We start from the raw sequence: 288,358 nt of genomic DNA, 5'->3' as shown, positions 1-288,358 counted from the left end.
AGGCTGCTAATCAGAAACAGCAGGGTAGGCCTTACAAAACAGGTCTTCAAAGTTCGCCTGAATTGTAGATGGTCATGTATCCTTTTCACTGCTTTTGGTAATGCATTCCACAGTTTCATAATTAAATAGGTGAAATTGGGCGCGTAGGTCATCTTATATTTAAGGCCAATGCTTTTAGGATTTTATACATGTTATTTCCAAAATTGTGGATTTTTCCCAAGTCCATTTAGTAGTGGTCTATGGACTTGTCCTTTAGGAAACCGTCCAACCGTCCATTCACAATTATTGTCATATTTGCAACTAAAGCAATATTTTACAAATATTCAAGATAAATGTGCCAGTAACCTGAAGATCCCAAAACTTCAACAAGCTAACAACATGGTATGGAATGAGCTGGAATGATAAAGAAGGAATGGACAAAGGATATCAGAAAAGAGATGACTGGAGTAGATACGGAGAGATAATTTGAACAATACATATCAATCTGTCGTGAATACAGATCTACACGCATAACACTGTAAACAAAAAAAGAGCAAAATGAAATTGGGGGGTAGTAATAAATGTGAAATGTAGCACACAGGTGGGAACATGTGTACACTCCATTTTACAATCTGCCAGATTCTATATAGCGTGCCTAGAGATCTGTACGGTAATCCAGACGTATTCTATAACAACATGCGTAACTTAATTGGCTTAACAAGCTAATCAGCACTGATAACAGCACTTAACAAGCAATACTGAGCACTAACTGGCAATAACTATAACTTACATGCACAACTCGCTAAGCGTATTCTGTAATGAACTGTGACTAAATTCTAATGCATGCAGTTTAAAAGGGGCATGGTTATGGATGGGGAAATGGGCGTTTCCTGGGCATTCCAAAATTTATGCATGTAGTTATAGAATTATGGCCGAGTGCGCATAAATCTACACGCAGGGATTTACAGCATGTTTTAGTTGGTGTAAATGGAGGTGCGTAGTTTTAGGTGCGGGGTGTAAGAAGGAAGAGGCTGTCCTACCCTGGTTAGGCCCCTAGGGGGCGTAGTTCCCCTTTAATGTCCAGGAAAAAGGGCTGGGTGAGTTGCTGAAGGGAGCCAGAAAGGGGAGGTAGAGCTGGAGGTCGTTAGGACCGGGGCGAGTCCTGGAGGATAGCTGGAGGTCGCTAGGACCGGGGCGAGTCCTGGAGGATAGCTGGAGGTCATTAGGACCGGGGAGAGTCCTGGGGATAGAAACAGGTGCAGCAGGTTAGGGGCTGGGGCCTGTTTGGCTATTAACTACTTATACTCCTCCTGAGTTGTGAAGGGAGGAAGGAGAGCTGGCAGCTGAGGAAGAAGGCTGGTAACTGCAGCAGAGGGATCCCCATGAGAAGTACTGGCTGAGCCCTTAGGCCTGGTGGTGAAAAGACTGTGGCTAGAACAGTGAAGAGGTACTGTGTGTCCCAGAGGAAGAGACTGTGTGTCTAGAGCTGGGTGCTACAAGGAGGGACTGTGTGTCCAGGGACTAAGTTAGTACTGAGCCCAAATGCCTGTGTGAGAGGGCTCAGGGGGAAGAAATCCATGGATATTGAACTGTGCAAGAAGAAATGTTTAAAAGGGAAGATTGCACTGAGTAGAAAGAAATGAAATGTTTAAGCTGGAAGAACTGTTTAAGCTTGGGAAGTGTTTTAAGCTAAAAGAAGAAATGGTTAAGCTGGAAGAACGGTTTAAGCTTGTGAAAGTGTTTTAAGCTAAAAGAAGTGTGCCCTAGAGGCTGGAATAAAGATGTGTTTGAAAATAGCCTGATTGGTGAGACCTGACTATGCTGACTATGTTTGCCTTGTGAGAAGCAGGTCACCCTGAGCAGAAAAGGGTAGTCGATTAATTTGCATAAAATCTGCATATTGAGAACCAGCTCACCCTGAGTGAAAGAGGGATCTGGGAGCCTGAGGTGGGAGCTTCATCATCACAGTAGCCTCATCATGTTCACAAATGGTGGCAGTGGTGGGATCTTCACTGAACTTCCATGTGGGAGCAGTCAGATTCCAGATCAGACCAGATGAGGGGTCGGCGTGAGATGGAGGTGTCCCTGGAGGTTCCAGAGGCGGTGGTTCCAGAAGCCCGTCAAGGGGGCTAACACTAGCAAAAGTGCTTTGCTCACCTACTCCAGGTAAAGGGTATTTAAGGGGGAGGTGAAAGTGGATACGTAAGTGAGAACTGGAGGTTTGGGAGTGGCTGTAGGGGATGGAGGATGCCACAAGACTCTCCCTGGGAGGGGAGTTGGACACACAGGGAGGTGCAGCACAAGTGAGGGGGCCAGGAGAGTAAACAGGCCACACTTGGATTTTGTTTTGTGTGATTGCAGGCTGCACCATCGGACGGCCAGGGAGGATGGAGAAGCTGGAGGAAAGTTCAAGCCTGAGGAGGAGAAGGCCAGAGCACTCACCGGAGTCAATTACCGCTGGAGAGGATCTATGAAAGCTGGGCATTAAGAACCAGGTTTCGGGACTTGCAGGGGGAGGGTCAAAAGGGACCTACTGCAAGGGGCCCCAGCCTGGGGGAGCATGGTAGCGGCGGGCACCCTAGTGAGAGGGAAGGGCCCGGGCCATGTGAGGTGCTAAGAGAAGAGTCATCAGGTGACCCCTTTCTCGGAGGGATCGTGGTGAGGTCGGAAGCCCTAGGCGGTAGGAGGTGGCTGCAGTTGGAGGGTCAGACAGGACCTGCTGCGGTTAGGCACCTCAGGTCCCCGGGAACGGGGGGATGGGCCAAGCCATGTGAGGTGCTAAGAGAAAGATAAGGGACCTAGGCAGGCTAGGTGACCCCTCCCTCGGAGGGCTCATGGTAGCGTCGGGTGGCCCAAGAGGCGGGAGGGGGCTGCAGGAGAAGAGGGTCAGGAAGGGCCCGCTGCAGCGGAAACCCCTCGGGCCTGGTGAATGGGAGGGGCCCGGGGCCATGGGATGTGCTAAGAGGGGGATGAGGAGCCTAGATGGGGGTTGGTGAGACCCAGGGATGAGCCTGGAAAAGTGTATGCCCTCTTGGAAGAATTGCTGCTCCTCAGTGGAAAAGGCTTACAGAGTGGCTGAGGTTGAGCAGCAAATATCTTAAGGGTGGGGGTATGTAAGAAGGAAGAGGCTGTCCTACCCTGGTTAGGCCCCTAGGGGGCATAGTTCCCCTTTAATGTCCAGGAAAAAGGGCTGGGTGAGTTGCTGAAGGGAGCCAGAAAGGGGAGGTAGAGCTGGAGGTCGTTAGGACCGGGGCGAGTCCTGGAGGATAGCTGGAGGTCGCTAGGACCGGGGCGAGTCCTGGAGGATAGCTGGAGGTCGTTAGGACTGGGGAGAGTCCTGGGGATAGAAACAGGTGCAGCAGGTTAGGGGCTGGGGCCTGTTTGGCTATTAACTACTTATACTCCTCCTGAGTTGTGAAGGGAGGAAGGAGAGCTGGCAGCTGAGGAAGAAGGCTGGTAACTGCAGCAGAGGGATCCCCATGAGAAGTACTGGCTGAGCCCTTAGGCCTGGTGGTGAAAAGACTGTGGCTAGAACAGTGAAGAGGTACTGTGTGTCCCAGGTGAAAAGACTGTGTCTAGAACAGTGAAGAGGTACTGTGTGTCCCAGAGGAAGAGACTGTGTGTCTAGAGCTGGGTGCTACAAGGAGGGACTGTGTGTCCAGGGACTGAGTTAGTACTGAGCCCAAATGCCTGTGTGTGAGAGGGCTCAGGGGGAAGAAATCCATGGATATTGAACTGTGCAAGAAGAAATGTTTAAAAGGGAAGATTGTACTGAGTAGAAAGAAATGAAATGTTTAAGCTGGAAGAACTGTTTAAGCTTGGGAAGTGTTTTAAGCTAAAAGAAGAAATGGTTAAGCTGGAAGAACGGTTTAAGCTTGTGAAAGTGTTTTAAGCTAAAAGAAGTGTGCCCCAGAGGCTGGAATAAAGATGTGTTTGAAAATAGCCTGATTGGTGAGACCTGACTATGCTGACTATGTTTGCCTTGTGAGAAGCAGGTCACCCTGAGCAGAAAAGGGTAGTCGATTAATTTGCATAAAATCTGCATATTGAGAACCAGCTCACCCTGAGTGAAAGAGGGATCTGGGAGCCTGAGGTGGGAGCTTCATCATCACAGTAGCCTCATCATGTTCACAGGGGATATCAACTAAGCAAATTCTATATACTGTACCTAAATCTAGGTGCCACTTATAGAATAAGCTTAGGTGGAAATGTTTACCTTACAGATTTTTTAGGCGCCATATATTGAATTTGGCCCAATGTGTTTAAGTGGAAGGAATTTGGACAAAAGTAATATCTGGTAATGGAGGGATCGTGAAGCTGTTGGTGACTTGGACAGAGGGAGTGACAACTTCTTAGCAGGGTGTATCAGTGACGGCAATTACTACATCAGCCAGGAGTGGCCTAGTGGTTAGGGTGGTGGACTTTGGTCCTGAGGAACTGAGTTCGATTCCCACTTCAGGCACAGGCAGCTCCTTGTGACTCTGGGCAAATCACTTAACCCTCCATTGCCCCATGTAAGCCGCATTGAGCCTGCCATGAGTGGGAAAGCGCGGGGTACAAATGTAACAAAACAAAAAAAAACACCTATCCAGACAGCATAGTCCTCATTGTAGGTTGAGATTCTTGGTTTGTTAATCGCAGCGAACCTTATTGGAATGTAAGCAGTATATAAAACACGAATAGAATAGAGTGTGTTGGAACACATTGGTGCATCACCAAAAGTGGGAAGTATATCATCAAACATCTGACACCAGACTTTTGATTTCCTTAACAACCAGAAGTCCACCATTACCAGTGGCGTTCCTAGGGGGGCTGACACCCAGGGCAGATCGCCAATGCGCCCCACCCCCAGGGTGCAGCGACCCCCCCCCCCCCCCCCGCAAAAGAACCCCCCCCCCCGGGTGCACGCCGCTGGGGGGGGGGGGGGTGCCGCGTGCCTGTCCAGTTCGTTCATTTCCATGCTTCCTCTGCCCCGAAACAGGAAGCAACCTGTTCCGAGGCAGAGGGAGCACAGAATGAACGTAGCGGACAGGCGCGCGGCACCCCCCCCCCCAGCGGCATGCACCCGGGGCGGACCGCACCCACCGCACCCCCTTGGTACGCCACTGACCATTACTCCATCTCTTCCTCATAATCACCACCATTGCATCTGTATTTCCCATGTATGATTGTTACCAGCAATAATGGGGATGGAGGGTGTTAAAATTTTTGATCAGGTATGACTCGTAGTGTTCAATGTGTCACTGTAGAAGAAAGGTTGAGAACCACTGCTGTAAGGGGATAAGAGAGGCCCGTGGCCCCTGCTGAAAACCCTTTTTAGGGAATTCAGAGACTATCTGCACAGGTGAAACTAGCATCTACCCTTTTGCTGAAGAGGTGTGGCACATCAGAAGAGCACAGACACTTCTAGGGGCCCTTTTATTAAACTGCAGTAAAAGAGGCCCTGTCCTAAAGGAAGTGGCTGTTTTTGCAGAGCGCAGAGGCCATTTTTTACTGCAGCGAGTAAAAAGAGTGAAAAAAGAAATGGCAATGTGGTAAGATTGCACTTACCACGTGACCATGCGGGTGGGGAGCTCTTACCGCCACCCATTGAGGTGGCGGTAAGGGCTCCCACGCTAATCTGGCGGTAACCTACTACTACTACTACTAAACATTTCTATAGCGCTACTAGACTTACGCAGCACTGTACAAATGAACATGAAAAGACAGTCCCTGCTCAACAGAGCTTACAATCTAAATTGGGCAGATGAACAGACAGCTAGGGTTGGGGAAATTGCAGTGGTAGGGGTGATAAGTGAGGGTGTTGAGTAACCCCCTGCAGAAATATTTTTCAAATATTCCACTAGCACCGGAAATGCCACTCTTGGGGATGCAATTACTACCGCCAGTGCCCACATTGGGCTGGCAGTAGTTCCGGATTGCTGTGTGGTAAACCTGCAGTGGGCTTACTGCTGCTTTGTAAAAGGGTCCCCTAGTTACTATCTGAAAGTAGCAAATACTGGCCAGCATCACACTTAGATATGAAGCCCATTGGCATGCATCACACAGACATTTGGGCACTCCATTAATGAGCACCATTTAGCATGCCTAGAAGCTAAGCACCTGTCAATTGAGCACATGCGTGCATGATTGCTGCTAATTTATGCCTGCCCGAATAAAATAGGAGTGAGCATACATTATCCTTTCTCTATCCCTGCCATCATGTCACAGAGAAGGGGAGCTGGACTGAGGAAGTCTAACTTCAGCCAGGGCAAGCTGAGACTCCTGCAGGAGGCACTATGATGTGCTATATGGGGCTACTGGAGCCAATCAGCTCCAATCAAAATATTTCTATCTGGCAAGGCATTTGTCACTGCCTCAATGCTGTATACCACCAGAACCACATTGTCAAGGACCTGAAGTAAAAATGGTAAGATCTGCATGGCAATGCTAAAAAGAAACAGGTTTCTTGACATCACAACAGCCTTGGCTGCAACATATCCCTCATCTCCACATCCCTTCTGTCTTTGCCCTCATTCGTTCCTCCAGAGTCAGAGCCAGGGCATCTTATGATTCTCCTGCACTTTGGACACACCTCTTGCCGCAAAACATCAGCCTCTATAGATGCCATTTCATGATGGATGTATGGTAGACCGGGACCGATTCTTGGAAGACTGTGTTCATGAGGAGCTAGCTAAACTAAAAGTAGACAAAGCAATGGGGCCTCATGGGATATATCCGAGGGTGCTCAAGGAATTCGGAGATGTTCTGGCGGCTCTGCTGTCAGACCTCTTCAATGCTTCCTTAGAATCTGGAGTGGTCCTGGAGGACTGGAGGAGGGTGGATGTTATCCCTCTGCACAAGAGTGGAAGTAAGGAGAAGATTGGGAATTACAGACCGGTCAGTCTGACCTCAGTGGTGAGTAAACTAATGGAAATGCTTCTAAAGCAGATTTAGTGACGTTTCTCGAATCGAGTGGCCTGCAGGACCTAAGGCAGCATGGCTTCACTAGAGGCAGGTCACGTCAAACAAATCTGATTGGCTTCTTTGACTGGATGATCAAACAATTGGATGTGGGAGGAACGCTAGATGTGGTATACTTGGGAAGCAAAGATCCAAGATGGCGCCTAGAGCAGACATGTACGAAGCAGCTCCTGACTCTCAATAGGAACCTATCGTATGGGAGTAATTTCGAACCCGTAATGGGAAAGAGGAAAGGGAAGCCCAATGTGCCTACCTCCACAGGCATGGCGAACCCTCCTCCCACGCGACACTTGACCCTGGAAGAATCGGGTATGCGAGCACCGGGAACCCGAGTGGACGCCTCAAGGGGTCCTGGAGATACATCTGACCACAGCGCTGAGGAACTGTCATTAAGTCCTCCCCCGACAACTGCACCTCCAAGACCCAGAGGAGAAACGGAGGCAGCGAGACAATACCATGCTGAGACCAGAAGTGGAGACCCCGTTGCCACGTCGTCGCCAGTGGGAACAGCACCCCAGGCGGGTTCTGTGAAGCAGGTGCCCATGTCTGAGGGAAATTGAGGTGAGCCCTCCGTGGGGGTTGGAGTTATGGTGAAACCTGCGGTTGTTACAATGGAAACATTATGGGAAGCGATATCATTTATCTGGCAAGGTTGAAGAGCAGATGACCAAAATGGAGGTTTTAGATAATGACATTAAGTCTGTGAAATCTTCTACATTAACATTAATAAAAGATAGTAACTTCCAAAAACGTAAGACTGAATACCTGGATGGGCATAATTGAACGAAAACGTCTATCTCCATGGGCGTTTATCTCCGAGAACGGGTGCGTGAAGGGGCGGACTGAACCGTATTTTCGAAAAAAAATAGACGTCCATGTTTTATTGGACAATTTGTGAGCTGGGCGTTTTTGTTTTTCAGTGATAATGGAAAATGAAAGCGCCCAGCTCAAAAACGAATAAATCCAAGGCATTTGTTCGTGGGAGGGGCCAGGAGTCGTAGTGCACTGGTCCCCCTCGCATGCCAGGACACCAACTGGGCACCCTATGGGGCACTTTTACAAAAACAAAAAAAAAAAGGTAAAAGAGCTCCCAGGTGCATAGCACCCTTCCCTTGTGTGTTGAGCCCCCCAAATCCCCCTCAAACCCCACTGCCCACAAGTCTACACCATTCCTATAGCCCTAAGGGGTGAAGGGGGGCACCTACATGTGGGTACAGTGGGTTTGGGGGGCGGTTTGGAGGGCTCCCATTTACCAGCACAAGTGTAACAGGTGGGGGAGGATGGGCCTGGGTCCACCTGCCTGAAGTCCACTGCACCCCCTAATAACTGCTCGAGTGACCTGCATACTGCTGCCAGGGAGGTGGGTATGACATTTGAGGGTGAAAATAAAAAGTTGTGAAACAGCATATTTTCTGGTGGGAGGGGGTTTGTGACCACTGGAGGAGTCAGGGGGAGGTCATCCCCGATTCCCTCCAGTGGTCATCTGGTCATTTAGGGCACTTTTTGGGGCCTTGTTCGTGGAAAAACAGGGTCCAGGAAAAGTGCCCTAAATTCTCGCTAAAAATGCATATTTTTTTTCCATTATCGGCGAAAGGCGCCTATCTCTGATCGGCCGATAACCACGCCCCAGTTCTGCCTTCACCACGCCTTCGACACGGCCCCATCAACTTTGTCCGCATCTGCGACGGAGTGCAGTTGAAAACGTCCAAATTCGGCTTTCGATTATACCGCTTTATTCATTTTTGTGAGATAAACGTCTATCTCCCGATTTGGGTCACAATATAGGCGTTTTTCTATTTCGATTATAAGCTGGCTGGAGAATCAGATAAGGAGAAATAACTTACATTTTTTAAATTTTCCTAAATCTCCTCTCATTCCTGCATTAGAAATGTTAAAAAAGGATACTGTGGAGGTACTGGGTGTCCCCCCTGAAGGTTTTCCACCAGTTACCAAAACTCAATATATTACTGGTACTGGAATAAGAAGATTGCCTATTTCTCCTCAATCTGACTTAAATTTAACAGATTTCCTTGAAAACTCCATGGAAGTTATAACAGAAAGAAAAACATTGTTGTTCACGTTTGCTCTAGAACTGGATCAAAACAATATATTTAGACTTTATTTCCGCCACATGAACTCTCTTTTCCTGGGATCAAAGATACAGATTTTTCCTGATCTCTCACGAGATACACAAAAAAGAAGAAAAGAATTTATGATGTTAAAAGCAAGAGTCCTTCATTCAGGGGGGACTTCTCTTCTCAAATGTCCATGTAAATGTAATGTTTCTTTGAATTCTACAAATTATATATTTTTTGACCCAGGGAAATTGTTAGAATTTATTTCTACTAAAGAATAATGTTGTAGTTACCCTTGATCACTAGCGCTAAGCCTCGGCTGTGTTCACTCATGTTCCTTCTGCTCTATAGATTATAACTGTTTCAATTAATCTAATTGAGATTTACAAATCATATTTCCTAGATCTTGGATCAATAATGGTGGACTAAAAATATGTGAGTTATTTTCTTGTATTATGATTTAACTTCTTGATTATTTTTTCCATACTTTGACCTTGTCTGCTGTATGATTATGTAGATTGTTGTAAGCCACATTGGGCCTACCCTTGGGTGGGAAATTGTGGGATATAAGTGCTGTAAATAAATAAATAAATATTCTATAATTTATGTTTATTGCATAAATGTAAATGTGAAAATTCATAGTAAAAAAAGATGTGATTTTAGCAAAGCCTTTGACACGGTTCTACAAGGGCGACTGATTAATAAACTGAATGCCCTCGGTATGGGACCTAAAGTGACTGACTGGGTTAAAAACTGGTTAAATGGGAGGAGACAGAGGGTAGTGGTAAATGGAGCTTGCTCCAAGGAAAGGGATATTATCAGTGGTGTACCGCAGGGATCGGTCCTATGGCCAACTCTTTTTTAACATCTTTGTGAGTGATATTGCGGAAGGGCTGTCTGGTAAGGTTTGTCTCTTTGCGGATGATACCAAACTCTGTAATAGGGTGGACAACCCTAAGGGAGTGGATGGCATGAAGAAGGATCTAGCGAAGCTTGAAGAATGGTCTGAAAATTGACAACTACGATTTAATGCATAGAAATGAAGGGTCATGACCTTGGGTTACAAGAATCCAGGGGCACAATACAATATAGGGGGTGAAGTGCTCCTGTGTACAAAAGAAGAGTGGGACAGGGGTGATTGCGTCTGATGACCTTAAGGTGGCTGGTGGCCAAACAGGAAGAAAAGGCGACGGTCAAAGCCAGATGGATGCTTGGGTGTGTAAGGAGAGGGATGACCAGCAGGAAAAAAGAGGTAATAGTGCCCTTGTATAAGTTTCGGGTGAGGCTCCCCTTAGAGTACATGCATGCAATTCTGGAGACCGCACCTACAGAAAGATATAGGATGGAGTCAGTCCAGAGGGCAGCTACCAAATTGGTAAGTGGTCTCGTCATAAAACTTATAGTGATAGGCTCATGAACCTCAACATGTATATGCTGGAAGAGAGGCGAGAGGAGATATAATAGAGACATTTAAATACCTCAGTGGCATTAATGTACAGGAGGTGAGTCTTTTTCAAATGAAGGAAAACTCTGGAATGAGAGGGCATAAGATGAAGTTAAGAGGAAATAGACTTAGGAAGAATCTAAGAAAATACTCTTTTCACAGAAAGGGTGGTGGATGCGTGTAACGGCCTCCCAGTCGAGGTCGTGGAGACGAAGACTGTGTCGGAATATAAGAAAGCATGGGAGAGTCACGTGGGATCCCTTAGGAAAAGGAGGAGTTAGTGGTTACTGTGGAAGGGCAGACTAGATGGGTCATTTGGCTTTATCTGCCTTCATGTTTCTATCTACAGTTTCTAAATACTTGGGGCCCTGGCTGTGGTCCTTTCCCTTCCCTTTTACCACCATGAGTAAAAAGTAGCTGTATTGTGAGCAACATGGGTACTTCAACCTTCATTAAGGGGGTCAGTTTTTACATTTCCATACATAGACACTTTATTACCTGCAGAAAAAAAACTGAAAAACTTTCTCCCTGTAGTGCACAGGATCTTAAATTTGAAACTTTCCCTCAAAATACTGTTGATTAGAGAGAAATATTAGTCCTACTATCTCAAAACCCATTCACAATGATTGATTTCTCCAGGCATACTCTTGCTTTTCTATAATCTCCATGCAGGAAACAGAACATCAACTAAGGTGAAAAACCCTCATTGTCCAAGGTCAGGCCATGGTGCATCGATCACACAGGTGTGACGGTCAGGGAAGTAAGCAGATTCATCCCTATAAAACGATAGAAAAGCAAAAGAGTATCATGATAGTCAACCAAAAATTCAAGTAAGTTAAAGATAAAGAACAGCACATGTGGAGAGATGACTTTATTACATTAACAAAAATAATCTGATCTGTTACCTGCTACTTAAAATTATCAGCAGTTAAATCTGCAATAAATCACTCTTCTAGACCTGGGACTAGCTTGGGGATTTTTTTTTTCACACTGTGGTGGAGTAACAGTAAAGGTTTTCTTGGTATTGCAGCCAACCGGCCCCCAGGAATCTGCCACTTAAAGTTTATTGTACACAAAAATATGTTCTCCTCCCCTAAAGTGAAAATTCCAGTACGATAAAATACAGAGGAATTAACTACCTTCTCTTCTACTTGGTACTAAATTCTTTACCAGATCTTCTCCTCTGGTTGGCATGAGTGCTTCTCTTACCCAACTCCCCCATGACCTGCAGGACCTCTTGTGAGGTCGCTCCACTGTCAGTTACACATATTACATTCTATGAACTCCGGTAAGAAGCTCTCTTGGGCATGATGCAAATGTTATGGTGAAGGTTAACAGTAAATTTAAGAGACTGAGACCATACTCCACACACCCTGGCTTAGAAGTGAGATTCATTACTGTCATGGCAGGTACAAAATTACGAATAAAGTAATAATTTTCCATGAAGATACAAAATTGCAAAATTATAATATCACAAAATTACAAAGGGGTCCTTTTAACAAGCAGCAATAGAGTGTGGCCTGTGGTAACCCCAACACGGGTCTTTCCTGCATGCTGAGGCCACTTTTAGCACTGCCAGTAAAAGGTAGATCTTTCTTTTTTTCTAATAATGGCCATGCGTTAATTTCCCCATTAATGAATGGCCATTAGCATGTGAGCCCTTACCGCCACCTATTTTGAAGGCGGTAAGGACTCACATGCTAATCCTGCGCAAATCAGTGTGCAGCAATGCTCATGCGCTAACCAATTAGGATAGCCACGTCCAATCTTCACCTCTCCAAACACCCCCCCCCCCCCCCCCCCCCCCCCCCCCCCCCCCCCCCCGTGGTAAAAATTTTTTTTTTTAGATTTTAGCACATGGGTAGCTCGCACCAATTCCAAAACTACTACGGGACACCTGAGCACACCCCATGGTAGTGCATTTTAACCTGCAGTAAACATGCAGCCCCTCTCTTCCCTTTCTCCTGCATCCCACCCCCACCAACACCATCATCCGTGGTTTGGCATCTCTCTTTCCCTCCTTCTGTTGGTCCAGCATCTCTCCCTCTCTCTCTCTCCTGGTCCACTCTCTCCCTCTCTCTTCTCCACCTCCTCAGTCCAGCATCTCTCTCCTCTTTTCCACTCCCCTTTGCTCCAGGTCTCTCTCTCTTTTCCTTCTACTCCCGCAGCCCCAGTAAAGCATCTCTCTCCTCTCTTCCCCCTGCCTTTTGCTCCAGGTCTCTCTCTCTCTCTCTCTCTCTCTCTCTCTCTCTCCTCAGCTCCCCTTCCAAGTCCAGCTACAGCAATGCCAAAAATTTGGCACTCCAGCAATCCAGTCTGCCATTTAATTAGCTCTGGGGAAAAGGGTATTTCTTGCAGCTGAGGAAGTATTTATATTTCATATTTATATTTATAATCACAAACCACACCCTCTCCAAAAGAAATCTCACAATGTGACACCTGCCAATGAGCCTTCTCTGTACCCCCCACACCCTGGAATGCACTTTCTGAAAGGCTTCGCCTAACACAAGACTATCTCTACTTCAGGAAGCAGGTGAAAGCTTGGCTCCTCTCCCAGATCTTTAATGGAAGAAGCAACTAATGTGCTAGCCACACACAAAAGGACTAACACCAGCTGCACATATTTTGTAGCAGGACTTGCTTATCTACTCCTTCTCAGGACTATTTCTTCAAAATACCACTGCTTGGATGTGTGCAAACAATGCTTAACCATTTCTTCCATCGTTCTTGGACTGAAGAGTTCAAATCTTTTCTCTTTTTTAATCAAGAAAGTGCTTTTATGGATGACTTTCAATTTAGTTTTTCTAGGTGGACTCAATTTTATTCCATTATTTAGAATTTGTCTGTCTGCTGAAAAATACTTTGCCTGTCTGAACCATTTTTTATCTGTTTATTTATTTGTTACATTTGTACCCCACATTTTCCCACCTATTTCTAGATTAGATTCTATATTCCCTTTACTTACAGGTCAGATTTTCAGGATGCCCTACTGAATATGAATTAACCACAAATAACTATATAATCCAATACTACAGTCTTTATTAACTATACAACAATATCATAAAATATCACATAAAATCTTCATAACACATCTAATCAACATTCATTCTTCACTATCTCACCATCACTCATTCATCTCACACCTTTCCAACAGTACACACAGTCTGAACTTAATTGATTGCATGGATACATATTATACAGCTCTAATAATTATCTATCTCTAACCCACTATAAGGTATTAATAATACCCTTAACATTCTTCATCTCAAATTCAAAACCTGCCATATGTTTTCAACAGTTCCTATGTAGAAATATAAACCATGGATGTAAATCTTCTTTTAAACTTCAGGTTCTTCATATGGAATCTCCCTAGTGAAATCCATAATCAATCAAATCAGCACCAGCTGTGTATTCCTCTGTGTTTATTTATTTATTTATATATAGCATTTATACCCCGCTCTTTCCCGCTCGATAGCAGGTTCAGTGCGGCTTACAAGGTATGGTACAGAGTATCACAGAGATAATACAGAGTATGGTACAAAGTATCACAGAGATAACCCAGTTATAGAGAGTAGGACAATAGGACGATACGATACGTGGGGGAGAGGATTGGAATTTGGGCGGTGCTAGTGATGTGGATGTGGATTAGGTTTAAGAATTAAGTTGGGTTGTTAGGGTAGGCTTGTTTGAAGAGGTACGTTTTCAGCAGCTTTTGGAAGGGTAGATGTTCATTGGTTGTTCGGATGTGTCGAGGTATTGCGTTCCAGAGTTTGCTGCCTGTAACGGAGAAGTTGGAGGCGTAGTAGGTTTTGTATTTGAGGCCTTTGCAATTGGGGAGATGAAGGTTGAGATATGTTCGAGAAGATTTGGACCCGTTCCTGGCTGGTAGGTCGATCAATTCGGTCATGTAACTTGGAGATTCGCCATGGAGGATCTTGTGGATCATTGTGTGGGCTTTGAAGTTTATGCGTTCCTTGATAGGGAGCCAGTGGAGTTTTTCACGCAGTGGTGTTGCACTTTCAAATCGTGATTTGCCAAAAATGAGTCTGGCAGCAGTGTTTTGGGCGGTTTGGAGTTTTTTTCATGATTTGGGCTTGGCAACCAATGAAGATACTGTTGCAGTAGTCAGCATGGGTGAGTGCTGTGGATTGTACTAGATTCCGAAAAGTTTTCTGCGGGAGGAATGGTTTTACTCTTTTCAGTACCCACATCATGTTGAACATCTTCTTCGTCGTGGCTTTTGCATGAGTTTCCAAAGTTAGATGGTTGTCTAATGTTACTCCTAGGATTTTTAGATTGTCAGATATTGGGATTGTAACGTCGGGGGTGGTCAGGGTGGTTGGAAGCTGAGTGGCGTGTTGTGATGAAAGGATTAGGCATTGAGTTTTCTCTTTGTTCAGTTTCATCTTGAAGGCGTTGGCCCAGGATGTTAGGATGTTCATGGCAGTGATTATTTTCTCCGAGATTTCTGTAAGGTTGGATTGGAAAGGGATGAATATTGTGACGTCATATGGGTCTGAATTTTCAAAACGTCACAAATCAGTAAAATGTACAAAATCTAGGAATCAATCCATGAAATACCAGTTCGCCTTTCTCAAATTGCCTGTATGCATTTGTCCCATCTTATGTTTCCTGCTGTTAGATATGACCCAACACAGTTCTTTGTTTCGCTCTAAGGCGTCATCAGGGGTTCTAACTGTAATAATGAATTAGCACAAGAAAGAACATATGAAAAAATGTGTATAACCTGCATATTCCTACTCTATAATCACCCTAACAATACTAATATATCTTACCTCTAACATATTCAAACATCTCAATGGACACAAATCCAGGCATTCTCTCCAAGACAATCAGGTAATGGTGTCGATCTAACTCAGACACTTGCGCATGTGCATTACATAACTCTACCATCTCATTAACTGATAAAGTACTGCCATGCCCCCTAAACCACGGGCCATTCAACTTCCTTGTTCAGACCCATAAGAGTTACTGTTTTCCATTCAAATATAAATCTTTGTCCCCTCCTCTATTACAATTGAATTGAACCAACATCATGAACCTCAAGTCTTCCACCACATGTGGGACCTTTTTCTAGTGTTCCCTCTAAGAGGGCATCTATGTTTTAACCTTATCTTACTCAAATGTTGAGTGATGCAATGTTTCACTTCCCTAACAGTCTGGCCACTATACCATAGGCCACATGGGCACACAATGCCATAAATCACACATGGTAAGTTACAGTCCATTCTAGATTGCAAAATGAACTATTTTTCTTTCCTCACATTGGGAACCTGTACAGAATGAGTTTCCAGTACATCCCTCACATTTATAATGTCCAGCATTCTGAAATTTCATTGGTTTCCTCCTATTATCAGATAATTTCTCTCCCAGATTTTGACCTCTTGTGAACGCAAATCAAGGCATATCTTTAAATTCTGAGTGTAAGGACAAAATAGACCAATATTTACAATAATTTTCTTAACCTCATTCACTGATCTATATATGGTAATATACAGGTAACTCTATTTTCCTCTCTTTTTTGAGATTTCTATAATAGTCATGTTCTGTGAGCATTAAAGGCTCTGTGAAGCACTTTAAAAGGATATCCCCTTTGATTAAAACAATATTTCATATCCTGTGCTTGTTGTACAAAAACATTTTGCTGTCTGCACAACCTAAATATTTGTAAAAACTGCCCAGATAGAATGCTGTCCTTCAACCTACTGGATGATGGCTATGATAATGGACAGTATTCCTGTCCGTCTCCTTCCGAAATGCTTGATTCAGGGCCGGTCAAACCCAGTAAGCGAGGTAAGCACCACAGGGGGGAGCCTGCCTTCAAGGGCGCCGCTGTGGCGCTGCACCGCCATACCGTGCCGCCCTTCGGGGTTTAAATCTTTTATTTACTCCGTCCCAGCGGCCGCATCATTTCAAAGCCCTGCCTGTCTCTAGCCTTCCCTCCCTTCGTGAGTTCGTTCTCGCAGAGTCCCGCCTTCTGACATCATGTCCTCGAGGGCGGGACTCTGAGGGAACAAACTCACGAAGGGAGGGAAGGCTAGAGACGGGCAGGGCTTTGAAATGACGCAGCCGCTGGGACGGAGGTAAATTAAAAAAGACTTAAACCAAGCAGGGTGGCAAGAAGAAAAAGGGGGATGTTGGGGGGAGAAGAGGATGGGCAGGTGGCCATAAATGGGAGGGGGATGGGGGCGAAGGAGAATCGCTGGACAGGGGCAGGGTAGGAGAAGAGAGAAAGCAGAAGCTGGGGGGGCGCCAACTGATAGTCTGCAGGGGGGCGCCAGAGACCCTAGGGCCGGCCCTGGCTTGATTAACAAATCGACCCTGTTCATACTGTATTTGAACATCCAAAAAATTGACTACGCTGCCCCCTATATGAGATGTAAACTTAATATTTTTATCACATTCGTTCAAGTATCAAAAAAAAGCTTTGTAATGACTCCTCATCGCCTCCCCAAATAAGTAGCACATCGTCAATATAACATTTGCACTGCAAAATATATGATCTATACTGGCAATTATATACATATTTTTCCTCATATTCAGCCATATACAGACAGGCCACCGTGGGGGCCACTGTGACCCCCCCCCCCCCCCCCCCCCCCCATGGCCACTCCCTTAATTTGGAGGAAAAATTGTTGTTCAAACAAAGTAATTTTTACTTATTACTACTTCCACCAATTTATACAAAAAAGGTATCTGCAAATCTGAAATATTCAATTTCAACAAGTTCTGCTTGATCATAGAAAAGGTGGCCCTTTGGGGTATATTTGTATAAAGGGTGTTTACATCAAGGGTAGCCATAATGATTGATCTAGTATTGGATATTTCTCTCTGATCCAACATCTGCAATAAGTGCATCAAGCCCCTCACAAATGATATAATCTGTTGAAAACTTGGTCTCAAATAAAAGTCTAAATATTGCGGCAGGGACTCAAATATTGAACCCCTGCCATTAACTATCAGTCTACTTGGAGGCTTGTGAATGGACTTATGCATTTTTGGTACAAAAATATGATTGGGGTTGTCGGAAATTGTTTATGCAAATATTTAAATTCCTTAGTGGATATGATACTTGCCTGATTATGCATGAGAGATTTGCATTTCTACTACCTTCACTGTATACCAGTGGCGTAACAAGGGGGGCGGGAGGGGCGGTCCGCCCCGGGTGTCAGCTCGGGGGGGGGGTGCTCCCTGCCAGCTCCCCCCCCTCAGCGAATCGACACCCCCCCCCCCCACCTCTAAAAAGAATATCGGGAGTTGCACCTGCCCTGCACGTACAAGAAATGTGGACCGTCGGCTCTTCCCTCGCTCTGTCTGTCCCGCCCTCCGCTGACGCAACTTCCTATTTCCGCAAGGGCAGGACAGACAGAGCGAGGGAAGAGCCGACGGTCCACATTTCTTGTACATGCAGGGAAGGTGCGACTCCCGATATTTTTTTAAAGGTAGGGTGCGGGAGCTGGTCGTCGGGGGGGGGTGTCATTGTGCTGCACCCGGGGGGGGGGGTGCAATGGCGAAACGCCCCGCCCCGGGTGGCAGCCCCCCCTGCTACGCCACTGCTGTATACAAATCTCTCTCATGCATATTCATTAAGCATATCCTGACAATCTGTCCTATTGGCAGTTCTCAAGGCTTAAAAGTGAAGACTAAGGTTATGGTCCTGTTTTATATAAATCTAAGGAGCATAAAACCTTCCCAGTTTCTTCTAACAGCTGGTAAAACTGCAGCACTGCTTATAGGCGAGAACTAGAAATAAAGCCCAGAGCACGTTATTCCAGGGTGGAGGATAGAATTCAGCTTTGTGACTGCAAGTGATGGGCTGAGATTATCTGCTTACAAGGCAGGTTAACTGTGGACGACTGAACAATGATATTACTGGTTGATGAGACTAGCAGTGAGGTTTTTTTATTTGCCTGTTTTCTATTTTTATTTACATTTCCGCTTTGGTTGTACCACAGAAAGGCGGAATATAACACATGTTACCCTTACCCTAATTTTCTATATTAAATACATTTTGTATTAACTGTAAGTTGACACCCCCACCTTCCGTTAACAGACATCTTTGTGGCCAGGAAATCCTGAGACTCTGGGTTACAGTAAAGGATTAGCTGTCACCATTGTGGACTTTCTCCGCTGTACTCATCATTGAGCAGATTCATTCATGGGGTAATTCTATGTCAAGAAATGAATTATTCTGTACACAATATTTTACACTTCTTCAAAAAGTTGTATGTCTTATTTGTCAAAATAATACAAGATAAACGCCGTCTTTGAATAATAATTAATTTAAATTGCAATACCGAAAAAAGTTCTTACTTAGAAAAGTAGAATTGGTAAAGTGTCCAGTGCAGAATTACCCCTCAATGGACTGTAATACTGCATTCAAACTGATTTTTCTTTTCAGTGGTTTTCCTTTAGCAATCCATAGAGTCCAAAGGCAGTTCTGAGCTTCAGGCAGCGCCAGCTTCTGGCAGCTCCCAACACTTACAGCAGCTGTGATGATTGCTATAAATGCCAGTAGCTACAGAAAGTTGGTGCTGCATACAGCTCCTCTTGGGCTCTGTAATTTGCCAAATTAAACACCTGGAAACCAGAAGCCTTAATTATCAGACAGTAACGTGGTAACATAGTAGATGACGGTAGAGAAAGACCTGTACAGTCCATCCAGTCTGCCCAAAAAGATAAACTCATATGTGCTACTTTATGTGTATACCTGACCTTGATTTGTATCTGCCATTTTCAGGGCACAGACCGTAGAAGTCTGCCCAGCACTAGCCCCGCCTCCCAACCACTAGCCCCGCCTCCCACCTCCGGCTCTGCCACCCAATCTCCGCTAAGCTTCTGAGGATCCATTCCTTCTGAACAGGATTCCTTTATGTTTATCCCACGCATTTTTGAATTCTGTTACCGTTTTCATCTCCACCACGTCCCGCGGGAGGGCATTCCAAGTATCCACCACTCTCTCCATGAAAAAATACTTCCTGACATTTTTCTTGAGTCTGCCCACCTTCAATCTCATTTCATGTCCTCTAGTTCTACCGCCTTCCCATCTACAGAAAAGGTTCGTTTGCGGATTAATACCTTTCAAATATTTGAACATCTGTATCATATCACCCCTGTTTCTCCTTTCCTCCAGGGTATACATGTTCAGGTCAGCAAGTCTCTCCTCATACATCTTCTAACGCAAATCCCATACCATTTTTGTAGCTTTTCTTTGCACCGCTTCAATTCTTTTTACATCCTTAGCATGATACGGCCTCCAAAACTGAACACAATACTCCAGGCAGGGCCTCACCAACGACTTATACAGGGACATCAACACCTCCTTTCTTCTGCTGGTCACACCTCTCTCTATACAGCCTAGCATCCTTCTAGCTACGGCCACCACCTTGTCACACTGTTTCGTCGCCTTCAGATCCTCAGATACTATCACCCCAAGATCCCTCTCCCCGTCTGTACATATCAGACTCTCCCCACCTAACACATACGTCTCCCGTGGATTTATACTCCCTAAGTGCATCACTTTGCATTTCTTCGCATTGAATTTAAATTGCCAAACCTTAGACCATTCTTCTAGCTTCTGCAGATCTTTTTTCATGTTTTCCACTCCCTCCTGGGCGTCCACTCTGTTACAAATCTTAGTATCATCTGCAAAAAGGCAAACTTTACCTTCTAACCCTTCGGCAATGTCACTCACAAATATATTGAACAGAATTGGCCCCAGCACCGATCCCAGGCACTCCACTACTCACCTTTCCCTCATCCGAGTGAATTCAATTAACCACCACCCTCTGGCGTCTGTCCGTCAACCAGTTCCTATTCCAGTTCACAACATCGGGTCCTATCTTCAGCCTGTCAAGTTTATTCAAGAGCCTCCTGTGGGGAACCGTGTCAAAAGCTTTGCTGAAATCTAAGTAGATCACGTCTATAGCACGCCCATGATTCAATTCTCCGGTCACCCAGTCAAAGAATTCAATGAGATTCGTTTGGCATGATTTACCTTTGGTAAAACCATGTTGTCTGGGATCTTGCAACTTATTGATTTCCAGGAAATTCACTATCCTTTCCTTCAGCATCACTTCCATTACTTTTCCAATAACCGAAGTGAGGCTAACCGGCCTGTAGTTTCCAGCTTTTTCCCTATCACCACTTTTGTGAAGAGGGACCACATCCGCTGTTCTCCAATCCTACGGAACCTCTCCCGTCTCCAAGGATTTATTAAACAAATCTTTAAGAGGACCCGCCAGAACCTCTCTGAGCTCCCTCAATATCCTGGGGTGGATCCCGTCCAGTCCCATGGCTTTGTCCACCTTTCGATTTTCAAGTTGCTCATATACACTCTCTTCCATGAACGGTGCTATATCCATTCTCATATGTACTTTTGCCAGTCAATCATGATCCTTCTCCAGGATTTTCTTCTGTGAAAACAGAACAAAAGTATCTATTTAGCAAATTTGCTTTTTCTTCATCATTATCTGTAGACTACCTATCTCCCAGTGTCCCTGTCAGGATTGCAGGAGGTCAAAATTATTGCTGGACATACTTATATTAATATGAAATCAGTTTGACAATATTAAACCACCTTCTGACCTCTGATAAACTCTCCCCCCTCTCCTGCAGGAACCATTGAGGATGAAATGGGCCAAATGGTGCTCAGAGAGGCCTGATAGCCCTTTGGTTTCTCAATTACTCTTGATTAACATACCTTTTGTTCCATCTGGGAACAGGGCTTCAGAGCTACCAAAGCTAGACAGTGAGGCTCTATCACTAGGGATTTCAAACAGGACAACCTGTGAAAGTTGTCACCTTTCCTGACTTCAGAAAGTATCTGGAGTTCTGTAAAGGAAATAACTGGGAAAGAGAAGTTTTTGATCTCTCTCTGCTCCTGTTCCCTCTCAGGGGTAGATGCATCAAGCAAACGTAAAAAAATCAGAAACGTAAAAACCTTTACCGAATCTCAAATAACGAAGCATGCTCCAAAAACACAGCCCCAAAACGTTTGGTGCGGTATTGTAAAGAACGATGCACTAATCCCCGTCGGTAATCGGCTCGTAAAGCATGCGCAAAGCAGCCAAGCGTTATGCTGGCTGCTCTGCGCATGCCAGAAACGTAAGATAAAAAAGAAAACACAAACACGTGGCTCCCCACTTTCCCCTGCATGTCTCCACAAACATTAAAGGATCGGGAGGGGGCAAAGGCGCTCATCAGCAGCGTCCTATATGGAAGGCCTTGCCTTGCCTTGCCCCCCCCCCCCCCCCCCCCCCGAAGTCCCCGCTGCTCCTTTTGTGAAATAAAAGCTTTTAAAAATGAAACCTTTGCAGTTGCTGGGCTCCCCCTCCCTTCCTGTCTCTCTCTTCTTCAGTCGGCAATGCTCTGCCTCCTGCCCTCCTCCACCTCCGTGCCCCGCCCCCCCGATTTCGTAGATAACTGACGTCAGAGGAGGGCGGACACAGGAAGAAAAAGGAGACATCGGAGGAGACAGAAGAGCTCAAGAACAGCTGATCCATCCTGTGCAGCGCCTTCAAACATAGGTGAGAGGCGCTGCACCGGCCATTATGGTGGAGGGGGGGTCCGGTGGGGGGGGAGCGGCGGGGACGAAATCGGGGGGGGGCGGGGCACGGAGGTGGAGGAGGGCAGGAGGCGGAGCATTGCCGACTAAAGAAGAGAGAGACAGGAAGGGAGGGGGAGCCCAGCAACTGCAAAGGTTTCATTTTTAAAAGCTTTTATTTCACAAACGGAGCAGCGGGGAGCAGTGGGGACTTCGGGGGGGGGGGGGCAAGGCAAGGCTGTCCATACAGGACGCTGCTGATGAGCGCCTTTGCCCCCTCCCGATCCTTTTTTAATTTAGTTTCCTTTTTTATTTTAGGCACAGGGAAGCAGGGAGCCACTTTTCTTTTAAAACATGCCAGCAATTTGGTTTTTCATCGTGCAGGGGGCAGTGGGGAGATGACAGCTCAGGCTTTAACGACAGGTCTGAGCTGACGTTAAATTTCTGGTGGTAAGTGAATCGTTGCTATCGTCGGTATGGTTAGTGCATTCCGAATTGTCTACATTTCAATGGTAGTTTCTCATTTGCATTCCAGTTTCGTTAGCTGCTACTGCTGTCGAAAAATAGGCTTTAGTGCATGGAAAGGATAGGAAATTCTTCCTTAGGGGCTTATTTAACGATGAAAAACGTTTAGTGCATTTGGGCCTCAGTTCTTATTAGGTATAAAGCAGAGCTCACTAGGGCTCGCTCTCTCTCTCTCTCTGTCTGTCTTCCTCAGACACTCTCTCTCCTGCTTCCCAGATTGTCTCTCCTCACTCTGCATCTAGCTGACATTGACTGGATATTGCAAACAGGCATTAGAAGAGGGCTGCAATCTCTAAGGAGAAGCATCATCCCTGCTGCTGAAGAATGGGAACTGCCTGGAGGAAGATCAATCTGAGTACCTATCCTCCTAGCCGAGACAGATCATGGTTTGTTTACATTTTCGTTGGTAAACTAAGTAGTTAGAAACTGTTGTCTCCCAATTAAATGTTTGCTATGTTTTGCACAAACTGCACGATTTACTGGAGAGGTTCCTGAAGAAAGTATTAGAGAACCAGGGGCATATCTTGTGCCCATGAGAAGTTCTGGATAAGTTACACCCAGAGATGATTCAGGATCCACCTAAAGAACGAGTAGTCCTATGAGTTTCAGAACATCTGAACCAGGCGAGGGCAACCGACACAGAGGGCAGCACGAATGTCAGTACCACCCTAGCAGGCCGCAACATTACATAATGTCAGGACGGGAAATGCACAGAGCTCCACAGGCCGTCTGTGACTAACTCAAAATGTTGGAAACAAACAGCTAGTGTGTTATTCTGAAAATATTTGCAAAATACAGTATTTAAAATTGCCCAAACTCTGGCTAACAACATTTTCTATGGTCTCGAGGGCTGCATAAATTTCAATAGTGGGCCGCAGTCGGCCCATGAGCCGCAGGTTGCCCACCCCTTATCTGGATGATCAATCAGAAGAGAAGGATGCTGGAGATAATCCGGCAGAAATCATTCAGGACTAAAGTAACGCTCGGGTAAATATTAAAAAGTAATTGATGAGCCTGAAAGAGGTGCTTCTTAATCTGACTGCTGGTTCTAGCAATAGGAATAAGACCATTTTCAAGGTCTTAAGATCCTCCAAGGGGCTTAGATAATACTGGGGATAACATGTTAGACTGTAATGTATTTACAGAATCTGTCATTGAGACACCTGCAAATTGTTTAGCAGTTAGTTCGCTCCAAGGGTGAAAAGCTTTTATTGTTACCACCAAGGTAAGCCTAGAGTAGTGGTTCCCAAACCTGGTCCTGGAGGCACCCCTGCCAATCAGGTTTTCAGGATATCCACAATAAATATTAATTAGATAGGTTTGCATGCACTGCCTCCAATGCATGCAAATCTCTTTCAAAATTTATATGCTTCATTATCTAACATTCTAGGCAGTTTACAACATGATAAACAATAAATTACAGCAAAAAAGAAAAAAGCACAAATGGGCCTTCAAGACTGGAACAATCGAGAGTCCTTTAATAAATTGACTTGACACAGGCAAAAGCCACAGTGTTCTAAAGACGCGGATCATTTTGTGTTTATTGCCTGTATTCCTGTTGGATTTACTTCCCGTGTCAGAGCAGATAAATGTAGCATATGCACTGCCGCTGTGGCACTTTTAGATGTTACTCTTTTGATTTTATTTGCAGTGTTGTCTGAAGAACATTGTTACACTCATTGTGTTTGTTTACAGAGTACTCACTTACACTGACCCCTGAGGCAGGCGTAGACACGCCGAAACATGGTCCATGTCGGGTTGACTTATTAAAGGACTCTCTATTGTTCCAGTCATAAAGGCCCATTTGAGTGTTTTCTTTTTTTTTTGCTTTGCTGTCTTTGCTTGTGCACTTTTGAACTCTCTCTTCTGCTATCTATGTATACCCTGGAGGAAAGGAGGAACAGGGGTGAATATGATACAGACGTTCAAATATTTGAAAGGTATTAATCCGCAAACAAACCTTTTCCGGAGATGGGAAGGCGGTAGAACAAGAGGGCATGAAATGAGATTGAAGGGGGGCAGACTCAAGAAGAATGTCAGGAAGTATTTTTTCACGGAGAGGGTGGTGGATGCTTGGAATGCCCTCCCGCAGGAGGTGGTGGAGATGAAAACGGTAACGGAATTCAAACATGCATGGGATAAACATAAAGGAATCCTGTGCAGAAGGAAGGGATCCTCAGGAGCTTAGCCTAGAATGGGTGGCAGAGCTGGTGGTTGGGAGGCGGGGCTAGTGCTGGGCAGACTTCTACGGTCTGTGCCGGGGCTGGTGGTTGGGCGGTGGGGATAGTGCTGGGCAGACTTATACAGTCTGTGCCAGAGCTGGTGGTGGGAGGCGGGGTTGGTGGTTGGGAGGCGGGGATAGGGCTGGCCAGACTTATACGGTTTATGCCCTGAAGAGGACAGTACAAATTAAAAAGTAGCACATATGAATTTATCTTCTTGGGCAGACTGGATGGACCGTGCAGGTCTTTTTCTGCCGTCATCTAATATGTTACTATGTTACTATCTGGCGGAAACAATAAATTATGTGAAATTAAATAACCATCAAAATCAAAATAAAATCCAGTAATATAAAATAAACAAGATAGTTACTGGAATCCGGTAGATCAAGACTCTTGATTAGCTGCTCCCCAGCATCAGCCTCCTCAGTTCACTGTTTCCCCCTCTTCCCAAGCAGACCTCCCTGATCATGAATCACTCCCTTCAATAATTACTACTACTACTACTACTTGACATTTCTAAAGCGCTACTAGGGTTACACAGCGCTGTATAATTTAACATAGAAGAACAGTCCCTGCTCAAAGGAGCTTACAATCTAAAGGACAAATGTATAGTCAGTCAAATAGGAGCAGTCTAGATTTCCTGAAAGGTATAAAGGTTAGGTGCCGAAAGCAACATTGAAGAGGTGGGCTTTGAGCAAGGATTTGAAGATGGGTAAGGAGGGGGCTTGGTGTAAGCTGTTCTGATCCCTCTCTCCACCCCACTTGGCAGCCATAGCGGTCCAACTGATTCTTTTGCTGGCTTCCTGCTTTTAATATACCTAAAAAAGTTTTTACTATGTGTTTTTGCCTCCAACGCAATCTTTTTTCAAAGTCCCTCTTTGCCTCCTTTATCAGTGCTTTGCATTTGACTTGCAATTCCTTATGCTGTTTCTTGTTATTTTCAGTCGCTTCCTTCTTCCATTTTCTGAAGGATTTTCTTTTAGCTCTAATAGCGTCCTTCAACTCACTTTTTAACCATGCCAGCTGTCGTTTGGTCTTCCTTCCTCCTTTTTTTTTTTAAATTCTTTATTTATTAAATTTTTACATTTATATCCATACAACATAAATGCAAGGGAAATTCAGAAATAATTATTACAAGGTACTAAAATTACCTGCAATATAAAGTCAAAAATACTTCTAATATTACTTTTGTCCACAACATAAAGAAGCAAGAACTAAGAAATTCTAATATTAAAAAAAAAAAAGAAAGAAAGATGAATAACAGAACGGACAGGAAATATGAACATCCACAGCCGATTTTAACAGCATTGTCTTAATTACGGGTTCTTTTCCTGGGATAGAACATTCTTTTCCTTTGCTTCAATGAAATCCAATAATTTCTTAGGGTTAAAGAAAAGGTAGTTTACCAAATTCAAGGTAATACAACACTTACATGGGAATTTCAAAATAAAAGTTCCACCTAACTTTAAAACCCTCGATTTATACATCAACATTTCTTTTCTTTTCCTCTGAGTGGCTTGCGCCCGATCAGGGAAAATTTGTATTTTATGTCCCATGAATAACTACTACTACTACTTAACATTTCTAGAGCGCTACTAGGGTTACGCAGCGCTGTACAATTTAACAAAGAGAGACAGTCCCTGCTCAAAGAGCTTACAATCTAATAGACAAGTGAACGGTCGGTCCGATAGGGGCAGTCAAATTGGGGCATTCTGGATTCACTGAACGGTAAGGGTTAGGTGCCGAACGCAGCATTGAAGAGGTGGGCTTTAAGCAAAGACTTGAAGACGGGCAGGGAGAGGGGGCTTGGCGTAAGGGTTCAGGAAGGTTGTTCCAAGCATAGGGTGAGGCGAGGCAGAATGAGCGGAGCCTGGAGTTGGCGGTGGTGGAGAAGGGTACTGAGAGGAGGGATTTATCCTGTGAACGGAGGTTACGGGCGGGAACGTAAGGGGAGATGAGGGTAGAGAGGTAGTGAGGGGCAGCAGACTGAGTGCATTTGTAGGTAAGAAGGAGAAGCTTGAATTGAATGCGGTATCTGATCGGAAGCCAGTGAAGTGACCTGAGGAGAGGGGTCATTCATATGCCTGAAATATAACCGTAAGATGTTATTGCGGTCCGGTTCAAGAGCGAATGCCACCAATAATGTAGTACGTTCAGTAATGAATTCAAGAGAGGATTCCAGGAAATCCGTCAAATTCAATTCCATAGAAGGAGGCACCTGAGGTTTATCTTTAGGTAACGAAGATGTCCCAGTAATATATTGGGTTCTCGTTATAGGGGGATAAACCTCTTCTGAGAGCCCCAATATATCTTTGAAATATTTTTTCAACATATCCAGTGCATTAATTAAAGGCGATTTCGGAAAATTTAGAAATCTCAAGTTACTCCTTCGTCCATTGTTCTCAAGGTATTCCAGTTTTCGATCCTGGATTTCTCATTCTTTAATTAAAGCCTCTGTAAGATTTTGTAATTTCTCAATCTGTCCTTCGATTTTTTGAGTCTTAGCATTCTGCTCTTGAATTTGTTCAGCCATCAATTGATTAGATTTCTTTATATCAATAATTTCATTTTTAAAGGAAGTATTCAGCAAAAGTAAAGTATTATTCACTCCCTGGATAGCGTCCCATAGCTCATTCATTGTAACCACTGCAGGTCTTTCAAAGATTCCGGTACTCACGGCTTCAATCTCCCGGGCAGTTACAGCAGATCCTCGAACAGAGTCCTGCATTGTTGTTCCTCTGTCCGGGGTAGACGTGCTCATGGGTCCTCCCTCAACAAACGCTGACGAACCGGGAGACTCCACAGGTTCCAGTCATTGTGACCCCACGAGCAGCAAATTGCTTCCGGGTCGCGGTGGTGCAGTGTGGGAGGGAGGGCCAAGCGTTACTCCCTCAATGCTGCACTCAGTCCTCAAAGGGGCCGAGTTTATCGAAGTGGGTGTCCGATTTCCATGGACCCCAACCCTGAAGGTATCCAGAGTCGTCTGTCGTGTGGTGGATGTTGACTGCGGTACCACGGAGGTAGGAACCGCTACCTTTCATTTTCTCTTCCCCATCAGTAGTTCAGAAAAAATTCCACTTTGGCAGCGAGTCTATGGGAGTCCTCAGGAGCTGGCTAACCCGACATCCGTTTACGATGCCATCTTGATTCCACCCCCCTTCCTCCTTTTTTAATAGACGGAATAAATTTGGCCTGGGCTGCCAGGATGGTATTTTTGAACAGCATCCACACCTGATGTAAATTTTTGACCTTCGCAGCTGCTCCTTTAAGTTTTTTTTTATTATTGTTCTCATTTTATCATAGTCTCCTTTTTGAAAGTTAAATGCTAATGTTTTGGATTTCCTGTGTGTACTTACTCTAAAGCAGATATCAAATCTGATCAAATTATGATCACTGTTATCAAGCAGCTACACCACCATTACCTCCTGCACCAGATCATGTGCTCCACTAAGGACTAGGTCTAGAATTTTTCCTTCTCTTGTTGGCTCCTGTACCAGCAGCTCCATAAAGCAGTCCTTGATTTCGTCAAGGAATTTCACCTCTCTAGCATGTCCTGATGTTACATTTACCCAGTCAATATTGGGGTAATTGAAATCACCCATTATTATTGTGTTACCCAGTTTTTTAGTCTCCCTAATTTCTAATAACATTTCTACATCCGTCTGTTCATCCTGACCAGGTGGACGGTAGTACACTCCTATCACTATCTTTTTCCCCTTTACATATGGAATTTCAATCCTTAGGGATTCCAAGATGTGTTTTGTTTCCTGCAGAATTTTCAATCTATTTGATTCAAGGCCCTCCTTCAGCTTCCATTCTTCACATACAAAAAAGTCCATTATACACAGCCAAGCCACACAATATCATTGTATCTGCTCTGACCCAAGAGACAGAGATAAACATCTCAATCTCCTGACTGAGACGCCGATGCTCAAAGATTTGTGGTGGAGGGAAACTGTGCTGCAAATCTAGTGCAGAAAAATTGCCGCCTCATGCTCAAAATAATGAACATGCAAATTCATGTCTAGTTTAAAATATGATGCAGATCAATCTCATTTCAAAAAAAAAAAAAGAAGCATGCTGTAGCAATAGACCCTTTACCTGAACCTCTTCCCACCCCTCCCTGCAAACATATGGGTGTCTAGCAGCACCTAACCTGACCCAACCCCCACTTTCCCCCAACCTTATAAAAAAAATTCCATGTTGATCTGGTGGTCCCTCAGCTCCTCCCTCCCTCCCTCCCTCCATCCAGTCCAAAAATGCCCTGGTAGTCCAGTGGCCTCCCACCCTCCTGGCTAGGCCCAGCCCAGACCCCTAGGCTAGGCTAGGTCAGGCCCCCCCCTAGTCATCATTGGCCTGGGAGTCTAGTGGAATCCCCCCCCCCCCCCAGACTCCTCCAGGAGCAATTCCTACTTACTCCTGCCTCCTCCAAGTGCCATCATCTTCAAAATGGCGGCACCTCACCCTACCCTGTACATCCTGGGATGCATTGGGCAGAGCCTAACTACACCCAGAGCTGCACAGGGAGGGGCAAGGCACTGCCATTTTGAAGGTGATGGAGCTTTGAGGACGAAGCAAGTAGGCATCGCTCCTGCCTCCTACAAGGAATGGATGAGTCTGGGGGAGTGGGATTCCACTAGACTACTAGTCAAATAGTGACAAGGGGGGCTAGACCCAGCCCAACCTGACCTGACCTGCTTTAGCTAGGGGGGAAGAAGTTGCTAATGGCCACAGAACTACCAGGGCATTTTTGGACTGGAGGGGGCCAATGGACCACCATGGAATTTTTATTTGAGGGAGAGGGTTGGGTCAGATACTTGCGGGGTGCCAATGGATCACCAGGGCTATTTTTTTAATTAAGGAAATGAAGGACTCAGTCAGATCGGGTCAAGATCAGCATAGTGAGGTTGGAGGGAGAGCATGGGTGCTTTTAGACACCCGCTTCTCTCAACCAAACCCTCTATGCTGCCCCAGACCTGTAACAAAGTTTCCTGTGCTAAATATGTGGAGGAGTAGCCTAGTGGTTAGTACAGTGGACTTTGATCCTGGGTAACTGAGTTCAATTCCCACTGCAGCTCCTTATGACTCTGGACAAGTCACTTAACCCTCCATCGCCCTGGTACAAAATAAGTACCTAAATATATGTAAACCACTTTGAATGTAGTTGCAAAAAAAAACCTCAAAAAGGCAGTGTATCAAGTCCCATTTCCCTTCCCTTTCCCTAAATGCACTTGGGAAACTTTTTTTTTAACACATTGCTGTGGGGTAGTTGAAGACTGCATTTAAATGCAGTATGCGCTAGTGGTTTCAGCGCCCACGCCTAAAGGTAGTCGCTGAGTGCTAAGCACTATTCTATAAACAGTGCCTAACTTTAAGCCAGGGGCATAGCCAGACTTCGGCGGGAGAGGGGTCCAGAGCCCGAGGTGAGGGGGCACATTTTAGCTCCCCCATGGCACCGCTGACCCCCCCGTCATTGCTGAACCCCCACGCCACCAACTTTGACACCCCCCCTCCCGCCAGCAACCCGCCATCGCCTGCACGTTGTACGTGCAGGACGTCAGACTAGAACAAAGCCTTGCGCGGGATTGGGAAGAAGAGGACCTTGGCTCAGCTGGCGGGGGTTGGGGGTCCCCTGCCACCAAAGGTAGGCGATGGCGGGTTGGCAGCAGGAGGGGGGTCGAGAGGGTCATCGGCAGGGGGGTCCAGGGGCAAATCTACAGGGGCCCAGGCCCCCGTGGCCCCATACTGGCTTCGCCACTGCTTTAAGCGCTGATCATAGAATAGTGCTAAGTGCTATTATTTTTGTGCCAATCTTTGGTGCCATGTAGAGAATTTACCCCTAAGAGTGTGCGCTATTATCGGTAAACAAAAAGCACAAAATGTTTTTGTTAACGACACACAATGACATGGGATATATTGTTGCAAATGACCACCCATCCCTAGGAGGTGCCTATCCTATATAATAAAACGCACCTCCAACGTTCTGAAGCCGAGAAAGTGAAGCCTTCAAGCCTTGAAGCATTCCTGCAATGTTCCGGAACTATGGCTTCAGAACGTTGGAGGTGTGTTTTATTATATAGGATGTGCTCGGTGCTTCTCTGTAGCACATGGGGGGAATTTAATATATGCTGATTAAATTGGAGGAGTGGCTGGAGGGGGGGGCAGGGGAGATAGGACAATCGCTGGGTGGCTGGAGGGGGGGCAGGGGACATAGGAGAATCGCTGGGTGGCTGGAGGGGGGGCAGGGGAGAGAGGAGAATCGCTGGGTGGCTGGAGGGGGGGCAGGGAACAGAGGAGACTCGCTGGGTGGCTGGAGGGGGAGCAGGGGAAAGAGGAGACTCGCTTGGTGGCTGGAGGGGGGCAGGGGACAGAGGAAACTCAGTGGGTGGCTGGAGGGGGGCAGGGGAGAGAAGAGCATCGGTGGGTGGCTGGAGGGGGGCAAGGGAAAAAGTAGAATCGCTGGGTGGCTGGAGGGGGAGCAGGGGAGAGAGGAGAATCGCTGGGTGGCTGGAGGGGGGACAGAGGAGAGACACTCGCACCCAGCAGTCTCACTCTCTGTCACACACACACACACACACACACACACACACACTCGCACTTTCACTCTCTCTTTCTCACACACAGTCAATCTCACACATACTCTCTCAAACATACACACTCCGAGGAAACCCTTGCTAGCGCCCGTTTCATTTATGTCAGAAACGGGCCTGTTTTACTAGTTTTCTTATATAGGATAGGCTCCAAACAGGCTTCTGGGCACCTGAATATAGGTGTCTCTTTATAGAACTGCCCTCCATGTAAAGATGACCATGAAAGTCAAAAAGCATCATATACAGTGGGCTTGCCCAAGTTCAGTTCTCAAGGACTATAAACAGGCCAGGTTTTCAGGATATCCCTAATGAATATGCATAAGAAAGATTTGCATGCCCACTACATCCATCTTATGCAGATGTGTCTCATGCATATTAATTACAAATCACTATCCGAGTATCCCTATTTCAATCTAGTTACAATATAATTTTAGCAGTGCCATTGTTCCTGAGACTGGTTGGAAGTTCGCTCTGGCAGTGTGGCCAAGAGATTGTTCTAAAATTACAAGTTAAAACTCCCCGATGACGCATTCAGCAAAACACAGGTTTGTATAGGGTTTGACAGTGTTTCAAGAAGCAGATAATTCTGTGACTTTATGAGAAGAACTGAACCGAGGGAACGGCGGATTGGTTATTGCTGTATTAAGAACATTGCTTTAGATAAAACGTCATTTGAGATTTGGGCACGACGTTTGTAGATATATGTGGGGAATCACAATCACTGGAATAAAAGCAATGATGATAAGTGAACGTTAATGTATAGCAACTGAGATATGATGGACACTTATTAAGAGATGACATATGAGATCATTGTTGAAAAAAAAGTGTATTACTGAAAAAAAGTGTATCACTTGTATTGGAATAGAGGAATACCCTTATGGGAGTAGATATTAGAAGCAGTTAAAAGAGCTCCGTGGTTGTATGAACCCACTTGAGTGAATGGAGGAATGAATGGTGAGGATGAGATGGAGTGTTGGGTTAATATTATTTAGATGATATATACGATTTTATAACAGTTTAATGTTCATAGTTTTCAATAAAGAAATTTAAGAAATGTTCAATAAAGACTGAGGTAGTTACTTGAAGATGCATATTCATTAGGGACATTCTGAAAACCTGTTCTGCTTGCAGCCCTTGAGGACTGAACGTAGACCTGCCTAATATACAGAAACAACCACCAACAATTCAGAGATTGCCAAGAGCAGTGACAGTGTCAGATTATATTCACCAGGTTCAAGAGCCCTTTCCCCATCTAAGGAATAAACACCAAAATGTATCCATTACTAAAATATGTATTTATTTAACAAAATATTTACTGTACCACCATTCGAGCCCAACGATGCACCAAAGTCTTGGAGACACTTCAACCCATCATCAACTTTTCCCTAGTTACAATAGATTACACTTATAGGTCATACATACCCAAAGTTAGATCAGTGTGGCTTAAAGACAAAGAGTAGGGCACAGCTCTGGAACATACAGCACTTTAAAATCATAAAGCAGAAACCATTCATGAAAGAACAAACTTCTGAAACTGCCAAGTTTTTAACAACTTTCAAAAGATCTTATAATTATGCTAAATTCCTCCACTTTGCTGCCTGATATGGAAATGACAAAAGAATATTCTGGCATTAATTACATGTTGAAATGAGGGACTACAGTGTTACAGAAAATGCAGCATTTTGTGCTTGTTGACTATTTTGTGGAAGGAAGTGGTGAAATGTGTTTACGAAGGAAGAACAATTCTCAAAAAATATGGATAACTAAACGTTACCTGGTTAATTCCTCTGGCTGACAAATTGCCCTGCACTGAGTGGGCATAAGAATCATCCCATGTACTTTCTGTTGTGGTATAAAGCGTAGGACATAGTGGTCAGCAAAAGGTAGGGGAGGTAATGTACATATGGGGATTTCATTTTGAAACCCCCTAGAGTACTTCACACCTGCTGCATCAGATGCAAAGTCAACAGTACAAAAGTGCCTGCTGGCCCTGAATTTTTGAAGGGGAAATTCCCCAAGGAGTTTCCATATGATAACTAGCTTGCAGGTCCCTAGTGTATGAAGCACCTGCAAACACCCCATGGGATTTGAAAATTGCCCTATAAAGCCATAAAGAGTACAATAATTAGAAAAAAAAAAAAAGGAACTGACAGTGAGTCAGGATTGAAGGTATACAACTGAAGCATTGGCCACAAATAGGAGAAAATATTTCTTCATTCAACATGTAATTAAACTCTGGAATTCATTGCCAAAGAATGTAAAAACAGCTTAGCAGGGTTTTAAAAAGGGTTGGATAATTTCCTATAAGAAAAGTCCATAACCCTTTATTAAGATGGACTTGGGGAAATCCGCTGCTTATTTCTAGGATAAGAAGCGTAAAATCTGTTTTACTCTTTTGGGATCTTGCCAGGTATTTGTGACCTGGATTGACCACTGTTGGAAACAGGATATTGGGCTTGATGGATCTTTGGTCTATCCCAGTTTGGTAACGCTTTTGTTCTTATGTTCTTTCTAGCTGTTAAGCCTGTAACAATGGGCTAGTTTTTTGTTTTCCTATGGCCTCCCCCCATCCACCAACCCTGCTCTCTCTCCCCTGCCCTCCCCCCAGTATCTGTTTTCCTCAGTTTCTGCCCCCTCCTTCTCTCCCTGCTCCCTCCTCCTCCGATTTCCATACCCATGTCCAAGCCCTCCTCCCTATTGGGCTGTACTGCTGGTGGAGGCGGGGCTTGGACTTCTACACTCTCAGTGTTCCAACTCTACTGCGCATTTGCAGGTGAATCGGTCACTTGCCGTTTATATGTTTGATAGCTACATGGTGAGAGCAAAAAATTACGGACAGGCAAGAAAATCAAAAGTAGACACAATATCGGTGAAAGATGCTTATAACAAAGTGTTAAGGAAAATGGATGTTGCCAGCAGGCATGTTGTAATTAACAGATACACAAAATTACTCAGCATGGTCATTTGGAGAGTGATACCAGTGCTGTTGCAGGAAATGTTCTCAAAGTGTTAAACCTAGCTGCTAAACGCCATGTCTAAAACAGGTAGTTCACCTACGAATAACAAGCATACTTGTTCTTCCATTCCAAATGAACTGCTGCACATTATGAATAGATTACATAGAGGGGCATTTTCGAAAGAAACATCCAAGTTGCGATTTGGACGTCTTTGCAAAACGTCCAAATCCAGGGGCAGGGAAAACCGTATTTTCAAAAAAAGATGGACGTCCATCTTTAGTTTCAAAAATACTGTCAGAGACGTTCAAATCCTTAAATTTGGACGTTCCTAGATTTGGACGTCCCTAGACGTGGACGTTTCTGACTTCCAGCGATTTTCGAAACCAAAGAAGTCAATGTCAAAAGCATCCTAATGCATGCCATTTGGACATGGGAGGAGCCAGCATTTGTAGTGCACTGGTCCCCCTGACATGCCAGGACACCAACCTGGCACCCTAGGGGGCACTGCAGTGGACTTCATAAAATGCTCCCAGGAACATAGCTCCCTTACTTTGTGTACTGAGCCCCCCAAAACCCACTACCCACTACTGTACACCACTACCATAGCCCCTATGGGTGAAGTGGGGCACCTATATATGGGTACAGTGGGTTTGTGGTGGGTTTTGGAGAGCTCGCTGTTTCCTCCACAAATGTAGGGGGGTATGGGCCTGGGTCCGCCTGTTTGAAGTGCACTGCAGTACCCACGAAAACTGCTCCTAGGACCTTCATGCACTGTCATGGACCTGAGTATGACATCTGAGGCTGGCATAGAGGCTGGCACGACATATTTTTAAAGATGTTTTTTGAGGGTGGGAGGGGGTTAGTGACTACTGGGGGAGTAACGGGAGGTCATCCCCAATTCTGTCCGGTGGTCATCTGGTCATTTTGGGCACCTTTTTGTGCCTTATTCATAATTAAAATACATCCGGGTGAAAACATCCAAGTGTTCATCAGGGACGTCCTTGCTTTTTTCGATTATGGGTCAAAGATGTCCAAGTGTTAGGCACACCCAAGTCCCACCTTCACTATGCTTCCGATACGCCCCCTTGAAATTTGGACGTCCTTGCGACGGACTGCAGTTGGAGACGTCTAAAATCGGTTTTCGATTATACCGATTTGGACGTCTCTGGGAGAAGGACGTCCATCTTCTGATTTATGTCGAAAGATGGACGTCCTTCTCTTTCGAAAATGAGCCCAATAGTAACATAGTAGATGGCAGTAGATAAAGACCTGTACGGTCCATCCAGTCTGTCCAACAATATAAGCTCAGTACATATGGTATGAACCGTAGACGTCTGCCCGGCATTGGCCTTGTTCTAAAATTTCTGAAGTTGTTGTCAAAGGACCAGAAAAGTTCCACTCCGGCCCATCCAAATCTACTCAGCCTCCATCAGGGCACAGACCGTAGAAGTCAGCCCAGCACCGGTTTTCCTACCTAATCTCCCCTAAGCTTCTTTGGATCCAATCCCTCTAAACAGGATTCCTTTGTGTTTGTCCCACGCATTTTTGAATTCTGTTACCGTTTTCATCTCCACCACCTCCTGCAGGAGGGTATTCCAGGTATCTACCACCCTCTCAGTGAAAAAATACTTCCTGACATTATTCCTGAATTTGTCCCCTTTCAATTCATGCCCTCTATTTCTACCACCATACCGTCTCTGAAAAAGGTTTGTTTGCAAATTAATGCCTTTCAAATATTTGAACATCTTATCATCCCTGTTTCTCCTTTCCTCCAGTGTATACATTTATTTATTTATTTATTTGTGTCCCACATTTCCCCACCTATTTGCAGGCTCAATGTGGCTTACATAATACCATAGGCATACGCCAAGCCGGTAAAGAACAAATACAAAGTGGTATTATGGTAGAATAAGATACATGTGTTACAGACACATTTGGGAATCGTAGAGAGGAGGAGTTGTGTCGAGTCCATTACTAGCTTTAGTTAGTTGTGAAGCAGGGTTCAGACTTTTAGGTTATGTCAGTAAGGTATGCTTTTTTGAATAGGTAGGTTTTTAGGTCAGCAAGTCTGTCCATGTACATCTTGCTGCCTAAACACCCTACCATTTTCTCTGAACTGCTTAAAGTCTTTTTACATCCTTAGCAAGATAAGGCCTCCAAAACTGAACACAATACTCCAAGTGTAACTCATCAACGACTTGTACAGGGGCATCAACACCTCCTTTCTTCTGCTGGTTATAGCATCCTTCTGGCCGTGGCACCGCCTTGTTGCACTGTTTCGTCACCTTGAGATCTTCAGGCACCATCACCTCTCCTGAAGCAAGCTTACCAATTTCTCCCTTCCTATCAGGTACATCTCTTTTGTATTTCTGCACCCCAAGTGTACCCCAGTCCGGTAGAGAAACAAATACAAGGTGATGTTATGGTCAGAGAAAGTCCCAAAGGAGATACCATAGAAGTGAGAAGAATCTCAGAGGATTTCAAAGGAGGAGGAGGTGACCTAATCAGGCTGAGTCAGGTATCAATAAGGGGAGTCCCAAAAACTTAAGGAGTTCCACCCTCTGATAGGGGTATTGAGTCAAAGGAAATCCCTGCTTGCTGATGAACTGTGAATGGGACTGTTCTGTTTTCTGTTACTGCCATATTTTGCAGGAAATATATCTTTCTCACTTGATTATTTTTCAACACTATCTCAGTAAATTCTTTTGTATTAAAACAGAGCTTACTGGACTGATGTGTCTATTCCTCAAAGAGTGTTTCAAACTCTAAGGGGCCCTTTTACCAAGTTTCAGTAACCAGTCAGTGTGCGGTGCTGCCCGATTACTGCCAGGTAAGCCCTCAGCGCTAAAAAAATGAAAAATAATTTCAGAGTGCTGGAAATCCCACATGGCACACACCAGAACTACTGCTGGGTTCCTGCAGTAGCCCAGTGGTAGGGCCAATTTGCCACATGCCATTGCCATGGTAGTCCTATCACTGCTTTGTAAAAGGGCCCCCAAGAGCCTTAAAGCAAATCTTCCCCCCCATCTGAAGAAAGTCCGGGAGCCCAAGTGTTGTTTCATGACCCAGCACCTCCCAGGTGTGCCTCCTTGTCCAGGTCTGACATGGGGGGGGGGGGGGGATATAATTTAATTTAATTCTTTGGCGCTATGATTTTGACAGACTTGTTTCCTTTCTGACTCAGCAGTTACTCAGTGGTAACCAGGGCTTATGAGCTCAATATTCAGCAGGGTTTATCTAGTTAAGGTTGACATTAACAAGGACTTTCAAAAAAAGATAATTGGTTGAATCAGGCTGTTAAAAAATTGCTTTCTAAATATAGCTGGACAGCTTAATCCAATGTACTTTAAGACAGCAGTTTTTTCTGAGCAGAGTTAATCAGTTATCTTTAACTGGATAGCACTCAATATCAGTGTTATCCTGTGTAAATTGTAACTGTGCCCTCCTTTCTCTTCCTTTTAACTTTTGGCTGGACTTTTCTGTTCTTTCCTATATGAAGATTAGAGTTCCTTTTACCTTGTTAAGTGTTTGAATTTAATTTTAATTGAAGTCAATTTAATTTCTATGTTCATCACTATGATGCAACTGCCACTAGTGGTGTATCAACTTCAACAAATATAAACATAAATTGTCTGGACAAAAATTAACCAGTCCACTGGCCCAGGAATTTCAAAAGTTAAGACTTGTCCAGTTAATTGCCAACTTCACCAATCAAATCTTTAGAATATCAGACATATATAAAATAAATAAATAAATGTGTTAAAATGAAAAAAAAAAACAAACAAACATGTAAGACTGCAAACCTAAAGACATCAGATGTATTTTCCCACAGCTGATATGTTCTAATCAGTAAGTTTAAAATAAAATGTTTTCTACCTTTGTTGTAAGGTCACTTTATTTTTCTAAATCACAATGGTTAGTCAGCTTGTATTTTGCTGCCTTCTCTTTTTTTCAGGGTCTCCTTTCCATTTTCTGTTTCTTCTCTCAAATGTTTGCTTCATTTCCTCTCTGTCATGTCCCCTACCTCAACGCATGCGGCGTCCTCAGGCTGCAAGGGGTCCTTTCGACACGCACACTTGACTGGCACTGCCTGAGTCCTTTCTGGGTTTGTTCAGAGAGCAGTGGTTGCAGGCTCCTTAATTGCTTTGCTTCCATGCACCTGTTTCTGGTCTCTCTCTCTCTCTGCCTGGCTTCCAGGCTCCTTGATTGCTTTGCTTCCACCCACCTGGGTCTGCTTTTCCTCGGCCTGGCTTCCCTTGTTTCTCTCATATTGGTCTTCCGATTCCTCCTTCCCCTGCTCTTGTCCTATGGCTGTGCCCCTTCTCCCTGCTGATGTCAGATGCCAGCACTTTATCAGCTGAGCTCTCTCTGGACTCCATGCTCCGGCTTCTACTTTGGTAGGTATTTCTAACTCTGTAGTCTGCTTCTTATCTACTGGTCCCTCGTTGCTGTACCTGGATTACCCTTCTGCCTGCCGCCTGCCTACTGACTTTCGCCTGTACCTGGATTACTCTCTTGCCTGCCACCTGCCTACTGACTTTCACCTGCTTCTGGATTACTCTCTTGCCTGCCGCTTGCCTACTGACTTTCGCCTGCATCTGGATTACTCTCTTGCCTGCCGCCTGCCTACTGACTTTCGCCTGCATCTGGATTACTCTCTTGACCTGTTGCCTGCCTGGCCAATACATTCATTACCCCGCTTCCAGCTCCGTCCCGTAAGTCCTGCCGGCCGTCCGCACCCAGGGGCTCAACCTCTGGGGAACGGCGGTCAGCGCAGGTGAAACCCGGGGTTGTCCAGCCGCCAAGCAGAACCTGGCCCGAGTACCGGGCTCAGCAGTGCTCTACTTGGTACAAGAACTCACAAGTCTGACACTCTCCTCCATGTCTGTCTTAGTTCTATCCCTTCTTCTCTCTCTCATCACCTCCCTAATTCTTCCATTCTTGATTCACTCTGTCCTTCCCCAGTCTTCCATACCATCATCTGCCTTTCACCCAGCCCCTAGTTACCTGTTGTCCATTGTAAACCACTACGATCTGGTAAAGCCAGCCAGTATATCAAATGTTAATAAATGATAAATAATAAACAATGTTTCCACCCTCTATACTCACCCCCTTCTGCTTTCTTCTTTGTCATCCCCTCACCAGTTTAAGCCTTTCCCTGTTGCTCACTTTCTCCCCTGGCTCTGACACTTTCTTCTGCCATCCTGGGTTTCTCTGTCCTGCTTCTTGCCCCCGTCCATATTCCCCACTCCTTATCTTCCCACTCTATCTTATCCTAGATAGAGTCTTCCTGTACCTATCCCTCACCATAGGGGCATAGATGCCAGCTCAGTGAGTGCTGTGGGTGCTAAGCACCCCTAATATTGACAAACTCCATTTACTCTAGGGAGCATTCACTTGGGTTGAGTTTAGCACCCTCAAACATTTTGATGTTGGCTCCTCTGCATATGATTGCAAATGGTCCCTGGTTATCAGAGACAGACTGAGTCAGTCTTGTTTACTTTTCTTTTGCTATTGCTGCTCCCAGACTTGGGTAAAAGTGAATCAGTTTTTTACTCTTTAAAAAAATGACGAAGACTAGGGAACACTCAATGAAATTACATGGAAATACTTTTAAAACAAATAGGAGGAAATATTTTTTTCACTCAAAGAATAGTTAAGCTCTGGAACTTCTTACCAGAGGATGTGGTAACAGTGGTTAGCTTATCTGGGTTTTTAAAAGGTTTGGACAAGTTCCTGACAGAAAAGTCCATAGTCTGCTATTGAGACAGACATGGAGGAAGCCACTGCTTACCCTGGGACTGGTAGCATGGAATGTTACTACTATTTGGGTTTCTGTCAGGTACTTGTGACCTGGATTGGCCACTGTTAGAAACAGGATACTGGGCTAGATGGACCATTGGCCTGACCCAGTTTGGCTAGTCTTATGTTCTTATGACACATACATACACTCACTGAGGGGTTGGAAATAATTCCATGAGGCATACACTATATGCTTTCTCCACTATTCACCTCCCCTCTACTGTTACATCCTTCTCCCTGCTGTGCTGGTTCTTTGTGATACAGATGTGTGTTGCATTTTCTTTGTTTAAAATTCTACAGGGAGGGTAGGGCGGGAGGGCATTGAGGGGAGGGTCTTTTGTTCTGTTTAAGCTGTGTGTTTTACTGCTGTGTACAGCTCTTTGTGGAGGAGTGGCCTAGTGGTTAGGGTGGTGGACTTTGGTCCTGAGGAACTGAGTTCAATTCCCACTTCAGGCACAGGCAGCTCCTTGTGACTCTGGGCAAGTCACTTAACCTTCCATTGCCCAATGTAAGCTGCATTGAGCCTACCATGAGTGGGAAAGTGTGGGATACAAATGTAACACAAATAAAATATTGATTATGCTAATAAAAAGGAAGTTTGAATAAAATTCCACATATCTTTCTTAATGGTTGCACCTAAGGACTAATTCTATAACTCGGTGCCTTGGTGTAGATGTCCTGAGGCCGTGCAGCAGGAGCCTGTTCTAGCTACCTAGTTCTGTTATAGAATGCTAGTGTAACCTGGTATTGGTGCAGCTAACATTAAGGCACCCACACTTAACAGCAGCCATAGAGCTGGTTTAAATTTGGGCACCTAAATTCAGCAGGGATGTGTGTGACTTACAGTATGCTGTAAATTATGCAGGTTAGTGGGAGCCCTGCCTATGCTCTGCCCATGTGTACAGGCCCCTTGTAAATACATGCTATCCAAGATAGTAACATATTTACAGAATAATGCTTATGCAGCATACTGCCATATTAAGCACATAAATGCACACCTGAGTATATATATGGTAGTATTCTAAATATTAATGTATGAAATGAGCACATAAATGGTAGAACCCAGTTTATGGAACTGCCCATCTAACGATTAGCAGTGTAGTTTGCTATTGGTTGCTATGTGTACTGCTTCCTAGTGATAAAGAAGCACAGCAATTCCAGTTTCCTTGGGACAGTTTCACCCTGTAAAATCCATCCTTTGAAACCTGTTGACAACAACATCTAATTATAAGATCAATTATCAAACTTTGTTTCATTTTACTCTTTCACAACAATGGAATGTTTGGGAACAGCTCCATTCGAACCACCCACCGCTCTCCCCTTTAGGACAGAGACAACAGATACAAACACACACATACACGCAAAGGGGTTGTAAGGAATTCTATGAGCCATGCTGCACCTGCTTGGCCCACTTGTTTGTAACTGTAGATTATTTTGCATAATGGCTTCTTTGATCTGCTGTTGATCCAACAAGGTCTATAGATTATTTGGTGTCAAATTTATTTATACTTTCTTGTATCCTACTGTTATCCAAAAACAAGTTTTGGTTCAAAGTGGCTTACAATTTACAGTTTGGTAAAACTACGTTTTACAATTAGGACATAGAAAGGACATTGATAGCTTATGTAGTTAGCTATAGAAGTTTTTGAAGAGGTAGGTTTTCAGTTCTTTTCTGAACTGAAGATAGTTAGTGATGCTTCTTGTGGCTTTTGGTATTGAGTTCCATCATTTGGAACCCAGGTAACTAAATCCTGATGTGTAGATGGTTTTGTACGTTATGTTTCTGCAGCTGGGTAGGTGTAGAAGTTAGTAATCTTCGGTCTCTGGGCTTGCATTTCTTGGGGATAGTTCAATCATATCTAGCATATATTCAGGAACCATTCCAAATAGTATCTTGAAAATGAGGGTGCTGGCTTTGAAGAGTAGTCTTGCCTTGATTGGCAGCCATTGTAGTATTTGATCAGTGGAGTAGCTCTTTTGTATTTTGACTTCTTGAATATCAGTCTTGCTGCCGTGTTTTTGATGGTTTGCAATGATTTTAATGTGTTTTTCTTACACACTACATATGCTGCATTACAGTAGTCTAGTTGTAATAATATCGTCAATTGTACCAATATCCGGAATGATTGTCTAGGAAAATAGTCTCTGATCCTTCGCAGTTTCCATGGTGTACTGAAGTATTTTGATGTTACTGCTGATATTTGACTGTCCAGTGATAGATGTTTATCAAGAATAATTCCCAATATTTTTAGTTGTGTTTTGATGTGGTATGTTTGGTTGATTATGACATTTTGGTGAGATGTGGGGTTGTGTGGGCTGGATAGAACCAGGAATTTGGTTTTGTCTCTGTTTAATTTGAGTTTGAAAGTTGTTGCCCAGTTTTCCATAAGGTCCAGGCCTTTTTTTTAGCTTTATTCAGTATTTCTGTGATGCTGTTATTAAAAGGTATGTAAATGGTGGCATGGCATCATCTACATATATGAAAGGGTTGAAGTTCATTAGTTCCAGTTTTTTTCCGAGTGGTGCCATCATTACATTGAACAGTATTGATGATATTGGAGAACCCTGTGGTACCCCACACTCAGAGATCCAAGAGGCTGATATCTGGTTAGACATCTTTACAATGTAGGATCTGGTCCTTAAGAAACCATTGAACTATGCTGTCACTGCACCGCTGATTCCCATGTTGTCGAGCAGGGCCATTAGTGTAGTGTGGACTACTAGGTCTAATGCACTTGACATATCGAATTGTAGTAATAATATATTCTGTCCTTGGCATATTAAGCTTCTGAACTTCGTTATCAGGTTGGTTAACATCATCTTAGTGCTGTGTTGTGGTCTGAAACCTGATTGGGAGTTATGAAGGATTGAAAATTGTGTCAAGTAGTCCATTAGTTGCTTTGCTACCAGACCCTCCATCGTTTTGGTCAATAGTGGTATTGAAGCCACTGTATGTAGTTTGTGATATCGCTGATCTTACTAGTTGTATTTTGGGGGATTGGGGTGAGTACAATGTCGTCTTTGTCTGTTGGGAATTGTCCATTTGAAAACATGTATGTGATGTGTTTGATGAAACATTTGACGAACTAGTCTGGTGGGTTTTTCATCATATAGTTAGGGCAGTTATCTAGCAGACAGCGTGCCTGTGCATATTTTGTCAGTAATGTCTTTACTGTTCTTAGTTTGGGTGATTTGAAGGAGGAACAGATTCTGTCTGCCATGGTGTGGATATCATGGGTTTCGCATTCTTGTAAGAAGTCTATGATGGATGCTTGTGGTTTCGCAAGGTTTGATCTTATTTTTGCTATTTTGTGTTCAAAATATTGTGCAAGCTCATCTGCAGTCAGTGGTGTTTCAGTTGATGCCAGTACATCTTGGGTTTTCAGTAGGTTCATGAGTTTGAATATTTTTTTTTGTGTTGGTCTGTTCTGGGTTGGCATATGTGCTGTAATATTCTGCTTTAGCTTTCTTTATGTTGTGTGTGTATATGTTCTTATAGCTTTTTTTCCATATGGTTTTGTTGATGTCTGTTTTGGTTTTGGCCCATGTTCTTTCAAGTTTCCTACACAGTTTTTTCATGTGTATTAGCTCATCGTTAAACCAGGGACGTGGTTGTTTTTTATTGTTTTTGTTTTGAGTGGTGCTATTTTGTTTAGTGTGTTTTCGCTTGCTTCAACCCAATTTCTCATGAACTGGATGTCCTTGGGCGATATGTTACTATATTCATTCATTGCTATTGTCCAGAAGGTGTGGTTGTCCACTTTCCCTCTGATTGTGAAAGTGTATGGCATTCTTGGTTCTCTGTTCTTGCTGTTCTCTTTCTATTGTAGTGTAAAAGTGAGCTTACTGAGGTCTGACCATAATACCTCTTCCCATTTGTGGTTTTCTAATATATGATTGTTGTTTGCTGAGAACCTGTGAGCTAGTATGTCTAATAGGTGGCCTTTTGTGTGAGATGAGGCACCTTGTGCTATTTTGCAGTTCTATTGGTTTAGGAAATTCATTAGAGTTCTGGTGTTGGTGTCATTTTGTTTTTCTAGGTGCAGGTTGATTTCTCCTAGCTGTGGGACATATGGTTGGTTTGTACAGATGTTTGATAATAAATCCATGAAATTGTCTTGAGCCTTTGACCAGCTTCCTGGAGGGGGCGGTACAACAGTATGATGCATAGTTGATCAGCTAGTGTTGTGTCAGTGGTTTTGCATGCCAAAATTTCAATTTCTGAGGATATATGTTTAGTGACAGGCTCTACTATGAAGAAGGATTTTTATATTATTGCAAGTCCGCCTCCCTTCTTTTTAGTTCTGTTAATGTGTATTGTTTTATATCCCGGTGGGCATAGGGGTCATCTTCAAGGTGGAGTTATGTTTCTGTTATGAACAGTAATCTTAGTTGTTCCATTTCTATCTAATCTCTAAGTAATGCTGACTTATTAACTGCCAATCTCGCATTTATATATCCTATGGGTATCGGGACATATGTATCATATTTGATATTGGTATGTTTAACAGTTTGTAATTGTCTGTGTGGTCTGTCTGTTTTGAGATTGTGGTCTTGTTGATTGTTATTCAGGTTTAGCCTGTTGGTTGTTGGTTTGGTCACTGTTTTGTTGTGGGGGGTTGTGATTAGGCTTTTCCAGTTGTTCATGTGATTGATGTCTAACAGTGATGCGTACAGGGATTTTGTTCCATTCATTGTGTGAAGCAGCTGGTATCCTAGTATCTTTCTTCTCCTTTCTGAAGATCTCTTTGTTGACTATCAAATTATATTTTAGTTGGGTGCATTTTTCTTTTGTGTTGTTGTCAGGCTTATGTTTTATTCATGTTATCACACTTATATAAAATCTAACAAGTATAAAGTTAAAACGTAAACCAATGAGGTTCATACTTCATGTGAAGGCCAGTCTTGGATTTTACCCTTTTAAAATTCACCAGAACCTGATTGATGGCTGTTGTAACACTTGGAAAGCTTTGTCAAAACCACCTGATTGATGCTTTTATTTGTCTGTGTCATGTTCAAGATGAAAGTGAAAAGTGCTATAAAATCCATGCGTACTGATTGTTGGCTGGTGCATTGTGAATGAAAGTAAGGGCTGATTGTCAGAATGTACAAAATTTGAGACTCTAAGGGGTGAGTGAGAGGAAAAGATAATCAGAACCCCTGCTTGGGATAACAAGCCACAGAGGAAATATAACTTCTCAGATCCCCTACAGAAATTGTGATGCTCTGCATGGGATATCCTTTCTCACTGAATTGTTTTTAGTTATATCCAAAGCTTAAGATTCAGATTCCATAGATAGAAAGCATAACTTTTTCAGACTTAGGAATTGGCTTACTGGCAAGTTGTTCTTCAAATTCTCACATGAAAACTTTCATAATGAAGCAGTTTATTTCTATCAGTTGGTTTCCTAAAAATTGTAGTCTTCCGCAATTGAAGCAGGGACTGCCAGCCAGAGTGGTCACTGGGAGAAGCAAGGAGGAGTCCGGGAGGCACCCAGACCATTCAAATGTGTGTCTTTACCCTGTATGTGGCCAACTGGGTGTGAGGAGCACCAAGTGGTTGTGTTGGTCTCTACCTTGAAGACTCTTCTAAATGTGAGTTGTAGTATTTTCCTCTACTCTCTCCCTTTACTTGTTTGATATGGGGAAGTGGAAAGCTGCGCAGAAGACTTTGAAGGCCATTCAGACATCTAGTACTCCTCAACAAGGTGCCTGCATCTGGGGGTGATGAAGGGGCCTGCTGAACTTTATCTAACCCATCAGAGGAACAATTTATTCAGTTACCTAAACCAGTTATGTTGTCTCAGTGTGATGCTGTGACTTTGGATTCTTTGTCACAAGACATCACTCTTCGAGATATATGGACAGTAGTTACCAGAATTAAGTCCAGATTGGGTGATACAGTTGTGCGGCTATGTGAATTCTCTCAAGAACCAGTTACCAAGCTGAAGGATTTGGACAAGAAATTTCTTCAAAATGAACAAGGGCTCCAGAAATTGGAGCCTCAATTGGTGACATTGAAGGTAGCTGGCCTTTCAATCCATAATGAGTTGGAGAGGCTTAAGAATCTGCAGAAGGCCAAAAATCTCAGTCTTGAATTTTCCCTTAACTAGATTGCTGTTGGCAGATAGTTTATTTTCTAAATATCTTAAGGAAGTGTTGCTTACAAAGGCTGATCTGAATGTTTCTTAGTGTTATTAACTTCCTAGTAGAAAATGTGCATCTTATTCTGAAGAAGGAGCTTTTGACACCTTAGAGAGTAGTGACTTTAATGTGACTAATTTCTTAGAAACAACTACTGATGATATTACTACTAAAGCCACTATCTTGGTAACTTTTTATGTAGAAAAAGATAAGATTATGGTTTTGAAAATTTATTTTTAGAGAAAACATATTGCTTTTTGTGGTCAAAAAGTGTTAATGTTTCCTGACATGGCTAGGTCCACGCAGCTCAGGAGAAAGTCATTTCTTCAGTTGAAATCAAAAGTTACTCAAATTGGAGGAACCTTTCTTTTTAAGGTTCCCCTGTAAATGTTTAATCTCCTGGCAAGGGAAATAATATATCTTTTTTACCCTTTCCAACTGGAGAATATTTTGAATGATAAAGTTTCTTCATAGGTTTATTTCCTTAATGTCACAGCCCCGGGCCTGCAGGAGGCGGGGTTGGGTCTGCAGTCCGGCACTCTATCCCGCTGGCATTCCTAGGTATGCACGTGCACACCAGAAGATCCTTTAAGGGCCCACTGTGAAGGGCTGGGCACACATGGATGACATCAGGCGCCCAATCCCATTTTAGGCAGCCATTTCTCCTCTCCCGCTGCCTTCGCAATGTCAGCCTGCCTTTCCTGGCCTGGCCTAGCTGTGTGTTTCCTTGCCTTGTGGCCTCAGTGTTCCTGCCTCCAACCTAGCCTAAGTGCTCCTGTCTCCAGCCCTTGCTTCAGTGTTCCTGTCTCCAGCCCTAGTTTCAGCATTCCTGTCTCCAGCTATTTCCAGCCCTTGCCTCAGTGTTGCTATCTCCAGAGCCATCCCAGTTTCCGGTTCTGCCGGGCCTGCCCCAAGGGTTCTTGTCAGAGCCATCCCAGGTCCCGGTTCTGCTGGATCTGCCCCAAGGACTCTTTTCAGAGCCATTCCAGGTCCCAGTTCTGCTGGTCTTGCCCCCAAGAGCTCTTTTGAGCTACTCTCCAGCCAGTCCCTGGGTGAGAGTTTACCACCATATCCACTGGTGGTCCAAGAGCTCACCCAACCCCTGCAGTGACAGATTGTGAAGGCCATGAGCTCAAGAGAGTCACCAGCCATACAGCTGCTCCAGCAGCTGGTCCTCCACCTGCAGCAACTCTCAGGTTCAATCCAAGATCTGACCCTGTGCATGGATCACCTTCAGATGCCAGCAGCAGCACAAGCATCGGCACCTCCCCTCCTCAGCTGCCACTGCCAGCGCTATCCTGGTAGCCCCATCTGGAATCTGACTTGCGCCCCCTCCCTGATATTACAGGAATCCAAAAACCTGTAGGGGTTTCTTAATCAATCCAAAAAAATTGCACTCTGAAAGCTCAAACAATGTTCTTAATTTATTGTTACAAAACACTTATCATTGTTTGTAATGTGGTGATAAGTGTTTTGTAACAATAAATTAAGAACATTGTTTGAGCTTTCAGAGTGCAATTTTATTGGATATATAAGATGTAGCACTCTGTGCATAAGATTTGTTCCCCTGTTATATGTAGGTTTCTTAATCAATGCCAGATCATTTTTGAACTACAAGCAAGGGATTTCTTTTCTGACAAGGCCTGAGTGGCCTATATCATCTCTCTACTATCTGACCAGGCCCTTGCATGGGTGTCTCTTCTCTGGGAGCGGAACAATCCAGTTTAATAGTCTTGATGGATTCCTCGAAAGTTCTTAGTTCCTGCTTCCTTAGAACTGGACCACAAACACACTACCCCTGAAGCTTTTATTGATTTGAGTGCAGGAGGAAACTTTATCGATGAGGTGCTCGAGCATCATTACAACATTCCTACAGAGGAGCTCCCCAAGGTCATCCCAGTCTCCTCAGTTTATGGGAATTTTCAGAGACACATCAAGTCCCAAACGGTTCCCTTGTTTAAGGATTGGGGTGTTCCACAGGGAAGCCATTGTCCTGTGTGTTCTCCAGACATCTATCAATCCGATCATCTTGGGACTCCCCTGGCTACAGAAACACAACTCAGGGATAGACTGTGACAGTGGGGAGTTAATGGGCTGGAGTATGACCTGCCAGCACCATTGCCTTTCCTCGTTAGTGCATGAATCATCCTTGGCCGTCACGGAGCTGGATGCCTCTGGGAGTCTTTCTCCAGCCTACAAGGCCTAAGTGATGTACTTTCTAAGAAACAGGCAGAAGTTCTTCCACCTTACCGGGAGTACAGGTGTCCTATAGACCTTTTACCAGGTAAGACACCACCCCAAGGCAAGGTGTATCCACTCTCTGTCCCCGAGACCCAGGCCGTGTCCACTTATATCACCAAGAACCTTCAAAGGGACTTCACTCACCCCTCCATGTCCCTGGCAAGTTCTGAATTTTCCTTTGTGGGAAAGAAGGATGGGTTCCTATGCCCCTGCATCGATTACCGAGGACTGAATGCCATTACTGTCAAGAATAGGTACTTGCTTCCCCTGATTTCCAAATTGTTTGATTGTCTGCAAGGGGCTCACATCTTCATAAAGCTGGTTCTGAGGGGAGCCTATAGTCTGATATGCATTCCTAAAGGAGAAGAATGGAAGACAGCCTTCAATACCAGAGATGGTCACTATGAGTACCTGGTCATACCATTTGGGCTTTCTAATGCCCCTGCCATTTTCCAACATTTCATCAATGACATCTTCTGAGATTTACTACAGAACTGCATCCTGATTTATCTGGATGACATTTTAATTTTGGCGCTACACCAAGAAAAGGTCAAGCAGGTCCTTCAATGCCTGCAGGAGAATCAATTGTATGCCAAACTGGAAAAATGCATCTTCAAGTAAAATGAACTACCTTTCCTGGGTTATATCATATCCAATCGGGCTCTGAGTGTGCAAAGCTGTCAGCCATTCTTGACTGGCCCCAGGGGCGACGGGCTTTACATCATTTTTTGGGCTTCGCTAACTATTACCACTAGTTTATCCAGAACTATTCCACTATTGCCACACCACTCATAGCTCTCATTTGGAAGGATACTAATACCTGGGATTGGCCTGAAGAAGTTGTCTCTCTCTTTGACCTGTTGAAGTGAGCCTTTGTCTTGGCCCCGGTGCCCCATCATTCTGACCTGGAGAATTCTTTCTTTGTTGAAGTTGGTGCATTCTCCTTGGGAGCCAGTGCCATCTTCTCACAATAGAATGAGAAAGGCAAACTTGTCCTGTGCCTTCTTTTCACAGAAGTTCTCACTTGCAGAAAAGAATACTGTCAGAGATCAGAAATTGTTAGCCATCAAGTTGGCCCTGGAGGAATGGCATCATCTGCTGGAGGGAGCTAAGTATCCATTCACAATGACCACTGATCATAAGAACCTTCTGTATTCACAGGAGGCTCAAAGGCTCAATCCCTGCCAGGCCTGATGGTCTCTTTTCTTTTCCCGATTTCACTTCAAGGTGCTCTTTTGTCTGATGGAGAAGAATGTCTGAGTTGATGGCCTGTCCCGGTCTTTTGAGGCAGCAGACAAGAACCCTGATCTCCATACCATTCTGGACCCCACCAAAATCCTGTCAGCCATCACTGTATTGATTCCCCTGGGCAAGACTGTGGCACCCAAGCACCTTCATGACAAGGTGCTGAAGTGGGGGCACGAGTCCAAGATCACTGGGCACCCCGGAATGCAGCAAACGTTGGAGCTCATCTCTCAAGTATACTAGTGGTCGCAGTTGAAAAAGGTCATATGGGATTATGTAGCCTCCTGCTCTGTCTGTGCCCAGCACAAGCCATCCCACTCACATTCATGAGGGCTCTTCCAATCGCTTCTGATACCAACAGCACCATGAAGTCATATAGCCCAGATTCACCATCATATGGATCATTGTGGACCGGTTCTCAATGATGATTCACTTCATTCCCTTGCCCAAACTACCTGCTGCCCCTTCTCTGGCCATACACTTTTTCAAGGAAGCCTTCCATCTACATGGTCTACTGAAATCCATTACTTCCGATCAGGGGGTACAGTTCACATCTAGAGTCTAGCATAACCTCTGTGGGTCCTTGCGGATTAAGCTGAATTATTCTTCGGGATATCATACCCAAACTAATGGCCAGACGGAGAGGGTCAATCAGATCTTACAGTCCTTCTTATGAAACTATGTATCCTCGCAACACAATGATTGGTCACAAATGTTGACCTGGGTGGAGTTCTGCTATAATAACCACGTGAATGAGTCCTCTGGGGCATCACCCTTCAAGCTCATATTTGGACAGCACCCCAGGGTATCCTTACCCCAAATGTTTACCATGCTGGCAGCGGAGGCCACCATTGAATCCCTCTCCAACCTCTGGAAACTCGCTCAGGAACTCTTGATTCAGGCTTCGGAGAGGTACAAGAGACAAGCGGACAAAAGAGATGCCCAGCTCCGTAATTCAGTCCCAAAGACCTTGTCTGGTTATCCACTCAGAACAAACTCCTCAAGATGCCTTCCACCAAATTCACCCCCCCCCCCCCCCCGGTTCATTGGGCCCTACCCCTTGTCCACCAGGTGGGTCCTGTAACTTACTAACTGAAGCTTCCTTCCACTTTATGCCTTCATAACACCTTCCACATGACCCTTCTTAAGCCACTCATATTAAGAAGGAGAAGCAGAACCCTGCTGATGCTGTCATATCTGCGAACCCAGATGCCGAATGTGAAGTTCAAGAGATCCTTGATTCCAGGAGAGTATGGGGTAGGCTTCAATACCTTCTCGCCTGGAAAGGCTATGGACCTGAAGAAAACTTTTGGGAGTCTGCGAGTCAAATATATGCTCCCCAACTCCTTAGGACATTCCATTATATGTTTCCTCAAAAACCAAACTTCGACCGCACAGTGGGGGGGGGGGGGGTCCCTTGGGGAGGGGGTACTGTCATGGCCCCAGGCTATGCCCTGCTCCCTACTTACCTGCAGGAAGCATTGTCAGGTTTGCGGTCCAGCATGAGGGGCTGCTGGTGTTGCAGCCTTCGGCCCTAGAACGGTACAGTCCCTCGCTGGTGTTCCTAGGCCTGCTCACATGAGCACCAGAAGATCCTTTAAGGGCCTTCTGCGTAGGGATGCGATGGGTGCACAAGGATGATATCAGGTGCCTGGTCCCATTTTTGGCAGCCATTCCTCCTCTCCAGCTGCCTTCGCATTGTCAGCCTGCCTTTCCTGGCCTAGCTGTGTGTTTGCCTTGCCTCATGGCCTCAGCATTCCTGTCTCCAGCCCTTGCCTCAGTGTTCCTGTCTTCAGCCCTTGCCTCAATGTTGCTATCTCCAGAGCCATCCCAGGTCCCAGTTCTGCTGGGCCTGCCCTCAAGGGCTCTTTTCAGAGGCATTTCAGGTCCCGGTTCTGACGGTCCTGCTCCCAAGAGCCCTTTTAAGAGCTACTCTCCAGCCAGCACTGGGAGTACAGACTCGCCTACCGCTGGTAGGGGCGGGTGGGGGTTTATCACCATATCCACTAGCGGCCCAAGAGGACACCCAACCCCTGCAGTGACACAAGTGTAGGAATAAGATATGGGTCTGTATATTGAGTTAGGATCGCAAGTGATGATTTGAAGATAATTCAAATTCTATTCCTTTATTATATTCTTTTATTGTTTTTCAGGTTCCCCCTTGATGTCGGCTATAAGCACTAAATTTGAAAGATTTGGGTTTTTTTTTTAACATTTCTTAGATGGTGTAAAAACAATGCACGACCTAACGATCTTCCGAAAATTACTAAGAACCAACCTGTTCAAAAAGGCATACCACAATGATCCATCCTAAATACCAGACAACGAAACTCTTCCAGAATTAGACAAACCAAACTCTCTATACCTGACTGCTTCAGTAACTCTATCACTAACGAATGTTAATACACCACCACCTTATTCCTCACGCCGAAATGAACTGATTATCTAATTTAATTTATAATTTACTCTACTATCTATGTACTTAATACAATACCACTTGTATTCCTCATTCCGGAAATGGCGATCGCCACTACGGCATACTGTAAGCCACATTGAGCCTGCAAAAAGGTGGGAAAATGTGGGATACAAATGCAACAAATAAATAAATAAACTATATGCTGTACAGTCAAAGGGGTTTGTTACCACAAGAAATTCAGTGTTATTTCTAACTTAAATTCAGAAGCCCAGGATTACAACAAATCCAGATCAAGCCTAATCTTAGGGACAATTTCTGGAAGACCAATCTTGAAAGGGATATACATTGTGACATCATTCGCATAAATAAAAGTGCAGAACCCTGCTGCCTCTAGCTTTTCACCTAATGGAGCCATCATAACATTGAATAGGATTGGAGAAAGCAGACAGCCCTGTGGCCCTCCACAGTCAGGAGACCAGGAAGGTGAGAGAGAACCTGACCTGATATGATCTAGATTTTAGGAAGCCGCGGAACCATTGGTGGACCTTCCCACATAATCCAAACTGATCCAACAGGTCTAAAAGCAACTCATGATCAATGAGGTCAAAGGCACTTGACATATCGAATTGCATCACTAAAAAAGCCTAGACTGACTGCTTTCCTAAAATCAGATATTTTTTTTTAAATTTTTTTATTTATGAATTATTAAATTTACATTTATGCAATAATACATAGATACACACTTCACACATTAAAGTATTAACTAGATATCTCAAAAAGGCAAAAACATCCTCTTATTTAGTCCACAAATATTGACCCAAGATCTAAGAAATTGCAAATAAAGGGAAAAAAAAAAAAAGAAAAATTTAGAGTAGATAGAACCTTCAGTATCACAGCCAGGATAAGCGCTAGCAATCAAGGAATTCACAGCAATTATTCTTTAGTTGAAATAAACTCAATTAAGTTCCCTGGGTCAAAAAAGATGTAATTAACAGCATTCAAAGAGATATAACATTTGCAAGGAAACTTTAATATAAAGGATCCTCCTAATCGGAGAACCCTCTCTTTTAACGTCAAAAACTGCTTTCTTCTTCTTTGAGTCTCTCTACAAAAATCCGGAAATATCTGTATTTTTGATCTATGAAAAGGAGAGTTCATGTGTCTGAAATAAAGTTTAAATATATTGTCCCGATCCAGTTGTAAAGCGAATGTAACCAGCAGTGTAGTTCTTTCAGTCACTACCTCCAGAGATTGCTCTAAATATTCTGTCAAATTAACATCAGACTGGGGCTTTATAGGCACCTTACTCAGACCAGCTCCGGAAATATATTGAGTCCTGGTAATAGGCGGTAGTCCCTCAAGGGGAATACCTAATACCTCTGAAAAATATTTTTTAAGCATATCTAAAGCCGGGGTGAGGGGGGCTTTAGGAAAATTAAGAAATCGTAAATTATTGCTTCTTATCTGATTTTCAAGATATTCTATTTTTCGCTGCTGGAGATTGCTATTTTTTTATCAACATTAAAGTTGAAGAGTTCACTGCTACTAAGTCTTTATCAAAAGTCTCCATTTTGGTCTTCTGTTCTACAATTTCAGATTTTACTACTATTTGAGCTTGCTTTAGTTCAGTCACCTCTCCCCTCAATATACCTGAAATTTGCTGCAGGTTGGTATTCAAACCTTGAATTGCTTCCCATAGTAAGTCAAGTGTAACAGTCGGTGGTTTAGTCAACCCTCCAAGGTTCCATGGGGATTCGCCTGGCTTCCCTTCAGACAGCAAACCTGTCTGGGCTGTTGTTCTCATCGGCGTCGAAGAAGCAACGGGGTCTCCAGCCGCGCCTGCAGGGGACCGACTTCCGGATTCTGCTAAGCGTTCCCTCATTGTCTTCGCCTCAACCCCCGGTCTTGGGGGGACTGTTATCTGGGGAGGGCTCAACGAAATTCCCTCTGCGCTCCGGTCTCCAAGATCTCCCGGACCACCCAAAGTGTTACCTCCGGATCCGAGCACTCGGAGGCCTGATTCCTGTAACGTCGTCTGACGCAGCGGAGGGGGATCGACCTTGCCCGTGGAGACAGGCAAGCTAGACTTCCCTTTCCTCTTACCCATTTTGGGTTTGAGGAAACTCAGTTGTGCAAATTTCGAGCAGGGTTCAGGAGCTCCCGCGGGTGCTTCTACTCACGCCGCCATCTTGGATCATCTCTCCTAAAATCAGATATTAAGGTGGTCAGGACTGTCTCAGTACTATAGCAAGGCCTAACTGGAATTTATGCAAGAGGGAGAAAGAGAAAAGGTGATTCATAAGCTGAGCACCAACTATTCCCTCCATTACCTTAGTCAACAATGGGATAGAAGTGACAGGCTTGTAATTAGTAACATCTCCCAATGAAGCCAAGGTGCTTTTAAGGATTGGAGTAAGTATTATGGAACCTTTCCACTGAGGAAAAGCCCCTGAGTCAGCATAAACGAGATATGAGCTTGAAGAAGGTCAATGTATCCTGCCAGTGCAGTTTTTAATAAATAACTTAGACAAGCATCCAGAAGGCAATGTGAGGAAGAATACTTTGTGAGAAAGGATTTGACAGTCTCACGAGTGGGTAACAGAAAGAAGGGCCACAGTCGGTCAGCTGCAATACCAGCATTCGGACTAGGCTGCTTGAAACAAGATTGAACATCAGTGGCCTTAAGTTGCAACACAACCAGTGGCGTACCAAGGGGGGGGCGGTCTGCCCCAGGTGCATGCCGCTGGGGGGGGGGGGGTGCCGTGCGCCAGTCAGCGTCGTTCGTTTCCATGCTCCCTCTGCCCCGGAACAGGAAGTAACCTGTTCCGGGACAGAGGGAGCATGGAAACGAACGACGCTGACCGGCGCGCGGCACCCCCCCAGCGGCGTGCACCCGGGGGGGGTTCTTTCACTGGGGTGGGGGGGTGTCCCTTCGCTGGGGGGGGTCACGCTGCATGGGGGGGTCGCTGCACCTGGGGGGGTGGGGCGCATCTGCAATCCGCCCCGGGTGTCAGCGCCCCTCGGAATGCCACTGAACACAACCCCCCTAATTTTAGTTACTTTTTGTTCGAAATACATAGCTAATTGATTAGCAGAGGGAGTGGTTACAGTTTCTAATGTTAAGTTTTCAGTCGATAAAAGCTTATTAATAAGGTTAAAGAGCTTATAGGCGTTTAAGTGGTTATAACCAATTTGCTGTTTATAGTAGAGGATTTTAGCTTCTACAATCTTTTTCTTATAATCTCTGATATTTTACATTTAAGTTTCTCTTTGTCTATTACTGATGTGTGCAGAATCTGACCTCGAGGTTTCCAGTTCATTTTTTTGCCTTCATATCTTTATTACTGATCTGTGGTCCCTTGTTTCTTATTTGTTGAGGGTCTGTCTGTGTTTTGTGTGTGTGACCAAGGAGCAGTATTCTGTTGTCATGTAGGGCCTGTGTAGAGATCTTGTTGCACTCCTGTTTTGTTTTTTTTCCCCACTAGGTAAACGCATTGGTGTTTTAGAGCCTGGTGTAATGTTTTTAGTACTGCCTTTTCATGTATAAGGTTATTGCTGTTTCAGTCCTGGGAGTTAGTGCTGTTATGGTAAGGTTCTGAGTGTATTTTTGCACAAGAGTTGTGTATAGAATTTTGCAGTGGAGGGATTGTACGTTGGGCCTTACTGAGGTAATATATTTTTAGCTTTTCATAACATCAGACAGGATCTGGTGGTTGAGGGCAAGTGAAATGTGTAAGAGAGTAGAGAAGCAGACTGCCTACAGGAATCAAATGGCGGCATAAGCATCATCTATGAACACGTTTTTCAATCTACTTTAATTAAATTGTCTAAGAGACCTATACATATATATATCTACTAAATTTTGCACTGTTTAATTTTCTTGCCACTTTATTCTTTGGCACTTGATACATATTTTATATCTAAATTTTAAAACAGGCATTACTTGCAACTATTTTGCTGACCCTTCTTTCCGCATGTTGTCAAACAATTATTGACTCAGACCCTGCCCTGGCCCCACCTTGGCCCAGGCCCAGCCCCAGCCCTACCCACTTTAGCCTCCCCAAACAGCTAAGCCACAAACTGCCTATGGCAATATCCCCAGTCACCCAGGTTATCACATTAATGCAATCATCCGGGTCCCAGCTGGCACAGAGCAGGAGAGACACAGACCCGGAAGAAGCTTGCTGGCGACCCCCCCCCCCCCCCCCTCCCCAACCTTGGCAGCCCTGGGCCCAGGCACCCGTAGTCCGAGCATCAGGCACAGGAAGGCCCTCAACCAGCAAACCTCCAAGGACTAATCAGGAAGCATCCAGAGATGTTGAGGCAATCTCTTTTGCAGACTGACCCCTAGTGGTGCATCCTGACACACCCCTAGGGGTCAGGTGCTGCCATTTTCCAATATGACAGTGGGATGAGAAGGATGTCGCTGTATGCTGCCCTGGACTATGTAACCATTGTTAGTCTGGGAGGTCCAGCAGTATGGAGGCTCTTTGGTTGAGGGAAGAAGCTGCAAACTACAGGCCGGTAAGCCTCACTTCAGTTATTGGAAAAGTAATGGAAGCGATGCTGAAGGAAAGGATAGTGAATTTCCTGGAAGCCAATAAGTTGCAAGATCCAAGACAGCATGGATTTACCAAAGGGAAATCGTGCCAAATGAACCTCATTGAGTTCTTTGATTGGGTGACAGGAGAACTGAATCAGGGACGAGCTATGGACGTAATCTACTTAGATTTCAGCAAAGCTTTTGACACGGTTCCCCACAGGAGGCTCTTAAATAAACTGGAGGGGCTGAAGATAGGACCCGAAGTGGTGAACTGGATTAGGAACTGGTTGACGGACAGACGCCAGAGGGTGGTGGTGAATGGAATTCGCTCAGAGGAGCGAAAGGTAAGTAGTGGAGTGCCTCAAGGATCGGTGCTGGGGCCGATTCTGTTCAATATATTTGTGAGTGACATTGCCGAAGGGTTAGAAGGTAAAGTTTGCCTATTTGCGGATGATACTAAGATCTGTAACAGAGTGGACACCCCGGAGGGAGTGGAAAACATGAAAAAGGACATACGGAAGCTAGAAGAATGGTCTAAGGTTTGGCAATTAAAATTCAATGCGAAGAAATGCAAAGTGATGCACTTAGGAAGTAGAAATCCACGAGAGACGTATGTGTTAGGTGGGGAGAGTCTGATAGGTACGGGCGGAGAGAGGGATCTTGGGGTGATAGTATCTGAGGATTTGAAGGCGACGAAACAGTGTGACAAGGCGGTGGCAGTAGCTAGAAGGTTGTTAGGCTGTATAAAGAGAGGTGTGACCAGCAGAAGAAAGGGGGTGTTGATGCCCCTGTATAAGTCGTTGGTGAGACCCCACCTGGAGTATTGTGTTCAGTTTTGGAGGCCGTATCTTGTTAAGGATGTAAAAAGAATTGAAGCGGTGCAAAGAAAAGCTACGAGAATGGTATGGGATTTGCATTACAAGACGTATGAGGAGAGACTTGCTGAACTAAACATGTATACTCTGGAGGAAAGGAGAAACAGGGGTGATATGATACAGACGTTCAAATATTTGAAAGGTATTAATCCGCAAACGAATCTTTTCCGGAGATGGGAAGGTGGTAGAACGAGAGGACATGAAATGAGATTGAAGGGGGGCAGACTCAAGAAAAATGTCAGGAAGTATTTTTTCACGGAGAGAGTAGTGGATGCTTGGAATGCCCTCCCGCGGGAGGTGGTGGAAATGAAAACGGTAACGGAATTCAAACATGCGTGGGATAAGCATAAAGGAATCCTGTGCCGAAGGAATGGATCCTCAGGAGCTTAGTCAAGATCGGGAGGCGGGACTGGAGGTTGGGAGGTGGGGATAGGGCTGGGCAGACTTATACGGTCTGTGCCAGAGCCGGTGGTGGGAAGCGGGACTGGTGGCTGGGAGGCGGGGATAGTGCTGGACAGACTTGTACGGTCTGTGCCAGAGCCGGGGATGGGAGGCAGGGCTGGGGAGGTGAGGATAGTGCTGGGCAGACTTATACGGTCTGTGCCTGTGCCAGAGCCGGTGGTTGGGAGGTGGGGCTGGTGGTTGGGAGGCGGGGATAGTGCGGGGCAGACTTATACGGTCTGTGCCCTGAAGAGCATAGGTACAAATTAAAGTAGGGTATACACAAAAGCAGCAAATATGAGTTATCTTGTTGGGCAGACTGGATGGACCGTGCAGGTCTTTTTCTGCCGTCATCTACTATGTTACTATGTTCCCTCTGCTGTGTGCCCAGGCCAGGAGTGTCCTGGACCAGATAGTCCTGAAGAGGCAGGGGATGTCAGGGAGTCTAGGCATTTGTTTTCTAATGTCCTTTCCCATCAGTATGTGAACCAGACCTTGTTCATACACTGACAGGAAGAGAGACATTTTACTCCCAATGCAGATTACTGCAATGGTATGATCTTTTATCTGTCCGCACACATTTTTTTAATGCCACGGTAATTCGCATGCCATCAGTTTACTGTATCAGTAGTAAAAATTATCAGAGGATGTGTTAAACCACTATGCGCTGAATCTTAGTGCCTGGCTTATTACATTGGCTCTTGAGTGAATAAATTTAGCCGCTCATCCCTGGTCACTTTTGAAAGGGGTTGATCTAGACATCCAACCTCCAGAAGTCAAGCAACAAAGCCCTTTAAAAACATCTCCAGTCAATATTCAGCCCATGGCATTCAGCATTTTTTGAAACACTGACCGTTGCAGGCAGAATTAGGTCTGCATATTCAACGCCAGGTCATGCCAGGGCACTGGCATTGAATATCCAGGGCCAGATCAGCATTTGCTGGCCGCCAGAGCTTATGCAAGTCCCAGACGATATTCAGCTGGGATCTGCATATGATACTTATGTGAACCCTGGGTGAATACCAACCAGGACCTGCATAAGGTGAAAGGGAAGGGAAGGGAAGGGGATGAGGTTTGATTATACCACTTTTCTGTGGTTATAGTCAGCGCAGTTTATATATTATATACATGTACTTATTTTGTACTTGGGGCCCAGAACAGAGGCAGCCCAAGGCAATCTTCCACCTGAGGCAGGAATGAGATGGCTTCCGATGCCGTCCCTGCCCAGCCACAGTCTGGCATCTCCCCCCTTCCCTCCTCAACTCGCTTCCCCACATTTACCTTCTTTTTTTTATTTTCCAAAAGGCAGCAGTGGCAGCAATTCCTATAGGCTGCCCTGCTGTTGGCATCAGCCTCTTTGCTCTACTGCATCCCGCCTCTGAGGAAACAGGAAGTTAGGTCAAGAGGTGGGCCACAGCAGGAAGAAGAGACTGATGCCAGCGGCAGGGCAGCCTATGGGAATCACTGCTGCCTATTATGAAAGAAAAAAAGGTAAACGCGGGGAAGAGGGTTGAGGAGGGAAGAGGGGAGATGCTGTTCCATGGAGAGTGCTGAATGAGGCCCCCGCCTCAGTTGGCCTAACTGTAGGGCTGCCACTGGCCCAGATTCACAAAGAGCTGCAGTATGAATCAAACCTAGTTTAATAACCTTGGGATTTTCATGTTGTGGTTTATCATTTCCCAAAGCTGACATATTCAAATTACCACATTCTGAAAAAAATTAATTTGTCTGCCTTTGTTGTCGGAGTATTGCTTTTGTCTGTGTCTCTTTTCTTTTTATTAACTCTATTCAGGTTCTTCTGTCCTTTTGACATTTCTTCTGTATGTCCACCATCCACCTTCCCTCTGCATCCCTTATCCATCCTATCCAGCATCATCTCCCCCCACCATGTCCAGCACTGCCCTTTTGTTCCCTATCCGTATGCTCCTTACATGCTCCACATCTCATCTGTATCCTGTCCCTCCCATGCCCAGCTTCTCCCCTCTCTTCCTTTCCTCCTGCACCTTACTCCTGACCCCCCACTCCAGGGCAAGCATCTGTCACCTTCTCTTCCTCCCCTTTTTGGTCCCAGTATCTGTCTCTCTCTGTCCTTCCTCCATTTCCCCATGAGTCCAGTATCTCTTCTCCTCCCTTTTTCTCTCTCTCTCTGCCCCCCCCCCCCCCACTCCAGCCCCTACTTTCATGCAGGTTTGGCATTTCTTCCTGCTGCTCCCTTCCCCATGCAAGTCTGGCACCTCTTTCTGTTCCCCCACCCCCTTGTGGGTCCCCCATCTCTCTCCTAATCCCCCTCCCCCCACCGGTGGGGTCTGCATCACCCTGTAGCTCCCCTCCCTCCCCCCCCCCCCCAGTTCTCCAGAGTCCCCGTGGCTAACTGGCAAAGGCAACAATGTAAACACTATTGCCTGTACCTGGCCCTGCAAAGACCTTTCCTCTTCCACTTTGGCCCACAGGAAGTGACATCACAGGAGGCAGGATGGCAGAGGAAAAGCCTTGGCGGGGCTGGGTACATGTAAAAGCGTTTACATCACTGTCTCTGCTGGTCAGCTGCCAGGACTCTGGAGGACCATGAGGGGAGTGGGAGGAGGCCACAGGCTGCTGCTGACCCACGTGCGCAATGAGGCAGTGTTACCAGACACCCAGGGAAGGGAGGAGAGAATGAGGTGTCAGGAAGGGAGAGAGAGGTGACAAGTGGGATGGAGAGCAGAGACCAGCCCCTTCCATTGAACGGCCATGGATATTTTGCGAGGCTCGCTCAATAGTATGTACACCCGTTTTTAATCTATACCCTGACAGTGGAGTTGTCCAGATCATGTGTCATTCAGTCAGCAGGAGGCAGAGTAACCTGGCTACACTGCTGATACCTAGGAGAATCATAAAGGTACAGAATATCTTCTGTAAATGGGACCCAGGTGTAAAAATAAGCTTTCACTACGCAATCCCTTCCTGCCAGTGTATGAGACAAAACTATGATTTTTTGGAACTAGAGGAAAGATGTGTAACCTCCTGAAATCTCGGTATTAAGTTGATCAATAAAAACATATCCCTGATTAATATTTTCTTTTGTTTGTCAACCTTTATTTCTGTGCAAAGGTATACAGAAATTAAATAATGGCTATTTTAAAACCACTAGATTTGTATTTTATACATATGCATCTTGACAAGCTTAAATTAACACAGAACAGCAACTTTGGGGACAGCTTTATAAATCACCAACACTAGTGAAATGTGCATGTGCACTTATCACTCCAGAGACTTTGCAAGATTTTCAAATTAAAAATATATGCATACTTTGACTCTGAAAATGATCCCAGGAAAAGTGCCTACACACATTTACACCTGCTAATTTGTGCAGATGTGTGAAAACTCACAAGTATGTGCATAGTTTCAAACTCTACTCTAACCTAGCCCCCCCCCCCCCCCCACCAAGGAGTGCTTCCTGCTAGATCCGGTAAAAGTATGTGCAAAATGGAACCCAGTGCATACTCTTACCCTCAAATAAGGTACACAATTTTCATGTGCAAAGCACACATAAATGGCTTTGAAAATTATTCTCTTTGGTGGTAATTTTTTAAAGCATTTCCCAGGTGCGAAGTATGTTCTACACACGGGAAACAGTTGTTATAAACTTGTGCCAAGGTATACATAGTAAATTGTTGGTGCACAGAAACACAGCATCTGCTTCTATGCAGTCTGTGCATATATATTTCTGGGAGGATGGTTTGGGTGGAACATAAGTGAAGATGACATATGCATACTTTATAAAATAAAAAAACGCCACTACAGATGCCCTGGAAAGGATGGAAGAAGAGACGTGGAGTCTGTTGATAAACCTTCCAAACACAAGCAAAGAAGTTCGTCAGAACTATTTGTTGCGATATTACCATTAAAATTTGACATGGAACACAAAGTTAAACCTGAATATACTCTCAAAATGTTTTTACTTTTGGCATATGGATGTTTGGCACCTTGACTTTTGTACCAAATTCACAAGACTTTTTGACAGCATATTCAGGTTTAACTTTGTGTTATTTTATTACTCCCTTATTAGAAGAGAGAGTTTTCTCATCATACACCAGCAGACTCCTCAGATGGTAACACCAAAACACGGCTCCGGCTTAGTGGTAATATCACAATAAATACTTCTTAAGAATCTCTTTGCATGTGTCTGGAAGGTTTATCAACAAACCCTAATTTTCCTCCTATTTTATATAACGTCCACATACATGCATAGGATACTCTCATGTACTTATACCTGCCCCAGAGCAAGGGCATTTGCACACTATAGAGGATGGTTCATTTTGGCATTGGCAAAATATGGTACATCAGTTGTTGTCCTGGGAAGTACGGGAGGCAAAGGAATTCGTTTAAACGTAGGAATTGTTTTTTGAAACTGTGGAACCCTTACTTGGCCTCTTTGTCACCTAGAGGTCGGAGTCTTATTTTAAACACGTTGCAATGTCAGTGAGTTTAAATGGGAGGGTGGGGGGAGGGGTTGGAAGAGTTCGCTGTTTGTACGGGTAGGGGGATGTCTAACCTTACAGGTGGGGGTAAGGAGGAGTGAAAAGTGGGGGAAGGGGGAGGGAGGAGGGGGGGGTTATATTGGTTGTTATCCTTAAGGTTTTGTGAGTGATGGCTGATTGTAGCAGGAAAATGGAAAATGTTTGTATATTTAAGCTTCTTTTAGTCAGGCTATATTCTTAATAAAAATGTTGAAACATAGAGGATGGTTCTAGGAGCCTAGTTTATACAGCAGGTGCATTTTTGGAAAATTGTAGAGGTATCCTGTTATAAAAATTAATTTACGGTATATCCTATAAGAAATGTTATCACTTATTTTTATTTCACATTGCAATATTTTTTTTAATCCCTGAGCATAACGGTGAAGGGGATGCAATCTCTTTCATTCCCCTCCCCCTATCTGCGTGCAGATCAGAAAGGACTGGAGATTTACAAGACAGTAAATGCAGTGAATGGGACACAGGGAGCCATCATCATGGCAGGCAGCTTGCAGCAGTGGCATCCGTTCCCCTTGGCATGGCCATGAGGTTCATGGGGCACAGAAGTAGAGGACAGATCTGCTCGTGAGCCCTCAAGACCTCACTCAGGTGCTTCACCTCCTCTGTCAACTTCCCTATCTCTTTTCTTAGGGAAGTGTTCTCTTGTTCAAGATTCTCATACTCCTGGAAAAAAAAAGAATACAGATAAATTAATTTCAATGTTCAATAAGCCTCAGACATCAAAAGCCCAAGAAACTCTCCACCTAACACAAAGTAAAGGAAGTCTGGCACAATGGTACATGTTTGCGATGTCACAGGTACCACCATTATTGAATTCAAAGAACCCAATTTTAGATGAAACAGAGAAACTGGAGTTGAGACGTCCTGGTTGAGACAGTTCCAATAGTATTTTAGAAAAGATCTGTCCATGTAGATCCTTTTCTTAACATACATGCAGGATAGCATGTAAATGTACCAGCTACATGTGATAGAAGCAACCATTTTACATTTCTCAACATCTAAAACATCAACGGGGGCAACATAGCAACTTGCACGTCTACGTGTCGGCACATACACATGTGAAAGAGGATTTCAGAAGACAGATGTTTACGTGCCAACACTTAAGATGTGCGTCTCTGCTATTTTGGAAGCCTGCACTTCTAACTGCTCCTAATTCAGCATAAAGGCTGCAATACTTCTTCAGTGTCAGTTTTGATAAGGGATTAAGGGAGCAATCTCCCCTAATTGCTCCTGTACAGCACTACCCGAAAGGAGCACTTTTGCAAAGGATATGTGTGAGCTTTGGGCACCCATGACTTTTGGGTACTGCCATTTGCAAACCAGACTTTTGGACCCCCCAAACGGCAGTGTCAAAAATTCCTCTACTTCTACCCTGCACTGATCAGCAGAAAGCAGGGCCTGTGGCTGCTCGTTGCTTCACTGGGTGGTCCTTGGAGAAGAAGGGTGAAGGGAGATGTGGGCTGCGGGCTGCCCCCAGCAGTGCCTGTGAGAGAAGACAGAACAGACTTCTTGAACAACCGTCCTCTCTCACAGACACTGCCTGGGGCAGCCCACATCTCCCTTCTGTTTCAAGGGCCTCTGGCTGAAGCAGCAAGCAGCCTCTGAGGTCAGTGCAGAGGAGAAGTAGAGGAATTTTTGACACTGCCATGTACTGTAAAGTCCAGCTGCCAAAAGTCTAATAGCTGAAAGTCCGGCGCCCTAGCTGCAGTCCCCAAATCGCAGCACCCAGAAGTTCTACTTTGTTCACAAAACTTATATAGGTGTAGATCCTGACATTGATCTCTTTAATCACAGACATGCATTCTGTTTCTGAAATGGGAAATACAAGTACAGATTTTGGTTCCTTACTGTATGCACATAGTGCAGATTTACACCTGTAAATCCCAGCTTTCTAAAACTGGGTTTTCTATGTTTATTCCAGTTGGACATGTAAATGCCAATATTTAGATTTGTAAATCATGAATAGAGCTTCTAAAAATAAGGGCCAAAGTGTAGGACATGCTTGTTCTATCTAATATTGCAACATGAAACATTTTGCAGCTTGCAGCAGGTAAGGAGAAGGTCCAACTGGTGGACACAGGCGACTGGCATTTCCCTAAATAAAATTACATTTTTAGAGCTAAATTGGATTAATGAATGTTTATCCCTAGATATCTGGTTCCACTGGCTTCCCATTCAAGCTAGGATATATTTTAAAGCCTGTACAATCATCTTCAAAACTTTACATGGTCATATTCCTGAATATATGTTGTCATTATTTACTTTTCCTTGTCAGGGTAGTTTACAGTTTACTAGTAAAAAAGGCCCGTTTCTGCCTGAAATGAAACGGGCGCTAGCAAGGGTTCCCCACTCCTTCCGTTGCTGTCTCCCTTTCTGTCCTCCGAGTCCCACGCCCTCCTGTCGTTGGAGGCGGGCACGGAACTCCCTTCCCCTCCCCTTATGCAACTATCCCTGGTGGTCTAGAGGTACCTCTTCGGTCGGGGCAGGAAAGAAAGAGCCCCCTGTTTCCTGGTCGGAGCGCTGCTGCTAGCTGCCCTGCTGCATCCTGTGCGAGTCCGGCCCTCGGCGTTTCAAAATGGCCGCTGAGAGTTGACGTCTCACGAGGCTGTTTCAAATCTCGGTGGCCATTTTGAAACGCCGAGAGCCGGACTTACACAGGATGCAGCAGGGCAGCTAGCAGTAGCGTTCCAGCCAAGAAAGTGGGGGCTCTTTCTTTCCTGGCCTGAGCGAAGAGGTACCTCTAGACCACCAGGGATAGTCGCGTAAGGGGAGGAGATGTGACAAGGTGGAGGGAAGGTGATGGGGGGAAGAGGGGGCGACTGGGGGCGGGGCGATAGCGTGAAAGGGGTGTGGCACAAAAGGGGCAGGGTGAGGGCGTGAAAGGGGCAGGGTGAGGCCTTGAAATGGACCGGGGCAAGTGTCCTCGTTTTATGAGGCTGTCTGCAGAGATTCGTTGGAAGGGGAGGAGTAGGGAAACACTCCTCCCCGTTCGTTCATTTGCGTTGTTCTGTATTTGTTCCACCCTCGACGTCATCACGTGTGACGCGAGGGCGGGGCATGGAGACATGGTGAGTGTTGTGGCTTCACCACCATGAACTTACGAACCGGTGTCTGAGTGGCTGCAGTGACGTCAGTGTCTTCAGAACGTTGAGGGTGAGTTTTATTATAGTAGATTGTAACTTGTTAAACTGCTCTAGCTGATAGAACAGTACAGAGCAGTGTACAGACTAAAAACAAAGGAAATTTGAAAAGAACTCCATTTTTAACAGGAAAGTACAGCAGCCACACCAGTATAGATAAAAGAGGGAGGGGTATAGAAAAGAGGAGAAAAGGGGGGGGGGGGGGTAAAGGCCTCCTGCTGAGAAATCCGGAAAAAAACAGTCAGTCAATCTGATCCCTCAAAAGCCTGTTTAAATAGCTAAAATTTTAAGGCAGATTTAAAAATTTTAAAGGAAGGTTCAGAGCAGAGGGAGAGAGGAAGATTGTTCCACACGTGAGGGACAAGGAAAAAAACCACACTGTGTCTAGTGGAGTTGTAGTGGGTCACATCTCCCGTCTTCAAAATATATCAGAATCAAGACAATTTTCCAGTCCAATTGTTTTTATGGGAATAAAATTCTGGAATGAGCTTCGAGGTATCCTTAGATCTTTCAATAGTCTCTTGCTAGTTAGAAAAACCCTCAAAACACGGCTATTTGAGAAACTCTTGAAATAAGTTTAATTTTAGATTCTATAATTTATTTGATTTTTGTCTTTTTTTCTTGATCTTTACTTCCCAGGTATGCCTGGTTCTTTTGATGTAAACCACATAGAACCGGCAAGATGGTTGCGATATAAAAGTACTGTTTAGTTTGGTATAACTATTTCCAAGGCCGTCCAGCCTTATCTGTTCCATTTTATTCAATAGAAGTAGAAAAGTGTTATACAAAAGGGGTCAGGAATGTCTGTCTCAGGGCAGAATAACACTGAAAATGTAATGCAACAGGATTAAATCTGGCATGAAGATAAAACTGATTAAAAAAAAGACACATGCCCTCTGATATTCAGCCAGCAGCAGGCAGCACGGTTAGCTAACTCCAAATATTCAATGTTGGGCCATAACCAGTGTCTGGCATTGAATATCCGGTTTCAGTTTTGTCCACGGCAACTTAACCAGTTAAGCCAATATTCAGCATAACTGGATAGTGGAATTCTCCAGGGGTCTGTGCTGGGACCGCTGCTTTTTAACATATTCATAAATGATCTAGAGATGGGAGTAACTAGTGAGGTAATTAAATTTGCTGATGACACACAGTTATTCAAAGTCGTTAAATCGCAGGAGGATTGTGAAAAATTACAAGAAGACCTTACGAGATTGGGAGACTGAGCATTCAAATGGCAGATGACGTTTAATGTGAGCAAGTGCAAAGTGATGCATGTTGGAAAGAGGAACCTGAACTACAGCTACGTGATGCAAAGTTCAACATTAGGAGTCACCGACCAGGAAAGGAATCTAGGCATCACCGTTGATGATACATTAAAACCCTCTGTTCAGTGTGCGGCGGCAGCAGCTAAGAAAGCAAATAGAATGTTAGGTTATTATTAGGAAAGGAATGGAAAACAAAAATGAGGACATTATAATGTCTTTGTATCGCTCCATGGTGCGACTGCACCTCGAATATTGTGTGCAATTTTGGTCACCGCATCTCAAAAAAGGTATAGTGGAATTAGAAAAGGTACAAAGAAAGGTGACAAAAATGATAAAAGGGATGGGATGACTTCCCTATGAGGAAAGGCTAAAACAGTTAGGGCTCTTCAGCTTGGAGCAAAGACGGCTGAGGGGTGATATAACAGAGGTCTATAAAACACTGAGTGGAGTGGAATGGGTAGACGTGAATCGCTTGTTTACTCTTTCCAAAAATACTAGTACTAGGGGGCATGCAATGAAGCTACAAAGCAGTAAATTTAAAACGAATCAGAGAAAATATTTCTTCACTCAATGTGTAATTAAACTCTGGGATTAATTGCCAGAGAATGTAGTAAAAGCAGTTAGCTTAGCGGAGTTTAAAAAAAGGTTTGGATAGCTTCCTAAAAGAAAAGTCCATAAGCCATTATTAAAAGGGACTTGGGGAAAATCCACCGCTTATTTCTAGGATAAGCAGCATAAAATGTATTGTACTGTTCTGGGATCTTGCCAGGTACTTGTAACCTGGATTGGCCACTGTTGGAAACAAGATGCTGGGCTTGATGGACCTTCGGTGTGTCCCAGTATGGCAATACTTATGGTTAAGGGCTTAATGGTTAAAGACAGGCCTCATAAATAGCAGGCCTATCTTAATCGCTAAACTTATCCGCTAACCACTAATATTCAGCGGAGATAACCAGCTCTCTCTCATGCTAAATATTAGTGGTTAGCCGGCAGAGATGGGGTTGTTACTTTTTAAAAGAACTTAAGTAAAATGTTAAAGTACTGGCTTCAAAAGTAGTGAAGTCTTATCCAAAAAGAATACTCAAGTAAAAGTACTAAAATACAGCTCTTAAAACGATGTTTTCACTACAAAGTGAAAAAAGTATTCTTAACAAGTTGGACCACAGGATCTAGTAGGTTTACAAGCAAACTTCCAGGGGGGTCACACAAGGTCCTTCCTAGAAAAACACACCCTGAACAGTGCAGTGTGCAGAAGAACATTAATACACCTATTGGAAAACAAAATAAGCTGGATTAGAACAGATCAGACCTACACAGACACCTGATACTAACAAAATACTCGGCCTTTTTTACACACGATCACAGGTAGACCCTCATGAAGTATATAATAAATAACTACAAACTAAAAATAGAAATATGTAGACAAAGATTAAACTAAATCCCGGAGAAGCCATACTCCCCACCCATCCAGTCTTGCCTAATTTCTCTCTCTCCGCTGGGCCCCCGCTAATAAACTACCATGGGAGACACGCGGCACCCGGCTCCCTGCAGCACCACTAATGCTTCCTGCACCAGTCAAAGAACTTTACATCAGAGGAGGCGGGCCCAGTGAAGGAAGCACTAGTGGTGCTGCAGAGCGCCGGTTCCCACATGTCTCCCATGGTAGTTTATTAGAACGAATCAGGCAGAGGTGCAGCAGGAGGGAGGAAGCAAGAATATGCTGCAGGACCATGGTGGGTGGGAGGGGAGAGAGAGCAGGCCCTGCACACAGTGAAGGTGTGGTTCAGACCAGGGAGGCAGCTGAGGCTGACAACAGCAAAGTAATAATCAACTGCTGTTCTGGGCAGGTATAGAGGGTGGGGACCAGGGTTTCTAGGTGATGTCAGACCCTGGCTTGCATCTGATTGGCAGGGCTGCCGAGAGACTAGGCCGGGCCCGGGGCAAGGCTGCCCCACCTCCGCTGCAGTCCGCGGTCTCACCTGCCTGCCTCCATGTCTCCGGGCCCCCTTCATTCAAAGCGGCAGTCGCATATCGCGTCTCTTCTGGCCTTCCCTCCCTGTGTCCCGCCCTTGTCTGATGTAACTTCCGGTTTCCGCGACTGGAAGACTGCAGCGGGCCCCCCTTGGAGGCCCAGGCCCGGGGAATTTTTCCCCCCCTGCCCCCACCCCCTCTCGGTGGCCCTGCTGATTGGGCCCAAAACTTCCGGTCCCAAAAACATCTGAACTGGGACCAGAAGTTCGGGCCCAATCAGCTGCAAGCCACGTCTGACACTGTTTGAAAAGCCTGTGGAGGGGGAGAAGAAGAGATGGAAAATATATGTATTTTTAAAACTACTTTCCAAATTTGTACTTTGTTAGTAAGTACAAAAGCACAGCTGAAATGTAACTCATTACAAATAAAAGTACTGCCAATTGTACTTAGGTACTGTAATAAAGTACAAGTACTTTGTTACTACCCATCTCTGTTAGCCGGCTAAGTGCTATTTAACCAGCCAGGAGCCGTTCCTGGCCAGTTAAACAGCGCTGAATATTGGGCCCATGGAGTTCAAAAATGGGCCAGATTGGACTTGGGTTTCCAAAGAAATAAGTTTCTCCTGAAAAAAAAAATTAACCAATGCGTTTATAATTAGAGAAGCAGTTCCTGCCTATGGATCTTGAAAATCAAATAGAGTTTTAAATTTAGCCCTGTAAGGTACTGGTAGCCAGTGTATTTCTTGCAGGAAGTGTGTAATGTGGTCACGCTACTTGCAGCCTGCAGCGTTCTGAATTTGTCTGAGATCTATTTATGTAAAACCCACAGTCTGCACATGCTATGTCAATCTATCCAGCAGTCTGATTGACTAAATGCTGTTTCTGCATCATTTTTTGTCAGCCAATGCAGGCCTGTGTTTATGTCCCAAAAACTGTGGTATTTGTAATCCTGTGTGTTGTATTTTAGAAACCCCAGAAATGCAAAACAGCAGTGTCATCAGCTTTTTAAAAACTATGAGGATTTGTACAAACTGTTTTGGACTCTAGCAGGTTCAAATGGTAACTCTTTCTTCCTCCATACAATACAGGTTCTCAAAATTCAGTCAAAAGACCATGAATGGACCAGCATCAGCAGATAGCCAGGGCAGGATAGGCATGTGCCCAGGGGCGTATCTGCGTGGGGCCACAGGGGCCTGGGCCCCCGCACCGCCGTCAACCCTCCCCTCCGTCGCTTACTTTTGCTGGCGGGGGACCCCAACCCCCGCCAGCCGAGATCCGCTTCCTCCTCCGAGTCCTACCTTTAAAAATATTTCTTCAGCTGGCGGGGGACTCCAACCCCCGCCAGCCGACCCGAGATCTTCTTTAACTTTTTTCTATCTTCGTCCTCTGCGTGGCTGACGTGTTGCTGCTGTTGTGCAAAGCTGAAATCCAGTTTCGGAGTCTGACGTCGCAGCACGTTACGACATCAGACTCCGAAACTGGATTTCAGCTTTGCACAACAGCAGCAACACGTCGGCCACGCGGAGGACGAAGATAGAAGAAAGTTAAAGAAGATCTCGGGTCGGCTGGCGGGGGTTGGAGTCCCCCGCCAGCTGAAGAAATATTTTTAAAGGTAGGACTCGGAGGAGGAAGCGGATCTCGGCTGGCGGGGGTTGGGGTCCCCCGCCAGCAAAAGTAAGCGACGGCGGGGAGGGAGGGTTGGCAGCGGGAAGGGAGGGGGTGGCCTGCAATGGTGGGGAGGGGGGGCGGCGGGGAGGGGCTAAAATGTGCCCCCTCCCTCTGGCTCTGGCCCCCCCTACCGCCAGAGTCCAGATACGCCCCTGCATGTGCCTAGATCCCAAAGAGGGGCCTTCTTAGATGTGCTTATTCAATGGCTTTCAAGGTAGATTTTTGCTGTGGTATGTCATCTGCTGGCAGAAAGAAGAGTTAAAGGTGGAGTCAGGAGCCACATCTTTGTCCTCAGAAATCTGCCTATTTTTCTTAACCCCTGTGCATTGTCTTCCCGTTGATAAAAGGAATTGGTGAGCAATGCTTCTTACCTGCTGCTTCCACCTCTGCAGTCAGGGGAAGAGGGAGCATATGTGGGAGTTTTAAAATGTATTTATATTTCAAAGGGGGGTCCCAATGTGAATCTTTGCCTAAGGCCTATGAAAGGGTTAATCTTGTCCTCACAGCTCAGATTCTACACTTGAATCTTAGCCATAGGGCCAAGACATGTTCTCAGAGCTGGGGCTAAGGGAATGTGCTTTGTTTGGCTTCGGCTAATGGCAGGCCCAAATTACTCATTGAGAGAGAGATTTCGGTGTGTGTGTTCTGTTCCAATTCTTCTTGAACGGATGCCAGTTTCCCTTTCTTACTTGAATGTAGTTTAGGTAGCACAAGGAAGAGATAAACCATTTTTATACTGAAGCAGATGTCTCTGATTCCTGAGAACTACGACCCACATGCAAATTAAGTGATTAACTTTCCACTTCCGCCACAGGTTTTACATAGTCTGAAAATCAGAAAGACGGGGGAGGAAGAGCGGCCTTTTTTCACAGCAGATCTTTCAGCTGGGGGTAATATGTGTCCTCAGCCTCCTGCCCTTAACTTTGACCTACAGCTGATCAGTGAACTGGGCTGATAACGACCTAAATTATACAACACTGCAGAATATATATTGAAGTAGAAATTTTCTCCAGCAACCACCATCAGCCCTTCAACTACTCAGCTTTCTATTTTTATTGAAACTCCAATGAAAAAGGATTGTATAAACATGGTAGATTGTGCTATTCTGTCTATCTCACTTGGGGCTAGATTTCCTAATGTGCCCTGCCACGTTTCTGTACAGTAACATATCATCAAGGCCAGCATAACCAGGTGTAAACAGGGCTCCCGTGTTTGAAGCTGAAGGAAATGTAGCCTGCTGGTGGTCTTTGGGGCCCCTCCCCCACATTTCTGCTCTGGACCCCAGTATGTTTAACATCTACCCTGTCATTAGTAAATAGGTCCCATTACAGAAAACAGAACCTGCTATGTTAGCATGTATTAATGCGCACCTATTAGTCAGTCTAACCTTTCATACTTCTCTTATCCTATTCCCCCTTCCTGTGACTGACTTAAATTGCTGGGGTTCCATCTGCTGGAGGATGGAAACTCATTTCACTGGTAAAGCAGGATTTTTTTTTTTTTTTTAGTTAGAAACAGTGATTTTTTTTCCTCTGGGTGAAATTTTCTCCTGGTTACTGGTCTGAGAAACACATACACTGAAGCAAAGATCCTCCAGTTCAGCAGCACAGACTGTGCTGTAAGATTTCAACCCTGGGCCTCTCCTTGTTATCACTAGGCATCTCTACTCAAAAGAGCAGCACTACCCACTACAGGTTGCTTTGGTTCAAGAGCGTAGCCAGACCTCGAGGTGGGAGGGGGCCAGAGCCCAAGGTGGGGGGGGAGCACATTCTGGTCGCCATCCCGCCCCGTGCCGCCTCGCCACCCCTCCACCGCCGCTGTACATCTTGGCTGGCAGGGGTCCCCAACCCTCACCAGCTGAAAACTTTGTCCAGTGTTGGTCTCCGGTGCCGCTGCATTGCCTGCCCTGCTCTCTCTTCCCCTCACATCCTGCACGCTCCTTTTAGTGGAACTGAGCATGCTCAATTTCACTAAAAGGAGTATGCCCGACATGAGGGGAAGAGACAGCAGGGCAGGCAATGCGGCGCCACCGCTGTAGACCAGTGCTGGATGAAGTCTTCAGCTAGAGGGGGTTAGGGACCCCCGCCATCCAACCAGGGGCCTGGAGTAAATTTTGGGGGGCCCAGGCCCCCGTGGCCCCACCTAGCTATGCCACTGCTTTGGTTATAGAGCTTTCTTTGAGGGTGTTATTTGTCATTCTCCTTTGGTTTTGTTCCAAGGATTTTTCTTGCTGCTTTTTAGAATAAACAATGCAAGAAAATTATTGCCACTGCACCTGTTTGTTAAAATCTTCATGGCGTTCACATAAAAGTAAAAGCTCACACGTAGGCATGTACATTTATGCAACCTGCATGTAGGCAAGTTCAGGGGGTGGAGTCCTGATGTACATGTGTAGTTTATAAAGTGTGTACTTCATGTGCATATATTTTATGTCTCCTTCTGAGCATGTGCAAATGTATGTGAGTGCACCTAGCTGCAAGTGGCAAGTTTTGTGAGGCTATTTTAGAGAGACACATAAGTACTTATTTGCCTTTATAAAACAGCCTTAAATAGATATCTATTTGGACTTCCAACCTAGGCAACCTATTACAAAATTACCCTTTAAAAGGATAATTATATATAGAGGCCAACCAAATTTTGTTTTTTTGTGCCAAAACTGACCCAAAATTCGAATTTGGTCTTGTTTCAGTTTCAGCCCAAAATGCAAGTGTGTTTTTGGCTGAAACCAAAACTGTGCAGTGTTCCTGAAATTAGTGTGGTGTCTATGAAATTGGTGCAGCCCCCACTCCCTCCCATCTCCCAAACAGGAGCAGCTACCCTCCAGCCCCCTCCCTGACCCCCACTACTATCCATGGCCTCCCCCTCTCCTTAAGTGTTGGTAGTCTAGTCAGGGCAGGAGCGATCCCCACTGGTTCCTTCCTCTGTCAGCTCCATTGTCAAAATGGCAGCCACAAAAACCCAACCCTCTATACTAAACTACCAAAGACTGCTATACTATGAAGGAACTTCAGTGTATCAACACCCTATTCCCTAATTCCGAATATGAACTCTTCATACTTGTCTGTGTAATCTACTACTACTACTACTATTTAGCATTTCTATAGCGCTACAAGGCATACGCAGCGCTGCACAAACATAGAAGAAAGACAGTCCCTGCTCAAAGAGCTTACAATCTAATAGACAAAAAATAAAAAATAAGCAAATCAAATCAATTAATGTGAACGGGAAGGAAGAGAGCAGGGTAGTTGGAGGCGAGTGGTTACAAGTGGTTACGAGTCAAAGGCAATGTTAAAGAGGTGGGCTTTCAGTCTAGATTTAAAGGTGGCCAAGGATGGGGCAAGACGTAGGGGCTCAGGAAGTTTATTCCAGGCGTAGGGTGCAGCGAGACAGAAGGCGCGAAGTCTGGAGTTGGCAGTAGTGGAGAAGGGAACAGATAAGAAGGATTTATCCATGGAGCGGAGTGCACGGGAAGGGGTGTAGGGAAGAACGAGTGTGGAGAGATACTGGGGAGCAGCAGAGTGAATACATTTATAGGTTAGTAGAAGAAGTTTGAACAGGATGCGAAAACGGATAGGGAGCCAGTGAAGGGTCTTGAGGAGAGGGGTAGTATGAGTAAAGCGACCCTGGCGGAAGATGAGACGGGCAGCAGAGTTTTGAACCGACTGGAGAGGGGAGAGGTGACTAAGTGGGAGGCCAGCAAGAAGCAGATTGCAGTAGTCTAAACGAGAGGTGACAAGGGTGTGGATGAGGGTTTTGGTAGAGTGCTCGGAAAGAAAGGGGCGGATTTTACGGATGTTGTAAAGAAAGAAACGACAGGTCTTGGCGGTCTGCTGGATATGAGCAGAGAAGGAGAGAAAAGAGTCAAAGATGACCCCAAGGTTTCGAGCTGAGGAGACAGGGAGAATGAGAGAGCCATCAACAGAAATAGAAAACGGGGGGAGCGGGGAGGTGGGTTTGGGGGGGAAAATGAGAAGCTCGGTTTTGGTCATATTTAATTTCAGGTGGCGTTGAGACATCCAGGCAGCAATCTACCTTGCCAATCATGATCTCTAATGTAATATCACTTGTATCTCTCACTCCGGAAATGGCGATTGCCATGACGGAACAATGTACGCCACATTGCGCCTGCAAATAGGTGGGAAAATGTGGGTTACAAATGCAACAAATAAATAAATAAACTTCAAGCAGCAGTCTTGCGAGACTATCACCAGAGGTCATGGAAGCCATTTTTGAGACTGGAGCTGGCATGGGTAGGAGCGACTGCCTATCCATGCCAGCTCTATCGTCAAAGCGGCTGCTGTGACTTCTAGCAGCAGTCTCACGAGATTAATGCTTGAAGTTGCAACAGCTATTTTGACAATGCAGCCAGCAAGGGCAAGAGTGAGTGGGGATTGCTCCTGCCCTAACTGCACCACTGGACCACCAACGCTTGTAAGGTGGGTCCCAGGGGGGCTACTAGTGGTGATAAGGGTCCAGAAGGAGAGCTGCTTTTGTTTGCAGGAGGGCCAGGGAGGGGCGTAGCTCCTGTTCAGGAGGGAACACAATGCTGATTAGGAGAGGACGGTTTTGTTTACTGTTTCAGTTTCGGCTGAAACCAAGCTGCAAAATTCGGTCACAAGTTTAGTTTTGGCCAACCCCCCCCCCCCCCCCCCAACCCACACACAAAATGCTTTTGGTCATCCTCCAATTATATAAACAGAGTGCCATGGGTAGGTGCCCATGTAGGCATTATTTTACATAGACAAATAGGTACCTACTTGTCTTTCTGATACATGTATGTGGCAGAGAATGTGCCTTTAAACGTAGGCATGATAATGGGCACGTATGCCCAGATTCAATATTTCTTAATCTATGCACACATGTATGAACTTGGCATTGCCCACTGGTAATGTGTGTGCCTTGATGCTAAAGCACATATGTTTTGCTTATGTAGCCACATCTGTACCAGAATGACTTAAAAAAAATTACTCTTCCCAACTCAGAGCAGCCATCGCAACAGTCCTCAGCTAGATGCCCCTAACTGCAGCTCCCTCCAGAAACTAGCTAACCTGGACCCAAAGTCTTGCCACTGAATGATGACCGAGTCTTCTTTCCCTGAAGGACTCAACAGCCAGCCTCAGGAGTAGGGACCTGAGAATTGAACCCTTGTCTAATGTACACCGCTTTCTCTGACCCACCAAGTCAAACCCATAATTGCATTTATTTTCACTGTTGACCAAATTATGCAAGACTTTTGTTTGCAAGTTACAAGACTGTAGAATCACTTATTTATTTATTTACTAGTAAAAAAAGGGGCTAGCAAGGTTTTCTTCTGTGTGCATATGGGAGTGTGTGTGTCCCTGCCCTCTGCCCTCTCTCCCTTCCCCTGTGTTGTCTGTCCTCTCTGTCCCCTCCCTCCTCCGAGTCGAATCCTTCAGTGTTAAGTTTCCTGCTGTGTTTGTTACAGAGATAGTGAGGGCTTCTGCCCTCTCTCCCCTCCCCCCTCTGAGTCCTTCACTGTTACAGAGAGAGCAATTTGATTTTGTGCGGGGCAGACACTCATGGGGAAACCGGATATCTCTCCCCTTCACACTTCCGGCTGGAGGCTTCATTTAGAATGTTGGTGGTGCCTTTTATATATAGAGATGTATTTATTTGTGGCATTTATACCCCGCTCTATAGCAGGTTCAGTGCGGCTTACAAAGTATCATTCTTGGAATGCACCCTGATTGCAACCTCACCTCATGCAGTTTATCGGCTTTTTGCGTCTGTTTCTTGCGACTTCGCTGTGCAGCCACTCTGTTTTTCTCCCTCCTCCGCACTTTCCTGTCATCTGAACTGGGGCTCTATAAAACGAAAACAGAAGAGAAACATGTCATATGGTCCTCCTGTCTCAATACTGTAAGCTAAGGTTTAGAAAAAATGAAAGTTGGAATGCCATGGACGTTCCCATAAGAACATAATTGTTGCCAACAGTGGCCAATCCAGGTCACAAGTACCCAAAAGAATGTTTCTGTAGGTAAAAAGAAGGGAAAAGTCCTATAGAGCCTTTACATCAGGGGAAAAGCTGACCCATAAACCCACGGCATGTATGGATTTGTAGTTGCAATTTCAATGGGAAAGTAGCAAAACTTTAGAAGCAATTTATGTTTCAACAGTTTTTATTGATGACAATAAACATTATAAACATGGTTCATAAATTCAAACAGTTCATTAACCTAAGAACAGGTCACTGTTGCATACATACATCTTAACTGCTTCATCAATATTTTCCATCATCATTTTCTCCCCCCTCCCCCCCCCCCCCTTTTTCCTCCCCTCCCCCCCCCCCCCGGGGGTTGACATCTTTACAGTGATCATTTTTAACTTCATAGCACTTAATCTTTTTCAATATCTATTACAGGACTATACCCATTTACATCCTGAAATGCTAATCTCCCAAACACCCCACTGGCTAAGGCGTTCCAAGTCTATTTAGTACCGCACTTCGTGCTTTATGGGATATGTTTTGCAAGTACTTACTCCATATTTTAATAAACTCCTTTCTTTTCTTTGAGTTACCAAAGGCCGTCCTAGCCTCCCAAAGCATTAATTCATGCATCCTATTTCTCCAGTACCAAAAGGAAGGTGGATCTTCTTGCATCCAGTGTTTAAGTATGCATTTTTTCCCCACTGCATATGCCTTGCATAAAAATAGCCCTATATAGCTGTCTGTTATCCCATATGCATCCCTTTTGTTCAACAACACTCCTCTCCAGGAGGGGAGTAATCTTTGCCCTATGATCTGCTCGATATACTTCTGTATAACTCTCCAGAATATTTTTATTCGAGCACATTTCCAGAATGCATGCAAAAAGGTATTATTTTCTCTATTACATTTGGAGCATTGAGCTTCGCCTATCCAACCCGCTCTTGCTGCTTGGTTTTGTGTTATGTATCCCCTGTGTATTACCCTATATTGACTCTCCTGTAACTCTGCCCCACCTACTTGATGTGGTATATCGTTTATCAGTTTTGCAAAATTTATTCCTTTCAATTCGTATCCCAAATCCTTACTCCATGCCTCTTTAAGTATCTCATAGGTACGGGGGGGACTCAGTGCTACTAAAGCTCTATGTAAACTCGATATTGATACCTGCCCGTGTGCATCTCCCTTTAAGAATTCACGAAGTCTACAACCAAGCCTCGCGCCTATTGCTTCTTGGTCCATACTGCCCCAGTAATGATGTAGTTGTCTGTATGAGTAATGATCCTGATTTGCTAAAGACATTCTTTGCTGCAGATCCTGAAAGCCATACAACCCTCCCTCCTCATTAACTAGATGTTCGAGTAAGGTAATCCCCGCCCTTGACCACCTGTCAAATATACCTTTCTCCAGACCGGGTGGAAAGTCCCCATTTCCTTTGATTGGTAGCTGATCGCTAACATTGGGGTTTTGCTTCCATACCTGCATGAGCCATCGCCATATGCTTCTCATTGGCCTTAACAATATACTTTTTCAGAGGTTTAATGGTAAGTTTTTTGTTTTGGCCTGCAATATAAAAATCAAGTGCCAGGGCTCAAATAGTGTTCTCTCCCAGCTAGTCGGGGTATACTGGTTTGTATTGAGCAGCCAATCCCTAAGATGTCTCAACAGGCATGCTTGATTGTATCGTTTTATACAGGGTAATCCCACTCCCCCCTGTGTCCATCCATCATACAAATATTCAAAGCGAACTTTTGGTTTCTTCCCCCCCCAAAGGAACTTTCGGATTATTCTATTTAACTTTCTAATGTCCTTACCCAGGATATGCAATGGCAATACCTGCAATATGTACAGCCACCTTGGGAATATAATCATTTTGAACATATTGATTCTTCCTATTAATGACAGAGGCAAATGATTCCACCTCTCTAAAGAGCTGCTGGTGTCTTGTAACAGCTTTTCTATATTGATCTTATATAGATTAGTTATATCCATAGTTAAGTGCACTCCCAGATATCTGAACGATTCCGCCGCCCATTTTAATGGTAATTGTCTTTGCCAGTCTCTTACTTGGGCTCCCTCCCTCTGCATAGCTTCAGACTTCTCTAGATTGAGCTTAAAGCCTGAGAAGTCGCCGTACTCTGCCATACACTCTATGAGGGCTGGTAGTGATTCCTCTGGCTGAGTCACATGTGCTAATAAATCATCAGCAAATGCTGCTATTTTAAAAGTTTCCGTGCCCATCCTAACTCCCTTTACATCGGGTGTTTGTTGAATATTCCTAATCAATGGGTCTAAGGTTAATACAAATAGTAAAGGTGATAGTGGGCATCCCTGCCTTGTTCCCCGACAAATGGGAAAGGGAGGAGACAATATTCCATTCGCCCACACCTGGGCTTGTGGAAGATAGTATAATGCTCTAATTGCCTCCTGAAAGAACCCTGTTATTCCGTACACATCCAATATTCCGAACATAAAGTCCCATACTACTCTGTCGAATGCCTTTTCAGCATCGAAGCTGACCAACACCGACGGCGTGGCCAGCTCCGCTACCGCCTCCAAAGTTACCAATATCTTTCTCACATTTTTTGTGATATTTCGCCCCTGTACGAATCCCACCTGTGAATCTTCAATAATATCTGGCAGAATTCGCGATAAACGATTTGCCAAAACCTTGGCAAATAGTTTAGCCTCATAATTAAGTAGCGAAATTGGCCTATAAGATTCTGGTTTCTGTGTGTCCCTTCCTGGTTTTGGGAGCACAATGATCTGAGCTGTTCTCAAGGAGATAGGCATTTGTTTTTCTTTCACTATGGCATTAAACATCAATGTGATGGGTACCACCACTTCATCCCTCATCATTTTATAGAATTCTCCTCTATACCCATCTGGACCCGGTGCTTTCCCCAAAGGCCCCTGCTGTATTGCCCATGCTACTTCATCTTCCATTATGGGGGCATTTAACATTTCTTGGCTCTCTATATCTATTCTCGGAAGATTTTGTCCCTCCAGATACATTTCACTATCCATCGGGGGTGGATCAGGGACATCATACAGCTGCCTATAATAACCTTGCAAAATTCTGTTTATTTGGGTATCTTTGTTTTCTAAAGTTCCATTGGCCGAATATAATGCGTTAATTTTTGGGGGTCCTTGCCTTGGATTTGCTAACCTAGCCAACATCTTTCCCCCTCTGTTAGCATATTTATATAATTTATATTTATAAGAGCCATAGTTGTGTTGGGCCTTTCTATGAAGTCTCTCATTAAGGGTCTGCTGCAGTTCCAATAGTTGGGCTTTTAGTGTAACAGTATGTTGGCGTCCATACTCCCGTCTTACCCTTGTTATTTCCTTCTCTAGCCAGATCTGTTCCTTCTCCCTTGCCTTTTTTTGATGGCTAGTGTACGCGATTATCTCTCCCCTAAGCACAGCCTTTGCCGTGTCCCAATAAAGTATAGGAGTTGTTGTATGTGCCTGATTGGTGTCTTGGAACTGCTTATATTTTTTAATTATAAAATCTCGGAATCCCTGATCTTTGTATAACCAAATAGGGAACTTCCACTGGAACTGTCTAATCTCTCTCTCCATAGGCTCCCATACGGTCATTACCATTGCATGATCTGATATTTTAATGGGGCCTATTTCTGCACTACATATTTTAGTAAATATTGATCGAGATATAAATATGTAATCAATCCTCGACATGGTGGCATGTGCGCGAGACAAGTGAGTATAGTCACGCTCTACGGGATGCAGTGTTCGCCACACATCCACCAGGTCCAGGACCTCACTTAACACCTCCAGTCCTCTTGATTCCATCCCTGCTCCTCTTCTTCCCCCCTGTGATCTGTCCAGTGTGGGATCCACTACTGCATTGAAATCTCCCCCAACTAGCATGGGTGTTCCTTCAAAACTTGTTAACTGACGTAAAAGTTGTTTGTAGAAAGCTTTGTTATACGTGTTAGGAGCATATACATTACACAGAACCACTGGTTGACGTTCTACAGTTAAATGTACAATTACAAATCTTCCCGCATCATCAGCTATTACTTTGTGTGTAGTTATTTGCACCCCTTTCTTGATTAGAATTATGACTCCCGCTTTTTTTGCTTGCGCTGGGGATTCATAATATGAGCCCACCCACCAACGGCATAGTTTCTCATGTTCCTTGGCATTTAAATGTGTTTCTTGAAGTAATGCTATTGACACCTTTTGCCTGTGGAGTGCCCGGAGTATCTTCTGCCTTTTTATCGGCGAAGAAATACCTCCCACATTCCATGTCACTACTTTAAGGGCCATTAAGTGATATCGTAAGTTTGCTGTATTACTACCTTGATTCTTTCTCTGATTAAGTGGGGAGGGCATCCCAGCCTATACCCCCACCCCCTATAGTTGATCCTGTTCCTACATGGATGTTCAACTCGTGTGTCCCCTACTATATTGCCTGTATTCCCCTGTTCTTCTGTTACCATGAAGATTTTGTTCCACATTAACCCTCTCCCCCTCCCTCCCCCACCCTCCCCCCTACTACCCATCTCCCCCATATTCTTATTGGCACCTATAGTGCTGTACTTCCGTGCTTCCGACCAGGGATCCCTCTAGACCAATCCTTACTTGTGTGTCATTTATCCCCTCCCCCCTCAGTTTACCTTATTAACTTTACAAACAGTATCAACATCTTCATAACTTTGTAACTCTGCATCAAATAGTCTCTGGTTTCCTCACCACTTCTGCTCTTCCTCTTACTATTGTACCAGTCTCTCTTTTCTTGTCACCGCACTACTCAGGTTTTACTCGACGTTCCCGGCCTTTCTTCCTCCAGCCGGTCCACGAATGCTTGAGCGGCTTCCACCGTGTCACAAAATCTGACTGAACCATTGTGCTGGATTCTCAATTTTGCTGGATATAGTAGACTGAACCTTATCTGCATTTTGTGCAGTCTCCCACATATTTGCGAATATTGCTTGCGCTGGAGGGACACTTTGGTAGAATAGTCCTGAAAACACAGTATCTTATGTCCGTCCACCTCCAGCTTCCCTCCTTTCCGTATAGCTATCAACACATCCATCTTATGTTGATAGTGTAGCATTCGCAATATGACCACTCTTGGCCGTGTATTATTCTCTCTTCTTGGACCCAACCGGTGTGCTCGTTCTATCTTAATTGGTCCCGCGGTACTCTGGTTAGTCAAAAGCTTGGTGAGCCATGGCTCCAAAAAACCTCTCAGTTCCGCCTCTGGTATTGATTCTGGTATGCCTACCAGCCGAAGATTATTCCTTCGAGATCGATTCTCCAGGTCGTCCACTTTGTCTTCCAAGGTTGTCACCATTGCTTGTAAATGCTCGATGGATTTTGATGCCTCCTGCGTGGAGGTTTCCACCTCTCCCAGTCGCTGTTGAACCTCCTGGAACTCGTTGGTAAACGTGGTGATTCTTTGGTCCATTCCTTCAAGCTTGTCAATTATTTGCTGCAATTTATTGTTCATGGTTTCCTCCACCGCCATTTTTACCTCCGTGACAATTTCCGTGGCCCAAACAGAGCTCACTGTTGGTGACGGTGGGGAATTTTTGTCCGCCATCTTTGTACCCCCGTTCTTATTCTTCTCCGGCTCTCTCCTGGAGCTTCTGGTAGCCATACAGCAATGCACGGGGCAACTACAGTCTATTCCACTGATTTAATACTGTTTTTGTCCCCGTTTCTCAGCTGCAGTGAGTTAACTCGGCTTGTTATTTATGCTGGATACTGTTTTATTATTCTTGGTCTCTATGCTAAGTATTCCTCTGTCTCTTTATTTTTCAATTGCCACATGTTCATTTACAGAGATTGGTGCTGTATTCCTTGTTCTTGTTTCCCCACGCTTCTCTTCCCACTATCTCTCCGCCATCTTCTCCTGATAGCACGGTACCTTATGCTCCTTTTGCCCCACGTTCTTGTCCGTCCTCTGCCGTGCACTCATCTGGCTGCTCTTAGCTGCGGTCTCAATCGCCCGCTCCCGAGCACATCAGCAACATCGGCGAGACCTTTCTGTCTTTGAGCCTCCAGGTCTCCCGCCCGCGTCGAGCTAGGTGTTCCGCTCCCCGCGTCTCGCCGGCCTCGGCTCCACGTGGTTGCAGTCGGGTGCGCGATCGCCGTTTTTCGCCGCTCCGTCTTCACCAAGCGGCTTCGCGGTTCCCAATTATGAGCCTGGGACTCTCCTCCGTACTAACCCGTCTTCTCTGTCTTGTTCTGGGGGTTTGGGCTGTTTTAATCAGTATGATCCCTGGTCGTTGCCTGCAGGAGCTCACCTTACAGCGGCCATCTTGGCTCGCTGCTCCACCGGAAGTCACTTTAGAAGCAATTTATAGGAGACCCAAATCCTAAACATCTTGTGCAGAGTAAGTGAGGAGAGAGAGACAAGGCCAGTCCAAGACCAGCTGGTACCCAGTGTGAAAACAATTTGGGATCCCTGTTCCCTTTCAGCAGTGGTAGCTCTAGCCATAGGCGGTCAGTGGCTCACCTCTCCCACTTGCCTGCAGCCCATCTGCCCCTCTCTTTCTCTCTCTCACATTCCACCTACCCCTCTCTCACACATATCTTTGCCCTTCCTCTCCGACCCTCAGAGAGCCTGTTGATTTTGCTGTCTCATGAGACTGGGTACTACAAGCTTAACAAACCTCAGGTAGCTCAAACTGTCTGAGAGCTCCTTGGTTGCACAGTATATGGGGGGAGGTGGAAGGGGTAAGGAAACTGCTGGGCACGGGAGAAGTGGAGGAAAGGAAACTGCTGGACCAGAGTGCAGAGATGCCAAGGGTGGCCCATCAAGAAGAGTGATATGTACCACCCCAATAAGTGCACTGACAGTCAACGAGTGAGGTTTTTCCTTGCAGTGATTTCAATGTATAATTTTGAAATAGTGGTGAAGGGACTGAAGTCCAAGCAATAGCTGCTGGCTACTCTTATTGACAAGTAATGCCATCACGTGCACATAAAAATGTATTTCTGTATCATGGGTGATATCGTGGGCATAGTTTGACTGTTTATTTGGGAGGGCAAAGGGGGGTTTGACATATTAGCATATTCATTTGCATACATACATTTCCTACATATTCATTATGGTTATTCAAAGCACACACACCAGCCTAAAACACTGAATATGAAGCCAGCATATCAAAACAGTGGATATATATTTTTTTTTTTTTAATGAAATGAGCCAGCACCATGGCAAATATCTTTTATTATGCTTCCTCTGCCATTCACATAAATTAGCAAGGGGAGCGTGCACTCTTCCTTTCCTCTTACCTAGGACTGACACCATCATCCACCCATTTTCTCCTTCTCCAAATCCCTGTTCTTTCTCCCTTCCTCCTTCCGTACCAGCACTTCCCTATACCATGCAAATGGATAGAAAAATATAGCACCCCCCCCACCCCAAACAGGCAGAACTTTTTTGCTTGGGTCATCCACATGTAATTTCCCATTATATGGAGGTTACTGAGAGAAGAGGTCCCCTTGAGAATCACTGGGGGGAGTGACTGGGAGGTCCCTGGGGTGGGAAGCCCAACCCATAGGGAGTGTTTGATACAAGTTGCAGGGAGATAAAGGTTCACTGTGAGTGAGTGAGTGAGTGAGTGAGTGAGTGAGTGAGTGAGTGAGTGAGTGAGTGACAAAAGGGATGAGTTACTAAAAGGGGTAAAGATTAGCAATATGCCCAGGAGGGGGTCTTTGGTTGCCTGATGGTCCCCTGCCAAGAGGAAGTATAGGGGAATCCTATGGAAGAGCATATCCTCTGGCTGTAGAGGGGGGTTGTAGCTCCTGAAGCAGCAACCATAAAAGTGGGTGTAGGAGAGACCCAGTCTGGGAGCAAGAGGATTGGAGCCCAGGAAAGCTCAATCCCAGGACCAGGGTGGATCCAGAGTAGGGGGTCACCACTGGAAGAGGGTCAGACCACAGGAAGGTCTGAGCCTGCAGAAAATTGAGTTGTACTGAGGGGAGGAGAAACAGCCAGTGGGAACCACACTGCCCACAGGATAGGCATGAATGGGAGAACTGTACATATACATATTTTGCTCAAACACTTGCCCTTGTAAATACACCTGAAGGAAAAGGTGGCACGGGAGTTCCCCTGAGGAACATCAGAAGAATTGGAACCTAGTTTGAGTTTACCTGGAGTTAGAATGCTGAAATTGTTTGATGTTGCTGCCATTGAAGAGTTGGAGAATAAAGGTTTGAGTTCTTGCATAAACTCTTGCCTAAAGTGTGGTTCTTGCGTACAGAGGACCAAAGGGGTTGCACCCTGGAAAGTGTTTCTCCTAAATCCCCGGATCGCAATTCCAGAACTTTAACCCACTCCCAGCTCATTGTGAGCGTGGACTGGAACTACGAGAAGAGTGGTGTGACTGTGTATAAGTGATGGAATTGTCCCTGTAAGCCTGGGTCGGGGAACTGAGCCTAGCCTGGGAAAGCGAGACCCGGGCTACACACAGGCAGCACTTTTTCCTCCTCCCACCCCCACCCCCTTACAAGCAGCACTTTCTTGCTAGCCCTTCTCCCCCAGAAGCAGCACTTACCCCCTAGGCATAACTTTTTTTTTCCTCTTGGCCCCTCCACTGACAGCAATTACCCCTAGGGGCAACACACAGCAATCTGCTGATTGAAGTCAGGGATGAGACAGCACCCCCCAAGGCACTCAAAAGAGTTGGCACCCTGAAAACTCTGATCAGGAAGGAGGGTGAGGACTTCCCCTCATACTAAACACTAGTTAGCCCCCCCCCCCCCCAAAAAAAAATGCTATTTACATATTCCCAAGCAATACAAAAAAAATTATCCGAATTAGATAAATGTTGCTGGAACTGTATTATAAAAAAAGATATAGACCCCTGACTCTGCACTGTCACAGTGTTAAATACAAGCATATATTTTGCATCCACAGGAGCCTTCCTCATGCAACAATGGGTGCAGAGCAGAACTAGAGAATTGCAGCAGCTTTATTGCCAGATATTCAATGCCAGGCCATGTCCATGCACCGGAACTGAATATCCAGGCATATGCAGCCGGATAAAATATAGCTGGTTAAGTGCGATATTCAGCATTTAACCGGCTAGGACGAAATGCATAAAGATAGCATTCTGTTTTATGTGGTTATCCTAGCTGGTTAAGTGCTTTATCCCCCTTACAGCTCACCAAACAAAAATATTCAAATTGTGATCATCACATCAGGAACAGCATATACTCCTTCTGCTGTCAGACACTTTGCTTAAAGTAGATGTATTTTTGTTTGCGTGATGACTATACACGATGTTTGGACCACTGCTGATAAGCATATTTATTTTGAGTGGTGGGGGTTCTTGCCCCAGAGCCTGCTTTAAAATAGGGCCAGACACTTTATGAAATTAACACAAAACCCTGCAAAAAGACACTCAAAACCTATAAAGAAAACTTCACACACCAAAGCAGCCCTAACTCAGATATGAAAAGATAGTGCAATAAAATATTACACTGGGCCCTAGAGCACCAATATAGTTTCTACTGGAAAACTGGAACAAGCTGGACTGTTACACAGACACCACATGCCAGCAGAATCCTTCACCTCGGCTGCACATACAGAACACTGACAAACCCTCACCCAAAGGGAACCACAAAAAAAAAAACATGCAAACAAAAACTGAAATGGAGACCCCCCCCCCCTCTCTTACGCCCAAAAAAGCCAGACTCTATAAGCAGAGCATCACCGGTAAGAGAGAAACAGAAATGTTTTTTTCTCCTGTGCTCTGCAAAATATAAAACTAAAAAAAAAAGTACATTTCACAAAGCAGGCGTCCTTAAAAAGTATTAAATCATTTTTTTCTACCTTTGTTGTCTGAACACTTTACTTTTCTGATTGAACTGGTCCCAGTTTCTTCCACTTTCCATGCACCAGTCTTCTGAATTCTTTTCCAGGTTGGCCTTTCCATTTCTTCTCTCTCCTCTTGTCGTCTTCCTTTCCTTTTCTACATCCGTCTGGTGCTGATCTTTTGTTATATGTTGTCCCACCCCCTGTTTCTCTTCTCTGTGTTTATCTCCCTTTCTTTCACCCTCTAGTCCTTAGTCTTAATTTCACTTATCTCCCTGTGGGCTTTTTCCAACTCCTTCTCATTTCCTCTCCAGCACTCCCATTGCCCCTTCTGTCTCTCTCTTCCCCTGTCTCCTATACCCTCCCCTTCTATATTTCACCCACATCCTTAGTCCCCCATTCCCAGCTGGAGTCGGACAGTAGAAAAATAGAGGAGTTAAAGGTTTTGTGTACCAACTCCACAGCCCTGCACTGTATTCACCCTCTTAGCCCTCATCTACCCTCCACTGCATCTCATCATCTCATTAGTCCTAGCTCCATCCCTGTCTCTCCTTCCTTCCCTTGCCTCCAAGGCCATTCTTCCATCTCTTACCTTATACCCCATGTCCTATTACCTCTCTTTCACAAACTTTTCAACCCCATTTCCACCCTCACTCAGCCCCTTCAGGAGACCCATACTTTTTCTCCCATACCCCTCCCCAGTACTCCCATCCCTTTTCAATGCCTCATCCTCTCTCCAGTCTTCCAGGTCATTCATATTATGTCTCAGCTGTTCTCCTTATAACAGAGAGAATTCAAAACTTAGGAGGTTTAGTAAAACCTCACAAGTTTGCTATTGTTTTCAATAGTGATAGCAATTGTTTTGTTCTGGCCAATATGGCGACAACAGGGTGGGGGGAACGGCTTCAACTTTTTAATGTCAAGAGGACTTCTGTCATTAAACCTCCTTGTGGGAAGCTGTAGGAGAGACAAGAGCTTCTGGGGGGAGAGAGACAGAGAGAGAGAGAGAGAGAGATGCTGCAGCTGCACAACTCGGGGGGGTGGCAGTCAGGAAAAATGGAGTGGCAACCTGGAGGCTTTTCACTCAGGTGACAGCTCATTTTGGGGGGGGGGGGTCATGTCCCCCTTGCCCCCTCAAACTACACCCCAGAGCTGCCAAGGTGGTTCAATTTTTGAGAGGGAGATTTTAGGACATGCCTCCAGCCCCACCCACTCTGTCCGAGTCCCGCCCACTCCACTTCCTGGCTTCACATTCTTCTCTTCCTCCAATTCTTTGCAACACCAACAAGCCACCTTCCCCTCCGTCAGCAGCAGATGCTTTAATAACATTTTTTCTCTTGCTGACACAGCACCAGTCTCGCAATAAGAGCTGCGAGATTTTGAAGTTCTTATCACAAGATTGGTCCTACAGTAGTAGGAGATAACATTTTATTAACACGTCTCCTGTTGTAAATGAAGGGAGAGCACAGATACCAAGAGTGGCCCATCCCAAAGCTGGCAATTTCAGGCCAATAAATGAGGGGATTTTTCATTGGCCCCAGCCATCTCTTACACCAGATCTGGTAGATGTACAGTCCAAAAACTGATATATTCTAATCAATAAATTGAAAATAAAACTTTTTTTTTTAAACCTTACTTTTCTAATTGTGCTGTCCCAGTTTCTGGTTTCTGCTTTTCTCTTAACTCTTGCTATGGTCTCCTTGTCCATTTTGACATTTCTTTTTTCTTCATGATCACCATCCATCTTCCCTCTATGTTCCTAACCATCCTGTCCAGCATCTCTCTTGTCCCTGCCCCTAGCTCTCCCACCATGTTCAACATTTCCACTCTGTCTCTATTCTTGTCCTGTCCAGCATTGCCATTGCCCCTCTGTGTCCCTTATCCCGCCCCACATCCCACCTAACTTTTCCCAATTCTCCCACACCACCTCCCCCCCTTCCACTATCAGCATGTTTGTATCTCTCTTCCTCCCTTCCCCTGAGGCAGCATGTCTTCTTCTCTTTTCTTTTCTTCTCCCTGGGGCCAGGGTAGTGGAGCACAGTTGAAGATTGAAAGTGGGATTTATGGCACTGCCGATTCCAATACCTAGAACATTCTTCCAGCAATTGAACAGAAAACTGTTTGCATACATCTGGAACAAACGGCCACCTAGGGTTCGCAGACCAATGATGTTTCAAAGGCCGGCTCAGGGAGGGATGGGAGTTCCCAATTTTGAGCTGTACTACCAGGCAGCCCAGATACGCATATTGGCGGATTGGGACTCCAACATTACTAAGAAGTGGTTACACTGGGAAAGGGCGTGGCTAGGAACGCGCTTCTTGGGGGATAATCTGTGGACATCAGAGAAAGAAATTCAGGCTCTAATAAAGCGGGTGCCCATGGGGATAGGTCATTTGCTTCATACATGGTTACTAATACGTAAAAAGGTCTTCCCAGAAAGGAAATATTTCCTTCAAATGGCGATCAGAGGAGCGCCGGGCTTCCCTCTAGGGGGGACAGAAAAGATATACCAACAATGGGCATTTAAAGGCTTATATAAACTTGATCAGCTATGGGCTCAGGGGGAGATAAAAGATGTTAGAGAATTACAAGAAGAATATGGTCTGGAAAATAGAGATTTAGTGTACTACCACTGCTTCAGAAACTATATCCTGAGAAGGGCGAGGGAAGAGTTAGAACTTGCTGAAACAAGGCTTGAAAGGGCGCTGAGACGGGGAGGAGGAAGAGGCAGTGTTACACGGCTTTATAGAGCTTTGCTGCTCCTCTCGACCCCGCAGGAGTTCTACACTGAAAGATGGGAGGAAGCATTACAGACTAGATTCACCCCGGAGTGGTGGACTTGTAGTTATAGATATATGCTGAAACCCTCCATCGCCCAAGCCCTAGTAGAAAATGGTTATAAAATACTATATTGGTGGTATTACACACCAGAGAGATTACACAAAATTTATCCCCAGGTTCTCGTAGATTGCTGGAGGGAATGTGGTGGCCATGGAACATTTCTTCATATATGGTGGGAGTGCCCAAAGGTAAAGGTGTACTGGTTACAGATAATAGAACTGGTGAAGAAAGTAGTACAGGTGGACTACCCATGTCAAGCGGAAACATGCTTATTGTATTCAAGGCCCCGGAAAAGCAAGAAATATAGTCATAAGTTAGCAATACACTTCTGGGTAGCCGCAAAAATGGCACTGGCGAAAGCTTGGAAACAAGTAGCAACACCTAGCATTAAGGAAGTGTTGAATAGAGTAGAATATTTACACTTGATGTCGAAATTAACGGCCTTGAGAAAAGGCCAGATGCATATCCATCAAAAAATATGGCAGGTATATGAAACTGTAAAACAAAATTTAATATGACTCCATGGCTGAAGAGGAAAGGGGAGGGAGGGGGGGGGTAAGGTCAGGTGGGATAAGTTCTGCTGTGGATAATGTTACAGATTGTGGATCAGAGATGTTGGTTGTAAAATATACAAGAATGTGTATTTAGTTGTTGGTGTATGTTTTATATGTTAGAACTGTTATGATAAAAATAAAAAACATATCATTAAAAAAAAAGATTGAAAGTGGGTGTTAAAGCGAGAAACTGAGGAGCATAAGAGTCAGAGAGATCATTAACATGAATGTTAAAATCCCCAAAAATGAGGGAAGGAGATAAAGGTTCAAGAAAGAAGGAAAGTCAGGCGTCAAAGTCACTGAGAAAGGAAGAAAGGGACTTATCAGGGGGTCAATAAACGACTGCTACTCGGAGAGGCAGATGAGTGAATAGACAGATGGAGTGGACTTTGAAGGAAGAAAAACAGTGAGACTGAGATTGAAGAGGTTGAAATCTACAGGAGAGTGAAAGTAGTAGCTCGATACCTCCTCCATGACCAACTGGGTGAGGAGCATGGGAGAAAAGGTAACCTCCAGGACACAGGTCCACAGCTGAAGCAGATTCTACAGGGCAAAGCCAAGTTTCAGTTAGGGCAAGCAGATGGACAGTACTAGAGAGATAAAGAGGTTGTGGATGTAGGAAAGTTTGTTGCAGAGCGGGCATTCCACAGAGCACATGAGAAAGGTAGGGAAGAGGGGTGGGAAGAGAGGAACAGAAATTAGATTAGAGACATCACAGTGTGACCCGCATGAATAGGATAAGAGCTGATGTGGAGGACCAGGATTGGGATTGATATCCCCAGCGGACAGCAGGAGAAGGCGCAGGAGAGAACAGCGGACAGCAGGAGAAGGAGCAAAAGAGTATGGAGAAGAGTAGGAGAGGCATGACGACAGTGACGAAGGCGAGATGTACTCAGAATGGAGATGGTTGAATTGAAGGAAGGAAATGTTGAAGTTTGAAAGCTGAGAAGAAGGAAGAAGACAAAAAAAAGAGGGTGAGATGGTGAAAGCAGAAGGGGGGGAAATGCATTCCTGTGGTATACAGTGGATTCAGATGGAGAAACAGATTGGGAAGGGGCAGTACCAAGCAGAGAAACTACACTGGAGCCATGAGAAATAGTAGAAAGAAAATACAAAGTGTACAGAGAAAATGTTTGGCACCTGGAACGAAGGCCCTCAGCGGATTGGAGTGGACCTGGGAGTCACTCTGAAGAAGGCTGTGAGGATATGCAGATGGGCTGCAAGTCTTCCACAGCACCTGGAAGGCAGCTGGTGGGAACACTGGGCACCTCCACTACTCACCTCCCAGCCAAGAAAAGGCTTACTAGGGGTTAGGCCGAAGTCAGCATTCCTCCCCCTAAGGGTCACATGATCTGAGCCAAAAGGCACTTGGAAGCCCTAGGCACCTGGAGCGAAGACCCTGGGAGGATCGGGGTGGACCTGGGAGTCATCCCGGAGAAGGTTGTGAGGATATACAAATGGGCTGCAAGTTCTCCACAGCACCTGGAAAGCAGCTGGTGGGAGCGTGGGCACCTGGCGCGAAGGCCCTGAGCGAATCGGAGTGGACCTGGGAGTCACCCCAGAGAAGGCCACCATGCACCTTCCAGCCAAGAAAAAGTTTTCCAGGGGTTAGGCCAAAGCCAGCATTCCTCCCCCTGAGGCTTACAGGCAGTGCTTTTTTTGTAGAAAAAAAGGTGCCGGTACTCATTATGGGCGGGGTCACCACATATGGCTCCACCCCTATGATAGCCACACCCATATTAACCACACCCCCTATACCAGCCATGGCGCATATAAACAGACATCATTGAAAATATTACAGTACTGTAGGAGAAAAAAATAACGTGATTTTTTTTCATTATAAATAATCTCTGTAAGCTCTTACAGCTCCAGTATACCCAGTGCAAAATAAGACAGCCAATGTAAATTCTCAAATTGGACATATTACAAACACTAAAATGAAAATAAAATGATTTTTTTATACCTTTGTTGTCTGGTGACTGTTTTTCTTTCCATATTGGTCCCAGTCTGTGATTCTCCTTTCCTTTGTTTTCGCTTAACTCTTCTGTGCCATTTGTCATTTTTGTCTCCTTTTTCTTTGCTTTCTTCAATATTTTTCAGGCTCTCTCTCTGTCCAGATTTAATTCATTCTTACTATCCATTCTTAATCTACCTGTGGCTTTTCATCTTTTCCTCACCCTTGTTCTCCCCATGCCCCTTCCTCTTATTCTCCAGTCTTTCTCTATTCCCCTTTTCCATCCAGCAGCTCTGCTTTCTCTCCCCATCCTTCCAGTGTCTCCCCTATTTCTTTCTGCATTCTTCCATCCAGCGTCTTCCCTCTTTCTCTCCCTATCCCCATCCTTCCATCTGTTTTTCCCTCTCTCTCTCTCCCCATCCTTCCATCTGTTTTTCCCCCTCTCTCTCCCCATCCTTCCATCTGTTTTCCCTCTCTCTTTCCCCATCCTTCCATCTGTTTTTCCCCTCTCTCCCCAATCCTTCCTTCTGTGTTTTTCCCTCTCTCCCCAATCCTTCCATCTGTTTTTCCCTCTCTTTCCCCATCCTTCCATCTGTTTCCCCTCTCTCTCCCAATCCTTCCCTGTTGTTTTCCCTCTTTCTCTCTCTCCCCATCCTTCCATCTGTTTTCCCCTCTCTCCCCAATCCTTCCATCTGTTTTTCCCCTCTTTCTCTCTCTCTCCCCAATCCTTCCCTCTGTTGATTTCCCTCTTTCTCTCTCCCCAATCCTTCCCTCTGTTGTTTTCCCTCTCTCTCTCTCCCCAATCCTTCCCTCTGTTGTTTTCCCTCTTTCTCTCTCTCTCCCCAATCCTTCCCTCTGTTGATTTCCCTCTTTCTCTCTCTCCCCAATCCTTCCCTCTGTTGGTTTCCCTCTTTCTCTCTCTCCCCAATCCTTCCCTCTGTTGGTTTCCCTCTTTCTCTCTCTCCCCATCCTTCCATCTGTTTTCCCTCTCTCTTTCCCCATCCTTCCATCTGTTTTTCCCTCTCTCCCCAATCCTTCCATCTGTGTTTTTCCCTCTCTCTCCCCATCCTTCCATCTGTTTTTCCCCTCTCTCCCCAATCCTTCCATCTGTTTTTCCCTCTCTCTCCCCATCCTTCCATCTGTTTTCCCCTCTCTCTCCCCAATCCTTCCCGCTGTTGTTTTCCCTCTCAATCTCTCTCCCCAATCCTTCCCTCTGTTGTTTTCCCTCTCTCTCTCCCCAATTCTTCCCTCTGTTGATTTCCCTCTTTCTCTCTCTCCCCAATCCTTCCCTCTGTTGTGTTCCCTCTCTCTCTCCCCCCAATTCTTCCCTCTGTTGATTTCCCTCTTTCTCTCTCTCCCCAATCCTTCTCTCTGTTGGTTTCCCTCTTTCTCTCTCTCCCCAATCCTTCCCTCTGTTGGTTTCCCTCTTTCTCTTTCTCCCCAATCCTTCCCTCTGTTGGTTTCCCTCTCTCCCAAATCCTTCCCTCTGTTGGTTTCCCTCTCCCTGCCAAGTTTCCCGCGAACGGCGCGAAGTCGCGACGCACGCGGCACCAGCCCCTATTTCCGGCCGCTGCTGCTTCTCCTGTTGAGCAGCAGCGGCCGCTACACAAAGAAAAAGAAGATTTAAAAAAAAATTGAAACCTGGCTGAAACGCGGCACCCCAGCACTGTAGACAGCCATTAGGCATTGGCTGTTGCCCCGCAGCCGCTCCTCCTCTTGCCTCTACGTCACTGCCCCTGGAGGAAGACCCCGGAGGAGCGCAGTGACGTAGAGGCAAGAGGAGGAGCGGCTGCGTGGCAACAGCTGAGCCAATGCCTAATGGCTGTCTACAGTGCCGGGGTGCCGCGTTTCAGCCAGGTTTGAAGTTTTTAAAAAAATCTTTTTCTTTGTGTAGCGGCCGCTGCTGCTCAACAGGAGAAGCAGCAGCGGCCGTAAATGGGGGCTGGCACTGCGTGCGGGACATGGACTCATGGGGCGGGGGGAGCAAAAAAAAAAAAGGTGCCGGTACGCCGTACCGTTGCGTACCGGCACAAAAAAAGCACTGCTTACAGGACTAGATTCAGTAAATGGCACCCAAAGTGCGAAAAAAATGAGCACTGAGCACCATTCTCTAAACAGCATTCTGAGTTGGATTCTGTTTATTGACCTGCCCGTGCCCCTCCCATGGTCACACTCCCTTTTCAGTTGCACACTAAAAGATCTGTATGTGCATCTTTATTTTATTTATTTTTGTTACATTTGTACCCCGCGCTTTCCCACTCATGGCAGGCTCAATGCGGCTTACATGGGGCAATGGAGGGTTAAGTGACTTGCCAGAGTCACAAGGAGCTGCCTGTGCCTGAAGTGGGAATCGAACTCAGTTCCATAGGACCAAAGTCCACCACCCTAACCACTAGGCCACTCCTCCACTTAGCACATAGCAAGATACGTGCGCAATCCCAAATTGAAGCCAATTAGCACCAATAATTGAATGTTAGCACCCAATTAGTGCTAATTGTCTCATTACTCAAATCTGCACGTGCAACTTTGGGGGATAGTGCCAAATCCAACAAAAAGGATAGTTAGTTCCAACGGAGCTGGAGGTCCAGTAAAGCAGTGAAGCTGAGTCCAACACTGAATCAAATACAGGGCCCTACAATTTTGCCATCTAAAAGATACAATTCAGAATGCATTAATGTAGGAGATTGTGTCGCTGATGCACTAGGGGTATGCAGCCCCCAATTTTTTTTTCGTTTTGTTTCCTGCGTCATTGGAAGAAAAGTTCATAAACTGTTATTATGGTGGACTTGGAGAAAATCCACGGCTTATTTCTGGTATAAGCAGCATGAAATCCATTTTACACTTGAAATCTTGCCAGGTGCTTGCGACCTGGATTGGTCACTGTTGGAAACAAGATACTGGGCTTGAAGGTCCTTCAATCTGTTCCAGGACGGCAGTGCTTACATACTTATATATACTAACAGGAATTTCTATTTTATTGGGCTTTATTTTACAAAAGGTGTGCACTGATAACACATGAAAAAAACAACAACAAAATGTTGGGTCTTTCCTGTCATATTGGGCACCCCACCCCTACTACTACTACTACTTATCATTTCTATAGCGCTACTAGACGTACGCAGCGCTGTACACTTGAACATGAAGAGACAGTCCCTGCTCGACAGAGCTTACAATCTAATTAGGACAAAAAAGAGATAAGGGAATGTTAAAGTGAGGGTGATAAAATAAGGGTTCTGAACAAGTGAACAAGGGTTAGGAGTTAAAAGCAGCATAAAAAAGGTGGGCTTTTAGCTTAGATTTGAGACGGTCAGAGATGGAGCTTGACGTACCGGCTCAGGAAGTCTATTCCAGGCATAAGGTGCAGCAAGATAAAAGGAACGGAGTCTGGAGTTAGCAGTGGAGGAGAAGGGTGCAGATAAGAGAGATTTACCCAGTAAACGGAGTTCCCGGGGAGGAATGTAGGGAGAGATGAGAGTGGAGAGGTACTAAGGAGTTGCAGAGTGAATGCGCTTATAGGTCAATAAGAGGAGTTTGAACTGCATGTGGAAACGGATAGGGAGCCAATGAAGTGACTTGAGGAGAGGGCTAATATGAGCATAACGACACTGGCGGAATATTAGTCGTGCAGCAGAATTTTGAACAGATTGAAGAGGAGAGAGATGGCTAAGTGGGAGACCCCCAAATGATATCTCCCATGTTGTTTTAAAAGAATATCCCTAATCTACACAACAAAAATAACTGGGTAAATCAATTCCAATGTAGTTGCATTGATAGTATCAAACATTCTACCTTCACAGCTATATCAAATTGCAAAATCTTTATTCCATATTGAACATATTTCAACAAAATTCTCTAAAATCTTATATATACATATAGTGCTGTTGCTCACCACTGCTGCACATTAATCAAATATCATCAAAACACTTGTTACCCCTAAAAGGAAAGCCAACACCCAGTCTCTTAACAGAGAGTAAAAGTCTTGTTACTTATTTTGACAGGCCAGCAGATGATTCCAAAAATGGCTGCATAGTTCCTCAGAGAGCTATACAGTCACTGAGTTGAATTGAGTTTAAGACTGAAAGTTTGGAACATAAACAAGATTGTGACAAGCATCTCGTGGAGTCATTTGTTTTATATTTATGGTTGGGATTTTCCCTTATTTCATTTGCCAGTTGGTTTTGTATTTTTATGTGTAGAATCTACATTTGTTTGTGTGTGTGTGTGGGGGGGGGGGGGGGGGGAGGGGGGTTGCAATTTTCATAACAAGGCACCTAAAAATACTTCCAAAAAGGCACCTGTTTTACAAAGGTAGCACAAGGTGCCTAAGTTCTTTACAGAACAGGTTCCTATAATGACCCCAGTACTGTCAAAATTCACACCTGCTCCAGGTGTAAATGTGTTCATGCACCAAGCATATTTTATAACTGAGCCTTAGCTCTGTCCAGTCTACATCCCTTGGAATGTTTACGGCAGATCACACAAAACTAGACACAGTCTTTCAGTGCACCTAATTTTTAACCACACACAATGTTATAAGAGCCACTTTTCATAGCTAAAAGATGCCGTACAAATGGAGAAAGTATATAGCCAATCTCTCTATCAATTTATAAGGTGGAGTTATGCCTTGTTTTGTTTTTTTTTGTTTGAATTTCCCTTCCATTCTCTTCTGTATGCTCTATTATCAGATTTTTTTGTATTTATGGTTCTTTATCTTGAAATGTATGAGTTTATGAATTTTATTTTATATTTGTAATGACCCCTCTTGCTTATTATCCACATTGAACTTAAATTTGTGTGGAAAAATGTGGGATATAAATGTCATATATAAATACACAAACATTCAACTCTAATAAATGAACCACCACCATACAGTCCCACAGATAAATTTTATATTGGAAGGATCTTCAGATGGTCTGTGGTCAAAATAAATCTTCATGCACCACTAGCACCATTTCCTCATCGGTCCAACAAATTCTTGTATAATTTTTTATATAGAGACTTTTTCACAATCTTCACCAACTGTGGTATTACTCTTCCTTGTATTTTTAAATTGTTTCAGTATAGTAAACATATCATTAACAACTTATCTTAACATGTGAATGAAGTTGGCCACCTCTCCCAACATGAATCTTGCATTTCGATATCTTGCGTCAGGGTCGAGGTACCTAAAAAATAAAATAGCGTGAGAAATCCATCCTTTTTCTTTTTAAAAGCCTAGTCAAAATGATTTCTGCATAAGTTAACATAATAAAATATCATCATGTCATAAGCTTTCCCCATGGACTGTGCTCATGAAGAAGAGAAATATGGCAGCAGCGTCTAACAGCATATATAGCACCGTCTCTTGATGACGTCAAAACGTCAATATCAATAAAGCACAAACCAAACAGGTTAGTTAAAGAGACTGCCACAAATTTATACCAGAGACGCCCATTCTAAATCTTCACTTAAACCCGCCGGGGAGACAGAGTCCAAGTCAAAAACCCAGCGCTGCGCTTTAAAATTCAACTGCTTTTCATAATTCCCACTCCCCACCCTTCTTCAACTGCACTTGAGATCTGAAATAGAACAGTGCACTTCCTGCCAATGTTTCACCAGGGGCGCTGCTTCAGTGTCCATATTCACCCAAGACTTATGTTCATTCAATCGAAGTTCAACCGAGCGAGCTGTACCGTCCACATATATCAAATTATATGGACACGAGATCAAATAGATGTCCCTAGCAGTAGTACATGTTGTTGTCCTAAAACATGCAGAATATCTTTTCCCTGTTGTCGGATCACTCTATCTTTCCCCACAGATAGTGTATTGGCACCAATGACAGTGACCAGAAACCTGATATGTACCCATAGATGGTGTCTTTACCTTCAGTTGAGAAGTCGTTCCTAACACTTGAGAGACAGCGTTTTTATCCCGATACATGTGCGAAGGAGCAAGCCTTGATACTCTATACATTTTTTATGACCCTTGTGACCCCTGACGCAGGCGTTGAGCGACAAAACACAGAACGTGTTGGGTCATTTTTTGAAGACTGTTTATCAGTTCTGTGATTAAAGGAATTTTGTCCTGATTTTGAAGGCTTTGAAGGCTAGTGCTTTCTTTGGCTATTTACCTTCAGTTGAACCATGATATTCACCATTTCATCAATGTTGGAACCTCTCAGGTAAGCAAACACCGGTTTGTCTGGATATAAATTCAATAAATGCATGATATGTCAATGTTGTAAAATGATGCAATTAATACGAGTGGACAAAGGCAAGAATTTTTGAATGAAAGTTAAAGGAAGATCATCATCTTTCCAAATATACTGAAATAAGAGTTCTCTGTGGCAGAAGCATAGTTGGGGGGAGGGGCGCAAAAAGTGAGCACTGGCGTCTATTTTTTACACTGTCTGCTCCCCTGACATGAAATCCTGGCTATGCTTCTGCTCGCTAGGCCCAATGAACTCTCAAATATGCTGCTTTAACTATATTATGAGGGTATCCTCACTAAGAATCTAATCTTCAGAAGTCTGGCATGAAAATGAAATTGTTGCAAGGATGAGCAACATCTATGTAACCTCAAGAATTCACTGATAGGTAGACTCTTCCCAGTGGGAAGCGTCATATCACAGTTGGTGAAGATTGTGAAAAAGTCTCTATATAAAAAATTATACAGGAATTTGTTGGACCGTTGAGGAAATGGTTCTAGTGGTGCATGAAGATTTATTTTGCCCATGGACCATCTGAAGTTCCTTCCAATATAAAATTTATCCGCGAGACTGTATGGTGGTGGTTCATTTATTAGAGTATACATGAAGAAAGCTTTATAAAATACCTCTATAGTGAAAAACACTTTTCTGTTGTTCATTTCATCAAATTTATAAACTCTTCATAGATACTCAACAGGCAATTCCTCAAGCTGCTACTATAAAAACATAAGAACATAAGCGTTGCCATACTGGGACAGACCAAATGTCCATCAAGCCCAGTATCTTGTTTCCACCAGTGGCCAATCCAAGTCACAAGTACCTGTCAAGTTCCCAGAACAGTAGAACAGATTTTATGCTGCTTATCTCTAAGTCCATCTTAATAATGTCCTCTACCACCAAATCCTGGCTTTGCATCTTCCACATGGCCTCACCAAATGACCTTTCTGAATCAGTGTACCTGGCTCCCTCCCTGGCCACATTCAGATCTCACACATTTGATGCTGCCTTCAGCTCCTAACCTACCTCTCTCAACACTCCCTAAATATCCTGGTTAAACTGCAGGCTCCACAGTAAAAGGCGCCTTCTGTCCTGTTATTTACATATAGTAACAACAGTCATTGCCTTCTATAACTGATCTATTTTCCCTACAATATAACTTTCTATTTCAGATTCTCCTACAGATTCCATTGCATGCTCGTCTTCTACTGTTGGGCTGACCACACTCATGATCCATGTCTCTTCCTTACCCTTATTCAGTCCTCACAGTTTAGTCAACAAACTCCAGATGGCTGCAACTTGAACAGAATGTGGCTGTTCAGCTTATCTTGGGTGCGGCCTGATTCGATCATGTCACACCATTGTTGAAGACCGAGCACTGGGTGCCCATCCGATGCCGTGTACAATATAAAGTTCTCAAATTGATACATTCTATTAGGTCTTCTGGTACATCGTCTGTTTTGTCCGATTTATTAACGCCTTATGTTATTCTTAGTCCTCCATTCATCTCAAGAGAACTTGCTATATCTTCCTTCGTTCCATTCAGTTTTTCATAATAAATTTAGGGTTTCTATATTCTATGTAGTCCGACCTGCCCTTTGGAATAAATTCCATTTAGCCCTTTGGTTTAAAGTCTTCTTTTAAGAAATTTAGGGAACTTTTGAAGACTCACCTTTTCTGTGAGGCTTATTATGGTGGTTGATTTTTCCTTGTGGATACCCAAAGTCATGATATATCAGGTGCATAGTGTGCTGTGGCTGCAGCAGCACATTGCTTCTGTCCTGTTTTGATTGTATTTCTTTCTTTGATAATTTTTAGATTTCTATTAGATATTGTAAACAACTTAGATGGTTTGCCCTTGAGCGGTATAGCAAATAAAGAGGAAACTAAGCTCCCCTGAGCTGGAGCTGTCTCTTTCTTGTATCTGTAGAGCACTGTGTGCACTTTGTAGTGCTATATAGATGTTGCAAGCGGAATCTTCTGGAAGATTTAGCCATGGATGCAGATAAACCAAGAGCTTATTTATATCCATAGCTAAAATATCACACAGCGGTTCTAGCCCTTGAAAAGTTTTGCAGGTTAGTACATTGGCCTCTTGCTTCTGTATGGCATTTCTGTAAATGATCCTCCACATTTGCTGGTGCTTATCATTTTCCTCGATTACAAAAGAGAGGGTAATACAGCATACAAAGATACAACATACACAAAAAAAGAGCAACACTGGGCCTTCAAGAAAGAGACAATGGTTATCCTTTATTGCGAAAAAGACCCGACATGGGCCGTGTCTCGGCGCACAAGCGCCTGCCTCAGGGGTCAGAGTGTGTCTTCACAATATATGAGCAGAAATATTCAAATGGTCTAAGTAAATTGCCAGCAATCGCTGAGCATTTATTTAATCCAGCCAGACGCTGTCTGTTTAAAAAACAGCGTCTGGCTGGATTAAATAAATGCTCAGCGATTACTGGCAATTTACTTAGACTGTTTGAATATTTCTGCTCATATATTGTGAAGACACACTCTGACTCCTGAGGCAGGCGCTTGTGCACCGAAACACGGCCCGTGTTGGGTCTTTTTCACAATAAAGGATAGCCATTGTCTCTTTCTTGAAGGCCCAGTGTTGCGCTTATCATTTTCCTGCCATGTCAGATGTTCCGGTGCACGTTCCAGTCACTGAATTTAGCATCTGTCAACAGCAGACTTTAAATCAAATAGAAAATGAAGGCAAAAGCAGCTATCACAAGATTACAAACATGGGGAGAAATGTGACACCATGAAAATCATGCTTAACTTATTTAAAGGGTAAATATACTTATAGGAGTTAAAGGAACCATGCAACTGTCACTGCCACTATAAAGTGAAGGGGCTCAACTGATATTATAGGTACCTAAATACTATTCATAATATGCGACAAAGAAAACTGTGGAATCACTTATGCAAAATTCAAAACAATTTGTCTAATTTTAAACAAGTTTAATACAGTGTTTTGGGTGATTCGGTGATGCACAAGCTATTTAACCGAGCACTGGAGGAAGATAACAACTCTTATTAACATTTAGCACAGGAATGTCTTTGATGTTTACCTTTTTACTCTTGAAGAGGATACAAGAGTACTAGATCTATGGCCCTATTAGGTTCTGTGGCTGGATCATAAAATAGTTGGTATATTATTTCAATACTGCCATATGTTTGCCATGTTAACATTTTATATTGAACCTGTTTAAAACACAATTTACTTGAATTTTAATGAACATAAGTGATTACATTATTTTCTTTGAAGCATTTTGTAGCACATTAAAAATAGTACTTAACAAGATACAAGATTTTAACATCAGAGTTGAATACGCTGAATTCATGGTGATGCTGCCAACTGTATGATACTATTCACTCCAAAAAATGACTATCCTTTAAATATTAAGGGCCCTGTTAACTAAGCCAACCTAGAGGCATGCTAGCATTTTTAGCATGTGCTAAAAATTAGCAAGTGCTAAACACTAGAGATGCCCATATGGACGTCTCTAGCGTTTAGTGCACGCTAAAAACGCTAGCGGGCCTTAGTAAACATGGCCCCAAGTGTGATTTTTACAGCTTTGCTTTAATCCCTTCAAGAGCAGATTTTGATACAGTGATAAGCCCATGGAACAGCAATGGCCCGTTTTACCCTATGTATTACATAAGTACATAAGTACATAAGTAGTGCCATACTGGGAAAGACCAAAGGTCCATCTAGCCCAGCATCCTGTCACCGACAGTGGCCAATCCAGGTCAAGGGCACCTGGCACGCTCCCCAAACGTAAAAACATTCCAGACAAGTTATACCTAAAAATGCGGAATTTTTCCAAGTCCATTTAATAGCGGTCTATGGACTTGTCCTTTAGGAATCTATCTAACCCCTTTTTAAACTCCGTCAAGCTAACCGCCCATGAGAGAGGTTAATCCAATCCAGTTTCTAATGCCTAGTTTTTCAAAATGATAATCATCAGACTGTATCTGGGGTTGGGCAGAAAGTCAGGCCAGATCAACATCTCATAATGAAATAAGACTTACTTTTAGCAAAGACTGCCACAGACCCAGTGGTGGCCCCACAAGAGTTATAAACATTTTTGAATCCTCTCCAGGCCTCAGGTATATGTCTGTGTAAGGAGGTAAGGGGAGGTGCATAAATTAACTGAACTGTACCTCTAAACTAGCCATTCCCAACTCATTCTCTGGGGGCACACCTAGACCAAACAGGTTTTCAGGATATCCACAGTGAATATTCATGAGTTAGATCTGCATGTAATTGAGGCAGTGCATGCATATTCATTGTGGATATCCTGAATACCCAATGGGACTATGCGTGCCCCAAGGACTGGGTTGGGAATGGCTGCTCTAAAACAAGCATCAGCAACACTCAGTTCAGTACAAGTGCCTTCCAGCTATGGATATTATGGTTTCTGCAGTTTACTTGGTAGAAGGTTCCACAGATCTTCCCAAACCTGTCCAAGGAACCCTACAGCACATAAGTAAAAATCATCCACGGAAACGCCCCAGCCTACATGTCAGATCTGATAGACCTGCCACCCAGGAACACAAAAAAGTCATCTCGAACATTCCTTAATCTGCACTTCCCCAGTTGTAAACGCCTAAAATACAAACTAACGCATGTGTCTAACTTCTCTTACCTGAGTACACAGCTATGGAAAGCATTGCCGCGCAGCTTAAAAACTACATATGAACTAACCAACTTTCGCAAATCCCTGAAGACCCACCTATTCAACAAGGCATACCAATAAGAGCAGCATCACAACCTTACCTTGCCTACATCCACTAGTTTGAAAATCGATCACGCTATTTTCTATGATATCTCCACCTTACCTATTATCAATAATGTTTTCTACTTATAAGCTACCTGTTTAAATTTTGATGATACTACTTTCTATGTAACACTAACTGTGATCTCCTAATCTACTATCTACTAACAACGACACACTGTAAGCCATATTGAGCCTGCAAAGAGGTGGGAAAATGTGGGTTACAAATGCAATAAATAAATTTCAGGATATTCCTGATAAATATATATGTAGTAATGCATTCCATTATGGCTATTCACACAATGCAGCTGGCTGCGGAGTCCTAAAACACATTTGGGAAGCCCTGTATTCAGGTTCAGATTTAGGTATAGACAATTATGCAATTCCCTCCAGTGCTGAATGTTTTAAGTGAGTTGCTGTTGCTTGAGGAGTGGACCAAAGAGGGCTGAGAGGTAGGTAAGAGAGAATGCCAGGAGAGGGCAGGATCAGAAGGGAGCACAGGGCCTCTCCCCCACCCTCATCATCCATGGACCGGATGGTATTCATCCTAGAGTACTGATAGAACTGAAAAATGAGCTTGCAGAGCTACTGCTAGTGATATGCAATTTATCCTTAAAATCAAGCGTGGTACCGGAAGATTGGAGGGTGGCCAATTTAACGCCCATTTTTAAAAAAGGTTCCAGGGGAGATCCGGGAAATTATAGACCGGTGAGTCTGACGTCGGTGCCGGGGAAAATGGTAGAGGCTATTATTAAAAACAAAATTACAGAGCACATCCGAGGACATGGATTACTGAGACCAAGTCAGCACAGCTTTTGTGGGGGGAAATCTTGCCTGACCAATTTACTTCAATTCTTTGAAGGAGTAAACAAACATATGGACAAAGGGGAGCCGGTTGATATTGTGTATCTGGATTTTCAAAAGGCGTTTGACAAGGTACCTCATGAAAGGCTACAGAGGAAATTGGAGGGTCATGGGATAGGAGGAAAAGTCCTATTGTGGATTAAAAACTGGTTGAAGGATAGGAAACAGAGAGTGGGGTTAAATGGGCAGTATTCACAATGGAGAAGGGTAGTTAGTGGGGTTCCTCAGGGGTCTGTGCTAGGACCGCTGCTTTTTAATATATTTATAAATGATTTAGAGATGGGAGTAACTAGCGAGGTAATTAAATTTGCTGATGACACAAAGTTATTCAAAGTCGTTAACTCGCGACAGGATTGTGAAAAATTACAGAAGGACCTTACGAGACTGGGAGACTGGGCGGCTAGATGGCAGATGACGTTTAATGTGAGCAAGTGCAAGGTGATGCATGTGGGAAAAAAGAACCCGAATTATAGCTACGACATGCAAGGTTCCACGTTAGGAGTTACGGACCAAGAAAGGGATCTGGGTATCGTCGTCGATAATACACTGAAACCTTCTGCTCAGTGTGCTGCTGCGGCTCGGAAAGCGAATAGAATGTTGGGTATTATTAGGAAAGGTATGGAAAACAGGTGTGAGGATGTTATAATGCCATTATATCGCTCCATGGTGCGACCGCACCTTGAGTATTGTGTTCAATTCTGGTCGCCGCATCTCAAGAAAGATATAGTGGAACTGGAAAAGGTGCAGCGAAGGGCGACTAAAATGATAGTGGGGATGGGACGACTTCCTTATGAAGAAAGACTAAGGAGGCTAGGGCTTTTCAGCTTGGAGAAGAGACGGCTGAGGGGAGACATGATAGAGGTATATAAAATAATGAGTGGAGTGGAACAGGTGGATGTGAAGCGTCTGTTCACGCTTTCCAAAAATACTAGGACTAGGAGGCATGCGATGAAACTACAGTGTAGTAAATTTAAAACAAATCGGAGAAAATTTTTCTTCACCTAACGCGTAATTAAACTCTGGAATTCATTGCTGGAGAACGTGGTGAAGGCGGTTAGCTTGGCAGAGTTTTAAAAGGGGTTAGACGGTTTCCTAAAGGCCAAGTCCATAAACCGCTACTAAATGGACTTGGGAAAAATCCACAATTCCAGGAATAACATGTATAGAATGTTTGTACGTTTGGGAAGCTTGCAAGGTGCCCTTGGCCTGAATTGGCCGCTGTCGTGGATAGGATGCTGGGCTCGATGGACCCTTGGTCTTTTCCCAGTGTGGCATTACTTATGTACTTATGATGAAAATCCATCCCTGCCTGTTTCAGAGCTGAGGATCATAAACTAGAGGCAAAGATAGCCTGTGTAGAACTAGATTACTTCTAAGGAACTAGGTTTTATTTGATTTCCCAAAGCAGGATTCCTCTCACCCTTTCACTGACCCAACATAACAAATGACCAATAGTGATGTAGAATGTGACGTTTCAAAATCATATGGGTTCCTTGTACATTTGAAGGGCCCAATGTGAGCTTTTGAAAGCTCACAGACCAACATGGCTGCTAAACCTTGATCTTCTATAACAACAGTCATTGCCCCCCACCCCCCCCCCCCCCAAAATGTTTTTTTTAAAAAGCAAACATCCATGTTTCTTCTGCTAAGATGCAATTTGTCTTGCCCACAGCAGGATGTAACATCATATGCAAACACAGAGACTCAAATGCTAATTATATATCTCAATCGGTTAACCACCATTTTCCTTTATATATCTACCAGTAAAAAGTATTTTAATGTGAGAAACCACTTTTGTAATGCAAAATACACACAGCTGAATCTGACAGGCAACAAGCGTCTACAGCTAGGTATTACTCATGAATGCTCAGCAGCATTGGTTTTTGTGAAGCAAGGTACAAAAGTCCTATGTCGTCACATTTCAGGGACAGGCCCTGAGCTCCATTTCTAATTATAGTAATCCAATTTGTTTAAAAAAAAACCAGCAAAGCAGTTTGGGGATGGTTGAAACCTTCATTAAGGAACAGGCAGAGGAGTCCTGAGTGCACCCATCAAATGACTTTCTCAAGGGAGACTGAGTCAGTGCTGGAACCCCCTCCATGATGCACTTTCACAGCCACAGTGCTAATTTCAAATGGAGGCAGGAGTACAACTACGACAATGCATTAGGACAGGGATTCTGAAACCTGTCCTGGGGGAAACCCCAGCCAGTCAGGTTTTCAGGATATCCACAATAAATATGGACGAGATAGATCTGCATACCAAGGACGCAGTGTATGCAACTCTCTCATATGCATATTTATTACGGATATCCTGAAAACCTGACTGGTCAGGTGGTCCCAAGGACTGGGTTCAAAACCACCGATATAAAGGAAACAAAACAGGAATGGTCATGCTTGTCTCCTCAGAAATTTCAACTGATTGCATTAAGGTACAGTTCTCAAACTGTCTCCACCGGAACTAGGCCCATGGCTACTTGTTAGCCACAGTCTTTGCATCAACTTTCAATCCACTCAGACTCCACCTATGTGTACACCAGGGGTTCTCAACCCAGTCCTCGGGCTACACCTGGCCAGTTAGGTTTTCAGAATACCCACAATGAATATACATGAATAGATTTGCACAAAATGGAGGTAGTACATGCAAATTATAGTCATTGTGTGTATCCTGGAAACCTGATTGGCTAGGTGTATACCAAGGACTGGGTTGAGAACTCTTGGTGTAAATCCATCTGTCAAATATGCACTACATAAGATATGTTCTTCATTATAAGGTATGTGCATATTTTCAGAACAGTGCATAGGCACATATATGAGTATTCTAAACATCTGATGGGCTTAATCAGCAATCATTTTATAGAATTACCCCATCTGTTTTATTTTTCAAAACACACCCCTGGGGATGCCCCGTGTCAGTGTCGACAACTTACGTCTTTCACCCCTGAACACATGGACTTCAGGAGGTCCTCACAGCACTGAAACAGCTCTAGTAGCAATGCTGAATGAGATCATTACTCATCTTGACGCTAGGAAAAGAGTTCTATTGCTCAAATTGGATCTCAGTACCATCTTTGATGTAACTAATCACTCACTTCACACTTTGTCTATAGGAACTGGCTTCATAGAGACGGTTTCTGTCCCCTTCTCACTTACCTGCAGGAAACTGGCCTCTTAACTCTAATCCAAGATCTGGGAATCAGTATATATCTCTATGCAGATGACATCCAACTTCTGATCACCCACAGTTCCTGAAATTCATCTCTCCTAGCAATCTTATCCAGTAATTTGGACAATATTGCAACCAGGATCACCCAACAGAAACTTAATCTGAATCCCTCTGTTTTCCAGGAAGGGCAATTCTTCACCCTTGCAATTCTTTTTAGTTCAAATAATTTATTACATTTTTATAAACAAAGTACAAAATTAAGAACAACTATAATGTTATAGCACAATCCAGGGAAGAAGTAATTAAGCAATCAAAAGTAAAAAGACAAATTCCCTTTGTGTAAATAATAATCCAGCAATGTTACAATTTTAAAATAAAATATCAGTAAAGATAAAAATGCAAAGAAAAGAAAAAAAATAGAATAGTGGCAAAGTGCCAATGACAGATGAAGGGATTATTGCTGTGCAAGGTATAAATCTATAAATTTTCAACCCTACATTAATCACATCCTGATTCCTCTCAAGACCTCGCTTCAGTTCCTAGGTGTACTTTTTGATGAATCATTCATCTTTTAGTCCTTACATCTCATGAGTAGTTCAATGCTCTTTCTTTGTGTTTAGGAAGATTCGATCACTACAGCTGTTTCTAGATCGAAGTCTTTAAAGATTCTCCTGCATTCCCTAGTCCTTAACCGCTTAGACCAGTGGTTCTTAACCAAGTCCTTGGGGCACATCCAGCCAGTCAGGTTTTCAGGATATCCACAATGCATATGCATGAGATAGGTTTGCATTCCAAGGAGGCAGTGCATACAAACCTCTCTCATGCATATGCATTGCAGATATCCTAAAAACCTGATTGGCTGGGTGTGCCCTGAGGGCTGGGTTGAGAACTGCTGGCTTAGACCTTTGCAATTCCCTCCTGGTTGGTATCCTCCAATATCAGCATAAGCACAAATTATTCACAATACTATAGTGAAACTTATCTATCATGCAAGGGATCTGATCATGTTTCCACATTCTTAGCTGAACACCACTGGCTCTCCATTCAAAGCAGGATTTATCCAGTGGCGTAGGAAGGGGGGTGGGAGGGGCGGTCTGCCCCGGGTGCACGCCGCTGGGGGGGGGTGTCGACTCCGCTGGTTCCCTGCTCCCTACACCACTAGGTAAGAATGTGTGCCGAGGGGGGGTGTCGTGCTGCACCTGGGGGGGGGGGGCAGCAGCGAACCGCCCTGGGTGACAGCCGCCCTTGCTACGGCACTGGATTTATCACAAAATATTTCTTTTCTCACTCACCATGCTTACTACTCTGGTTCTCCCATTATCTAGCCTGTTCTTTGATTTCTTTTCACCCTCACCCTCTTCTAACACTATCTTGTGATTCCATCCTCATCCAACTTCAGATTGGAAACCTTATGTAGTACAGGTTTTGGTTGCTAGGCCCTCATTATATGGAATTCTATTCCTGTAGATCTCTGCATTGAATCTTCCTTTAGGATGTTCAAAGCCTCTGTCACAAAATGCCTAGCCACCCTCCTGGGGTTACCCTGCGGCCATTTAGGTGGTCTATCCCTAGCTCAGCTCAGGTCTGTTTGCACCTGCCGCTTGTGCTCTACACTAGCACCCTCCTCCCACCGACTGGGTCCCAACCACCTCAGAGCGAGTCTCCTGCTCTCAAATTATCCCCAGTGATTCCTAGGTTACTGGGGCCACACTCCAAGTGGTCCCACAGTTCCCAGAAAGCATTCAAAGACCCAACACACAAACCACCAGGATTTTTTATCAGTTCAGACAGGCAGAGGCAACAAACTAAATTGTTTATTGTCTTAAAACTTGAACAATGAACAAAAAATGTGCAATCAGCAAACAATAACAGGTAACTGAAATATGGATCAATTATAACACTAACTAAACATTTGTTTACTTTCTAGAAAGTACCTGGGGAGATCAGGACATATAGCTGCTCACCAGTTATCAAATATAACTGCTTTACAGGGCTTCAGCAAACAGCTTTCTTCTCCCTGGCTTATACTGGGGCAAACGCCAGTACAATCTAAAAGAAATGAGCTACTGGGCCAATTAGAGCCGAGAACAACAAGTTTCAAAAATAGCTGCATACATCACTACAGGCATTTCCTTTATCTGTGTGCTAACTAAATAACGGTCATTCCTCTGTAACAGTTTTAAACATAAACATGCACCGCCGGCTGGCCAAACTAGAGAAATGCACTTCAAGAAATATTCAATATAATTTACAGGCTTAAAAACACACTGTTCTGTCCAAGCCTCCATCAAGGCTTGGCTATTCTGCAAGGCTTTCTAGCAAGCATCTTGTCAGTTGCAGCAACTTCCCCTCCTTGCCCTATTTCTTTCCCGGATTCCCATCATTGATTATGTCTCTGGTTTTGTATTGTTGTGCTCTTTACCACCTCCCTTTAAGTATGCTTGTCTTGTGAGCTGGTTCATAGTCTGTTTTTATTTCATTATGCTTACTTTTGGTATTGAAAAGTGTTTTGCTGTCTACGTGTTGTCAAACATACAATTATCATGTGCATACAATAATCATATACATCCTAGTTGCCTAGTGGTTGGAGCAGCAGCCCAAAAACTAGGGTTCAAATCCTGCTTCTCCCACCGACACCACTGGTGTGACCTTGGGAAAGTCACTTCATCTCCATTGCCTCAGGTACAACCTAGCTAGCAGGGCTTAGCTTACAGTGAACCAAAATAAGTGGCTCATCTTAAGGTCAGAGTTGGAATAAGTGATCCAAACTGTATGATGTCTGATCAGTAATTATAATTTGCACAACACTGAGCTAACAAAGGTGTAGTGGAAGCAAAAGACAAATCTTGATTTTATTTATTTATTTTATTGCATTTGTATCCAACATTATCCCACCTCTTTGCAGGCTCAATGTGGCTTACAATACATCATGGATAGTGGAAATGAGAAGAGGTTAAGCATTTGGAGTTACAGCAGGGTTTGTGTTGGATGGTAATGGAATGCATAAAAGTAAGAGACAGAAGGCATTGATTTATATTCATGGTATAAGTTGTGAGTTTCACATGATGGGCACATATTTGCTAGTTCAAGTCTTCCTTCTGCCTGGCACCTATTAACAACCGGCTCTTGAGTCCTACTTCCAGCTACCAGGTCCAGGAGAGAGGACTTTTCACAGCAATCAGAATGAAATGGAATCAAGGACTGCAATACTGGTGGGATGTGGGGTGCCAGATCATGCATGGGTTTTTTTGTGCTTTATCACTACAATTTTTTAAGGTGGTTCTTTGGAAGCTGAAAGAAAACCAAGGTGTTCTGCACTGTAATTTCAATGCACTTTTAAGATAGAACAGCCAGCCTACAATGAAGGTTAAGGGATTTGTTGAAGTTCATGCAGACAGCTCTCAGTCAGGGATAGCACCATCGTTCAAGGTAAACTATTTAAAGCACTTTTCTCAGTTGGGACCAGTTTACGAAGCACTGGGTTTGCACAGTGGTTCCCAAACCTGGTCCTGGAGGCACCCCAGCCAGTCAGGTTTTCAGGATATCCACAATGAATATTCATGAGAGAGGTTTGCATGCAGTGGAGGTAGTGCTTGCAAATCTCTCTCCTGAATACTCATTGTGGATATCCTGAAAACCTGACTGGCTGGGGTGCCTCCAGGACCAGGTTTGGGAACCACTAGCATAGATACTTTAAATTCATTTTCTCTCTTACATATTTTTCCACTTGAGCAGCGTAAGATCATTTTGTGTAAACAGCAATGATTTTGAGGGCCCCATGCAATTATTTAGGGTTTCAAATTTGGCAACCCTGTGGAGGAATAGCAAGCATGCATTCAGCTGTTCTGAGGGTGAACAGTCTTCAGGCTGCCAAGTTAAACAGTACTACTACTACTACTATTTAGCATTTCTATAGCGCTACAAAGCATACGCAGCGCTGCACAAACAGTAAGAGGGTCATTTTATAAACGAGCACCTAGATAGGAAAAGACCATTGGAGCACTGAGTGTGAATATTTCCTAAAGAACTGGCAAAATATACATCTATGTGTCTTCATAAAACTAGCTCAGGGAAGGATAACGCAGGCACTTGCACCTGCTCTCACCCTTACACAATAACTCATTTTATTTTATGTGATTTTACACGTACTATATAAAGTGTGTGCGTTATCCGCAACTCTGCCCCAAATTCACCAGAGGAAATGCCTACCTATGGGGTGATTTTACTAAAACTTAGTGCATGCTAGAGAATGAAACGTCCCCACCCCGTCTCCGTGGGTTCTGTCTCTATCCCCACCCCATCCCTGCAGGTTCTGTCTCATTCCCCGCCCCATCCCTGTGGGCTCTGTTCTCATCTGCAGAACACTCACTTATGATTTTATATTGAAATCTTTTTATTAAAGTATAAAAAGGAACAATCTGCTGTGCATCTGTGGTGTATAAATTACAAATAGAAAACAATAATAACAACTAGCAGGTATAATAACCCTCCCACCACCACTACCAGCACCCTCTTCCCTTCCAACCCCAACAATAGCTGACTTCTACTACCGCAAGGAATCCTAATCCATCCTGTTAAATTGTCCAGGGGTACAAAATACAACCTGTTCTGTTTAACCTAGAGGGGAGAAATATGCCCTATGAAGCACAGTTAATATGTTTTAATCTGTGGATGCATAAGAAGTGATCAACAATCTCAGGATCCAGTCTAGCTCTCCTGTCTTCCATAGTCCCCCCTGCAATAGAAGATGTCTTCTTAGAAGATGTACAGGATCTCCCATGCAAATTTTGCTAGCTGTGGCCGGCATGTTTGCTTGTTTTTCCAAAAAATAAAAATATTGTCGTCTGAATCAATCAAACATAAATAACAGTCCAGTTCATTGACAGGCTTCAAAGTAGAAAGTGACATGGGGACAAAGTTTGTCCCCCATCCTCATGGGCTCTGTCTCCATTCCCATCCCCATGTCATTCTCTAGTGCATGATAATGGACACCTAAACCTACAGGCCACATGGCACATAGTGGAGGGGGGGGGGGGGGGGTCTTTTACAAAGCCACACTAGCGTTTTTAGCTTGTGGTAAAAATCAGTTAGAGGTAAATGCTGAGACACCCATTATATTCCTAATCTTTGTAAAGACCCCCTTAGTGCACATTAATCTTTAATAAAAAGAGCCCCTGTATCGTGTAAAAGTACATAAGTATTGCCATACTGGGACAGCCCAAAGGTCCATCAAGCCCAGCATCCTGTTTCCAAAAGTGGCCAATCCAGGTCACAAATACCTGGCAAGATCCCCCAAAAAGTACAAAACATTTTATGCTGCTTATCCCAGAAATAGTGGATTTTCCCCAAGTCCAATTTAATAATGGTCTATGGACTTTTCCTTTAGGAATCCGTCCAAACTTTTTAAAAACTCTGCTAAGCTAACTTTCTTTACCACATTTTCTGGCAACGAATTCCAGAGTTGAATTACACGTTCAGTGAAGAAAACTTTTCTCTGATTCGTTTTAAATTTACTACTTTGTAGCTTCATCGCATGCCCCCTACTCCTAGTAGGCACAATGTTTTCTGAGCATCTATACATCAGGGCTATTTTATGTGCCTACCTGAGGAGTCCTTTTACAAAGGCACACTAGTGTTTTTAGCGTGCACTAAAAATAAGTGTGCGCTAAATGCTAGACAAACCATATATTCCTACGGGTGTCTCTTGCATTTAGCGTGCGCTAATCATTAACACACACTAAAAACGCTACTGCGCCTTTGTAAAAGACCCCCACAGTGTGTAAACTGTTTTACACACTGGTCACATATACAACCCTTAATCACTCGTTATACACATTAATTTCCACAAAGGCATCTTCCCATTTAGGTGAAGGACATAGGGCTAGCCAAACCAGACTAGGCAGCTGCCTAGGGCAGCAGCTTCACGGGGACAGTAAAGAGTAATTGTAGTCAAAGCAAAACAACTGATCCTAACAGCCACACAAACGCTAAAGAACCAAAAATGCACACTTTTACCTGCAGGAAGGGTGGGCATTTTTCAAATAGCCCATTTACCTGGGTGAATGAATGAATTCAAAATTGCCCTTATTGCTTGTATGTATGTGATATGTAAGCATGATGTACAGGGAGGGGGTGAGAGAGTACATAAGGCTGAAGGTTTGTCTGTGATGCCCAATTCCCTTGCACTGGCCCTGCAGGGGCATGGAGTAGGAGAAAATCCCTAATTAAGCTGGTTGAGAAAGTGACAATTAAAAGAAAATACTTTCCATAGCACAATTCGATTAATCATGATTAGTATAAACAAATTAACAAATGTATTAAGCGCACAGAGTAATTTACAGCTCTGCCTAAGCAATCCTGGAAACCAACTTGTACCTTTAAAAATTGAAAAATATCACTTGTTGTACCCAACAACAGTATTGCCACAGTCTATATATAAACTTCAATTGTGGTGGACTTTCTACTTACAACTGAAGGCAGAAAGTGAAATTAGGCAAGGTGAATGACAGAGAAACAGAAAAGAACATCTGCTGGCATTTTCCAATCGAGCTACCTAAACCTGGATTCCTGATCGCAGCCCCCATACACACCCCCAGCGCTTTTTTTTTAGGGGTACAGGAGGTTCTCCGACTTCCGGTCGCCGGTTCCTGCATTAATTCACCCAAACAGCCACGGAGCGGAGGGGGACAGGGTGAGATGCGATCGCGTCCCGGGGGGGCCGTACCTGAGACTGGAAGTCGTGTTCGGAACCGGAGGTGGATCCGCTCCGTAGGCCGCTGGTGCTGCTTCGCGCTTCGGACATGCCGGACGTACAGCTCAGCCCGGGGCGGGGTAGGTAAGAGCATGAGGGTGGCAGGGGGCGATCGCTAGCCCCACACACTTGCCCCGGGCTCTCTGTGTGTCGCTCTCAGTAGCCCCGGCTCATCCCTGCGGCGTGAGAGTTTGTAGACACTTCCTTGCTCTCTTCTTGACTTTTCGTCTTCTTCTTGGAATGACCCCTCTGCTAATTTCAAATAAATCACGTGGAGCCCTTTGAAACTCCGGAGGGAACTTGCCCAGAAACCACAGCTGTGAAATTTTTGTTAACTAGGGAAGTGAGAGATGGGTTCCCAGTACTCTGCACGGCTACAAGTTGCTAATATGACCTTCAATGAGTCGGAGTGCTGTGAAAGTGACTAATCTCAAGTGAAAGAAGATAGTCTGACGCCTAGCGATAGGATGAGAAAGATGTTCACATGTATTGTGACTTGGAGGGGGGGGGGGGGGGTCCTATTACAAAAGCGCGCTGAAAAATGTCTTTATTGTGAGCGCAGGTTTTGGGCACGCGCTGATCCATTTTTTAGCATGCCTTGTAAAAAAGGACTTTTAAAATTTTTTTTGCCAAAAATGGACGAGCGGCAAAATGAAAATTGCCGTGCATCCATTTTGGGTCTGAGACCTTACCGCCAGCCATTGACCTAGCGGTAAAGACTTGAGCGGTAATGACGTATGTGCACCAAATGCCATGGCCCACGTCCGTTATGCGTGCCCAAAAATAAAAAATATTTTTCAGATGCACATGTCAGATGCGTGCCAAAAATGAAATTACCGCAACAGCCACACAGTAGTCGAGCAGTAACTCCATTTTGGTACACATTGGGCGCACATAGACGCTTACGCGGCTTAGTATTGGACATAATGCTGCAAGAGTAGATGGAGCCATCCTTCGAAATGTACAAATGCTGGTGGAATGAATCTCCTAAATGTTAGGAAAAAACACAAGGAAAAAGTCACCTAGGAGGATTACTAGAGGCATTAAAGGGTATTTTTCAATTTTGTATCTAAGGGAAAATGTTTAGATTAGAACATTTATTAATTTTTAATTATTTCTTAGGATTTATTAATTGCTTTTATGAACAAATAACCCTTTTGTAGAACAATTTCCTGGATCAACTCTTAATCAGATCTCCAGTAACTTTTAGTTGTCTTTCTTGCTTATCAATACAGCAACTGCTAGACTGGCTTAAGAGTTCTAGTTTGGGCGGAATGAGTCACTAGTATCACACCCACCACAATCCCTATCCCTATCTGTGCAGATGATTCTGCAGCAAGAGTTTGCAAATCCTACGAATTTTCAAAATTCTGCAGCAACTATGTGGCACATTTTCATACATTTGCATTTCACATTTAGCACATTGGAGGGAGATTCTATATATGCTGCCTAAAAAATCAGCGCAGAAAGAATTTCCACTTGTGTACTCTATAATTGGTGCCTAGATTTAGGCGTGGTATATAAAATACGTGTAGTTGATATCACAGTGCCTAAAACTACACACCTCCATTTATGCCAACAAAACATGGTGTAAATCCCAGCACGTAGATTTAGGCGCAGTGGGCCATATTCTATAGCAAAGCATGTAAATTTCAGAACGCCCCCAAAATGCCCATTTTCCCCACCCATAACCACACCCCTTTTTGCTTGCACATGTTAGAAGTTAGGCACACTGCGTATGCTTAGCAAGTTGTGCACATAAATTCTAATTGCCAATTAGTGCTCATTATTGCTTAAGTGCTGTTAACAATGCTGATTGGCTTAAGCCAATTAAGTTATGCGTGTTGTTATAGACTATGCTTGGATTTTTGTGCGGAGCGCTGTACAGAATCTGGCCCATTGTTTCTAATTTTAGAAAAAAAAAGTTATTTTCTGGCATTTCTTTGCCCAGCTAATTCATTGGGTTCTTTGTTGGGGAGGCAAGGACTCAGTGATTGGTGTTGAGAAGGAAGGCGGGGAAGGATCTCAGAGGAGAGTGTAATCATAGAGAGGACAGAGGAGATCCTAGATTGGGGAGGGGGGAATCTGTGCAGTTCAAAGCGGTTGGGACAAGGCGACAGAGGTGACGGGCATGGCTTAGGACAGTGCAACCCTTCTCCTGCTGCTCTCGATCAGCACAGGAGCGGAAGGTACTTTAAACAGCCTGCTAGCCCCTGCCTGCTAGATCTGCTTGGTTCCCAGTCTCTTCGCTAATTCTGCGGAAAGGACTGGATTTTGTGCCCACAGAATTGCAGGAGACAAGGGGCACAGAGTGGTATGTGAAAGTCTGCTGCTACTAATTATCATTTACGTGCATCACATTATAGAATACGCTTAGACATTAGTGCATGTAAATTCTAATTAATGTCAATTAGTATCAATAATTGCTTTTTAAGTTCAATTATCAGCACTGATTGGCTTGTTAAGCTGATTAAGTTGTGCACACAAATCCAGAATATGACCTGATTTGTGTGTGCATATCTCAAGTCGCACTATATAGAATCCAGGGAAATATCCACCTTCTTATGGATTGCCCAAAAAGCAGCTTACGCACAAGCTAGAAAACACCTGTGAACAGGACTAGAGCATATAGCTGCAGTTAAAGACAGTAATGACCAGCCAATCTGCTGTTGTCTCTTCTTTTGAGAGTACTACAGACCCTTCAAGATCTTCAATTTTATTATCACTATCCTGCATCTAAGGATTTCCTGTGCTTATGAAAAGCTTTCTTGAAGTCAAACTATTTTTGACATAACTAAGTACATAAGTATTGCCATACTGGGAAAGACCAAAGGTCCATCAAGCACAGCATCCTGTTTCTAACAGTGGCCAATCCAGGTCACACATACCTGGCAAGATCCCAAAAAAGTACAAAACATTCTATACTGCTTATCCCAGAAATAGTGGATTTTCCCCAACTCCATTTAATAATGGTCTACGGACTTTTTCTTTAGGAAGCCGTCCAAACCTTTTTTAAACTCCGCTAAGCTAACCACTTTTACCACATTCTCTGGCAACGAATTCCAGAGTTTAACTACTTCCTCTGGGAGGCTGGTCCATGCATTCACCACCCTGTTTGTGAAAAAAATGTCCTTATGTTACTCCCAAGTCTATCCCTTTTCTGCCTTTTGCCATTGCCTTTTGCTCTACAAATGTCTTTTTACTGAAACTTTTTGCATGTTGTGATTTTGATATATTCTGTGAGGTATCTGAATGTCTAGTCCTCCTTCAAACTGCCTCTGCCTGTATCCTTTCAGGGTGTGTTGTCACTTGAAAAAAATTATTTCATTGCAATGTCATTGTCCTTCTTTTGTTTACTTTTGGCCACCTGTCTGCCGCTCCCCCTCCCCAAGCCAGTGCTGCTGTTATTGCTGCTAAAGTTATTTTTAAATCCACCTCAATCTCCTTTGATTTCTGTATTTGACATTCTCTCTAAGATGTGCAGAAGTCCATCACATACGTTCTTACTGTCTATGATGCACTCACATTTCAGTAAAAACATGTGTTACAACCCTGTTAAAACCTGCGGTAACCACACAGCTTTCTGCATCAGCCCTGGGTATGTCCAGAGGACTGGGTTAATCTGATCTAATCTGTCCTATATATATTCCGCCAAGTCCCTTATCAAAGGCCCAAAGTGGATTACAAATTCAGACTCCAACACAAAACAACTAATTACTTTGGGTAAACATGTTCTGTTATTACAATTGATATGTTTAGTGCTTTCGGCTTAGTAGGTCATAACATAATGCTGAATTTAATGATCTCATGGTATAACAAGAACAGTGTTGTATTGGTTTAGAGGTTTTCTTACCAAAAGATCTTACCAATGAAAATGAAGGGTGAATTATCTTTGGAATGGATCCCTAGATGTGGAGTACCCCAGGGCTTCCCAATGTCTCCAGTTCTTTTTTTAAATATACTTATGACCCCTTTGGGCCTCAAATTGGAGGAAATAGGGCACCACCCTTTTATTTATATGGATGATGAAACCATCTGTATTCTTTTTGATGGGGAGATCCAAGACATTACATCTAAAATTTGACAGAGGTTGCAGTATTTAGGGAAATGGGACTTATTTTGTACCAGGGGCAATGGAGGGTTAAGTGACTTGCCCAGAGTCACAAGGAGCTGCAGTGGGAATTGAACTCAGTTCCCCAGGATCAAAGTCCACTGCACTCACCACTAGGCTACTCCTCCACTCTTTTGAGTCCTGGGTCATGGCATCTAAATTAAAGTTTAACACTGACAAGACAAAATGTTTACTTATAAAGCATTCTTGCTGGAAATGTTCAATTAATGGTTTTATACTTGATGGTGTAAGTTACAAGATGGAATCACAATTGAAAATCTTGGCTGTGACATTAGATAATCTTTTCAATTTTGAATTCCATGTACAGCTGTTAACAACAAAGATGTTTGAATTATTGTGGAAGTTAATATGTTTTAGGGCTTGTTTTGAACCTAGAGTATTTCAACTTGTAGTACAGACACTAATAATGGCACATTTGGACTATTGCAACATTTCATATGTTGGATGACATCTAGCTATCTGACGCCAACTACAGACATTACAGAACACAGCAGCCTGACTGATATGTAAAACTACTAATTTTGAAAGTGCCAGGTCATTGCTTTTGTAAATTCCACTGGCTTCCAACGCAGGCACGTTTCATTTTTGTTATGTTCTATATGGCCATGCATCACAGTGCATGGTAAATGTAATTTTCATGCTTAGTAAGAATTGCATTAGTAATTTTAGACATTATTTGATGCTTCAGTTTCCTTCACCTTAATGTATAATTTGTAAGACAGAATTCTCCTTAACTGTTTCGTATCAAGCAACAAAATGGTTGAATATGCTGCCAAAGAACATACGTTATCCACCAGATTCTATATAGTGCAACTTGAGTTGTGTGTGCAAATCTGGCGTATTCTGGATTTGTGTGTGCAACGTAATTAGCTTAACAAGCCAATCAAGCAATTAGACACTAATTGGCATTAGAATGTACGTAGACAAATGTCTAAGTGTATTCTATAAATTGATGCACATAAATTCTAAGACACAGATCTGAAAAGGGGGCATGGCCATGGGCGATCCTAGAATTTACCTGCACTGTTATAGAACATACCTGTTCTGTGCATTATTTAGGTGTCGGCATTTACACCAGGTTTTCATTGGCATAAATGGCCATGATAAATGTAGTCACAGAAAACGGATATTGGGTGTATTCTACAACCAAATCTTCAATGGCTCTTATTACCATATATACATGCAGTAGAGTACCTCTATAAATATTATATGGTGTCCTAATACAAATCTTTATCTCTTTTCTGTATTTTCTTAATCTAAATATAAAAATAAAAATTAGGAGGAAAATACCTCATTTAGACCTTAAACCACATTCCTGGTTGTTTCCTATGTATGTGGTTGGTCAAACAAGTCATCATTGGTCTAAAACCCTCCTTTCCACCGTTATTGAACAAACCAAAAAAAAATAAGCGTTTTTATTTGACAATAACTTTGTCATTCAACAACTGTATATAGTAAACATTACTTAGCTTCTAAATAGCTTGAAGTGATTGTCAGCTCCTCTTTTGTATATGAACACTGTGAACTCCTGGGTAGAGGTCCCTACGGGGATCCGTTTCGCTATGGCTTCATCAGTAGGTACCTCTACCCAGGAGTTCACAGTGTTCATATACAAAAGAGGAGCTGACAATCACTTCAAGCTATTTAGAAGCTAAGTAATGTTTACTATATACAGTTGTTGAATGAGAAAGTTATTGTCAAATAAAAACGCTTATTTTTTTGGTTTGTTCAACAACGGTTGAAAGGAGGGTTTTAGACCAATGATAACTTGTTTGACAATGGGGTATATATTTTTTTATCAAGGAGCCCCGGGGTGAATTTAACAGCATATTGTATGGGGGTGGTTAAATTATATTGTCTCTGTGCAAAAATAAATTTACGTATCATCACCTATAAGGATAAAGGAGCTCTCGGGATAGGGCTTGTGGTGGTCAATTTCTCTTTCAAGTGTGAAAAGGGGAGCCAGGGCAGTGCCCATAATGGAACTAGATCACAGGCCTTTGCGTCCATTCTGGTCCAAGGATTATCAATATCCTTCTGCCAATGGGCCACAATCTGCAGTAAAGCTGCCTGATAATACAATTCAAAGCTCCCCCTGCATTTATCTTAATATTTATCTGGTTCTTCGTAGGGTCTCCAGCAGCGATTCCGACATGTTACTTGCAACTGCTGCCGATGTCTTCTCTCTGTTAATTATGCCAACGTGGAACAGGATAGGCAGGGGAGAGAAAGCAATGCTGGGAAACAGACAGGAGTTAAAAAGTTTGCTCAAGATTAAAACATTTAATCACAGTTTACATTTTAAAAATTTTATTTTTGTATTAATAGTGCACTAGATGCCCACCCCTAAAATTTAGTCTGCATCTCAGAAACTGCATACTTTACACAGACTGCTGCAAGTATGTCAGACAAAAGGAGAGGGCTGGTGTTAGAAGGTACAAACTAGGGCAATTGCCTTGGGTCCCCTTGCCACAAAGGGCCAAAGGCCACTGCATGTCTAACACCAGCCTTGCAGAAGGAAACATCATCTCAAACCTCCCCTCAGTCAACAGATTGCCTTGAGCTGCCCCTGACATTTACTGACACAATTTAGCTTGCACATTTATGATTGTAGTGACTGGTGAATCAGTCCCACAGATTTTTCTTTTGTGTATATCAGGTTCCTTTGTAGCCTGCAGCCTCCTGTAATTTTGCTTTTTGTATATATGGTGGTGGTGGGGCCCTTATTCAGCTGGAGTCTACTTCCTGAGAAACTGGGTAATCCCCTCTAGCCTCTCCCTGCACCTTGCTCAGCCTTTGGCATGGAGCTGCAAGATCCTATCATCTTCATGCTACAGAATCTCAGTACAGATTACAAAATAACTATGTGCCAGAGTAGCAAGAACTGCATTTGACTCTTGAAAGAAGATGAACATTGAGAGAACAAGATTAAATGCAGTAGGCCACAGTGGCTACATTAACATCTTGTTTGCCCAGGCTTAAAAAGTTTCCAACTGAACTGTTGATTTCAAGGTTTCCATTTTAGTCTTAGGATACAAGCCATGATGAGTCCCTTGGCCACTACTGGTATCAACAGCTCTTCTAAGAATTTGCATGACTTTACCAAGAATATTTTCCGATATGTACTTTCATAGTACTACTGTTTGAGTTCTCACGTTTTTTTTAACATGTAATTCTGTCCTCTGTCTATACTTAAAACAGTTCATTGAAGCCACTTTCATACCCACATAGATATGCAGTTAATTGAATAAAAATAAATAAATAAAACTAAAACGAGTATCCTTGAGGATGGTTGTTGAATTGTAAATAAAGGAACGGTTTGAAGCAAGCAATATCACTGGTCCAGAGTGCATAGAATTGGCTGGACCAGGAGCCCCCTTCAAGGCAATTTATTTTGTCGCATTAGCACATCACTTGGGGAAGCTGCACTAATGCAAAGAACATGGTATTTTCCCGACAGTAGTCACTAGATTTCAAGAGCCACTGCTGCTGTTATTATACAACACCTTATGGTATTAAGGCTGAAATTTATGGCGATCTTTCCCCCATTACTTTGCAAAAGAGGTGAGACTTTAAGGAATTACCTCAGGACTTAAGAAGGAAACGTACGCCACAGGTGGCTCTGTCCTTTTAGATTTTTTTAAAATATATACAATGAACAGGATTTCATATAAACTTAATAGAAATAAAACAAAACATAAAATAAGATCTCTTTTATAGGACTAAATACATTTTTTATTAGCTTTCGAAGGTAACTTGTTCTTCAGATCAGAAATAAGCAAATGTTGATAAAGAACAGTGAAACATCATATACTGTCACATATATATACTGTTCTTTATCAACATTTGCTTATTTCTGATCTGAAGAACAAGTTACCTTTGAAAGCTAATCAAAAAATGTATTGTCAGTCCAATAAAAAAAGGAATCATCTTCTCTTCTATGCTTTGTTTTATTTCTATTTATAACCTTTAAAAGTGGACTAACACAGCTACCACATCACTCCACATATAAATCTAAAACTTTGGAGGAAGCTTGAAAAGTCATGATGGAGATGGGCCTGGTAAAAATGAGCATGCAGAGGACACATGCAGCAAACTCATTGAAGGTTGTGCTCCCTAAGGGGCAATGGAAGAAAGAGACTGAAGAGGCAGTCATTCAGGATGGTGGCCTCTGAAGCTTAAGAACAGTGTTGATACAGGGGGGATGTTTATGTTGGTTACAGGCTTTCCTGGAACAGATGAAGCTACAAGGTTTTCTAGCAGTGGAGAGATACTATGCAGAGAGTGTAACAAAGCAGGGTATTGACCGTTGTAAGGAGGAGCTGATATGGAATATATATATATACTAGTAAAAAAGGCCCGTTTCTTAACGCAATGAAACGGGCGCTAGCAATGTAATGAGTTCCTGCCATTAATGTTTCCATGGTTGTATTCTGAATATAATTGTTGTTTACATGTGTAAGATTTCTTTATATACAATATTTTTTGTGTAAACTGGGTTACAACGTGGTAAAAGATTTCCTTGTTCAGGCCCTTCAATCAGTTTAACAATCACATCAGAAGAGCTCCTTACTCATGAGAATGCAACATACAGTTCCCATGTGATAGACTGAGAGTGACAGTGTGTTTTACAGACAGTGTAAGAGAGAGATACACAGAGTGATTGATTGTGTGTGTGTGTGTGTGTGTGTGTGTGTGAGTGAGTGACAAAGTGATTAAATGTTTGTCTTCCCTTCCGTGCACTTGCCTCCACTGACGTTCGTAGCTCCCTGTATATGATTGTTTGTTAGAGATTCAATCCACTCCACTTCCTCCTCCAAGTTCCGTTCTGATTGGTTCTTCGTTCCTATGACGTCGCGTTTGTTTCCTTGGCAACTATGCAGCATTCCGTTTCCTCGACGTGAGGGCGTGGACAGTGAGAGCCAATGAAACACTGAACTACAGACTTACGAACCCTACACTGCCACAGAGTCAGCTTCAGAATGTTGGAGGTGCTTTTTATTATATAGTATATATATATATATTTTTTTTCTGAGTATGGTTGCAGTAGTGAGTGCCAGGCTGGGGGTAGTTTTTAATTTAAGAGGCTTAATCTGTTACTGTTCTGTTGTGGGCATTAGTTTTGAGGAAGCTCCCACTCAGAGATGTATATGTTAATGCACAACAGGGTGGGGTATCATTAGGTTTATAATAATTAATGTTGTTGATGTTTCCTGGGGGATGATATTGATTCTTCCTTATCTTTGTTGACCTTAGGATCTGCAAGAGGTCGGAATGGTGTAGTAATGTAGTTGGAGGGGAGCGGGGAATTTTGGATCTGGATACTGTAGATGAGTTTGCTGTGGGGAACTAACAGCAGTTAGTTTGATGGGAAAGGACATGTGAGGTTAGAATGTGGGTTGGTTGGTTGGATGAATGGATGGAGTTCTGGATGTGTTTAGTGGAAGATGAAACAGCAAAAGTAGAGGCTGACAAATGTACAAACCAATAGGGAGATAATATCAAAAACAGTTTATTCAGAATATTCATATCAAGGACCCGACACGGTCCGTGTTTCGGCACGGGTCACAAACAACTTTCTACAGAAAACACAAAACAAATTTAAAAAAATAAAAAATAAATGAGATTACATTTTTAAAACATAATTATGTTTTAAAAATTTATTATAATTTTTTTTATTTTTTAAAATTTGTTTTGTGTTTTCTGTAGAAAGTTGTTTGTGACCCGTGCCGAAACACGGACCGTGTCGGGTCCTTGATGTGAATATTCTGAATAAATTGTTTTTGATATTATCTCCCTATTGATTTGTACATTTGTCAGCCTCTACTTTCTTTCGCAGAGAGATTAGTGGATGCTTGGAATGCCCTCCCACGGGAGGTGGTGGAGATGAAAACGGTAACGGAATTCAAACATGCGTGGGATAAACATAAAGGAATCCTGTTCAGAAGGAATGGATCCTCAGGAGCTTAACCGAGATTGGGTGGCAAGAGCCGGTAGTGGGAGGCGGGGATAGTGCTGGGCAGACTTATACGGTCTGTGCCAGAGCCGGTAGTGGGAGACGGGGCTGGTGGTTGGGAGGCGGAGATAGTGCTGGGCAGACTTATACAGTCCGTGCCAGAGCCGGTGGTGGGGGGCAGGGGCGGGGATAGTGCTGGGCACTTATACGGTCTGTGGCAGAGCCGGTGGTGGGAGGCGGGGCTGGTGGTTGGGAGGAGGGGGCGGGGATAGTGCTGGGCAGACTTATACGGTCTGTGCCCTGAAAAAGACAGGTGCAAATCAAGGTAAGGTATACACAAAAAGTGGCACATATGAGTTATCTTGTTGGGCAGACTGGATGGACCATGCAGGTCTTTTTCTGCCGTCATCTACTACATTACTATGTTACTTTTGCTGTTTTGTTTTGATTTTCCGTGGAGGCTTTTCCTGTTTTTTTTAGTGGAAGATGAACAGAATAAAAAGTATTAAGATGGCACGAAGTGTTATAATGTATTGGAGTGTAGCTGATATGGGTTCCCCCATCAAGCATATGAAGATGTTGGGATTCCTCTGGAAGCAAAATGTAAAGATTGCAAAGCTACAGGAAACATGATAAACTTAAAGGGGACTGAGCAGGATACTGTTATCATGCTTCAGCACTAGTTTCCTGCAAAGCGAGAGTGGCAAATCTAATACATAAAGATGCAGCATTTATGGAAAGAGAAAGGTAATAAAAAGATCCTGAAAGTAGAAATGTTATAGGCTATGAGTTCTAGTTTAGGTCCTTATATAGCACCAAATGGATGTAATGAGCCAGTTTTAACAAAGCTTTGGAGAATGCTGCTCAGGCTGAAATTGGCCCCTCTGATAGTAGCAGGGGATGTTAAAGTGGCTGATCCATTTTTGGATTGGACCTCCAAGGGAATGGGACTATGATAGGGAGGAAATCCCTAGACTGTGTAGAGAGATGGCAGCGGTGGATATATAATGGGCTTTTCACTCAGCTGAGAAAGAGTGTATGCATATTTCTAGAGTACATCCAATGCAGAGTCGACTGGACTGTATATTGGTGTCATAGTATATCTTTTCAAAGTTGGTGGCTTTAGACATAGGACAGCTGGTTATCTTAGACCATTCATCTGTGGCTGTAGATTTCTGTTTTGAGTGGGTGGAACAGAATGGAGGATGCCAATGGGCATCTTAACAAACAGAGGAAGGATAATTAAATGTTTAGAGTACTGAAATGACCCACAGCATTTTTGAGAAACTATCCCTACAGCATAGTAACTTAGTAGATGACGGCAGAAAAAGACCTGCACGGTCCATCCAGTCTGCCCAACAAGATAAACTCATATGTGCTACTTTTTGTGTATACCCTACTTTGATTTGTACCTGTCCTTTTCAGGGCACAGACCGTATAAGTCTGCCCAGCACTATCCCCGCCTCCCAACCACCACCGGCTCTGGCACAGACAACGCACTATGGCATCTTAGACTAGTCAGTGGGGGAAAAAATTGAATGGGAATCTTATTAGGATAGGTAAACAGTTGTATAAGGTTCAGAGAGAGATGGTGAAGGCAATAACTGAAGACCTTAAACAAGAGTTTTTCCAATTAAAAGGGGAAAGGGAAATGGGACTTGATATACCGCCTTTCTGAGGTTTTTGCAACTACATTCAAAGCGGTTCACATATATTCAGGTACTTATTTTGTACCAGGGGCAATGGAGGGTTAAATGACTTGCCCAGAGTCACAAGGAGCTGCAGTGGGAATCAAACTCAGTTCCCCAGGATCAAAGCCCACTGCACTAACCACTAAGCTACTCCTCCACTCCACAATGGATAGTTTTCCTTATATATCAAAGGACTTTAAATACCTACTGTATCAGAAGCGTAGGCTTTTTAGATTTGGGTTACGCCAGGTAAATGTTCAGCATGTTTAATTAAGACAGTTGATAGGTCTCATTTTGTTATAATCTTGCAACATGAGATGGTTGCTTCACATTTCTAACCATAAGATTGTAGAAATGTCAAATTTTTATGCTAGGCTGTATGCAAATGTGCCTATTGTTGGGGAGGCAGTTAAAAAATCATAGGGTCACAGGGTTTCTTGTCCAGATGGACTGATAGCTGAGTTTTATCAAATTCTAGGGGTGCAGGTACTAGGATCCTTAAAAGCAATGTTCAGCGAGTCACTGCACAACTGATCAATTCCAGAGAATATCAATAAAGCATTTCCCTATCCTACCCTACCCAAGGAGGGCAGGGATCTGCTTAAAGCAGAATCCTATTGTCCAATTTCCCTTTTGGTAGGTAAGAGGCTAGTGCAGCTTACACTTCCACAGGAACTGCTTCCATCCCCACAGAAATCCCACAGCCCTAGAGGGGATTCCCACAAACCCCATTCTCATGGTCTCTATTTTAGCCAAGATTTTAACGTGGCTCCCTAAGGGGTGGGGGACCTGCATTCAGTCTACTGCTTTCCTTTCTCCTTTACCCTATCCCAACTCCATTCCCCTTACCCTTTATTTTCTTTTCCCTACCCTTTCGCTCTTGCTGCTTTGCAAAGGTGTGAATGATCTCATGTAATTGCTGGTTCTTTTCTCAACTTTCATGTTTTTATCTAGATTGTAAACCACCCAGATCTGTGAGCTAGCTTGGGAGGTATAGTAAGTTTTAATAATCTAGAAACTATGGTGGTAACAGGGTTATATCAACGCCAGATCCGTCGTAAACAAAACCACAACAGTAACAGACTGGATCACGTCAGAAAACCTTGATCTCATCTTCATCAATGAAACCTGGATTCCTGATCAAAAGGACCCCATAATCCTTGACCTATGTCCTCCAGGATACAAAATCACTCACTGAACCAGAAAGGAAAAAAGAGGCGGAGGCATAGCACTAATCTATTGTTCCCACTTTACAACTGAAACCACTGACAAGTCCATAACAACCCGACTTGAAATTGCCTCAATCAGAATCTATAGCAAATCCCTGCTTGATCACCTGAATTGTATCTTGTTTTATAGACCACCAGGTAATTGGAACGAGAGCCAGTCAACCTTCATGGACTTCATATCAAACACTTGTGTAACCAACTCAAACATACTGTTACTAGGAGACATCCACCTAGAAGACCCAAACTCTGCCAACGCATAAGAATGCAAGGAATTCCTCCACTTATGGGATCTCAAATGGCCAAACACGCAAGCAACCCATATCAAAGGGCACACACTTGACCTCATCTCACATAAATTGTCCACAGACCAAAATCTAATAATAACTGATATTAAATGGACAGAAACACCATGGACTGACCACTACAAACTAAAACTATCCCTAAACTGGCGGAATAAGGGCTCACACCATACACAAGAACACCCAACCTACAGCAAAAGAGGCCAAATTGACTCGAAAACATTCTGGCAACAAATATACAATAACAAATGGACAACACAAACGGACTCCATACACTACCTCTCCAACTGGGACAAAAGATGCAGAAGCATACTAGACGAAATAGCACCTTTACAAACAAGAACATCACAAAGACATACCTTGATACCATGGTTCAACGACAAACTAAAAAAAAATAAAAACACAATCCAGGAAACTCGAAAGAGCAAGGAAAAAAAAATAAATGACGAACACATGTTCAACGCTTGGAAATAATTACAAAGAAAATACAAATACGCTATAAGACAGGCCAAAAGGTCACATTACAGAACCAAAATAGGACTAGACTACAAAGACATGAAGAAACTATACCAACTCGTAAACAAACAACTAGACACCACCTTGGTCACCACAACCAACACAGACATCCCATCAGCAGACAAACTTGCTAAATATTTCAATGAAAAAATTGTAAATCTACGCAACACACTTCCTATCGACAATACTGATATCGAAAACTTCATCAACGATCTGGACCCAACCCCTGGTGAATACCCAGCGGACCAAACCTGGTCAAACTTCGCTCCCCTCACCACCGAAACAGTTACCCATGCGCTTCATAAGTTCTTCGACACTCACTGCAAATTTGATATGTGCCCCAGCTACCTAATGAAATCTGCCCCCGACCGCTTCATAGCAGACCTCACATCCCACGGAACTTTGTAAGTCTAAGTGTTTTGAAAATACGATTCCACGTAACTTTGTAAGTATAAGTGCTTTGAAAATACACCTCCATGTGTTTCTTTTCAAATGCTATGCAGCACATTGTGTCTTTTCTGCAGCGACTTCCTTCTTGCCACCCTATCATATGGGTCATGCATAGGGAGTGATCGTGAAATAGTCAGCATATGTCCCAGTCCTAGCTAAAGATCGCTGTGGTTCTTTTAAAGTAATCTCAGGTCTCACAGTGACCTTTCTCAGGAGTATCCTTACTCAGGCCATTGTCTTGGGAGGAATGGTCTCATCAAAGCAGGATCCTGGTGGTGCCAAACTGTTTCCATTTTACAATAATGGATCTGACAGTGCCCCCATGGGATAGTCAGACACATTGAAATTATCTTATAGCCTTTCCCCAATCCATGTCACTGAATAACTTTATCACAAAATTATTTGGGCAGCTTCATGTTCAGCCCTTTGCTTCAAACTAATTTCAGAGAACAATGCTTAATTCTCCATCCAGAAAGATTCAGATCAGCTTTACTACATTTATGGACTTTGCTAAGGCAATTGTGGAAAACAGAGCTAATTTGAGTTTGCTATGACAAATGATGTGAAGACTTATGCACTCGAGAATATTTAGTTTCTAATTCTTAATAACTTTTTAAATATTCCTGTAACTTGTTCTTTCCTACTGAATGTGCAGCATCAAGTATGTAGATCAGTAAAGCAAACTTGAACTTCACTGCATTTTGAATTTTAGCCAACTGTAAAAAATGTATGAGGGTCTGAATATTTTGTACAAGCTACTGTAAAGAAAATGCCCCCTTCTGAATACATTTCATAATGAAGCACCTATTAGCTTTGTTATGTCTGATCAGGTACACATTGCATGAACATGCCTAATTTCTGCTACCTGGCCAATATTCAGTTCCCCAAATTCTTTCATCTTTAGTTACATTTTTTTTACTCCATCCTTGGGCCAATTTCTAATACCCTGCTGCTAAAATATCTTCTGTGTACTCTCTTTACATAGCATCTTAGAATCATTCCCAGATTGATCCCATAAAAGGTATGACCAAAGATTCATTTAATAGTTGAGATAACTGATAAAATTGCTTTTCCAAATACAGCTTTTCTTAACTGTACTGAAGTTTCAAAAATGCAAGACTACATCAAATCAGTCAAAGAAGTGTTGCAGCATGCATATTATAAAGTAAATGATGGCAGATAGACCAGCACGGTCCATCTAATTAGCCCAGTATGGTGGTTAGGGTTGTAACTGCTACTTGATCTTTATGCATATCCTGAAACAAGAAAGTTATTTGTCATAGCCAAATGAGTTAAATTACACAAAGATTCAGTAGGGACCTTTTGGTCCTGAGACAGATTCAATATTCCCTCAACAATAAATAATACATCATGCTGAGAAATGTTGATTTGTTTCAACAGTTGTTGCCAGTGTCGATTCACTCGCATGCAATGTTCAGATTCATTGACACTCTACATTTTCGTACAAGCGCAGAGCTGAGTACCTGTGCCTCCATCTAGAGTTGTTTATTTGACCCCTGATACAGGCACTTACATGCGTCGAAACACGGCCCGTGTCGGGTCCTACTTTGATTTGCCTTAATAAAATACTGTTGAATATCTCCAGTGGTGGATTCGTCTTTGGTCAGCCTCTACTTTTGCCTGCTGCATTTTGTTGCCATAGAGGGATCCACTGCTTTGTCCTTCTACATCCCAATGGCTTCATTTTCTATGTTTTGCACTTATTCAGGGTTGTTGTTTTTTTTAATGGACCAAAAAAACCAAAACGCTGCCACTGCCACCACTACCAATGTTGAACTGTGGGTTGTTGTTTTTTTTTTTTTGGGGGGGGGGGGGGGGGGAAGATCCCATCTGAGATGTATGACAGTTTCTTAAGGACTTGATTCACTAAGGCTATTTTCCCATTCTATGTCCACAGCAAAAGAAAGCTTAATACACCGCTGTAAGGTATTGGAAGTAGTACACAGTGGACAGCCCCCATGCCCCTTTGTCTTACAGCCCACCCCCCCATCCTTTCCTCACCCAATCTCTTTCTCACTAGTCTCACTTCCCACCACACAATCTTCTTCCTTCATTTATCAAGCCCCAGTTCTCCCATCTGGCCCACCTCTAACCTCCACCAATACTAGCCAGGCCTCAGCCTCCCCATCTAATTATGTACTTTCCCCCTAAACCAACCTCTCCTCCTTCCCCATTCTCTATTTCTGTGGATAACTCTCTCATCCTTCCTGTCTCATCAGCTCATAACCTTGGGGTCACCTTCGACTCCTCCCTCTACTTCTCTGCACATATTCAGCAGACTGCTAAAACCTGTCGTTTCTTTCTCTATAATATCACCAAAATTCGCCCTTTCCTTTCTGAGCACACTACCAGAACCCTCATCCACACTCTTATCACCTCTTGCTTAGACTATTGCAACTTGCTTCTCACAGGTCTCCCACTTAGCCATCTTTCTCCTCTTCAATCTGTTCAAAATTCTGCTGCATGACTAATATTCCGCCAGTGTTGTTATGCTCATGTTAGCTCTCTCCTCAAGTCACTTCACTGGCTTCCTATCCGTTTATGCATATAGTTCAAACTCCTCTTATTGACCTATAAGTGCATTCACTCTGCAGCTCCTCAGTACCTCTCCACTCTCATCCCTCCCTACATTCCTCCCCAGGAACTCCGTTCACTGGGTAAATCTCTCTTATCTGCACCCTTCTCCTCCACCGCTAACTCCAGACTCCGTTCCTTTTATCTTGCCGCACCATATGCCTGGAATAGACTTCCTGAGCCGGTACGTCAAGTTCCATCTCTGACCGTCTTCAAATCTAAGCTAAAAGCACACCTTTTTGATGTTGCTTTTAACTAATAACCCTTATTCACTTGTTCAGAACCCTTATTTTATCATCCTCACTTTAATATTACCTTATCTCTTGTTTGTCCTGTCTGTCCTAATTAGATTGTAAGCGCTGTCGAGCAGGAACTGTCTCTTCATGTTCAAGTGTACAGCGCTGCTTACGTCTAGTAGCGTTATAGAAATGATAAGTAGTAGTAGTAGTACTTTCAAAGATATCACCAAAACAGGGAAGACAGAGTATCCTGAGGTTGCAAAAGAGACCATAGTAGATCAGGTGACCTTAAACAAAAATAAAAATCAGACAAAAGATTACAAATTAATACTGTCAAGTACTAAGCCTAAAAAATAAGATGGGAGAGTTAGAATTTATTGAACTAAATGAAAAATGAGATATAATAGGCATCTCTGAGACCTGGTGGAAGGAGGATAACCAGTGGGACACTCTCATACCAGGGTACAAATTATATCGTAGTGATAGGGTACATTGAATTGGTGGAGGGGTAGCATTGTATGTTAAGGAGGGCCTTGAATCAAATAGATTGAAAATTCTGCAGGAAACAAAACACTTCTTGGAATCACTGTGGATTGAAATTCCATGTGTAAAGGGGAAAAGGATAGTGATAGGAGTGTACTACCGTCTGCCTGGCCAGGATGAACAGATGGATGCAGAAATGTTAAAGGAAATTAGGGATGCAAACAAACTGGGCAACACAATAATAATGGGTGATTTCAATTACCCCGATATTGACTGGGTAAATGTAACATCGGGGCACGCTAGGGAGGACAGCTTTATGGAGCAACTGGTACAGGAGCCGACGAGAGAAAGAAAAATTCTAAACCTAATCCTTAGTGGAGCGCATGAGCTGGTGCGGGAGGTAATGGTGCTGGGGCCGCTTGATAACAGTGATCATAATATGAACGGATTTGATATTAGCTTTGAAGTAAGTATACATAGGAAATCAAATACATTAGCGTTTAATTTTTAAAAAGGAGACTATGATAAAATGAGAAGAACGGTTAAAAGAAAACTTAGAGGAGTGACTGCGAGGGTAAAAAAATTACATCAGGTGTGGATGCTGTTCAAAAACACAATCCTGGAAGCCCAGGCTAAATATATTCCGCGTATTAAAAAAAGGAGGACAGAAGACCAAACGACAGCCGGCATGGTTAAAAAGTGTGGTGAAGGAAGCTATTAGAGCTAAAAGAAAATCCTTCAGAAAATGGAAGAAGGAACCGACTGAAAATAATAAGAAACAGCATAAGGAATGTCAAGTCAAATGCAAAGCACTGATAAGGAAGGCTAAGAGGGACTTAGAAAAAAAGATTGCATTGGAGGCAAAAACACATAGTAAATTTTTTTTTAGGTATATTAAAAGCAGAAAGCCGGCAAAAGAATCGGTTGGACCGCGGAGTGACTGAGGAGTAAAAGGGGCGATCAGGGAAGACAAAGCCTTAGCGGAGAGATTAAATGAAGTCTTTGCTTCGGTCTTCACAGAGGAAGATTTGGGTGGGGTACTGGTGCCAGAAATGGTATTCCAACCTGACAAGTCGGAGAAACTTTATGAATTCTCTGTAAACCTGTAATGGGGCAGTTCTACAAACTAAAGAGTAGTAAATCTGGACCGGATGGGAAAAATGAGCTTGCGGAGCTATTGTTAGTAATATGTAATTTATCCTTAAAATTGAGCATGGTACCGGAAAATTGGAGGGCGGCCAATGTAAAGCCGATTTTTAAAAAAGGTTCCAGAGGAGATCCGGGAAATTATAGACCGGTGAGTCTGACGTTGGTGCCGGGCAAAATGGTAGAGACTATTATTAAGAACAAAATTACAGAGCATATTCAAAAGCATGGATTAATGAGACAAAGTCAACATGGATTTAGTGAAGGGAAATCTTGCCTCACAATCTACTACATTTCTTTGAAGGGGTGAACAAACATGTGGATAAAGGTGAGCCGGTTGATATTGTGTATCTGGATTTTCTGAAGGTGTTTGACAAAGTACCTCATGAAAGACTCCAGAGGAAATTGGAGAGTAATGGGATAGAAGGTAGTGTTCTATTGTGGATTAAAAACTGGTTAAAAGATAGAAAACAGAGAGTAGGGTTAAATGGTCAGTATTCTCAATGGCGAAGGGTAGTTAGTGGGGTTCCCCAGGGGTCTGTGCTGGGACCGCTGCTTTTTAACATATTTATAAATTAACTAGAGAAGGGAGTAACTAGTGAGGTAATTAAATTTGCTGATGACACAAAGTTATTCAAAGTTGTTGTTAAATCACGGGAGGACTGTGAAAAATTACAAAAGGACCTTACGAGACTGGGAGACTGGGCGTCTAAATGGCAGATGACGTTTAATGTGAGCAAGTGCAAAGTGATGCATGTGGGAAAGAGGAACCCGAATTATAGCTACGTCATGCAAGGTTCCACGTTAGGAGTCACGGACCAAGAAAGGGATGTAGATGTCATCATTGATGATACGTTGAAACCTTCTGCTCAGTCTGCTGCTGCGGCTAAGAAAGCAAATAGAATGTTAGGTATTATTAGGAAAGGAATGGAAAACAAAAATGAGGATGTTATAATGCCTTTGTATCGCTCCATGCTGCGACCGCACCTCGAATATTGTGTTCAATTCTGGTCACCACATCTCAAAAAAGATATAGTGGAATTAGAAAAGGTGCAGAGAAGGGCGACAAAAATGATAAAGGGGATGTGACGACTTCCCTATGAAGAAAGGCTAAAGCGGCTAGGGCTCTTCAGCTTGGAGAAAAGGCGGCTGAGGGGAGATATGATTGAGGTCTATAAAATAATGAGTGGAGCTGAATGGGTAGATGTGATGCGTCTGTTTACGCTTTCCAAAAATACTAGGACTAGGGGGGCATGTGATGAAGCTATAATGTAGTAAATTTAAAACGAATTGGAGAACATTTTTCTTCACTCAATGTGTAATTAAACTCTAGAATTCATTGCCAGAGAATGTGGTAAAGGCGGTTAGCTTAGCAGAGTTTAAAAAAGGTTTGGACAGCTTCCTAAAGGAAAAGTCCATAGACCATTATTAAATGGACTTGGGGAAAATTCACTATTTCTGGGATAAGCAGTATAAAATGTTTTGTACTTTTTTGGGATCTTGCCAGTATTTGTGACCTGGATTGGCCACTGTTGGAATCAGGATGCTGGGCTTAATGGACCTTTGGTCTTTCCCAGTATGGCAATACTTATGTACTTGTGTACTCTTCCCAAGCCCTCCGAGCATCCCCCATCTTACCTAGGAGCATACTAAAGATTACTGCCAAAACATAAGTCCTTCTTTCTTCTCTGTACTACGCAGTCCTTTGTGAATTTGAGTCATGTGGTGCAGGAAGCATCTTCAACTCACACTCCTATATTTCTCTGCTGTCCATCTCTGACTCCAACTCCTACTATGTCTAGTAAATCTAAGAGAAATGTAATTACTGAAACATAGGATATTAGAGTAACCAATCTTTTAAGGTTCATTTGTCTGGAGTAACAACTTCTTCCTATGAAGTTGTTACTCTAAGGTAGAGCCCCAGGGCTCTATCTTGGGCCTGTTCTTTTTTAACATCTTTATGGCACCATTTGCTCTTCTAATTCAAACTCTGAGATTTATATTTTATATATATGCCGACAACATCCAGTGGCTTATTCAATACTTGATTCTTCTGCTATCTCATCCAGTTGAACATTATTGCTCATTAAAGCTTAACCCAGCTAAGACTAATGCTTTCCTATTTTCTTGGCACGAACCACCCACGTTTTTTCTTTTCCCACCTTTTAGGAGTATTCTCATTACATTAAAGGACCCTGTTAAGATCAAGGAGTCATTTTAGATAGGTTTTGATACTCAAATCTCTTCTCTTACAAAAAAATTATTGTTCTACAGCAATTATGGGTAATTCGCCCCTTGCTTAGATTGATGTGGTTTGATTCTACAGCTTTCGTCTTCTTCTGCATTTCCTAGGAGGGGAGGAGTAGCCTAGTGGCTAGTGCAGCGGACTTTGATCCTTAACCCTCCATTGCCCCAGGTACAAAATAAGTACATGTATATAGTATGTAAAACGCTTTGATTGTAACCCATTCCCTTCCCCTAGTACTGTCGAGACTGTATTACTGTGATTCTTCTTACTATGGTTTATAACCACCTTACATCAACGGCGGCTGAAACTTATTCAAAGCACTGCAGTGAAGCTACTTTGGAATGCCAAGCGCTTTGATTGGATTACTCCTTTACTGCAAGCATAGCATTGGCTTCCAGTTGATTATTGTATTCCCTTTAAAATTTTAAGATTTGCCCATTAGGTGTTCTAGATTGGTATTCCAGCATTTTTGCATAACCTTCTCATTCCCTATGCTCGAACCCATGTACTGCTGTTCTCAGAACTTGTTAGTGATACCATCCCACCTGGGTATCAGATTGGGTTGAATGGCACCCATCAACTGAATATTTCTGTTGTGGAATTCCTTACCACCGGATCTAGTAAAGCACTATCAATAAAAAAAAAGATTTAGAGCCATCTTTAAAACCATCTTTTAAATCAAGCTTTTTCTTCAGAGTAGTTTCTCTTCATTTTGTTTTGGTTTTTTTTGTTGTTCTTACAACGGTGCTTGTGGCCCTCCATTGCAGCAGCTAATTGAATGCTTTTCTTTTGCTGATAGTTCCTCTCCTCCTTTTGTATTCATGTTACTGTGGTTCTATTTTTATGATTTATGTTTGTGTTTTAATACATCAACTGACATATTGTAACCTAGAATATCTTCATATATCTTTTCCCTCTTTCGTACCCTTTTATGTATGATTTTTAAAATATGTAAACCACTTAGTTTCCAGTTTTTCATCTTTATTTGGTATACTGCCTATCAAAGCAATATCTATCACTCCCAACGCTCCCCCACCAGCAGTTAAGCTCTAGCTTACCTGTCTGCCAGCCACTATTCCCTATCTCTGTGTTCAGTCCTCCAGACAGAAAGAATGACTAGGAAGGCAGAAAATAAACATAAGAACATTTTAGTTTCAGAAAATGTGATCATTTTCTGCAACAAGTAAAAAATACTTGCTCAAGTACACTGTATGTCAAAATATTGTTTTATTAATTTTCCTCCTCCCACACATTTTTTTTCTCTTAACTTTTAAAGATATCAGTTATACTGCTCTTGAAAAGTAGAAAGTCACAGTGCAGCTGAAGTTAACCTATGGGAAACAAGCAGTCTGAAAATTCTAGATATACTGCTTGGAAATTTCTTATTTAAGTCAGGATGCAAAATATCATACAAAGCTGTAGCATTTAAATGTGAATAAATGTTTACTTGGTTTAATGAAGATATCTGTTTATGATATTAATCGACTAAGGCAAGCATGCAGAAAAGTTTCTGATATGAACACTTGCTACAATACAAAATCAGCTATGACAAACCATATTTGGAAATTTTGACCTGGAAGACACTGTAAACCCAGAAACTGGTTAAGCTAGCCACATAGCCTCAGTGGAAATGTTCGTTGCCTGTCAGGAAATCTGGGCTGGACTTCCATCTGGTCTCTGTTCTTTTGTTGTCAGGACTCACTTCCTAACTGTCACAGACAATGACAGTCCCAGGATGCACAAGTACCCAACCCTAGAGTGGTGGTGTGTGGAAGGACCATTGCTGTGAGGGCTGAGCAAGACAGGAGAAGGATTAAGAACTCTCGTGAGTTTCTTTCGGGTTTGCAAAATTGCTTGCTAAAGTTTATTTGGTCAAATAAACGGCTGCACCTTCCTTGCTCGCTATTGTATGGAGATCCGAAAGCAGGTGGTTTGGGTGTACCTAACCTTTTTTGGTATTATAAGTCTGCTCAGGCTGTGGCTGCTTTCGAATTGTTTCATGCTTCTCCTCAGAAACGGTGGATACATTTAGAACAGGCCTCGGTGGGTTTGTGCCCTTTGCATTCTTTGATCTGGCTCCCGCGGCGTTATCGATCTCTGAGTTGTGACATTTGTCCTTCGATAGGAACAACTTTTTATTATTGGGATGGTCTATTTGACAAGCCTAATTTGGTTCTTTCACGACGTTATATAATCCGTTATTTCCTCCTGGTCTTGGTACGGGTCCCTTTCATGAGTTGGTCTTTAAAGGGTTTAGAGACTTGGGGTCAATTTTTTGATGACACTAAGTTTATATATTTTCAATCCTTGGTCGATTCTTATTCAATGTTGCCAACGGATACTTATGCATATGTTCAGGTTAAACATTTTCTGACTTCTTGTACAATCAAGCCGCTTGTGACTAGGGAGGCTTCCATTTTGGAAGATTTATGTGAGGATGCTGGGACTACAAGGGGTCTTATCTCTTGTTTATATGCTTACCTACGTGGTTTGGGAAGCTATCCTGTTGAGCATCATATGCATTGGCATCGGGAGCTGGGTTTGACATTGAGTGATGATGTTTGGACACGACTGGAACATGCGCTATTTAAAGACGTCTGTTTTGGTTCCATTTAAAGAAAAGGTGGTAAAAGTTTTATATAGGTGGTATTTGACTCCTGTTCGTTTGCATCACATGTTTCAGGCAGTTTCTCCATTATGCTGGAGGGGGTGTGGCCAGAGGGGTACAATGGGTCATATCTGGTGGACCTGTACTAAGGTGCGAGCATTTTGGAAGGCAGTTCAACATCGACTCCAGAAATGGCTTTCAAAATCAATTAAGTGGTCCCCGGAATTTTTCTTATTTCCAGGTACAACTCCCGGACTATCTACATCTCAGGGTGTCTTGGTTCGTCATGCTATGTCTGCTGCTAGGGTTACTTTAGCAGCTCATTGGAAGTCTACTCATGTTCCTTCCTTGATTTCTTGGCTGAATAAGATGTGATATGTTTGTGACATGGAGAGGTTGTGGGCAATTAGGCATCATTTTTTAGCAAAGTGGGGGGATACTTGGGTACCTTTTATAACACTGCTCGTGTTGAGGGGTTTTTTTTTAAATAATGGGGGGGGGGGGTTGGGTAAGGGATTATTTTCAAAAACATAAAAAGACAAAAATTTGAGAAGTTGTTTTTATCTGATATTTCTCTAAGCTCATGGATGTTGTTTTGTTATGTATGACTATGGTATTGTATACCTTTTGTCATCTGTTTTACTGTTGTCTCTGAATTTTTAATAAATACTTCTTTAAAATAATAAAAAAAAGAACTAGGGGAAACCTCTGTTAGTGGTGGATCAATGTTCACGGCCCAAGAATCCTAGTAGAGACCAGCTCTGTTTAGATGGAAGCCCTGAGAAGTAGGAAGAAATTTCCAGGCCAAATAAATAAAATTAAATTGAAATTTCCAGTTACACAGTGCTTTACTAGAATAACCCCTTAGGTGGAAGATAGCAATATGAAAACCAAGATAACAGATGAAGTGTAATCTATATTGGGATAGGACAGTTCTATTGGTTTTCCATTTACAGAGCAACTCTGCTCAAAAAGTCAAGACTACTATAACTGAGAACATGTTTACCTGGTTTGGACAAGTTCCTGGAGGAGTGTTCATAAACAATTGTTACTCAAGTAGACTTGGGGAAATCACCACTTCTCGTCAAGTGTGAGCACCAATGACTGGATCTACTGTTTGGGATCTGAAAAGTACTTCCTAATGACCCTGATTAGCCACTGATGGATACAAGATGCTGGGCTTGATGGACCTTTGGTCTGACCCAGCATGGCACATTTGAGGTTCTGCTTCCTTATCCAGCACATACTAGCAATAGCAAGTATTAGGTATTTCATTTAAAAAAAAAAAGCATCCAAAGGCAGTGGTAAAACTGAACCACCCTCATTTCCCCAAGAATGTAATGTAAGGAAAAGCTCAGAGGTCATCACTGGTCACTAATGAATCCCATTTTCAATACACAGTGAACAGAGAAACCAGCATTACATGGTAAAGTACATTTTTCACTTGTGTAAAATCCAGTCTAGCTGCTTAGCACAGCATGGATAATTAGGCTGGAGCTCCAAACCATTAACATGGGCTGCTCTCTCAGGTATTGAGACTAATTTTCCTTTTTGACCGTAGGGGATAGAGTCGGCACTCTGGTGAATCTTCCATTTTCCTTTTCTTATGCAGGACACAGTCACTTTCCTTTTGGCTTTCAGTCTCTCTTGGTGTACTCTCTACTTGCCTCATAATATTTTTGGTTTCTGGATCAGTCTTACGGTTCAGAAATACTTCCACATGTGTCCTGGAGAGTTCCAAGTGAGGCTGCCAGTTTAACACCTGGGAAAATCCCTCTGCTTTTTCAATCAATGCAGGTAGAGACTTGGAAAAAAAAAAAAAAAACAACAACTGAAGTTAATTCACTGGAAATGTAAAGAGGGTTAGTGAACACCCTATTTTTCTATATTCCACATCAAATCACTAAATCAAAACCTTAGGAAAAGAGCATTCAAATTCAGCACCTCAGCTGCAGAATGGTGGAAGCACCATAGATATTTTAATCAGATTTTCAGGATTACAGAATTAAGACTGGAATTGCAATCTGTATGTAATAAAGAGACACTCAGGGAGAACAGGCTCCATCTGCATGTTCAGGAGAGCTTGCATCTCCTCTTGGCTGTCACTAGAGGGATCCTGGATTACCTGCATTAAAAGACTAGTTCTGATGCAATGTTAAGAATGTTCTTTTCAACAACTGGTTGTACAATATTTAATGTAGCAATTCTGCAAGGAACACTTTTTTTTTTATATGTTTGCTCTAACTCTCAGGCTAGTCAGATTAAAGCATGCAGATCTTCCTGGAGGGAAGAGGACAAAGAGGTAACTAATTATCCTTCCCTGGCAAAGAGACCAAAGACTAAAAAAGAGAAATAAAGTGTGGACAAAGTAGCCTAATGGTTACAGCAGCAAGCTGAGAACCATGGAGGCCAGGTTCAAATCTCACTACTGCTCCTTGTGATCTTGGGCAAGTCACTTAACAACACTCCCTTACCTCAGGTACAAAATTAGACTGCATAGCCTCAGGTGACAGAAGCCATCTACTGTACCTAAATGTAACTCACCTTGAACTACCAATGAAAAAGGTATGAGCTAAAGCCACATAATTAAATAGGAAGCACTAGAGTCCGAGAAGGACAGCAAAAATGGAAGAGCTCCACAGACCAGAAAAGTTTTTGCTTGAATGAAAAATAAGTAGGATTCTGATGATTTAACAAGATCTGTCTCCTTGAAAGTAGTTTCTGCTAAACGAATAGCGAATAGAAACCAAAATGAACACCTTCAAACTACTCCTAATGATCTAATCCTTAACACTGATCCACGTAACACTAACCACCCCTCTTGCAGAAAGTAACACTATACGCATACTATTCAATCATCAACGATTGATCAGATACACCACACCTCAACAAACTGACAACAACTCAAACAAAGGAAGATCACCAACATGCGGACAACCACCACAGAATGCAAAGAAGGGTTCAAACAAACTCACATCAACAAAGAAACGACAACTAATAAAAGTCCAAACACCACCAAACGCAGAAGACCCATTCCAAACAATCCAAGTGGGCTACATCAACGCCAGATCCGCAGTAAACAAAACAGAAATACTAAGACTGGATCATGGCAGAAAACCTTGACCTACTCTTCATCAATGAAACCTGGATCCATGACCAAAAGGACCCTATAATCCTAGACCTCCAGGATACAAAATCACACACTGGACCAGAAACGAAAAGAGAGGCGGAGGCATAGCACTAATCTATCAATCTCACTTTACCACCGAAACTACTGCCGAGTCCATGACACCTCAACTTGAAATGGCCTCAATCAGAATCCACAACAAAACCCTTCACGAGCATTTGACTTGTGTCCTGTTTTACAGACCTCCAGGTACTGGAACGAAAGCCAAACTAACTTCATGGACTTCATTTCAAACACAAGTGTAACCAACCCCAATGTACTAGTAATAGGAGACATCAACCTTCACTTAGAAGACCCAAACTCAACCAATGCACGAGAATGTAAGGAATTCCTCCAATTATGGGATCTCAAATGGCCACAAATCCAAGCAACCCACATCAAAGGGCACACACTTGATCTCATCTCACAAACTTTCAACAGACCAGAACTTAATAATAACAGATATTAAATGGACAGAAACACCCTGGACTGATCACTACAAACTAAACTTATCCCTACACTGGCGGAAGAAGGGATTACACCAAATACAAGAACACACAACCTACAGAACAAGAGGTCACGTAGACTCGAAAACATTCTGGCAACAGATATATAACAATGAATGGACAGCACAAACAGACTCCATATATTACCTCATGGAATGGGATAAAAGATGCAAATGCATACTAGATGAAATAGCACCCTTAAGAACAAGATCTTCATGTAAGCATAACTCGATACCATGGTTCAATGATGAACTGAAAAGGCTAAAAACACAATCTAGAAAACTCGAACAAGCATGGAAAAAAACCCAAAAGATGAACACACACTCAACACATGGAAACAATCACTAAGAAAGTACAAATAAGCTATAAGACAGACCAAAAGATCATACTACAAAACTAAAATAGGGACAGATTACAAAGACAAGAAGAAACTATACCAACTCGTGAACAAACTCTTAGACACCAACATGGTCACTACATCAAATACAGACATCCCACCTGCAGATAAACTTGCTAAGTATTTCAATGAAAAAATTGTAAACCTACGCAATATGCTACCTCAGGACAACACTGACATCGAAAACTTCCTTAATGAGGTGGACCCAACCACGGGAGAATAACCGACTGACCAAACCTGGTTAAATTTTGCCCTCCTCATCGTCAATACAGTAGCATGGGCGATCAGCAGGTTCTCCAACACCCACTGTAAACTATATACCTGCCCCAACTACCTAATGAAATCCGCACCTGACCGCTTCATAGTAGACCTCACATCCCATCACATCCCACCTAAATTACATGCTACAGCAAGGTCTCTTCCCTAAGGAAAATGGCAATATACTACTGAGCCCGAAACCAAAAGACACCAAGAAAAAAAAAACAAATGAAATCACTAACTACCGTCCAGTAGCATCCATCCCGCTGTCAATCAAACGATGGAAAGCAGAGTAACCAAACAACTCACAGGTTACATAAACAAATTCTTAATATTACAAGAATCACAGTCAGGTTTCCGCCCCCTCCACAGCACAGAAACAGTACTACTCATCCTCCTAGCCAAATTCAAGCAGGAAATAGCAATAGGTAAATACATCCTCCTCCTCCAATTCGACATGTCTAGCGCATTCGACATGGTAAACCACAATATATTAATAAGACTACTAGAAGTTTGGGATCGGTGGAAACATACTTAGCTGGATCAAGGGTTTCCTAACCACAAGAACATACTAAGTAAAATCAAACTCAAACATATCATCACCATGGAAAGCAGACTGCGGAGTACCACAAGGATCACCGCTATCACCAATCCTCTTCAACCTAATGATGACCCCTCTAGCCAAGTCCTTATCCAACCAAGGCCTTCTTAACCCCTTCATCTATGCAGACATGTCACAATTTACATTCCTTACAAATCTAAACTGACAGAAATCACCAACAAAATCACGATCAGCTTGAACATCATGGACTCTTGGGCAAATGCATTTCAACTAAAACTCAACAAAGAAAAAACACACTGTCTTATCCTCTCATCCCAACACAGCGCGAACAACCCCACAATTATCAACACCCCAGACTACACCCTCCCTATCTCAGACTGCCTGAAAATCCTCGACGTTACATTGGACCGCAACCTAACACTAGAGAGCCAAGTGACATCCACAACAAAGAAAATGTTCCATTCAATGTGGAAACTGAAATGCGTTAAACAATTCTTCCCGAGGAAAACATTTTGCAACCAGATACAATCAATGGTACTAAGCCATGTAGACTACCGCAATAGAATTTATGCGGGATGCAAAGAACAAACATTAAAGAAACTTCAGACCGCTCAAAACACGGCAGCTAGGCTTATCTTCGGAAAAACGCGATTTAAAAGCGCAAAACCCCTCCTCGAAAAACTACACTGGCTCCCAATCAAAGAACGCATTGCTTTCAAAATCTGCACTCTGGTCCACAAAATTATCTATGGTGAAGCCCTGGGATACATGACAGACTTGATTGACCTACCAACTAGAAACACATCCGAATCAACACGAACGTACCTAAATCTACACTACCCAAGCTGCAAAGGACTCAAATACAAATCAACTTAAGCATTCAATTTCTCCTATATAAGCACACAACTGTGGAATGCATTACCAAAAGCCTTGAAAACCATGTACAACCACCTAAACTTCCGGAAAAAAATAAAAACTAACCTGTTTAAAAAGGCATACCCTACCAAGCCACCATAAATGCCTGATCTCTGCAACACAACAAAACTAAAGTACGTAATGGACATAACACAACTCTTCCGCTGTACGATTCCCAAATGTGGCTGTGCCACATGAACTTTATCTTACCACAACATCACTTTGTATTTGTTTACACCAGAGTCTGCAAACGCCTCTCCGCCACATTGAGCCTACAAATAGGTGGGGAAATGTGGGATACAAATCAAACATATAAACGGCGAGTGACCGTACTCACTCGCAAATGCGCAGTAGAGACTTCCCTCTCTGCCCCGCTCCCGCTTCAATACGTGATGATGGGGGCGGGACAGAGAGGGAAGTCTCTACTGGCATGCTGCAGACGTCGGAACCGCTCCCCCTCCCCCCCTCCCCGCCACCACCCCTCCATCTGGCCGAGCACTGTAAACTTACATCACCACGCAGCAGCAAGCACATCAGCAAAGCTGCCGTCGGGCTTCCTTCTCTGCCTTTGTCCCGCTCTCGCCGATGTTACGTCACACGAGGGCGGGACACAGGCAGAGAAGGAAGCCCGCCCCGACGGCAGCTTTGCTGATGTGCCTGCTGCTGCGTGCTGATGTAAGTTTACAGTGCTGCTCGGGCCAGGTGGAGGGGCGGTGGCGGCGACTCCGGGAATTCCAAAAGTAGCCCGTTTTCACGGGCTCAGCGGCTAGTAAATAAATAAACTGCAATTGACATCCTCTGGACTCTTCTCCCCAGCTCCAGCAGCCAATGGATGTCTGTACTGAGGCGCTTTTTTGTACAGTAGGTAGCAAAATGTTGCAAGTGCCAAATTTCCTGCAAAATGAGGGCTCCAAATTATTTGTTTGAATATCTGCTTTGTTAGTACTGATTAGCAACTACTTAGCTGCATTCAGATCCTCACTCAGGCCTTTTCTCCTGAAGAGGCAGCACATGCAACCCAAGAGACAAGAAAACAGCTGCTGACTGCCTCAGGAAGAGTGCCATAGGCACATAAGTAGCTTTTCATTCTTGCGCTTGCTGGACATTGTTCCAATACCTGGGCCAGGCAAATATGGGCTGGGAAATTTAATTTATAGTTCATTTTTGTATATGATTACATGCTTTTAATAAACATTCAAACAAGGAAAAACTAAAAATTCTAAAAATTGGAAAGGCTGGAAATCATTTAACAAATCCAAAATCCACCAAGGGAAACTCACAAACAAAGGGTTACTTTTTTGCTTACTGGAAATCATTTAAAGCAGGTAATGAACGTCATAAGGTTTTTGTCTCTGGCTCTCTCAATCTAAGGATGCCAACCCCACGTAGCAAGATTCTTGGATATGGATATGGGATCAGAAAAGAGGTGAAAGTGTACCAAATTGTGGAAGCAAACTAAAACCCCAGAGACAAAATAGGAGAAATATGACAACACTGCTGGGGAGATATCTGATATATTCTAGGCTACATCAATTTGGTGCTGTGAAGCAGTGTGTGGAAAACATGTTCACACTCCAGTTACTAGCAGCAGCTGAGAAACGAGCACGAACAGAAAGTCAGTGCCATGCACTGGACGTGTCCTACATCATAACAAAGCAAAGACACTAATAAGATAGCACTTGTAGTGTACCAACAGATGTGGTACTAACCAAAAACCAAAGATACTTACCTGTAGCACCGTATTCTCCGAGGACAGCAGGCTTCATATTCTCACAAGTGGCTGATGCCAATCCGTGTCGCCCAGTCCAGCATTTTGACAAAGTTAAAAATTGAGCTTTGTGGAGCATAAGCCGCTCTCCACCGCTCATGCGCGAGTGCCTTCCTGCCTGTCAGGCGAACGCAATCTCCTTAGTTTAATATTAAAGCAAAAAAAAAAAAAAAAGTAAAAATAACCAAGGGGACAACTCCAAGGGGAGGTGGGAGGGATTGTAAGAATATGAAGCCTGCTGTCCTCAGAGAATACCTGCTACAGGTAAGTATCTTCACTTTCTCCAAGGACAAGCAGGTTTCAATCTTCTCACAAATGGGGAAACCCTAGCAACCAGGCTCACCCAAAACAACAAACATTGGTCAATTGAGCCTCAGAACGGTGAGGACATAGCACAGATCAACCTGAAAGTATATAAAATCTGAATGAGAGTGCAGCCTGAAATAGAATAAAACTGGCCTAGGAGGGTGGAGTTGGATTCTAGACCCCAAACAGGTTCTGCAACACTGACTGCCCAAACCAAATGTTGCATCAGTTATCCTGCTCAAGGCAGTAGTGTGATGTGAATGTGTGGACTGAAGACTAAGTCTCAGCCTTGCAGATTTCTTCAATGGAGGCTAACCTCAAGTGAGCTACCGACGCAGCCATGGCTCTGACATTATGAGCCATGACACGACCCTCTAAAGCCACCCAGCCTGGGCATAACTGAAGGCAATGCAATCTGCCAGCCAAATTGGAATGGTGCGTTTCCTGATGGCGACCCCCATCCTGCTGAGATCAAAAGAAACAAAAAGCTGGGTGGATTGTCTGTGTGTCTTGTCCGCTCCATGTAGTAGGCCAATGCTCTCTTGCAACCCCAGGTGTACAAGCTGCTTTCACCAGGATGGGCATGAGGTTGGGGAAAGAATGTTGGCAAGACAATCGACTGGTTCAGATGGAACTCCGACACCATCTACTACAGGAACTTAGGATGCGTGCGGAGAATTACTATGTTGTGATGAAATTTAGTATAAGGTGCATCCTCTATTAAGGCCTGAAGCTCACTGACCCTACGAGCTGAAGTAATAGTCACCAAGAAAACGACCTTCCAGATGGCAGGAATTCAGTGGCTCAAAAGGAGCTTTCATCAGCTGGGTGAGAATGAAGTTAAGATCCCATGACATGGGTGAAGGTTTTACAGGGGACTTTGACAAAAGCAAACCTCTCATGAAGTGAACAACTAAAGGCTGTCCAGAGATGGGCTTACCTTCTACACGCTGATGATATCCACTAATTGCACTAAGGTGGACCCTTACGGAGTTGGTCTTGAGACCAGACTCTGAAAAGTGTAGAAGGTATTCAAGCAGGGTCTGTGTAGGGCAAGTAAGGGGATCTAATGCCTTGCTCTCACACCAGATAGCAAACCTCGTCCATTTAAAAGAGTAACACCTCTTAGTGGAATCTTTCCTGGAAGCCAGCAAGACTCAGGAGACACCCTCCGAAAGACCCAAGGAAGCAAATTCTAAGCTCTCAACATCCAGGCTGTGACAGCCAGAGACTGGAGGTTAGGATGAAGAAGTGACCTCTCATTCTGTGAGATGAGGGTCAGAAAACACTCCAATCTCCATGGTTCCAGAAGAAAAGGGAAACATTTCTGCTGCGGCCAGTACGGCACAATCAGAATCATGGTCTTGGCTTGAGTTTCAACAAAACCATTCTCACTAGAGGTACTGGAGAATATGCATACTGAAAACCTGTCCCCCAGTCGAGGAGGAAGGCATGTAACGCTAGTTTGCCATGGGCCTGAAGCCTAGAACAAAACTGAGGGAACTTGTGCTTGATCCAAGTGGCAAAATGATCTACCAAGGGGGTGCCCCACACTCAGAAGATCTTGTGGACCATGCCCATATTGTGAGACCTCTCATGCGGTTGCATTATCCTGCTCAGCTTTTTGGCCAAGGTGTTGTTTCCCCCACCAAATAAGTGGCTTGAAGGAACATTCTGTGTTGGCAAGCCCAATGCCACATCCGGATGGCCTCCTGACACAGAGGTCATGATCCAGTGCCCCCCTGCTTGTTGGTGTAATACATTGAAACCTGATTGTCTGTTTGAATGAGAACAATTTGGTAAGACAGCCGATCTCTGAAAGCCTTTAGAGAATTCCAGATTGCTCGAAGTTCCAGGAGGTTGATCTGAAGATTCGTTTCCTGGGAGGACCAAGCTCCTTGAGTGTGAAGCCCACCTACATGAGCTCCACAGTCCAAGAGAGATGCATCCATCGTCAGCACTTTTTATGGCTGAGGAATTTTGAAAGGAAGTCCCAGAGTCAAATTGAAACTAATTGTCCAACATTGAAGAGAGCATAAAAGCTCTGAGGACACTTGAATGACATCTTGTAGACTCCCCATGGCTTGATACCACTGAGAAGCCACGGCCCATTGAGCTGATTTCATGTGAAGATGTGTCATGGGTGTAACATACACTGTGGAAGCCATGTGGCCCAGCAATCTCAACATCTGCCGAGCTGTGACCTGCTGAGAGGTACGAACCTTGGACACCAGCGAGACAAGATTTTCTGCTCTCGTCTCCAGGAGGTAGGCTTGAACCCTCTGTGTGTCGAGCAGAGCTCCTATGAACTCCAATGGCTGGACAGGGTGTAGATGGGACTTGGGATAGTTTAAAACAAACCCTAGTAGCTTTAGCACCTGAATAGTCATCTGCATGGACTCACAAACACCATCATCTTTTGAGGTTCTCTTCACCAGCCACTCATCGAAATATGGGAACACTGGACTCCCAATCTGTGTAGTGATGCTGCAACTACCGCTAGACGTTTGGTAAAGTCCCTGGGAGCTGATGCGAAGCCAAAAGGCAACACACGGTACTGGTAACGATGTGTTCCCAGCCAAAATCGAAGATACTTACGGTGAGCTGGAAGTATCGGGATATGAGTATATGCGCCCTTTATGTCCAGAGAGTACAGCCAATCATTTTTCTGAATCATTGGGAGAAGGGTGCCCAGGGACACCATCTTGAACTTTTCTTGGACTAGAAATTTGTTCAGGGCCCTCAAATCTAGGATGGGACAAATTCCCCCTGTTTTCTTTTGCACAAGGAAGTATCTGCAATAGAATCCCTGCCCTTCTTCCCCTGGTGGAATGGGTTAGACTGCATGGGCCTTCAGAAGGGCAGAGAGTTCCTCTTCAAGTACCTGCCTGTGCTGAGAGCTGAATGAATGAGTGATCGGTGGGCAATTTGGAGGTTTAAGATGCCAACTGAGGGAATATCCAAGACAGACTATATGAAGAACCCACCAGTCGGAGGTTATAAGAGGCCACCTTTGGTGAAACAATTTGAGCATCCCCATGACTGGCAAGTCGTCTGGGACGGACACTATTACTGTGGCTATGCTCTGCTGGAGTCAGTCAAAAGCTCGTCCCTTGCTTTGACCTAGCAGCAGCAGGGGCCTTAGGCACACGCTGTTGACATGAACGAGCGCGCTGGGGCTGAGCCTGAGTAGGCTGAGGAGCCGAAGAAGTGTACCTACGCCTAGAATAGTAGTAGGGACAGGTTCTTGGCTTGCCAAAAACCCTCCTAGATGAGGTGGGAGAGAGAAGAGACTGTATCAGTGTGTTTGATTTGGTCTGCGACCTCTTCAACCTTCTCTCCAAAAAGATTATCCAGCCGGCAAGGGGCATCCACCAACCTCTGCTGAACAGAATGTTCCAAGTCACAAACATGCAGCCATGAGAGTCTGTGCATTGCTATACCTTGAGCAGAGATCCTGGGTGACACATCAAAAGTGTCATAAGTGCCCCAAGAAAATAACTTTTGACATGCCTTCTTCTGCTTGACCAACTTGCGAAAAGGCTCGACCTGCTCCGGAGGGAGAACATCCACCAAGTCTGACAGCTGTCGCACCGAGTTTTTGTGAAGAGCTGGTAGGATTGTATACGGGAGATAAGCATTGAAGACTGGTACATCTTCCTCCAAACAGAATCCAGGGTTCTGGCTTCTCTGCCTGGGGGCGCCAAAGCATAGTACCTAGTGCTCCTGGCTCTTTTGAAAGCGGACTCTACCAACATGGAATTGTGAGGTAACTGAGGCCTAACAAAACCAGGTTCAGTGTGGATCCGATACTGGGTGTCAACCTTCTTGGGCATGACAGGGACTGACAGAGGGGACTCCCAGTTCTGGCAAGGGCTTCCTTGAGTACCTCGTGGATTGGGGGCAGTCACAGCCTCCTTAGGAGGAGATGTGTAGTCCAGGACCTCGAGCATCTTGGTCCTGGGCTCATCCTCCACTTCCAAAGGAAAAGGAATGGCATCAGCCATTTCCTTAACAAAAGATGGAAATGAATGAAAGGCTCTCCGGTGGAGACTGTCTCCTTTCAGGTGGAGGGAAGAGTTCAGAGGGGATCCCATAAGACTCATCTGAGGAGAGGTATCTGGGATCTTCCTCCGAATCCCATGAGTGCTCCTCCTCCGTGTCGGACAGTATCTCCCTATGGGATTGCTAAGACCGAACCTGCCTCAATGCTGAGGAAACGTGCTCTCAAGAGCGGCGTCGAGAAACCGGCTCCCGTCTCGACTCCGGTGAAGCTTCCTCCACCAACGTTGAGGGGGTACCGGCTTGGGTGGCAGTCGACACTGGGGCCACAAACACTGCTGGCGTCGGAGGCCGCACCACAGGCTGAGGGCCAGGTGGGGCCGCAGCGGGAGGTATGGCAGGCGCAAACACCCCTGATACTGATACACACTATTGCATAAGGCCATCCAGCAGCTCTGGAAGCAAGGCCCAAATGCGCTTATTGAGAGCCGACACCTGGAAAAGCTGGGATGCCGGTTGAGGCGCAGGTTGCAGAACCGCTGAGGTTGACACAGAAGTAGGATCTCGGCTGCTTGAAGACAAGCGCATTGGAACCTCCTGTATGGATGGAGAGCGATCCTCCCGGCACTGACGCTTCTCAGGAGCCAATCTTTCGACAATCCCGAGCTCCCGACACCATGTGTCGAGGGTGACTGATGACGATGCTTCTTGGCCTTCGCCAAGGCTCCTCAGTGCTGAGAACGACGTTGAATCCTCAAGTCACCTCGGAGTCAGGTCTGATGATGGACGGTCCTGAGGGGCTTGCACAGCAGGAGGCCTCGAGACAGGTGGAGACCTACTCAATGCCTCACTGCTCTCAGTAGTATCTAAGGGTCTCGAAGCAGCCATGCTTATCGACGCTCCCGATGCTGGTGTGATGCCTGACGTCAATGCCGACGCCTCCAACCTCGATGCTGACATTGAGGGAATGGACTTGGCTCCAAAAATTCTCTCTTGTTGAGCCTTTTGGGAAACCTGGGTCCTCTTCTTCATGCAAAGACAGAGAACACAGTTAGCAGGGCTATGGTCGGGCCCAAGACACTGCAGACACCAAGAATGCGTGTCTTTTCCCAAGATAGTCTGACTGCACCAGGTACAGTGCTTGAAACCACTGGGAGTCTTTGTGGACATGGACAGTAAAACCTCATGGCTAAATTAAATGGTTCGATGGTGCCTAAAAAAGGGGCAAGGCATGGAAAAAAGAAAGGAAAGAACCCGACCAAAGTCAGGGCCTAAAAATGGCCAGATGATGATGGAAAAATAAGAAAACTTAAACCAAGGGAAAATAAAACTAAAGAAATTAAAGGACGGGTTGGAAAAAGAGCCCAAATAAAGGAGCCACAAGAAAAAAAATGAGAAAATTATCCGAAAGGCACTTAAAAGCTCACACACGGAAAAAAGAGAACTGAGGAGACCACATTCGTGTGACAAGCGGGAAGGCACTCCACAAAGCTCTATTTTTAGCTTTGGCAAAATGCTGGACTGGGCAACATGGATCGACGTCACCCACTTGTCCTCTGAGAATAAACGTGTATAGATAAAATGCTTCTGCTCCAAGCAGCTTACTATGTGAACTGCAGACAATGGAGGTTAAAAGGCTTTAAGTGGTTAAGAGAAGTATCGATCTTCACACATACATGCTCTTTGCTATGCCTGCTGGGCAATATAGGTAGGACCAAAGAACTAATTTACCTAGAAAATAATTTCTGTCCCCCACCCCTGACTCCACTATATCAGGGAAAAACCCCATCAATCACTAGCGAACGTTCATGGTGCCTCAGCTTTGAATCTCTCCCTCTTCTGAACTGCAGTGAGTGGGACTGGAGCAGAGTCTGACTGGGCTGCAAGTTGTAAGCCAGACCTCATCAGGTGTCCATGCAAAATTAACATAATTAATCAGGCTCAGATTTCAGCACCATGCTGCTGCAGAGTCAAAGTTAATTGTGGTTCCAACCACTGTAAGGGGTGTTGTGAAAGCAGTGCCACTAAGGAATGGATGCGAGAGGGAGAAAAACCGTAGTTGTTATATGGCGGCCATTAGAGACCACAGAGCAATGATGTGGAATATCACGTCTGAGCAGATGTCCAAATTCTTTAGGCCTGGAACTGCCTGACCTTGCCATCGGGGTTGGGGAAGTGTCAAAAATTAGGGAAACTGAAGAGAAAAACACAAACATTAGACTTCACTTTAAGTTGCTAATCAAATTGCACCTAAAATCGTGTTCCCTTGTCAGGAAGAGAATTACAACTCTCAAATGTGTAGAAACAATAGGAATACTGCACAAAAATATTTAAAGGGCAATTCTATAACTGGGTGTCTGAATTTATGCACTACTTGTGTGCATAAATTACAGAATACTGGCGCTTTCACTGATACATGCACACTCACATGCAAAAGTGGCAGCAAAATCAACTGACTGCCATTTTGTAAGGGTGCACATTACGTGGCAATGCAAGAGGGAGTGTTCACGTGGGCGGGGTCAACTTACATACAGAACTTACAGAATATAATAAGTTACACCAGATCTAAGGCTGGTGTAAACGTGGATACCTAAATGTAATGTGCGCCAATACGGGTTACACTAGTATTCTATAATGGAATTTGGGTGATCAGGTGCCATAACAGTCATTTATCAGGTAGAATCAGGGTGCCTAAATGAACACGCCCACTTATAGACTTAACCCCTGAATATTTTTCTCTTTAAAGGAGCAGTCAGGTGCCTGATTGAGCAGAAGTGTCACACCTATTGGCCCTCTGCAGTTTTGTATCCAGCCAGCCACACCTCTCCTCAGTCCCAAGCTCCTGCCACAATCCTAACACCTTCAAAAAAGTAGTAACATCTTCCCTACAACCTCCTCACTTCCCTTCCCCCATTCAGCATTTTTCCTCCCTCCCTCCCTCACACCCACCCACCACCATTACCTGACCCATCTCACCAAACCTGTACCACCACTAGCGGGTACTTTTACTAAGCTGCGGTAAAAGGGGTCCTGCACTAGCATCAGTGTGTGATTCTGACACACACCGAGGCTCCCTTTCACCACAGTGGGTAAAAGGTTGTCTTTGTTTCCCGAAAAGAAATGGCTATGTGGTAAGTGAACCACTTGCCGCACGGCCATTTCAGGGAGGGGGGGGGTCTCCTGCACTAACCCGTCAGTAACTGGGCAGCACATGGCACTGCACGATTACCACTGGGTAAACACCGACACTACAAAAACAGAAAATATTTTTGTAGCACTGGAAATGGCGTGCGCTGGGGGTGGGAACTACCACTGGGCTCCTACGGTAGTTCCAGACTGGTGCGCAGCAACAGGAGCCCCTAAATGCAGGGCCTTTCAGCCCATGAATGCCTCGAAGACCCTCCCCCTCCTCTGGTGTGGAAAGTATGGAGGACCTCCGGTCAGTTGGCTCATTTACAATATCTTTTTGCCCACCATGGCCTGACATTAAAATGAGTTCAATAAACCTGTGCTTACTTACTTTCATCGTTTCACTAATCTGCTTTGATGTTTCTGCTGTTGCGGTTGTCAGATCCACCATACGAGATGCTGCACAGAAAAGTACAGCAATTAGTACTTCAATAGGGAAGAGATGGCAAAAAACAATTCCCTTAATTGCATCAAGTGGGGAAAGCGAAGATACTTACCTGTAGCAGGTATTCTCCGAGGCCAGAAGGCTGATTGTTCTCACGTGGGTCGACGTCCGCGTCGGCCCAGTAATCGGCATTTTGCAAGCAAAATATAAACACAGTTTTGCTAGAGTCGGCCAACCGAAGCTGACTGGCTCTTGAAGTTATCCGTGATTGGAGAGCTGGAAAGACTTACAGATAAGAGATTGGGACTTTACGATCCGACTTCTGACCTATGGACACGTTTTCTAGCTCTAACCCAATGTTCCTAAGGAGAAATTTAATGGGGATGGGTGGGAGTAGGAGGGAGGGGGGGAGGGATAATTGTTATGGGAGAGATGGTTTAATAACCTCAGCTTACTGCATATAAGTGTTTTGGATTAAATATGCTAAATTGTACTGTGCATATACTGTTTGTGAATTTTCCATATAATCAATAAAAATTTAACGTTAAAAAAAAAAAAGGTTTGCCAGAGTTTTCTGGAGTGTGTGCAGCGCACACTGCGCATGTGCAGATGACTTCCCGCCTGTCGCGTGAGCGTGCCTCCTCAGTTTAATCAAAAAGCATAAAAACAAATAAACAACAACTCCAAAGGGGAGGTGGCCGGGTTTCTGAGAACAATCAGCCTGCTGTTCTCTGCTACAGGTAAGTATCTTCGCTTTCTCCGAGGACAAGCAGGCTGCTTGTTCTCACATGTGGGGTATCCCTAGCAACCAGGCTCACTCAAAACAATGAACAATGGTCAATTGGGCCTCGCAACGGCGAAGACATAACATACATTGACCTGAAACCATAAACAAACTATGGGAGTGCAGCCTGGAACAGAACAAAAATGGGTCTAGGGTGGTGGAGTTGGATTCTAAAACCTGAACAGATTCTGCAGCACCGACTGCCCAAACCAACTGTCGCGTCGGGTATCCTGCTGAAGGCAGTAGCGAGATGTGAATGTGTGGACTGATGACCAAGTTGCAGCCTTGCAAATCTCTTCAATAGAGGCTGACTTTAAGTGAGCCACTGACGCAGCCATGGCTCTAACATTATGAGCCGTGACATGGCCCTCTAGAGTCAGCCCAGCTTGAGCATGTGAAGGAAATGCAATCTGCTAGCCAATTGGAGATTGTGTGTTTTCCGATGGCGACTCCCCTCATGTTGGAACAAACAACTAGGCGGACTGTCTGAAGGCCTTTGTCCACTCCACGTAAAATGCCAATGCTCTCTTGCAGTCCAAGGTATGGAAACTGCTTTTGCCAGGGCGGGTATGAGGCGGGGAAAGAATGTTGGCAAGACGATTGACTGGTTCAGATGGTACTCCAACACCACCTTCGGCAGGAACTTAGGGTGCGTGCGGAGGATTACTCTGTTGTGATGGAACCTGATATAAGGTGCATGCACTGGGCCTGAAGCTCAATGACTCTACGAGCTGAAGTAACAGCCACCAAAAAAACAACCTTCCAGGTCAAGTACTTCAGATGGCAGGAATTCAGTGGCTCAAAAGGAGCTTTCATCAGCTGGGTGAGAATGACACTGAGATCCCATGACACTGGTGGAGGTTTGACCGGGGGTTTGACAAAAGCAAACCTCTCATGAAGCGAACAACTAAAGGCTGACCAGAGATAGGCTTACCCTCTACACGCCGATGATAAGCACTAATTGCACTGAGGTGAACCCTTACGGAGATGGTCTTGAGACCAGACTCTGACAAGTGTAGAAGGTATTCAAGCAGGGTCTGTGTAGGACAAGAAAGAGGATCTAGGGCCTTGCTGTCACACCAGATGGCAAACTTCCTCCATTTGAAAGAGTAACACCTCTTCGTAGAATCTTCCTGGAAGCAAGCAAGACTCGAGAGACACCCTCTGAAAGACTCAAGGAGGTGACTTCTCTCTCAACATCCAGGCCGTGAGAGCCAGAGACTGGAGGCTGGGATGCAGAAGCAACCCCTCGCTCTGGGTGATGAGGGTTGGAATGCACTCCAATCTCCACAGTTCCTCGGAAGAGAACTCCAGAAGAAAAGGGAAGCAAATCTGACGCGGCCAGAAGGGAGCAATCAGAATCATGGTTCCGCAGTCTTGCTTGAGTTTCAGCAAAGTCTTCTCTACTAGAGGTATGGGAGGATACGCATACAGGATGCCTGATCCCCAATGCAGGAGAAAGGCATCTGACGCTAGTCTGTCATGGGCCTGAAGCCTGGAACAGAACTGAGGGACCTTGTGATTGACCTGAGTGGCAAAAAGATCCACCGAAGGGGTGCCCCATGCTCGGAAGATCTTGTGGGCAACATTCTGTCATGGGCCTGAAGCCTGGAACAGAACTGAGGGACCTTGTGATTGACCTTAGTGGCAAAAAGATCCACCGAGGGGGTGCCCCATGCTCGGAAGATCTTGTAGGCAACATTCATGTCCAGTGACCACTCGTGAGGTTGCATTATCCTGCTCAGACTGTTGTTTACGCCTGCCAGATAAGTGACTTGGAGAAACATGCCGTGACGGCGTGCCCAAAGCCACATCTGGAGGGCTTCCTGACACAGAGGGCGAGATCCAGTGCCCCCCCTGCTTGTTAATGTAATACATGGCAACCTGATTGTCTGTCTGAATCAATACGATTTGGTTGGACAGCCGGTCTCTGAAAGCCTTTAGAGCGTTCCAGATCGCTCGCAATTCCAGGAGATTGATCTGAAGACCTTTTTCCTGAAAGGACCAGGCTCCTTGAGTGTGAAGCCCATCTACATGAGCTCCCCACCCCAGGAGAGATGCATCCGTCGTCAGCACTTTTCGTGGCTGAGGAATTTGGAATGGACGTCCCAAGGTCAAATTGGATCAAATCATCCACCACTGCAGAGAATTCCGGAAGTCGGTGGACAGTTGGATTACATCCTCTAGAATCCTTGCAGCTTGATACCACTGGGAAGCTAGGGTCCACTGAGCTGATCTCATGTGTAGGCGTGCCATGGGAGTCACATGAACTGTGGAGGCCATGTGTCCCAGAAGTCTCAACATCTGCCGAGCCGTGATCTGTTGAGACGCCCGAACTATGGACACCAGGGACAGGAGGTTGTCTGCCCTTGTCTCGGGAAGATAAGCTCGAGCTGTCTTTGTGTTCAACAGAGCCCCAATGAATTCCAACTTTTGAACTGGGGTGAGATGGGACTTGGAGTAATTGATTAGGAACCCCAGTAGTTCTAACACCTGAATAGTCATTCGCATGAACTGTAGAGCGCCAGCCTCCGAGGTGTTCTTCACCAGCCAATCATCGAGAAAAGGGAACAGATGCACTCCCAGTCTGCGACTACCACTAGGCACTTTGTGAACACTCTGGGCAGTACACAGTACTGAAAGTGCTGAGTTCCCAGCCCAAAATCGAAGATACTTCCTGTGAGCTGGGAGTATCGAGATGTGTGTATAAGCATCCTTTAAGTCCAGAGAGCATAGCCAATCGTTTTCTTGAATCATGGGAAGAAGGGTGCCCAGGAAAACCATCCTAAACTTTTCTCGGACTAGAAATTTGTTCAGGGCCCTTAGGTCTAGGATGGGACGCATCCCCCCGGAACGGGTTCGACCGCACTGGCCTTTAGAAGGGCGGAGAGTTCCTCTGCAAGTACCTGCTTGTGCTGGGAGCTGTAAGAATGAGCTCCCAGTGGGCAATTTGGAGGTTTGGATTTCAGATTGAGGGTTTATCCTAACTGGACTATTTGAAGAACCCACCGGTCCGAGGTTATAAGAGGCCACCTTTGATGAAAAAATATCAACCTCCCTCCAATTGTTAAGTCGTCCAGTATGGACACTTTTATTGAGGCTATGCTTAACTGGAGCCAGTCAAAAGCTCGTCCCTTGCTTTTGCTGAGGAGCAGTATGGGTCTTAGACGCACGCTGTTGACGAGAACGAGCGCGCTGGCGCTGAGCCTGGGCAGGCTGCTGGGAAGCAGGAGTGTACCTACGCCTAGGATAGCAATAGGGAGCACTCCTCTTCCCCCAAAAAATATCTCCTAGATGAGGAGGCAGTAGCAGAAGGCACCCAGTGGGAGAGAGAATCCATAGCATCATTATGCTTCTTGATCTGATCAACAAGATCCTCTACTTTTTCACCAAAATGTTTGTCCCCCCTGCAAGGAACATCCGCCATTCGCTGCTGGATCAAATGATCCAGGTAAGAGACACGCAGCCATGAGAGTCTGTGCATCACTATACCCTAAGCAGCAATCCTGGATGTTACATCAAAAGTGTCAAACGTACCCCTGGCCAGGAACTTTCGACACGCCTTCTGCTGCCTGACCACCTGGCGAAACGGCTCAGCCAGCTTCGTAGGGAGTGCATCAACCAAGCTCGACAGTTGCTGTATCGAGTCCCGCAAGTGTACGCTTGTGAAGAGCTTGTAAGACTGAATTTTGGCAGTGAGCATAGCGGCCTGATATGTCTTCCTCCCAAAAGAATCAAGAGTTCTAGCTTCTCTGCCTGGAGGCGCCGAAGCAAAGTCTATAGTACTCCTGGCTTTCTTGAGGGCGGAGTCCACCACCATGGAATTGTGGGGTACCTGGGACTTCATCAATCCAGGTTTACTGTGGATCCAATAATGGGATTCAGCTTTCTTCGAGATCACAGGGCCAGACAGAGGGGCCGACCAGTTTCGCATAAGGACTTCCTTCAGTACCTTATGCAAAGGAACTGTCACAGCCTCTTTAGGTGGAGAAGAATAATCCAGGACCTCGAGCATCTCAACCCTGGGCTCATCCTCAACCTCCACAGGGAAGGGAATAGCCGTAGCCATTTCCTGGACAAAAGAGGAAAAGGACAGACTCTCCGGTGGAGATTGTCTCCTTTCTGGCAGAGGGGAAGGATCAGAGGGAATCCCAAAGGACTCATCAGAAGAAAAGTACCTGGGATCTTCCTCTGACTCCCATGAGCACTCTTTCTCAGTATCGGATAAAGCCTGTGTTAAGGTGCTTCGACACTGAACCTGCCTCGACGCCGAGGAACGATATCCTCTATGGCAATGTCGAGAGGCCGACGCCTGGTCCGACTGCGGTGAAGCTCCCTCCACCGACGTCTAAGGGGAGTCGACCTGGGTAGCAGCCAACAACGATGCCACAGGTGGCACCGCGGTCGGGAACCTCACCACAGGTGAAGGGCCAGACACCACTGTAGCAGACGGTACAAAAGGCGCAAGCACCCTGAAACCGAAGCTGACTGGCGCAGCAATTCTGACAGAAGTTCTGGAAACAAGGCCCAGATGCGCTCGTCGAGAGCCGCCATTGGAGAAGGCTGTGGGGTCGATGGAACAGGCAATGTCAGAATCCGTGGAGGCTCGGGAGCAGGCATCGGGCTGCTATGAGACCGACGCATTGGCACCTCCTGTATCAAAGGGGGAGCGATCCTCTCAGCGCCGACGCTTCTCGGGTGCCGACTCTCTGGACGCCCCGGAGCTCCCGGTACCGTGTGTTGAAGGAGATCGATGATGGTGCTTCTTCGCCTTTGCTCAACGCCCATCATCGAGACTCCTTGGTACCGACGAGGACGTGGAATCCTCATGTCTCCTTGGGGCCGGGGGGGGGGGGGCCTGCATAACAGGAGGCCTCAAGACAGGTGGAGACCCACTCGATGCCTCACTGCTCCCAGCGCGAGTTGGTCTCTCAGCAGCCATTACCTCTCTTCCCAACGTCGATGCTCCTTTCGATGTCAACACCGACCTCGGTACCGATGTCGATGGACCAGACCAAGCCCCAAAAAGCTTCTCTCGTTGGGCTTCTCGAGACGCTTGGGTCCATTTCTTCATACGAAGACACAGACTACAAGCGGCTGGGCTATGGTTGGGTCCAAGGCACTGGATACACCAGGCGTGGGTATTGGTACCGGAGATGGTCCGGTTGCACCGAGTACAACGTTTGAAGCCGCTGGGTGTCTCCAATGACACAGAAGGAAAAACGGCTTCGGCAAAATCAAAAGACGTGATTGTGCCTGTTAATGAAAAACGAGCACAAAACAAAAAGGGGAAAAACCCCGACTGTGTTGAAAAGAAAGAAAACTCAGAAAGGGGGGGGGGGGGGAAACTAAAAGAGAACTATGGGGATAGTTTTTGTTTTTTTCAGAAATGACGCTAAAATAGGAAGAAAAAAGCAAAAAAAAAGTCGTCAGACTCTGTTCCTGCGCCAAAACGAGAACACGAAAATTCCTGTTACCTCATTGCGGACAAAAAAGAACTGAGGAGGCATGCTCATGCGACGGGCGGGAAGTTGTCCGCGCATGCTGCACGCATGCCAGAAGACTCTGGAAAACTTTGTTTATATTTTGCTTCCAAAATGCCGGTTCCTGGGCCCAAATGTGAGAACAAGCAGCCTGCTTGTCCTCAGAGAAGAACTGTAATCCAATACTGCTAGGAACACCAAGTTGTCTATATCAATTTTATAAAGCCTTTTCAGAAAGTCAAACTGCAAAGTGACTGCAGCAACTCAGATACATTAATTATTTTGTCTGCCAATAAAGGAAAACAATGCCTCCAGTTTGAAGAAATGCTAACTGCTGATCTCTAAGCTGGTCTCTCTCAGTTTTAAGGTCATGTTTCCTTTTCTATAGTATTTTTATTATTATCCCCCCTCAAAAAAAAAAAAAAGGATAAATGATTTTAAATGGAGCACAATATACTGCAATTACAGTAGCATTAAATCAAACATCCTATGCTCATCCTGCCCCCAACAATCCATCCCAGTTTGAGGACCACTGGTCTTTTAACCATCATTTACCAAGAGGATTACAGAGGGCAGGGCCTGTCTTAGCAAGTGCGGGGCCCTATGCAGACCAATTTGGTGGGGCCCCATCCTAGCCCCGCCCCACCCTAGCTCCACCCCATTGATACGATTATTCCATTTTTAGAACATTTTTTAATGAAATTTCAAATAACGACAAATGAAGCTAAACTTGTACAAAAAAACTGATTGAAATAATAAGCACAATGCTATCATGAAACCTCCCCTCCCCAGAAATTATTCAGTTCAAGTCCACTACAATTAGTAGTTCCAATTCTCATAACAAAGGAGAATAAAGGAAAAATATTAAGAAAAGATTCAGTACTTTCAAATTCCCCTATTACTCTGTAACCCATATATGCAATAAAATAAAAATGAAATGAAAAGATATACAATAAAATTAAGTGATGTGTAAAATATAATGTACAATATAAAAACATATAGACCACCAAGGTATTAAAATTGTTTTAAAATATATACCACAACTCTCTGACTCAAGAAGACTCCGACTCTGTCTGTCATCCATAATTGTCTGACAACACACAGAAAAAAAATAAGTAAAAATAAAATAGACACAATTAATACCTTATACACCAATATACCACCCATACGGAAAATGCAGACCGTCAACAATATGAAGCTAGCAAGGGATCATAATACCACAATTTTCATGTAGAGCCACAAATCACCCTTTTAGAGGTAGTGTGTCATGATTTAAGCTCTACACCCTTACTGATGTTTGGTGCCACCTTAGTAAGGCCAACACACTATCTCTCCACTGCAAAACACTGTACGCAAACTTGTGCAAAAACACACTCATAACCTTAACAAACCATAAACAGCACTAATTCCAAGGACAGGACGAGCTACAACCTTATGCGTGGCGTGGAAAGGCAACTGTAATTACACCGGGCTCTAAAACACCAGTGCACAACCTAGTGAAAAAAAACAAACAAAAAAGGGCTGCAAACTATACGCTAGCAGAATACTGTACCTTCCTTGATCACACCTGAAAAACACATGAAGCCAAAATACTGAACTGGAAAGTTACCTCAAGAAGTCAGACTCAGCATGCAGCAATGCTACAAAAATTGAAACTTACTTGAAAAATATCACAGATGCACATTTCCAAAAACTATTCAAATTACAGCCCACCAGATAGAACAAATGTGGGGACTAAACTTCCATCCAATATCCTATTAGTGTCCCAAACATATATATTCACTGCAGGGTTTACAAATTTTTATAGTCATCCACGATTTACTCCAAATTATTTTCAGGGTTCATCAGATCTAACTGCCTCTCACATCCATCTGAACAGTTATGTTCTTTGCATCACAAGCACAATGGTGTGGTGCAAATCCTCATTGAATCCCCTTCTTATCATTCATATCACACTGTTTAATTTCCAAGTCGTATAATTTATGTAATCCAGCAAAACTGTTTTTAATAATAAAATATGCCCAACATATCTCAGTGCATAAACTTATCTTTAAATGACGGCAGCTTGTAAACGCTAGGGAACCCCCACCATTTCCAAAAACTGACATATTCCAATTAATAAATCCTGAATAAAATAGTTTTTTTCTACCTTTGTTGTCTGGTAACTTCATTTTTCTGATCATGCTGGCTCAGTATCCGATTGTGCTGCTATCTGTCCTCTTAACTCCGTTTCCAGGGCTTCCTTTCCATTTATTTCTTTACTTTCCGCCTTTCTTCTTCCTTTCTTGCCCTACATCCGTAAGTAAAAGCTGGGTCCTCTGCAGACTTGACTGTCCAGTGGATCCAGCTTCTGCCTATTTTCTATATCCATCTGCACTTTTTCTCCTCTCTTCCTTTTCCCTCACCTCATCGCCTTCCTCACTCTTCCCTCACCTCCATCCATGTCCAGCATTTCTTCTCTCTCCTCCATCCACCCATGTCCAGCAACCCTCCTGTCCCCCCTGCCATCCATATATGTCCAGCAACACCCCCCATCCCCTCTGCCATCCACCTATGTCCAGAAACCCCCCTCCCCTGCCATCCACCCATGTCCAGCGACCCTCCTGTCCTCCATGCCCGCCCCTGCCATCCACCTATGTCCAGAAACCCCTCTCCCCTGCCCTCCACCCATGTCCAGTGACCCTCCTGTCCTACCTGCCATCCACCTATGTCCAGAAACCCTCCTCCCCTCCCTCCATCCACCCATGACCAGCAACCCTCCTGTCCCCCCTGCCATCCATCTATGTCCAGCAACCCCCCCCCCGTCCCCTCTGCCATCCACCTATGTCCAGAAACCCCCCTCCCCTGCCATCCACCCATGTCCAGTGACCCTCCTGTCCCCCCCTGCCCACTGTCATCCACCTATGTCCAAACCCCCCTCCCCTGCCATCCACCCATGTCCAGTGACCCTCCTGTCCTCCCTGCCCGCCCCTGCCATCCACCTATGTCCAGAAACCCCCCTCCCCTCCATCCAACCATGTCCAGCGACCCTCCTGTCCCCCCTGCCATCCACCTATGTCCAGAAACCCCCCTCCCCTGCCATCCTCCCATGTCCAGCGACCCTCCTGTCCCCCCGCACTCCCCTGCCAACTGCCATCCACCTATGTCCAAACCCCCCCTCCCCTGCCATCTACCCATGTCCAGTAACCCCCCCCCCCCCCCCGTCCCCCATGCCCTCCACCCATGTCCAGCATGTGACTCTCCTCGTTTCCCTGCTCCCCCTCCAGGCACCTGAGCCCTCCTCCCGTCTGAGCCCCCCCCTCCCCGACCCGCCAAACGACCCTCTTCTGCCACCCGACCCGGCCGGCACCTCACCTGACCCAACATTTAAAAAAAAATCTTCAAGCGGCGATGCCTGCGTCTGACTAGAAGAAGAAAAACCGCTTCGCAGTTCATCCATTGGCCGGCCTTCCCTCATGTCCTACCCTTGCGGAAGTTACATCAGAGGGCGGGACATGAGGGAAGGCCGGCCAATGGACGAACTGCGAAGCGGTTTTTCTTCTTCTAGTCAGACGCAGGCATCGCATCGCCGCTTGAAGATTTTTTTTTTAAATGTTGGGTCAGGTGAGGTGCCGGCCGGGTCGGGTGGCAGAAGAGGGTCGTTTGGCGGGTCGGAGAGGGGGGGGGGCTCAGGTGCCTGGAGGGAGGGGGAGCAGGGGAACGCGGAGAGTCACGTCGTTTGACATGGGTGGAGGGCGGGCGAGCAGCAGCAGTCTGGCGGCGAGGCAGAGCTGAGGCGCGCCGTGCGGGGCCCTATGCGGCCGCCTCGGTCGCCTCTGCCTAAGACCAGCCCTGACAGAGGGACAACAAAGGTCTGTAGTGGGAAGGGTACATAGGAGAGATGCAGAGAAAAGATAGGTTGGGTCAAAGGGGAAAGTTACACTAATATTATGGAGGAGTGGGCTCCAGAATAAGGGTGATGAGAAGTTGCACACGAACCACTCCAGCTGGATAGACAGAAGGAAATATCTTTTTGAAGGTGGGGCAGATATGAGGTTTATTTATAGGCTTGATCTAATGATTTTAGTTATACACACTTCAAACTTGTTCCCACCTGCTGTTTATCTATAGCACAACTAGATCTAAACTGTGCTGTATAGAAATACATACAGAACAGGCCCTTTGTGGTGCAGCCTTCAGTCAAGACAAACAACAGGTGTAAAAACATGGCCTACTACACACCCAGGGATGGTGAATAAGACCGAAAATACAATAATGCCTCTGTATCACTCCATGGTGTGACCTCACCTTGATTACTGTGTCCAGTTCTGGTCGCTATATCTCAAAAAAGATACAGCGGAATTAGAAAAGGTTCATAAAGGGGATGGAACTCCTCTCATATGAGGAAAGGCTAAAGAGGATAGGGCTCTTCAGCTTGGAAAAGAGACGGATGAGGGGAGATATGATTGAGGTCTACAAAATCATGAGTGGTGTAGAATGAGTAGAAGTAAATTGATTTTTTACTCATTCCAAAAGTACAAAGACTAGGGGACACTCAAGGAATTTACATGGAAATACTTTTAAAACAAATAGGAGGAAATATCTTTTTACTCAACAAATAGTTAAGCTCTGGAACTCTTTGCCGGAGGATGTAGTAACAGTAGTTAGCGTGTCTGGGTTTAAAAAAGATTTGAACAAGTTCCTGCTATTGAGACAGACATGGGGAAGCAACTGCTTGCCCTGGGATTGGTAGCATGGAATGTTGCTACATTTATTTATTTTATTTATTACATTTGTATCCCACATTTTCCCACCTATTTGCAGGCTCAATGTGGCTTACAAAGACCTGTTATGGCATCGCCATTCCAGGGTAACAGATACAATTGGTGTTACAACAAGATCAGGACGCAAAAAAAGATCTAAGCAAACAGTTATAGAAAGATGACTATCAGAATAGGGTGAAGTGTTGAAGTGTTATGGTTAAGCTATGGTTTCTCGTTGTAGGCCTTGTTTAAGAGATTTGCGAAAGTTAGTTATTTCGTTAATCGTTTTCAAGTCAGTTGGTAGTGCATTCCATAGCTGTGTACTCATTTAGGAGAAGCTAGTCGCATGTGCTAGCTTGTATTTTAATCCTTTACAGTTGGGGAAGTGTAGGTTAAGGAATTTGCGAGCTGATCTTTTAGCATTTCTGGGAGGCAGGTCCACGAGGTCAAGCATGCAGATCTTGAACGTGGTACGTTCTTTAAGTGGGAGCCAATGAAGTTTCTTTCTTAGGGGTTTTGCACTTTCATATTTTGTTATACCAAATATGAGTCTGGCTGCGGTATTCTGGGCTGTTTGAAGTTTCTTGATAGTCTGTTCTTTGCAGCCAGCGCATAGTGTGTTGCAGTAATCCAGGTGGCTTAGCACCATTGACTGTACCAGGTTACAGAAAATGGATCTCGGGAAGAAAGGTCTTACTCGTTTGAGTTTCCACATGAAGTGGAACATCTTTTTCATTGTATTCTTCACGTGGGTTTCGAGTGTGAGATTTCGATCGATGGTAACTCCGAGAATTTTCAGATTGCTTGAGACAGGAAGAGAAAAGTTAGGTGTGGTTATGGTGGTGAAGTTATTTGTGTTATGTTGTGAGGTGAGTATAAGGCATTGTGTTTTTTCTGCGTTGAGTTTTAGCTGGAATGCATCAGCCCAGGAGTGCATGATTTGGAGGCCTTGATTGATCTCGTTGGTGATACTTGTGACCTGGCTTGGCCACTGTTGGAAACAGAATACTGGGCTAGATGTACCATTGATCTGACCCAGTATGGATACTCTTATGTTCAGAGCATATTCAGTGGCTTGGCAGCGATGTTAAGGGGTACAACTGTTTTTTTAATTCAATTCCTATCCTCCTCCCTCAATAGCTTCATATAATTTATACAGTAATGTTAAAAAGGCACCCCTCCCCCAATTTTCCCTATTATTGCATATATGTCACACTGAATGTTTTCTGATTCTTAAACAAAATGTAATAATACATTAGACAAAGGGAGCCTGGGTAAACACATAATACAGTTTTCCAAGTTTCAATTTTATTTATCATTTGATATATAACACCCATGGGTTAATACCATCTAAGCGGTTCACAATTAAAAATTATTAGAAGAAAGGAACTACAGTATTTCAGTGGGAAAGAACTGTTCACAGTAAACCTGTGAAGGCTCTCACTGCACCAGCTGGCATTGAGCACTGAAGCCAGCAGATGGCTACTCGGGATAGCATTTTAAGAAAAAGTGGGTTTTCAGATTAGTTTTAAATTGTGAGAGGGATGCTTCTTTATGAAGGCCTAATGGGATGTCATTCCACAAAGATGGAGCAACAACTGAGAAAGCAGAGCAGCATATATTTTCAAAGCAGACTGATGAAACAATGGAACTACCAGTAAATCTTGCTGACAGGACTGAAAGGCATGTCCTGGAATACAGGTCACAAGGAACACAGTCATCCAACACCATAACTCTGACGCCCTTTTATTAAAGTGTGGTAAAATTTGGGCTTAGTGTGTTCTAACATCTTTCCAGCATGCTAAACCCAGATTAACCGCAGCATATTTAAGTCCTTTTTTTTTTTTTTTTAAATTTGCAAGTCATGCACTAATGTTTATATTAATGTGTGGTACCTGCAAAAAAATTAACATGGGAGCATTTACCATCTCCAATTTAGGAGGCATTAAGGGCTCCTGTGTTAACCCAGTGTTATCTAGCTAGCATGCAGTAATCCTAAAGCACTGACTGGATAACACTTCCACACCTACTCTCTGCTCATGACATGCGCCCTCTAAAAATATTTTTTTTAAATAGCTAACATGAGGGTTACTGTGTTCTAATAGGCAAAACACTACAAAATGTATAGCCTGTTGGTGCATTAACCTTATGTTAAGGGGTTAATGCCCTTTTAGTAAAAGGGCCCCTTTATTCTTTAAATAAATGAATAATTTAAAACTGTGTTACATGTTTACTCAGGTTCCCCTTGTCTAATATTACATTTTGTTTAAAGATCAGAAACCATGCAGTATGACACTTAAGCAATAAGGGAAATCAGGAAGAGAAATAAAACTAACATCACTGTGTATCTTTGGAGTTGTCATAACATTTTGTTTATGAAATATGTATTCACTGCTGCTCCTTGTGACTCTGGGCAAGTGACTTAACCCTCCATTGCCCCAGGAACAAATATGTACATTTCTATACTATGTAAACCACTTTGAATGTAGTTGCAAAAACCACAGAAAGGTGGTATATCAAGTCCCATTTCCCTATCCCCATCTTAGATTTTAAATGGTAAAAAAAAAAAAAAAAAGGGAAACAAGAAATAATATAAAAGCAAAATAGAAAAAAAAAGAGAAGAGTTTTATTTTATTTCACTTTTACCATTAGCTATAATTCACTTATCTTTTTAGGTATTGGTGGGAACCCTGTCCATAGCCATAATATCAGTAACCTGGTGGTGGTGGTGGTTGGGAGGGGGGGGGAGATTCAGATTGGATGGAAGAATAATTCCCATCTGTTGTTTGAAGGGTTTCTAACCAATAATAGAGTATCATAGGAAATATCCCATGCAATTTATCTTTATTTTGTCTGTTTTTGTATACTTGTTTATATGAAAAGGTTTGAAAACATATTTCTGATGGAGGCATGATTGTCAAACATGGACCTGTAGGGGTTATTTAATTTTGTAATATGTGTTATTCCTAAGTTTTCACTTCTATTTTACTGTATTATCATTATAATTACTTAATAATGTTTATATTTGATGTGGAGGGGCATTTTCGATATGACATCTAAGCCAATTTTGGACATTTGTGAAAAACATCCAAAAATCCAGTAGCAAACATGGTCATTTTCAAACCAGAAAAAAAAAACCCTTTTTGTTTAAAAAATGGCCATTTATTAGACCTTTTTGTGCTTGGTACTTTTAAGACCATTTTCGGGGGGGGGGGGGGGGGGGGCAACAGCCAAGGGAAAATGCACAAAAATGAGCCACTGGTATGTATGGTTGGCCACCATTCTTAGTAGCCTGGCCACACAGATATCCCAGCAGAGCAGTGGTCCCAGGTACACATCTCATCACTACCCCCCTTATATTATATGGCGAGTCCTCTAAATCCCACCAAATACCTACTGTACCCAACTGTACACCACTAAAAGAGTCTTTATGCCTGCAAGTCTTGCCTATATGTAGGTACAGTAGGTTTTTGGTGGGTTTTGGAAGGCTCACACTTTCCACCATAAGTGTACTAGTTCGAGTGGGATATGGTTTTGGGTCCCTTTCTCTACAGTCTACAGCACCAACCACTAGGCTACTCTAAGGACTTACTTGCTGCTCTAATAGGACTGGCCACAACATATGAAGCTGTCATAGAGGCTGGTAGGTACCGTTTCTTAAACATTTTTGTAGGCTGGGATAGGGTCAGTGACCACTAGGGGTGTGAAGGGGGGGTTATGCCTCAATCCCACCAGTGGTAATCTTGTCATTTAGAGCACCTTTTTGTGACTTAGGCATCACTGAAACAGGTCTAGACCAAAATTAGCCCTGGATGCCCAAGTTTTGGGAATGCCCAAATCCAGCCTAGGAGTGGCCTAGTGGTTAGGGTGGTGGACTCTGGTCCTGGAGAACTGAGGAACTGAGTTTGATTCCCACTTCGGGCACAGGCAGCTCCTTGTGACTCTGGGCAAGTCACTTAACCCTCCATTGCCCCAGGTACAAATAAGTACCTGTATATAATATGTAAGCCGCATTGAGCCTGCCATGAGTGGGAAAGCGCGGGGTACAAATGCAACAAAAATAAAAAATAAATAAAAAATAAAAACATGCCCCTTTGTGATCTGGACATACTGCAGAGAAAAATGCCTCAATTCTGAATTTCAAAAATCACAATATGGATGTTTTCCAGGGAAGAACGTCAAACTGCCACTTTATGTTGTTTTGAGATGCTTTTCTCTTTTGAAAATGAATTCTTTTTTGTTTTATATGGACACTGTAAAATATTAAATAAGCCTTTGTGTATCTTCCATTTGTTTTATTAATTTGCTCAACCCATCATTGTTTGAATGCCTTCTATTTATGACCCAGTGCTAATAAAATAAATAATACAAATATAAACTAAGATAGAATTATTTAAAAGTGTTATTTAATCATGTTGTGGATCAGCCTTGTTGAGACAGATGATGTAGTTCCACGAGAGAGGTTGGTTCTCATTTCCCATGTCATACTAACAAAACTAGGACCCAGAGACAGTATCTATTCAATAATAAATGATAGATAGACCATGAGCCCAGTTAATGAAGGTGCGTTCCTCATCTATTCAGAAGTCCCCAAACATCTGAATGCTTACAACGTGAACTACTCAAGAAATAACTTAGACCATATAACTTACATGGTAGAAGAAAACAAGGCTGGAAGAGCAGTTGGATAAGAGGCCTCCAAGAGTTTTGCAAATACTGGTGATTACACAGAATGCATTAAATAATGGCACAGAGAGAACAAAATGGCCCATCTGGTCTGTCCAACTGAGATTCATCCTCTTTATGTGATGTGCACACAAACTCTTATAGCTATTGACACTCATTCTCTCTTCCCACACATCATCTACCCAACCACTCAACTAGAAGCTGATTGGTAGGAAGAGGGACTGAGGACATTTATGGACTATGTACAGAGGTCATACTTTCAATACAGATAGAACATTTTTGTGAAGACTATAGCCTATAATTTATCTTAAAATGGTTTTATTGAATCACAAAAGTACAAGAAAAAAAACTACTCAACAGTTTAGAACATGTCCAATATGTCCAAGTACTGCATTGGTCCCTCGTAATACAAAACATCTAACAGACCATTTTCATCATACTGTTAGAAACACTATTATCCCTTCCCCCCCGTCAAAAGAACATACGTGTTCCCATAGTGGAACAGACAGAAGGTCTATCAAGACACTGTATCCCGTTTCTAACAGTGGCCAATCCAAGTCACAAGAACCTGGCAAGATCCCAGAACAGTGCAACAAATTTATGCTTACCCTAGAAATAAGCAGTAGATTTTCCCAAATCCATCTTAATAATGGTTTATGAGCTTTTTTTTTAAAAGGAAATTATCCAAACCTTTTTAAAACCCTGCTAAGCTAAGTGCTTTTACAATATTCTCTGGAAACAAATTCAAGAGTTTAATTACACATTGAGTGATGCCTCATCTCCCCTCCCCCTCCACCCTACCACCCCAACACAGATCAGGTAAGTATTTGTGTCCCCTAATGGACCTGTGTTCTTATAGTCCACAGGAGTCTCTCCAATTCCATTCTTTCGCCCCCCCTCCAAAAAAAGAAAGAATCTACCCAGCAAGGACCCCCCCCTATCATTCATATCTTTCTTACATTCCTACTGATAACACTTGATCAAAGCTCACGTTTGTTAAGAATTAAACTAGGAAGAATATGTACATATGGTTCCCATGCTTGTAGAAAAACTTTTCCATTTCACCGTTAAGTTTAGCCCCTTCTCATTCCCACAATAGTACGTTATATAACAAATTTCTCCATTGCCAAATCATGGGGGCCTCAAACTGCACCCATTTCTGTAAAATGCATTTTTTTCTCCAACAAACAAGCCTTTCTTACCAGAAGGCAAGCCCCTTTGCCAAACTATAGCCTATAACTTAAATTCTTTTCTTTTCTGGAAACAGTATTTGCAACCTTCACATCAAATATCAGAACTGTCTGCAACGTTCCTTAAATTCATGCTGTGGAAACTAATATTTGTTTATTGCCTGTGTATTTTTATATAAATGTTTGGAGATTACTGAATAATGGTGAATGCTCCCATTAGATTAATTTCCTGTGTGGTGTTTCTGGTATGATTGACTGCCACTTTCCTATAAGAAAATGGATTTCTATCCCCTTTTATGTGTTTTAAATGAACTTTAACACTGTAAATCACTTTGAATGCTTGTTAGAAGATAGTAGTATATCAAATTTTAAACAAATGCAAAAATAAAATGTACTTTCAAATTATGGGTGAATAGAGCCTTTTATTATTTGTAATCAAAAATGTATAAATGGAGGTCTAAAAGAAAGTAGCTTAGCACTACAAAAGAAAATAACAATTTGTCTATGCTTTTTCTATTAATTTTAACAGAAGGAAATGAAATGAGGAAATGAGAAGAATTGCGTAACCAAACACTAACCCATTTTTAGTTTCCGGTTGTACTTGCTAAACCGGGATTCAGAAAGTTCCTCTGAGATCATGCCATAACTCTCTGCTGTATGTGACATGCTGCAATCACTTTCTCTTTGAACACTGCCTTCTACTGCAAAATTCTACTGCAGTCTATGTCACTTGATGACTTTAAGATAGTGCAATAATGGTCTGGGCTACTGCATTAAAAATGGGGCCACTGAAGCATTACGAATGTCTGATCTAGGACAGGTGATATCTGCTTCCCTTTCTAAGTAAAAGGTTCCTTTCACCAAACCTCATAGCTGGTACAGAGGCCGTGGATCAGAAAGCTCCACCAAAATTTTCCATATTCAAGGTCTCATCAAGTAGTGGACCAGCAAACTAACTGATGATATCACAACCTGAGAGGATACGGGGTGAGTTTCCATTTTCACTGAACTGAAACTAGACCACGACAGATATTTAAGTCAATATGAAGTTCAAAAGCAGCCATGTGGAGTGGGTATTTTTGCACTTAACACAGAGACACTTTTTAGGTTTTCAGCTTTTACTCAAGACAATAAAGGCTTTAGGAAACTGGGATATAAGTCTTTCGCAAAAGACACAAAAAAAGAGAAAACCTTACCACAAAGGTAGCAGTAAGCAAAAAAATAAAATAAAATAAAAAGTGGAAGTCACTAAACACACAAGTTCCAAAGACAACCAGTCAAAATATCCAAGGGTATTTATTCTTCAGTTATAACAAAATGAGACATATCCTTCAGTTCCACATACAGGCAATACCCGGCATGGGCTGTGTTTTGGCACGCAGGCCGTTGGCAGGGGTCCTGTGAGCTTTATAAGATACATAAAACACTAGTGATAAATTGAGTGACAGGGACCTCTGTAAAACTGCAATATTGGAGACCCCCAAATGAGAACGATTGTGATCCAGAGAACACCACTCGTGATCCCAGCATGAAAACTACATAGCTACTACTGCTCTGACTAGTTTTTCTAAACTCATTTTCTTCACATGTTTCCAATGTAATTAAGCATGGCTTTGCAGTCCTACATAGGTTAAAATCACTTAGGAAATACTTTGACTTGGCTGCTCAATCCACTTTCTTGCATGCCTTCCTCATATCTCGCATAGGCTACTGTAATTTCATCTACACCGGATAACCAAAAACAATTCTGGAACATTTCAAACCCTGCAGAAAATGGCTGCATACTTTTATGTTGTACGAAAACATGAGATCATATTACTCCCTTACTTTATCAACTCCACTGTCTCCCTGTACAATATTATGTTTATTTCAAAATTTTAACTTTAACTTTCACAGCTTTACACAATGGGTCTCCATCTTATTTGTTGAATTCAATCATTCCATACATACTTCCCCATCTTCTTCGCTCATAAAAGTGTCATCATTAGAAAGCAACAGATCCAATGAATGCACATTATGAATCTACGCGCCACTGCGCCTTCTTTTTCCTCAGTCCTTCTTTATAGATCAACTTCCACTACCAAAAAAAAGCCATGGAAGACAGCCTTAAAGGCATCCCAAATTGTACGTAACAGTGACCCAGAAGTCCGGTTGGTTTCTAAATAACCCCTGAAGACTAGCACTGAACATCCACCTAATCTTTCTATGTTCCATCTGTAACCCCTCAAGATCCAACAAGCAAGGGGCAAGATCAGAGAAGGTTATATTACCAGTTTTACTGGAAATCACCTCTCTAGTCTAATGTAAGTGTGGTGAACAGTGGAGAAAAAGGAATAATCCCATTGCCTCTTATATTCCTCCCTCCACACATCTAAGACCCCCAAATCACTGAAGAACTCATGGATCACATGTGGGGTGTCTCCAGTTAGAAGAGTCTAACTGAAGTGAGGCATAAACATTAACATCCCCCCCCCCCAAATAATTAATGGGTCAGCCAGAAATTCTGAGAGTGATGTCTTGAGACCATTGAAAAAAAATCAGATTGACACTGGGAGCCTAAATGTTAGCAATAGTTACTTCCAATGAGTCAATAAGCACATGCATGTGCAAAAACGACCTTCAGGGTCTCTCTTAAGCCTTTGAACTTGGACAGCCAGGTCTTTATGAATTAAAATACACACTCCTCTTGTCTTAGAGTCTTTCATAGCCAAGGCAAAAAACCCCACAGTGGATATGCTTTATGAAATAGCAAAGACTCATGACACCTCTTTAAATGTGTCTCCTGCCATAAAACTATGCTAGCCCTCTTGGAGAGTAATTCTTTAAACAACAAATATCGCTTTCGAAGAAAATTAAGATCCTTGTAGTTAAGCGTGAATATTCTAACTGGAGTCATTGAAAACAAACATAGCTCAGCTTCTAGATATCCCCAATATGACAAAAATGCAATTGTAACCACAGCATGTTAGACCTTGAGGTACATTCCCTCCCAAGCACAGCTATCAACAGAACTAATATAAATACCAAACATTCAAAACCCTCTCATCCCCATGACACACCCCAAACCACCCCCCATCCCTCCCACCTACCCACCATATCAACAAATACCGTTCCCTCAGAGTACAAGAAACCTGTTTAGGAGAAAAAGCCCCCAAATCCCAAGGGTCTGCCCTCCACATCCTAACGTCCAAAAAGGAGTAACAATATCACAACCATTTCTAAGAAATAGGAAATTTCAATCAGACAACATAATATGCAAATTGGTGGGAAATGTGGGATACAAATGCTACAAATAAATAAATAAGTCAATTCTGAAGTCAGCCCAATTTCTTTAGTCTACAGACAGAATACAATGTCAATTCCTCAAATTCCCATTTGAGGTAGAGGATAGTCATGGAAAAAATTGTACAACAGCAGCAAGGCTGCTATATCAAAAAAAGAAGACAGAAAATAAAAGGAGAACAATCCAGTCAACACTTGCTGGGAACTCCAGATGAATCCCACTGATGCAGCAGTTCTTTGGATTTAGATGGAGGCTATAGAAATGCTAAATAGTAGTAGTAGTAGTAGTAGGTTGAGATGAAGAAGTGTGCGACAGTGGCCTCGAAATGCTACCTCTTCCTACAATTTCTGCTGAGCCTCCTCCAATGTATGCACTCTGCATAGTTTGCCAGCCAATGGAAAGCAGAATGTAACAGGAAGCTCCATTTATACCTAATATTTTCCTACACTTGGCAAGAGTAAAGGCAGACAAGTCCTGAATAAACTGCACTTCAGCATCCTGAAATTTAAAGGAGTTAAGGTTCCAGTAGCATTGCAAAATAAGCTCTTTATCCACAAATCTAGAGAAACGGATCACAATATCTTGAGGTCTATTAGTAGGTAGTGGTCTTTTGAACGATTATGTAGTGCGGAGACTATACACGGACCACAGAACCCTGAGGCAGGTCTTCGAAACGGTGGCCATCGTTGGTCGTGGTCAGAGTGTAAGAAGGACCCGCAAGTTCAAACACCTGAAAAAGCTAAGTAATATCTGGTGTGCACTAAGCGACTCAGTAAAAATTAAAAACTGAAAATAAACATATTCACAGAGGTTTTCTGGCCGATAATGAAGAAGCCCAGCCCCCAAAGCTTTAGTAAATGCTGGGGGCTTCTCGAGGCCTTTCCTCTGTAAAAAGTCCTGATTATTTCAGTGATTGTTTTGTCAGTCAGACATTTTGATGCTATTAGATAGATATTAGTAGGTAGTGGCCCAGAGATTTGTGTACTCTATCCAATTCAATTGGCACCACAGGCATGTTGGCCCTCATCAACTGTGCACAGATTAGTTTGATGATTTCCGGTACATTATCTTGTCCAGTATTCTCAGGTAGGCTGCGAATGCGCAGATTCTTCTGGCACCCTTGGTTTTCAATATCATCCATTTTATAACAGAGTTCCTCAAAATGTTTTGCCAAACAATCATTCTTATTCTTAGCTTCAACCAAGGCTTCCACCTGCTCTTCTACACAGGCCTCCAATGCTATCTCATGTCCTGGTGTACAAGCTCAATCTTGTATGCGAGTTCTTTTTTCATATCTTTTAATTCTTTGCCCACATCGGCAAAACATCATTTTAGTTCAGGACTTACTCCAACGCAACCTCCACAGACTTCCTTGGCTGTGTGATGTGATATGACATGATTCATATAGCCTGCCAACTCCTAATGGTTGGTTCAAAGCGGGTTACACAAAAAATAAATTAATAAGAAGCAGATTAACAATATTTTAGAAAATGATGGTCTTTAGAGTTTTACAAAAACTCAAATAAGTTGGTGTGGTCTTCAGAGAAACTGGTAAGGAATTCCAAAATTTGACAGCCTGATATGAAAATGAAAATTCTAGTGATTTCTTGTAAGTAACTCCAACTAGAGAGGGGAAATGAAGAAGATTTTTTCCTGATCTAGGGGAAAAAGGAGATGATGGAAACGTAAACAGTCTAACCATATAGTCAGAGCAAGAACCATCAAATAACCTATAGATCAAACAAGCTAGCTTAAAATGAATTCTAGCCAATATAGGAAGCCAATGAAGCTGAAAGGCATGGATTAGCATCGTTGTATCTCTGTCTCCCAAAAATTAATTTAGTAGTAGTGCTCTGCAAAACTTGCAATCTGGACCAGAACTGAGAAGTGTTTCACAGAAAAGACGAATCGAATAGTTATTAATTTATGAAGTTTGGAAAAAAAAGATTTTGCTACATGATTAATCTGTGGGACCAACAATAAACTAGTGGCTAAATAAACTCCTAAAACTTTTGAGACTATCAATATTCAATGAAAAACCATTGATTGCCCAGTACTATCTTAGAGCCTGGAGATGTATCAATCAGATTCAACAATAATAATTTTGTTTTGTCAGTATTAAGTTTAAAGTCATGTACAATACTTAGTTGTTCAATCCTTTCTATACATAATGTAATATTTGGTAGAATGCAGAGAATGTCATGCTCAACAGGGAATAATAGAAACATATTGCCAGTGTACAAAACAATTTAGCTCCTAATGCAGAAAAACCATGACAAAACAAAGTCATATAGACATAGGAGCCAACTCTGTGGGTGCTTGAGCACCCCCAATATTGAGAAAATTGCTTGAATGTGTACAGGGAGGGGTTATTTCCATTGGGCATAGCACCCCCAATAATTTTGAAAAGTTGGCTCCTATATAGACATTGAACAACATGGGAGAGAGCCGGCACCCTGGTGAACTCCACAAGGTGACCGCCAATGAAGAGAAAACTTGTTGTTTATTTTAACCTGATAAAGCCTATGGACTAAAAATTCCTTTATCCAAGACAAAACATGCCTGCAAGTCCGAGAAGGCTCAGTTCATATAGTAAAATATCATGGTCTACTGTATCAAAGGCTGCAGTTAAATTGAACTGCAATAAGACGGCAGCCCTACCTTGAGGAAACAGAAGTTTGGCTTCTGACGTAATGGCTAATAAGACAGCTTCTGTAGAATGAAAAGGGCAGAAACCAAACTGTAAAGTATTCGAACAGTCAAAATTGAACAGAAAATCAGATAACAAGTCTGCAACATGAGATTCTAATAGTTTTGCCAAAAGCGGGATGCTAGTGACCGGCCGATAGTTAGCAGGTAAGCCAGGGTCCAGCTTTGAATTCCTCAAAAGAGGACTGATAATATTATTACCCAACATAGACGGAAAAACTGCCTTTTGTAAGAAATCATTCAAAAAAAGAGGTAAGTAACTGAGAAGGTATATCTCCCATTAAATAAGCTGGACAACTATCAAGTTGGCAACTAGATTTAGATAACTTCATTAATAAGGATTTTGTCTTACTGACTGGGACCTCTGGAAAAACAGACAAAATTCTATCTGCACGAGAAGAATCAGCATCATAATAGTAACATAGTAAATGACGGAAGAAAAAGACCTGCATGGTCCATCCAGTCTGCCCTACAAGATAAACTCATGTGCGCTACTTTTTGTGTATACCTTACCTTGATTTGTACCTGTCCTTTTCAGGGCACAGACCGTGTAAGTCTGCCCAGCACTATCCCCGTCTCCCACCACCGGCTCTGCCACCCAATCTCGGCTAAGCTCCTTAGGATCCATTCCTTCTGAACAGGATTCCTTTATGTTTATCCCACGCGTGTTTGAATTCTGTTACCGTTTTCATTTCCACCACCTCCCGCGGGAGGGCATTCCAAGCATCCACTACTCTCTCCGTACTTTCAATTTTATATAAACATAATAAGATAAATATATGATTACTGCATCTAAATCTGTCAGAAAGGATTTTCTAATTTTTTAATTTATCTGAAAATTAGGATGCTAAACTGTCAACAGTCAGACAGGACTATATATTTTCCATCTTCTTATCAGAAGAAACTAAAGGACAAAATAAACCAAAGTTTCCTCTGATCCAAAGAATTTTTCTCGATTTGAGTGGCATAATAAATACATCTAGCAGACTGCTATGCAAATTTGTATTAATTAAAAGCCTTTTTTCCATTCCAGTCTGATAGATATATCTTTAGTATCTCTCCAGCAATGTTCTGTTAGGTCCATGTCAGCATGGATTCAGCCAAGGGAAGTCTTGTCTCACCAATCTGCTTCATTTCTTTGAAGACGTGAATAAATATGTGGATAAAGGTGAGTCAGTTGATGTAGTGTATCTAGATTTTCAGAACACTTTTGACAAAGTTCTTCATGAGAGGTTCCTGAGAAAATTAAAAAGTTATGGGATAGGAGGCAATGAGGCATATTTTCAAAGCACTTAGCCTTCCAAAGTTCCATAGGTTACTATGGAACTTTGGAAGGCTAAGTGCTTTGAAAATATGCCTGAATGTCCGGTGGATTAGGAATGCATTACCAGAGAGAAAACAGAGGGAATAAGCAGGCAGAGGAAACCACCACTGTACAGCTGGGCAAGCATATGTTTATTCTCTATAGAAGAATAAGAGTTTGAAGCCACAACCTGAAGCTGACCTAATCATGAAGTGTCCCAGGAAGGTGATTCTTGCTCTGTGTGGATGCTGACATTCAGCTGAAGAGTGAAACTTGCAAGGGCCTTGTGTGATCTTTCACCCTCAATACCAAGGCCAAAGTTGTCACTTGAAGTCTAGAACTTGCATATAGCCTGCCACACACAAGGGACTGTCTGATGTAGGCCCTGCCAGATTTGAGTTTGCAGCTTGAAACACCTTGCTTGGAAAGGATACTAGCCCAAACTAGGCTCTGAATGCTGCCCCCAAGAATTGCGTTAAAAAATGGGTCAATTGCTCTTGGCAAGACTGACCATTCAACCAAGAGACTACAGGCAGGGGAAACAGTTGAGCTGTTGTGAGATCGGTTTCTCTCACAGTAGATGTTTGAATGAGTCAGGTCTTCCATATATGGATGCACTCTGATTTCTTGTTGGCGAAGAAGCACAAACACCACAACCATGCCCTTGGAACAGACTGCAGGAGGTATACCAATTCAAGAGCTGTCACTCAAAACATTGCGACATAATCACAAATCTGACGAAACATTGAAGTGACAGCCAGATGAGAATATGCCAACTCTTAAAAGGTTCAAGGAGGAAAAATTCTCCTGGTTTGAGAGCCACAATCTCAGATTTTAGGCTTCCAGTCAGAGATGTATCCCTGATAAGGCATGTTCTCCTCTTCTAAAGGTCAGCTGCCAACCTTAACTTTTTAGAAAAATCGGCTATAACAGAAAAATATACCTACCTCTTGAATTCTTAAGCCGTGTCTTTCTTTCTTTTTTTTTTTTAATAAACTGTCCGGCACAAACCAAAACAGGATTACTGACAAGGACACAACAGCATAAAAAATAATGTAGGAGGACAGGATAAGGCCAAAACTGGAACAACAATGTTTACCTATAGAGCACAGGAGAACATTTAGGCCCAATGAAATTATGGGAGCTAAGGTCCCACTGAACCAAATGACTCTAAACCTGAGTAGTGCACCCCAGAACTAAAGAGTAACATGATTCAAAAATATCACCAGATTACCACTCAGTGGAAAAATTAGGTGCATAAATGCCATACCCCAGAAAGAGAAAAACTCAGGGAGTCAAAATCTTGATGCTCAAAGCAAACTTACACAGCCCACAGAGCCAAGATCAGAGGAGAAAAAAAAGTTCAGGAAATCTTGAAAGACAGGTGAAGATGGGAACGAACCCTCAGCAAGGCTCAGAAGCTAAAGAACCCTCCAGAAAGAATGACACAACTTAAAAGGGAGCCTCTTACAAGAGATCACCACCCACAGGGACAACTCTCGCATGCATTAAAAGACGACTTGCAGATTCAGCAAAATAGAAGTGAAAGTAAGAACTGGGCTACGCAACTCTAGAAGTCTAGAAGGGTTGACAAGTCAACTGAGAAGCAGAAGGTCCACATTTCTACAAGATAGCCAAAAAACTAACTTAAGACTGGAAAACATTTTAGGAAAGGAATGAAAAATAAACAAGTGTGTTTGTGTAAAGGTAATCTGAATTTCCAAATCAAATAAAGCAGCGATGCCAAGTTACCCAGTTCCAGGTTAGAGACTTTTTGGCCAGACTTGGTTTTGAACTTGCATCTCAAAGCAGTGCAAGATTTGTAGTGCCTGATCCTGCCCATTGAAATCAGTGCTGAAAATCCCATAGTGCACAAGGATGGGGTGGTCAGAAATCCAAGACTGTCCCCAAAATCTCCTGCCTGGAACTGGGTAACTTGGCATCTCTGATAAAGGCTGGATGCAATAAGATGGAAATAAACAAAATGGCCACTGTTTGTTTGTTTGTTTTTAACACACAGACCAAAAGATCTTCCCTCTAAAAGTAAAACACCATTCTATCTGGGACTTAATTAAAATCTTTGTTTAGACTGCTCCAGATTTCTATTCGTTTCTTTGGAGCCAAAGTGTAAAACAAAAAAATGTAGTTGAACTGAAACTGTGACTGTGCAATGGCTGGCTGTGAGAACCTGTATCTGTGAGAAGATTTTCTGGAGTTTCCCTTATTAACTTTTTATAACTTGAGCACTACCGGCACAAATGTTCCCAGAAGCAATGTTCAGCTCGCCTACCTTGCCACTTCGGAAACTGTTTCTAAACTCCTCTGTGCTCTGCAATACAATCCATTTAAATAGCATTTACCACAGCTGGGTTGCAAGTGACATCCTTTTGTTAAACCGATTATAAACGACTTCCTCAAAACCCCAAGACCATAAGATTCAATGAGAAAAAAGGTTCACCCTAGGTTAATAGTACGGAAAACTTGCAGTGCTAAGAAACAGCATGGTTTTCTAGTATTGTGGCATGGCTGGCTTCCAAATTTACTAAAATAATTTCATCATCTGTTTTCTCAGAATACACTTTGGCCTGCTAAAAATACACAGGGTGCTAAGGAACAGAAAAAAAATTTAAGGATGTAAACATTATTTAAAACATAACCATTTAAACAAAACATAGCCAAAAGAGCTGACTGCAGCTGCAGGGCTGGGGAGCCTTGACACATCAATGTGTTCTGCTTCTCCTCCCCTACCCAAAGTGATTGCTTGTTCTGTGCTCCCACTTCTCCCTTTGATATACCCATATACTTCCCACACTGGCCCACAGCGACCTTGCCTGTCCCAATGTGAGTAGCTGCACAGAGAATCAAGGATATGTCCCCAGTTCATACCCATAGATATTAAATGATTAAACAGTTTAAGGGTTTTTTTTTTATTTTTAACAAGGAGCTTTATTGAAAGAATCCACATAATACAACAGAAATCGTTCAAAACTGATACAATACAGATCCGTATCCTTCAAATAGCTGTTATACACAGAAAAAAATCTCCTAAGAGACTCTCATGTTATAACAATATTGTTCCTTGTAACTTTTGAAACCTTTTTCTTATCTCCCAACAAACTGAACACCCTCACCCTCCTAAACAGTTTAAGGTTTTAAACTCCTAGCAGAACTGGTGAAATAATTATCTTCTGTACTGAAGGTAATTATGGAGAAATTAGCTGATAATTTTCTTTCCATTAGTCCTTCCCACTATTCCAGATCCTGTGGGATAGTTGTGTCCATCAACTAAGCAGGTGGAGATAGAGGACTGAAAACTGAGCTGAGACATCTCTCTTGGAATCCAGTCCAGCTCCTCAGTATTTACGTAGACAAGCAGCAAGGATAATATTCAGAATAAACACAGCAACTCTACCAAAACCCTCATCCACACTCTTGTCACCTCTCGTTTAGACTACTGTATAACTGTAAATAACTTGTTCACACCATACAGAATTTTATAGACCTCTGTTGGTATCAACTGTCACTTGTTTCTTCTCCTAACCAGTTGAGCCTTTCTTTTTATAAGAGGACTGATCAGCCCTATAATTGTTTTTCTCACCATTCTGCTGTTTTGAGGTGCAGCTACCCAGAACTGCTTGCAGTACTTAAGTTGTGGCTTCATCATAAATTTTCCCGAGGAGTCTTTCATGTTGCCAAGTGCCTTCTGAAAATCCATATACAATATATTGACCGTCTTGCTTTAAGTTTTTTATTTACACATCTTACTGGAATATTACTGCCCCATCCTTGACCATTTTTAAATCTAGATTGAAAGCCCACCTCTTTAACATTGCTTTTGACTTGTAACCACTCCCCCACATTAATTGATTTGCTTGCTTTATTTTTGTCTATTAGATTGTAAGCTCTTTGAGCAGGGACTGTCTTTCTTCTATGTTTGTGAAGAGCTGCGTACGATTTGTAGCGCTATAGAAATGCTAAATAGTAGTAGTAGTAGTACTGCAATCTGCTTCTTGCTGGCCTCCCACTTAGTCACCTCTCCCCTCTCCAATCGGTTCAAAACTCTGCTGCCCATCTCGTCTTCTGCCAGGGTCGCTTTACTCACACTACCCCTCTCCTCAAGTCGCTTCACTGGCTCCCTATCTGTTTTCGCATCCTGTTCAAACTTCTTCTACTAACCTATAAATGTACTCACTCTGCTGCTCCCCAGTATCTCTCCACACTCGTCCTTCCCTACACCCCTTCCCGTGCACTCCGCTCCATGGATAAATCCTTCTTATCTGTTCCCTTCTCCACTACTGCCAACTCCAGACTTCGCGCCTTCTGTCTCTCTGCACCCTACGTCTGGAATAAACTTCCTGAGCCCATACGTCTTGCCCCATCCTGAAAGCCCACCTCTTTAACATTGCTTTTGACTCGTAACCACTTGTAACCACTCGCCTCCACCTACCCTCCTCTCCTCCTTCCTGTACACATTAATTGATTTGATTACTTTATTTTTTGTCTATTAGATTGTAAGCTCTTTGAGCAGGGACTGTCTTTCTTCTATGTTTGTGCAGCGCTGCGTACGCCTTGTAGCGCTATAGAAATGCTAAATAGTAGTAGTAGTAGTAGTATTTGGCCCATTATATCGCACCAACTAAACATCTCAGAAATCTCAAGTGGACCTCTGGAATAGTGGGAAGAATTAATGGAAAAAAGTGATCAGGTAAGACCTAATTTCTTCTTCCGTTACATAGTTTCCCTCCATTCCAGAACCTGTGGGATGCATAAAGCAATCCCTAGAGTGGGTGGGATCCCAGCAGGGCTGCCCTGAGGACCGAAGTCCCAAAACTGGTTTCCGAGCATGCCACAACATCCACCCTACAATGCTTGGCAAAAACATGCAGCATCTATCACATCACCACCTTGCAAATATTCAATGGAGACAGTAAGTAGTCTCCACCCAGGATGTCGCTGTACGTTGCGTAGAATGAGCCCACAAGGTCTGCAGAGCTGGTTCCCAGCAAGCAAATAAGCTGACGCGATACTCTCCTTCAGCCATCTAGAAATTGTAGGCTTGGAAGCCATGAGGTCAAGCCTCTGTTTACCAAAAAGCACAGTCTGTCTGATTTGCGAAACTCATTCGTGACTTCCAGATATCGAGAAGCTTCAAGGAAGGAAGCTCCACAGATTGTTTGAGATGAAATGCCGTTACCACTTTTGTAAGAAAAGGAAGAAGCTGTGCATAGCCTCCAAAATGCGGAGAAAGGAATACCAACAAGAGAAAGCCTGAAGCTCCGAAACTCTATATGCTGATGAAACAGCCAAGTGATATTGCGTTACAGTTAATTAGTGACAAAGTAAATGAAGCAGTAAAGTTTTGTCCCGTTCTGGTATAAGTTTTGTTGTCTGGTATTTAAGATTGATCATTATGGTATGCCTTATTGAACAGGTTGGTTTTTAGTGATTTTCGGAAGTTTGTTAGGTTGTGCATTTGGGGACAGACTTAGAGATCTCAATATGTATACTTTGAAAGAAAGGCAGGAGAGGGGAGATATGATAGAGACATTTAAATACTTCTGAGGCATAAATATGCAAAAGGCGAGTCTCTTTCAACTGAAAGGAAGCTCAGGAATAAGGGGGCATAGGTTGAAGGTGAAAGGGGATCTAAGGAAATAATTATTTACAGAAAGGGTGGTGGATGAGTGGCAAGGCCTCCTAGTAGAGATAGAGAAGACCAACACTGTATCTGAATTGAATAAAGTAACGGACAGAGAAGATCTCTAAGGGAGAGGGAGAGACAGTAGATGGGCAGATTGGATAGGCCATATAATTTTTATCTGCCATCATTTTCTATGTTTCTAATGCCCCAAAGTTAAGTCATTCCTACTGTTATGGTTAAGTGAATCAGAAAGGTGGGGGGAGGGGGGAGGGAGGAAATTCTGCTGTGCTGCTCCCCCCTAGAACTTATGTGGACACTGTACTAATAAATATAAAATATGAACAGAGTGCAAGCAGATTCCGAAAAGACAACTATCAAAACTAGAGACCACAGATATTATAAAGAATGCACATAGTTTTCTTCATCTTTGCCACACCAGTCCAGACAAGTGGTTTATGCCCCATTTTCCTACTTACTTTTATTTCCTTAAAGTATTTTGCACTAGCCTCCTGCCTCTTCCCCCATCTTTTTTCTAACCATAGGTAAAAGTCATCTGGTCTTGTAGGCAGGCTATAAAAAGCAGAGGCGTGGCTAGTCTTCTGAAACAGGGAAGCTAAGCAGAGTTCACGCGGAATTAGTTGGTTCTTTTAAACTTGCCGCAGGCAGTTTTCACAATCGCAGGTTGTTGGTTTTTTTGCCATGCCAGTTGGTGTCCATCCCCCTTCCCTCCCCGTTGGTTGCTTTTTTGCCCTCCTCACCTCAAGGGGGACCCCCCCTATTCCTCAGGCAGCTCCGAGGGGGATCCCCCCTCAGGTACCTGGGCTACGTTTGGCCACAAATTGGTTTGGGGAATGTTCAGACATCTGGCAACTCTGAAGCTAAGACCTAGCATGTGGTCTTTGAGATCTGCCTTGCGGTTGGAGCCAAGCCATATTTCTGCATTCTCTCCTTATATCTACCTTGCTAATTCTTACCCTTGTGTTGTGATTTGTGGAATTCTGTTCTGTTTCTCTAAACTTTCATTGCTTATTCCAAAAAAAAATTTATCTTGATCTGAACCTGTGCACTGCATCTTAAAAACTGTTAAATCTCTGATATTTGTTTCCCATTGGTCTTGGTAGAAATTAGATATTTATCTGTGGTTTTCATACTTTTATTTCCTTAAAGTATTTTGCACTAGCCTCCTGCCCCTCCCCCACCTTTTATCTAGCCATAGCTAAAAGTCACTTGATCTCATAGGCAGGTTTTGTTGAATAGCAGAAGTGTTTAATTCAGCATTGCAAACTGGTTTCACAGCTAGCACAGTTCACAGATCTTTGGTTCTTTAGGCCCTCCCACCCTGCCCCTCAGCTCACCAATCCCAAGGGTGACACTTCCTAAATAGACTGACCAATCCACTACCTATGCCCTTCAAATAATTCTATTTAGATTGCAGTCAAGTTTGAAAGCCAATTTCCAATTGTTGTTGCTTTGAGCTGAATGTTTCTTTTTATGAGGTGCTGTTACTGATTTCAGATTAACAGGGTGCCGGACATTGACTGGGGTGTCCCTGCTTCAGGGTTGTCTAGAAGCAAGGGGATCCTGGATTCTCTACAGGAAGAATTGTTACAACATTTGGTAAAGGAACCCACGCAGAACTAAGCTATTCTGGACCTGGTGCTTACAAATGGGGAGAGTGTTTCTGATGTTATGGTAGGTGATCATATGGCTTATAGCAATCATCGTATGGTGTGTTTCAATATTAAGACACATGAGACGAGAGCTTATTCAAGAATGAAGGTTCTAGACTTCAGAAGAATTAGCTTTGCCAAGATGGGGGAATATCTCAAGGAAGAGTTAGTTGCATGAAAACAGATGAAGGAAGTAGAACAACAGTGGTTAAAACTGAAAGTAGCTCATTTAAAGGCGACAACCCTTCATGTTGGAAAAGTATGTAAAAGTAAGAGGAAAAGATGGCTGCTTTGGTTCTCTAATGTAGTAGTTGAAAAGATAAGAGAAAAAAGGTTAGCCTTCATAAGTTACAAGATGATGCAGAATAAGGAAGACAGGCAAAAATATCTTGAAAAGCTAAGAGAAGCTGGAAAAGCTGTCAGGAAAGCAAAGATACATAAGGAAGAAAAGATAGCCAGTATGGTAAAACTTGGGACAAGACATTTTTTACATATGTGATAGGAGGAAGTACCAAAATGGCACAGTGAGGCTCAAGGGCAGGAACATGTAAAAGCTGATAAGGATAGAAGCTGAACTGTTTAACAATTATTTCTGTTCTGTGTTCATGGATGAAAGGCCGGGAATAGGACTGCAGAAAACAAATGCTAATGGGAATGGATGTTCAGTAGACCAGGACCAATTCTCAGAAGACTGTGTTCGTGAGGAGATAGCTAAACTAAAGATAAAGTGATGGGGCCTGATGGGATACATGCAAGGGTGCTCAAAGAACTCAGGGAAGTTTTGGCAGGTCTGTTGTCTGACCTCTTCAATGCTTCCTTAGAGTCCGAAGTGGTTCCAGAGGACTGGAGAAGGGTGGATGTGGTCCCTCTACACAAGAGTGGAATTAAGGAGGAGGTTGGGAATTACAGACCTGTCAGTCTGATCTCAGTGGTGAGTAAACTAGCGGAAATGCTTCTAAAGAGTGTTATGATCGTGGTCAGGACCCCTCTCAAACTTACCTTTTTCCTGGTGGTCAGCTTCTTAGCTGACTTCCGTTTCTTCTGTCTGTCCTTTCTGAGCTAGCTCTCACTCTCTATGCTGGCAGCTTCCAGCAGCATGACTCTAATTGTTTCACTTTGCTACAGCTGTGTGGGTGGACTGAGTTAGCTCTACCTCTCTTTGGATGTACTGGCTTCAAGTGCTTCACGGTGCTGCACTGGTGTGGGTTGGGCCTCTCTGGGTTTCAGGGTGCTGTCTGCCTGGGTCTAGGGAGTGTGACATCATCATGGAGGGCCTTGATAAGGAAGTGGTGTTCTTCCCTTCAGGTACTTTGCAACGTTTGCTTTTGCTACTTGCTTTAGGTCCAGGTTAGTGTTAGTGCAGTGTGCACTTGTGACTGTGTGTTTAGCTTTCCTGCTTTTCCCTTGTGGTTCCCCCGCTTTTCCCTCTTGGTGCTTTGGAAGCATTGCTGTGTGTAGGGCTTTGGAAGCTCTGTTGCTGATAGAAGTACTTCAGGGTTTGGTGTTGTTAGGAACACTGCAGATTTGGCTGTTAGAAGTACTTCTGGTGTTTGTGCTGTTGGGAGCATTGCAGTCTTTGCTGTTTGTGTTTGGTGCTTTGAAAGCACTTTTGGCTTACGTGTTTAGCGTCCCTGTTTTTTCCCTAGTGGCTCCCCTGTCTTCCCTTTTAGTGCTAGAAGCTCTTCTGGTTGTTTGGTGCGTGGGAGCACCCTAGTTAGTTTAGAGTTGTAGAGCTTCTGTAGCTTGGTGCTCAGTGCACCTGTGTTAGGTCTGCTGAAGTTTGGTGCTTAGGAAGCACCTTTATTAGCTTATGTGTTTAGCTTCCCTGCCTTTCCCTTGTAACTCCCCTGCTTTTCCTTTTGGTGCTGTGAGAAGCACTCCTGTTAGGTCAGTGCCTAGGGGCACTCCTGCTAGTATAGGGCGTAGGAAGTCCTTCTGTTAGTTTACTGTTAGGAACACTTCTGTTGGTTTAGGGCTTGGGAGCACTTAGATCAGTTTAGGATTTAGGAGTACTTCTGTTTCCAGTCCTGGTCCCTGTGTCATCCGGTATCTGGTAAGTCCTGCCGGTCACTCAAACCCAAGGGCTCAACTCTTGGGGGGGGGGGCAGTGGCTAAGTGCAGGTGAAGCTGTATGGACCAGTCCACTGTGTTCCGGTCCGGTGTGTGTTCCAGTCCAGTGTTCCAGTCCTGTGTCCTCCGTCCTGGGGATTCCAGTCCTTGTGCTCCGGCTCGCTGGGCGGAGCCTGCAGTCCTGCCGGTGCCGGTGTGCTTGCCCAGTGTTGGTTGGTGGGTTTTGCCTGCTGCTGTCGCTCCTCGTCAGCAGCCCAAGGGCTCACGCTTGCTCCAGAGCCCGGCCCCGCGGGCTCTGAACCTGAGAACCTGACAAAGAGGAGGACTATGAGATTTCTAGAATCAGATGGACTGCAGGACCCAAGGCAGAATGGTCACACTAGAAGCAGATCTTGTCAGACAAATCTAATTGATTTCTTTGACTGGGTGACCAAACAGTTGGACGTGGGAGGAAAGCTGATGTGGTGTACTTGGATTTTAGCAAAGCCTTTGACATGGTTCCACACAGCTGACTGATAAATAAACCGAGTGCCCTCAGTGTGGGTACTAAAGTGACCAACTGGGTTAAAAACTGGTTAAGTGGAAGGAGACAGAGGGTAGAGGTAAATGGAGTTTGCTCCAAGCAAAAGGATGTTATCAGTGGTGTACCGCAGAGTTCGGTCCTTGGGCCGGCTCTTTTTAACATCTTTGTAAGTAATATTGCAGAAGGACTGTCTGGTAAGGTTTGTCTCTTTGCGGATGATACCAAACATGGTAATAGGGTAGACACCCCGGAGGACATGGATAGTATGCAGAGGGATCTGACAATGCTTGAAGAATGGTCCAGCAATTGGCAACTCAGATTTAATGCTAAAAAATGCAGGGTCATACACTTAGGTTGCAAAAATCCAAGGGAACGGTATAGTATAGGTAGTGAAGTACTTCTGTGTAGGAAAGAAGAGGGAGACTTGGGGGACAATTGTGTCTGATGATCTCAGGGTGGCCAAACAGGTAGAAAATGCGATGGTCAAAGCCAGAAGAATGCTCAGGAGCATACGGAAAGGAATAGCCAGCAGAAAAAAAAAAGAGGCAATAATGTCCTTGTATAAGTCTTTGGTGAGGCCCATTTAGAATAATGTGCACAATTCTGGAGATTGCACCTACAAAAAGATATAAACAGGATGGTCCAGAGGGTAGCTACAAAATTGGTCAGTGGTCTCTTTCATAAAGCGTACGGGGACAGGGCTCTCAATATGTATACTTTGGAAGAAAGGCAGGAGAGAGGGGATGTGATAGATGTTTAAATACCTCTGTGACATTAATGTACCAAATAAAGGAAAACTCTGGAATGAGAGGGCTTAGGATGAAATTAAAAGGTTATAGGCTCAGGAGTAATCTAAGGAAGTACTTTTTCATGGAAAGGGTGGTGGACGCATGGAATCGCCTCCCGCTGAAGGTGATGGAGACGAGGACTGTGTCTGAATTTAAGAAAACATGGAACAGGCATGTGGGATCTCTTAGGGAAAGGACAAGATAGTGGTTGCGGTGGATGAGCAGACTGGATGGGCCATTTGGCTCTTATCTGCTATTGTGTTTCTATGTTAAGAAATGGAGAGCTACTTGGCCTCTTTACAGAGCCTAGTGCAGCCAGAAAGTCCACTATTCTCCATCTCCAGCAAGTGGATGAATGCAAGGAGTGGTGCAGCTACAAAGAATGGTTCCTGTGGCACAGGCCCAGGACAATCTGCTTCCACCGTGAAATAGCTATGGCCAAGGCAAAGGCTGGTTTTCGGCCAGGAGCTTCTTGGCTCTCTAGTCCTAGAGGCAAAAGGCATGAAGAGCAGGACTGACTGGAGTCTTCCCCACAGTCCACCTTAGCCCAGAACAAAGGGTGCAAAAGTGAAGCTGGAAGTTTTCCAAACCAAGTCCATGAGATGTGCAGGGGAAAGATCTGCTCAGAACTCCCATACTGGGATTGACATCGAGCCTTTTGACTGCCTTGGATAAGCATCTATGATAAAAAAAATATATATAGTATTTCTGTTCCCCAGCCAGATGATTCCACAGATCCCTTCCATTCTCTTCCACATTCTTGGCCACTGGAAGAATAGGGCATTCTCCTTTTCAGGCGACACAGCGCATGGTAATGCATAGGAGACTTATGTCCATCCTTCAAGTATTTTTCCTCTAGAAGAGATATGGGATGAAGATAAATTCACAAGTCCCCCAGAGGGCAGAGACTGACTCTATGACCGAGTCACAGAAGCTCCTCTGGGTGGGATGCAGTCCTCCAGGAAGCGGAGAATGAAAGACTACAATTTGGAACCTGAGTTTAATCCTGAGGGCTCAGTTCTCCAATTCCTCTCAAGCCCCACAGAGCAGCATCTCCCAGGTTTTGGAGCAGATGTTGCCCAAATTCTCTTCCTTCTAAGGGTGGCATTTCATTCCAGAAGAATCAGACTTTTTTCCTCTTCCGATGGTAAGAAGTCAAGTGATGTACATCTGAGATGTTCGCAGATGCCTAGGCTACAAAGAGTGTGACCCTTTGAACCTCAACAAAAAACACATCAGCAGGTTCCAAGGCTGCTGCCATGCTGAGAAGTGGCTGAAAACAGGGAGGGAAGCTCCTCAGCAGAGACAACAGGAAATGTGCTACCCATCTTCTTCAGGAGCTCTAAAATTGAAATGTTCAGCCTTGGCCTTGTAAGAAGAAGCTGCATCCTGCAATTTTCCTGCCATTGCAAAATTTCTTCCTGTTGGGCTCCAATCAAGAAGATGGTAGAGACCATACTGAGGAGATTGCTGTGTTAGCAAAGAAGAGTTCTCACCCAGAAGAATAATGGAGTAAATAGTTACTCCATCCATTTCAAGAACATAAGGATCCCGTAGTCCATCCCAATAAATGCTAAATACACAAAAACCCCAAAATCCAATCTACAAAACCTTCATAGCTTAAAAAATCTTACTGATGAGTTCAAACAATGGATTGCATATATATATGAACGTTTTTTAAAATTTATTCCAAAATCTCTTCCTGTAAAAATTATTCATTAGTTTCCAGTACAAAACTTCTGTACACTCTAAATATCCATTCAGAGGTCAACTGGTCACATGTCCAAATATAATCCCAACGGGACCCGTTTCCCCCACCCCCCCCCCCCCACAAAAAAAAAAGCGGACTTCATCTGGGGTTTACCGTTGACATAATCAGACCACAATATTGCTTAATTCAGTCAAAGCTGACTTTATCTGAAATAACAAAATATAGAAATAAATAGGCAATCTTATAAAATGTATGAACTTATTCAATCTTAATAAGAGATAGTTCCCATGGTAAAATTCCAGCCACATGATCTTTAAATTAGTCATACAACTATTATATACCAACAATCAAGAATAAAACATATTCATACACCTCCTGGTAAATATACAATTACCTTTTTAATAAATATTAAATCTTGTAATTAAATGTCAGAAAACTATAATGTCTAATTTCATATAAGTAATCAAATCTATAAAACACTCTGATAGCATTGTTTAAAATATACCATTGCTAGACACTACAGGTCCAAAAAAATTATCTATAAATTATCTTGTAAATTCTATTTATGAATTTTTTTAATGTTTTATATCGCCAGAGGCAAAATATGGATGTTAGACATGTCTCCCCCCCCCCCCCCCCCCCCCAAAAAAAAAAAAAAAAAATCTTAAGAAATATTGCTTATCTGCTGATTGGCATTCAATACATTAATTGAAAACCATTGTCTTTAAGATGAACATTAAACTAAAGCATGCCCAATATTGATGCAGTCTCTTTAAAAATATGCAATAAATCCAAATGCTCTCTGGGTCCACATTTTCCAAATTTGAATACCCAGACTTTTTATATCTTTCAACTTAACAGCGCTGTTGAACCAGATATAAACACTAAAAACTAAAAAAAACTGCTGAATATTGTTAAAGTACTGAATACCATAACCAGATGCTAAATTTCCCAAAACATTCATACAGAGGACATTTTTAAAGAGCTCCACACCACATCATACTAGAACATAAATACTATCTCCTTATAAGTGTATTCACAAACTGACTTAAAGCATGCTAAACACAAATTCTGTCTTTTTCAAAGCACGCCAATTAGAGAGTTGCACGGGGACAGAAATCTTACCCATCTCCGCCCGTCCCTGCTGAAATCTTACCCGTGCCCACCCGTCCCCGCTGGAATCTTACCCATCCCCACCCGTCCCTGCAAAAATGTAATCCGTCCCCGCACAAATGTATCCCATCCCCACACATCGTTGTAAGAATTTAATGGTACATAAAAGAAAATTCCAGTCAGCTCCCTCAGTCTCTCTCTGGATTTGAGCCACAGCACTGTAGGCAAGGAAGGAATGGAAGCTGAAACTTGGAACACTCTGATGTGTACATGTAAGATTTGTCTCTGATTTACTGGCACTGTGTGCTGAGAGGTCACCACATGCAAGCGTGAGTAGGTCAGGTGACATCCAATGCTCTTGCCTGTGTCAGAGCTGAGGTCTGCTCATCAGCCTGGTAGCAAAGAGGATTCATTGTAACATAGTAAGTGACAGCAAATAAAGACCTGAATGGTCCATCCAGTCTGCCCAATAGTCACACTCATTATCAATTCATGATTAAATCAACGAATGTGATATTATATACTTGATTATGGTCTTTTTTTTGTGTTTCTGGAACACAGACCATAAAAGTCTATCTGGCCCTATCCTTATGTTCCAACTGCTGGAGTTGTCGTTGAAGCCCACTCCAGTCTATGCGTCTTCTCATTTATGGGACACAGATCATAAAAATCTGTCCAGAACTGTCCTTATGTTCCAGCCACTGAAGTTGCTGTCTAAGCCCTTTCCAGCCCATCCTAAACCAGAATTCCATATATTAGACATAGACCATACAAGTCTGCCCGGTATTGGCCCTAGTTAATCACAGCCAGAGTTGCCATCTAAGCATTACTTCACACATCCACATACATGCAGCCATTTAAGGTTAGGTTTTTTATAACTTCCATTTTCTAATTAGAGATCCTCTGTGTTCATCCCATGCCTTTTTGAATTCCATCATCATTTGTGTCTCTACCACCTCCTTAATGGAAGACTTTCTACATTTGTGCTGTTAAAGCAAGGGGGAAGAGGAGGAGGAGACAGCACTCAAAGAACTTTGTACTCGGTAGATGAGAGGCTGGTGCAGGTGTAGCTTATACTTCCACGGGAACCCCACAGAACTGCTTCCATCCCCGCGGGAACCCCACAGAAACTGCTTCCGTCCCCGCGGGGACCCCACAGGAACTGCTTCCGTCCCCGCGGGGACCCCACAGGAACTGCTTCCGTCCCCACGGGAACCCCACAGAACTGCTTCCATTCCCACGGGAATCCCGCAAACCCCGTTCCCGTGCAGCTCTCTAACGCCAATGCTCACAATCTTGTTTTAAAGCTACAAACACATAATTGTTAAAAAGTACAATCTAAGATCTTACTCATCTTCTCTATATGAATATTTTCAAGGGTCTCACTAAAGCTAATCACTAGACATCATTCTTAATATTCTCATGTAAGATCTATGTACAACATCAAGAGTGTCATAGACTAATCAAAGCATAAACTACAGATTTTATCCTGATGCTCTAAGCAAATTATTCAACATTAACTTCTGCTGGAATGCTAGAAAGTCTCCAGATGAAAATACATACTCACTCTGCATTGTATTAACTGAATCCAGGCTGATTTTAAAAATGGCACTTATTTAACTAAAACGCCAGCTCCTGTGTAATGAAACTGCTACCATCTAGTGTTCTTTTACTTGTAAATACACAAATTTTCTTGAACATAATCCAATGCTGCCACCCTGTGGCTGCAGGTTGTTAAAGTGCTATATTTTTTTTAAATGATTGGAATAAAAATGGTTTGCAGTCAATCATAAAAAGTGTCGATGCCCGCACTTTTACAATGACTGTGTACTTTCTACTACAGAAATGAATTTTCAAAATATACTCCAATAAATGCAACTATTCAATCCATTGGGTTCAAGACAACCAAGCTTATGAATCCAAAAGGTTTATCTCTGCTTTAAACAAATCACCACCTCTCAAATTGGCTGGGATGGTGTCATTCAAAATATGCTGATTCTCAATGCAATGAGTTACCATTGGTTCTTGCAGTCTTTTTCTTTTCAGATTTGAATTATGATCACACATCCATTGTCTAAGCTCGTCATCCCTATATAAAGTTTTTGACAGGGCCAAACAATGTTATAAATTACAAATTCAGTCCTGCAGGTTGTGAAATCTATCAAGTAATATTTTTTGCCATCCTTAGGATTCACAAACCCATTTCCTTGTATGGTCAACTTACAAATCTGACAAACCCCACTTTTGAAATGTCCACATAACATATCTCTCTTTTTCTTCTGGTGCACTGCCAGACTAATAAATTCTTCATTCAACTATGTGTGAATGAAATCCTTAATGGGATATCTCTAAATGCAGGATGCAACTACATGATTTCCCAACTTTTTCTCATGATCTGAATCAATTCTTTATTCCCACTAAAGTCTCAAAACACAAAAGGCAATCTCTTCTTTGTTAGCAGCTGATTTTGATGGGTTTAATAGAAGGTCCCAATTAATATACTTTGCTCTCCTGTAAGCTCTTTTTTTCCACTTTAAATTTTTATTATAATAATTTTGCAACAGTTAACTTTCAGAAAGAGGACATCCTGCACATTCATGCCCACACAGGGGCTAACAATTTCTAGACTAATACAGCACACTCAAGCTTATCAGCTAGTTGAACTCCTCTCCATTATTTGTTATAAATTAGTCCCTTAAACAACTTCCACACCCCAAATAGACTGTGCACCAATAATATGCGCCACCCCCCTCCCAACCCTCCAACCCCTTCATAACTTCTGAATGCCCCTTGGTTCTTTGAGGCACGCTCTCTCACCCCCTCCCCCCCTTAACCCTCCCCTTCCAAGCCCATCAACATCCTCTAATTCTCCATCAGCCTAAATGCGTAGTAATCACTGTTGGAATCGAGCCCACCCACCCTTATGTCGCAGAACCCCATCTCTGCGATAAGCCGTAAGGCGCTCCATTTGTATTAACTGACCCAATTTGCATTTCCAATCACTCAATGTCGGGGGGTCTACCTTCTTCCAATACTGTGCTATAAGGCACTTGGCTGCTGCCAACCCCCACCGCAGCCATTTGCTCTTCTCCCAAGAATCCCGCTCGTTATGCAAACCCAAGAGGCATACCACAGGACTACACACCAATGATGATTCAATCAATATTACTAATGCTTTCATAACAACCTGCCAGAAGGGAACCACTCTTGGGCAGGTCCACCATATATGTAGAAAAGACCCTTCACTGGCTCCCTATCCGTTTTCGCATCCTGTTCAAACTTCTTCTACTAACCTATAAATGTACTCACTCTGCTGCTCCCCAGTATCTCTCCACACTCGTCCTTCCCTACACCCCTTCCCGTGCACTCCGCTCCATGGATAAATCCTTCTTATCTGTTCCCTTCTCCACTACTGCCAACTCCAGACTTCACGCCTTCTGTCTCGCTGCACCCTACGCCTGGAATAAACTTCCTGAGCCCCTACGTCTTGCCCCATCCTTGGCCACCTTTAAATCTAGACTGAAAGCCCACCTCTTTAACATTGCTTTTGACTCGTAACCACTTGTAACCACTCGCCTCCACCTACCCTCCTCTCTTCCTTCCCGTTCACATTAATTGATTTGATTACTTTATTTATTTTTTGTCTATTAGATTGTAAGCTCTTTGAGCAGGGACTGTCTTTCTTCTATGTTTGTGCAGCGCTGCATACGCCTTGTAGCGCTATAGAAATGCTAAATAGTAGTAGTAGTAGAAAAGAACCCAGCTGGGATTTACACCTCCAGCATATGTCTGATGTACCAGGGTACATCCGCTTCAATCTCTCAGGTGTGTAATACCATCTGGATAAGACTTTATATGCATTTTCCTGTACCAAAACACATACCGAAGCTTTCTGAACCTCCCCACAAATAACTTCCCACTCCTGATCAGAAAAACAGTAATTTAAATCTTCCTCCCAGGCCCCCTGAAAGCCAAATGGTCTGGGATCACATCCCCTAAAATATTTATATATCCCTGATATTGGTCTGGGCACCTTCCTCAACAAAAGCCATAGATTTTCCAGACTTTCCGTCTCCTGAGGGTTCCCCCTCCCCCAACCCAATGTCTCCACAAAATGTTGAATCTGTATATAGGAAAGGATGTGTCTCACCCCCCCCCCCCCCCCCGGGCAGACCATACATGGAGCACAGTATATCAAAAAACTCTTCACCCTCCCCCCCACTGCAGCACAGCACGGAAATTCATGATACCCACTTGCTCCCACCGCGCAAATATGGTATTTTCTCTCCCTGCCCCAAATTTTGGCTCCCATCTCAAAGGCGCCAGTGTCGATATCCTATCAATCTGTCCCCATGCCCTCCGCACTTCTCCCCACAATTCCTCACATATGGATTTTGTATTCCAGCCAAGATCACTCCCACTCCCTCAGTAGTACACAAGTACTATACTACTACTACTAATAGCATTTATATAGCGCTACCAGACGCACGCAGCGCTGAACACTTGACACAGAGAGACAGTCCCTGCTCAAAGAGCTTACAATCTAGGTAAAACAGATAGACAAGACATTATAGGCAAGGGAATTACAGGGTAGAGAGGAACAGGGAGGAGGAGAGCAAATGAGTAGCAGTTAGGTGCCAAAGGCAGTAGTGAAAAGGTGAGCTTTCAGCATAGATTTAAAAACAGGTAAAGAAGGAGCTAGAAGTATGAGAGGTCTCTAGGGTACTTTCCAAGAAAAAAAAAAAAAAAAAGAAAGACAGGACAAAACGAATGCAAGGATTTTGGAATCATCAGGTCAATGTGTGGCAACAGCCAATAAAGTTAATACAATGTTAAGAATTACTCATAAAGGAATGGAGAATAAAACAAAGATTATAATAATGCCTATGTAAAATACACCTGAACATGCCTGCATACCCTAGTAGCTGGGAGAACAGGACCCTTGCTCTGTGCTGTATTACTAGACCTGGCTAATTGTATAGACACATGGACCATTATTCTCATCATGACTGCTGCCTCATCAACATTACTATTCCCAATCCCCCTGAGAAGTGAGTACCTATGTGGCACGAGAAGAGGTGAAATAGTCTCTTTCAGCACACAACTGAACAATGTACTCCACATCGAATGCAAAGGATGGGGGGGGGGGGGAATGGGGCACTCATTCCTGCAAACTGTGTCCTTCAATCAACTCCTCTGAAATGATTTCTTTTTGTTACCTGGTTTCCTTTTACAGATGCTTGCTACTGTGAGGGACTGGATAGCTCAAGGGAATTGGCCAAATGCTATGAAGCTGTGTTCATGTCACTTTTGACAGTCCTGCTATGTGAAATGAGCTGCAGTTCTCAAATTCACATGGGACTTGTGTCCACAGCGGTAAACCTACTGTCACAGTCTGGCACTACCTGGCACTGCTCTAGCCACGCAGCAGCAAACTGTGGCTGCGACACCAAATTAAATTTCAAAACACGTTTGGGGTCATGATCTGGGCAGGCCATCCACAGAGACTTCATTGGTCCACACCTCCAATGGGTTCCATGTTTAATGTTTGACAAATATTAGCATAGGCGTAGAAAGTGAACTACTCTCCCTCCTTTGAAGGGAGTCCTTCTGGTACAGAAGTGACATGCCGAAAAGGTGGCACAAGGACACCTGCACTGCCGCAGCCCTTGCTGGACATGGTCCTTGGACAAATGGAAGACAACCTGGTGCCTAGTGTTGTCAATCTTTTCATAAGCACTTATTTCACCAACTAAACATACTGTATTACTAAAACACAAGCATGCTCCTTTATTCAAGGCCTTCCACTTTACCATCTCATTTATTCTGTGGTTAAACATCTGACTACTATGCTTGTCACCTTTCGCTGAAAGGCAAACCAGCAAAATAACCATATAATTAGTTAAGTACAATCAATAACAAAAGTACATTTAAATTTAAATGCAAGAATGTGTAGTATTTCACCATCTCTGAACATACTTGCCTTGGGCAGGATCAAGCCTTACTTCTTGTGGTTTCACAACGGGTTTGTAGACATCCTATAAAAGAAAACACAGACATAAAGAGAGTCATAATTTTATATGGGGGCACCTAGTTTAAGAGGGCAATGGTAAAATTATGTATAATCATACCTGATAATTTTCTTTCCATTAATCATAGCTGATCAATCCATAGACTGGTGGGTTGTGTCCATCTACCAGCAGGTGGAGATAGAGAGCAAACTTTTGCCTCCCTATATGTGGTCATGTGCTGCCGGAAACTCCTCAGTATGTCGATATCAAAGCTCCATCCGCAGGACTCAGCACTTAGAGAATTACACCCACAAAGGGACACTCTGCCCAGCTCACCACCGCCGAAACGGGGGAGGGGAATTAACCCAGCTCATCCCCACACAAGTGGGGGAGGGGAATCCGTCCAGCTCATCCCCGCGGAGCGGGGGAGGGACACCACACCCGCCGATGCGGGGGGATCTGGCTTATCCTGCAACCGCAACCGCGGGAGGAGCTGACTGACCCTAACACCGCCGAAGCGGGAGGGGTACAAAGCTGCCCTACAGCCGCACGAAGCGGGAGGGAGTGCCGGCAGAATTTTAAGTCTCAATCCAGCCCCGTAAAACGGAGGGGAGAGGAATGCAGCAGCTCACTGTAACACAAACTCGTCTTAACTCTTGAAGAATCCAAGTGAAAAAAAACTTGAACACGAAGTCTTCCTGAAGTAACTGAAGACTAAACTTGAACCTGAAATGCAACCAGAATAAAAACAGTACAGATATCTGGGAGGGGCTATGGATTGATCAGCTATGATTAATGGAAAGAAAATTATCAGGTATGATTATACATAATTTTACCTTCCATATCATCAAGCTGATCAATCCATAGACTGGTGGGATGTACCGAAGCAGTACTCACCCAGGGCGGGACATTGAAATCCCTGACCTTAATACTGAAGCTCCAAACCGGGCCTCCGCCCGTGCAGCCACAGTCAAACGGTAATGCTTGGAGAATGTATGAGCCGAAGCCCAAGTTGCCGCCTTGCATATCTCTTCCAAGGAGACGGATCCGGCCTCTGCCATCGAAGCCGCCTGAGCTCTCGTGGAGTGAGCCTTCAGCTGGAGAGGCGGCACCTTCCCCGCGGTCACATAAGCCGCTGCAATGGCTTCCTTGACCCATCTTGCCACTGTAGGCTTAGCAGCCTGCAGACCCCTACGAGGACCTGCAAACAGGACAAACAGATGATCCGATTTCCGGAAATCATTGGTCACTTCCAAGTATCTGATGATGACTCGTCTCACATCCAGATATTTAAGAGCAGAGTACTCCTCTGGGTAGTCCTCCCTACGAAAGGAAGGGAGACAGAGCTGCTGATTCACATGGAAGCGAGAAACAATCTTGGGCAGAAAGGAAGGCACTGTGCGAATAGTCACTCCTGCCTCAGTGAACTGCAGAAAAGGCTCTCGACATGAGAGCGCCTGGAGCTCGGAAACTCTTCTGGCTGAAGTGATAGCCACCAAAAAGACTGCTTTCAACGTCAGGTCTTTCAGAGATGCCCTCGACAAGGGTTCAAACGGCGGCTTCTGCAATGCTCTTAGCACCAGGTTGAGATTCCACGCAGGCACCACTGAGTGCAGAGGAGGGCGCAGGTGATTAACTCCCTTGAGAAAGCGCACCACATCTGGCTGCGAAGCCAGGGAAGCACCCTTCAGGCGGCCCCTGAAGCAAGCCAGAGCCGCTACCTGGACTTTAAGGGAACTGAGCGACAGGCCTTTCTCCAGACCTTCTTGCAGGAACGCCAACACTGAAGAAATTGAAGCAGTGAAGGGAGAAAGTGAGCCTGCTTCACACCACGCTGCAAAGATACGCCAAACCCTGGCGTAAGCAGTAGAAGTAGAGCGCTTCCTCGCTCTCAGCATAGTGGCGATGACCTTGTCTGAGAAGCCCTTCTTCCTCAGACGCTGCCGCTCAATAGCCAGGCCGTAAGACCAAAGGGGGAGGGATCCTCCATCACCACGGGACCCTGATGTAACAGGCCGTGCTCCACTGGCAGCCGCAGAGGATCGTCGACTGAGAGCCTGATCAAGTCCGCATACCAGGGACGTCTGGGCCAATCCGGACCCACCAGGATTACCCTGCCGGGATGCTTTGCCACCCGGTCTAGCACCCTGCCCAACATGGGCCAGGGCGGGAACACATAGAGGAGCTCTTGTGTCGGCCACTGTTGGAGAAGAGCATCTACTCCCAGGGATCGAGGGTCCCGTCCTCTGCTGAAAAAGCGCGGCACTTGGCAATTGGCCGATGACGCCATCAGATCTAGGCTCGGCTGGCCCCAGCGCTTCGTGATGTCCAAGAACGCCTGAGCAGATAGCTGCCACTCTCCGGGCTCCAAGGTATGGCGACTGAGAAAGTCCGCCTTGACATTCATGACTCCGGCAATGTGGGCCGCTGAAAGCTGCTCCAGGTTCGCTTCCGCCCACTGGCAAAGATTCATAGCCTCCTTGGCTAGAGGGGCGCTCTTGGTACCTCCCTGGCGGTTGACATAGGCCACAGCCGTGGCATTGTCCGACAGGACCCGTACAGGCTTCAACACCAGTACCGGGATGAACTCCAAAAGCGCCAACCGAATGGCTCTGAGTTCCAGGAGGTTGATAGACCACTTTGCCTCTGCAGGAGACCAGAGCCCCTGCGCTGTCCTTCCCAAGCAGTGGGCTCCCCAGCCCGACAACGAGGCGTCCGTCGTGACGACAATCCACTCTGGGGTCACCAGAGGCATTCCCGCAGACAACTTGTCTGTCTGCATCCACCAGCTCAGCGCCTTGCGCACTGCTGGATCCAAGGGAAGGCGCACAGCATAATCCTCCGACATCGGAGTCCAGCGCTGCAGCAGGGAGTGTTGTAGTGGTCTCATATGAGCCCTGGCCCAGGGCACTACTTCCATCGTGGCCGTCATAGAGCCCAACAGCTGCACATAGTCCCAAGCCCGAAGAGGAGAGGCTACTAGGAACTGGTCCACCTGAGCCTGAAGTTTGACAATCCGATTGTCTGGCAGGAACACTCTGCCCACTTGGGTGTCGAATCGAACTCCCAGATACTCCAGGGACTGAGTCGGGCGCAGCTGGCTCTTCTCCCAGTTAATGATCCATCCCAGGGAGCTCAAAAGAGCAACTACCCGGTCCACAGCTTTGCCGCACTCTGCATAAGAGGGGGCTCGGATCAACCAGTCGTCCAGATAAGGATGGACTTGGACTCCTTCCTTTCGCAGGAAGGCCGCTATGACCACCATTACTTTGGAAAAGGTCCGCGGAGCAGTAGCCAACCCGAACGGGAGGGCTCTGAACTGGAAGTGTCGGCCCAGGACTGCAAAACGCAGAAAGCGTTGATGAGGAGGCCAGATGGGAATATGCAAGTATGCTTCCTTGATGTCCAAGGATGCCAGGTACTCCCCTGCCTTCACTGCCGCTATAACAGAGCGGAGAGTCTCCCTGCGAAAGTGCCGCACTTTCAAGGCCCGATTGACCCCTTTGAGGTCGAGGATAGGCCGGACAGAACCTCCTTTCTTTGGTACCACAAAGTAAATGGAGTAACGCCCCTTGCCAAGCTGATTTTCTGGCACCGGGACGACCGCACCCAGGCGGATCAGATTGTCCAAAGTCTGCTGCACTGCCACAGCTTTGACCGGAGACTTGCAGGGAGAGAGTACAAACCCGTCTCTTAAGGGTCGGCAGAACTCTAGCTTGTAGCCGTCTCTGATGACTTCCAGCACCCAAGCGTCTGAAGTTATTGTGGTCCACTCGCCCAGAAACGAGGACAGCCGTCCTCCAATCTGCACTGGGGCGTGGACCAAGACCCCGTCATTGGGTACGAGACCCTGGGGGAGGACCGGAGGGAGCACCTCCGGGACGGCGGTCTCTGCGAAAGGAATGCTGCTTGGGGGAGAAATTCCTCTTAAAGGAAGAGGGGGCAGAAGAACCCGACCTGCCCGGGCGGTACCGACGGGCTTCCTGAAACCGTCCTCTGGAGGTACCGGGACGAGCACTAGCCCGAGCCCTGACCTCTGGTAACTTCTTGCCCTTAGACGTGCCGAGATCGGTCACGATTTTGTCCAGCTCGACCCCAAAGAGCAGCTTGCCTTTAAAAGGCAATCTAGCCAGGCGGGATTTAGAGGCGTGGTCAGCAGACCAATGTTTCAGCCAAAGCCACCGCCGCGCAGAGACTGTCTGAGCCATGCCTTTAGCTGAGGCTCTCAAGACATCATACAGCAAGTCTGCCAAATAGGCTAAGCCCGATTCCAGGGCCGGCCAATCAGCCCTCAAGGAATGATCCGAGGGGGAAGCCCGCTGCACCATAGTCAGGCACGCCCTGGCCACATAGGAGCCGCAAACTGAGGCCTGCAAACTTAAAGCAGCCGCCTCAAAGGACGACCTTAAGGCCGCCTCCAATCGGCGTCCTTTAGGGCCGTGCCACCTTCCACCGGCAATGCCGTTTTCTTAGTCACCGCAGTGATTAAAGAATCCACGGTAGGCCACAGATAGGCCTCACGTTCACTCACAGCCAAAGGATAGAGGCGGGACATAGCCCTAGCCACTTTAAGGCTCGCTTCCGGGACATCCCATTGAGCCGAAATTAAGGTGTGCATGGCATCATGCACGTGGAAGGTTCTAGGCGGGCGCTTCGTCCCCAGCATAATGGCAGAGCCAACAGGGGCTGAGGGAGAGACGTCCTCCGGAGAGGAAATCTTCAAAGTGTCCATGGCCTGTAACAACAGGTTGGGCAAATCCTCTGGGCGAAAAAGCCGCGCTGCAGAGGGGTCATCCGCTCCATCCGAGCGGGGATCCGTCTCCTCCAAGGAATCCGCAAAGGACCGTTGGGAGACCTCAGACACGCTGCCCTCATCTACATCGGAGGAGACAAATTCCTCCAAGGCCTGGGAATCAACCCGAGGGCGTTTACCTCTGGGAACCTCAACCTCTTTACCAGACGAGGGAGCAGGGGCAGCGTTGTGCAGGAGGAAGGCCTGATGCAGCAGCAAAACAAACTCGGGGGAGAAACCCCCCAGACTGTGCACTTCCGCAGCCTGGGCAACAGCCCTAGGCGCACCCTCAACCGGCGCTCGCAATAGCGGGGGAGAGACATGCTGCGCATCCAAAATGGCGTCCGGCGCGAAACTCCGCGAAGGAGCCGCGCGGGAAGAACGGCTCTTAACTTTAGCCGCTTCTGTGCCGTCGCCCAAATTAAGGGCGTTCATGGCATTAATGTCTCCAACCTCAAGGGCGGCCCAAGAAGAAGCCGTCCGAGCCGCGTGGCCGGCCAAGATGGCGGAGGCGAGGAGCGGGGGATGGGCGTTTATGGCGGGAAAAACCGCCACGCCGGAGGAAGGACCGGGACATTCATCGGTCACGAAACTGTCACCCAACAAGGGCGAATCAGGCTTTAAGACCCCCGCATCCCCTCTAGAAGCGCTCAAGCGACCCGGGGAGCGACCCTTTGCGCCCTCGCCCTCCGACGCCATATGCCACGAGGAGAAGAATCGGGGAACCCCCTGCCCGCTATAAAAAGGTAAAAATTACCTGCTGTCCGCTCCGAGTTGTAACGACCTGGTGTCCCAGTGAGTAGCTGCAATAGACGCTTAAATAAACGTCGAAATAAACGCCTTTAAGGACGTTCAAAATTTTTTTTTTTGTAAACGGAGCCAGCGGGAGGGGGGAGAAAAGGAGGGACCTGGCACCACCAGGTTTGCACTTGCTCAAAAGAGCCCTCAACCCCAGGCACTCAACAAAACCTAAAAATTAGGCTTGGAGGCCTAGCCAGAGCTGCTGCTGTGTGTGACCACCACCTGCTGAGATAGAGAACATACTGAGGAGTTTCCGGCAGCACATGACCACATATAGGGAGGCAAAAGTTTGCTCTCTATCTCCACCTGCTGGTAGATGGACACAACCCACCAGTCTATGGATTGATCAGCTTGATGATATGGAATAGGCATTTACTTATAAACAGACAGGCACCTAGGTGTTTTTTTAAAATACTAGAATAAGCAGCAGAAACTGCACCTATGTTACACAAATGGACATTCACATCTGCACTCCAGCAGATGCAAATGTCCACACCAAGATTATCTAAGTACATGCATAAATTAACTTATTTTATAATCTATGCAAGTATTCATAAGATCTACCCATACTCCACCCCTGTACATGCTTACAGGAAAGGTACACATCTCCACACCAATACACATACTTTTTATGCCAGTTAGAATCTTACAAACAAGCCACATACATGTGAAAATTATTTTATAGAATTACCCCCTTATGGCTGCCAGGTAGTTTCTTGATAAGACAAGTTACAAAAGGCTTCAAAGCACGCCAACTGACTTTTCACTATTATCTGGAAAAAGATAGCTTTGATTGAATTAAAAAGATAACATCTTGAGAGTATCAAAAATTACACACCAATGTTAAGATTAATTTTGCCATTATTACAGCAAACCTAGTTACCATTACCAAAATTAAGCTGGGTCTAATCGCTATGGCCCTTCTACCTACTGAACTCTTCATGTAATTAATAGGGCTGCAAGTTAATTGCAGTTAAATCTGTGTATTATTGATCGTGATTTTTTTAAAAATCAATTGCAATTTAAAAAAAAATTTATCATACGGCAGAGTCTCCTGTCTAATCAAAACATCTCTTTTGCTCTCTTCCACTCCCAACCCCTGTCCTCGGTACAATCTGGCATCTTTCCCTCCATCCGCAATTTATCATCACCCCCCCCCCCCCACCCCACCCACACTGGTCTACCTTAAAGGTGGCCTTATGTTGGTCCCCAGCAGCGGCAGCGTTGCCCATACACTGCCTACAACCTGGTCTGAAGCTTTCCCTCTGCCTAGACCCACCTATGCAAAAACAGGTAGTGGTGTCAAAGGAGGTGGGACACAGCAGAGGAAGAGCTTTGGAGAAGACCCCCTTTCTTTAGTTGTATGTGCCTTGTGAGGATAATTAACACTATTTTCTCAGTTGTTATTATCCCCACAATGGAATTCTCTTCCATTAATGATTCAAGTTGAACAAAATTATTTTCGTAAGATGAAGAAAACATTTCTATTTGTCTGGGCTTAATTTTTCTTACTGATATTGTTCTGATTGTTATGTTCAGCTAGATTGTTGTTGTTTTATTTCATTTTTATTTCCATTAATGTACACCACGTTGAACCCTAGCATCGGGAAAACAGTGGTCAAGAAGTATCGCATTGGTATTGGTATGTGCAATGCTGCCGCAGCTGGGGACCAACAGAAGACCACCTTTAAGGTAGGCTGGTGGGGTAGGGAGGGAACAGATGCTGAACCCCCGGGTGGAGAGAGGGAAATGAGCTGCAAATCCACAAGGAGAACTGGAGGGGCCACCGGTGGAATCTATGGCCGAGGCAGTGAGCTCCAGCAGCCACAAGAAGAGTTTAGTGCTGCTCACCACCAAGTTTGTGTCACTACTACTACTACTACTACTATTTAGCATTTCTATAGCGCTACAAGGCGTATGCAGCGCTGCACAAACATAGAAGAAAGACAGTCCCTGCTCAAAGAGCTTACAATCTAATAGACAAAAAATAAATAAAGTAAGCAAATCAAATCAATTAATGTGAACGGGAAGGAAGAGAGGAGGGTAGGTGGAGGCGAGTGGTTACAAGTGGTTACGAGTCAAAAGCAATGTTAAAGAGGTGGGGCTTTCAGTCTAGATTTAAAGGTGGCCAAGGATGGGGCAAGACGTAGGGGCTCAGGAAGTTTATTCCAGGCGTAGGGTGCAGCGAGACAGAAGGTGCGAAGTCTGGAGTTGGCAGTAGTGGAGAAGGGAACAGATAAGAAGGATTTATCCATGGAGCGGAGTGCACGGGAAGGGGTGTAGGGAAGGACGAGTGTGGAGAGATACTGGGGAGCAGCAGAGTGAGTACATTTATAGGTTAGTAGAAGAAGTTTGAACAGGATGCGAAAACGGATAGGGAGCCAGTGAAGGGTCTTGAGGAGAGGGGTAGTATGAGTAAAGCGACCCTGGCGGAAGACGAGACGGGCAGCAGAGTTTTGAACCGACTGGAGAGGGGAGAGGTGACTAAGTGGGAGGCCAGCAAGAAGCAGATTGCAGTAATCTAAACGAGAGGTGACAAGGGTGTGGATGAGGGTTTTGGTAGAGTGCTCGGAAAGAAAGGGGCGGATTTTACGGATGTTGTAAAGAAAGAAACGACAAGTCTTGGCAATCTGCTGGATATGAGCAGAGAAGGAGAGAGAAGAGTCAAAGATGACCCCAAGGTTTCGAGCTGAGGAGACAGGGAGAATGAGAGAGCCATCAACAGAAATAGAAAACGGGGGGAGCGGGGAGGTGGGTTTGGGGGGGAAAATGAGAAGCTCGGTTTTGGTCATATTTAATTTCAGGTGGCGTTGAGACATCCAGACAGCAATGTCAGACAAGCACGCTGAAACTTTGGTTTGGATGCAATGTGAGATATCAGGGGTAGAAAGGTAGATTTGGGAATCATCAGCATAGAGATGGTAGGAAAAGCCATGGGATGAGATTAATGAACCAAGGGAAGAAGTGTAGATAGAAAAGAGGAGGGGACCAAGAACAGAACCCTGAGGTACGCCGACAGGCAGAGGGATAGAAGTAGAAGAAGAAGTGTCACTGCTCATGGAGGTGGGGGTGGGAGGGGGGCAGAGAGAGAGAGAGAGAAAGAATGAACCCCAGGAAAAAGGGAAAGAGAGAGGTAATTGACCAGGGGGAACAGGAGCGGGAAGGAAAGAAGAAAAAGAGAGATGCTGGATCTGGAGGTGGGAGGGAGATTATCAGTCCTTTAGGGAAAGGAAGGAAATTTGATGTACTTCCTTTCTGTGGTTACAATCAAAGCAATTTACATATTATATATGGGTACTTTTTTTGTACCTGGGGCAATGGAAAGTTAACTAAGTTGCCCAGAGTCACAAGAAGCTGCAGTGGGAAATAAATAAATAAATAATAAAATCACAATTAAAATTTGTAATCAAAATGCAGCCCTAGTCATTACATGATTTTGTAATTTCAAAAGCACAATATGCAGTTGCTGGAGATTTCAAAGTGAAGGAAGAGACCATAAAATAAAAAATTACCTGGGCTACCATACAAAATGCTACCCTTATACGGTAACACAGCAAATGGCAAGTAAGACCAATTGGCCCATCCAGTCTGGATTCTGGATTCTGCCAAGTCATTTATACTTTATTACTAAAGTTCCTGGAAACAGCTCATGTAACTGTTTAAGTCCCACAATAAAATTCAGTGAATAATGGCCACAATGCTCTTTAAAATATAAATGACCACTTCAACCTCCCAGAAAGCTTGCACACTCATCATACAGTCAATAATATCAGGCTGTTTAAATCCAGCGGCTATTGTTTCAAACACTGGAGCCTTCAAAACAGAAACAGTTTTTTGCCGTTTTCTCAGCATCTGCTTTGAATTTCAATGAGACATTTTACATACTTATTTACTCATCATACTTAAGATAATTGAATATTAATAGTAATTCGTAAGAATGTTTAAAAAATGACCTTCTGCCTCCCTCCTGCACCTCCCCCCACTGAGTATGGTCCAGCATCTCTTCCCTCCCTCCCCTGGACCTCCAGCAGCTCTCTCTCCCCTTCCCACCCGTTTACCTTTTCAGTTTGCAGTAAGTCTTTGGCTCTGCAGCAGCAGCTGTACTGAAAAGCTGCCTAGGACCTGCACCAGGCCTTCCCTCTGACCCATCCCGCCCCCTTCTGACACAACATCCTGTTTGGGAAAGGTCATAGAGAAGGCCAGGTGCAGGCAGCTTTTCAGTACAGCTGCTGTAAGGCCAAAGATTTATTGCAAACTGAAAAGGTAAACTGATGGGAAGGGGAAGGGTGAAAGCCACCAGTGGTCCAGGGAGGAAGAGGGGGAGAGAGGAGAGAACCTCAGGTGGCCCGGAGGGAGAGAGCATCTCCGGTGGCCGGGGAGGGGGAGTAGGGGAGGGGGAGAGAGAGAGAACGAACCTTGAGTGGCTGGGGGTGGATGGGGAGAGAGAGAACTGTGGGCAGGGCTAAAAGCTGAGAGAGCGAGATATTGAATGTGCAAAGGGGAAGAGGAAATAGGGAGAGGGGAAAGAAGCTGAATTGAGGGAGAGAAGGATGGATGGAGGAAAGTGGAGGGCGAGAGAGAGATAATTGACCTGGGGTGGAGGGAAGGAAGAAAAAGAGAGGTGTTGGACTTGGGGAGTGGAGTTGGGAGGGAGAGAGAGAGAGATCACGGACCTGGGGATAAAGGGGAGGAAGGGATGAGAGTGGGACCTAGAGGCAGGAGATCAGAAGATGCTGTGCCTTTAATCAGTGGCATAGTCATAGGGGACGGGAGAGGAGGGGCCTTGGAGACCTGGGACCCCTCCTTTGGGCTCAGGTCCCCTCCAAAGCTGCAATACCAGTTCAATGGCTTGGGGGGTAGCTCAGGCCCCACCAGCCGAAAAAATCCATTGCCTGAGTCACCACCCTTCCTCTTACTGCCTCAGGAGTGAGGAAGTCAGCAGGGAGCCTCCAGACACACTGAACACATTCCTCCCTGGGCCTCAAACTGAAGGGGAACCTTATTAACAGAAAGAATAACAATTATATCCTTTGTTATCCCTTAGGCCACCTGAAAGCAGTAAGCAAGACTGAATATGCCTCTTACCTCTATACTTTATGTTAACAAGTTACACGGAGGGAAATATGGGACTTGACCAAGATTATAAAATGAGAACTCATCATGAATTTCATCAGCTGATCATAGCTGTAACAGAGCCTTTTTAACAACTGCAACAGGGTCCCGAATCTGCTATCAGAGATTACTGCTAAGTAGCAACTTAGCCACACCTTCCCAGAAGTTCCTGTACTGATCAGATGTTCTATTCTAGGTTATCATTTCAGCTAAAATAAAATAAAAAAACATCATTCAAACAATGTCAGAATTTCGCAATCACTGTGAATGCTCTAAGTGTCTTCAGCTTTAACCCTGGCCTTCAGTCACTTTGGGAAGTTCTTAACAACTTCGTCAATCGGTCCCTGTGGCAGACTGTCCCAGATCATCTGCAGTGCTTCCTCCAGTTCAGCGACTGTTTGCGGCTTTGGGTGGAGCTTGTGATGGGCCTCCAACATTACTCCCTAGATAAAAGTCTACATCACTGGGATGTCATTAACAGTAAGCTGATACCTCTTTTTTTTTTTTTTCAAATAATTGTAGTTTTACAGTGCAAACATTTTTGAGCGCATGAAAATCACTGGGTGGTTAAGCTAAAAAGTCTGTAACTTCGCCATATTTGAAGATAATCTCATTCCACTCGGCACATAAAAGTACATAACAAATAAAGCTGTAAATTTCACGCTGAAATTCCAAGCAGTTGCTGAGAAAACAGCAAAAAACTGTAGGGGGGGGGGTTACTTTTTTTTTTTTTTTGCTTCACCCTGTATGTATACATATAGATACGCACACATACGTGTATGTGAATAATGTCCAGTGAATAACACAATTGTCTCTATATATCCTATATAATAAAACCCACCTCCAACGTTCTGAAGCTGACTGCATGGCTGAGGCATTCCTGCTCTCTGGCTCCAGCTACTAGACCGACGTCACGTAGTTCCGGGTATGTCAACAGAACGAGGCCCGCCCCTGCTGCCCTCGCCGCCCCCCCAGGTCAAACAACAGCAGCATCAGGCCCCGCCCCTGCCGCCCTCGCCGCAACGCCAGGCACCCCCAGGTCGCCGCCCCCAGGCGTGCAGGCTCGGCCCTTCTCTTTCTGTTAGCTCTAGTCCCGCCCTCATTTCCTGTTTCCGCAATGAGGGCAAGACCAGAGCTAACACAGAGAGAAGGGCCAAGGCTGCACGCCTTTAACGCTGCTTTCGACGTGGTAAGTGTGAAGATGATTTTACACATTTGGAGGGAGTACGGCTGGAAAGGGAAGGGAGGGACGACGACCCTAGAACTGGGAGGGAGGGGGGACCCTCAAACTAGGAGGGAGGGGGACCCTCAAACTGGGAGGGGGGCTCTCAAACTGGGAGGGAGGGACCCTGAAACTGGGAGGGAGAGAGACCCCAAAACTAGGAGAAAGAGAGAGGGAGGGGGAACCTGAACACCCCACCCTCTCTCACTTACACACACACAAACTTTCTCTGTTACACACAGACACACTCTCTCACACACACACACACAATATAGCTCTGTGACACACATGACCTTTCACTAACACACACGGACACACAACCCCCCCCCCCCCAAAAAAAAAAAAAACTCACAAACACATACACTCATGTGGAACATGGATAGATGCACACTCCATCTCTCTATCATCCCACAAACAATAACCACCCTCAAAGCCACACAACACTTCATCCCACTTTGCCAGTACAAGACATCCCACAACCCCCCCCCCAACAAAAACAAAACAAAAGAAAAACCACACCACAGTAATACGAGCAAGCAACATGGCCAACCCCCCCCCCCCCACCAAAAGAAAAAACCCTGACCCACCCTCCAAGCCCCCTGCCATACCCTCTCAGATCACCCCCCCCCCCCCCTTGGAGAGAAACACACAATAACACAAAAACAGACACTAGCAACCAACCTCCCAGTCCGCCCCACCCTCCCTCACTTTCTCTCACACACACACACACACACACACACACAGTCTCTGTATCACATACACAATTATCCTAAATATCCCTTTCAAAACATTAATTTCAGAAAACAACTACCTTACTAAATTGGTCTCAGAAACGGGCCTTTTTTACTAGTATGTCCAAGACAACGGTTGTTCATTTACTATTAAATCTTTATTCAAATATTGCACTTAAACATTTCACTTCATTATCCATTTACTTGTCATAAAATCCACATTACAACCCAAACACTCTTCACCATACTTCATTCACTCCACTCACTCTAACCTTCACACATAATATACACTCTTATATTATTAGTACACAAATAATATTCCGTTATCCACAATTAACATCAAGGATAGCAGTGGCCATATAATCAAACAGTAACCATGCTATAGAATGGTATGCTTATTACCTGTATGTATTTGAATCTTGTAGTCAAAGTTCTTTCAATTAGTGACCAATATTCGCCAAAATACGTTTTGACCAGTCCAAAAATTCATATACAACCAGCAACCCACTCAATATAGTATAGATTCCATCTTCAAACCGCTGTAATAGGTCCACTTTGCTTCACTCGATCCCCGAAATTCTCCTTTAATATCCTTTAGAGAAACAGACTTCAGTTCATATCTTATCTCTATATATATAAAACGCACCTCCAACGTTCTAATGAAGCCTCAGCCGGAAACTTGAGGTGGCATAGATATCCGAATGGCATCACCTCACCAACCCGTTGCTCGGCGGCCTGCAGCGGTGAAGGCGGCTCTGCATCAGCGAGGAGCAATGGTCTTCGTCCTCCTCTCCTGCTCCGCTGTCTCCTGCAGCCGTTACCATGGAGGACTGTCAGGCAGGCAGAAGAGCAGCCGAGGTTCGTGCAAGAAATGCGGCCACAGCATCGCCAAGGACTCGCTGCAACTCCCATCATGGTGCAGGTAGCACGCGCGCTGCAGCACATGGGGGCGGGGAGCAGGGCTCGCATACCGGCGATCGCGCTGATCACTCAAAACCTTGCTAGCGCCTGTTTCATTGCTTTCTGAAACGGGCCTTTTTTTACTAGTACTCCATAAATCATTCCTCCGCTGCATATATAATGTCCCATCAACGGACCATACCATCAAAGTATCTCTGATCTCTTCAACTGAAAACGTCACAGGTTTTAACTTTATAGCGATGCACTTCTTCATCAATAGGACCCTACACGCACGTGTTTCGCTCTTCCGAGCGTTTTCAGGAGTCAGATTCTAAATGGACAACAATGTGCTATTAAATTCCTAATACAAATGTACCAACTTATAAACAGTTAAAATCATGCTTACCGGCTATTGCAGGCAGTTGAGATCCCAAAAAAACCAGTCGCTCACCGGGTCATCATGCAGGACGCCCACACGTGCGCACTGGCTTAGTCTGGATGCAGTATTTAACCATCACCATTTAAAGGCTTAACCATTCAATTTCCTTGTTAAGACCTTTCGGAGTGACCGTGCCCCACCTAAAAATTAACTGTTGCTCTTTATGTAGCAACGTACGTGAGATATTCCCTCCTCTATCAGATTTCACCTGATTCAATACGACAAAACGTAAATCTTGTAACATATGGCCCTTAAGTTGCCAATGAGACACTACAGGTGCCTCCCTACGGCCAGTACGTAAACTACTGAGATGTTGAGCAATACGTGTTTTAATTTTCTGAGTTGTTTGCCCAATATACCATAGCTTACAAGGGCATTGAATCCCATAAATGCAGTTGTTAGTATTACAATCAGAAAGTTCCCTTAGCTTATATTTTTTACTGCTAGTATGAGGAATATCAATCGACTGAACTTGCATTGCAAACTTACAATACACACAGTGACCACATACTTTGTGCCCCCCATTGTGTCCCTCAATAAATACAAACCGGATCAAAAAGTGGTCTCAAAATAGGTCCTTTATTAAAATATCACCCGATGTGGTCCACAGAAGCATTCCCACAGACTCCTCTTACTGCTAAACATTTTTCATAGTTGAGCTGGGACTATTTGTCCTTTGGCACTCCCAGCATTGTACTATATCACTGAAGCAGTCCATGCGAGGGCGAAATATGGACCATGTTCAGGGCCACCTAGAGACTAAGCCGGGCCCGGGGCAAGGCCACCCCGCCTCTGCCCCCCCCCCCCCAACAACGCTCCCCCTGCCGCTTCCTCCCCCCCCCCCCCCCCCCCCGCTGCTGCCGCCCCCCTTCGCTCCTCCTGCTGCTGCAGTCTCACCTGCCTGCCTCCACGGCTCCGGGCCCCCTGCATTCAAGGCGGCAGTCGCAGATCGCCTCTCTTCTGGCCTTCCCTCCCTGTGTCCCGCCCTCGTCTGATGTAACTTCCGGTTTCCGCGAGGGCGGGACACAGGGAGGGAAGGCCCGAAGAGAGGCGATCTGTGACTGCCGCTTTGAATGCAGGGGGCCCGGAGCCAAGGAGGCAGGCAGGTGAGACTGGGAACTGCAGCTCCAGCGGCCTGACCCCGGTGCCGGGCCCAGGGAATTTTGTCCCCCTGCCCCCCCCCCCCCCCTCGGCTACCCTGACCATGTTGAGTGATATTTATCTATTTTGAGACCACTTTTTGACCCAGTTTGTTGCATCTATTTTGGTGCGGATCCGAGGAACCTCTCAATTGTGTAAATGATCATGTATGTCCTTTCAAATTGGTTCACTTCCTAGGGCCTTCTGCTATCAGCAAACCATGAAATGTAATGTGCTACTTCAAATGCAGAAAAGATTATTAATGCTGTGCAAAAGGCCAGGCTTCCCTAGGAAACGTAAAGAGAGGTTTCCTCCTTTACAGCTTTGTGTGTCCCAGGTAATAGAAAAATATCTACTGTACCTGAATGCAACACACCTTGAGTTACAAATGAAACGATATGAGCTATACCCGAAATAAAAAGCAAATAATAAAAATATTTCTCTGTGCACAAAGGCTTAGTATAAGAGAATATTAGTAACAAAAAGCCCCTTTGCTGAAGTCTGAGAGGAATTTGTTCCAAGAGCTCTTCTGCTCAGGAAGGAAAAGCTGATGGACAGAAGGAAGAGCTGATTTGGTGTGTATTTTGGGGGGATAGGTGGAATTATTTTTTCAATAAAGTGATTTATCTAGAATGTCTTACCACTGAAAATGTAATATGCTCTGAACTTATAACTTCTAAAATGTATTTCCAGCTCTTGAGTTCTAGCCTTCATGTACAAAGGTTAGCCCAGGGTAAGAAAAAGTCTTAGCCAAGTTCTCGCTTCCAATAAGGATATTTCACCCAGAAAGCAAAGACTAAGAAAATGGAATAAGAGACATACATACCAGCATTTCCCTCTCGATTTTCATGGCTTTGACAACCTCTCCAAGGATCTTCCTTGGAAAATGCTCCCGCTTGGTAGCTGTATCTACTATAACCTCATCAAGTTGGTCCTCTAGAATGTTGATATCACTGGCTAAGGATATAGAGAGAATAAAGCTTAGATATATTGAACAAAATCACATTGAGAACACTTAGTTTAAGAAGTGCCTATGCTGGATCAGACTAATGGTCTAATGTGCCCTGCTTCCTGTCTGATGGTGGCAAGTCCGGGTAACTTGAGGAGCTCTTCCGCATTATTCATTCGGAGAAAGAAAGTCCACCTAATTAATCAAGGTTAATGGACTGGTCCTTCAGGAATTTGCCAATTTTATTTTTCACTCAGCCTTCACCACATCAGGGACATAGCCATGGGTGGGCCTGGACCCACCCAGTTTGGGCTTAAGTCCACCCAGCAGTGATGCACTTTAACATCGCTGGCGTGGAGGGGTGCAGGCTGGACTCCCATGGTCCTAGATCTCCCTTAAGCATCACACTTGCACAAATGGGTTCCCCGGCAGCGATTCTCACACGCTGCCTGCTGCTAAGCTGGAAACCTCCTTTCTGCCGTGCCCACCCCCCTCTGTCACAACTTCCTGTTTCTGACTAGGTGGGTCACGGCAGAGAGGAGGCTTAGCAGCAGGGCAGGCAGTGTGTGGGAATCGCTGTCGCTGTCGGGGACCTGTTCAAGCAAGAGTGACACGTTAGTGAGGGAGATGCAGGACCGGGGGAGCCCAGCCTGCTCCCCTCCATGCTGCCGCTGCCAGGGACCCGTTCATAGAAGAAGAGTTGTGAGGTGGGGTAGGGAAGGGGGGGAGTAATATAGGGAGAATTGTTGGACATAAGGGTAGAGGGGAAGGTGAGATATTGCACGAAGGGTGAGAGGGATGAAAGAGGGAGAAATGTTGGACATAAGGGTGAAAGGGGAGGGTGGGAGGATGCGTGGATGGTAAGAGGGAGAATTGTTGGTCATGGAATGAGGGGTAGGGAGGGGTTGGATATAAGGATGGAGCGGAGGGAGAAATGTTGCATGGAGGGTGAGAGATGTTGGACATGGGGGGTGGAGCAGAGGGATAGATGGAATACGGTGGAGAGAGGCAGAAATGTTGGACAAGGTAGTGGACAGGAAGAAGGGAGAAAATGCATGGAGGAGGGGGGAAGAGAGACTTTGGGCACAAGGGAGGAAAAGAGAGAGATGGCGGACAATAGGAGAGAGAAAGAGATTTTGGTCATGGGGGTAGAGATACACATGAGGTGGAGAGGAGAGAAAGAGGGAGATGTTGGTTCCAGGAGTAGAAGGGAGTGATGGAGAGATGCCGGACAGTGGAAGTGAGGGAACAGAGAGGAAGAAATGCTGGAGAAATGGGGGAGTGAGTAGGAGTGAAGAGAGAAGGGACAGAGAGGTGTCAGGCTACGAGAGAGGAGAGGGGAGAAAGAGGGAGCAGCTGCTGTGCTAGAAGGATGGAGGGGATGGTGTAACCATGTGGGAGAGGCCAAGAGGGGGTGTCAAGGAAATGAATGAAAGGATAGTGATTACAACAAGTAGAAATATGGTAATGGGGATTAAAGAAGAAAGAGAATGAAGGGCTGAGGAAGGTTTGAGATGGGTAATAGGAGAGCTAGTGGGTGAGAGGAGATGGAAACTTGATAGTAAAAGTAAAAAGGAGGAGAAGGGTGATAAAGAGTGAAATCTGAGTTGAGAGAGAGCTAAAAAGCAACAATGAATATGTCAGAGGCAGGTGTAGTGATGGAATAGACAGGAAAGAGGAGATAAGACAAATGGACTGTAGCTGCTTGAAGGAGAATTAGCAGACAGGAAAGCAGAAAAGAGCAACCAGAACCAACATAATGGGAAAATAAAATATCCGTACTACAAAGGTAAAAAAAGAATTTTATTTTGAATGTTTTAAATGGAATACGTTATCTTTGGGAAATGTGCATAGCAAATGTCTTTGCATTGTGTTCAATAGAAAAGGAAACAGAATAGGCCCCAGAACCGACCCCTGAGTTACTCCACTGCTCACCTTCCTTTCCTCCCAGCGGATTCCATTTACCACCACCCTCTGCCACCTGTCGGTCAACCAGTTTCTTATCCAGTTCACCACTTTCGGTCCTAAGTTCAACCCTTTCAGCTTATTCACAAGTCTTCTGTGGGGGACCGTATCAAAGGCTTTGCTGAAGTCCAAGTAGATTACATCTAGCGCACAGCCCTCATCCAGTTCTTTGGTCACCCAGTCAAAAAAGTCAATAAGATTCGTTTGGAAGGATTTTTCTTTGGTAAAGCCATGTTGCCTCTGGTCCTGTAACCCGTCAGTTTCTAGAAAGTTAACTATCCTTTCTTTCAGCAGCGACTCCATTATTTTTCCTACCACCAACGTGAGACTTACCGGTCTATAGTTTCCCACTTCTTCCCTGTCTCCACTTTTGTGAAGAGGGACCACATCCGCTCGTCTCCAATCTCGTGGAACCTCTCCCGTCTCTAAAGCTCTATTAAATAAATCTTTAAGAGGTCCCACCAGGACCTCTCTGAGCTCCTTCAGTATCCTGGGATGTATCCCATCCGGCTCCATTGCTTTGTTCACCTTCAGATTCTCCAGCTGTTTATAAACTCTTTCTTCCGTAAACGGCGCAGTATCCACTCCATTCCCAGTCGTTCTCTCAGCAGCCAACCGTGGTCCTTCTCCAGGATTTTCCTCCATGAACACTGAAGAGAAATAATTGTTTAGCACGTTCGCTTTATCTTCATCACTCTCCACATAGCCATTCTCATTATCTTTCAGTCTCGCAGTGCCATTCCTATCTCTTCTCCTTTCTCCAATATATCTGAAAAAAGTCTTGTCACCTCTGTTTACATCTTTAGCCATTTTTTTCTTCTGCTTGCACTTTCGCTAGCCGTATTTCCCTCTTCGCTTCTTTCAGTTTAATCCGATAATCTTTTCTGTGATCCTCTCGTTGCGTTCTTTTGTATTTCTTGAACAAAGACTCTTTTGCTCTTATTTTTTCAGCTACTTGTTTGGAGAACAATATAGGCTTCCTGCTTCTCTTGTTTTTGTTTACTTTCCTCACAAAAAGATCAGTCGCCATATTTATAGCTTCCTTTAGCTTGGACCACTGTTTTTCCACTTCTCCTACACCTTCCCATGCCAACCACTCCTTCTTCAGGTATTCACCCATTTTATCAAAATCAGTACGTCTGAAATCCAGTACTTTGAGTTTTGTGCGTCCGCACTCCGCAGTCGCCCTTATAGCAAACCATACAGTGTGATGATCACTATTACATAGGTGGGCACCCTACTTCCGGATATCGGAAACACTACCTCCATTAGTGAGCACTAGATCCAGCATCGACTCTTCCCTCGTGGGTTCTCACCATTTGTCTGAGCAAGGCACTTTGACAGGCATCCACAATCTCCCTACTTCTTTTTGATTCCACAGACGGGACATTCTAATCCACGTCAGACAAATTGAAATCTCCCAACAGTAGTCCCTCCCCTTTCATACCAATCTTTTGAATATCTTCTATCAGATCCTTGTCTAACTTCTCCGTTTGCGCAGGAGGTTTGTAGATAACTCCCATGTGGAGTTTATGGATCGTCTCTTTCTAAGACGATCCATAAAGCTTCTTCTTTTCCCCAGGTTCCCTGCATTTCAGCCGCTCTGATATTCTCTCTCACATACAGAGCCACTCCTCCACCTCTTCGGCCCTCTCTATCCTTCCTAAAAAGATTATAGCCAGGTACGGTCACATCCCATTCATGAGAATCGTTGAACCACATCTCCGTAATAGCAACAATATCCAAGTTTTCTTCAAACATCAGGGCTTGCAAGTCTTGAACCTTTTTACTTAGACTACGGCATTTGTGCACATAGCTTTCCATGTGCTTAGTGAGTTTGGGTGGTTTTTTATATTTACATGACCTTTCCCTCTGCCATCATGTTTATTCTGGGGGTGACTTTCCGAAATCCCGTTTCCTTTTATCACCCCCACCCTCTAGTTTAAATGTCTAGAAACATACTGTCTGAATTTCTCCCCAAGGATCCTTTTTCCCATTACAGAAAGATGTAGCCCATCATTATTTTTCCACATATTACCCCACTCTCCTATGTATCTAAAACCTTCTGCTTTACACCAAGACTCAAGCCACTTATTGAATTCCTCTGTTTTGCACAGTCTTTCCTCTCCCCTCCCCAACGTAGGAATTATTTCAGAAAAAGCCAGTCTGAACCAAAGACTTTAGTCCCTCCCCAAACTTCTGGAACGCTCTCTGTGCTGTAAACTTGCTATTGTTGGCCAGGTCTTTTGTCCCCAGGAGAATTACATCAGCGTTAGAAGCCTTGCTCTCTTCTCGGATCACTTTCAGTATTTGGTCTGTACATCTTGTAGCTGAAGATCCTGGAATACATTTCACTACGTTGGAACCCCTGAACTGTGCTCCTAAGTTAATGCCTCTGATAATGGAGTCTCCGAGCATTATCCATACATTATGAATAATATTATATTTAAGAAGTCTAAAATAATGGCACTGTTTGGCACCGCTAAGGCGAACAATTCAGCTATACAGCTTGTTATAACACCATACAAATAGCATACCTCTCTCCTCTCCAATCTGTCCAAAATTCTGCAGCACGGCTTATTTTCCGCCAAAATCATTATACCCACACTAGCCCACCCCTCAAGTCGCTTCACTGCTCCCTGTCCACTTCCATATACAGTTCAAACTTCTCTTACTGACCTTTAAATGCATCCATTCTGCAGCCCCCCCCCCCCCCCCCACTACCTCTTCACTCTCATCTCTCCCTACATTCCTCCCCGTGATCTCCACTCGCTGGACAAGTCTCTCTTGTCGTCCCCCTTCTCCTCCACTGCTAACTCCAGGCTTCGTTCCTTTTCTCTCACGGCACCTTATGCCTGGAATAAACTTCCTGAGCCTGTACGTCTTGCTCCATCTCTACCTATTTTCAAATCTATGCTGAAAACCCAACTTTTCACTGCTGCTTTTGGCTCCTAGCCACTACTCATTTGCTTCCCCTTGTTCCTTCTCACCCAGTACTTGCCCTTATTGTCTTGTCTGTCTGTATTACTTTAGATTGTAAGCTCTATTGAGCAGGGACTGTCTCTCTGTGTCAGGTGTTCAGCACTGCGTGCGTCTGGTAGCGCTATACAAATGCTAATAATAATACCTTAATAGACACACACTGGAACATTCAAATAACAAATATGATGTTTATGCCAGTACGATACAGTGAAACATCTTAATAGGCAGCTGAGGGAGCAAGTATAGTTGAGGCACAGACACTGACAAGAAGAGCAGAACAAAATTGTTGAGAAAGATAGATTGAAGGCAGATTATGGTGCTTATTTTAGAAGCTCTATTCATGTTTTGGACATCTCGAAAACAAGTATTTAGACGTCAATCCTGGCACCTCTGCCTTTCAGCAGTGCTAGAAGGCAGAGGCACCATCTTTGATCCTGGCGGCATCCCAGGCGGCAGCGAGAGGGGACCACTGTGGCCTAGGACCACTATTGACCACAACCTACATCCCAGATGGGGCCCAGGTGGTAGGGCTTGAAGGTGTCATGCCTCTTATCCAGGATAGGATTTTCTGTAGGTGATCAGACCTTGAGGGGGTGGGGGAGGGTCTGGTGGTCAGAAAGAGGAGGGAGGGGTCAGATGACTGCTTGTGCCATTATGAACATCTATGTTGGTATTTCACAACACAGACATTCATGTACTAGGAAAGTGACGTCTGTGTACCTGCATTTTGGACTTTTTTTTTCTAACAGACGCTCCTTCTGCACATAGCTGGCCATAGACATCCATTTCACCGATACTAGCGAAATTTCAGACTTGAATGTCTGATTTCTCACTTCCTCAAATGCACTTCTACAGGTTCAGTTGAATAAGGTATGAGGAACAGGTCTTAGTTACAAGGTGTGTAGCAAGCTAATCCAGATGCTAAGTGAATGGACGTCTGTCATCATCACATCTATTAAAAGCTTGGGAGAAGAGCCAGGCTTCTGAAGAACAGGTAGTTTCATCCCACTCATGAGTTTATAAACCTCTACCGTATCTTCTCTTCTCTAACCTGAAAGACCCTAATCTGCTAAGCCTCATCATAAACCTTAATTGATAATATGTGCTAAATTATGTTGTTTTTATTACTTTTCTTATGATATTATGTAATCTGCTTTGAATCAATTTGTAATCAAGAACAGGCTATAAGCTTTTTAATTACATTATTTTTATTGCCGTTCTCCGTGCCTTTCCTATCTCCAATATTTTTTATGAGAACTGCACATAAAACTCCTAGGCCCTGTTTACTAAGGTGCACTAGCGTTTTTAGCGCATGCTAAACATTAGTGTGCACTAACCGAGTAGGCACCCATAGGAATATTATGGGTGTTTAAATGCTTAGCGCATGCTAAAACTGCTAATGCGCCTCTAGCGCAGCTTATTAAACAGGACCCTTAATGTGTACATTCAGTTGGGATTACTTTTCCCTTTTTGGCATTAAAGATGTGGTCTCTAAGATGTTTATATATGAACCAACTCTGCATCTCCCAAAAGCATGTTTCCTAATAAACCTTTAAGCAATGACAGGTACTTACATGGCTGGAACTTCATGAAATTACAGCTGCCTCAAGTAACTTGTGGGTTACAACATTGTCTCCTTGTGCCTCAGCTTACTTAGCTGTAAATGTCCAATAATGATGCACTGGGAACTTTTTATCATAGGTATGATATGTTAGATTTTGGGAGGGGGGAGGTTTAAAGGAGTATGGCTCGTTTAGACTATTGGTACTTATTTTAGTCTATTCAACGGATAGGTTTTCTAAAACTGGAGGGGAGGGAAGGGAGGTTTGGAAGAGCTGGATAGGGAAAAGTACAAACATTGCTTAAGGATCTTATCCCCTTATACCTTCGTAATATATCCTGCAACCTAGTCCGTTGAATACAGTACTCAAAGACTTGGTTTAATTGCTGTATCCTCCCTAAAATATGTTGAAATAAAAACTGAGGTCGGGGGGTGGGGGGGGGGGGGGTATGTGATGGGCAGGGGCTGAGGGGACAAATCTGGAAAAAGACTGATGAAAGATTGTATCTTGCTGTGTTTATTATGTATGTTCTGACACTGGACACTTTGTATATTTCATTGTTTGGTATGTTACCTTTGCAATGTCATCAATAAAAAAAAAACTGTTGATGCACTGGGAAATGTTTTACATTACACATATAACAGCCCTTCCACTCCAGAGGTGGCCACATGCTTGCTACTTATGTGCTATGACTGCAAAGTTTCCATTCCACTTATTCATCTGATATACTGCGGTGCTCAAGATAGAAATGCATTACATCACATTTGGATGAAAGGTGCTCTAGGAGGTAAAACAAAACATTTCATCTTTTTTCCATACTGCAATTAAACAGTACAATTCAATTTAAAGAAGCACTCTTATTGCAGGAATCTCTCCTTTAGGTGTTAACTTATCAGGACTTAATCTGCTATAAAACTGGCAAGTTTAGAGTCTGTGAGAAGATTCTGAGCCCAGATAACTAACAATTGCTAGGCAGCACGCTCAGTGAAGGGCTTTCTATCACCACCTGCTGATTCATGAACCACACCACCATTACTATACAGTAAAATCTGTAAAATGGTTATGGAAAGAACCATTCAAACAGAAGCATTAAATTTCTCAAAATATCAAGAAGTGTTTCTTGGCTATATTGCTTTGTGCATCTTTTTCTTATGACTCCATTGTATTATTTTGCAATACACAATGAAAAATCAATTACTTTATTTACATTTATAGACCTCATCCTATTTGTCCATCCAGAAGCACAATGGTTTTCCTTAAACCATCGCAATCAGTGGGAAACTTGGAGGAAAAGAGTCAATGTACACCACTGAAAGGACCTGAACCAGATGAAGTTGGGCCAATTTTCAATAGGGCAACATTGAAATGTGTTCCAAATCCACGTCTGTTCTCATGCTTCTTACCATCCATGCAATGGCAAACCCGTAGTGTTTAAACTTCTCTTTGGCACTCTGCACTGTATTTCTGCCTTCCATTTATCAAGGCAATTAGCCATGGACAGCACCTTCATTCTCCTGAAGTTATAACAGGAAATAGCTAAGCAAGAGATGGTTTCACAAATTTTCAACATTATTTTTTTACTTTTCCCCAGAAAGGAGATATAAATCCAAATAAAGGAAAAGGAGGGTCATAAAAGGGTGTTATCTGCTTTAAACTTATAATAAAGGCATTGGCAGAGTCCTGTAAGGTGCGTAGACCTAAATTGTATTTATAGTATTCTTGTTATTTTATTATTGCAAGCTTTGCAATTTTGTCTTCACTGGATCTCAATAATGTTTTTTAATAATATTTCTAATGCATCTGTAGCATGCACTCTAGATACTATATTGTTTTTAAAAAAGAGGCAGCAAGATAGAGGATTAGGGCCCCGACAATGAAAAGCTGAAGATAAAGCTTTTTTTTCAACCAACCAACCAACCAACCATTAAAATGACAGAAAATTAACAGCTGGAAAGAGAGAGCCATTCTAATGCATATACAAGAGCTTGGGATAGCTGCAGCTCCACCAGGAAAGAGTTTGAATAATTTACTATCAAACGGCAGAAAGGTTTAAATCTTCCATTTGTGCAAACAAGTGGCCAATGTTGTCCCATAGCTGGGCAAACAATATCCACACCACAAAATCCTTTCCAAAATATTAGAGAAATTGTGACCTGAATGCTGAAAAGCACTTGCATAGTCAAAGATCTTGGTTAGAAAAGCCCTTAAAGCCTCCAGCACAATTATATCAGCAAGCAGTAGCGTGAAAATTTTCTCAGGGCAAAATGAAAAAGCCAGATGAAAGTAAACATACCTATGGGACATTCTGAAACTTCATGCCAGAGCTGTCCATCAATACTGATGTTTTCTTGCACAGCTGTCTCAAAATTCTGCAATAAATTGTAATAAATAAAACTGATCAATTTGTACTCAGAACTGGATTTCAATTTCAATTGTGCACCCCATTCACAGCAATATCAAGGACAATCCATGGCCTTCCATAACCCTCCCTCTGCCTCCTTTTACCTATAAAATTGTTCAGAAAACAGAATTAAAATATTGTAGAATTCTTATGTTAAGGGTAAGTGGCGTTAACACGAGTCTGTTCATTGGACTGGCATGGGCATAAGAACATCCCCTCAACATGGTGACCCCAAGTTCAAACCCAAATAAGGATCAAATTCTGCATGGAATGCAATAGTGTTAAGGATACCAACATTTCACACACAGTAAATAGATATCACATGACCTACAGCCAAATCTTAATGATATCTTGAGGGCACAAGGTACCCCTTGCACTCAGATTCCTGTGTCCTTACATGGTCCACGCACACAACCCTTCAGCAACTGACTAGACTTCAGACTGGAAATCCCTAGATCAAATATGGCTCATGTCTTAAATTATTATCCACTTTCCCATGAAAGATGGCGAGAGTAGATCACAAAACTGAACATACACCAAAGATAAACCATGACATTAGAATAAAAATGCAATACATAGAACTAAAAACCTCCTTAAAATATCTACTGTACTTGAATGTAACTCACTTTGAGTTGGCACTGAAAAGGTGTGAGCTAAATCTAAACAATCCAAATAAATCACAAACCAAGTTAACAACAAAACATAACACACAACCAGACATATACTACATCTGACAGGCAAATTAAAATTTACAATTAAGATAACCTAATAGCGGGGGGGGGGGGGGGGGGGGGGGGACGTGACTTCATCCAGTATGGACGATATTACAATTCAACAGCTTAACACCTCTTTTTGACGCTGGGAAAGCCATTCTAGCAGGATGTCATCAAAATCTAATAGGAATGAAGGCTCTTCTTCACTACATTCAGCCTCTAAAAGAAACAAAACTGATCTCTTTTCGCCCGAGAAGGCCCTGCAGTCACCATTACCACGCGATAAGGTTGAGCTCCTTCCAGACGACATTAAAGCGTTACATATCCTAATTTAACAAAATCTCAACAACACCTCTGAAATTAAGTCAGAATTAATCTCAATTTCTACTCAACTAACTCAATTCAATGCCAGAATTGAATTTCTTGAAGACTGCATGTCTGCACATGATGAACTTCATCAGGAAATGAAACGTAAGATGAACAAAATTGATCTCATGCAGCGGGAGTTAGAGGATCTGTCTAATCAAATGAGAAGGAACAATATCCGAATATTAGGGGTACCTGAACAAACTGAGGGTAAGGACATGACTCAATTTTTGAATTCGTTCTTTGTGAAAATTGCTGCTCTTTCAACCGACACAAGTTTTGAAATAGAACGTGCTCACCGCATCGCAGCCTATTCCTGGGAAAAACTATCCGCAACCTATAGTCGCTAAATTTCTTAGACATGATCAGTTAATGTTCCTACTGAAGGCTACTCGTTCAAAATCTCCTTTGATGTTATTTACCCCAAAAAAACCAAGTATCTCAGACAAATGTCCTAGATATCTCGAGGATTTTAGAATCCTCAGATACTGAACTAGTAAGCCCCTCTACTTTAATTGCCACTGTAGCCTTATCACCGGATAAAAACTGGCTGATGAGGCTTTTCTTCCAAAATAAAGATAAAACATTTCTTGGTTTGAAGGTCCAACTCTTCCCGGATGTTACTAAGGAAACTCAAAAACGCCGTCAGAGATTTTTACTTATGAGACCTGCTGTACTTCAGATAGGGGCAACATTCTTTTTAAAGTACCCCTGCAAATGCCTAATAAAGTATGAGTCTAATAAGTATGTATTCTATGACCCTTCTCAGCTATCATCTTTCCTGGTTGCAAAAGGACAGGGGAATAATTAGATCATAGTTCTAGGTTTAGAAATTAAAAAAGGGTATCTTTAATGAGTAACCGATCTAATGTGATTTTCCTTAAATTATGTTTCCTTCATTTCCTATCGTAAATTTTGAATCTCTGTAATGTGGACTTTAATTAACTTGCTGTAGGTAGTTGTGTTAAAATAATTTATTTTTTCTTGTTTGAGAATGTACAGCATAGTTATTTCTTGACAAGTATTTATTCTTGTTTAATGATATATGTAAATGAATAAATAAATAATTAAAAAAAAAAAAATCTCCTTTGATGTTCGCAGAAGGGAAAATTCTTCTAATGCCGGATTTCTCCAAACCCACTGCAAAAAAAAGGAAGATGTTTCTTGAAATGCGCCCTAAACGTAAAGCTATTGGCGCACAATATGGTCTTTTGTATCCTGCAATTATGAGGGTAACCTTTCAAAATACTACTAAACATTATAACAATCCTGCTGAGCTACAAAACTTTCTTGACAAAGACTCCTCTGATACCATGGGATAGCGTGGTTAATATTAAACACTAGTAAAAGAAGCCCGTTTCAGAGCAAATGAAACGGGCCCTAGCAAGGTTTTCATCGCCAACACCCCCTCCTCCCTCCCTGGCCAACCCCTTGGTTGTTCTGCCATTGCTCCACCCCCAACGTCATGACGTTTGACGCGAGGGCGGGGCCCGGAGCGATTTGCCACCCCCCCCCCGCCTCCCTGCCAACCCCTTCATTGTTCTGCCATTGCTCCGCCCTCAAGGGCAGGGCCCGGAGCGATTTTGGTGGCTTCACCACCACGAACCTTTTTGAAGGAAGTCAGAGCTTGGCTTCACTGACGTCAGTGTCCTCAGAACGTTGAGGGTGAGTTTTATTATAGTAGATTGTAACAATCCTGCTGAAGTATCAGAGTTTCTTAATAAAGATTCCTCTGACACCGTGTGTTAGCTTGGTCAATCTGCCTGCTTGTAAGTGCCGTGCTAAAATTCTCTCTCTCTGATGGCTTTCTAAAGTTAACGTCACATTGCTGTTTTAAGTGCTATCATATTACTTTATGCTGGCTTAAGCTCTTTTTTTGTGTCTGATCTGGACGCATGTGCCCCATAATTGGTTTTCACTCTCCTTATCCATGGAGTAAATGGACTTCTTGTCTTCAGTCTCTTCACTTATTAAGATCAGCCTTTATATTGTTATATTCATTGATTTTTTTCATTGTTTTTTAGGATTTTATGCCTGTCAATTATTCGCAGTCTTCTCTTCATGCATATCTACACTGAACTATTTAACTGGATGCAGAGTTTATATATTATCAATGATGAAACTACAGATATTATCCCTTAATATTAATGGGATCACTATTCCCATCAAGCGTAAGAAACTCCTACTTTACCTGAAAAGGAAAAATTCTAATATTTGTTTCTTGCAATAAACTCATCTAGATGCACAAGAAGGTTCCAAACTTCTAGGTAAATGGTTTGATCAATGCTTTATAAGTCTAGCAAATGGTCAAAAATATAGCGTTATCACACTTATTAGAAAATCCTTGCCCTTCCAACTAATTTCTCATATTAATGATAATGAAGGCAGATGATCTAGGTTGGAAGGATCTTTAGAGGGCAAAATTAATACCTCTGGATCAAATGCTCTTACTTGTCACACTATCATTGTAGGAGACTTTAATTTTCCAATTGATCCTTATATGGACAGATCTTCAAACTGTAGACCTGCTAAACTCAAGTTCGAAACTCACTGAATACTCTTATGCAATCCAATGGATGGTCTGATTTATGGAGATTAATCTATCCAACATCTAGAAAGCACTCCTTTTTCTCCGCCCCACACCAAACTTATTCAAGAATTGACTTTTTTGGGCACTAAAGACTTGATCCCTATGCTATCTGCTGCACAGATACATTAAATATCAATCTCTAATCATGCAGCAATATCTTGTGATTTCAATTGGTCTTTTAATAAAAGAAAATCTTTTTGGAGACTCAATACTACTCTGCTCTCGGATTTAGCATTTCTGCAACACATTTCCCAAAAATCATCTGAATTCTTTGCTAATAACAAAGACTCTGTACCATCATATATAACAATGTGGGAAGTGTTTAAGACATGGCTGAGAGGTGAAATAATTTGCAATACATCTCATCTTCCCAAAACCAACAATGCTAAAATTACTAAACTAGAGGAAGAAATTTGCCATCTTGAAATGACTTTGTACACATCATCATCTAAGTCTACACTTCAAAAACTCAGGCTCCTTAAAATGCAGTACAACTCCATTTTGTCAAGCATTAGCAGTATCATCACTTTTAACCAAAATGCTACATATTATACAGATTCCAACAAAGTTGGTAAATTACTAGCATCCTATCTTAAAGGCAAAAGAACAAAGCAACGCATAGCTGCAATTCTATCGCCTACAGGAGCTTCCTTGACTTCGTCTTCTCAAATACTCGAAGCTTTTGAATCATTTTATACATCATTATATTCTTCAGAATGCATAGCTCATGATTCTGAAATTTCTAAATTTCTTTCATCATTAAATCTTCCTTGCCTCTCTGGGCAACAAATATATCAACTTAATCAACCCATTTCTCATGAAGAGATAATCTCTGCAATCAAATATTGCCTTCATCTAAAGCACCAGGTCCCGATGGGCTGCCAGTGGAATTTTATAAATCATTCTCTGCTTCTATCTCAAATCATTTAATGTCTTATTATCAAGCTTTACTAGACTCATCATCTCCAAGCCATTTTTTGGACACCAACATTGTAGTGCTTCCTAAACCTAATAGAGATTGTACCCTTGTGCAGAATTACAGACCGATCTCCTTGCTAAATACAGACTACAAAATTTATACAAAGCTATTGTGCTGCAGAATGGAGACCATTATCCAATCACTCATTCATAGAGATCAAGCTAGTTTCGTAAAACTCAGATATGGTGCTGATAACACAAGATTATTGTGTCATCTTATCCACTCCGCTCGGTCTATAGATTACCCGATCCTATCTGTTTCCCTAGATTTATTAATTTAGAACATTTATACCCTGCCTTTTGCCACTAAAAGCAGCCTCAAAGCAGTTTACAATGAACTGAGAAAACAATTACAATGACAGTAGAGAAGGTCAAGGAACAAAGGTAGAATGGAAGGGAAGGGAAGAGAGTCTAAAATGGACGGTGGTAATCCAGATGCTGAGAGGTATCAGAGTGGCTGGAACAGCTCCCAACAAGGCGCTGTAGGGGGTCCCAGCGAGCGCTCAGACTAGCTAGGACAGCTGTCTGCATGGCAATCCATGATGGAAAGCTGGTGAAATCAGGGAAGGCTTGAAAAGATGTGACGAGGCCGGACTGGCCAAGCCGGAACAACATGGTGCAAGTTGCGTTGAAAACTGCTTCGGTACTGACCACCAGCACCCAAAACGAGTGGAGCAGCGACCAGGAGATGAGATGCTAGAAGCCCAACAGAGCTGTAGCGAGGAACAATGGCTGGTGAACATCTAAGTACCAGAAGCAGGAGCGGCCCAGAGAGATGAAACGGGAACCGGGGAAGGTCCAGCTGGTGGTCATCAATCTTGGGAGAGAGAACAGAGAAGTTGTAGCCAGGAAAAAAAGCTAACGTGTTTCCCTAGATGCTGAAAAAGCCTTTGACCGGGTGGAGTGGAAATACTTGTTTAATGTTCTTAGACATTTTGGTTTCCCTGAACCCTTCCTACACATGGTACACTTATTGTACTCATTACCAACTGCACGAATTGCAGCTAATGGTGAGCTTTCTGCTCCATTTATATTACACAGAGGCAACAGACAAAGTTGCCCTATATCTCCTCTACTATTCAATTTGGCTCTTGATCCCCTTTTGGTAGCTATCCAAAATTCAAATGATGTTGTTGGCATTTCCATGGGTAGGAAGGAGTTCAAGCTTTCAGAATATGCGGATGATATAATGTTATATCTTGCTAAACCACAGACATCTAAGAAAGCACTTATTAAGCTGATTTCTCATTTTTCAAGGTTATCTGCCTATAAAATCAATTGGGATCATAGGAGCCAACTTTTCAAAATTATTGGGGGTGCTAAGCCCAATGAAAATAACCCCTCCCTGGACACATACAAGGAATTTTCTCAATATTGGGGGTGCTCAAGCACCCACAGAGTCGGCTCCAACTGAATTGATGCCTTTAAATGATATCTGTATTCCTTTTACTATTCCAGGTTATCCCCTTAAATGGGTTATATCCTCTATTAAATATTTGGGTGTTTTTTTAATAGGGATCTCCCTACTACCATCAAAATCAACTCTGATAAAATTATAGCTAAGGTTGAAAATTCTCTCACATCTTGGTCTCCACTCAATGGTGGGGCAGATAGTTCCTAAAATTACATATGCTTTGAGTATGATTCCTCTCCTTTTTCCTACTATTTTTTACACAAAGTTGGAAAAATTACTCGCTAATTTTCTGTGGAATCTTAAATCATCCAGAATTTCCTTCGGTAAGCTAAAATTACCTAAATTGCAGGGAGGGGTAATATTTCCTGATCTCTTATCTTATCATAAAGCATTTATTATTCGTCAAGGATTAGAATGGTTTGCTCCCTCTAATATTGCTTCCTCACCTAGATGGGTATTATTGGAGCAATCCATTATAGATCCATACTCGTATTTAATTGGTATGCATCTTCCTAAATATATTGCTTCTAATCCCATTATCAATACTACTCATAAATTAATATCCTCTTTTGATAAGCAACTAAGCATTCCTTGGTCTTCTACCACATATATGCCTATATGGAATAATCCTAAATTTACAATTAATAAAAATCAAATCTCCTGGTCCCATTGGCAATGCATAGGCATATGGGATCTTAACAATTTTATAGACCTGAATAATCACACTTAGAAACCATTTTCAGCTATGAAAGTCGAATTTTCTTTATTAGATACTGTGAGGAATATGAGAGTGAGGGGGAGAATGAAGGCACATGGAGGAACGAGGAGGCTCGAGAGGGAGGGAGACTGGGTAAAGAAAGGAAGGAGTCTTTTCCCCTAGGGGATTGGAGAAAAGGAAAATACTACAATTCCCAGCAGCCCCTGAGTAGGTCCCATGGTAGAAACAGGGACTTCAATCCCCAATAGCCCCCAGAGGAGGTCAGGAGAAGGGCAAGAGAAGGGAGTTGGAAAAACCTGTCCCAGACAGCCAGGATGAGGGAAGGAGTTCTGAACCTGCCCAATCAAGCAAATGGAGAGCAGCTGAGCAATGGGTATAGGGAAGAACCTATGGACTGGCAAGGGGAAGAAAAGGGGGAGGGAACTAGAGCAAGAGGAGCCGATGGAGATTGCTGCTCTGATTAACTGGAAGGAAAGGAGGTGAAACTGGAGAGGGCTGCTCGGGAGGAGAGCCTGGTAGAAGAAGAGAAACGGTGGCTATCCCCCGAGGGGAGCTGAGAGAACAGGTTTACCACAGAAGGGTCATGCGGGTGGTGGTCAGGGTATAATGCTAGCCTAGTTGGGGAGGGACCCTTGCCCCTCTCCCTAGGTTGATTTCTTTTGAAAGGGAGAGAGGAGGAGTGGTGGTTTTGGACATAACTGCTATACAAGAACTGCTGGGAGTCTGAACCCTTTCTGAACTGCTGTGTTTGGGGAATTGTTTTGCATAACTGCTATACATGAACTGCTGGGGAGTTTGAACCCTTTTTGATCTACCGTGTTTGGAGAATTACTTTGCATAACTGCTATACATGAACTGCTGGCAGTTTGAACCCTTTCTGAACTGCTGTGTTTGGAGAATTGTTTTGCTAACTGCTGACATGAACTGCTGGGGAGGGTTTGAACCCTTCCTGGAGCTACCGTGTTTGGAGAATTACTTTGCATACCTGCTATACATGAACTGCTGGGAGTTTGAGCCTTTTTTGAGCTACTTTGTTTGAAGAATTGCTTTGCATAACTGCTTTATATGAACTGCTGAGATTTTGGAACCTTTTGGGGGGGGTTTTGTTGTGTTGTTTTGAATACTATGCTGTTGAACTACTATGCTTCTTGAGAAACGCTGTGGTGGGAACTACCTTTGGAGGAGCAGTTGACACAAAGGGATTACAATAAAGTATAATGATCTGACCTCATGGATTGCCATGTGCTCTTTAGCAGTGGATTACGGCACACAGCTCAGCTAAAGGGCTGAGTGACTCAAGAGTCTCCCGGTGGTGAAGACCTTACAATACTCAATTTTATCAATGGCTACAGCTCAGTTCAATGTTTAAAAAAAACAACTTACTAATTCACAAGATGCATCATACTCCTGAGCTCATTGATATAACTAAGAGACTTCAGTCTGCAAGACATGTTACACCCCATATTTATACTTTCATCTTAAGTAAATCTACTATTAAATGTATGGGCTTGCGTAGTTGCCTAGTGGTTAGGGTGGTGGACTTCGGTCCTGGGGAACTGAGTTCGATTCCCACTTCAGGCCCAGGCAGCTCCTTGTGACTCTGGGCAAGTCACTTAACCCTCCATTGCCCCAGGTACAAATAAGTACCTGTATACAATATGTAAGCCGCATTGCGCCTGCCATGAGTGGGAAAGCGCAAGGTACAAATGTAAGAAAAAAGAAGAGGATATTCAGCAATCTATTTAAAGATAAAAATTGGGAACAGATATGGAGTTCACTATTTAAATGTTCCAGATCTTCGATAACACAATCTCTTTATTTCTTTACACATAGATCCGTATGGACACCTCTCAGGTCACACTTAATTGACCCTCATATCTCTAATATATGTTGGTCCTGCCATACCCAACAAGGCACTATTAAACATCTTACATTTGACTGTATTTGTATTCAAAAATTCTGGAAAGAGATATGGCTTATTTTAATAGATGTATTCCATCTTACTGGTCCAATATTGTATAAATATGTTGTTACTTAAGGATTAATGTTTTAGAAACATGTTAAAGTCTAATGAACGTATGCTTGTTAATACCATGCTTACTTTAGCCTTGAAGGTAGTTTTTCACATTGGAAAATTCTGCACCAAGTCACTTACCAAGAGTGGTGGAACTTATTGTTTCAAACTTATAAATATGAAACGTATTTTGCTAAAAAATCATCTTGTTTTATCTTATATAAGGAAAAATGGTCTCCTTTGTTGTCTTACTTTAAAGAAGTAAAATGAGAAGTGTTCCTATTGCTAACAATTGTGATATATGCATGAATTGTTTTAAATCCTCAGTTTATTTGATTTTTTTCTCCTTCTCTCTCCCTCTTTTTCTTTGCCTTCTTTAAGCTCCTAATGTTGAATTTAAACTTTATAGTTTATTGCATTGTATTACTATTACAGTTACCTGTTATTGTTCTTTGCAACAAAATTAATAAAAATACTAAGACGAAAAAAAAAAAAAAAGATAACCTAATAGCAAAATTCTCAAAGAAATATGTTGTTGGCCAATGAGAAATGTAGCTAAATTGCATTTTCTCACTCACTGAAACTATCAGTTACAGTACTAAGAAATAGCTTGAATAAATACAAAAAGGCCTTTACTACCAATGCACTACCACACCATCTTTATGTAATAACAGCCCCATCTGAATGGCACATTAAAAAGCAGTTTTCTCCTCAGATTCATTAGGCACTCTTAGCAGTCAAAAAACAAGAACATAAGAATTGCCGAATTGGGTCCATCTAGCCCATATTCTGTTTCTAACAGTGGCCAAGTTTTGAGAAAAAGCTGAAATGTAGATAAACCCCATCCCCCCAAAAACCTACCTGGAAAACAAGCACAGATTTTTTAAAAAGCCTAAATACACAGACAGTTCTACAGCAAATGTTTCTTATGAATATGCACAAAATGACATTTGTATTTACATTCTAATTTTTGTGATTAGATATGGGGGAGGGAGGGCACTGGATGTGGACTAATTAGGGATAAGGCAGGGTCATCTCCCTCACATAGGAACATAGTAACAACCAACAGGTGAAGGTCAGTACAGTCCATCTCTTCTCCCCAACAAAGTGACTACAGTCATACTTGCTGCTCTGCACAGAACATGCAGGTTACCTCCTTTATGCCTTTAGCATTGTACCTGCTGCTCCATGCATGTTACACACCTTTGTCAAAGGAAAAGAATTGATGTGGGGGGGCACTTTTGATATGATGTCTAAGTCCAACTTTAAATAGGAAAGGTGGTCATTTTCGAAAAAGAAAAACATCTATCTTTTCTTTTTTTCAAAAATACTGTTTTTGAACAAAGTTTTGTGCTTTGGACGTTTTGTTTTTTTGGTCCATTAAAAAAAAAAACCCCAAATAAGTACAAAACGTAGAAAATCAAGCCATTGGGATGTAGGAAAAGCTAGCAATTTTAGCAGACTGGTCCCCCAGACATCTCAGGAGAATGGGGCACCCTAGGGGAGACTTCTGTGCACTTCATAAAAATGCTCCCAGGTGCACATCTCACCTTTGCTCTATTATCGTGTCCCCTGAGCCCTCCAAGAATCACCCAAAACCTACTGCCCCCCACTGTCCACCACTACAATAACCCTTATAGGTGAAGGGGCACCTATATGTGGGTACAGGAGGGTTTTGATGACTTTGGGAAAGGTCACAGTTTCCACCACAAGTGTGATAGGTAGAGGAAGATAGGGACCCAAGTTCCCCACTCCATAATGCTCTGCACCAACCAGGGACCTGCAAGCTGCGCTAATAGACCTGGCTATAATATCTGAGGCTGTCATAGAGGCTGGCAAGTCATATTTTTATCCACATTTTTTGGGGGGTGGGAGGGGGTTCAGTGACCACTGGGGGGTTTTGGGAGGTCATCTAGTCATTTAGGGCATCTTTTTGTGCCTTATTCATTATAAAATCAGGTCTAGCTCAAAATATCTTAGTTTTGTTTTGTTCCATTATGGCTGAAAAACTTCTTAGGAGCATCCAAATCCCACCCTTAACATGCCCCTGACATGCCCCCTTGAGATTTGGACACACTACAGATGAACCGCATAGAAAAACATCTAAAAAATAGGTTTTGAAAATATTGATTTTGACATTTTTGTGAGGAAAAACATCCAAATGCTGCTTTAGGCCACTTTTTAGATGTTTTTCTCTATTGAAAATGAGCCCCATAATGTGGCATACAATGGAAGAAAGGATGAGGAGCGATATCCTAGAGGGGCCAATACTCTTTGACTGTAGTTGGGATATACCCTTGACAGTGTGGGCAGGCATTAACTAGATGGACTGAATGTACCAGCTAGCCCTTCCATACCATCATCTATTATATTACTGTGCTAAACTATACAATAAATCTCAGTGTGGTAACATAGTTAATAGTTTAATTTTATAGTTATATATAAGCTTGCTTTACCCCATAAAGTTCAGAGTGGATAACAAACAACAGTTCAATTTGATTTAAGCATTTGTTCAACATTTAATATTAGACTGATCTGATGAAGGGCACAACACTAAATAACATGGTAGCAGCCCATGCTACTTTCCAGTGGACCCTATGTTACTATGACTCCAATTTTCTCCACACTTAATATGGCTACTAGAGCTGCAGAAAAGGGACATATAAGAAGAGGACTTTAAAAAAGAAAGGCATTGACAGTGTTTCAAAGATTAATGTAAACTTTAAAATAGTGGCTGGCACCAAGAGTAGAAAATGCATCCTGCTTTAGAGAAAGAGTCAAGTTATGACGTCTGTTCTCAAACATAATGAGTTACAACATTTACAGACCTGTAACAGACCTTTTTTGTTTAATATCAGACTAAGGGGGAAATTATCAAAGTGGACTACTGTTAAGAAGGGTTATTTTACTGTTAAACCAAGTTATTAAGAGCTAGGTCTCACTGCACAAAAATAATAGCTGTGATAAAATAGCACAAGTTAGTAGTAAAATAGCACAGCGTAACATTAGCCAACTTTGATAACTATGCCCCTAAATCCTTCAAATATTACTGGAATGAAAAGAGAATCTCAATTTCACAAATCTTAAGATTTAAACTGATCTACTTTACTATGCCAAGCTGTAGAAGAGCACTGTTTCAGCGACAGATCATAAGGCCTAGTTTCTCAGAACTTGCTTCAGTGGCTCGAGACCCCTGGCCTGCTGACTATGTCCCTGCCAGTCCACCCAGGCCCACCCAATCTGCTAGAACTGAAATTATTTGTTGTGAGTTTGTGAACTAGATAATAGCTATAATTTTGGGGACAGAACTGAAATTATTTGTTGTGAGATTCCGTACTGAATAAGAACTAAAATGTTTGGGAGAGGACTGAATAAAAAATAAGATGACCATTGTTTGACAGACCTAGAATAAAATAAGAATAAAAATTACATTCTGGGCTAAAATATCACTGACGGACTCCACAGCCCTGGTTACAACAGAGGGCAAACCATGGTTCAAACCCCACTGTTCTCCTCGTAACCTTGGGAAAGTCACTTAACTCTAATGACTCAGGTAAAAACTTGCCTCAGCTTGGTAAAAGGGGGCCGCCATTGGTGCATATTTTTGATGCACGCCAAGGCCCCTTTTTACCGTAGTGGGGTAAAGGTCTTTCTTTTTTTCAGGAATGGCCGTGTGACAAGTGAGGCTAGGGGTGGGCACTAGCGTTGCGCTGCTGTGGTAGCCCGGTGGTACTTCCTTTTTAGTGAGCAGTAAGCCCACATTGGGCTTACCACAGCTTTGTAAAAGGGGCCCTTCAGATAGCAAACCCTCCAGGAACAGAAAGACGCAAACTGCACCTGAATGTAACTCACCTTGAGCTACCACTGAAAAGCAGTGAGCTAAATTCAAATTTTAAAAAATACATACATAAAAAATGTTGGACACCGGTCCCTAAAAACAGCCATTTAGAAACATAAAACACAACAAAAAAAAAACATAAAACACAACCAAAAAAAATGTTCCACTCAATGTGGAAATTAAAAAGAGTAAGACCTTGCTTCCCAAGGACCGTTTTTCGCATCTTGGTAAAATCAATGATTCTCAGTCATCTTGACTACTGCAATGCACTCTACGTTGGCTGCAAGGAGTATATAATCAAGAAACTTCAGACAGCCCAGAACACTGCAGCTAGACTCATATTCGGTAAAACAAAATATGAAAGCGCCAAACCCCTACGAGAAAAACTACATTGGCTCCCACTCAAAGAACGCATCACGTTCAAAATATGCACTCTAGTTCACAAAATCATCCACGGTGACGCTCCAGCCTACATGACAGATCTGATAGACCTACCACCAAGGAATGCCAAAAAATCATCCCGCACATTCCTTAACCTTCACTTCCCTAATTGCAAAGGTCTAAAATACAAACTAATTCATGCATCAACCTTTTCCTATCTGAGCACACAATTTTGGAATGAACTGCCACGCAACTTAAAAACGGACTATGAACTGATTACCTTCCGCAAACTATTGAAGACCCACCTCTTCGAAAGAATATACCACACAGATTAATACATGTGAACCCTCCTTATGAAACTAGAACTGTCCTACTCTAAGACTTGCTAAGACATTATCTTGTTTTATTATTACCACCTTTACCATAAGATCCTTTTGCTATACTAAATGTATTTTCTCAGACAGATTTCCACAACTCATGCTGAATTGTAAGCCACATTGAGCCTGCAAAAAGGTGGGATGTGGGATACAAATGCAATAAATAAATAAATATATATATATTTTTTTAAAAAAAACAATTGGCAGATGGAGCTTACCTTCATCGGTCCAGCTTCCACCATAAACTGACAAAACAAAGTCAATTTTACACAGCCAAGCCACAGAATACTACTACATATACTCTCTGACCCAAGAGAAAGGGATGAATAGCTCAGATTCTGTACTAAATTCTTCAAACAAAAGGCTGTAACTCTAAAGTATCTCCAAAAAAACTGCTTCTTCACAACCCTGGGCAATCCCACTGCAGTTTAAGGAAGGAGAAACCACAAATATAGTATTCCTTATAGCATACAATATAGAGCTAATACAAGTGGGAAAAATAATAAAAGAATCCTGTAAAATGAATCACTGAAAGAAATATTTCCTGCTCCACCAAATAGCCTTCTAACAGCCATCTAATCTAAAGCAAAAATTAGTTAAAAAAGAAAGTTCCTGACAAACGCAAAAGAAGAATACAAATGTGTTCAATATGCTAACCATAATCTGTATTAGCATATATTACATGACCCACAGTAATTCACATAAGAAAGACATTTGCTGTAAACTGATCCTACTCAAGCTCCTCCTCCAATGTTCAATTCAGAAGAATGCTACACTGAGACAGCGCAGATAAAAAACAAGAATCAACCCATATATATATAAGACTATATGCCACAGATGATACCAAGATGATACCTCTATGAAGCTGCAGTTTTCAGGATCTGACCAGAGCATCATTAACCTTAGGATCAAGCTACCCAGAGGAAAATTTGAAACAATTCAAGAACACAGGACTTTTTGAGACATGACAAAATCAACAAGAAAGGGCTAAGTCGGTCTTTATTACCATCTGGCTATACTCCTTAGTGGTGTGCAGTGCTGTATAATAACTAAGTAAATATAACTAGTTACTGTACTTAAGTAAAGGTTTTGTTACTTTTACTTGTAAAGAAGTACAGGATAATGTTACTTTTACTGAAGTAATAATTTCATCAATTTTTACTACTTTCACTTTAAAGAAGAGATGAAGCTGAAGCTTTTAGCAATTCTTCATTAACAGACATATGTCTCTACAACAACAGACTGCTGATCATCCCATGGAACATTTTGCATTAGGGTAACTGTCCATTGGATTGATAAGAGTCTTTACATAGTAACATAGTAGATGACGGCAGAAAAAGACCTGCATGGTCCATCCAGTCTGCCCAAGACAAACTCATATGTGTATACCTTACCTTGAATTTGTACCTGTCCTTTTCAGGGCACAGACCATATAAGTCTGCCCAGCAGTATTTCCCGCCTCCCAACCACCAGTCCCGCCTCCCATAACCGGCTCTGGTACAGACCGTATAAGTCTGCCCTCCCCTATCCTCGCCTCCCAACCACCACCCCCTCTTCCCCCCAACTGCTCCGCCACCCAATTTCAGCTAAGCTTCTGAGGATCCATTCCTTCTGCACAGGATTCCTCTATGCATATCCCACGCATGTTTGAACTCCGTTACCGTTTTCATCTCCACCACCTCCCGCGGGAGGGCATTCCAAGCGTCCACCACCCTCTCCGTGAAAAAATACTTCCTGATATCTTTCCTGAGTCTGCCCCCCTTCAATCTCATTTCATGTCCTCTCGTTCTACCGCCTTCCCATCTCCGGAAAAGATTCGTTTGCGGATTAATACCTTTCAAATATTTGAACGTCTGTATCATATCACCCCTGTTCCTCCTTTCCTACAGGGTGTACATGTTCAGGTCAGCAAGCCTCTCTTCATACGTCTTGGAACGTAAATCCCATACCATCATCGTAGCTTTTCTTTGCACCGCTTCTATTTTTTTAACATCCTTCGCAAGATACGGCCTCCAAAACTGAACACAATACTCCAGGTGGGGCCTCACCAACGTCTTATACAGGGGCATTAAAACCTCCTTTCTTCTGCTGGTCACTCCTCTCTCTATACAGCCTAGCAATCTTCTAGCTACTGCCACCGCCTTATCGCACTGTTTCGTCGCCTTCAGATCCTCAGATACTATCACCCCAAGATCCCTCTCCCCGTCCGTGCCTATCAGACTCTCCCCGCCTAACACATACGTCTCCCTTGGATTTCTACTCCCTAAGTGCATCACTTTGCATTTCTTCGCATTGAATTTTAATTGCCAAATGTTAGACCATTCTTCTAGCTTCTTCAGATCTTTTTTCATGTTTTCCACACCCTCCGGGGTGTCCACTCTGTTGGAAATCTTGGTGTCATCCGCAAAAAGGCAAACTTTACCTTGTAACCCTTCGGCAATGTCACTCACAAATATATTGAATCAGACTTCTTTAGAGAAGAAGTCTGATTATTTGCCCTTAAGATTAACGCAGTGGCGTAGCAAGGGGGGAGCGGGAGGGGCGGTCCGCCCCGGGTGTCAGTTTGGGGGGGTGCTCCCTGCCAGCTTCCCCCCTCAGCGAATCGACACCCCCCCCCACCTTTAAAAAGAATATCGGGAGTCGCGCCTGCCCTGCACGTACAAGAAATGTGGACCGTCGGCTCTTCCCTCGCTCTGTCTGTCCCGCCCTCCGCTGACGCAACTTCCTATTTCCACAAGGGCGGGACAGACAGAGCGAGAGAAGAGCCGACGGTCCACATTTCTTGTACGTGCAGGGCAGGCGCGACTCCCGATATTCTTTTTAAAGGTAGGGTGCGGGAGCTGGTCGTCGGGGGGGGGGTGTCATCGTGCTGCACCCGGGGGGGGGGTGCAACGGCGAACCGCCCCGCCCCGGGTGGCAGCCCCCCCTGCTACGCCACTGGATTAACGGATTCACACACATTTCAGTTCTTGCATCAGTTCTCAAAGGTATTCAAAGAGAGGTTGCCATCAGACAAAAAATTATTAGAACTGATAATTCCAACTTTGTGAAAGCCTTCTTTGTAAATGGACAGCATGACAATGATAATGAAGAAGAAGATGAAGGTGACGATGCAAGTGATAAATTAGACAACATGACTTCTAATGCAGTTGATAATGACAATAATGATGATAAAGTATTATTTTGCCATAGGGTAGTGTTTCAGAGATTCCCTACAATAAAACCTGTACCCAGTCAAAAGACATCAGTAATACTGCAGCTTGGCCTGATTTAAAGGAGCTGCTAGTGCAGTTGTTGGAACATCTTTTCAGCTGTGCCGGATTAAATTTAGTGTCCAATGTTCCCATCAATCTGTTCCCATATGGCTTATACATTTACTTAAGTACTTTGAACAACACCGGTGGTGGGATGAGTTCTGATAAGGATTAGCCAGCAGTTTTCCCTAGTCAGTTCAATATTTTTCTTTCATAATTTAATTACTGCAGTTACCATGTTGGTCCACTTGAATACACAGCAATAACGGTAAACAAAATAATACTGATAGCGTTGTATTGGACTAACTTAATACGTTTCACGGCTAGCTGTCTGACATTCTCTTCCTATTCCAGGCAGAGTGTGGTGGTTGACAGCGCTCGCTCACCCCGATCAGGTCCCTCAGTGCTCGCTCCCTGCGGGCCTCGGGCAGCTGCGGCTGATTCTCCAGCAGAGTTCGAGTGAAGAAGGAGAACATCTCCAGCACCTTCTCTACCGAGCGCTTGGATGTGCAGCGCACCCGGGCCCCCGGATCCCTCTGCCCCGACGACGACTCTGTCCCGGGCTCCGAAAGAGCCGACACCTGTGGCAGGGCCCCCGCTTCTGCAGGCCCTTCACCCTCCAGCCGTATCCCCGGCCCCGAGTCCTCCGCCATTCCCTGGGCAGCGGCGGCCTCCCCGTTCCCCGCCATTCAGAGCCAAACAAGGTTCAATTGCTGCTGCCCCGGAGCTGGAAGGAACGCCCCCCCGTCAACCAGTCCCTCTGTCCTTTTCCGCCGGGAGGAAACTGCGGTGCTGCCACATTGGTTCCGCTGCTACAACCCGCGACGTGGTGAGGGAGTATATAGTGCTCTTTCCGAAGCCCGTGGCAGGGTGGAGAGCGGTTCTCGGCGGAATGGAGCAGGCCTGGGGCTTAGTGGACTGTCACTGTCATTTGTCGGCACCAGAGTTTGACCATGTGAGAGCACTTTCGTCCAGCTCTTGATGTCTGTTCTTACTAGAGATTATCATTATTATCACCATCGGGGTGTTATTGTACCATCTAATAGAAAATCCCTACTGCTTGGAATTTATAATCCTCAAGCAGACATAAGCAAACAAACAAACAAGAAATGCAGGGCGTTACTGTGGTCAGCTTTTAACTAATATCTGCTGGGAACGGCTGGATTCTTATCTTGCTGAAGCTTGCTCTGTAAAGATTAATCCACTGGTGGTGAAAATGCTTGTAGCTGTATAGGTATGGATATTGGTCTTTATCACAAATCGGGATTCTCAGACAGGGCCGTGCAGTAAAAGCAGCTACGTAAAAATAACCCACCATTACAAAGCTCTGAAAATCTCAGAGCTTTGTAATAAGGGGTGGGTTATTTTTACGTAGCTGCTTTTACTGAATGGTTGTTGGTAGGTACAGCATGTGAGTGTGTTTTGGGCTTTTGTGCTAGTACTTTTTTACCTGTTTTTTTTTGTGTTTGTGTGTGTGTGTGTGTGTGTGTGTGGGGGGGGGGGGGTTAAGAGGCATCATTACAGTTTCAGAGATACCAACCAAGTTACCCAGTTGCAGGCTAGAGATTTTGAGACAATCCTGGATTTCTGACCACCCCATCCTGGCATTATGGGACTTGCAGCACTGATTTCAATGGGCAGGATCAGGCACTACAAACCCCACACTGCTTTGGGATGTACCTTCAAAACTAGAACTATCCCAAAATCCTCAGCCTGCAACTGGGTAACTTGGCATCTCTGCATTTTGTTCTGGTATTGCTCTTCTAATGAATATGGCAGCCACTTTGGTTGCCAGTACTTATTGTGTGGAGACCAGACAGCATGCACAGGTGCCATCTGTTTATACGAGAAGTCTAGTCCAAGGGATTCCGTTTCTCAGAGTCCGCTTTAGGGGGATGCAAACAGGGCAAATGCCTGCTCAAAGCTGAAGAAGGGATAGGGAACCCAGTATGTATAACACCAGCCTTTCTGGCTGTAATACTGTGTTAATTTGAGTGGTCTGTAGCAATTCCATGATACTCCCTGCATGAGAGCTGACAGTTATAGATATATTCAGAATACAAAGTGCAGGCTTTGAGAATCAGAAATACAGTGACTAACGCCTTGTGCTCACTGGAACACTGCTGCATGCTGTGTTCTCTTTTAGATAGTGTTAAGGTCTAAAAGATGAAGGCTGACATAAATCTTATGTAGACCCTCTGTACAATATTCTATTCCCTGACCTTTATTTGTTTTGCTGGACCTGAGTGTAATGACGTACCATTGCGGTTCTTAATCTACACAATATTTCATTTTATTTTTTAAAATTTATAGACCACCTATTGTCACACATCTAAGCAGTGTACACTATAGGGCTCCTTTTACAAAACCGTGTTGCTGATTCCATAGCGGCAAATGCGACAAAGCCCAAAGGAACTTTGAGTTTATAGATTAGCGCTTAGTGCCAAGATCTGTTGTAACATGAATTCAGTTCAATTGTCAGAATTAAATATGCAGCAGAATTATTGAAATATGTAGAATTGTGCTGAATCAGGTACCAATATAAACATACAGTTTTATTATTGAAACTACAGCAGGGAAAATAGTTTGAATTTCAAGTCCCTCTTTCATCTTCTCCCCCCTCCCTCTGGGGACCCTTAACAAAAGGACTGCAGCAGAGAAACTGGTCTGGTTTTCTGGTCTGGCTTTCATCTCCCCCCTTCTTCCCCCTTAACAAAAGACTACTGATCAAAACCATTGTGGGTGACACAAAGTTATCCAGGGTCGTCTCGTTGCGGGAGGAGTGTGAAAGATTACAAGAGGACCTCGTGAGACTGGGGGATTGGGCGTCCAAATAGCAGATGAAGTTCAACGTTGACAAGTGCAAAGTGATGCACGTGGGAAGGAGGAATCCGAATTACGGCTATGTCATGCAAGGTTCCGCTTTAGGAGTTACGGACCGAGAAAGGGATCTGGGAGTCATCGTGGATAGAACGTTGAAATCTTCCACTCAATGTGCTGCAGCGGCTAAGAAGGCGAACAGAATGTTGAGTATTATTAGAAAAGGGATGGAAAACAAGCATGAGGATGTTATAATGCCGTTATATCGCTCCATGGTGCGACCGCACTTGGAGTATTGCGTTCAGTTCTGGTCTCTTCATCTCAAAAAAGATATAAAGGAATTGGAGAAGGTGCAGAGATGGGCGACGAAAATGATAAAAGGGATGGGACGACTACCTTATGAGGAGAGGTTAAGACGGCTAGGACTCTTTAGCCTGGAGAAAAGGCGGCTGAGGGGTGTATAAAAATGCTACAGCTATGAGCTTTGGTCCCCTGCCTAGACTTTGGTTCAGGCTCTAAAATGAGGGAGAAGCTTACAGGCCTGTGTGGCTCTTGCTTGAACTCCCAGTGTTGGAGCACTGCAGAGAACAGCAGGAAGCACAAGGGTGGGGTCCAAAGGACAGAGTGACATTGTGGTCAGCCATGGTCTTGCTTAAGATTTGTGGTCAAGCGAGCTAAAGACAAAACCATGTTAGCAAGATAAAAGCTACTCATTAGCATGAGCCAATGCAATCAGTGGTAACCATGACATTAGCATAGATCCAATCAGGTATATCTACTGTCATATTATCCATATCCTGAGGGCACCTATTAAAATCAGAGTATTTCCTGGTTTAAGCTAGAGAGAAGGGTTGCCATTCTCTCTCTCCAAGGGAAACCAATGTAACCTGCAGAATTGACAAATTACCTAATTGCTTTCCCTTGTAAAACCTTTAATTGGTAAAAGAAATTATAAAAGATTAGGAATGAATTAACACCTGTTTGCAGCTGGATTATTATATTCCTATAATTAATTGATTTTCGTGCCTGTTGTCAATCACTGATTTGACTTGTATCTTGGCAAATAAACTCCTCATCCCAAATGATGTTCTGTGGACTTCACTTAATGATCAAAGGCTGTAAGTATAGATGCTTCTGCTCTATCAGGCTCTCTCGCTGCATTGTATAACCTGTAGCCTAAATCCAGTTTGTCATAAGGCTGGTATCTTTTCCTTGCCAGTGCTGAGAGGTCTACAAAATAATGAGTGAGGTAGAGCGGACAGATGTGAAGCATTTGTTTACGCTTTCTAACAATAATAGAACTAGGGGACACAAGATGAAATTAGAATGTGGTAGGTTTAAAACAAATTGGAGAAAGTTTTTCTTTACTCAGCGTGTGGTTAGACTCTGGAACTCATTGCCGGAGAAGGTAGTGACGGCAGCTGGCCTTGCTGAGTTTAAAGAGGGTCTGGACAGATTCCTGAAGGAAAAGTCCATTGATCGTTATTAAATTCTGGGTTTTTGCCAGGTTCTTGGGGCCTGGATTGGCCCTTTGGTCTTTTCCCAGCTTGGCAGTGCTTATGTACTTATGTACTAAATATCAACACAACAAAGGATCAAAGATGGATAGCAGAAAACCAGACCTAGGAGTTACTACAATAAACCATGTGCTAGGATGCTTTTGCAATAAAACCAACAGGAAGCCATAAAACCTTGTTGCCTGTGACTACTTTTAGGCACTGACCATTTACACCAACTGACCCCTGGTGTAAATCCATGTGCCTAAATTAAGCGCAGATCCCCCCTTATTCTATAACAGTGCACATAAGTTGCAGGAACGCCCTTTATCTACCCATGGCTGCTCTCCCTTTTTTGATCCAGGTACTTAAATCTTAATGCCAATTAGCACCGATAATTGATTGTTAGGAACCAATTATTGGCACTAATTGTTACATTATTCAATTTTAATTTGCATGTGCAATTTAAAGCACCATTTATAGAATCTGGGGGGGGGGGGAACATAAAATACAAAGTATAACACAGACAATGAATAAATTAACATGTACAATAGTAAACACATTTGCAACCTGCTTAGAATTATAATATAATGCAGGATATATGTTTTAATTAAATAGCAAGCTTGCTTTACTTAACAACATAGAGCCATTTTCTGCAGGAATGCTAAGTGTAACATATATATATATTTAACTTTGTACCAGTTTATATGGAAGCCTAGAAAATGATTTCAAGATTGTCCAAGATCCTTTAAAACAAGTGTCCTCTGCCTTTTCCTATGGATATATTAAATGATTTTGACTTGTCTTTTGTGCTTTTCGCGAGCACAACTTAATAAACATTTTGTTCAGGGTGATGAAAGAAAGGTATAGTACATTTTTCTATTAATACAAGCATATTTTCTTTTCAGGTCTGGGTTTAGGATCAACTGTGAGCACCTAGCACTATCAGTATGAGCACTATCTATGAGCACTATCCTCGTTTCTTTTCAAAGCAGACTAAGGACCCACTCATTTTTGTATTAAATATAAGACCTGATTTAGTAAAGGGTGCAATCTGTGAGATGCTCATTGCTAAATGAAGTCTGTTGAATCATTTGGGAAAGATAGTTTTGTTGAGTCACATAATCCTTGATTTGTAAATTAGGACTTTATATTTAAGGCTATTCCCGTTATAATGCATTTCATTTATGGCCAGAAGACAGATATCATTGGGGAAGGGGATTAAGCCACTTGTGTAGGGCCAGCAGTTCACCAACCTTTCATAAACATTGCAGCATTTCTGATTTAATTTCAATTTATGGTCTGTTTATTTTCAGGATATTGAAGAGGTGTTAAAGTCAGCAAAGAATGTAGGTGACTATGTAGATACAGTACTTGGCTTTGTAATTTGAAATCATTTACCATGTTTGCATTAGAATGGCTTGCTACATGAATTCTATGGCACTGCCCATCAATGTCACTTAGGAGTTGATCAGTATTTGCAAAAGAATTAGAGACCTAATGATTGCTAAATTAAGTCCATGTCCTGCCTCGTTTTTTGGGGTACTGGTGTCAAGAGGCTAGGCTTGGGGTTGGGGGGGGGGGTCCTGCTAGACTACCAGGAACTTTGGGGAGGGCACTGGGGGGATGGAGGAAACTACTAGACTACCAGGATATTTATGTATGGAGGAGGAGTTGGAGGGTGGGAGGAAGGAGGCCACTAGACCACCAGGGCGTTCTTTTTAAATATTGGGAGGAGGGGGGATCGAGTATGTTGGGCTGGAATGGGTGCCGCTAGACACCAAGGATATGCTTTGGGGGGGCGGGAAGATATGTCAGGTTGGGGGATGCTTGTGGTTTCATTAATGTGTTTCTGTTATTTCCTTATGTCAACTCTTCCTGTCAGTACCCAAGCCAGTCACTGCTCAGGCACTGACAGGTAGGCTGACATTTAGCAATGGGCCTGCGGATTACTGCCATGGTTTTAATAAGGCAGTAATTTGCATTCTCATTGATTAAAGCATGCCATGGCATTTTTCGGGCACTAATTTTGCGGTAGGGTGAAGACTCTGCTACAAGACTTTGTGCATTGGCCCTTTCCATATCATCAAGCTGATCAATCCATAGACTGGTGGGTTGTGTCCATCTACCAGCAGGTGGAGATAGAGAGCAAACTTTTGCCTCCCTATATGTGGTCATGTGCTGCCGGAAACTCCCCAGTATGTTCTCTATCTCAGCAGGTGGTGGTCACACACAGCAGCAGCTCTGGCTAGGCCTCCAAGCCTAATTTTTAGGTTTTGTTGAGTGCCTGGGGTTGAGGGCTCTTTTGAGCAAGTGCAAACCTGGTGGTGCCAGGTCCCTCCTTTTCTCCCCCCTCCCGCTGGCTCCGTTAAAAAAAAAAAAAAAAAATTTTGAACGTCCTTAAAGGCGTTTATTTCGACGTTTATTTAAGCGTCTATTGCAGCTACTCACTGGGACACCAGGTCGTTACAACTCGGAGCGGACAGCAGGTAATTTTTACCTTTTTATAGCGGGCAGGGGGTTCGCCGATTCTTCTCCTCGTGGCATATGGCGTCGGAGGGCGAGGGCGCAAAGGGTCGCTTGAGCGCTTCTAGAGGGGATGCGGGGGTCTTAAAGCCTGATTCGCCCTTGTTGGGTGACAGTTTCGTGACCGATGAATGTCCCGGTCCTTCCTCCGGCGTGGCGGTTTTTCCCGCCATAAACGCCCATCCCCCGCTCCTCGCCTCCGCCATCTTGGCCGGCCACGCGGCTCGGACGGCTTCTTCTTGGGCCGCCCTTGAGGTTGGAGACATTAATGCCATGAACGCCCTTAATTTGGGCGACGGCACAGAAGCGGCTAAAGTTAAGAGCCGTTCTTCCCGCGCGGCTCCTTCGCGGAGTTTCGCGCCGGACGCCATTTTGGATGCGCAGCATGTCTCTCCCCCGCTATTGCGAGCGCCGGTTGAGGGTGCGTCTAGGGCTGTTGCCCAGGCTGCGGAAGTGCACAGTCTGGGGGGTTTCTCCCCCGAGTTTGTTTTGCTGCTGCATCAGGCCTTCCTCATGCACAACGCTGCCCCTGCTCCCTCGTCTGGTAAAGAGGTTGAGGTTCCCAGAGGTAAACGCCCTCGGGTTGATTCCCAGGCCTTGGAGGAATTTGTCTCCTCCGATGTAGATGAGGGCAGCGTGTCTGAGGTCTCCCAACGGTCCTTTGCGGATTCCTTGGAGGAGACGGATCCCCGCTCGGATGGAGCGGATGACCCCTCTGCAGCGCGGCTTTTTAGCCCAGAGGATTTGCCCAACCTGTTGTTACAGGCCATGGACACTGAAGATTTCCTCTCCGGAGGACATCTCTCCCTCAGCCCCTGTTGGCTCTGCCATTATGCTGGGGACGAAGCGCCCGCCTAGAACCTTCCACGTGCATGATGCCATGCACACCTTAATTTCGGCTCAATGGGATGTCCCAGAAGCGAGCCTTAAAGTGGCTAGGGCTATGTCCCGCCTCTATCCTTTGGCTGTGAGTGAACGTGAGGCCTATCTGTGGCCTACCGTGGATTCTTTAATCACTGCGGTGACTAAGAAAACGGCGTTGCCGGTGGAAGGTGGCACGGCCCTAAAGGACGCCCAAGACAGAAGATTGGAGGCGGCCTTAAGGTCGTCCTTTGAGGCGGCTGCTTTAAGTTTGCAGGCCTCAGTTTGCGGCTCCTATGTGGCCAGGGCGTGCCTGACTATGGTGCAGCGGGCTTCCCTCTCGGATCATTCCTTGAGGGCTGATTGGCCGGCCCTGGAATCGGGCTTAGCCTATTTGGCAGACTTGCTGTATGATGTCTTGAGGGCCTCAGCGAAAGGCATGGCTCAGACAATCTCTGCGCGGCGGTGGCTTTGGCTGAAACATTGGTCTGCTGACCACGCCTCTAAATCCCGCCTGGCTAGGTTGCCTTTTAAAGGCAAGCTGCTCTTTGGGGTTGAGCTGGACAAAATCGTGACCGATCTCGGCACGTCTAAGGGCAAGAAATTACCAGAGGTCAGGGCTCGGGCTAGTACTCGTCCCGGTCCCTCCAGAGGACGGTTGCAGGAAGCCCGTCGGTACCGCCCGGGCAAGTCGGGTTCCTCTGCCCCCTCTTCCTTCAAGAGGAATTTCTCCCCCAAGCAGCATTCCTTTCGCAGAGACCGCCGTCCCGGAGGTGCTCCCTCCGGTCCTCCCCCAGGGTCTCGTACCCAATGACGGGGTCTTGGTCCACGCCCCAGTGCAGATTGGAGGACGGCTGTCCTCGTTTCTGGGCGAGTGGACCACAATAACTTCAGACGCGTGGGTGCTGGAAGTCATCAGAGACGGCTACAAACTAGAGTTCTGCCGACCCTTAAAAGACGGGTTTGTACTCTCTCCCTGCAAGTCTCCGGTCAAAGCTGTGGCAGTGCAGCAGACCTTGGACAATCTGATCCGCCTGGGCACGGTCGTTCCGGTGCCAGAAAGTCAGCTTGGCAAGGGACGTTACTCCATATACTTTGTGGTACCAAAGAAAGGAGGTTCTGTCCGGCCTATCCTTGACCTCAAAGGGGTCAATCGGGCCTTGAAAGTGCGGCACTTTCGCATGGAGACTCTCCGCTCTGTTATAGCGGCAGTGAAGGCAGGAGAGTTCCTGGCATCCTTGGACATCAAGGAAGCGTACCTGCATATTCCCATCTGGCCTCCTCATCAACGCTTTCTGCGTTTTGCAGTCCTGGGACGACACTTCCAGTTCAGAGCCCTCCCTTTCGGGTTGGCTACTGCTCCGCGGACCTTTTCCAAAGTAATGGTGGTCATCGCGGCCTTCCTACGAAAGGAAGGGGTACAAGTCCATCCTTATCTGGACGACTGGTTGATCCGAGCCCCCTCTTATGCAGAGTGCGGCCAAGCTGTGGACCGGGTAGTTGCTCTTTTGAGCTCCCTGGGATGGATCATCAACTGGGAGAAGAGCCAGCTGCGCCCGACTCAGTCCCTGGAGTACCTGGGAGTTCGATTCGACTCCCAAGTGGGCAGAGTGTTCCTGCCAGACAATCGGATTGTCAAACTTCAGGCTCAGGTGGACCAGTTCCTAGTAGCCTCTCCCCTTCGGGCTTGGGACTATGTGCAGCTGTTGGGCTCTATGACGGCCACGATGGAAGTTGTGCCCTGGGCCAGGGCTCATATGAGACCACTTCAACACTCTTTGCTGCAGCGCTGGACTCCGATGTCGGAGGATTATGCTGTGCGCCTTCCCTTGGACCCAGCAGTGCGCAAGGCGCTGAGCTGGTGGATGCAGACAGACAAGTTGTCTGCGGGAATGCCTCTGGTGACCCCAGAGTGGATTGTCGTCACGACGGACGCCTCGTTGTCGGGCTGGGGAGCCCACTGCTTGGGAAGGACAGCGCAGGGGCTCTGGTCTCCTGCAGAGGCAAAGTGGTCTATCAACCTCCTGGAACTCAGAGCCATTCGGTTGGCGCTTTTGGAGTTCATCCCGGTACTGGTGTTGAAGCCTGTACGGGTTCTGTCGGACAATGCCACGGCTGTGGCCTATGTCAACCGCCAGGGAGGTACCAAGAGCGCCCCTCTAGCCAAGGAGGCTATGAATCTTTGCCAGTGGGCGGAAGCGAACCTGGAGCAGCTTTCAGCGGCCCACATTGCCGGAGTCATGAATGTCAAGGCGGACTTTCTCAGTCGCCATACCTTGGAGCCCGGAGAGTGGCAGCTATCTGCTCAGGCGTTCTTGGACATCACGAAGCGCTGGGGCCAGCCGAGCCTAGATCTGATGGCGTCATCGGCCAATTGCCAAGTGCCGCGCTTTTTCAGCAGAGGACGGGACCCTCGATCCCTGGGAGTAGATGCTCTTCTCCAACAGTGGCCGACACAAGAGCTTCTCTATGTGTTCCCGCCCTGGCCCATGTTGGGCAGGGTGCTAGACCGGGTGGCAAAGCATCCCGGCAGGGTAATCCTGGTGGGTCCGGATTGGCCCAGGCGTCCCTGGTATGCGGACTTGATCAGGCTCTCAGTCGACGATCCTCTGCGACTGCCAGTGGAGCAGGGCCTGTTACATCAGGGTCCCGTGGTGATGGAGGATCCCTCCCCCTTTGGTCTTACGGCCTGGCTATTGAGCGGCAGCGTCTGAGGAAGAAGGGCTTCTCAGACAAGGTCATCGCCACTATGCTGAGAGCGAGGAAGCGCTCTACTTCTACTGCTTACGCCAGGGTTTGGCGTATCTTTGCAGCGTGGTGTGAAGCAGGCTCACTTTCTCCCTTCACTGCTCCAATTTCTTCAGTGTTGGCATTCCTGCAAGAAGGTCTGGAGAAAGGCCTGTCGCTCAGTTCTCTTAAAGTCCAGGTAGCGGCTCTGGCTTGCTTCAGGGGCCGCCTGAAGGGTGCTTCCCTGGCTTCGCAGCCAGATGTGGTGCGCTTTCTCAAGGGAGTTAATCACCTGCGCCCTCCTCTGCACTCAGTGGTGCCTGCGTGGAATCTCAACCTGGTACTAAGAGCATTGCAGAAGCCGCCTTTTGAACCCTTGTCGAGGGCATCTCTGAAAGACCTGACGTTGAAAGCAGTCTTTTTGGTGGCTATCACTTCAGCCAGAAGAGTTTCCGAGCTCCAGGCGCTCTCATGTCGAGAGCCTTTTCTGCAGTTCACTGAGGCAGGAGTGACTATTCGCACAGTGCCTTCCTTCCTGCCCAAGATTGTTTCTCGCTTCCATGTGAATCAGCAGCTCTGTCTCCCTTCCTTTCGTAGGGAGGACTACCCAGAGGAGTACTCTGCTCTTAAATATCTGGATGTGAGACGAGTCATCATCAGATACTTGGAAGTGACCAATGATTTCCGGAAATCGGATCATCTCTTTGTCCTGTTTGCAGGTCCTCGTAAGGGTCTGCAGGCTGCTAAGCCTACAGTGGCAAGATGGGTCAAGGAAGCCATTGCAGCGGCTTATGTGGCCGCGGGGAAGGTGCCGCCTATCCAGCTGAAGGCTCACTCCACGAGAGCTCAGGCGGCCTCGATGGCAGAGGCCGGATCCGTCTCCTTGGAAGAGATATGCAAGGCGGCAACTTGGGCTTCGGCTCATACATTCTCCATACCGTTTGACTGTGGCTGCACGGGCGGAGGCCCGGTTTGGAGCTTCAGTGTTGAGGTCAGGGATTTCAATGTCCCGCCCTGGGTGAGTACTGCTTCGGTACATCCCACCAGTCTATGGATTGATCAGCTTGATGATATGGAAGGTAAAATTATGTATAATCATACCTGATAATTTTCTTTCCATTAATCATAGCTGATCAATCCATAGCCCCTCCCAGATATCTGTACTGTTTTTATTCTGGTTGCATTTCAGGTTCAAGTTTAGTCTTCAGTTACTACAGAAAGACTTCGTGTTCAAGTTTTTTCACTTGGATTCTTCAAGAGTTAAGACGAGTTTGTGTTACAGTGAGCTGCTGCATTCCTCTCCCCTCCGTTTTACGGGGCTGGATTGAGATTTAAATTCTGCCGGCACTCCCTCCCGCTTCGTGCGGCTGTAGGGCAGCTTTGTACCCCTCCCGCTTCGGCGGTGTTAGGGTCAGTCAGCTCCTCCCGCGGTTGCGGTTGCAGGATAAGCCAGATCCCCCCGCATCGGCGGGTGTGGTGTCCCTCCCCCGCTCCGCGGGGATGAGCTGGACGGATTCCCCTCCCCCACTTGTGTGGGGATGAGCTGGGTTAATTCCCCTCCCCCGTTTCGGCGGTGGTGAGCTGGGCAGAGTGTCCCTTCGTGGGTGTAATTCTCTAAGTGCTGAGTCCTGCGGATGGAGCTTTGATATCGACATACTGAGGAGTTTCCGGCAGCACATGACCACATATAGGGAGGCAAAAGTTTGCTCTCTATCTCCACCTGCTGGTAGATGGACACAACCCACCAGTCTATGGATTGATCAGCTATGATTAATGGAAAGAAAATTATCAGGTATGATTATACATAATTTTACCTTAGTGCACAGTAAAAACTGGAGTGGCTCAGACCACTAAGAATTAGGAGTCAGAACACCTCCGGGCAACACCCGTCAAGCACAGGAAAGCAGGAGATTGTGAGCAGGGCAGATTCTCGGCACACCCCACCTATACGTAGTGCTTTCACCTTTGGTGGCATGATAATCACCTAATGCAAATCAGAGGTATTAATAGTGATTCATATACTCAAGCTAATTGTTCTATTCTCTTTTTCAGGCTAACATTGTTGCTCTTGTAGCAGTTGCTGAGCACACAGGAGAATTTGAGAAAATTATACAGCTTTCAGAAAGGTATATAGGGTATGACTGTATTTCGTGCAACTGATGTTCAGTGAGAAAGAGACCAAGGGTTAACTTGCTGCAAAGCTGAAAGTCCCCTGACGTCCTAATAACAATAATTTATTGATTGATTGATTTACCGCCTTTTTGAAGGAATTCATTCAAGGCAGTGTACAGCAAGAATAAGTCAAACATAAGCAGTAGACAATTACAGCAGTAAAAATATTCAAACAATAATACAAAGTATGGCATAGAATGCTACATTACAATGTCAACACAATACACAATAAAACATTTTAATAGACAGCATAGGGTGTAAGCAAAGATGGAACATATTGATAGAGTGATACAAGTAAGAAAATAAGGGAATTAATTTAAAGAAAGTTGCAAATGAGGTCAGAAGGTGCTTGAACATTATCTTAGCTACGGTAGGAGTGGGTAAAATTTGTAAAATTTTGGGGTTAGACATAAATACAACTATTCTACAAAGTGTGTGCAAGGATAGTCGGAACACCGCTGACAGTCCCATGCCCCTTCCATGTTAATGCCCCCTTTGCATTTGCATACGAGAGAAGTTAAGTACCTGGTTTATAGAATAGAGGCATAAGTCTGTTGCACATTCAATAGCAAATTAGTGCCAATTAGTGCTTTTTAATGCCAGCTGTTGCTATTTGTCAATTTAATACAAGTTAGTTACATAGTAACATAGTAGATGTCGACAGATAAATACCTGGATGGTCCATCCAGTCTGCCCAACAAGATAAACTCATTACATATGGTATGTATACCTGTTCTTGATTTATCCTTGCCATTGTTAGGACATTGACTAGAAGTCTGCCAGGCACTGGCCTTGTTCTTAAATTTCTGAAGTTGTTGTCAAAAGCCACCGAAAAGCTCCTTTCTACCCATCCTAATCTAATTCAGCCTCCATCAGGGCACAGACTATACAAGTCAGCCCAGCACTGGCTTTCCTACCTAATCTCCCCTAATCTTCTTTGGATCCAATCGTTCTAAACAGGATTCTTTTGTGTTTGTCCCACACATTTTTGAATTCTGTTACCATTTTCATCTCCACCTCCTGCGGCAAGGCATTCCAGATATCTACCATCCTCTCGGTGAAAAATTACTTCCTGATATTATTCCTGAGTCTGCCCCCTTTCAACTTCAATTCATGCCCTCTAGTTCTACCACCTTCCAGTCTCTGGAAAAGGTTTGTTTGCAAATTAATACCTTTCAAATCTTTGAACGTCTGTGTCATATCACCCCTGTTTCTCCTTTCCTCCAGGGTATACATGTTTAGGGAAGCAAGTCTCTCCATGTATGGCTTACTACGTAAACCCCCTACCATTTTTTAGTTAATTATATTACGAGTATGACTTGCCCTATTCTATAACTGTGCACCTAACTTTGGGCACCATTTATAGAACTGGGGACATCGTGGAACTAGAAAAGGTACACTTACACAATTGGTTAGACTCAAAGACGTCCATTTAGTGCAGGCATCTTTTAATTTAAGTACCCTCTTAATCTGTCTTCACTGGCTACTGGTCAAATTTTGCTCTTGTTTTAAGATATTGCTGAAAACGTCCAAAAATCAAGTAGTGAAAATGACTATTTTCAAACCAGAAAAACGTCTTGTTTTTTTCTTTGAAAATGACCATTTCCTAGATGTTGTTGTGCTTAGTATGTCTCTTTTTGGACCATTTTCCAAAAATAAAAATCCAAGTGAAAAATGCACAGAATCAGGCCATTGGGACGTAGGAGGAGCAAACTTTCCTAGTAGACTGGCCACACAAGCATCCCAGCAGAGCAGTGGGGCATCCTAGGGGGCACTGCAGTGGACATTTTTGTGAGAAAAAAGTCCAAATGCAGATTTATTTCACTTTTGGATGTTTTTCTGTTTTGAAAATGAGCCCTTCTGTCTGATACATAAAGCCCATTTAGGATTACCCTTGTATCGTTCCTCAGTTATTATTCCTTATACTCCTGCCAGAGCTCTCCATTCCCTAGAGGCTAATCGCCTGGTCCCACCTGCTCCTAGATTTGCCCACTATGAGACTACCCATAAGTCAGTTATTTATTTTGTGGTCCCTAAGCTCTGGAACGATCTTCCTCCGATTTATTCATTTAGCACCTTAGAAAAAGATCTAGGTGTTGTTGTAGACAATATGCTGAAATCTGCTCAGTGAACGGCGGCGGACAAAAAAGCAAACAGGATGCTAGGAATTATTAGGAAAGGGATGGTAAATAAGCCCAAGAATGCTATAATACCCCTGTATCGCTCCATGGTGCGACCTCACCTTTAGTGTTGCATTGAGTTTTGGTCGCCGTATCTCAAAAAAGATATAGCGGAATTAGAAAGGTTCAAAGAAGAGCGACCAAAATGATAAAGGGGATGAATGTCCTCTTATATGAAGAAAGGCTAAAGAGGTTAGGGCTCTTCAGCTTGGAAAAGAGACGGCTGAGTGGAGATATGATTGAGGTGCAAAATCCTGAGTGTTGTAGAACAAGTAGAAGTGAATCGATTTTTTAATTTTTCAAAAAATACAAAAATTATGGGACACTCAATGAAGTTACATGGAAATACTTTTAAAACATAGTAACATAGTAGATGACGGCAGAAAAAGACCTGCATGGTCCATCCAGTCTGCCCAACAAGATAAACTCACATGTGCTACTTTTTGTGTATACCTTACTTTGATTTGTACCTGTCCTTTTCAGGGCACAGACTGTATAAGTCTGCCCAGCACTATCCCCGCCTCCCAACCACCAGCCCCACCTCCCACCACCGGCTCTGGCACAGACCGTATAAGTCTGCCCAGCACCATCTCCACCTCCCGCCACCGGTTCTGCCACCCAATCTTAGCTAAGCTCCTTCTGAACAGGATTCCTTTATGTTTATCCCACGCATGTTTGAATTCCATTACCGTTTTCGTTTCCACCTCCTCCCGCGGGAGGGCATTCCAAGCATCCACTACTCTGTGAAAAAATACTTGCTGGCATTTTTCTTGAGTCTGCCCCCCTTCAATCTCATTTCATGTCCTCTTGTTCTACTGCCTTCGCATCTCCGGAAAAGGTTCATTTGCAGATTAATACCTTTCAAAAACCAAATAGGAGGAAATATTTTTTCACTCAACGAATGGTTAAGCTCTGGAACTTCTTCCCGGAGGATGTGGTTAGCATACCTGGGTTTAAAAGAGTTTGAACAAGTTCCTGGAGGAAAGGTCCATAGACTGCTATTGAGACAGACATGGGGAAGCCACTGCTTTCCCTGGGATTGGTAGCATAGAATGTTGCTACTATTTGTGTTTCTGCCAGGTACTTGTGACCTGGATTGGCCACTGTTGGAAACAGGATACTGGGCTAGATGGACCATTTGTCTGACCCAGTATGGATATTTTTATGTTCTTACTTAAAACTCATTTTTCCAACGTGCTTTTGGCCCCCCTACCAGAGTCCTGCCATCCCTGAGATTGTGGAAAATTCTTCCGCTCTCTGGGATCCTTTTACAAAGCGGCGGTAAGCCCAACGCAGGCTTACCACTCACTAAAAGGGAAGTACCACCGGTCTACCGCAGCAGCCCAGCAGTAGTTCCCACCCCCCAGTGTGCATCATATGTGGCGCTACAAAAATATTTTTATTTTTGTAGTGCCGGTGTGTACCCGGCGGTAATCAGGCAATGCCGTGCGCTGCCCAGTTGCCATGGGGTTAGCGCGGGAGCCCTTACCAGCATCTCAATGGATGGTGGTAAGTGCACCCCCCCCCCCCCCCAAAAAAAAAAAAGCCTTTCACATGCCGCACAGCCATTTCCTGAAGAAAAATAAAACCCTGCCTTTTATCTGCTGTGGTAAAAGGGGGCCTCGCGTACATCAAAAACATGCGCCGACGCCAGTGCAGGCCTCCTTTTGCCACAGCTTTGTAAAAGGACCCCTCTATTTTTTATCTCTTTGTGTATACTTTCCTATCATTGTGCTGGCATACTTTTCCATTTGTTGATTATTGTTTTTATTGATTGTAAACCGCTTTAACCCTTCTGCTGGAAACTGTGGTATATCAAATATTTTAATAAACGACATAATTGTGTACAGCTCTTACTATAGGGTAATCCAAGGGAAGGTGGAAAAACATTGGCCATCTGTAGCATTCTGCAAATGTGACAAATTTCTTTCTGATGTCAGTTATGTCAGTTGGCTCAGAAGGGCTGAATTTGCATTTAGTGTAGTGACCAGGCTTGCGATGCAGCACATCCCTGGGCAGTTCTCTTCTCTTCTCTTTATACTTTTCCTTTCTATATTTGTGCCATGTTTTTAGGTTCTCTGGTTTTGTCATGCCATGTCTGGGAGTTCATCCAGTGCAAGGTGTTCCACCAGAGGAGCAACGCAGTGCTACGCTAGAGGTAAAACAAAGAGCCTTTGACAAAATTATTATCAAGGGGTCATTTCAACAGATAACTAAAGGATTTGGAGAATGCTTCAATAGAGCCTACAAAAAGAACCCTTAAAGACACAAATCACCTCCTAAACTATCCTATCTAACACCATCTTCTCTAATTCCTCATCCATCTTCAGCTTACTTTTGATTGTATCCAATATCCTGTCATGACTTTGTCATAACAACACTCTGTAAGCCACATTGAGCCTGCAAATAGGTGGGAAAATGTGGGGTACAAATGCAATAAATAATAATAATAACCAAGACCCTAATTAAATTATCTTACAGTGTATCCTGGCTTACTTGACTATTTCTGTTTAATCCTTGCTGCCCCAGTTGCAAATGGATTCCCCCTCTCCTTGGAGCTATTTGTGCCCTCCTACCTATCTACCTTTGTCCTCTTTTTTTTTTTTTTTTTTCCTATTCTTTTTCATTTTTTTTCTTTGTTTTTTGTCAGTCTGTTTGGATTGCTTCTTGTGGTTATAGATATTTTGTCCTTTATTTTTCACTTTGTGAACTGCTTTGATATTGCTGATCAGGCAGTAGGTCAATTTCAATAAGTTAAAGTAAATGAACACAGTAAATTGTGGCAAAGAGGACCAAATTGGCATAACCTGTCTGCACAAGTTGAGATTCTTCCACTTGGGACAGAAGAGCATATCATTCTGGATATGCAGCCCAACACCAGTTCCCCCACCGTCTCCATCTTGCCTTTTACCTGATTTCTCAAACCTTTTTCCACCATTGTCCTACTTAAATCACCTGTGTCCCTTTCCTTCTCTCACTGGGAGGTTTTCTAATAACCCACACAGCTATACAGTACAATACAATATATATGTCTATCCCACAAAATCCCATTTCTATGTGATTAACAAAATTACAAAATAAAACTGGGTAGATCCCAGGAAAAATATACCGTATTTTTCGGACTATAAGACGCACTTTTTTCCCCCCAAATTTGGGAGGAAAATGGGGGGTGCATCTTATAGTCCGAAGGTAGCGAGGTCCGATTTCGGGATCGCCCTCCCCCCGAGTTCGGGATCGCCCTCCCCTACTCACGTCACGCGATGTTCCCTGGTGGTCTAGTGACGTTGGGGCAGGAAAGAGCCCCCTCTTTCCTGCCCAGCGCGCTGCTCTCCGTCCTCCTGTATGCTGCCTGACGGTCTCGGCGAGATTCAAAATGGCCGCCGAGAATTGAAGTCTTGGCGGCCATTTTGAATCTCGCCGAGACCGTCAGGCAACATACAGGAGGACGGAGAGCAGCGCGCTGGGCAGGAAAGAGGGGGGCTCTTTCCTGCCCCGACGTCACTAGACCACCAGAGAACATCGCGTGACGTGAGTAGGGGAGGGCGATCCCGAACTCGGACAAGACGCACCGGAGCACCTAGGTTTTAGAGGAGGGAAAAAGGAAAAAAAAATTTTTCCTATTTCCCTCCTCTAAAACCTAGGTGCGTCTTATGGTCCGGTGCGTCTTATAGTCTGAAAAATACGGTAATAATAATTAACTGAAACTATTATGGAGATACAAAAATGTTAGCAAAAAATACATTTAAGACAGTTTATAGAAAGATTAAACAATCCATCATCCAAAACATCCTGCTCATTGAAGTTTGGTTTTGAGCTATGGTCACTCTATGCAGTTAATAATAGTAACTTCCTGACTATCACTATTGGGGTTAATTGCAGATCCTTCCAAGCCAAGTGATGTGCAGTGAAAAGAGCAGCAGGCAGGCTCACTGATCAAAGGAAGAGCAGGAATGCAGAGTGGGATTGAGAGAGGGAAAGTTCTCCAAAGGATTGAGCTCCAGAGCTAAGCAAGTCCTTGACTGCAGCAATCAGTTTTCAGAGCTCAAGCACAAAATTACAGGAACAAGGCAGTGGAATAGTTTCATATAGGCCCATAACTGTGGCCTGGTGGCCCATGTAATTGTAATGCAAAGGGAATATTGAGCAATGTGAATGTATTTATTTGGATACTTTGCTCACACCTTTTCAATAGTACCTCAAGGTGAGTTACGTTCAGGTACACTGATAAGGACCCTCACTTTGCTGCATGGGGTCTACTGTAAATTGTTTGGCTTTGATTGGTGATATATACTCAGCGTCCAGGCCTAACATACATTCAGCCCTTTCTACAGAGATAGCAGCACAATCGCAGTAAGGATCTGCTTTGTGTGTATTAGAGTAAGACAAGCAGCATTTTCTGGTGCTTAACCTATACAGTGCACAGTTGCTGATTGGTCAGTAATTTTTTTTTTCCCTATCATGAGCTTGTTGGGAAGACTTTTGAAAAATGTACTCTTCTATAAACACCACCTTCTCCGGCAGGTTCTTCATAGTAAACCTAGTTGTGGAGCCTTGAGGTGAGACTGTAGGGTTATATTAGCAGTGCAGCATGTATTTATTTATTTTTATTCCCAGATTGTAATAGTACATCAAACAGTATAATTGACATTTAGAGGGGCATTTTCAAAAGAAACGTCCAAGTTGCGATTTGGATGTCTTTGTAAAACGTCCAAATCTGGGGGCGGGGAAAACCATATTTTCAAAAAAAGATGGATGTCCATCTTTCATTTCGAAAATACCATCAAAGACGTCCAAATCCAAGGACATCCTTAGATATGGACGTCCTTGGATTTGAACATCTTTGATTTTCGGCGATTTTCGAATCCAAAGATGTCCAAGTCAAAAACATCCAAATGCAAGCCATTTGGACATGGGAGGAGCCAGCATTTTTAGTGCACTGGTCCCCTTGACATGCCAGGACACCAACTGGGCACCCTAGGGGTTACTGCAGTGAACTTCATGAAATGCTCCCAGGAACATAGCTCCCTTACCTTGTGTGCTGAGCCCCCCAAAACCCACTACCCACAACTGTACACCACTACCATAGCCCTTACGGGTGAAGGGGGCACCTATATGTGGGTACAGTGGATTTGTGGTGGATTTTGGAGAGTTCGCTGTTTCCTCCACAAATGTAACAGGTAGGTGGGGTATGGGCCTGGGTCCGACTGTCTGAAGTGCACTGCAGTACCCACTAAAACTGCTCCTGGAACCTTCATGCGCTGTCATGGACCTGAGTATGACATCTGAAGCTAGCATAGAGGCTGGCACAAAATATTTTTAAAGATGTTTTTTGAGGGTGGGAGGGGGTTAGTGACCACTGGGGGAGTAACAGGAGGTCATCACCGATTCCCTCTAGTGGTCATCTGGTCATTTCGGGCACCTTTTTGTGCCTTATTCGTAAAAAAAACATGTCCAGGTGAAAATGTCCAAGTGTTCGTCATGGACGTCCTTGCTTTTTTCGATTATGGGTCAAAGATGTCCAAGTGTTAGGCACACTCAAGTCCTGCCTTCACTACGCCTTCGACACACCCCCTTGAAATTTGGACGTCCTTGCGACGGACTTCACTTGGAGACATCCAAAATCGGGTTTCAATTATACCAATTTGGACGTCTCTGGGAGATGGACGTCCATGTTCCGATTTATGTCGACAGATGGACATTCTTCTCTTTCGAAAATGAGCTTGTTAGTATGAGAAGCAGTCGGAAAGCACAGCTTAAATTAGGTCCTCAGAGGAAGAAGCATTAAAACAGGCAATGAATAGAATAGCAGCAGCCTTTAGTTACCTTCCTTATTCTGTTGAAAGGTTTTATTAGTACTAAGGAAGTTAGATTAAATGTGTGGCAAAGGGCTTTCTTTACAGGTACTCCTAATTCGGGCCATTTTATGCCTTCCTTCCGTCCCCTTGTATATACCCAGTTGGAGCCCCTGTTCCTATTGCCAGGTACTGTGCTGCCATTGCTGCTCCAGGCCAGCTGGGAGGCCTTTCATTTCTGCTTTGGTATTGTTTGTTTCTTTCTGCAGGATTTGGCTGCTGCATTGCCCCTCATCGAACGCTACAAAGACAAACTGTTGGCAGTGGGTGAGGTAAGCAGCAGTTCCTGGCTGTATATCATGTTCAAGAAGTGGTAATGGAGCATTATGTGCTTGATAACCTTTTTCTACTAGTCCCACATCAGATTGGGCCAGATGTGGGTATAGCGCCAACAGTTTAAGTGAGACCAGTACTCCAGAAGAGCTTCCCAGAAGATCTTTAGAAACCAGTGACATGTTCAGTATTTACCAGTAAATTTAGGGCGGGACGAGCAGAGCAGTCACCCAGGGTGCTATGGAGCCCTGAGCTGGCTCTAGCATGAGAAAGAAGAGAGTGAGAGAGAGAGTGAGAGTCCACATGAACCAGAAGAGGAAATCTCCTTCTCTTCCCCAGTCCAGTCTCGTGCCTTCCTTTGGTGTTAGTTAAGTGCTTGTCTCAGAATAGCCGATAGCCTCTCCAGCTTTGCCATTATTGCTCTTTATTCTTCCATGCTGCCCCTATTGCCTTCACAAAAAAGTGATGGACAAGTTTGCCAGAAGGTCGTTTACCTCCAGTGGACCAGCAAGAGGTCAGGGAGGCATTGACATTCCCACCTTGGGCCTCACCTTCTACAGAGCCAGCCCTGACCACACTCAAGGATACAGAATGGGTTAGAGATGGATGACTAAAACTACCGTAGTCCTATTAAGACCCTGTAGTAGTGTAGTTTAATTTTACCCCTTGTGCAGCCCTGCGTGAGTGTTCTTTAGGACTAGGCCTTAAGTGACTCCTTTACCCTTCTTAATATGTCACTGGTTGGGTTAGTAAATAATAACACAATACTACATTTTCCTCTCACTAGAATGATACAAAAAATCAGTATATAATTATGGAATTATAATCTGGAGGAAAAAAGAGCCTCACAGAGCTCCTAGACAATATATCAGTCTATTAGAGCTGAAACGGATCTTAAACTGATCCTCTGTTCATCATTGGCTCTAAAATAACCTCCAAGAAAGCATATTAATCATTGCTCACTAACAGATTTCAAAAAAAATAAGTGTAGTGACAAATTTAATAGTTCCATCCAATTGTTACTTCACAAAATATTGGAACTTAGTGCAAAATAAGCACTTATCTTTAATGCTAGAAGACTTCAGACACACTTCTTAGGACACTCCAAGCCTTCGTAAAAAAACTGCTTCAGGGCTTAGGTAGCGCTAGTCTTATGAAAACCGCCGGAGCCACACCATCTCTTTCATCCGAGTACAACATAACACAGTATAACCTTCTCAAGAGGTGCCTATCTCCTCTTCAGTGTGACTTTCTGAAACAATAGTTGGCTGAGCCTCCAGTCTCCCTTTCTCTGTTAAGTCTCTGCTGGCTGGAACCTGGTTCCAGCCTCTCCCAGGGGAGCAGGAGGCCATCTTCCACTCATTCCAGGATTCTAGATTTCCGTACTCACACTCACATTAAGACTCTCACTTATTAGGGACAGAGAAAATGGCTGTGGCAGCAGCTCAGACTGGCATTCTTTGCTCAGTTGTACTGTGGAGGAATGTGGCTGCACAAGAGGTTTCACTGTAGGTCCGTGACCTGCATAGCTAATTCTCCTTCCATATAGGAGAGCAAAGTGAACCACTGACTATAGCTTTTGTCTGCTTAAGGCCGAAAATGCTGAAAACTTTACTTCATACATATTTCAACAAAGTAACAGAGAAGAATGGGAATATGCTTTCCCCTCCCCCCCCCCCCCCCCCCCCCTTAGTTCCAGAACTAAAACTGCTGTTGGGTAGGATGAGGCAAACAGATAGACATGATAAACCAAAATCTCTTCTAAGATAAGTATCACCCAGCAGATGGTGCTATACCCATATGGTCCTGTATGAGGTAACATACTAGAAAATTACATTAAATAAAAAGTTGAAACATAAACTACAACCTAGGAAAAGGCCCCAGATTTTTTTTCTGACTGTGCAGTTTGTGGGAGAATTCTGTCCAGATCGCCCACTCAGATACAAATCCACCTATGCATCCAGCTTCTCCTACTTAAGTGCACAACTGTGGAACGCACTGTCAAAAACAGTAAAAACTATGCTAGACCACCTAAATTTCCGGAAAGCACTAAAGACAGTCCTGTTCAGAAGAGCATACCCCACTGACCCAACATAAAAAATACCTGGACACCTGCGACACAATATAACCAAAGACCGTAATGGACGTTACCTGCCTCTTCCTCCCTCTCTTCCTATCTAAGTTCCCTCAATTATCTACCATACATGTACCTTATCCTATATAATAATTCTCACCTCCAACGTTCTATGTGTCTGGCTGCCTGTGTCTGTGGCTTTCTTCAGAGTTGGTCTGCTAGGCTCCGAAGTCCAAGCTGACGTCACATGCAGCACTGACCAACCGCATGACAGCAGCATGAGGCCCTACCCTCGCCACCACGCCCCATCCCCAAGGTCGCCATTGCTACCCCCCCTCCACCCCCCCAGGGTCGTCACCATTCCCCCCTCCATCCTCCCCCTCCCGAGGTCGCCGCAGCCACTGCTCCCCCCATTCCCGAGGTCGCCTCTCTCCCCTACCCCCCTCCAGCCACCCAGGTTGTTCAGTGAATGCTTCGGGGGAAGGCAGGAAAGATCCCAAGTCATGCCTGCCCGCTGCCGGCGCTGACCCTCCCCTGCTGCCGGAACACTCTTCAAAATGGCCGCCGAGACTTCTCGGCAGCCATTTTGAAGAGCGATCCGGCAGCGGGGGAGGGTCAGCACCGGCAGCAGGCAGGCAAAACTGGGGATCTTTCCTGCCTGCTGTTAACGGTAATTACGTAAGCCACATTGAGCCTGCAAAAAGGTGGGAAAATGTGGGATACAAATGTAACAAATAATAATGCATTTTGCACCTATCTTTGGACATAAGCATTTATGTCAGCCAAAGGCTGGTGTAAAATCTGGTGCCCAGCTCATGGCAATTAGGTATGCAAATGCAGATAAATATAGTAGAATTGGAAAAGGTGCAGCGAAGGGCAACTAAAATGATAGCTGGGATGGGACGACTTCCCTGTGAAGAAAGACTAAAGAGGCTAGGGCTTTTCAGCTTGGAGAAGAGACGGCTGAGGGGAGACATGATAGAGGTATATAAAATAATGAGTGGAGTGGAACAGGTGGATGTGAAGCGTCTGTCCACGCTTTCCAAAAATACTAGGACTAGGGGGCATGCGATGAAACTACAGTGTAGTAAATTTAAAACAAATCGGAGAAACCTTTTCTTCACCCAACGCATAATTAAACTCTGGAATTCGTTGCTGGAGAACGTGGTGAAGGCGGTTAGCTTAGCAGAGTTTTAAAAGGGGTTAGACGGTTTCCTAAATAACAAGTCCATAAACCGCTACTAAATGGACTTGGGAAAAATCCACAATTCCAGGAATAACATGTATAGAATGTTTGTACGTTTGGGAAGCTCGCCAGGTGCCCTTGGCCTGGATTGGCTGCTGTCGTGGACAGGATGCTGGGCTCGATGGACCCTTGGTCTTTGCCCAGTGTGGCATTACTTATGTACTTATAATGACCTAATGGTTAACGCAGTGGGTTGCGAACCTGGGGAACTGGGTTCAATTCCCGCTGCTGCCAGATGGTCAGCAGTGGGTTGAGGTCCTGGGGAACCAGGTTCAATTCCCTCTGCAGCTCTGTGTGACCCTGGGCAAATCACTTAACTCTCTGATGCCCCAGTTACAACAGTAGTACAATGTACTACTTAGATTGTGATCCCACTAGGGACAGACCCAGTACCTGTAAAATGAAACTGTAAACCGCTTAGGTCTAAGCAGTATGTAAATACTGAAATGAAAGTGACTAAATTGTGGAAACACCCCTGACCGTCTCATGCCCCTCCCATGGCCTCACAGCTTTGGAGTTAACACTATGAAATTTAGGCACTCATGTTATAGAATGGGGATGTAGGGCAGATCCGCACGTAACTCCTAATGATGGCTAATTAAGTGCTTGATAGTGTCAGTTATGTTTAAATTTATTTATTGAAATTTTAATTACACAAGTCGAATACACTTGTTAGGAAATACAGAGAGAATCAAGTTACAAGAAATTATAAGTACAATTACCAGACTTTACAATCAATCCGGAATTAAATTATACACTCTTCCTTAGACCCCTAATAAGCAAGGAAGGGGGAGGCGTTAAGCAAATAAGGAGAAATTTCACCACCATATTAATAAATCGACATAGCCTGATAACCAACTAATATTCTCTTCGCTGACAGTTGTTGATTCCCTTGCACGGCTGTTTAGCTTTTTCTGGTCCAAGAAAACCTGCAACTGAGACGGTTCTAGAAAAACATACTTATTCCCTAAATAGATTATTCTACATTTACAGGGGTATGCGAACATAAATGTACCCCAATGGCTCTTGTTTCATTTCACAAATTTAGGAATTTCTTCCTCCGTTCTTGCGTTGACTTAGCAACATCTGGATAAATCCATATTTTCTGACCATGAAACAACTTTGAAGAATTTTTAAAGTATAATTTCAGCACATGATTCAGGTCTTGTTCAAAAACAAATTGAGCAATCAAAGTTCCACGGCAAATTATCTCAACATTAGAATCTTCTAGGAAAGCAGTCAAATTTTGAGGTTCCTGCAATTCTCTTTGACCATTTGTTGGTAACGTTATATCCCGATCCCTTTTTTGAAGAATATAATAAACCTTATTACAAGGAGGTATATTAGAAGATGGGATCTGTAATATTTCTTATAGGTACATTTTAAATAGGTCATTTGAATTTGTTAAAGACAACCTTGGAAAGTTCAGGAGTCTCAAATTTAATCGTCTATTATGGTTTTCCATTTGCTCAATTTTACGATGGATTCTAGGTTTATCTTCTATTAAAGCTCCAACAGTGTCGGTTATTGATTGTTATCAATTAGGAATAATACCCGTCGTAGCCATGTTTCGCCCTCAGGCTGCGTCAGGGGTACAAACTATAAAAACAAAACACAAATGTAAAAACATATATAACCATTTAACAATGTCATAAGCATGATTCAACTAATAAAAAGCAATTATTTAAGACACAATTACTTAAAAAAGATTCAATATATATAAAACAATCCTTCAAAAGTTCTAAAAAACATGTATGGACCTACATGATATCATCTATAAAACAAATATTTATAATTATCATTAAAATCATATATCATGTAAAATTTTACAAAAAAATTAAAAATTTTACATGATGTATGATTTTAATAAAAATTGTAGATTAAAATTTTGTATTAGTTGAATCATGCTTATGACATTGTTAAATGGTTATATATGTTTTTACATTTGTGTTTTGTTTTTATAGTTTGTACCCCTGACGCAGCCTGAGGGCGAAACGTGGCCACGTCGGGTATTATTCCAAATAAATGCATTTGATTCCACTGCTTTGTTGTTTTTTATCTACTGTTTTGTAAGCAGTTGTGTGCCTTTTTGTTTTTTTGGTTTGTTATCAATTAGGCCAATTACTTTGGATGCAGGTCTTGGATCTGCACACAAAATTGCATGACCAGCTTTGGGCGACCTATACAGAATTCCCTAGATATTGTATCTCCTACTATTAATAATATTAAACATTAACTGTATAGTGCTACAAGGTGTACAGAGTGCTGTACAGATACACGTAGCAGATGGTCCCTTCTCTGTGGAGCTTACAGTTTAGATGGGACAGACAATACAAATTGGGGAGAATCAGGAAAAAGATTCAAAATCTCAAACTTGGATTAGGAGATGTAGTTTAGCTGAATACAAGGATCGTTCTATCCAGTTGTACACAGTTTGAAGAACTGAAACTTTGCCCCATAAAATAATCTATGTAAGTAAACCAAAAGATGGGATGGGCGAGAGGGTTAACGGGTAGCAAGCTTAAGGTGCCTTCCACTTAGTAAGGAAAGAAGTTCTATGGAAATGTTCACTATAAAGCACTTTCTGCTGTAGTGTAGAAACTGTCTCCCACCAGCTCAGTCAATCCACTGCCCATTTTGCAATCTACAACTTACATGAGAATTCAAGCAGCTACTGTTCCAGTCCCCTTGCCTCTTAGCAGGTGCTGCTATAATCCAACTTCTTTTTCTTGTCACTTTGTGACCTTTTCCTGACCCTTGAGCTCCTTGTCTCCACCACACACCCAGTCTAGCCAATTTGATAAGTGAGAGATTTGTGGTTGGTCCCAAAATTGTGGCATCCTAGGAGCGAAGGGCCTAGTTCACTTCACAAAACCATGATCCTGCCAGGAGACATCATTGAGCGTATCTGTATTAGGTGACTAAGAGGTGTATTTTGTAAGTCTAAGTGCATTGAAAATGAGCCCGTGGTATAAAATTGAATTGTCAGCTTTCTACTTGATGTCCTAAATGTAATTCAGTATAGCATCAGGATTGTGACCTTCCACTTTCTGTATTTATGCCCCAGGTTGGGTTAGATTTCACCCCAAGAATTGCCTGCACCGGTGACCAGAGAGAGGAACAGAGACAAGTCCTAATCAAACAGATTAAATTGGCGAAGAGACTGGATCTACCCTTGTGGGTTACTATATCTTGGTTAATTAAGAGACAGATGAGTTCATTTATCTTTATATGCATGGACAACATTAAGGCACAAACTAATGATATTGGTAGGAAAGATCATGTATGGGGTCCAGAAGCGCATAGCCAGGGCTGCTGGTAGAATACATTTTAGGGCTGTAGGCAGGGCACCAGATGGATACCTAGCAGGATACTCAGTGTAGGCCATAGTTTTAGGATTTACGTAGGGAACCCCTGAGGAGCTGTAAATGGGATTCAGGGCCAGATGCACTAAACTTAACGAGCCAGCAACCTGGTTTTTAAACTGGTTCTAGCCAGTTTAGTGCACAAGTAGTAAACCGGCACATGCACAAAAGGGTTCTCCGAGCCATTTTCCTGTCACGGTAGCAGCTAACGAAAATGGAATGCAAATGAGCTAATTACTATTATAATGTGAATGCGATGCGATGCACTATCGTTTCCGACCCCATGCACCTTGGAAAACCTAACGGGAGGTCTGCACCTCTCGTTGGGGCTGCTGTGAGCGGGACCCATGCAGAGGAGGATGTCCTTCGCAAAAATCGGAAGAAAAAAAACGTCCAAGTGCTCGTCAGGGACATCCTGTGCTAACACTTGGACATCCTTCACTCAAAAAAAAAGGACGTCCCTGACGAACACTTGGATGTTATTTTTCTTCAGATTTTGTGATGGGCATCCTTTTTGGACGTGTTTTTTCTTACGTGCCCGAAATGACCACCTCCGGAGAGACTTGGGGATCGGGACATGCGAGGACGTCCAAATCAAAACTATTTGGACATCCCTTTTGATTATGCCTCTCCAGGTCTCTCTCAGCCAATCACAGCACCCATGTGGGGGGGGGGTGAGGGGGAGGGAGCCCTTGCTAGCGCCCGTTTCATTTCACACAGAAACGGGCCTCTTTTACTAGTGTTTCTATGTTTCTATAGCTTTTCAAAACCCCACAATGAGCTGCCAATAGTTTGCTGAACACCAAAACTACAGCCTCTGCATTTTGGCATTCATGGGCCACATACATTGCTGAGTTGCTCTTCCCTTTTCCACTTATGTAGACTCCATTTTACTGCTCTGTTTATACTGAGTAATTGCTATTTTTTTTTTCTTTTTACCCCACATACACAAGAAATGTCCATTCACGGTCAGCTGGAAGACCAACCATTAACCTTCTAAAAGAGCAAGGTACAGTTAATTTTGTTTGCATATTCACAATCTGTATAAGCTACAGATGGACATGGGAGACTTTTCTTGTCTGCTTGTGCCTTCATTGGTGGAGGAAGGGGGGGATTTTCCTGATCTAAGAGCTTGCTACTTAAAATGGAAACTTGTTTTCTCTGTCCTGTTTGGTCATAGTTCAGTGTAAGGATTTATAACTACAAATGTGCTGTTTTTGCTGTGTGTCATGTTTTAAAATCATACCTTGAGGTATAGCATTTCTGCATTTATATCAACATGGTATACTGAAGGTATTTATGATCTGTTTATGAGTTTAACAGGTTTTCAGAAGCACAAAAGTGAATCATTATTTCTCTTACCCTAGGTGCAGAGAAGGTACTGCTTCATGCATTTGATGGCAAACCATCCGTTGCTATGGAGGGTGTGAAAGCTGGATATTACTTTTCTATTCCTCCTTCTATCATAAGGAGTGAACAGGTAAAGTGCTTCAATTTATTTATTTTTGCAAAATAATGCAAAGGACAGCAATCTGCATAATACAGGCCCCTTGTACATCAGAAATTTAGACACAGTGGAAATCATCGTAGTAGAAAGCAATGTTGCCTACCTGTAATAGGTGTTTCTTTAGACAGCAGCATTGATAAATCACACAAGTGGGTGACATTAGCCAGTGGTGCTGTGGCAGAACTGCTCTCCCAGAGTCAGAATCTAGTGTAAAGTTCTAAGCACTTGCATCCCTTCCTGCATGCTGTAGTCTCCTCAGCTCTTCAGATGCTTCCAGAGCTTACTTTTAAAACATTTTTGAGTTTTACCAAAGCATACAAAAATATAAACCACACAACAATACTTTACTCCCAATTCCCCAATAACAAATGTTCCCCATGTACTACACACACTGAAAAATACCCTTTCCCCATCCTGCATAGCAACAGAAAAATAAACCCCACTATCCCTGGAGAGGGTAGATCTTGTTTCCTGTAACATAAAGTTTGCTTCCAGAGCTTAATTTAGGCAAATGTCGGGGAGGTAGAACAAATTGTGCCACAACTTTCTGGGATTTGAAAATCACGCTATTTCTGAGGAGATATTAGTGCATTTAGCTTGACTCTGCATAATTCTACCTGAGCATCAGCTTCCACTCTATTATGTCATTGTTCTGGACCCCTCAAAGTAGAAGCATTTTCAGTTGTGCAGCGATAGCTGATCCCTCAGATGACATCATTAGCTGCGACTTCCTGTACACCATTTCTGAATTGCATTGTCAAAGGGACATACCCCTTTGTGGGCCTTCTGTGGGCCATTTTGTTCTACACTAATCTAGCATTAAGCAGCCGGGAATGGCCGCCACCGGTTAACATGTGTCTTAGGGCTAATCGGCCATTTTCAGTGACATAAGTGGTTTATCACCACAGAAAATAAAGCCAGCAATGTTGGGAGTGTTCCAGTGGTGTGACCAGTTAAATCCCGATTATTGGAACTTAACCGGCCAGGCTTACTGGGCTAATAAAACCTCATAAATAGCAGTGCTGTCTTTCCCCATTAAACCATGACCGGTTAAGTCTGAATATTGATTTAACCGATCATCTGCTAGCCGTTGTTGCAAGAACTGGATATTCAATGCTGGTCGCTGGAAATGGCCTGACACTGAATATCCAGGTTGAACACCAGCGGCAGGCAGTGAAAGCGCTGCCCATCACCTGCTGAATATTGGGGGGGGGGGGGGGGGGGTAAGTTTTGTATTTTATAGTTGCTTACCGCTGACATGATACTTTCAGTTGGGGCAGGGTATGATTATACTATACTGATTACTCTCTTTTGTTGTTTTGGGGTGTTGAGTAGTATAGATTTTAATGCTATTAGGCATCTCTCTCCTCTTTGAATGTTATGGATTCTGTTCAGCATATTTCTGTTCAGATGGGTAGATGTCCCTGTAAGATCAATTTTTCCCAAAACATTGGCTTTGATAAATTCATTGTGCTCCTTATCAGTCCTGCTGCCTATGCAAACACTGGTTACTTGTAAATAAACATTGCTTTTTCAATCAGGAAGCAGAACTGAGTCAGGCACTCAAGTAGGTGATTCCCAAGCTTACAACTGCTCATGTAATATTGTCTTAGTGTGTGGAGCAGCCCCCACAATGAATGGCAAGAGTTGTTAGCTGATAAGGAGAGATGAGCTATCATTGTTTAATCAAGATACTTTCCTTTGCTGAGACTTGGCTCAAACAATCCAGTGCAGTAAAGTGCAAAAAGAGGACCAAGTAAATATCATGGAATCTAATGAGTTACACAGTAAGAGAGCTACTGTGAGTGCATTAGGTCTGATTTGATGAGACCTGATTGTGGAGCTGAGGAGAGATTTGCTGGTTAACAGAAAGCGTATACATAAAATCCAGGGTGAGGGCTAGTCCACATCTGCAAACAGGAATAGCTTTTTGACAACATACACTGGAAAACGATGTTAGTCGAGAATTCACCATTGTCGCAAGAAAGCATCTGCAAACAGAGCAAGTGGCTCCACTAAGATACAAAGTATGCAGGCGCTGCTAATTTGTGCACATGATTTGCCCTGTAATGAGACAGAGCTGAGGCGGAGGAACACCAAAGAAAGATTAGGAGCAGTGGCGTTCCTAGGGGGCTGACACCCGGGGTGGATCGCCAATGCGCCCCGCCCCCCCCCTGGGTGCAGCGCCCCCACAGAACAGCGCAACGCCCCCCCCCCCCCCCGGCGAAAGAACCCCCCTCCCCCCCCCGGGTGCACGCCGCTGGTGGGGGGGGGGGTGCCGCGTGCCTGCCGGCTCTTCGTTTTCATGCTCCCTCTGCCCCGGAACAGGAAGTAACCTGTTCCGGGACAAAGGGAGCATGAAAATGAAGAGCCGACAGGCGTGCGGCACCCCCCCCCCCCCCCCAGCGGCGTGCACCCGGAGCGGACCGCCCCCACCGCCCCCCCTTGGTACGCCACTGATTAGGAGTGTGAATTTCAGTGGAATTCCAGATACTAGGAAGTACACTGTATTGATAAAGCAGTAAGGAAACGATATGAAATAGCCACAGCGCTGAAGCCCAGTATTGTAGGGTCAGCATGGCTGGCATGATGGGCCCTGAATGAATGGCCCAAATCTGTGCTATGATAGGCTGAGTTCCTGGTTCTGTAGAGAGCTGTGGGTTTATTAGCGCTTCAGGATGTGTCTTATAAGGGAAGAATGAAAAGCTGAGGAGAAACTGATAGAACTGAATAAGAACGATTATCTTCCTCATGAGAGGTAAGACTGTATAGAGAGACACTAGTTGTTTAGGTAGAGGAATACTAGAAGTTCACGCTTGGGATACTCTATGTGATGAGGAACAAATGGGATACTTGTAACCATGTCCGTTCAGATAAGAACGGGTGCATTGCCATTCACCACACAGAAGAAAAGAATGGGGAGGGCTTTCCTGAGATTTTCTGCTGACACCACCGAGGTTTGCAAAATGTACTGAAAGACAGAAAACCCTCTGTGTAATCTTTCCATTCTTCTTTGGGGTTTTGGGGGGGGGGGGTGTTTAACATGAAGAGTAGAAGGTTGGCGTGTCTGTTTTAGTGGGGAAGGTTGTATGATATTGACCTGGAGAATAAAGTAGATTCCTTCCTCCAAGAAGCTGGTATGTTTGGAGGGAGACCAGGACTGTGGGGAAAATGTAAGTAGGGAAGGGAAATGGGACTTGATATACTGCCTTTCTAAGGTGTTTGCAACTACATTCAAAGTGGTTTACATATATTCAGGTACTTATTTTGTACCAGGGGCAATGGAGGATTAAGTGACTTGCCCAGAGTCAAAGGAGCTACAGTGGGAATCGAACTCAGTTCCCAGGATCAAAGTCCATTGCACTAACTACTAGGCTACTAGGTAGTAGTTGCTGATTGAAATAGATTAGTTACATAAGAATATGGAGAGGAACAGTGCATCCACTGCAGTCCAAAATTGGTGTAACCCATGTATAAATTGAGGCCATTTACAGAGCCAGATTTGACCCCCCCCCCCCCCCCCCCCCCCCCCCAGCCAACAGGTCTTTCTCCCAGACACACACGTAGCCAAATTTGATCCCCCTACTCAGCCAACAGGCCTCACTCACATTCCCGCTTTCGCATGGAGACACTAAGACCAGTCATAGCCTCGGTTCAAGTGGGAGACCTCCTCACCGCCCTCAATCTCAAGGAGGTGTACTTGCATATATCCGCAACACGCAAGAACATTTACCAAGGTTATGGTGGTGGTGGCATTTTTCCTTTGGCGCCAGGGAATCAGAGTTCACCTGTATCTCAAAGACTGCCTCATTCATGCATCATACTATTCGGACAGCTTGGCAGCGACGGAAAAATTTGTCCGCCTTCTATGGCCCCACGCTCCCAGCAGCACCAAGCTCAATTGCAAATAGATAATCAAGGTGTGCTGTGCTGTTTCTGACTATCACTGATGTTTTCATTATGCGGTAATTCCCAGTAGTGACCTGTTCAGTCACTTTCTGCAGGATCCTGCCCATACAGAAAGAGAACAGCACGTCTGAGGGAGCGGGACCCACTAGAGAAGGACTGAGCACATCACTGCTGGGGCGCGCCACATACCGAAAGCAGCAGCGGCATTCAAAACAAAACAGCGATCCATTTTTAAAGTAGTGCTTTGAGGATCCATGGTATCTGTCTTTTACCCAGACCCTCAGCAAGGGAAGCATGTGTTGAGGGCAGCATTAACTTATGCTTCTGGCTGATGGGTGGGCCTGATGTGGGAGAAATGGCACTCAAAATCTTTCTGAAGTCGCATGCTTTAAGCACGGCACAGAGAAGTGGGGTCTTCTTTGAAAGACTTTCAGTAATATAAAATCAGATTGGTGAAAAAAATGTACAAAGTTGAACACTAGCAATTTCTGGTGAAGTGATACAGATGTGTTACTGACAAGTTGATTCAGTCCTGAGTTTGCCTCATTGCATGCAAGGACTTGAACTTCTGATTTCTTTGCTTCTTTTAGGGAATATAAGTCCAGTTATGCAGTGGGATAAACTCAGTGCCGGATTAAGTTGTCAGGCATATCTAGAGCCAGTTGGCATCTTTAGTGCCATTGGCTTCATTAAAAATAACTTTCAAGCTGGCTGTGATTATCTCCTTTTGTTCCACAAGAACTCCAGAAGGAAATATTCATTGGTACGGAATGGAAAGGCATAGGCTTGAGAATGTTTTCCAACATAGATTTGTAGAAGCAATGGAGGTGTGGAAGGAGGAATGTGTGTTGGAAGTCTGGGGAAGAATGTCCACGGATTAAAATCATAACAGTATTTTGATTAAAATTTTAAAAATATATATATGTAATGTTTTTCTTTGGTTATATACAAAAGGCCCTACATAATATATAAAACTGAAAAACATGCAGGGACAGGGTTGGATCGAGTGTGAGGCTTGCGTGGATGGGGTCAGAGCTTGCAGTGACAGAGTCAAAACTTTCTGGCACGGGGTGAGGATGGACACAGACTTTCTCCCCATTTCATTCTCTAGTCCAGACTAAAGGCTTTCTGTTCATGTGTAAGTGCACTGGGCAGAGAATGTGCAGGGCAGAATGGAACAGATTGCACAAAAGAAGCCGACTGCTCTGTGCAAAAGAAGCTTCGAGTTAATCTACAACCCCCAAATGAGTAGAGCAAGAAAGAGTAGCTTCCATATAGTGCCACTCTGCATCTGCACCTCTCGGGCCTCTTTGCAAATAGGAGGCATTCACCTGAAGCAGTTCTCCAAGCTGAGTGAGAGATGGCCCCATCACTCAGGTAGTCTGGTATACTAGCACCACAGACGGAAAGTTTCAAAGATGGTTTTGATGTTGATGATGTTCAATCCTGTTACCCTTTTGAGTTAAAGACATGACCATGCAGAACATGTAATTATAAAAGTCATTATTGGGATCCCTGTGATCAAGGAACAGGCAAAAAGAGGACAGTAGGCGAGCTTATATTTTTAGTCAGCATATGCAAATAACATCAAAGGACTTTGACTCTAAACTGAAAAGGGTAAAATGATCAGATAGAGACATTTTGGGGGGAGAGCTCTTTCACATGTCTGTTCAACAGAGCAAAAGTAACAAAATGGGGGAGCTGAGGAGGCCACTGTGTGTGGGAAAAACTGTGCATACTGAGAACTTTACAGTATTATTAATTATTTAGATTTTGCTCACACCTTTTTCAGTAGTAGCTCAAGGTGAGTTACATTCAGGTACAGTGGATATTTCTCTGTCCCAGGAGGGCTCACAATCTAAGTTTGTACCTGAGGCAATGGAGGGTTAAGTGACTTTCCCAAGGTCACAAGGAGCAGTAGTGGGATTTGAACCAGTCGCCTCTGGATTGCAATACCGGTGCTCTAACCACTAGGCCACTCCTCCACTCTGTTCTGAGCTGTGGAAAAGCAGTTCTGTCCCACTGCTTTTGGATGACAGCACCCGTTCATGTGCCTGACTCCATACTGCTTGTCTTAGAAAGTGAAGTATTATCTCTGATTTATCATTCTCATGCTGTGCCAGATGTAAAATTTGCAGCATTAAAGATCTGAGCTGAGAATACTGGCTGCAGCTGTGATCATGTCTGTCTGAGATAGGAAGCTCAGAATAATCTAAGATTCATAGTTCTGAGAACTTCCTGAACAGGCCACTGGAGAATGTGCAGTTACTGATGTAGGGCAAAGAACCTCAGACGTTGTGGCTTCATGTCCCTTTTATCCTAAGGATGATCCATTTGCTTCACTAGTAACTGCTTTGAAAATGGCACTTCAGAATGCATTGCAGCACTGCACCCTGTTTCCAGCTTTGTGTGCGTTTTTCTAGGTGATAGAAGTCATCAATGCAAAAAGTTGGTAGGCGAGCATTAACCAGCTCTGCATAGACATGAAAACATCCACAGACTTAATAATTATAACACTAGAAGAACAGGATGATTGCCTTTCTTGGGCGTAAGATTTACTTATGCATGTGGTCGATGTACAGAGGGGACTTCACAGCTGTCTCCTTTCTTTTAAGAAGCAGAAGCTGGTGAAGCAGCTGCCCTTGGATTGCTTGTGCTTAGAAACCGACTCACCTGCATTAGGCCCTGAAAAGCAGGTCAGTTACACAGACTTTCTTTTTTTTTTTTTTTTGTAAAGGGTTGTGGTATTTCTACAGTTGTGGGCTTCAGATGAAGACTAACCCATGGGTGTCAGATAACAATGTATGAGCAAACTTTTGTGCAAAAAAACTGGAGAGCTTTTGCCCTCACAAGATAAAGCTAAGGAAGAGGTCTTAGGCAGCGTTTTATGCACAAGGATCCCCTCCAGGTCTACTGGGATGGACCCAGGTCTTGCGGGGTCCCCACAAAAATGCATGGCAATCCGAGATTTGCCTCCTCTCCCCTGAGCCGCAGGGGGCCCTCCCAGCACATACCTCAAGCCACCCTGGTGGTCTAGTAGATTCTTTGGAGCAGGAAAGATCCCCATTCTTTCCTGCTTCTGTCACCACTTTTTTAAAATGGCTGCCAAGACTTCCAGCGGCGGCCTACTACTACTACTACTTAACATTTCTAGAGCGCTACAAGGGTTACGCAGCGCACTGCTGGAAGTCTCGGAAGCCATTCTAAAGAAGCGGTGTGGCAGAAAGAGGATCAGAGGCAACAGGCAGGAAAGGCTGGGGATTTTTCCTGCCCTGAAGAAGCAACTAGACTACCAGGGTGGCTTGAGGTATGTGTCGAGAGGGCACCCAGGGCTGGAGGAGAGTCATATGTGGGAAAGAGGGAGGGAAGGAAGGAAGGAGGGAGAAACTGTAAGTGTAAAAAAGCAAGGTTGATATGTTTCCCCTTGCTCAGCCGTCATTGCTGTACACTCAAAACAAAGTAAACAAACCTATGAGCTGCTGCATCCACGTTGTCATTCTTTATTGTTGGTGCCATTTTTATTTAATCTCACTTATATTTTCGAACATGCAAGCTTGTGCATATGGATGTACACAGAGGAAGTATAATAACTTTTCATAGGTAGAGTAGTAATCCTATATAATAAAAAGCACCTCCAACGTTCTGAAGCCGAGAAAGTGAAGCCTTGAAGCATTTGTGCGCTCTGTAAGGCTCCGTCTCCTGAATTGACGTCACGTAGTTCCGGGAACGTCACCCGCAGCACTGACAACCGCACGACAGCAGCACGAGGCCCCCCACGCCCCCCCAGGTCACTGCCACCGCCACTCATGCTGCTTTTAAAATATTTAAAATAGATTTAAATGTATACAAGTATACAGAGAATGCCACCCTATGGGAATTGCAATTTAAATTTGTTATGAGACTGCACATTAGAGAGTTGCACGGGGATAGAAATCTAACCCATCCCGGCTCCACTGCAATCAAACCCGTCCCCGTGGGGAAGCTAACCCATCCCCACCTGTCCCCGCCTTAAGTAATTTCCTCCAGCTTGCCCTGCCCTTGCTGTGCTGCAGTCACTTTGACCCCCTCCCAAGAAAGCCAGATTCTATAAGCAGTAAAAATACTAGTAAAAATAACATAAATCATTTTCTTCTGTACTCTGAAAAATAAAAAATTAAGTAAGATGCACGTATCCATGAGCAGCATGTCCCCCTCTCCTCTCCATCCCCTTCACTCTATTTCAATATTTAAACCTACACTGCTTAAACTTTATTGGTATAAAGGCATAGTTCACCTTTTGGAAATGTGGTGTACCCCAGAAGGTCTGTGTCTCCATCTATCTCTGCTTCTAAAAAACCACATCTCCCCAAGTAGCAATTGGGAGGACAGCATTGTATGGTTGTGGGAGGGTGTGTCTTGAATATTAACATGGGCAAATATTTATTTGGCTAGCATGTTATACAATCAGTGGCTTTGTTTGGTTTTGTTGCAGGTGAGGAATGAACCAAAGAACATTTCTATCTCTGCAGAATTTATTGCCAAAGTTAAAGGAATCCCTGTGGAAGCAGTTCTAACAGCGACAACACAAAATGCACTAAAACTATTTCCAAGACTGCAGCATTTTCTTGTAAATAAACTCCAAAATGTTTAAGATTTTTAATTAAGACATTGCTATTTGTTTCATACCGTCTGTGCACAGATAGCTGAGTCTTATATGATTCAGTTCAGGACTTGTAGCAATGGGATACAGGCTGTCCTTTTGAAAAGGAAAATTACTTGGAATAAGCAGTAGATTTTACTTGTTGGTGGGGGCATCTCTCTTCATGTCAGGTGAGTCAGGTATGTTCAGGGAGCGTAGCTGATCCATTGTGTGTTTTTGAGAGCCCACGCCCAGAATGCTTCTGAAGGATTAATGGTATATTCCCTATGCATATAAAATCTTAACTTGAATGTAGCCATACTGTAGGTCTGAAGAGAATGTACGAGTATGATGCCCTTGAAAAACAGACAATACAGTGTTCACCCCAGGACCTTTTGAATGGGTGCACTACCCGGCTGACTTTACTGACCAGGCAGCTAACTTTACAGAAAATTTTATAATACTATGCAGTATTCTCCCGCCTCTGCCACCTGGCTAGCAAAAATATCTGGGGAGAGCACCTTTACTTTCAAAGAGATAATCACTTCAACGCTCAAGATGGGGTTCTGAGGCTTTTTTCCTTCTTTTCTTGAGATAACATAGTTTGAATAATTGAACAATTGAATGTGGTTTTTTCTGTATATTTGGTGAAATAATTTATTTTTTTAAAGTTTGATTTCCCACTTCACAGCCTTATTTATATCGAGAACACTGTTACTCCCTAAAGAAGCAGTTTAGAAGAGCCATGGAACACGGGATCTGTCAGAGCATGACCATTGCTTTTAAACCTAAAGTAATTTGGGTACAGTGGGTTTCTGATGGGTTTTGAAGGGGTCACATTTACCACCAGAAGTGTAACAGGTAGGGGGGATGGGCCTGGGTCCGCCTGCCTGAAGTGCACTGCACCCACTAAAACTGCTCCAGGGACCTGCATACTGCTGTCAGGGAGCTGGATATAACATTAGAGGCTGGCAAAAAATATTTTTAAAGTTTATTTTTTAGGGTGGGAGGGGGTTAGTGACCACTAGGGGAGTAAGGGGAGGTCAACCCCGATTCCCTCCAGTGGTCATCTGGTCAGTTTGGGCACCTTTTTGAGGCTTGATCGCAAGAAAAAATGGACCAAGTAAAGTCGGCCAAATGCTCGTCAGGGACGTCCTTCTTTTTTCCATTATCGGCCGAGGACGCCCGTGTGTTAAGCACGCCCCAGTCCCGCCTTCGCTATGCTTCCGACATGCCCCCGGGAACTTTGGTCGTCCCTGCGACGGAAAGTAATTGGGGATACCCAAAATCGGCTTTTGATTATGCCGATTTGGGCGACCCTAGGAGAAGGACGCCCATCTCCCGATTTGTGTCGAAAGATGGGCGCCCTTCTCTTTTGAAAATAAGCCTGGCAGGCTCATTTTCAAAACACATAGATTTTGTAAGTCTATGTGCTTTGAAAATGAACACCACAGTGTAATTTTTGCTGTGATTTGTGTGAGCACATATATAAGCGCCATCCCTTCAGAGTTTAAAATAAAAGATAAATAGAAAGATTCACTATGGCATATAAACATTATAGTTGCTGATGTGAAACTTATTTGGGAAAAGATAGTGCCTTGACAGTTAGGTATAAATAAATGCTCTTGCATATAGTTTGTGTATTATGTCTTCACATTTTGGCATTAACAGTCTGACAGCACAGGGCCATGCATTCATTAAGTAATAGTGGGAATAAATAACAATCATTTAAAAATGGGTCTTTTTAAAAAAATTATTTTCTATGATACAATTCCCATATGTCTTTTGAGAACAGAGTTTGAACGGTAATCCATTTAGACAAACAAAACATTTTTTACTTTATTGGTTTGATCAAAATCCCGAATGCATGGATTTTTAAATGAGAATGCTTAAAGCAGTTGCATCCAAGAAATAAAGTAGGGGTGGAGGTTAAACAAACAGGTACAGAAATTTACAAATGGTTATCACTAGTGCCAATGGCAGGGCAGCTTTTACATAGCTCAGTGGCATTGCGCTGAGTTCTGACCTCTCTGACCTAGCAAGGTTACGTACCCCCTGGACAGATGTTGTCATGTGAATGTGGCTGACTCATCCTGCTTATGCAAGTAGAATTCAACTGAACTGAAATAACCTGGTAGCTTGTTTCCCTATAGCATAGAAAGAGAAACAAGAATTCTAAGTATCAGGTCCACTAAAAGCAGAGGAAAAGGGTGATAGAGATCACTGGTGTGTAGATGATCAAAAACCCCACACACTGTTCTGAACAGCGCTCTAAATTTAGTGCCAGAACAGCATGGGACAATAACGCTCCTATGATCAAAGCTAATAGCTTGTAAATGTATGCACGCTATTAGCTCTGATCATTGGGGTACTTCTGCAGGAGCATTGTGCCTGAGCATGTGCCCAAGGTACAATCCTCCCATAGAAGTTGTTTGACAGGTCTGGGCTGTCAAAAAAAACCCGGATCTGTCAAACATTCCAAGGGGCTGGATGTCTGGTGGACCTCCAGAATCCCATCCCCTCCCCGCCTGAATAGAGGGCTGGACTTCCAGCCTTCCCCTTGTGATCTAGCACCCACCCCCCTACCTTCAAATGGCTGAAGGAGTAGCACTCCCCTCCTCCTTCCAGCACGCCCTCCAAAATGGTGGCACCCTGCCCAGTGCATCCTGGGATGCGCTGAGTGGGACTACCATACCATTTCTCCTTTATGCACTGAACAAGGCAGGGTGCCGCCATTTTGGAGGCAGCGCTGGAAGGAGGAGGGAGTGCTACTCCCTCCTCCAGAGGAGAATTAGCAGATGGCACACAGGAAAACAGAAAAGAGAAACTGGAACCAACATGATGGAAAAATACAACGTCCCACTTAGTTCCTGCCTCCCTAACACATCATAGAGTTAACACATGAATTAGTTCACACTAACCATCATGCTACTGCAGTAACTGTTGGCGCTCTTATGTGGAAATAATTAACACGCACTAATTTGTGCATTGGCCCCCAGATTCTATATATGGCACCCAGAATTGCACACCCAAATTTATTCATGTGCAAATTAATTGCTTAGCAAGCTCAATCCACAATAGAGACCCACAAGTGTTCAAAAATAATCCCATACAATGGCTCCAACTATAAAACACCATAGTATTAAATTAAACTGCATGTTAAACATCAAAAATACAAGGAAAAAGAGCCTACACCCAGATGCTAGCAACACTCCGCATCTTTACTAGGGTTCTGAATATTATCATTGGTCAAAAAAAATTGTAATAATTTTACACACTTAGCACTTTTTAATTAATTTGTAACTTTTATTTTCCATTTATACTGCAAGTCATAAAAAGTGAAACACTTAGGGCCCTGTTTACTAAGGCGCGCTAGCATTTTTAGTGCGCACTAAAACTTAGCGTGCGCTAAACACTAGAGACACCCAGCTTAGTTAACAGGGCCCTTAACTTGCACCCGATGATGGCCCAGCCATTTCACTGTCGTGTCATCAGGGGTTATGCTTCACAATGTATCAATATCATCAAAGGCATCTGCATATTGTATTAAAAATCCTTATAAACATAAAACACAGGTCAGTATTGTATATTTACTGAAGACAATCATATCCAAAGCTAAGGTTCCCTAACCCACTGTATAGATTATACAGTGGAGGAATAACCTAATGGTTAGTGCAGTGGGCTTTGATCCTGGTAACCTGGGTTCAATTCCCACTGCAGCTCCTTGTGACCTTCGGCAAGTCACTTAACCCTCCATTGCCCCAGGTACAAAAAACCTAAGGGGTCATTTACTAAGTTGCGGTAGCATTTTGGAGGAGTAGCCTAGTGGTTAGTGCAGTGGACTTTGATCCTGGGGAACTGAGCTCAATTCCCACTGCAGCTCCTTGTGACTCTGGGAAAGTCACTTAACCCTCCATTGCCCCTGGTACAAAATAAGTACCTGAATATAGGTAAACCGCTTTGAATGTAGTTGCAAAAACCTCAGAAAGGCGGTATATCAAGTCCCATTTCCCTTCCCTAATGATTAGCATGAGCTAAATGCTAGCGATGCCCATATAGTCCTTAGTATGTGCTAATCATTAACATTTAGTGTGTGCTAATCAGCGCACATTAAAAATTCTACCGTGGCTTAGTAAAAGACCCCCTTAGATTGTGAGGCCTGTAGGGGCAGAGAAAGTACCGGCATATAATGTGTACAGCACTGCATACATCTAGTAACATAGTAGATGACGGCAGAAAAAGACCTGCATGGTCCATCCAGTCTGCCCAACAAGATAAACTCATATGTGCTACTTCTTGTGTATACTTTACCTTGATTTGTATCTGCCATTTTCAGGGCACAGACCGTAGAAGCCTTGCCCAGCACTAGCCCCGCCAATCAACTCCAATTAACCCCAATAATTGACTGTTAGCACCTAACTGACTAATTAGATTGCACACACATTTGGGTTCCATGTCCAGATTTGATGACCTATAAAGAATCCGGGAGTTAATGCCCTTCTTTAGTAAAAGGGACCCTACATAAATGAAGCTCAGCTTGGCATGTTTGTCCCAGTAGCGCTATAGACATGAATGTTAGTAGAAGTACAAAGTCCAGTGTGCTTTCCAGACTCTTAAAATATCATAGATAGTATTCATGCTGAGAATCAAGGTTCCAAGCCTTATTCAAAGACTTACTATCCTGTCCATCAAAACAAATGTCTGGGCAGCTTACGATCTAAGGGCTTTTTTTTTACAAAGCAATGCTAGTGATTCCTGTATGGTAAATGAGAGGAAACCCATAAGAATTGAATGGGCTTCTCATTTACCGCACAGGAATTGCTAGTGGGTTTTTGTAAAAGAGACCCTAAGTCAAACAGCAAGAAGCAGAAAGAAGACATGCACAATGACATAAAAAAGGAGAGCAAGGGAAAGAACTACTTCAGGAAGCAGGTGAAAGCTTGGCTCTTCAACCAGGCCTTTAATGGAAGAAGTAACTAACTTGCTAGTCTCACTCACTCTCTCACACACACACGGAGTGATACGGGCTACAAATACTGCAGCAGGACATGTTTATCCACTCCTACCCTAGCATAGACCTCATGTGCAACTTTCTTTAAAATTTGTCACCTTACTTTCTAACTCTTCCTATTCTATGAAGAGGACAGATACAAATCAAAGTAGGGTATACACAAAAAGTAGCACATCTGAGTTTATCTTGTTGGGCAGACTGGATGGACCGTGCAGGTCTTTTTCTGTCGTCATCTACTATGTTACTATGTGACTATGTTATTACCTATCTATATGTTCCATCTTTGCTTTACCTTTCACTATCAATTAAAATGTTCTATTACGTATTGTGTTTACATTCTAAGTAGTATACTATGCCATACTTTGTATTGTTATTTGAATATTTTTGCCGCTGTAATTGCCTATTGCTCATGTTTGATCTATTCTTACTGTACACCACTTTGAGTGAATGCCTTTAAAACGGTGGTAAATACATAGCAAAAGTTTTTTAGGTATATTAAAAGCAGGAAGCCGGCAAAAGAATCGGTTAGACCGCTAGATGACCGAGGAATAAAAGGGGCGATCAGGGAAGCCTGCCATGAGTGGGAAAGTGCGGAGTACAAATATAACAAAAAAAATGAATTCTTTGCTTCAGTCTTTACCAAGGAAGATTTGGGTGGGATACCGGTTCCAGAAATGGTATTCGAAACTGACAAGTCAGAGAAACTTAATGAATTCTCTGTAAACCTGAAGGATGTAATGGGGCAGTTCTACAAACTGAAGTGTAGCAAATCTCCTGGACCGGATGGTATTCATCCCAGACTACTGATAGAACTGAAAAATTAACTTGCGGAGTTATTATTAGTAATATGTAATTTATCCTTACAATTGAGCGTGGTATCAGAAGATTGGAGGGTGGCCAATGGAACGCCAATTTTTAAAAAAGGTTCCAGAGGAGAGCCAGGAAATTATAGACCGGTGAGTCTGATATCGGTGCTGGGCAAAATGGTAAGAGACTATTATAAAGAACAAAATTATAGAGCATATTCAAAAGCATGGATTGATGAGACAAAGTCAACATGGATTTAGTGAAGGGAAATCTTGCCTCACCAATCTACTACATTTCTTTGAAGGGGTGAACAAACATGGATAAAGGTGAGCCAGTTGATTTTCAGAAGGTGTTTGACAAAATACCTCATAAAAGACTCCAGAGGAAATTGGAGAGTCATGGGATAGGAGGTAGTGTTCTATTGTGGATTAAAAACTGGTTAAAAGATAGAAAACAGAGAGTAGGGTTAAATGGTCAGTATTCTCAATGGAGAAGGGTAGTTAGTGGGGTTCCCCAGGGGTCTGTGCTAGGACCGCTGCTTTTTAACATATTTATAAATGACCTAGAGATGGTTGTAACTAGTGAGATAATTAAATTTGCTGATGACACAAAGTTATTCAAAGTCGTTAAATCGCGGGAGGATTGTGAAAAATTACAAGAGGACCTTACGAGACTGGGCGTCTAAATGGCAGATGACGTTTAATGTGAGCAAGTGCAAAGTGATGCATGTGGGAAAGAGGAACCCGAATTATAGCTACATCATGCAAGATTCCACGTTAGGAGTCACAGACCAAGAAAGGGATCTAGGTGTCGTCGTTGATGATACGTTGAAACCTTCTGCTCAGTGTGCTGCTTCAGCTAAGAAAGCAAATAGAATGTTAGGTAGTATTAAGAAAGGAATGGAAAACAAAAATGAGGATGTTATAATGCCTTTGTATCGCACCATGGTGCGACCACACCTAGAATATTGTGTTCAATTCTGGTCGCCACATCTCAAAAAAGATATAGTGGAATTAGAAAAGGTGCAGAGAAGGGCGACGAAAATGATAAAGGGGATGGGACGACTTCCCTATGAGGAAAGGCTAAAGCGGCTAGGGCTTTTCAGCTTGGAGAAAAGGCGGCTGAGGGGAGATATGATAGAGGTCTATAAAATAATGAGTGGAGTGGAACGAGTAGATGTGAAGCGTCTGTTTACGCCTTCCAAAAATACTAGGACTAGGGGGCATGCAATGAAGCTACAATGTAGTAAATTTAAAACAAATTGGAGAAAGTTTTTCTTCACTCAACGTGTAATTAAACTCTGGAATTCATTGCCAGAGAATGTGATAAAGGCGGTTAGCTTAGCGGAGTTTAAAAAAGGTTTGGACAGCTTCCTAAAGAAAAGTCCATAGACCATTATTAAATGGACTTGGGGAAAATCCACTATTTCTGGGATAAGCAGTATAGAATGTTTTGTACTTTTTTGGGATCTTGCCAGGTATTTGTGACCTGGATTGGCCACTGTTGGAAACAGGATGCTGGGCTTCATGGACCTTTGGTCTTTCCCAGTATGGCAATACTTATGTACTTATAAGGCAGTAGCCTAACTCCCATAATGTGTATCTGGAAAGGAAGAGTGGCCATGGGAGGAGCATGGACATGTCAGGGGCGTTCTGAAAATTTGCGCATGTAGTTATAAAATACTGGGTCAGTGTGCCTAACTTGGCTGCCAGTATTTATACCAGGTCTCAGCAGGCTTGAGCCTGATGCCCAAAGTTAGGTGCCACATCTGTGCTTAAGTGCTATTCTATAAAGGGTATGCGCCCTTTACAGAAAAGTGCTTAGTGCAGATTCTTTTTCAGCGAAGGGCGACAAAAATGATAGCAGGGATGGGACGACTTCCCTATGAAGAAAGACTAAGGAGGCTATGGCTTTTCAGCTTGGAGAAGAGATGGCTGAGGGGAGACATGATAGAGTTATATAAAATAATGAGTGGATTGGAACAGGTGGATGTGAAGCGTCTGTTCACACTTTCCAAAAATATTAGGACTAGGGGGCATGCGATGAAACTACAGTGTAGTAAATTTAAAACAAATAGGAGAAAGTGTTTCTTCACCCAACACGTAATTAAACTCTGGAATTCGTTGCCGGAGAACGTAGTGAAGGCGGTTAGCTTGGCAGAGTTTAAAAAGGGGTTGGACGGTTTCCTAAATGACAAGTCCATAGACCACTACTAAATGGACTTGGGAAAAATACACAATTTCAGGAATAACATGTATAAAATGTTTGTACGTTTGGGTAGCTTGCCAGGTGCCCTTGACCTGGATTGGCCGCTGTCGGGGACAGGATGCTGGGCTCGATGGACCTTTGGTCTTTTCCCAGTATGGCATTACTTACGTACTTATGTAATTTTGAGCGCTATTTATAGAATCCAGCCCTAACTGCTTAGCACACTTCAGTGAAAAGTCCCCTAAATCTTACCTTTGGAGCAGATTGCCAAAGTTTTCAGCCAGCAGAAATAATCTCAATTTGTGCAGCAAAAGCATTATTGCCTTTAAACTGATTTTCCCCATGACACTGGGGATGATGACAGATAATTGGAGTCAATTTTTAAAAATTAAAATATACAATAAAAACAGCATCTACTGTAAGGTGTCTTCTGGGAGTTCTTGGCTCCTATTCCTTGTTTTGGTTCTTAACTTTCAATCTTGTTGGTTTGAGCCAAAGTAATTTGGCCAGAATTATTGGGAATGTTATCTCTGTTAAGGACAAAATAATAATATTTTCTTATGCGCAAGAGTAATTGTTGCCAGAATAGTTTGTTGGAATACATATTTTCCCATCTTCTTTTTTGGCTTTATTTTTTTCTCTGTTTCCAGTGTTTGCCACTTACCCTTGGATATCGCATGCAGCAAGTGGAGTATATATGTCCCCTTGGTAGTGGTAGTAATACATAGGTTGTTTTTTTTTTATAACATGCCTGCAAGGGAAGGGATTGCAAAAAATCATTTTGGTATTTATTTTGATTTATTTCCATGATACTCAAGGGTGAAGAGGAGAAATATGTAGAAGATGATAAGGATAGGACAGAATTGCTTAACAAATATTTCTGTTCTGTGTTCACAGATGAAGGGCCAGGGTCCAGGAGCCAAGACCACAGAAGATAAAAAGAAAAGAAAGTGTGGTAGATATTAAACAATTTTCAGAAGTCTGTGTTCAAAAAGAGATAGCTAAACTAAAGGTAGACAAAACACTGGGGCTGGATTGCATGCATCCAAGGGTACTGAAGGAACTTTGGGAAGTTCTTGTGTCTCCGCTGATTGACCTTTTCAGTGCTTCTCTAGAGTCCGGAGTGATTCCCGGAAGATTGGAGAAGGGTGGATTTGGTCTCTCTCCACAACAGCAGAAGTAGGGAGAGGTTGGGAACTACAGGCCAGTTAGTCTGACCTCTGGAGTAAGTAAAGTCATGAAAGTGCTAACATAGGCAGCCGAGAGACCTCGGTTTACAATTTTATAGCAGTAACCAGATTAATACATCACAAGACACCATGTATTTGTTATGGCACAACTCGGCCGCAGCTTTATTTATATACATACATCTTACACATGGGCATACCCAAGCCTCTCACAGCCTCAGGCTCAATGTCCATCTTCAGTCCGCCATCCTAGCAAGACTGAGTAACCGTAACTTGAGCTCCCCGCCGTCTAGCAAGGGAGCTCCCCCCGTACTCGCAGCTCCCCAGCTGCCTATTTTACACCATCAGGCTTGGGTACCCCGCCAAAGCTGCGACAATATATCACATGTATAGTAACCTACAGTATTTGGGGGAGGGGGGGCTGGGGCACCTGGAGCCCGGACGCTAAAGAGGCTGTCCGGGCTCCTCCCCGGGGCTTTTAAGCCCCGTTTCCTCTCCTCCCTCTCGCAGCGGGGTGCCCATCTCACGACGGGATCGAGCACACCTTGCTCCTCCCAGGGCGCCCCGCTGGCATGAACGCGCATGCCCCCCTCGATGCACGGCGCCATGTTATCTTCGGCTCCGTGCACCCGAGGGGGCACTACGCCTCTCTTTAACATAGGCAGCCGAGAGACCTCGGTTTACAATTTTATAGCAGTAACCAGATTAATACATCACAAGACACCATGTATTTGTTATGGCACAACTCGGCCGCAGCTTTATTTATATACATACATCTTACACATGGGCATACCCAAGCCTCTCACAGCCTCAGGCTCAATGTCCATCTTCAGTCCGCCATCCTAGCAAGACTGAGTAACCGTAACTTGAGCTCCCCGCCGTCTAGCAAGGGAGCTCCCCCCGTACTCGCAGCTCCCCAGCTGCCTATTTTACACCATCAGGCTTGGGTACCCCGCCACCAGGCCGGGGTAGCATAGCTTGCCCCGGACCTCCCATCCTAGCCACTGCGGCCTGTTGTGCCATAAATATCTCTTCTAACACAGTCTGCAGGTCATTGTTCAATAGGTCATTTCCAATGGCAGATAGGTGCGTACCGTCCTTCCAGAATAATCCCTCGCATAATTCATCGGCCCATGTGTGTGTGATCTGCCATCCGCCCCTGCCCGTTACCCCCGTTGCGATCTGCCTGTTCACTTTCTTTCTGGGCCTGCCCCAGATCTTCCAGTGTCTGTGCCGCCATCTAGAGATTATATCAGACCATACAATGTGGGTATTGGGAAACATTTGCGAAATTAGTGATAAATTTCGCTCGGCCACACGGACTAAGTCGATGCAGGGGAGTGTTCCGATGTCGTTTCCCCCTAGGTGAATGATTACAACTGCGGGTGAGGCCAGCACGTCGGCTTTGCGGCGGAGTAGTGGCACCAACTGGGGCCATTTCATGCCTGGCACTCCCACCCAATGAATCCTCACTCCTCTTGTAGCCAAGCCTAAATGGGCGCCACCTGGTCTTGCCTCGGCTCTGCGCGCCGCCCACTTAATGAACGAGTGTCCCACGATCCACGCGGTAGTAAACCCTGCAATATAGAATAATGTGTATATTATATATATATAATGTGTATATTATATATATATATATATATAGAATACAGTGTATATTACATGCCCTCCGGAGGGCTCAGACTACCCAGTGACTTATCCCTTATGTAACCCCTGAAAGCGTCGGACTTCCATCTGCCTAATTTTGAATGGATGTCGGTGGGAAGCCTAGCGCTGCTGCGCATGTGGCGGCTCCTATCCTAAATGAATGTGTTCCAAAGCTCTTTGGGTCGCGTCCCATCTTCAGCAAGCACTTGCGCAACACCGCGGAGAATTGGAATAGGGTCAATGGGGATCTATCTTCGTGTACTAGCAAAGCTTCGCCACCTGTCGGCCTCATTGCTAGATACTGTCTGACATTTTTTACGGGACATGTCTCTAAACCGTCTACCTGGTTTAAGGTGACTGACTGCCCCCTGCCCAGCTGGTCCGTCTTAGATCTGCGGATTACCATCCGCAATATATTGTCTGATATCTTGACCCCATCTAGTGGGAGGCCCGCTCTATTGGCGTCTTTCTTGGATGTAGCTACCAATTCGCACACCCTCAATGCACCGAAGAAGGCCAGTGTGAATGCTGCTCGGAAAAGCCGAGTCTCGAATTCTGATGTGCACAACGACTGCAGTGCACGCCAGATCTCCCATAGCAAGTCATGCGTGATTGGTAGTCTCCCATCGGGCCTAACGCCGCGTTCGCGCCACCACCCTTCCAGCAATTTTTTGGCTAGAAACCTGTTTCTCGGGTCACCCCATCCCGCAATCTTGGAGAAGAATGAGAATGCGGTCAAGTGTCTGGCTACGGAACTGTGGGACCCTCCCGCCTTTTTTGCGCTTATTATGTAGTCCGCGATCGCGCTGTCTGACACTGGTCCATCTTGTCATCCCTGTGTGTATAGGAAGGCGCTGACCCTCTGATAGCCTGCTGTGTAAGTTGCCCATGTTCGTGGTGCCAAGGATTGTTTCAACAATTGCCAGGCCTCGGGGCTCCGAACTTCCATAGGTAGTTGGGCACCGGCTCTCCCTCCGCCGCGGCTTGTGGTGCCATTTTCCGGAAATCTTCCCACTTTGAACGAGAAAGAGCGTCAGCAATTGGGTTACTAGCGCCTGGCACGTGTCTCGCGCGCAGCAATATATTATTGAATATGCACAGCATGACTAGCTCGCGCGCTAGGTCCACCACTTGCGGACAGCGTGCGTTTTGCCTATTTAATATGTCTACTACTGCCCTGTTATCTGACCAAAAAACTACCCTCTTGTTGCGTAATCTCTCTCTCCAAATAGCTACTGCCACTACTATCGGGAATAGCTCAAGGAATGTGATGTTTCTAATAATGGGACGTTCTTTCCAATTCGGCGGCCATACGTCCGCGCACCATTCGCCCTGAAAGTATATCCCGAAACTGATGCTGCCAGCCGCATCTGTATACAGCTGTAAGTCGGTATTGGATATGGGGGCGTCTAGCCAGACTACTCTGCCATTGAAATCTCTCAGAAACATGTTCCACACTCTAAGATCTTCTTTCATGGGCTTCGTCAGCCTGATATGGTGTGATGGTTTACGCACTGTTGACATCGAGCTGGATAACCTGCGCAGGAACGTTCGACCCATAACGATCACTCTGCAAGCAAAATTGAGGCTGCCCACTAATGATTGCATTTCACGCAGTGTGACCTTTTCCGTAGTCAACGCTCTCGATACGAGTGCTTTCAGCTTTTCAATCTTATCCCATGGGATTCGTGATACCATGCAACGGGAATCCAGCTCGATGCCCAGGAACTGCAGACATGTAGTTGGATCACATGTTTTTTCACTCGCTAGCGGTATACCGAATGATTTTGATATCTCACAGAATTGCGTAAGTGTGCTCTGACAAGCTAGGCTGGCCGCTGGACCGACAAATAGGAAGTCGTCCAGGTAATGTATGATGTTCTTTCTCCCCGAGGCTATCTCAACTACCCAATGCAAGAATGTGCTGAAGGTTTCGAATATAGAGCAGGACACCGAGCATCCCATGGGCATGCATTTGTCATAATAGTATTGCCCTTCGAACTTAAAACCCAGAATGGGGAAGTTGTCTGG

At 44.0% G+C, this 288,358-nt stretch overlaps 3 protein-coding genes across 10 annotated transcripts; 1 reads left to right on the top strand and 2 right to left on the bottom strand.

Annotated features, from left to right (window-relative positions):
* Positions 1–61,099: 61,099 nt before the first annotated feature.
* BATF3 (basic leucine zipper ATF-like transcription factor 3) lies at positions 61,100–113,847 on the bottom strand. The gene is made up of 3 exons (XM_030196061.1): positions 113,423–113,847; positions 76,312–76,416; positions 61,100–63,208 (listed from the first exon to the last, which is right to left on the bottom strand). The coding sequence occupies exons 1-3, from the start codon at positions 113,498–113,500 to the stop codon at positions 63,020–63,022; spliced, it is 372 nt and encodes a 123-aa protein (XP_030051921.1). The 5' UTR covers positions 113,501–113,847; the 3' UTR covers positions 61,100–63,019.
* A 21,796-nt stretch (positions 113,848–135,643) lies between these two features.
* Positions 135,644–238,613, bottom strand: NSL1 (NSL1 component of MIS12 kinetochore complex). Of its 2 annotated transcripts, none has more exons than XM_030196051.1 (6): positions 238,228–238,613; positions 221,091–221,166; positions 212,166–212,296; positions 196,175–196,229; positions 152,442–152,509; positions 135,644–138,845 (listed from the first exon to the last, which is right to left on the bottom strand). In XM_030196051.1, the coding sequence occupies exons 1-6, from the start codon at positions 238,528–238,530 to the stop codon at positions 138,567–138,569; spliced, it is 912 nt and encodes a 303-aa protein (XP_030051911.1). In that variant the 5' UTR covers positions 238,531–238,613; the 3' UTR covers positions 135,644–138,566. The 2 variants fall into 2 exon arrangements, with proteins under 2 accessions (XP_030051911.1, XP_030051913.1); XM_030196053.1 differs by having other exon boundaries at positions 138,759–138,845; positions 196,171–196,229.
* A 39-nt stretch (positions 238,614–238,652) lies between these two features.
* On the top strand, positions 238,653–276,340 carry LOC115465528 (putative deoxyribonuclease TATDN3). Of its 7 annotated transcripts, none has more exons than XM_030196059.1 (10): positions 238,653–238,796; positions 243,474–243,506; positions 250,324–250,397; positions 254,697–254,781; positions 258,685–258,747; positions 265,136–265,245; positions 266,387–266,442; positions 266,801–266,913; positions 273,468–273,545; positions 275,321–276,340. In XM_030196059.1, exons 1-10 carry the CDS (start codon positions 238,734–238,736, stop codon positions 275,477–275,479), a joined length of 834 nt encoding a protein of 277 aa, XP_030051919.1. In that variant the 5' UTR covers positions 238,653–238,733; the 3' UTR covers positions 275,480–276,340. The 7 variants fall into 7 exon arrangements, with proteins under 7 accessions (XP_030051919.1, XP_030051918.1, XP_030051916.1 ...); XM_030196058.1 differs by having other exon boundaries at positions 273,465–273,545; XM_030196056.1 differs by having other exon boundaries at positions 265,136–265,279; positions 266,382–266,442; positions 273,471–273,545.
* The last annotated feature ends 12,018 nt before the right edge of the window (positions 276,341–288,358 follow it).

This window comes from Microcaecilia unicolor, chromosome 3 (genome assembly GCF_901765095.1).
Source record: "Microcaecilia unicolor chromosome 3, aMicUni1.1, whole genome shotgun sequence".
NCBI lineage: Eukaryota > Metazoa > Chordata > Amphibia > Gymnophiona > Siphonopidae > Microcaecilia > Microcaecilia unicolor.
This window is presented reverse-complemented; position numbering and strand designations above follow the sequence as displayed.

Excerpts from the sequence above, each read along its gene's own strand:
- BATF3 (XM_030196061.1), bottom strand. The coding sequence starts at position 113,500 with ATGTCCGAAGCGCGAAGCAGCACCAGCGGCCTACGGAGCGGATCCACC. Across the intron at positions 76,417-113,422 it reads AACACGACTTCCAGTCTCAG|AGCCCCAGTTCAGATGACAG; the intron begins GTACGGCCCCCC and ends TTCGTTTTATAG. Across the intron at positions 63,209-76,311 it reads AAGCCGATAAACTGCATGAG|GAGTATGAGAATCTTGAACA; the intron begins GTGAGGTTGCAA and ends TTTTTTTTCCAG.
- NSL1 (XM_030196051.1), bottom strand. The coding sequence starts at position 238,530 with ATGGCGGGGAACGGGGAGGCCGCCGCTGCCCAGGGAATGGCGGAGGAC. Across the intron at positions 212,297-221,090 it reads AGTTTCAGAATGTCCCATAG|CCAGTGATATCAACATTCTA; the intron begins GTATGTTTACTT and ends CTATATCCTTAG. Across the intron at positions 196,230-212,165 it reads AAATCGAGAGGGAAATGCTG|GATGTCTACAAACCCGTTGT; the intron begins GTATGTATGTCT and ends TTTCTTTTATAG.
- LOC115465528 (XM_030196054.1), top strand. The coding sequence starts at position 238,734 with ATGGAGCAGGCCTGGGGCTTAGTGGACTGTCACTGTCATTTGTCGGCA. Across the intron at positions 243,507-250,323 it reads TGTTAAAGTCAGCAAAGAAT|GCTAACATTGTTGCTCTTGT; the intron begins GTAGGTGACTAT and ends TCTCTTTTTCAG. Across the intron at positions 258,748-265,135 it reads AACTGTTGGCAGTGGGTGAG|GTTGGGTTAGATTTCACCCC; the intron begins GTAAGCAGCAGT and ends TTTATGCCCCAG.